This window comes from Ambystoma mexicanum, chromosome 1q (genome assembly GCF_040938575.1).
Source record: "Ambystoma mexicanum isolate Mex_15411 chromosome 1q, UKY_AmexF1_1, whole genome shotgun sequence".
NCBI classification, from domain to species: Eukaryota; Metazoa; Chordata; class Amphibia; order Caudata; family Ambystomatidae; genus Ambystoma; species Ambystoma mexicanum.
The window spans coordinates 489,712,456-490,000,813 of NC_090922.1; positions in this window are offsets into that span (position 1 = coordinate 489,712,456).

Below are 288,358 nucleotides of genomic sequence, written 5' to 3' on the forward strand. Positions count from 1 at the left end.
TCTTTCAGAGAATATATAGAAAAATCTGATGACAACAGATATCGATCTAGTTGAATTTACCAGTAATCATAAACTAGATGAAGGCAAAATATATTTGCGATCTGGACTAGTCGCCAATATATTATGGCAAGCAAAGCCACAATTATTCAACCTGGGATTTATATTAATGCAAACTAATACAACAATATCACAGACTGAGAAACCAGCAACAAGAATTTACAAACCGAATCAGATGAGAGAAATAGAACAATTTACAGATACATATTCCAACTGTGAAAGATCATAACAAGTGGTGATGAATGGAAAAATAAGTTTAGTCTCCTGGAACACAAGAGGCTATAAACATTTCATCAACTCATGGGAAACGGAACTTGGCGCCTATGATATTATTGCACTACAAGAAACTTGGTTAATGAAGGCACCAATATGGGACTCACATATTATTTCAATCATAACTGCAACAAAACAACTAGTGGGGCATCCAAAAGAGGGCCTCCTACTAGCGGTTAAGAAAGCAGCAGGGATGAAATGTAGTATGTATCCATCACCCTCATCTTGTTTACAAATAGCAAAGATAACCAGGGGTAATCTGGTGTTTGCAATTGTTAACATCTACTGGAGCAGGCAATCATTATTGCCAGAAATATTCTTTGAAAATGTACTTGCAGTATTAGATATGTTACTTCTTGATCCAGAAATTCATACCATAATCATGGGAGATCTAAATTTACATCTTCTCTCAAATGCCAGTTTAGAACTTTCATGTGAAGAGAGGCGCTGGTCTTCTATGATGAAAGAGAGGGATTTTAGAATGTTAAATGGCACTATAGAAAATGATGTACCAGCACAATATACCTGGAGCAGAGGATATCAAAAATCTATTTTGGACTACATGTATGTAAACGCCACTTTTCTAATGTATGTAACCTCGTTTGAAATTGTTCCATCAAAACAAAGCGACCACAACATTTTAATCATGTCTTGCGAAATACCAACAAGCTCTGTAAGCCTCCCGCAAACCGACCATTGCAAAGATTTAATAGTAAATAATGGAGGTAATCGACTTACCTGGAATCGATTTAAGCTAGACCAATATATGCTAAACATTGATGAGGTCCTCGGATCCCCTGTAGCGAATGGCACTGAATGTTATGTTCAGTTAATGCAGATATTCAAAGAATGCAAACTACAAGATCAAAGCACTAAGCTTGAGCATTGTCATCCATTTGACCCTATCCTAAAAAATAGGAAAGCATTGCTAAAAAAAGATCTGCGTATATTAGATTGGCAAAATAGCACAGATAAAGCAGACAAGAAAAAAGAATTAAAAAAGATATACAAAACCTGGTTGAAAAATCACAAATTTCTATGGAAACAACGTGAGAGCGAAATAATGCTCAAACAAATTGTGAGGAAATCTACCAGTGGTGTATGTGCTCTAATTAACAAGACTGCATCTAAAAATCAAAATGCAGTACAAATTAATGCAATTCCGAAAGAAGAATGGGAAAAATATTTTGGTGGACTATATATTTCCCCGTGGGGAAAAATAGAATGGCCCACCATTAACAAAAGCAAAAGCTGCTCATTCAACATTGAAGTCGAAGATATTAAATACTGCATCAGCAATTTAAGCCATTCGCGAGCAATGGGACCCGACTGCTTGCACAATGGTATGATGAAAAAACATCCCGATGAATGGGCAAGAATTCTGCATCGAATCTTCAAACATATCTTTGAAGTAGGTCGCATCCCCACTTCATGGAGGCAGTCTCTGATTGTCCCAATTTTTAAGAAGGGCAGCAGAGCTGATCCGAAGTCTTACAAACCAATTGCATTACTGGACTGTCCAGGAAAATTTTTTGCTGGACTAGTCCTTGATCAATTTAACATATGGCTTGATATAAGTAAGCTGCGAGATCCCTTTCAAACGGGGTTTATACCCGGGTTGGGAACAGGAGTCAATATTGTTACCATAAATAGCATATTATGTAAAATGAGACAACATAAACAACCATTATACACGGCATTTATAGATTTCAGAATGGCATTTGATGCCATCCCACGAGAACTTTTGTACAAAAAGCTCATGGACAGAGGCTGCCCATGGTTTATTCTAAAATGGCTAATAGAATTATATTCAAATACTTCCATACGTGTCAAATTATCTGCAGATGGCCTAATAACAGACCCAATCGAAACAGATAGTGGTTTGAAACAAGGCTGTTTATTGGCGTCAGCTATGTTTAATTTCTTTATTGCTGACGTCAATGAGTGCTTTTCCAAAGTCAAGGCAGACTCAATGAATATTGATGGGCTACATATAAAATACCTCCTCTACGCAGATGATATGGTATTATTTTCCAAAACTCCGAAAGGACTAAGAGCATTATTATCTGCATTGGACAATTTTACCCGAGATAACTTCATATCAATCAATGTAACAAAGACTAAGATTATTCAGTTTGGTAACATCAAACAGCGTAACATCAAACATAGATGGCCATTACAGAACGAATACCTAATATCTGAACCGACATACATATATTTAGGTACTTTAATATCGAACCAAACAAGTCGTGATGGATTAGACCAACACATCAAAAATAAATTATTAACAGCAACCTCTCAGGCTCGTATTATTGGAGCCAAATATTGTAAATTTTCAGTATGTCCCCTCCTGACCTATTATAAGCAAAAAGTAATACCAGTGATTACGTATGGCTCAGAAACTTTACCTGATAGATCATATGCATACTGGGCTAAATTAGAAGGAACATATTGGAAAAACATTCTCAAGCTTCCAAAATCAGAATCTGTTTGTCTCAGAAGACATGAACTTGGTCTAATATTGTTGCATGCCGTGCACGACTGGAAAATATGTTCCTTTTATAGGAAATGTATCTTACTAGATTCCAAAAATATTCTATTTCATGCTTTGGCAAAATATCTATTAAAGTCGACTGATGCATTTCCAGTACAATGGTGTAGAAAAGCAGAAAAAGCCATTATTAATGCAGATATTTCAATAAGAATGTTATTATAAAATCCAGACAAAGCAAAAGAGAGTATTTGGAAATATGACTGGATCCAAACCAGAGAAGCATGTTTTAAATACAAAAAATTTGCGACTAATCCGTTTATTATGAAAAGGCATGGCATAACAGAAACATATTTAACACTTTTTCCAAATTCATACCTTCGGAGCAGTTACCTATGATTTTGCCTAAATTTATGGCCTACAAGAGAACTAATGCACCAACGTAAACAAATTACAAATGAGGAATTAAAATGCCGATTTTGTGAACTGAAACCTGAAACAATGAAACACTTATGTGCTGAATGTACCAGTTTATGTCATCTAAGAATGATACATTTTAAACACTTGTATGAAGACTATAAAGATCTTGATGCAGAACATTTCTGGGAAATGATTTACCACACAACATTGCGTAAAGTGAGATATGCAATTCTTAACTTTTTATTCAGTCTGAAGCTAAAAAGCTAGAAGTATTGATTTTCTATTCTTTTAACAATGTTTATGCCTTGTTGACATAGTAATATTCTCACTATCAATTGCAGCATGAACACATTTGAACTTTGAAGTGTTCAATATGGATTATGATCTATGTATTTATGTGATAAATGTATATTTTGTATATTTTTTTTTATTATCTATTTTTGTATATATGTATCTATTGCTTTTTCTTTCTTAAATGTTGAAAAGTCAGGATTTATCTTGATTAAAACAACAATAAATAAAAATTAAAAAAAACTGAATAATGGAGTGATAGTGAGCCTGGCCACCATCTCATCTCTGGTGTCCTGTTCCTGGGCTAGTCTCCACCTCAACACGGCGGCTTGCACAGCAGGGCAAGTATAGTTCATGGATGTGTGGCTTCCCTGCCCAAAATGTCAAAATGTGTCCTGTAAGCTTCCCCAGATCTGCAACCCTAGATGGCAGCACCAGAGATATTGGGTCAGCAATCGGATCCTAGAGGCATGTTGTGTTGTGGGTTTCAGTCCCAGAGCTCGCATAGAGCTCTGGAACTGCATGGTTTAACTGTGAGCACTGGTTCCCCTGAGGAGATGGGTGCCCGCTGCACTCTGTGTGTGCTGCAATAAACTACATGCCTGATTTGCAGCTCAGTCTCGTCATTGCCAGCAGGATTCTCGCACTGGTGGCGAGTGGGAACTCCGTGCAGGTGGCGGAGCAGCAAATGCAGAGGCCCCCTCCATATCGCAGCACAGGGGCCAGTGCTCCTGGTGAGGCCTGCCATCTCGTTTGTGGCACTGCAGCCCCCCCCTGCAACCATCAAGCCTGCATCTCCCCGCCCCCCACCCGGTGAAGCAGATTTTCAGTGGCTTGGGAGGTCCCTCGATTCTGGGAGAGGTGCAGCACACTGACAGCTGACAAAGGTTCTGAGGAAAGGACCTCAGAACGTGCTGAATGAGCTCCATTTAGCTCCCTGGCAGGACAAGCTTTGCCCAAGCCAGCAGGGGGGTGATTTTCTAATTGTTTCTGCCCAACGTTGCCAATTGTGATCTTACTACCGTTGATGCCTGAAGGAGGAATAACAGTGAGTGCTCACCAATATCCATATTCATAGAACAGTACTTTCATTTGCCTTGACGCCTTTGCATTTGATTCCCCAAGGATGGATATGGCTGAAATCCCACCCTCACCCCATTCCTTGCTGAGCCCAGCAAACCACCTATCAGATGGGAGAGGTAGCGAAAGATGTTTGAAACAGATATGGTGGCCATGGGTGGTGACAAATCCTCACCAGCAAGGAAGCAAGCATTACTTCTCCATAACCTAAGTCCATAGGTTTGCAGTGTATTTGACGGGCTTCCTGAGCTGATGGGTGAAGGTGCAGGAGATCAGGAGGACTTTGCGATTGCGATCAGGTAGTTCCAGGAACATTTCGAACCAAAGAAAAATGTGACATTTGTGAGACACAAATTCTTTCAAAGGATTCAAGAGCTCATGGAGCCAGTGGAAGGGTATGTGACCATCTTGAGGACACTTAGCCACACTTGCACTGACAAACTCCTTGATTAGGGACCAGTTAGTGCAAGAAAATTTATTAGCGAAGGACTTAACGCTGGAGCAGGTGGCTGAGCTTACCAGGAGCATCAAACAAACTGCCCATTTTATGAAAAACATGAAGGTGGAGAAGTCCAGTTATGGAGTGTGCGCAATCACGCAGAAGAAGTCCAATTAAGTGGGAGGGACATCAAGTGCTTCAAGTGTGGAAGTATGAGACACTTGGCTTTGAGTCTTTTTTGTCTGGCCAGGAATGCAAATTGCATTAAGTGCAAAGGGCACTTCTACTGGATGTGCAAAGAAGGAGCAGTAAATTTGGTTGAACAATGGCCAACGCATCCTGAACAAGAAGTGGCACAAAGATCTCACGAGGCTTCAGCTGAAGGGAATGTGCGCCATGTTTTTGAAATCTCAGCCATCACTGGTGGAAAAGGAGGGCTGGTTGATGTTTTTTGTCATAAATGGAAAGGATCTCTCAATGAAGGTAGATAGTGCATCCCCATGGACCATCTGTTACAAAGTTGATGGTCGTGCAGAGTATGGGCTATCCCTCTGTCCCCAAATATCAAACTGACATCCACAGTAATACCTGTCAGAATGAATGTTAGGGCCAAAGATGGTAGTCCGTGGAGTCAGGACGCAGGAACAACCGGAAGAACCCCTGGAGAGCTGTAAGGGAAGGTATATGGTTATGTACTGTTACAGAATGCAGTATCTGAGTATAAACACCTGAACCACTGAAATACCTGAGAGTGTTGGAGCGTGGACCCAGGGAGGTTCTAAGGACAACAGGTCCGGGTGAAGCTTGATAAAGTCCTGGCAGGCAACCACCTAAGGCAGGACCGAGGTCCAAAACAAATAAGGGCTAGACACAAGGCAGTCCGTAGAGCAGCGTGGAGGTCGGCAACAGATGATCAAAGTTCCAAGGCAAGTAAGGGCAAGACACGAGGCAGTCCGTTATGGAAAAACAGTTCGGCAGCCAAATATATCCAAAGTTCCAAAGTTGACAGGGTTTAGACGAAGAATAATCCGTAGTACAAAAGCCGTGGTCCAAAGTGAAAAAAGTCCTGAACGAAGCGCGAGCAACACGTGATCCCAAAAGAACAGCTGTGAAGCAAGGCTGTCAGTAACTGGACTCCTTTTATCCGACGTAGGGAAACACGTGACAACGGTCACGTGACGCAAGTTACCAAAGCGTTGCAGTATTGCTAGGCAACTAGTCACGTGATCCGCGCTGTGTTGTGTCGGACAGTCCTCCGTGAACAGTGTGATTGTTTGTGATGAAGGAGCCTCCAATTAACTTGCCACAAACGTGAAGGGCGATAAACTCCAGTTTTGTCAAGCGTGCCATGTCGTGCCCTACAGTGTGGAACCTGTTGCGGCAGTAAGGTACCTCTGTTGGGATGTGTGGATTTGAGTGCTGCTTGAGAGGAGGACATAGAGGGGCGTGTCTTTTGTGCGGGGGGCGGTGTGACACCATCATCTCAAGGGAGACATTCATTGGGACTTTATCAGGGAAGGTCCAAGAGTTAGAGGAACACCACATCCAACCCTGCGAATACAGAGAAGTTGAGATTGAACTTATCAGCACATTTCTTTCATGCATTGGATATAAAGGTAGAGAGTGCACTGCAGGCATTTTCGCAGCAAGAAAGGGGGTCATCGTTAATGGGATGGAAGGAGCAAGCTAGCTTGGGGATTCGCATCCAAGACAACTCAAGTGACCTTGTAACTGTGGCAGAAATGGAAGACAAGTGGGCTCTGGAATTCCCAATGGAGTACACTGAGGATCTCGGAAGATTGAAGGATTTTGAATACTGTATCAAAGTAATGGTGAATGCAAGGCTAGTAGTACACAGGATGCGACCAGTACCTCACGACCTGAAGGATCATCTGCATAGTGTACTTGACTCGCTGCTACAGAAAGTAATAATCGAGAGGGTGAAGGGCATGGATTGGGTGTCCCTGTGGTGCTAGTTACAAAGAGTAATGGAAAATTTTGTTTGTGTATCGACTTGAGAGACCTAAACAGAAACATCTTGGTTGAGTGACACCCTTTGCCAATTAATTTGAATGTTTTGGCTGTTCTTGGAGAATCAAAAGTGTTTACAGTTATTGAGTTTTTGCCCGCTTACCATCAGGTGCTGCTGGCACAGGATTGTGAAGATGTAACATCACCACTGAGTGAACTATCAAATTCTGCAGGATGCCGTTCGGTTTGGCTTAGACTGTGGTTGTTTTCCAGCGCATCATGGAAAAGCTGTTGGGGGGTGTCAAGAATGTGGTTGTCTTTCAGGATGATGTCCCAATATATGCAGATTCTCTCAAGCAGCATGTCAGGGTGCTAAGACACATTTTGGGAAGGTTGAGTGAGGCCGGGTTGACTGTGCAATGCAGCAAGTGTAAGACTGGAGTGTGCAGTGTGGAGTATTTTGGCCATCAGATATCGACACAGGGTGTGCCTCCCAATCATAGCTCAGTGGAGGGAATCAGCAGTGCCTTAGAACCAAGGGAAAAGGATCATTTGAGATCATTTTTGTGGAATGGCGGAATTTTATCATGCATTTGTTAATAATTTCACTATTATTTCGCCGCTCCCTGAGATCGTTACTCAAAAAAGGTGTCAAGTTCAGGTGGTCAGGGGAGGGCAAGAATGCATTTGATGAAATTAAAAAAGGGAATGCCCCTTCTCCCTCTTTGGGGAAATTTGATGGTGGGACCAAGGCCTATCCTACGCTGATTGCCAGTTTGTTGGGATTGGGAGGGTCACTGATGCAGTGTGATAGTGGGGAGGAAGACATGTTGTGATGTTCATGTGTAAACCACTTAGGGGTGCTAAGGTGAAATACTCTGTCATAGAGGGAAGGGTTAGCTGTGTTTTTGGGCCAATCTCCATTCCAAATTTCTTTTGTTGGGTCAGTGTTTTATTGTGAGAAATAATCACAGACCCCTTGTTCCGATGTTAATGAGTGGTCGTTGGTTGAATGGGTCACCTAGGATCTCTAAATGGTTGTTAGGTTTACACCATTATGATTTCCAAGTTTGCTATGTTCCAGGGGTGAAGAATGTGATTGCTGATTGCTTATCTCGTGTCCCCGTGGGGGATACCCACAGTGAGGAAGAAAGTGTGTCTTCAGAGGAAATGGTTATGGCTAGTGTCGAGCAGGGTGCCCTGAGTGAGGGAGAGTGGGAACTCTTGGGTGCCAAGGATGAAGTACTTAGGATGGTGGCGGAATGGACTGTGGTAGGGTGGCCCAGTAGAAATGTTTTGGAAAGGAGATTTATGCCTTTCTTTGAATTAAAGGATGAGTTATCGTTGTTGGGGGGTAAACTTAGGAGCGTGATCACACTGATTCCCCTCAAAGGTATCAGAGGAAAGTTGGTGTTAATTGCTCATCAAGGGCAATTGGGTGCAAATGGCACCAAGAGATCGTTGCGACAAAGCTACTGGTGGCCAACGATCGATGGCTATGTTGAGAGGGAAGTCAGAAATTGTAGTGAATGTTTGACCAGTGACAAGAGCAAGGTGGTGCAGGAGACACTGCTTCTTCCCGTCCAAGTTCCTGATCAGACGTGGCAGAAAGTTGCCTTTGATATGATGGGGCCCATTCAGGTTCTAAGTCAGGGTTTTAAATTAATTTTTGTTATGGTTGATTACCATTCCAAATAGATAGAATGGAAGTCGGTGCGAGAAGCAACCGCTTTAAAGTTGGTCAGATTTTTGGAAGAGATACTTTTCCGGGAGGGCTTTCTCACCAAATTTCTCACTGATAATGGTGTTCACTTTTGCTCCGAGGTCATCAGAACGTTTTGGTTGCAGTATTCCACTGGGCATACATGCACCGCTCTGTATCACCACAGGGCCAATGGTCTAGTAGAGCGTGTTAACAGGTTCCTGAAGGGAGGCGTTCAGTTGTTAATTTGCTCAGGTTTGTGTTAAGGGAGATGGTGTGGAGTTACTGTACCACACCTCACTCAGTAATAAAACTATCTCTTTTTGTCTCCTTGCAGGGTCACCAACTTGGCACTAAGTTGGTTATAGGCTGGATGGGTCTGACATGCACCGTGACAGTGGACCGGAAAGAAGTGATGAGGGTTGTGTAGGAGGCACAGAGACATTATAAGAGGGTGTTGGATGAGAGTCATAATTTGAAGGACCATAAGTGGGTTACGAACACCAGATATGGCCTTAAGTGTATGGAAATCAAATATTCAGGTCCCTAAAGGCTGTGAGGGACACCGTAGTGGTCATGGACAGTGGAAAGGTGTGGTCGAAAGGAAGATTGTCTGTGTTCAGGGGTGAACCAGGAGTGTTAGGCAAGATTTGGTGCAGTACCCTTTGGGTGCACTACAACAACCTTGACCTCCTGGCAATAGGAACCCAACTTTTGGTATAAGTCTTTACTACACAGGTTGGTAATGTGGCTGAGCAGCCAGGCTTATCTCAAGAGGGGTCAATTTGAGCAGTAGGGGAGTTACACAGAGATTCACAGTGACAAAATCCAAATAAACACTTATACTCAAGATTTATTGATTAAACAATTATTAATGTATTTGACAGTCAGTTTGAAAAAGCCTTCTTCAGAAGGGGCAATATAATAGTAACACACACATACACTCCAAAATACACACTCTTAGTTTCTCTAAATCAGCAAGTACCCATTTATGATGGCACACAGACACTTCCAAAACCCTCAGGTGACTTAAATAGTCACTGTGGATATTAATATATCACTGGTGCATTTAGAGCAATACTGAGATCAGTGGTAAAGTAAAGAGGTTTCAGAATAAGACAAGAGATCACAAAAATATTGGGAAGCAGGTAAGTACTTTTGAACCCCCAATTCAAAGTAAGTTAACCCTTTTCTGGAGGAAAGATAAGGCACAAACAGAGGAGAGAAGGGTCATTCAGTGAGCCAGGCCAGCCAATGGCAATAGGGTAAAAGTCTAGGTGAGCTGAAGCACTTCTTACAGGTAGTTAAAAGTCTTGCACAATGTTTTAGAAGTCTTTGTTGAACAAGTAGAATTAATGTAGGGCCACAAGCTGGGAGGCTTCTGAGGGGTAGAAGATGCAAGCAACTCTACAGGAGCAACTAAATAAGTCTCAACTGAAAACAAGTAAGGATACACAACAAGAAGTAAATCTCCTTGGTTTACAGTACCATTGATTCGAAGAAATGGTTCTAGCTGGCTCCTGTTCCTGTGCAGCTCTGTAGATCCTGTTGTTCCTGGGCCTCAGTTGTGGGGACAAGAGGGGGGACGTCTGGGGACTCCAAAATACTGAAATGGGAAAGTCAGCAGCAGCAAAGGACCAACTTCAATTCATCAGCACTTTGCAGTTTCAGCTCCTCGCGGCTCAGCAAATAGCACCACCGAAGACTCTCAGATACCACACTAGACTTTCTGCACGTCTGGGGTCCAGCACTCTGTTGAGGTGGCTCAGGCTCAGTCAGTCCTGCTTTGAGGGAGTCCGTAGGTTCTTCGTGAGGCTCGGGTCCGAACTTAAAAGCAATGCACTCGATTTGGTGTTCCTCTCCCTGCCACTTCGGTTCCAGCAGCAGCAGCAGTGGAAGTACAACCAGCTTCTAGAGGATGTCCAAACGAGTTCACTTTGGAGTTGATTGGTCCCACCAACTTAAGGGGAGAAGTCGTCCTTGCAGGGCTTCTCTAGTCAAGGAGAATTCCGAGCTTCAGCACAGCAGCAGGACTTCACCGGGCAAACCAACGGTCCATGAGTTGGAGCAGGTGTCTCTTCTAAGTTCTTCTTCGGATTCCTTCATCCAGTGCCTCTGCCTTCCAAGCAAAAAAGCCTAGCATTTTATGCAGGTTCCTCCCATTCATTCCAGCCTAGCTGTCAATCACACAGCGGGGTGGCTGTCCTTGCCGGACAGCGAGCCGGCCAATCACCTGTGGGTGCATTCCTGTAACCAAAGGGATTAAGCACATTGAGTTTCGGGCACCTCCCTCACTTCCTGCCCCTGCCAGACAAGCTGGAACCAGAGGCAGGCTACACCGGTGAATCCCACCAAAGACAAAATGAACAAAGGGACCAAACCTGGTTTGACGCGCATACTAAATCTCAAGAAGGACCTTTCCAACAAGAAATTGTGAAAAAAGAAGACCGGGCCATTTTGACAAAATGCCTTAATGCAGCTGCGAATGCAGGCCGCGGTAACAACACACAATGGTAGTAAAAAGTAAACTGATGGTGGTAACAGTGCTGCTGAGAGTGAAACCACAGAGAGGGCCACTGAAAGGGTTGCTGGTCATGCTCAAGAGACCAGTGTTGGTCAATGGAGTGAGTGAGAGGGTGAGGCAGATGCCCACCAGGTTCAGAGAATTAGTGTGTGAGTAACCCGGCTTATTCTGTGTTAACAGGTATCACAATGTTTGGTTGCATTTGCCAATAATGTTATTCCCCATTTCCCATTGTAGGACAATCCGCTGTCTCCCCACTGCACCCTTTTCCACTGTGTTTCCCTCCTCCTACCTCTATCCTGCTCGCCCTTATTTGCGGTTCTCATAAGGGGGAAGATATGCTGTGTTGTGAGTTCCAGTTCCAGAGCTCGGAGAAAGCTCTAGAACTTCATGGTTTAAATGTGAGCGATGGGTCCCCTGATGAGGTGGGTGCCCCGCTACTCCTTGTGTTTGCTGCAAAAAACGATGTATCAGATTTGCGGCTAATTCTCGTCATTGCAAGCAGGATCCTCGCAAGGCACCAGGGGACAAGCACTGCATCCTTGTTGACCCCATACCCCACCCGGTGCCTCAGTACAACTGACTATGGCAGTGGAAGCGGGGGTAGGTGGGGCAGAGCCCCTACGACTGGGCAACACACATGGTAGCAAGACAGAGGGGACAGGAGATGTGTCAAGGTCTTTATATCAATTCCAAGACATTGACATATCTGAGCATTGATTTAAAGGGGGTATCATATATTAAAAATGTTTGCTATGCCTAGTATTCTTTTTGGAGCCTGTTTTCTTGCTTCCTGGAAAAAACGTCACTATTGTCACGCAGGAGCCACAATTGTAACACACTGCCCTCGTCTTTGTGCGACATGTACAAAGGGTGAAAGCGTTCCATGGCAAAGATAGTGCACGTCTTGTGTCAAGCAGCTGAAATGAAAACGAAATTACAAAATGTGCACTGTCCAGTTTTGGTCCTATCGCATCCATCTCTTCTATAGTTTTATCCTTAGAAAAATCACCAACCAGGAGCCACATCTTCCAATAGCAATACTAGTGCAGGTTAAGGTCATGCTATGAGACCAGACTAACGGGTACTTGCCAGCCTCACAAAGGTAAAATGGTGTATTTCTTGTTCTCCATTGGACACGCCCCTAATTCCTCATTGACAAACACCTGGCGTGTTATCAATGAATGAATCCGTAAAATGGACAAGAAAGCCCAGTGGCTTGTGTGGTATTTCATATTGCTGGCCTAATCCAAAGTGTCCTCACTTTGTGCAGAAAAAACTCAACTAGAACTCACGTCTTTTGAGGTCCCCCCATAAAATCCCAGTATAAAGTGCACTTTATTCTCAGTTTGAAAGGCTCTTGTCTCTGAAAAGCTCTGCCTCAGTTCAAAGCTTTTTGGAAATGACAGTACGCCGAGCTGGCTGCTGATTTGAATCTGCGACTATTTCTCTTGAAAATGAAGCTGCAATTAAATTGGAAACAGCTAAACCAGCTGTTGTGTAACTTCTCTAAATTAGCACATGGTTCAATCGTCACTTGGCTGAAAGTTTCGAGATTTCTTTCTCAAGACTACTAGGTGAGTCATCGTGAGTTTGGCGGTAAAGCAGGTTATCCAATTATAAATACGAATGTGATATTTATCATATACAGTATTACAATGGCAATATTTAAAAAGACCACATTTTAAAAAACAGCGTGTTATACTTTAAATATATTAATGCAATGGCAAGGACAACAGGACAGGTGTTGTTGTAACTCGTACTTTATTCCAACTAACGCCTCTTCCTCCCTGAGGCTTCTCCCTTTCCTCCTATTACAGTTCGGATCCCTTAACCCTTTGGGTTCCGTCCACTTTTTCCTCCCCCTCACATATCTCCTTATGTTTAGGTTACACCTCCTCGATGAGTCTGCCGGGACTGACTTTTGATAGTTAGCTTGGGTTGCCCCTCGGGGTCAGTCTCTTCTCTCCTTTCTGCTGGTGCTGAGACATCTCTCTGATTCTCTCCTCCTTCTTCCTCTAGCATTCTTGTTTCCTGTCCAGAATCTCCATCCAGAATGAAGTGCTTAAAGAAAGATGCACATCTAGTAACTGCCCTCTGGGCATTGGCGTCCGTCACCATGGTCTCTTTCACATCGGTCTCTCTGAGGGGTGGGTTGTCATATCTTGCATCCGTCTTCCTCTGTATCCGTTGCTTCACAAGGACCTCTTGTCTTTCCTTGAATTCCTTGACCCTTGCTTTCCGTGTTTGGTCAGTTCTTTCCTTGGTTTCCTCTTTTGCCTTTGCATCTCTGTCTCTCATCTCATCCTCTAGAAGATCTCATTCTTCAGGTTGTCTCTGGGATCCTTGGGTCTCTTGGGTAGGAATGTCTTGGCCTGGTACGCTCTCATTAGGTGTCCGGGTGGTACTCCTGTCACCAAATGTGGTGTGATCCTGCAGTGGCATAGTATGCAGCATAGGGTCTGCTGGGTTCGACATGCCCTCAATGGTTGCCTTCTGGATGGTCCTCTTTATCAATGTCATAAACCACTCTTCCATTCAGTTGGCTTTTGGCCATAACAGTGTTATCCTCTGGTGGGTGAATCCCATGTGTTTCGCGAACCTATAGAAGTCCTGGCAACTGAACGGCAGCCAATTGTACGTCTTGACTGTGACAGGAATACCCCACTCGCTGAACACTTTATCTATGACCCCGACAACGTTGGCGAACGATGTGGACAATGCGTGCTTGACGATGGAGAATTCAGAGTTCTCATCTACTATTACCAAGCGGTAGTCCCGACCCGAGTGGTCTATAGAAATCCATTGTAACTCCTTGACACACTATCTCGGGGATAAACATTGGTTTCATGGGAAGTGGCGGGTCACTTCTCGTTGCACACTAACATGGTAGGGAAGTTCTAATTACATTCTCCACCATTGAGTCCATGAGTGGGAACCATGCTGACTGTCAGAGTAATTTTTATTTGTATCTACTCCCCGATGTCCTTTGTGTGCCAACTTCACCAACACCCTCTGGATGATGGGATGACAATGCAGCAACCTCTCAACAGTATCCCCTGTTCTGACAGGGCCAGTTCCGTGCTGATCTCCTGCCTGTTTACTCCTTCTTGATGATATGACAGTCTTTTGTAGTCTCTCCACTTATTGGAGGCAGTGAGTTCTTGGGCACATCTGGTGGATGGGTCGGCTTGTGTCGCTATGGCCTGGTCCTCGGTGGTGAGGGCGGGCAGTTGGGCCTGTTCCGTGACATAGCATAAGTATCCAGGTCACCTTTCCTTGGTGGCAGATCCTCTGTCGTTGGGTGGCTTGAAATCTAGTCAGCAGGGTTGCTGTCTCCCCCTGGTCTGTACGTGATGACATAATTCTATTCTTGGAGGCGGATGCCCCATCTTCTATTGTGGACGGCATCTTGGTTTTTGGATTGCCCAATAATGAAAGGAGGGCCTGGTGGTCTGTAACAAAGGTAAATCTCTTTCCGATCATAAAGTGGTGAAAGTATTCACAGGATGGCTTCAACCACCAGTTCCAGGTGCCATTGTAGATTGAATATGCCAAGTGCATTGCCCTTGTTAGTTCCAATTTGATGGTGTTAAACGCCTTCTGGCAGTCTCGTGACCATCGGAACGGTTCATCTTTCCTTATCAATCACCTCAGCCATTCAGTGGTGATGGTGTACCTCTGCAGGTATCAGGCAAAGTATCCGTCCATCCCCAGGAAGGATCAGACTTCCCTGACGTGGGTGGGTTTCTGTAGTTCATTGATGGTGCCCACCTTTTCTGGGTCTGGCTGAATCATTTTCCCCGAGAAAATGTGGCCGTAGAACTTCAATTTGTCCTTGCTAATATTGCATTTTTCATAGTTTAGGGTGAGCCCTGCATCTTTCAGGATGTTAAATACGTCTATGAGCACCTGGTTGTGTTCCTCCTCTGTGGTGCCGTACACTATGATGTCGCCGGAATATTTAAAAGCCAGCTTGACTGAGAGGAGCATGTGTCTGATTATCTCTGCAGGATAGGAGATTCCAAAGTTCAGCCGCTTGTCCCGAAAGAGACCTTTGTGGGTGGCAAACATAGTTATTGCTCTGTAGTCAGGATGGAGTTCCAGCCGATGGTATTGATTGAGGTCTAATTTGGAGAACTTCATTGCACTGCTCAAATTGAAAATCATGTCCTCTATCTTTGGACCTGGGTGCCTCTCTCTTCTTAATTGCAGTATTCACCACTCTAATGTCATCACAGAGCTGAAGACTGTTTCTATCTTTGGGCACCACTACTAGGGGTGAGATCCATGGTGTGGGCCCCGTTGGGTATTCAATAATGTCATTGTCCATAAGTTGCTGCAACTCTCATGACACAGCTTCCTGCAGGTGAAACCCTACTCTTCTTGGGTTTTGCAGAACAAGCTTAACTTGGTTGTTGATGTGCAGGCAGATCACTTTGTCTTTCAATTTTCCCAGGCCTTTGAAAAGTTCGGGAAATGCATCCCCGATCATCTCCTTGTTAACTTGCAACTCCTTCAAGTGGCATATGGATTTGTTGCCGTACTGATCCCCACTGCATACCACCATGTTGTTGTCCTGAAACTTAATGTATAGCAAGCTGAGTACTTTCGCTGTGCGGTAGCTAAGCAGGCATTTTCACCTGACTGGGCTCCTATGCACATGGATGATGGTGTTGATTGTCTTTCCCATAAACGAAAATGTCTTTCTGAATTGTCCCAAAGATGGCCACCCATTGTAAACTTCTTGCTTTCGATGGGTCAGGTCTTGAGAGTTCCCTGATATAAGAATTCTTGTTCCCCCATAATGGCCCCTGTGTTATGAGGCACCAGTACTTTGGGTGCTTTGCTGCTATTTTGTTCCCCATGTATGAGATTGACAAACTCGTTGGGGGATTCTGGGTCCTCTCTGTATAGAAATGTGTCCCAGTTTGTGTACGTGTCATCTGGGTAGCCGTAGTAGTCAGTATAGTTTTCTGACTGTGGTAGCTGGTCTTTGGTAGGTGTGTCCCATAGTCCATGCCTTGTTCCATTGCCCTCACCATTCCCCTTGGCTTTTGTGGATAGAATTGCGGTTGTCTCCACTGTGTGGTTGGGGAGGATTCATCTGTATGGTTGTTTCCAGTTGCTTGGTACCGTTTGAGGCTGACGGTTTAGCGTGAACGGTTTCCCCTCACAGCAGACAGCTCGGAAGTGGCCTTCTCTGCCACACCTGGAGCATTGTTGGCTCATTGCTGGGCATGGGCCCGGAAAAGGAAAAATATGTCCGCATTGGCAGCATAGTCTCTGTGGGTGTGGCCCTAGTCTCATCTGCCGGTATCCTTCTCTTTGTGGTCCTCTCGGTGGGTTTTAGTGGTCAGGTGGACCCCTTCCTGTGTCTCGGACACTGGTGAGGGCTGCTACTGCGTCATCTCTCCCCGTTTTCTTTTTTGGCGTCTCTACATCTCTATGGCGGATGCTTGGATCTCCACCCTCTCATGTACACTTGCCATCTCAATCACTTTGTCAATGTTCTGGGCTTTTTCAGGAGCTGTTTACAGAGCACAGACGACATGCTCCATTCAATAACACAGAGCCCGATCGCTTCATCATCTGAAAAAGCAGAGAATTGGCAGTTACCTAACGTTTGGCAGAGACGTGTGATGAACTCCTCCACCGTCTCATGGGATGCCTGTTGGAATTGATTGAACACGTACCGTTCATAGTCCCTGTTTGGCTGTATTGCTACTTTCTTATCCAGGGCTGCCACAAGGGTGTCATATGTGTTCCTTTCTTCCACTGGGATGATCTTGATGACGCTGTTGACCTCCATCCCCACCAGATTTGTGAAGATGTCCTTGAGCACCGGCGACTTTTCCTCTCCTGCCGCCTTAATAAACCCAACAAATTCCTCGACCCACACACTCTATCTGGGTCCTATGTCTGATTGCGGTTGGAGGCTGAACGCACCAGGCTTCCTTAGAAATGCACTGCTGCTGGTGGTCTGTTGTACTGCACCCTGTTCTCCTGCTGGGTCCACCATGATGATCGGTATTCTGGTCTCCTGACTTCAATGGGCCTTGTGGTGGGTGCTGCTCACCCGGTGGGAGCGTTAACTGTTAGCCCCTATTATGCTGCTTGTTGTTGATGAAAGATCTCTCGTAGTGGTGCTAAGCCTCTTGATGTGGTTGGTCTGGCTTGCGGGGCCGTGCCCTTTTTCTCGTGCTGGTGTTTTCACTGGCTGCTGTCAATCATAGACCTTTCAAGGACGGGCGAGGAGCCCAGAAGGATGCATAGATGTCAGCGGGTGGATCTATTCACTGCTCATGGAAGGACGGCTGCTCTGCATGCCTGCTTGGATAACAAGCTTTTATCCTCATGGCCAGTTGTTATACTTTAAATATATTAATACAATGGCAAGGATGACCGGACACATCTTGTTGTAACTCGTACTTTAGTCTAACTACCGCCTCTTCATCCCTGAGTCTCCTCCCTTTCCTCCTGTTATAGTTCTGCTCCTTTAACCCTTTGGGTTCTGTCAATTTTTTCCTTGCAACACAGCGTGCAGTAAATATTGCATAATTATGATTTGGAATTCTGGCTCAGAATAGCAGTAAAAACGTCTTCCTGTTTGTAATAAAAACATCCTGAGCGACAGCTAAAAGCAGCCAGTGCGCGTGAGGCATCGCCTAGTGAGCAGGAGCTACCTCTATGGGGAAGGAGGGGCTAGTATATTGTGTGCCACAAATCTAACATCCACATGACATGCACACTATAATCTTTTGTCCATCATGTATTGCAAGACCCATGGCTCTATAAAGGTCTTCTAGATGTGTCCAAATGCCCCTTTGACAAAACCCACACGGCCAGGGAGGATAGCTCATGGACAACGCGTTTTTCTTGGAAACAAGACAACACAGAGAAACACAGGTGGGAAACCAGGTCCCGGGCACACATTTTGTAGATTTCCAGTATGTGGAACCTGCGTCATGGAAGAGGAGAACAGGAGGAGAAGGCTAGCCACTGCCAAAGGCGCCGGCCATCATCATGTTTGCTCAGCATTCAACAAGCACTCACTCCCTACAGCAATGTTCTTCAAACTGTGTGATGAACCACCCCTGGAGCAGTAGATGAAGAACACAGCGGGTGCTAAACATTTCTCTGCTTTGGGCCTAAAAATCAGGAAGTGGGTGTGGTCACAGCCCACAGTTTTACAGCCCACAGGGAAATCACTGGACAGCATAAAGCAAACGTATATCATTTACAACGGCAGACAGAGGGAAGGGAGGACAGAAATGGAACACAGAGGTAGAGGGTGAGAGGGGGGAATGTGAGAGGAAAGGAAAGAAGATGGGATAGTGTGAGTATGCAAACATTGGACAGAAAAGAGAGAAGAAAGCAGTCCAGACAAGTAGCATCAGAGACAGTGAGCGGGTAAGGGAGACAGTAAGAGGGTAAGGGATGAAAGACAGTCGCTGGGAAGGGAGAAGAGAAAGGAAGAAGGCAGCATGTTAGAGCAACACACAAAGGGAAGTATTGAAAATTAATGAAGGAAAGAGATAGGTTAAATGAGAGACACCAGGAGAAAATGAGGATGACAGAAAGCTTTGTAGAGTGAGATGCAGAGGATTTTGAAGGGTATTTGGAGGTGAGAGGCGAAAGTCCCATGATTAGAGAATTAACAGGTGGCAGTGAACCATAGTAAAGGCGGCTATGTGTAAGAGACCCATCAGGAAGGGGTATGCAGGTAGAGGTGAGTGATACTAGAGAATGTGAGGGAAAGGAGATCCATCAGGAGTGGAGTAATAATTAATTTATAGCGTGCTTAATACCAACTAGTGGTTTCTAAGCATGGGATCCAGATTCGAACCTGTGTTGCTCCACATTGTCTTGCTTCCAGGACAAGCATGTTGCCCCAGAGCTATCCTTCCTCCCCATGCAGGTGGAAGTGATTGATGATTGCGGGGTGAGTGATGATCGAGGGGCCTAGGGGTCAAAAGCCCAGAAGACGATGGGATGCAGGTTGCAGTGATGGCTCACCTCTTTCATCGTGTCCCCCTCTGCTCTCATGCACTGCCATCTTAAGCCATGGCCCTTCACCACCCACCAACGTAGCCCTATCTGGTGCAGGGGCCCTCAAGTCAAGGCCACACTTTCACCACGCCCTCATGTAGCAAAACAGGGATACACTACTGCCCCCACCACCCACACATATAGCCAAACAGGGACAGGGACCTCCCCCATGCATTGTCCCAGTCTACACCATATGCCAATAGAGTCAGACCAGGGCAGGGGGAACCCAAAGCAGGACCCTGTCCCCACTTCCCATGCTTAGACCCAATCTGGACCACGAAGCCCCTCCCTCATTTGCAGACTCCCAGTCCACACTGTTGATATATCAACAAGATGGTATGAAGCATCCGAAGTAGGCTCTGTCCTCCATGGCTACTACATGGGCTTTAAATTCTACGCATGCCAGTAAACCATGCATTGCAATTGGTGCCTGTGGTACACTGGTTCAATATGTTTAAGGGAGGCTTGCACTCCTGTTGTCCATGGTGTGAATGTATTTGGGTGCATGCGTGTGGGTGTGGGGGGAGGATGCTTCCACTGTGTGAGTGAAACTTGCATTGCTGCTACACATGATGCACCCTGTCTATATGTCCTAGGAAAGTTTGGGCTGCTCAGTCCTGCTGCTCAACACAGGCTTTGCGCATGAGAGAAGGTTGCACTGTTATCCCTTATGCTGTACCTGTTTTCTGTGCATGAAATAAGCTTCCACTTTGGCTGTCTGTGCTCTTCCTGTTTTATGTGGAGCGGTGCTGCCTGTGGTGGACTGAACATCACTTTTTCCTTTATGTGAGAATGGAGGAGTTAATTGCACTGTTGTTGCCTGTGCTCCACTAAACATCAATATGTTGATAGTGTCCATGCTTAAAACCTGTTTGCAAGCTCAATCTAGATAGACCCCAGGGGTCTTAGGATCATTTGCATGAAGGCCACTTCTCTACAGGCTGGACAGGCACACCATTGCTTCCACTTTCCAGCTCAGCGAGGATGAGAATAAGACTAGTATTTACGTATGTACTGCCATAACTCTCTCTCCGAGGTTGTTCCTATACTCCATTTTCATGGAAGAGACACCTTCCAGCACATGGTGGGAATGTTTCATATCATCTTCCAGTCCACCTTCTCAGTTGTTCTGAGCCAAATGTTGGATGGCTTCTTGTGCCATGCTCATGGGCACATCTAACCCACCAATCAACTAGGTCAAATTCAAACCTGTCAAAACCATTGATATTATAGGGCAGCAATAGTTAAGGTGAGTCAGACTCCCATTGGAACCCCTCAAAATTCTATCTTTAATAACTTTTTATTTGAGTTATGGAGTTGGCTGAAATGTTCGAAAGTAATTACAAACCCGCGGGGCTCCCTTGACTGCAACGTTTTGTAAAGATTGAATAATAAATAAAAAAGTTAATAAGCGCCCAAAATATTTTTTTCTCCAAAAGTGCAGCCTACTTCCCATTCATTTTCCGATAGACAAACAAGGACAATTTTTGGCAAAGCGCACAGCCCAAACTGCTAGACAGATTTGGACCAGGTCTGAAATGAAGTGGGAACAAAGCATTGACTCGCAATCCATGCATGGTTTGGGGTTATTCCGTGCAGTAGTTATTTAAATATTTGATGTTTTTTAAAGAAATAAAACGACTGCCATCCTGTTTTTCTCTCGATGCAAGAGATATTCGCAGTTATAGCTGGGGATATGAGTAAATTAAACGCATGAAAAAAATATGCAGGTCAAAAAACATGCAAATGCCATCAGGTTAGAGGTGGGGGGTGGCTAGAGGGCACTAAGTGAAATTTTGGAGTTGGAGGGGGTCCAGGGACTGTGTTTGTAACACAAAGCTTTCTGTAGCCTCGGCTATTGCCTCGAATAGCTGACATAACAAAGCAAACTGCGTCACAGAAACAGCATGTGTTGTGGGGGGAAAGGGAGAGGGCAGGAGAAGTGAGGAGGCCATCTGGGGAGTGGGGGGAGCTGGCACAGATGAGGGGGCACTTGGTGAGGGCCTGGGGGGGGGCAGCAAAGCATATTTATTTCAGCTAGTTTGCCAATATTCGTGGCTAAATCCAAGACTATGAAGTACTATGGGTACCGAGGTTAAGAGTAGTTTCATCCCTGCAGCTATATATTTTAGGGTGTCAGTGTTTTATTTCTTTTCAAAATGTAATTTTATAGGTATAGTGACATTGCGGGTGAAAAATGGTCAGTGACATGCTAGGTATTTGGGAGTCTTATCTATTTTGGCTGTGTGTTTTCAGACTTTCGGACATGTGAGAGTGTGGAGAAAAACAGAAGAAAATAGTTCAAAAAAATGAATGCAAAAAGCAGCCACCCTATTCTAGTTTTAGATGCCCCATAAACTGTATTTTAGTCTGTGTATTGTCACTCATGCTACTACATCTTGTGCCTAATAAATGTTTCCGTACCTACTTTACTGTCATGTATTATTCTCTGCTTTCTTTATCTTCAGCTACCTTACATAACTACATGAGCAGTGTTTTACTCTACTGATCTTTTAAGTTCTATTGTATTATAAAACCTGAAGTGAGCCTCCGCCCCTTTAAATAAGAATTTGTAACCGCAGAAGTTTGTTAAAATTGACTTCTGTGAAGGATAATCAGTTTTCAAAATGCTGCAATCTATGGATAGTCAAACAAGTACAGGACATATTGGTCCTTTTAACCTTTGAAATAGTTTTGAATTCCAGGAATTTACCATTAATATGAGGCAATCTGCAAACTTAGAGTATGCAGAAATGCTTAATGAGATTTGTATAGGTGTTCTTGAGGAGAATGTGAAAGCAGTCTCAAAGGGAAGACTGATTTCTAACATGTTTCATGCAGATTGCAGTCTGATGTCATATTGACTTTTAAGGAAGGAAACATTTCTTGTGTTGCTTTGATGCACACACTTGCAGAGTGTAACAAGTTGAACTCTACAATGCTGCTGTCAGAGAAGCAAGATATTGTTGATATAAAATTGTGTGATGTTTTAGATGGTAATGTCATGCCATTAGAGTTTGATAAGAGAGCAAACGCTTGATTAGGTCAACTAGAGAATTCAATTTCTAAAACATCAAGTTTAAAAGCAGTTTTAAAACTGTGCATTAATGCACGAGTAATGTTAAAGAGTAACATGAATGCAGGCAGGGCTGGTCTTTGTATCAGGCCGTGCAGGCGGCTGCCTGATGTGCCAGCGTGTCTAGGGGGCGGCGCCACGGCCCAGCAGTCCGTACTCCAGGACCCCTCCGAATCATGATGATGCTGCTCCATCATTTAGGGGCCAATTCATGGAATACATGTGCACCGAAAATCGTGGCGCAAGCTGGCGCAAGCGTGAAAAAACAAGCGCACGTGTGCGATTAATGGAAGGGCCTGCGCGTGTTTTCCTTGGGATGTGTGCCAAATCCATGCGTGGTGCACACGGGCGCACACGACAATGCAACATCCAGAACGCCATGTGTGACGCATACAGCGAAAGCGCACAACGTTAGTGCACACACCAAAAAGGGGGCAGGACACGGGGCGGAACACACGGAATGGGGAACAATACGTGAAATTAAGGGCATAACTGGGGATGTATTGCTGGGAAGTACACGGAACGCCCACACGCACGCGAACTACAGGTATTCATGGAATCGAATAGGGAAAACCCGTGCACGGCCAAAGACACGCACAGGCCTTAACACGTCCGCCAAACAAAGGCAGGCGGTAGCGTCCCTGCGCTTTACAAAGGGTGCACAAACAACAAACACGTATATACAGCTACTATGAATGTCCCATTCTGTGGCCCCTTAGGAGAAATGACGTGTCACGCAACGCTCAGGCATCCCAAAAAAAGCAAGAAAAAGAGATAAGCGACCACTGTAGCCCACATGCGTGTAAAAAAAACACATGCAGTATGCTGTGGCAGCCAGGAACACAAAAATACGTACGTGATCAACACGCAGGCTAGTATGCCCGGAGAAAAAAAGGGGTACGCGACTAACACGAACACCCACATTATGAAAAATAGCGTGTGCGACTCACCGTCTGCCTTGCGTGTAGAAGAAGAACACATAACCAACACCCACACCAAAAGAAGAAGTACGCACTATAGCCGCTGTGAAGTAATCGCGTGTGAACCCCAACGCCTGGAAAACACACGCACCGCTTACCACGAAAAGCACGTACAGAGCGATGGAAACCCACGTAGGACCTTCAACCCGTGCCAGCGAAACGCCCACACGCATGTTACATCACCTACGCATTTACACGCCAAGGGGCTTTCCTCGGAATTCACGCAAACGTGCTGTTTTTCATGTGCCAAATCACTCCGTAGCAAGCTGGCCACGCAACAACACACGGAAGACCTCCTGCCCAGAAAGCCAAATTACTGCCCCCCAAAGCCCCGAGCAGCATCCCACGAGCCATCTGCTTCTGCCTGCCTGCCTGCTGACACCATGCCCTGCCATTTGGTGCCTGCACATCTGCCATCTGCAGGGGTCCAGTTGCTGTGACCACCCCTGCTGGAACAGAAGACTCCCGACTGGTGTTCCATCACTCCACAGCCCTGCCCCAGGACCCAGTTGCCCACCCACACCTGCCTCGGGGGTTGCCATGTCCGACACAACACCTTTCAGCACCAGTGGCAACTCCCCAGCAGAGAGGCAGAGGGCTACCAGCTTCAGTGAAAAGGAAGTTGGTATCCTGGTGGAGCAAGTTCTGGGGCATTATGATGCCCTCTTCACACCATCGCCCGCTGACACGGAAGGACGGAAGAGGATCTGGAAGGACATAGTGGGTGCCATCAATGTGGAGGGGGTGGCACCCCGCGACATGAAACACGTCCAGAAGCGCTGGGAGGACTACAAGTCCAGGACCCTCAAGAAGGCCCGGTGCCTCTTGGAGGCAGCGGATGCAGTGGGGCACCGGGCCCCACTTACCACCCAGCAGATGAGGGTCCTGGAGCGCATTTGCCCAGTGCTTCACCACCAGATCCTCAGGATGCAGGCCCATCTGGAGTTGAGTGGTAAGTGGCCATGCATTCACGTTTAAAACAGTGCATTTTGCAGTGTGCTGGTAGTTAGCTACTTGGCTGCATGTGTGACAATGGTCATGTATGGATGTGTGTGTGCAGGGACATGATGGTGCTGCATGTGAGTCCAGTCAGGCGTGACCCACATGGATGGTGTATGTGTTACAATGCATCATGCGGAGCAGCATATGGAATGCACACATGTATGCATGCCTGTGTCTGTACTTTGACATGTTTGGGGTGTGAGAGATGTGTGCTGCTGTCATGGACATGCATGATGTACATGTCTGTTTGTCTGAGTAGTATGTGTGCCATGGATGCATGACACATGTCCGTGACGATGTGTTGATTCACTGATACAGCCTACTCATCCTTGTACCCACTGTGTCTGTGGGCATACAGGGCCAGATGCATGACCCTCCGGTGATGTGTGTACATGTGATCAGCATGTCCCATGATGCATGTGAGTTTCAGCCCACCATTGGATGTGTCTACGGTGCGGTGGACATGGATGCAAATGTTTGTTGCATGTGCCATGCCGGTTCCTGCATGTGTGTTGCCTGCACTGACCCATGTGTTGTTGGGAGACATGATGGAAGTGACGTTTGACAGTGCCACTCATGTGCTGTTGCTTTCTGTATAGGGGACTATTGTACAGTACCCTGAGGCTTGTGTTCAATGTCTCCCTTTACAGAGCGGCGAGCAAGGCTCAGTCACCCTCCCAGGAAATTCCATCATCCGGGAACGAGGGAACTGGTACCGCGTCTGCCACTACGGCTGCAGTGGAAGGGGCGGATGAGCCCCCACAGGGACTTCCAATGGCAGAAGACGGTGCGGAGTCATCGATGTTGGTGGTGTCTATAGAGGAGGAGGAGGCCGCTACAGAGCCGCACATGGGGCCTGGTGTGGGTGGTACAAGTGGTGCAAGTGGTGCAGTCCAGAGGCAGGGGCAGGAGGCAGCACAGGTCACCGCGGAGGTGCCTGTGCATGTCTCTGTCCCTGACACTGTGACTGCATCACCATGCAACAGCAGGGATGCCCCGTCCAAGGCCCGTCTGCAGGTAGGGGGGAGATACATGTCATCTGGCACTCCTCTACCTGTGGACGAGGGGACCCGTGACCGGATGGAATGCATCCTGATTGGTGTTGCGTTACCCACATGTGACATTCATGATGACGTGCATGCTTCCTGGGGGACCACGCACGTCATCATGAAGAGCTGTGTGCCAACGTGGCCCAGTTGGGAGGGTCCATGGTCGGGGGTTTCCTCCATGTGTCGGCCAGTCTTGTGGCCCTCTCCTCCTCTGTGCACACTATACACCAGTCGTTCTCCGTGCCGTCTTCCGTCCCAGATGCCACCAGGGCCCCCTGTGGATCTGCCCAACCAACGCAGCCAGCCAGGTGGAGATCCCATCCCTGCCGCAGTCGGGAGTCGGAGGTCCAGCAGGGGTGGCCACCCCACCAACTGGACCCCAGCGGATGGAGGATGTACCGGCATCATTGGGCAGGGCACGTGCACAACGGTGCCGGGGGATTTCATCAGCCTGAATGCCGTCATGGTGGCAGAGGCAGTTGCGTGGGAGGCAGCAGCAGGCTCAGCGTGGGAGGCATCATGGCTCGGGGCCATCAACACCCTGGGGGCAGGCATCAGCCGAGGGGCAGGAGGACCCCGGACTGGGAGTGTCTTCCATGTGGCAGCGGTTGGGCCAGCAAATAGATGCATAGAGGCATCGGGCAGAGAGGGCACGGCTCAGGATGGTCAGGGCAGAGAACTCCATGCACCGGGCTTTGAGGCGGGCGGAGGTCCTCGAGGAAACTCGCAGGGAGTTGAAGGATTCCATTTCTGCATCCCCGCGAAACCTCAAGTCCAGGGAACAGGCCTGCCTCCGGAACATCGACATGGAGTTCAATGATGCCCTGGGCCGGAACATCAAACAGTGAGCCATGCGACTAGCCCGCCGCCTTTGTAAATAGTTATGTAGTTGTAGATTTCCTTTATTTATTGTTTCCTTTGGGGCACTTGGACTATGCCCCGCCTTTTTGTAAATAGTTATTTATTAGGTAGGTTTTTTCTTAGGTTTCCTTTGGATTGTTGGGCACATGAACCCTTGATTTTTACATTGTATATAGTTATGGACTTGATTTTACATATTTTTTTTTACCATGGATGAATGGTTTTGTTTTTATTTTGACTTTGGATTTGGTGTTATGGACGGACACTTTGGAGGCATTTTTCTTTGCATTTTATTAATTTCACCATTAATAATTTTTCCTTCATTTTGGACATCCTTTTATTTATCATTTTATTCTTTTGTAATTTTGTTTCATTCATTAATTTTTGTATATAATACATTTTTATGTTTTACTTCATTTGTGTGGTCTTCTTTCATTGGTTTTGTGCATGTCACAATGTGGGTTTTCTCAGTCATGTGTCGCCATTGTGTGGGTCTGACGGACTTGTGCTCATGTGCATACTGGTTATTTGGGATCTATCATGACATGGGGATTTCAATTTGGAGTGGATGGAATGCTTGGTTGGGTGTTTGGACTGGGGCGGCGTGGGGTGGGATTTGGGTGGCCATAAGGGCCATGGATCTGGATTGTGATGATGTGTTGGGTGGGGGACATAAGTCGGGGCCTGCTGGGGTTGGGGTGGGGACATGAGTCGGGGCCTGCTGGCAGGTGCCCGTCACTGGGGGTGAGGTCGGGAAATGAGTCAGGGCCTGCTGGCAGGTGCCGTCACTAGAGGTGGGGTGGGGACATAAATCGGGGCCTGCTGGCAGGTGCCCGTGACTGGCGGTGGGGTGGGGACATGAGTCGGGGCCTGCTGGCAGGTGCCTGTCACTGGGGGTGTCTTCAAGAACTCACAGACACCATGCTGTCTTGCTGTCTTGCATACATTATCCACTCAAGACAAAAAAACATTATTGATGGTGCCTCTGTGTATTACACTTGTTAGATTTTTTGTATTTGCTAAACTCTTGTTATAACTATGTTTGTCACCCTCTCTTTTCCAATGCATTTCCAAAACAAGATGAATGTATTTTGATCAAAGATGTATATTATGAAATAGCATCATTTCTTGAAAAAATTTGTACACATAAAATATGTTGTGCACCTACTAGCACTAGCAAAATAATAAAAAATGCTTTGATGCAATCTCCAAGGGCTTTTTTTGCTCATCTTTTTAGAACACCTATGACAGTCAGCTAAGTAACAAAGCCACTGCCATACTCAGCATGCGAATGAATTTAGCCTTTACCAAAACATATAGGTAAAGGGTCCCTAAGGAAGTGGCAGGACGCCTTCCCACTTGTTTCAAATGTCACTGGGGGTGGGGACATGAGTCGGGGACTGCTGACAGGTGCCCGTCACTGGGGGTGGGGTGGGGACATGAGTCGGGGCTCCAAAGTGCATGGTGCCATTTGGCCTGCCTGTGGGTCATGTTCAGGGATGATGGGCTGCCTGCGGGGCATGGGGAGGGTGGATGGGCTGCCTGCGGGGCATGGGGAGGGTGGATGGGCTCGAGGAGGGTGGATGGGCTGCCTGCGGGGCATGGGGAGGGTGGATGGGCTGCCTGCGGGGTATGTGGAGGGGGGAGGGGCACACCCGGGAGGGCCGACATTGTAAAATCGCATGTAAAACTCCCCATGCACCCCTAGGAATACATGTACTCCGCTCGCACCAGCGAAATCACGTTAAAACTCCCCATGCACCCCTAGGAAAACACGTACCCCGCTCGCGCCTGGCCAATCGCGTGTAAAACTCCCTGCGCACCACTAGAAATACACGTACCCCGCTCGCGCCAGCGAAATCGCATGTAAAACTCCCCGTGAACCCCTCGGAATACACGTAACCTGCTCGCGCCAGGCCAATCGTGTGTAAAAATCCCTGCAGATCCCTAGAAATACACGTACCCCGCTCGCGCCAGGCCAATTGCATGTAAAACTCGCCGCGCACCGCTAAGAATACACGTACCCCGCTGGCGCCAGCAAAATCGCATGTAAAACTCCCCACGCACTTTTTGGAATACACTTACCCCGCTCGCGCCAGGCGAATCGCGTGTAAAACTCCCCACGCACCCCTCGGAATACACGTACCCCACTTGCGCCAGGCCAATTGCATGCAAAACTCCCCGTAGACACCTAGGAATAAACGTACCCCGCTCACGCCAGGCCAATCGCATGTAAAACTCCCTGCGCACCCCTGGGAATACACGTACAACGCTCGCGCCAGTGAAATCGCATGTAAAACTCCCTGCGCACCCCTCGGAATACACGTACCCCGCTCGCACCAGGTAAATCGCGTGTAAAACTCCCTGTGCGCCCCTAGGAATAAACGTATCCCGCTCGCGCCAGGCCAATCGCGTGTAAAACTCCCCATGCACTCCTAGGAATACACATACCCCGTTTTTGCCAGGCATATCGCGTGTGGAATGGCACGCGCACCCCCAGAATACACGCAGGCAGCCCTTTCACCCTACCAAAGCCCCGCTGGCAGCCCAGCCACCATGGCCATACCCCGCAGTCAGCCCAATCACCATGACCATGCCCCGCAGGCAGCCCACACCACAGGAGGGACTTTATCCACGCATTTTACCTGACGCGAGTGGGGTACGTGTATTCCGGGGGTGCGCGTGGAGTTTTACACGCAATTTTGCTGGCACGAGCGGGGTACGTGTATTCCGGGGGTGAGCGTGGAGTTTTACATGCAATTTCGCTGGCGCGAGTGCGGTACGTGTATTCCGGGGGTGCGCGTGGAGTTTTACACACGATTTCGCTGGCGCGAGCAGGGTACATGTATTCCGGGGGTGCGCGGGGAGTTTTACACACAATTTCGCTGGTGCGAGCGGGGTACGTGTATTCCGGGGGTGCGCAGGGAGTTTTACGTGTGATTTCACTGGCGCGAGCAGGGTATGTGTATTCCGGGGGTGCTCGGGGAGTTTTACATGTGATTTCGTTTGTGCGAGTGGGGTACATGTATTCCGGGGGTGCACTGGGAGGTTTACACGCGTTTTCGTGGTTGGGGGGCTGTATGCTGGCCAACTTGCCTTTGCGCCATGTACTGGATTTGTGCAATGTTTTTGGCGCACGGGGCGGGGTTGGGGGCGTAACTCGCTGCGCCACTCTGCACCACTGCTGCTTATGGATGTATTAATCCACGAATATGCTGTGCGCCAAAATGGGTTTTGGAGCACGCGGCTGGTGCAGACTGCCGCACGCGCACTCTGTGCGCCAGCCGCGTTACGCCACTTGTGCGCCGAATTCTATGAATTACCTCCTGAATCTCAAAATAAAGTTGGTTAGCTGTGAGTAGTGTGTTGTACATTATCATTCATTTCTCTGCGCCTCAGAATCAGACTCTGGGCTGTTAGCAACGACAGTCTGCATGGATGCTCCTGCTGCTGTTCAGCAAAGCCAGGCATCATTGATTTCATGATGCTAGCAGCATCAAAGAGCAACATTTGTTGCTTTCACTTCCCGACCCAGGGCAGCCAGGTCTGACCGCACATGCCTCCCTCAATGAATGCGCTGCTGTGACAGGGGGGTGATGGATGATAGTGGGCTGGCAGTGTGTTCAGTTGGTGAACACAGTGTTTAATTGCCCATCGTTGCCGAATTCCAGCCGCCCAGGCATAGAAAGTCCAGAAGACAGGCTGAAGCCCAGCGCAGAACTGGTCCAGAAGTCACCTATGTGCCTGCAAAGAAGATTGACATAATGCAGCTTTAACCGTTCTATTGGTAAGTACGATTCTCCACCTGACACGTGTCGAATTCCCACATAGACCCCTCAACATTTGTGTATGTGGTGGGAGCTCAGGAGTCGGTAAGGCACATATGGACATCTTTCCTTCCAAACTTATCTGATGTGGAACCCCCTTGCTGTGAGTGTGACGTTAAACCACATGCCTGTAGCTCTAGCTATGCTTAATACGACATTCTCCATGTGAAAAGTGGAACTTTTTTGCGGATTCTTTTTTCTCTTGCATTGCCCTAGAAATGCCTGCCCTTTGCTACCTTATAAAAGTTCTCAATGGCAGCATGAGCGGCCTCCTTGCCACTACGGTTCATTGGAAACTTGCATTTTCTAATGGCTCTGCAGGGTAATTTTGTTGGTTCCACGACCTCCGACAGAAACAAACTTAATACTGCTCCTTTGAAGTCGCTAGTAGCAGCTTACTTGCTGTTTGTCTTCCTTTTGAAACGTTTCTCATGAAGTGTATACTAGAACATTTTTATCCAGGTGTCTTTCTTTAAATGTCAAAGCTCTTTGATATCTTTGGGTTGAAATACTATGCTCTATGCACATTTTAACTTAAAAGCATGAATCAAACGACCATGCTGAAGCATTACAAAAGGCCATTTTATCATTGATTTAGGCAACTTGTTTTGTTTCCTTCAGTTATTTGCAAAACTGATCCACAAAAATGATTATCCTTGGAAGATAGCACACTGTTAAGCTCATGCTGCATACATCTGTGTGCAACTTGTAGGTTCAGGATTTCAATCCTGGCAAAGCAGCTTTCATCCTTCTGAGGTTAACACAATGAGCAGGACCGTTTTCGGGCAACACAGACCCCATCAGAGGGCTAACAGATGTTTAAAACGAAAGCAGCAGCATAGGGGAAAGAAAATGGCACCAGATGTGAGGCACGCAACATTGCAAAGCAAGGGACTTGGGCTAAGGGGGCACAGGCAGCCAGCAGGTGAAGGGCTGCTAGTGTGAGGTCATCACCCAAAGCTTCATAATTAAGAGGTCAATACATTGAGTACTAGCAAAATGCATAATATCACTTGTTATTCCACGGCTTGGTAGGCAGGAATCTGGCATAAAGCGTTATACATAAAAGGGATATTGATTTCATCATAATTAATCACACAAGAGAAAATGGCCTTTTGGGTATATATATTCTCTCTAACACATCCTTCTTGCAATATATTCATTTATCTATTTTCATTCTGGGGTGTTAAATGTGCGCTTTGCAGCACTTGCATTACAAGCTGTGTTCTCTATTCCCATGGGATATACAGAAGGGTTATCACCTTACTGCCTTCTAACACTGGTTCCTCCATCTCAGTCATTTACTGCAAAGAAGGGTATAGAGCTTTTCAGTGGGCATTTCATGTTTAAGCTACCTGGCGGCTGGGCGTCTCATGATAATCGCAGCTATTGACCTTATATTTGTCGCCATTGTAATGTATGCATAATGCACCCCATTTGTAACATACAATTTGTTGTCATTTTTTGGGGGGCGCCAACAATGCTTTCCGCCTAGGTTGCAATCTGGTGTAAGACCGGCCCTGAGTAGGAATTGGTCTAGTCAATGGAGTGATGGGAAGAGTGATTGCATTTCACACTTTTTCTTACAGTACAAATAATATTGAACATATTGGCTGGGTATCCATGCTGATATAAAGAACTTTCTTCAGACATAGTAGACATGCCAGAAAACCCGCTCTCATATTGCCTTAACTGCCCCTCCAAACCCCTTGTTGATAATAGACGTCCCTTTCTCCTGAATTGGGATGGATTGTAGTTGTAATTGTAATTGGTTATTTATAACACACTTAATACCCAGAGGTTTCTAAGCGCATGCCTGGGAATCAAACCTGTGTTGCTCAGCGTCCAAGATGAGCGTGTTGCCTCTGAGGTAATACATTTGTTCTAGTAATCGTTGATTATGCTACCAGGTACCCAGAGGCTTTCCCCCATGTGGAACAGCACAACCCAGCAAATTGCATAACACCTATTAGCATTCTTTTTTAGGGTTGGTTTTCCCAAGGAAATTCTAACAGATCAGGGATCCAACTTTATGAGCAAACTTATTAATGAAGTCAAGGAATTACTACACATTACAACCTTAAGAACCTCACTGCACCACCCAAAACAGACGGATTGGTAGAGAGATTTAAAAAGAGCCTTAAAATGATTGCGAACATTAGTAGATGAGGGTGGGAAGGACTCAGATCCCATGATCTCATGGGCCCTATTTGCAATAAGAAAGACCCGTCTGGCATCTACTGGATTCTCTCATTTTGGACTACTTTATAGTAGCAAACCAAGAGATGTCCTAACCATGCTCCATGAGGCCTGGGAAGAGAGAGAAGAGGCATCTATTCCCCTCTCACAAACAGCTATCCGATTACGAGAGCACATGAAACACGTCCGGAGTCTAGTCCATACCCATAAGGAGAAAGCTCAAGCCCAACAAAAGTCCACCTATGACAAGAAGGTGAATTTAAGACATTTTTCAGTAGGACAGAAGGTATTAGTCCTCTTAACTACCTCTGAAACTAAACTTGCCTCAAAGTGGCCTTGGCCATATGAGGTGCTAGAGCAAACAGGAACCTGCACCTATGAAATAGCCCAACCAGACAGAATGTAAAAGACTCACCTTTACCACATAAATCTCCTAAAGGAATGGAAAGAAAATCCTTCCGCTACCTCCTCTTTGATATTGTCTTGTTTGGCAATGGAGGAAATAGATAACTCTAAACTTATTCCCCAAGAACTTTCTAAACAAAAACAAGCCCATTTGAAGAACCTTATTACGGCATTCCCCGATGTATTCTGCGATAAACCAGGGGGAGTACATGGTACTTATTATTATATCAGAACTCACAAGGGAAAAGTGGTCCATTTGAAACCATATAGACTCCCAGACGCACGAAAACAAATAGTGGTTGAGGAAGTGAAGGAAATGCTAAAGGCAAATATCATTGAGCCCTCTTCAAGTCCTTGGTCCTCCCCTATTGTGTTGGTAACTAAAATCCTATGCCACGCATCAATGAGTTAATAGATACACTTGGAAATGCCACATTCCTATCAACCCTAGATTTAACCAAGGGGTATTGGCAGGTCCTAGTATACGGACCTGATAAGTAAAACACAGGTTTCTCAATACCCCTGGGATTATTCCAGTTCAAAGTCCTCCCTTTCGGTGTGCATCGGGCCTCATCAATGTTCCAACAACTTATGGACAGGATATTACAGCCCTACTCCGATTTCCGTGGGGCCTATATTGATGACATAGTCATTTATAGTAGAACTTGGGAAGACCATCTTTTTCATCTTTCTACTATTATGAGGACCATCAGAGGGCCATTTTAACTGCTAATCAATCCATATGCAATCTGACTCAATGGGGTGTGAAATACCTAGGCTTCTTTGTAGGGAATGGTAGTGTCCAGCCCCAACAAGAAAAAGTGAAAGCCGTCCTAGATGCCCCCACACCAAAGATCGAGAGAGATCACAGGGCATTCTTAGGTCTGATTGGTTATTACCATAGGTTTAGCCCAAATTTCTCAGACAGAACGGCCAGGTTAACAGACAAACTAAAGATTACTGAACCTCAGACGATTCATTGGAATGAGAAGGAAATTGCATGTTACAACAACCTAAAACAACCTTTGTGTCAGAAGCCAATCCTAAAGGTAGCAGATTTTTCAAAAGAATTTGTATTACATACAGATGCCTCTCTTACAGGGTTAGAGCAGTTCTTTCACAGATATACTATAGATTAGAACATCCCATCCTCTTCACCAGTCGTAAAATCTTCCCACATGAGAAGAATTACTCTGTGTTAGAATTAGATGCCCTTGCCATCAAATGGACAATCATCCATCTAAGGTATTATCTTTTAGGGAGAAAGTACACACTTTCACCGACCACCTTTAATATGGGTAAGTCAAAGGAAGGACTGTAACCCTTGAGTCATGCAATGGTTATCAAACCTGCAACCCTACTGTTTCACCGTAGAACGCTAAAAGGGTAAAGAACAGGGGAACATTGATGATTTCCTTTCCCGTTCCCCAGTGAAACAGATACGGCTACATCGCATAGGGGAAGGGTATGTCAGAAGCCAGAGGGTATCTCACCGGCTAGTTGTTCTGCACATTCTTTGATAATGGGAGCTGGGCGGATGTTATCTTTTCAACTTGAGGGATTAAGACCTTTGATTAGGGCAATGATGTCGGATTCAGAGACAGGAGGAAAGCTGAAGGACGGGACGTGGCTTTCTGCAGGGGTTGCGAAGGATGGTATTGCAGGGTTTGGTGTTGGTTGAAGCTAGTTTAGTGTTGATTTTGCCTTGTAGTTGGGTGACTTTGCAACAAGGGTGTCTTGTATATTACTGCACCAAAGATCGTCTTTCAGGATAGTGGAAGGAGCGGCAGTAGGAGTTTCAAGTTCCCTGAGGATGGTGGAGAGCTCGCCAGAGCTGTACTTGCAGGCAGCGATTCGGTTGTTATAGTTGGCTGCCTTGGCAGTGTGGATGGTGTGTTTATATTCCTTGGAAATCGTGGTGAAGACAGGTTGGTTGGCTACGGTTGGGGTGTTGGTCCAGGTAGTTTCAGCAGCGCGTTTAGACAATGGTGGGCCTTAGTTCTGGGGTGAACCAAGATTAATGGGAGTGGCTTTTTTGTGTTTGCAAGGTTTCAGCTGGGCTAGGGTGTCGACAGCATTGGTGAGTGAGGAGTTGTAAAGGTCGATAAGAGTTTTGGCATGAGGCAGCAGGAGCAGTGGGGGCAGGATGATGGCATTGAGCATAGGCAGGAGACGTTCACTGGTGATGTTGCGAATACAGTGTGCTAAGGAGGATGGGAGAGGAGTGTGGGTAACAACAAGTTTGCTGGGGGCAGGATGGCAAAGTTGATGCCGTGATGGTCAGTCCATGGGCATGGGGAGTTCGAGAGGATAGAGATGTTGCAATTGTGGTCCAGTGGCTAGTCTATGGTTCTGAGAAACCAGAAGGTGTCTCACCCACTAGTCCCCGCAGATCTCTCTCTCAGGTGGCTAGGACACGGTCATCGCCTTTGTATCCAGACCCTGGGGGTGGGCCTGTGCAGGAGGATCACCTGGGTGAGGGGTCTTCGGTGAGTGGGGGTGAGAAAGCCGATGATGAGACGCAGTAGTCCCTCCATTTTTGGTTCATCTACCCCACCCAATTTCTAAGTTTTTTCCAATGTCCCAACTACCGCCTTTTAACACAAACACTGGAAGAGGGTGACTAAGAGTAACCAGACTAACTCTCTCACATCATAATGGACATGTGCAGTTAATCGGGTCAGGCAAAGTCAGGCACTTTACCCAAAGTGCATAAACCTGATACCAATTAGCTTTGCTCACACAAATAAAAAGCAACACCTAAAGACAAAATCTGAGCAAAGTGGAACACGAGAACAAGCAGAACTTCTTGGACAAAGACACACATACTGGAGCAGAGCAACAGACCATGGAATGAGAGTAGAGGCCGAAAACCCCAAGGCTTCCCTATTAGAGATCGTTACCTCCGACAGGCCATTAAAGATGTGGGGAGAAGGCCAGATCCCACAAGTGAAGATTGAATTGTGTTTCAGGAATGCCAGCGACCCTCCCGGGTGAACGGCAGAGTTGGGGAGGCGAGGTCAGGCCTATGGTACTAACCTTCACTCGAAAATCAGAAAGTGCCAAACAAGAGAGAAGCACACACAGACGGCGAGTTGGCAAGTGACCTGAAAGACCGGTGTCTGTTAAAGTGAATGAAGTAGCAACATCATATCGCAAATGAAGGCTGCACACGTGTGGGTGAAACACGAAGAAAGGCAGACCTGTGAATGGACTTTAAAGTGAAATACAGCTGCAATATAAGTAATACTAAGTCCCGGAATGGTCCGTTGAAAGGAAGTAGCCCATTCAAAAGTCTCTGTGAAGGGTGCATTGTTTCAAACTAAAGGGCGAACAAACAGCAACAGTGAAAGTAAATAGTGAACTTTGAATTGAAGTGGTCCTACAGTGGTCTATAAAGAAAGCCATGCACATCCGAAAGACTTCGACATCTGAAAGTGGTCCAAGCCTGATTGAGGGAGACCCAATATATATTTAGCTTGGGGAAGCAAGCCCATTTGTAACTTTGTGTGAACTGTATCGTGAGAGGTCTGAGCCTGGCAGAGGGGCACCTGCGAGAACTGTGTGGTGAAAGGTCTGAGCCAGGCATAGGGGGACCTTTGTGAACGTTTTGGTTGAAACAATATTTTGAAAGTCAGAGAAAGGAACTTTAAACCTAGAAGGCAAGGCTGGCTGTGATCCTGTGAACTGTGCACTGTGATGAAAGCTGAGCCAGAGTGTGTCATCCTGCCTACAAGGATCGCCTTACCTTGTGAGGCCTAACATGGGGAGGAGAGCTAGTTCAGTCACATTATCATTTGAACACTGACTTTTCCTTTTGCATACATTTTCTGCTGTTTACACCTTTTATACAAGAGATAGGGCAGGCATTAGGTTTTTGGTAGTATAGGCCATTTTGATTTTACAGACTCCACGGGAACTGTTTTGTTTATCATTTGATGGTTGAGACTACTTTCATATTAGTTATAGGGCAAAATATGAGTTTCTCCAACCCCAACATTATCATGGTTCCCACACCAAATCAGATACTATCTCTGACAAAAATGGTGACACCATCCGATTATTGGCATTTATAGAAAGGTAAATATACTCAATATCCCCAGAATGAAGGGATCTCAAAGGGGGAATTTGGGTGAACAACTCAAACATACATGATCTGTTCAACCTCTTAGGACCATGTCTTTGCTTATTGACTGCCCATCCAATGATCCTATCAGACATATGTGCCAACTGTTCCAACCCCAATGACAAATTCCCTATAGCAACACACCTTAATCATTGTCCAGATGTTGGCAGGAAGGTTTCAGGTCCTTTCTTAGTACCCTTTGTGAAATACATTTCTGTCGTCTCCACATTCATTCCTACACCTTTAGCCACCCTTGGTTGAAGTGATTCAGCAGGATTAGGCATGACTGTTAGACCCCAATTGAGGGGTAGCCTCCACCTGCAGTGTAGCCATGAGGCGTTTGTTGCTTTTGGAGCTATTTGTACTAATAGTCCAAAACAAAGTTATTTCAGATGGAGTACCATTTCCTAAGGCTTCAATTTGGTCGGAAGCCAGACTCGCTACCACTCTCCCAGTATATGCACCCCCAGATCCCGATTGAATATCACCATCTGAAGACACGTGATAAGTGGTAACATTACCCAATACCTGATGCTGCACCATGGGATGATTAGTCTGATTAACCATAATTGTGGTAGTTTTCACTTTTTTTCTTTTTGCGCCCTATAGGTTGTTTCATTGTAATCCCCAACTGGGAATCCCCAGAGTCAACTAGAGGCATAGACACACATAGCTTGTTCATTCAAATCAATGATGGAATCAGTCGAGGACAAATGGTCCACATGTTTCTTAGAGGCGTTAGGAGATCTATGTTTGCATGCCTGCTGGTTTTTAGTTTTTTTCCCCTTGTTGGTGTTCTTTCTCCTTTTCTTGTTAGCATAATTAGGGGCATGTGGTGGTAAGTATACTTCTGCAGTGACTTGAACAGAGCTCCCTGCATCTATATCATCATTCCCCACTTCTACAGCATCAAACATGATCTTCCCCTGGGTAATAGAATGCCCCAATGTCTTAATACACTCAACCAGGGGTGATAGAGAATCCAAACCTTCAATAGAGTCAGGTTCCTCAAACATACCAACACCCTGTGTAACATCCATTGTCATAGTACTTTTGCTTATAGATCTATTAGTAGCCACTCTCATTGCTAGATATGTAAGGGTATTAGGATCTATACCACCAGGCTCTCTTGCAGATAACCCCTTCAAATAGCCATAGACAAAAAACAATTTATCGTTTAGCACCGATAGTGTTGCAGTTTTCGACCTCACAGCACTTGATACCAGCTCCTGCTGGTCATAAAGTGCTGCAATTTCTTTGTTCAAGTTTGGTGAAAAATTCCCCCGAAAATCTCCCCCAAGTGATTTCGTCCTTCTGCTTGGAGACCTCACCAGGGGGAGGTATGGTCCAGAAGTCCCCCACTGGGAATAATGGTATCTCTGGATGCTGAGCCTCCCTGATATCAGACAGACCCTCTACTGGCCATTTGGGAGTCTGTGATGCCATATTTATGCCCACAGACTGTGTTAAGATGACACAGGCTTTGGTGCCTTCTCCAAGTGGTACAGGCACTAGATCATGCCACATAGATCTCTGACACCCAGGGCCTGTCAGCACACTCAATTTATCTAGCTGGTACACCTCATTAACCCCGGAAAGCCCTGGGTCCCCCGTCTGCAGGGCACTCATGGGCACCTGGCCTGCTCCACACCAAATCCCCCCGGCCTCCCACTCCCCTACAGTTAATCAAGGAAGGTAGAGTAACATTATCACAACCGGATATCAGTTGCAGATCAGTGATTTCTCTTAGTTTAGTCCGACTCTCAGTCATCAGATTCAGAAAAGAGTTGTCTTGAAGATTACTCCTTGCAACTTACTTGACCCGCAGATATACCACATTGATAGATCCACCATTAGTAAAGGCTGGATCCTTAAACCTAAACAGATGGGGTTGTCTTGTTCCAAATACAAAGATATCATCCGATGAGTGCCATCGCCACCCCAAAGGGGCAGACTGTGGACCTCTAAATGTATCCACCTGTTCATTGGGCATACAAGCAGGAAGAACAGCATGGAAACAGACCTGCTTATACAAGGGGGAGGGATTAGTGCTGGCTAGCATGGCTCTCAAGGTTTCAGGAGCAATATTAACTTGGCCAGAGATGTTCGAATTACACAAATCATTAGATAGACCGACTGCCGTTGTCGATAACATATCTAGCTCGTGTCTGTTACAAGATCCCACTTCCAGCACGGCCACTTGTTCCAACCCATATGATGCCTCATTCACTAGTTCAATCCCCCCATCGAGGTGGCCAGAGGGTTCAGCCGATTGTTCGACATTGGTCTAGGGGTCTGTTCCAGGACGGGCAGCGATGCAGGAGCCGAATGCAACACAAGCCCTGACCTCAGAGTATGTTGAGCCATGCAACAAATCCATATATTGTAGGAAATGGACAGAAAAGACTCCTCTATATATACGCCACCAGAAAAAAGTCAAAGCGTTCACCCAGAGAAGTCTGTTCTTCAGATGAAAATATCAATATGCACAAATGGCTCAACCACAGATATGACAAGCCACGCAGAGGAAAACTGATTCAAAGGCCAATTGTGCAGTCATCAGTTCCCAAGAGGACCAGAACGTCAATACTGAATTCTGGCAGTACAAATACAAGCAGCTGACTCAAAGGCAAAAGCCCACAGTTATCAGCTCTCATGTGTCATGCATAGCATTTAGAGAAAGACACGTAAATCAACTATCCAGTTCAGGTGGCAAGCCTCTCATAACTTACCTGGTGGCACGTAGTGGCAGTGTTTGTCCTAAGCACTGGTTCCAACACCTTGGGCCTCATTACGGCCATGGCGCTCCCGTAATGAAGGGTGCCGGTACGGGACCGGCACCGTTCATTACAGGATGCCTGATTATGAGGTCCCCTAGCGGGACCCGCAACAGACGTCTGGTAAAACCAAATGTCCTTTCCGGGTCCCGCGAGGGGACCAAGGAGCTAATAACGGGCCCGTTTTTAACTGGCCCGTTATTAGCTCCCGCCCCATTCCCATTGAGCCCTATGGGGGCTCAAATGGGAATGGAGATGGGTTTTCCAATGAGGACTTACTGGGTCCTTCATGGTTGGAATAGCCCTGTAAGTCCTCATTGGAGGAACCCGGCACTGGAACCTGGTATGGAGGCAGCCAGGCCCTTATTAAGGGAATGGCTGCCTTCATACTCGTAATGAGGCCCCTTGTCTCCTCCATGTTCCCCTGATTCTCAGGATTCTGTTGAAGAAGAATCAATGGGTGCCGTAGCCAGGAGCTAGGGACCAATTTGAAGGACAACAGGTGCTGTGGCCCGAGGTCTGCGCAGTCTGCATAGACTGCCTCTCACAAGTCACTCCGCACCACAGTAAGAATGGGGATTATATGCACCTCAACTCAGGTCCCTGAAAACCGTTGACAGTCTTGGAGCTCTGATCAGGACTTCTCACAGACTGCCACTTGCACGCCACTCCGCCGCCGGTCTGCAGTAAGAATGGGGATGCACCTCCCCTCGGGTCCAGGAAAATAGTAGACATACTTGAAGCTCTGATCAGGACTTCCCACCAGGGCCATCTTAAATATTTTGGGGGCCCGGGGCATGGACATCTTTGGGGCCCCCCCTCCATCAAGCCAAATATAAGGTATCCAGAATATCTAGTCATGCCCCGGTCATCGCGATAACAACACATAGCTTGGCATGTTACCTCGCAGCTATTAAAATAGCCAACGGTATTCCCTTTCAGTCCCCTTACTCTCTTCATTCTTGCTGTAATAAGAATGATAAAGAAGTAGCATTTCAAGGCCAACAATAGCAGTCAACAACAAGGCTACATGTATTCTAGCTTAGGTACAGCACACAGATCATATGTAAAAGGCACACATAATCCAGAATAGACAGACTCAGATTAGCTCCCTCACAGAATGCAAAAATGCTCAAGCATGGATACAGAAGACCAATTAGAAGCAAAGAGAAAGATACACCTACCATAGAATAGATAGTGGATGAAGATTAGAAGTCTGATGTGCGCTGATGTGTGCTTAACAAATGCGAATAAATAAATAAATAAATATGAGGAAGATACATGCATCCAGACAGATTGAGATTAGAAGAGGGACATGGTTTTCAAGAAGGGTTGCCATTACAGAGCAAAGAAACAACTGGCTGTGGTGTGCAATATATCAATGCTCACTATTAGTATAGCGGAAGCAACACTGTAGCCAGTTAAACCATGTGTGAAGCTGTTGTGATGCTCATACCATGAGAACAAAATCACTCAGAAGGGTGACAATTATGAATGGTTTAGGGACTGACAATTGTGACGTATTAGGCAGTGCAAGATTAAATGAGATGCCCAGGATTACACGGTGGTTAAAAGGTGAAGCTGGGATCTGCTCCCATTCTGCAATTTCTACACTTTACCACTTGCTTTTCTAGTACGTACCATGAACTAAATTAATCCCATTTTAGAGATCTGACTTAGAAAGCACACCAACCACATAACCTAAGATGACAATTTTAAAAGCAACATGTTATAGAAGCTCATTATGCAAAATGGGAATGATTCTAGCTTTAATGTCCGGCTCATCAAGTGAAGTACATAGGTGGCAACATACTATTTGTTGTGATCCTAAAATATTACATCTGGGCTTCTTTTTTGTATTTTAATGCTTTAAATTGGCCCAACCACAGGCTTGTGAAATTGTTATTTATAAACATACACAAAAAACTTTCGGTTGTACAAAAAAGCAAACTGGTTTTTTTTGTGCCAAATGAGCAGACCTTAAAATATGCTTGCCAGAGGCTCGCAATATCTAATCCGCTCTCTTCTGTCTAGGACCTTTTCCGCTGAAAGGACCTACATAAAAAGTAAGATCAGGTAATGAATGGGCTAAACAATACCCACACTATGTGAAAAGGAAACCTTTTCAAGGAAGACAGTATAGTAATGTCAGTGAAATAAGTTCAGGATCACTGTATCATTTGCCGGGGAAGCCAGGATAGAAGCATGAACGCTTTGTTTCCACAGTCTTTAATTTGCATACCTAATCACTTCTCTGACTAACACTTTATTGGGCCTCATTCCAAGTGTGCCGGTCTGGTAACAACGGGGCCGATAGGCTTACCGGCAACGGTGTTACTGGACCGGCACACTACGAGTCTGCGGGCGGATGCTGTCCCGCCTGCCACGGTTAGATCTGGCGGGTGGAACGGCACCCACCCGCAGACTTTCATGGAAGAATCAGCACTGTTGCACACTCAAATGGGAATGGGAATTTACATTCTCTGGCGCCTGACTTCACGGACCGCCTGGGCTGTAATGCCCGGTGTTTCAGTGAAGTCAGGCCCCAGAAAAGTTTGCAAGTCCAGCGGCAACCTGACGGTTTTACTGGCATGGTTGCTGCCAGACTTGTAATGAGGCCCATAGTCTTTATTTGAGGAACCTGCCTAGGTTTCACAAGCCTCCATCTGCAGAAATCAATTTCTAGACCTTCACCATACTGATGCTATATTCGTTTATTTTTTTATAGCAACCACAGTTACAGGTACACTGCTGAAAATAGCACCTGTTGCACTACAAAACAAAGTACACATACCTGCAGATTTATCAACTTCAAACATAGAAAAGGCTGAGTTGGCCTTTCTGGAACTCAGTATTATAATCTTGCATATTAACACAAATCTCTGCAATTAGTGCTCAGCACACTGTGCTATCTTCTAAACTGACGCAGCACTCACATTTATCAGTATGCATTTCAACTTTGGCTATTGCACGTGATCAATATTATTCCCATAGAAAGGTGAGATTGCTACAGGAGTTGTAGTGAACACACAAACTATGTGTGGGACAGTGAACACAGAAAGCATTACAGGATGATTTGATCAGAGCAGAAAGTATTTGTTGCAACAGACCGGCAATAGGTTCAGAGCCTCAACAACACGCCATAAAATATCTTGATGTGTGCTATTTAAGTTTTGTAAACAGTGGTCACTAATATCTTTAGATTAGACACCCTTGTGGGGGCCCCCATCAAGGCTGGGGCCCGGGGCAAGTGCCCCTTTTGCCCTCCCATAAAGACGTCACTGCTTCCCACAGACTGCCACTCGCATGCCACTCTGTGCCGCTCCACGGTAAGAATGGGGATTAAATGCACCTCCGCTCAGGTCCAGGAAAATAGCAGACAGACCTGCAGCTCTCAACAGGAGTTCCCAAAGACTGCCTCTGACACGCAACTCCATTTTTGTTATTTAAGCTTGTTACATTTTTTTTTAAACATTGTTTTTATATCAAGTGGCAGAGTCCTATTTGTGTTGTGTATTTTTTCAGTTTTTATTTTTCCTCCAAGGTCGTGCATTTCAATATGACTACGACTAGCAGTGATTATGAGGTGGTGTGGGTGGCTTCAGTTTTACTGCTGCGAAGAAGCAATGTGCACAAAAAAAACTTAGCTGAAAGTTGCCAATATTTCTATGTAAAGGACCAACACAGCAGAAAGGAATCAAGGAGGTCATGTGTAATTTCTGTGGTAAGGTTTTGCAGAGTGGACCTTCACACAAGGCATCGCAAAGCTTGGGGAAATCCACATTAATTCAACATCTTGTCCGTGTTCATTTGGATTAAGTGGATGAATCCCATAGGAAGGCTCATGTGAAACATAAGGTCAAAGCACATGGAGCAAGATCAGCACAGTAGTATTTGTCATCTAAGCCACATACTTCCAATTCGATTACCAAATATTTTCCACCAAGTAACACTCAACCTCAGTCCATCCTGCCTGCACCCAATCTTTTTAATGTTATTGTCATGTGTAAAACTTGTTACAGTACGATCAAGGTGGCAACCTAGATGCTTTGGGCAAAGCTCTTTTGGGACATACGGCCAATTGCCAACGCTAGGTATATTTTTAAGTGTCCATTTCTTTACCCGATTCTTAAGGGTCAACAGAAATAATTTACTAAATACAAAATGCGGAAATAGAAAATGTTCTTTTTTTAAACTTTTGTTATATTTATGAATCCTAGTGTTTCTCCCTTCTCATTTCCTACCTCTTTTTTCCTTAGCCCCCAAAACGGTCCTTTTCAGGGCCAACTTTTCAGTTATTAAAATAGACAATAAAAAAAATACTGTAAATATGGATCAAAGACCTTTAATTGATCCTTTCAATACAGAGTGTGTAAAAAAATATACATATCGATATGTATTTAATAATATCTGCCGTTATCCAATGGGACTCCCCCAGTTGTTGCTGCATTTAGCCGTACATGTATTTTGACCGCTGTGGCTAAAAAAACTATTAAAAAAAAGAACATATCTACATATAAATATATACATATGGGCAGTAGTCTTATAAAGTTTTCTTTTAAGATATATTGATGTAGTCTTTGTACACGGGTACTGTAACACTTTCCTAACTTTCAATTTATCAACAGTACATATACATGTAAATACTTTAAAAAGTTAAGTGCATATGCAAACAAAGTTTTTTAACAATAGGTTTATTTGCGGGGAATGTGGTTGGACAATTTCTTTTTATTTTACTTTTTACGCATTATATATTGTTTTCATTAGCCCAATTATCTGTATCATTAATTTCAATTATGTATGGAATAACAAAACCTTTGAAACCCAGCAATATGTCGCAAATATTCCCTGATAAACAAAATCCCAATACAAAACAAGTGCGTGTGGTCTTTTGGGTAAGCGTCTGCACTGGGAACATGCCAACCTGAATAAACTCGTGATAGCCAAATACTTGAGCAAGCTTGCCAACCTCAAAAAAGGTTACGCTCTTCACCCACATGTGTCCTTTACTTGTGCCCTGAAAAGCAGCCCCAATTAGGGGAGAATAACTGCACCAGTGTACAGGATTGCAAACTCTCTAACACACTTTGTGGTCAAATACTCATGACTTACTTGCCCCCTCATCTTGTTCCCCACCCAACCCCCCATGTCTGGCTTTCAACAATACTCTGCTTTATAAAGATAACTTGAAAATTACACATACCATAGCGTCACTTAAATATATACTTTTGTGTACAACTATTTTAGGCAACAAGAGTAAAATTATGGCATTATTTCCCCCATCTTGACGAGGAGACCACAAATACCAGAATACAATTTGGCGAAAGGCAACAAGATGGTCTCTGAGTGCACATCTTTCACGGACTGACAGTAGCATGGTTTAAAAAATAATAATGTGGATGCTGTGAGTTTATATTGTCATTGTCAGTAAAAACAAAAAACTAGCCTAATCATGTCAGTAAACATTAACAAGTGGCCCAGATATGTGATGTCATCAATGTCATTTGTGATGTCACCTTCCACATCCTGGGTGTTAGTCTTAGCAGTGCACGGTGGTGGCGCGAGTTATGGTTGCTTAGCTTACCAAAACTGGAGAATTTCAGGGGGCGGGGGGTTGGTTTTACTTGTAACCATAACGTCCCTTTAACAAAGTTTTGTCATTGAATTTTGCAGGTTTTTATTAGTGCAACTTAACCATAACATCCCTTTATCAACGTTTTTTCAGTGAATTTCACAGGTTCTTATTAGTGCAACTTAGCCATAACGTCTGTTTAACAAAGTTTTTCCCCTGAATTTCATGTTTTTTTTTCACCAGCACATGCTAATTTCTACAACTTACTAATATTATACTTACCCCAATATAGCAACATCTCAGCAAACTAGGCGCAGAACGCTGTTTTGCTAAGTGGACTTCACCTGTTACCATTGGTGTCCTTTGATGGAGCAGGGATTGATTTGGAAAGCCTGGGAAATTTCCCTTTTAAGATGTTTCTTTGTTATTAACATGTCTGGAGGCCTCTCTGGCTTAGATTTGTCTGTGGGTCCTTAACACAGAAGCTTAAATTGTAAGATTGGTTCTTGAGGCATGCAATCAGTTCCATATCTGATATCACAGCCCATCTTACTCTTTGGGTATTCTCTTTTTAAAATGGAGATTGAGCTCCTACGAATGTTCCTGCTTCTGTTCTTGGCAGTGCAGAGAGGTCCTATGTAAATTGAGGTGGTAGGAGGAGAATGTTGGAAAGCACCCAGAAGACATTATGGTTATCTGTGTGTCGACTGTGTACTAGTCTCTCTGACCTTCCAAATGAAAGAGGAGCAGAATACAAAGAAACATTGAGAAAGGATCCAGAAAAGGAGAGGGAGAGTGGGGTGGGGGTGTTGAGAGATAGCACGAGATAGAAGAGGGACCCAAAGCTCGGAGGTGGGCGAAGAGTTAAAGGAAGTATATTCATGCTATTTAGTAATTATTATGAGTCTTCCGAAAGAGAGGGATTGAGTTGAAAGGGGAAGTGAGAGTGAGAGGCTGGAAAAGATAGGAGCACGTGGTGAAACGAGAAAGAGAGGGCGTGCTCACCCATAGCGGATTGCCAAGAGTATTATACACATTCATTCACTTGCTTTCAGGTATCTCTCTTTTCCCCATGCCTTTTTGACCTCATCTTCGCTTCCTCCATTCTCCACCATGTCATCACCAGCATGCCCCTTCTTTCACTCACCCTCACCACATCACCTGCCCCTTCTTCCCCCATGCCTCTCTGTCACCAACCTATCCCTTCTCCATCCCCAATGTCTCCAGAATCAAAACTGCTTTTCTCGTTATCAGCCCCCTCCTCATTACCACCCTCACAAGCCACTTGCTCCCCATGCTCCTTCTTCCAATGTAATCTGCCCCTTCCCTCTGAGGTCCTCTGCACTCTGCCCCCTTCTCTACCATGGCCACTAGCCCCTGCCCCTTCTCATCCATGTCAGCTGCTCCTCTTTTTTGTGTCTTCTGCCCCTAGTGTCACAGTCTCACTCACCTCCCATATCTTTAGCCCCTTATGTCCATGTTATTCTGCCCCTACTCTCCCATATCATTCATGTGCCACTGCTCACCATGTCATCTGCCCCTAGCGTCTGCCCCTGTCACACCTACGTCTTCTTTATGTTACCCTATCACCTGTCCTTCGCTCTACGAGTTACAGACACCCCCACCCATGCCACCATTCCCTTCTACACCTGCCACATCACCTTTCTCCCCAATGTCATAGCCTCACCCCACCCATGTCACCATTCCATTTTGCCCCAGCCACTTCTACCACAATGTCATAGCCTCTCTCCCACCTTCTCCACACTGTCCCCAACCTCGTCTTCCCCTGCCCTCTCTCCCCGTGTCACCAGCCCCTTCTTCCCCTGTGTGACCGAACCTGTCTCTTCTCCACCCCCTCCCCTGTTCACCTGTGCACACTGGGCCACTTGATGCTGAGACAATATACAAACTCCTCAACTACGCTGTTTACCGATCACCTTCTGCATTACATTTAAGGTGGCGTGCATTACCAGAAAGGCTTTTTGAAATAGTGCCCACACTTACCGCTTGAATCAGCTCACAACATATGTTGCAGAAAGGCTCCTGCGGTAACAAGGGTCCAACAACCTGCTGGTGAATACATATAATCTTACGAAATTTGGGAAAAGGAAATGTGCAGTTTTCAGTGGCTGTTTGCTCCCACTGTGTGACATTTTGTGTTGTTACCGGGAAAACAATAAGCAGGCCTGGAATGACCTGGCCGATGTGACGTCCCAGTGGTGTTAGTGCACATGCGCGGGCCTCGTTACGGCCCCGCGCATGCGTGGTTGAATAAAGTGCGCCCGTGCGGCAGTTCCCGCCGGGACGCGGAGCAAGCAGCATCGCGTCCCGCGTCTTCTTGTGTGGTTCTTGTGTCTGCGTGTGTGAGGGCCCCGCGGCCATATACAACATCTGGCGACGAGGCGGGATCGGCGCCACAGCGCTCGCCCCACGAACGGGAGCGTGTGACACACGCCTCCGGCAGGACGAAAACATTTGTTTGTTTCAAGGCAGTAGCGGCCTGCACAGGTGCTCGTGCGCTGCCACGAAAAAGAAAGATCAATTTTTGGAACTTTTGTTGTTCCCAGCAACCTGGGGACAACCTGAAAAAAAAAAAAGAAGAACCGGACACGCGGCCAGTGACGGGACATAGCGGTACAGTGCGTCAACCAGGTTAGCGGCCTCTATTACACCGAGAGGTGCCTGTGCGACCTGTGAAAATGTCAAGCAGTGAGGGTGAAGCTGAAGCGGCGACAAGAGTGGTGAGGACACAACGGGGTTCGCTGCTGCCCATGCAAGAGTTCGACATGTCGGGCCCCCCGTCCAAGTTGGGTTCCAGGTGGCTATTATGGGTCAAGAAGTTGGAAATGTACTTTACTGCGACGGGGACGTCGAATGACGACGCAAAAAGGGCGACCCTTCTGTACTCAGCTGGCCTGGACGTTATGCGGATCTATGAATCATTTGCCCTACCGGTGGTCACGTATGACACAGTCAAGACCGCGCTGGAGAACCACTTCATCCCACAATCAAACGTCGACTACGAAAGATTCCTCTTCTGCAGGGAAAGGCAGAGGGAGGAAGAATCTCTCGATCAGTTCTGTGCCAGACTGAGAGTGATTGCCAGCACGTGCCGCTGGGACAACGACGAGCTGATGATAAGAAACCAGGTGCTCCAGGGCTGCAGTTCGGGCAAATTGCGACGTCAAGTGCTGAGGGAGCCAGGATGGTCACTACAACAGATACTTGACAGTGGGAGGACGTACGAGCTAGCAGAGTCCAGAGGTGCGAGCATGGATGCAGCGGTCAGGCCAAATGTGAGGGAGGAGGCCTTTGCCGTATCCAAGAGAACAAAGCAGAAAGAAAAGTGGGCCTCGAAGGCATCGGAGGACAGGCATCCATCCGTGCCTGGGACGAATTGTCCAGACTGTGGATATGAGACACCTCACGTGGAGGAGTGCCCCGCCAAGATGAGGTCGTGCGGGCGATGCAATGGTCTGGGGCACTATGCTCGAATGTGCCGCGCACCGGCCCCTGTCCCCACGCAGAGAGGCCCCGCAAGAGCGAGAGGCGGCGGATTCAGAAGGCAGCGCAACATTGCTGCCCTCGAACAGGAGATACGGAAACTGCAGCTCGCGGAGGATGAGGAAGAAGAGGACGGGGACGAGGAAGAAGTTTTCTTCATCTCTAACATTGCCTCGGGGAACGAACGGAGGAGGCAGCCCAGGTGCGTGGTGGATATAGTGGGTGTGCCGACCCAGATACTGATAGATACAGGCGCTTCGGTGTGTGTGCTGGCTGAGGAAGACTATCGGAAACTTCCGGGCCCACCGCCACTGGACATGTCCACGGCAAAGATATTTACATTTGGAGGGGACACCCCGCTACCGCTCAAGGGTGTGTTCGTGTCACCGGTGTCAAAAGGAGGCAGGAACATCAAGGCCAAAATTTTTGTTACGGATGTGAGCCCCCACTCACTTCTCAGCTGCGCGGCGTCGGAAGCCCTTAGCCTGGTTCATTTTGCATATGGGGTATACCAGATTGACATTGAAACACTGCTGGAAAGGTTCTCGAGCATCTTCGAAGGCATTGGGAAACTCAAAGCACCCCCAGTGCGCCTCCACATCGACGAGTCGATCAGACCGACAGCCCTCAAGCACCGCAGGATCCCGTTTCACCTGCGGGAGAAAGTGGAGGAGGAGCTCCGATCACTAGTGGAGATGGACATCATTGAGAGAGTGGAGGGGCCAACGCCCTGGGTGTCCCCGATAGTGGTGGCCCCCAAGCCAAAGCAACCAGGGGCCGTGCGAATTTGCGTGGACATGCGCCTCCCAAATGCCGCTATTAAGAGGGAGAGGCACCTTACACCCACTCTGGATGACATCATCGGAGAGCTTCAGGGGGCGAAAGTGTTCTCGAAGTTAGACCTACGAGCGGGCTACCACCAGCTCGAACTACACCCGGACTCTAGGTTCATAACTACGTTCACAACGCATGACGGCCTCTTCCAGTTCAAACGTTTGAGTTTCGGCATCTCATCAGCCGCCGAAGTTTTCCAGAACACCATTAGAGGAGCGTTGGCTGGTCTCAAAGGGGTGCTGAACATGAGCGACGACATTTTAGTCTTCGCGGACTCGGAACGGGAACACATGAAGAGGTTGGAGGACACGCTCCGGAGGTTGAAGAACTTGGGGCTCACCCTCCATCGGCAAAAATGTGAGTTCTTCAAAGATCGCATTGGGTTTTTCGGGTTTATATTCCACGCAGCTGGTGTGTCGCCCGACCCAGCCAAAGTGAAGGACATCAAGGAAGCCCCTGCCCCCCAGTCACCTACGGAAGTGAGGAGTTTCCTGGGGATGGTGACTTATTGCGGGCGCTTCATCAAGGGGCTGGCGTCGCTGGCGGAGCCACTCAGGGTGCTGACAAGGAACGACGCTGAGTGGAAATGGGGGGCCAACGAGCAGGAGGCGTTCCAGACTCTAAAGAACGCTCTGTCGGATGGAGACACCATGGCCTATTTCAACCCCAAAGTAGAGTCCGAGGTGGTGGTTGACGCTAGTCCGGTGGGAGTGGGGGCGGTGCTAATGCAACCTGACGCACGTGGAGACATGCGCCCCATCGCGTATGCGAGTAAGGCCTTCTCGGACACGGAAACGAGATATTCACAGATTGAACGGGAGGCGCTAGCCATCCTGTGGGGCTGTCGCCATTTCCGTTTGTACATACTGGGCAAACCCGTAGTGGTGGTGACGGACCACAAGCCACTCCTGCCCATTCTGGCAGGGGGAGCCTCCAAACCTCCCCCCAGGATCGAGAGGTGGATGCTGGCCCTAATGGAGTACGGGGTAAAACTCGTATACCGACCAGGCACAAACAACCCGGCCGACTACCTGTCGCGCCATCCCAACAAGGAGAGCGCTGTCACCGACATCGGTGCGAATGAGTGCCAAGGGCTGCTGTGTCAGGTGGTGGAAGGGTCCCTTCCGATGGCAATATCGAGGCTAGAGATGGCAACGGAATGTTCCAAGGACGAAGTATTCACCATTGTCAAGAATGCCGTGAGAAGCGGCGAGTGGAGGGAAGTGCTGCAGGACAACTCCCGCCGGCGGGCGGAGGCGCAGAGTGATCTTCAAGCGCTCTGGAGGGTCAGGGATGAGCTCTCAGTCGCGGACGATGGACTCATTCTTAGAGGGCGGCAAATTGTAATCCCGCGAGCACTGCGGTCAAGGATCCTCGAACTTGCCCACATTGGACATCAGGGGGTTGTCAGAATGAAGGCTCGGCTGAGAAACAAAGTCTGGTTCCCGGACCTAGAGGGGCGAGTGGAGAGTTTCGTAAGGGGGTGCATCGCATGTCAAGCGGCGGCCCCGGGGGACAGAGCTCCGCCGATAAGGTCGATGGAACGCAGTTGCCGTCCGTGGGAAACAGTCCATGTGGATTTTGGCTCGACCGGTCGGGGGATGTACTTTCTGGTGGCGGTGGACCAATGGTCCAGATATCCCGAGGTGGAGGTGGTACACTCGACGGCGACAGAGTTTACAATGAAGGCACTGGACAAAATGTTTGCCACCCATGGGTTCCCAGACCTCCTGTGCTCGGACAATGGACCACCCTTCACTGGCAGCCAATTCGCGACCTACCTCCGTGAAAAGGGGATCAGGCATCGCAGGGTCTCCCCGCTCTGGCCGCGGGCCAACGGGGAGGCCGAAAGAATGATGAGGACTCTCAACAAGGTCCTGAGGATCTCCGCCTATGGCGGTGAAGACCTGGAGAGGAAGCTCGTGGAATTTCTCAGGGAGTACCGCACAACGCCCCACCAGTCCACGAGAGTGGCCCCAGCCGAGGCACTATTTGGGCGATGCCCAAGGGGAATGTTGCCGGAGGAGGATGGCCGACTGCCCGGAGTGATAGACGATGACGATGTCTGGGACGTACGGGCCAGGCGCAATGAGAAAGAGAATGAAAGGAGGGGGCTGCAGGAAAAGGAGGTGCGAGTAGGAGACGCAGTATTGGTCCGGAACAGGCACCCCGAGGGGAAGTTGTCCTTGCCCTTCGAGCCGCGCCCGTGGAGGGTAACACACGTCAAAGGCACCATGGTGACAGCAGCCTGCGACCGAGGGACAGTCACGCGCAACCGGTCGTTCTTCAAACGCATTGAAAGACCGGCAGAGAATGTACCAGCAGAGGAAGGCGCAGGGCAAGCTGGTCCGCCAGAAGATCTGGAGAGTGGGCAGGCGGGCCCGACAGGCGGTCCGAAGAGGGGGAACGGTGAGGAAACATCGAGGCGGGAACATGACGATTCTCCTCCGCCCCCCGCCTCACCAAGGTACCCCACCCGCCGTGAGAGGCGACTGCCCGGGCACCTCAAGGACTATGTCCTGGACCCACGTGACTGGACTGAATGAGGCAAGGTGAGACTCAGACGGTCATGTGGCCGCCCGGAATACCTGGCGTGCAAGGTGATATGAGTTTGAACTGTTTACGTTGTTTTGGTTGAAGTTAAAAAGGGATGTGACGTCCCAGTGGTGTTAGTGCGCATGCGCGGGCCTCGTTACTGCCCCGCGCATGCGTGGTTGAATAAAGTGCGCCCGTGCGGCAGTTCCCGCCGGGACGCGGAGCAAGCAGCATCACGTCCCGCGTCTTCTTGTGTGGTTCTTGTGTCTGCGTGTGTGAGGGCCCCGCGGCCATATACAACAGCCGATAGACTTTTGTTCGTCATCTGCAACCTGGGCCTCTTTTGCACGCATTGGTAGAATTTAGTTGAGTTCTCTGAGTTTTTGTTTTATTTTTAAATAACTTCTTTGTTTGGGGTGAGCTGCCTGCTTCAGAGTGTCAGCAAAGCCGTTGCCTGGTAACTATCCGGCAGCCTCAGTGAAGCACCCACAAATCGTATCCCTTTTGCGGGGGCCCTCAACGCTCATGCATTGGTACCAAGGCTCCAGGTCCCAGTTCAGCAGGACCGAGGGGAGCGGGATGCAAGGATCTAAGGAGTAAGGAGCATGATCAGGCGAACGTAATTCCTTCAAAAATATTTCAAACATTAAGACACCTTCTGTTATGAAATCAAGTAACGGCTCAAATTCAACAAGTTTCATTAACTATGTCTCAACCCACATCTGCTTGTGTTAATATCCCATGGTCCCCTGGGGACACTCCCATTTATTTCAAACATCTGCATACAGCCTTTTCGCTTTTTATTTGCGCAAAGGCTCTTCCAACACCAGACAGTGGAAGAATACTGTGGCTGTGCGGATATGAACCTTCAAAAAGGTGCAGCCGAAGATTGCTAATTCGACAATTCCAGCTGTACAAGAAAAAAGATACACACCCGGCATCTGGGAGCAAATGCTGACAGCCAGCAATAAAGAGAGAGATGAAATGCATTAGCAGATAGTGCTCTCGAACTAAAAATAGTGTCAGCCTGAGAGAACAGCCACAAATAGCCTTTGTGCGCTGTGTGAACGAGCTACTTGCCAACTTCTCCCACCACGAGCTGCACCCAGATTCCAGGAACTCCTTCAATAACATGCATGTCCTCATTCGACCCTGCATGCCCCGTTGTTAACTCTTGCTGATCATATTTCCTTTCATGGTGTCTTGCCATGAGTCACTTTGCCGAGACTGCAGATTGATGTACCAGTCCACTCATTGCTCATGCCACCACCCTCTGTCTCTTTTGGGCTAAGGTTCGATGCATGCATAGCTGTGTTTTGGAGAGTGCATCATACCTCTCAGCTCACCCTCATTTGGAGGGTGTCTACGGCCTTGGACATATTTTCACCCTGCCAATACACCACTGTCTTCCATAGGCTTAAATGGCGTTCCCACCCAGTAAAGCTTTAGCAACATTCAAAATTCCATTAAGTCCCATTAACTTCAATGGGGTCACCCTCCAAATACCAGCTACGCACATCTGATTTCAACCACCTTGGAGAGCCAACAAGTTGAAAAGCATGCCACATCATGTTGAACATTAAGTTACTGTGGCAAAATGCAGGCAATCATTATGTCAAAGTGATGTATACTGGGTGCAGCTTCATAAAAGTGATATACAGTGGCAATGCTGACACATATTATGGACACAGCACCATGAAAGTGATTTTCAGTGTCAATGCACGCATACATTGTGGACAGAGGTGTTAGGCGAGTTTTCCTAAAGTCCACTTGAGGTAAGACTTCATAAAACTATCCCAATGGTATACAGGTCCCCAACTCTTATTATCAGTCTGTACTACTCATGGAACCTTAGTAGAGTGGGAGAGCAGTCAGGCTTATCATAAGAGGAATGTGTGAGCTGTAGGTAAGTACACTGAACCCAGTTAGTACAGTAATCCAAAGAAACACATAAATAAACGTATATTAAAATATATTTTTATTATATTTACACAAAGAAGCTCTTTAAATACTCAGTACATTTTACCAACACACATAGGATTACATATAAATACTTTTCAAAGGCCACTGCTTAGTTTGTTTGGTGGATTTTCCAATTAGGACAGCCAGCCCCCGAGTGGGCATTGGTTCCATTCCGGCATTCAGGCAGACAAAGGGCATGGGAGTGAAAAACCCTCCCCCACTTCCTGCCTGCCCAGACACAGTGGAGCCTTGCCGGGGACACCCAAGGGTTCCTGCCACAGGCAAAACACACACACAGCCCTCCCACTCCCAGAATGGTAGAAGAAAGGCTAACAAAGAACAACCATGCTAGAAATGGCGAAAAAAGAAGCCCACTTGTTAGAACATAGGTGACACCTTGTGCACAACCCTGACTGTGAATACAGTCTGCAGTGAAACATAACACAACAGTTGGTAGAATACGTCCACTGCCACCAGCCATAACTAGAAGGTTGTCTATGTGACTAAAAAGTCACACTAGCAAAGAAAAGGGGGATACTAGTTATCCCCTTACCACTCCACAAAAGGTGGTGTGTGTCAATCTCACATAGTACAAGGTTTTATGAGGGATGCAAAGTATCCCTGTATCCCAAAGAACTGTAGTTACCTGAGGATAAAGAAAGAATCACAAATGAGAACCCAAAGGGTTCCCAGCAACACTGCCCATGAAGAGCTGTAAACTGCAAAAGTAAAACACAGATGCCTTTGAAGAGATATGGAGGAAAGCAGACCCCATAGTAAAGGTAAAACACAGAGAACATAGTTCCAAAATCTCAGAGCAAATAAGAATGAATGAGTGGAACACGACTCCACTCATTCAGAATAGAAAGAAAAAGGTCATTAAGTCTAGCAAAAAGTGCTGGGGGTCTCACTAAGAGAGGGGATGGAGCATAAACATGATACATCTTGTCATGTACCGGCGTGTAAGCAGTGTCAAGAAACGGATGCATAGCCCTTTAAGAACACTACAACCAGGGGCTTGGAAGTTGGCATGGCAACGCTGGCGTCCTCTCAGCGTTTCCCACGGTCGACGCTGGAAGCCGCGGAACGCTGTCATGTGACCTCACCTTTATATTCTCCGCCTACGCTCCAGATCGGTGCTTCTGATTGCGAATTGGTGGCGCCTCGTATCTTGTACCTTGTATCCAGTTTTCCTTATCATCCCGGTTCTGTCCCTTTCCCTTCCCCTTCCCTCCAGCATTTCTGATTACCTCGTTGCCTCGACCCGGACCGTTTACCTGGCTTTGGATTTTGGACTGCCTTGTTCTTGTTTGCTGCCCGCATCATTCTTTGACCTCGGACCGCTCACGGATTTCCTAGCCTTCGCCCATTTGTTTTGGTTGCTCTTCGGTTGTCTTCTGGATCATCAATCATCTGGACTGCATCTGGGTATTTTGAGGAACTTTGGAACTTTTCTTGAACTTTGGATTGTTGACCTTGGAACTCTTGAACTTTTGGATTGTCGAACTTGGAACTTGAACTTCCAACCTTGGGTTTCCTTGTGACGCACACTATATAGTGTGTGTAGGCGTCCTCGTGCCGGCGGGATAGGTGGTTGAGCTTTGCTGGTATTCTGCATTGTGGACTTCGGAGTTCTTCTCTTCCTGGTTCCATCTGGTTCTCCCCGGAGTAACGGTAAGCCTAGGGGTTGTTATCAGAATTGGGATCAACGTATTGCATTCTTTCTGTTGTGTTCGGGTTTGGTCAGAAGGACGGTTGTTATATTATCTGTATTGTGTTAACTCCTCACTTACAGATCCAACGCCTGTCCTCGGCTACTCGTACCACCTTGACTTCTGCATTACAACTTTTGCGTCATCTACATTACAACTCCTGCGTCCTCTGGGTCTCATCAGGTATCCGTTCTTTCCTCTGATTGATCGCTCTGGCTGTCCATTCCTGGGGCCAGAGGGTTCCATCGGGTGGAAGAACTCTTCGGCTACACGACGTGGGCAACTGGATTCTGACATAATCAGAAGCCTTTCAATATGGATACCAATGAGACGCTGTCCACTATTTTACAATTGGTGGCCGATTTGCGTAATGATATGACTGCGGCTCATTCAGCCACGCAGCGACGCATTGATGAGTTGCAAGCAGGGTTCCAACCCCTTGGGGCAGCTGCCCCACCTTTGGCTAGTGTCTCTGGGGCAGGTGCTGGTCCATCCCAACAGGGTGCTGGACCAGTTTATATGACTGCCCAGTTCCCTTTGGCTCCACCGGAACGCTTCAGTGGAGACCCCAAGACCTTTAGGACCTTTTTGAACCAATGTAGACTACACTTTCTGTGTCGTCCTGCCTCTTTTCCAGATTCCACTACTAAGGCGGCGTTTCTGTTATCTCATTTAGGGGGTACCGCGGCTGCCTGGGCTAATCCGTTGTTGGAAGAGGGCAGTCATCTTCTTTACAATTGTGACGCCCTAATGGAGGCTATGAGTCGTGTGTTTGACACACGTTATGCCACACAAGCTACGGATTTAGAACTGCTTGGTCTCCAACAAGGCAGTACACCTCTCCTGTCCTATCTAGCCAAGTTCAATCAGCTGGTGGCGGAAACAAATTGGCCCGAAGAGAAGAAGGCCTCTCTCTTCTATAACGGGCTATCCGACTCCCTAAAAGACACACTGGCTACCGTTCCGGTGATACCTACTGCTTTTTCGGAACTACTGGATTTGGTTCTCCAGATCGATTCCCGACAAGCAGCACGGAGGGGTGAAAAGAGAACGGTTCCTCCTGTTGCTATCTCCGTTCCTTTACCTGCCACTGGATCCACGGAACCCATGCAGATTGGGGCACTTAGAACTCCTCTCTCGGCTGAAGTAAGGGAACACCGGAGAAAGAATGGATTATGTTTCTATTGCGGAGGTTCAGACCACTTGCTCCGAGAATGTACCAAAAAACCCGCTAAGAAACAGGGAAACGCCAAAACCCGGTGACTGAAGGGGTCCAGATGCCGGGTGTTTCTTCGATAGACCCTACAGTATACAGTCCTTATTGTCTATCTGTTTCCCTGTCGTCTCCCGGTTCTGAGAAATGGGCCGTGATGATGGTCCTGGACTCAGGTGCCACAGGGAATTACGTGGATGCCACTTATGCTCAGGAGTTGGGTCTGCCAGTTATGCACAAATCATGTCCTGAAGTGGTAAATTCGGTAGATGGCTCTTCCTTGGTCTCTGGGTTAGTGACGAAGCGGACTATTGACCTCACCATGATCACTGACTGCGGTCATCAAGAGAGCATCTACTTTGATCTCATTGCGGCACCACAGTTTAAATTCATTCTTGGCTTACCTTGGTTAAGGTTACATAATCCCTCTGTGGATTGGCATTCTGGGGAGGTATGTTTTCCGTCGGATTACTGTGAAAGGAGATGCCTCACTATCAGTTCGGAGATCACCAATCCAAGTCATGCTCTCGCTGAAACTACCCGTATTGTGGGGGCAGTACTTAACACTGTCCTTCCTATGGTGTACAGGAAATATCAGGACGTATTTGACGCACGTGGGGCAGAGATACTTCCACCCCACAGGCCCTATGACTGCCCTATCGAGCTGATTCCTGGAGCTAAGATTCCGTCGGGGCGCATATATTCCCTGACCTCTAAAGAGAACGTGATTCTGAAGGAATATATTGACAAATCCTTGAGTACTGGCTTTATTCGTCCTTCCCGCTCACCTGCTGCCTCACCCATGTTCTTTGTCCCTAAGAAGGAGGGGGACCTGCGTCCTTGTATCGATTACCGTGCTTTAAATGCCGTCACGATCAGAAATCAGTATCCGATTCCTTTGATTTCAGTCTTATTGGACCAATTGGGTGCAGCTAAGGTGTTCACTAAATTGGATTTGAGGGGAGCCTACAATCTCGTCCGGATTCGCGAAGGCGACGAGTGGAAGACGGCTTTCAAAACCAAATATGGCCTCTTCGAATACTGCGTTATGCCCTTTGGCCTATGTAACGCTCCTGCGACCTTCCAATACTTCATCAACGACGTATTTCATGACATGCTAGACCAGTACGTAGTCGTTTACTTAGATGACATCTTGGTCTACTCTCCTTCGGTGGACACTCACGTCATCCATGTCTCCAACGTTTTGCAGCGTCTAAGAGAGTACCACTTGTATGCTAAGTTGGACAAGTGCAGGTTTCATGAAACCGAGGTAGAGTTCCTAGGCTATGATATCACTAGCCGGGGAGTGCAAATGAGCCAGTCTAAGATCACCGCGATATTGGAGTGGCCTCGTCCTGATACCTTGAAGGCTCTGCAATCCTTCCTAGGTTTCGCAAATTTCTATCGGCGGTTTATCCAAGACTTTTCAGCCATTGCCTCTCCACTTACTAAACTTACCAGCACTAAAAGTTTGTTTGAATGGAACGAGGAAGCTCAACAGGCTTTTGAGGCCTTAAAATCTGCTTTTACCACGGCTCCCGTCCTTCAACATCCGGATCCCTCTTTGCCTTTCATTGTAGAAGCAGATGCTTCAGATGTAGCACTGGGAGCTATCCTGTCCCAACTTTGCCCCGAGTCCGCTGGTTTACATCCTGTTGCGTATCACTCCAGAAAACTCACCTCTTACGAGAGAAATTATACGATCACAGAACGGGAATTGTTGGCTGTAAGAGACGCCTTTATGGTATGGAGACATCATCTTTTGGGGTCTTCCGAACCAGTTCAAGTATTTACTGATCATCGGAATCTCTTGGCACTGCGAACAGTGAAGTGTACCACGGCATGTCATGCCAGGTGGCATGAATTTTTCGCCATGTTCAACTTCACCATTACCTATCGCCCTGGTTCTCTGAATTCGAAGGCTGATGCTCTTTCCCGCATCCATGGAGTCCCTGAACCATCCGAGCTTAAAGGAGCTCTTCTATTACCCAATCAAGTGGTGTGTGGGTGTACCTTGCGCCCCTCTCTGAAAACAAGGATACTAGAATGGGTGAGAACTACGCCCTCCGAGATTTCTAGCCTGGGGTTGGAGGTCATCAATTCATTGCCTTATAAGAAGGGTAAAATATATGTGCCTGACTCTGACACAAGACACACCGCCATACAATGGTGTCACGATTCAGCGGTAGCGGCACATCCAGGTACTGGGAAAACTATTGACCTTTTGAGAAGGTGGTGCTGGTGGCCCTCCATGTCACACGATGTTCGGGAATACATCGTTTCTTGTGCCGTTTGTGCACAGTGCAAACATCAACCGGGCAAACCGGTGGGCCTGCTTCAACCCATGCCTATTCCAGACAAGCCTTGGTTTATGGTCTCTATGGATTTCGTAGTAGAGCTTCCGGTAGTCGACGGCTACGACACTATATGGGTGGTAGTGGACTATTTCACTAAATCAGCCTTGTTTGTACCCTGCCAGGGGATTCCTTCTGCTCTGGTTTTGGCGGAACTGTTCTTGAAGAACGTCTACCGAAGATTCGGTCTGCCTTCCATTCTTGTTACTGACCGGGGACCACAGTTCACTTCTCGTTTTTGGAGAGCCGTGACTTCAACGTTGGCTATAGACGGCAGGTACTCTAGTGCATACCATCCACAAACCGATGGGCAAACAGAGAGGCTTAACGCCACCATGGAACAGTATCTACGATGTCTTACCCAACAACGCCAAGATACGTGGGTTTCTGTTCTACCTCTGGCCGAGTTCGCCTACAATAACTCTATGCATACGGCGACAGGTGTATCTCCGTTCTTTGCACTATATGGCCAGCACCCCCGTTCTTTGCCCAGTATTGCTGATTGGCCATTACAAAATCCGGCTGCCTCTGGTTGTCTTAGGAACCTATCAGATACCCACGCTATAGTTAAGAGTCAACTATTACAGGCCCAGTCACGTACTAAGTCATCGGCAGATGCACATCGCTCACCGGCTCCTAACTACCGACCGGGGATGAAGGTTTGGCTGTCCACAAAAAACCTACGCCTGCCTGGTCGAAGATCCCTGTTGCCTCGGTTCGTGGGTCCCTACAGCATTCTGCAGGTTATTAACCCTGCGGCCCTCCGATTGGCTCTTCCTGCTAAATGGAAGGTACACCCGGTATTCCATGTTTCTCTAGTGAAACCATGCCACCCATCTACCAGACTTCCTGCTCATCCACCTCCGATTAGGGTGCATGGTTTTGATGAATATGAGGTGGGTGCGATCTTGGATACCAAAGTCCGAAGGGGCAGACGTCTCTATCTGGTCGATTGGAAGGGCTATGGTCCCGAAGACCGTACGTGGGAACCTGTGGGAAACATCCATGCTCCGGCCCTTTTGTCTCGTTTCTGGTCTGCTCGGGGGGTGACACCCCCTTTGCGGGAGGAAACTGTCATGTACCGGCGTGTAAGCAGTGTCAAGAAACGGATGCATAGCCCTTTAAGAACACTACAACCAGGGGCTTGGAAGTTGGCATGGCAACGCTGGCGTCCTCTCAGCGTTTCCCACGGTCGACGCTGGAAGCCGCGGAACGCTGTCATGTGACCTCACCTTTATATTCTCCGCCTACGCTCCAGATCGGTGCTTCTGATTGCGAATTGGTGGCGCCTCGTATCTTGTACCTTGTATCCAGTTTTCCTTATCATCCCGGTTCTGTCCCTTTCCCTTCCCCTTCCCTCCAGCATTTCTGATTACCTCGTTGCCTCGACCCGGACCGTTTACCTGGCTTTGGATTTTGGACTGCCTTGTTCTTGTTTGCTGCCCGCATCATTCTTCGACCTCGGACCGCTCACGGATTTCCTAGCCTTCGCCCATTTGTTTTGGTTGCTCTTCGGTTGTCTTCTGGATCATCAATCATCTGGACTGCATCTGGGTATTTTGAGGAACTTTGGAACTTTTCTTGAACTTTGGATTGTTGACCTTGGAACTCTTGAACTTTTGGATTGTCGAACTTGGAACTTGAACTTCCAACCTGGGGTTTCCTTGTGACGCACACTATATAGTGTGTGTAGGCGTCCTCGTGCCGGCGGGATAGGTGGTTGAGCTTTGCTGGTATTCTGCATTGTGGACTTCGGAGTTCTTCTCTTCCTGGTTCCATCTGGTTCTCCCCGGAGTAACGGTAAGCCTAGGGGTTGTTATCAGAATTGGGATCAACGTATTGCATTCTTTCTGTTGTGTTCGGGTTTGGTCAGAAGGACGGTTGTTATATTATCTGTATTGTGTTAACTCCTCACTTACAGATCCAACGCCTGTCCTCGGCTACTCGTACCACCTTGACTTCTGCATTACAACTTTTGCGTCATCTACATTACAACTCCTGCGTCCTCTGGGTCTCATCAGGTATCCGTTCTTTCCTCTGATTGATCGCTCTGGCTGTCCATTCCTGGGGCCAGAGGGTTCCATCGGGTGGAAGAACTCTTCGGCTACACGACGTGGGCAACTGGATTCTGACACATCTCCCTAACAAGGGGCATCCGAAAAGGCTGTGCAATGCTCCTGTGTACTGTTTTACGACCTGGCATCTGCTTAGTTTGTTTCATGTGTGACTTTAGAGACCCAATTGATCCCATGTTTTTCAAACATTGTTCCTTAATATGTACCACTGAAATTATTCAACAGCCACATCAAACTTTCATCTTTTAGAATGCCAGTGCCTCTACAGGAAAAACCCTCATTGCTGACAAAAAGAAGTTCTCCATCTCTAGATTGCACCCATGCAGCACTTTTAAGCATTAGTCTAGCCTCTGGCTGCCCAAGACACAACCAGTCAAAGAAGCTGAGAGGCAGGGCAGGGTCCTGCAAGAGATGCCATTCACCAATGCTGGCCATATCCAAGAGCACAAATCCTGGATTGCAGAGGACAAGGGTTAAGAATAGAGTGGTAATTCAAGGACATGGGGAGGTGGTGTGTGCATTTATGTTTCTTCTCTGAATGCATTTCTGTGTAAACAATGAGCTGAGAAGATATGGGGTCAAGTATATGATGTGCAGACTGGCCTCAAATCCCAGCTTCACCTCCTGTCTAAATTGTGTGACCATGGGAAAAGGATTGGACCTCACTGAATTGTATATTTCAAAATTGGCTAACTAGGTTTGAGCTCTATGTTGTGGGTGGTAGGTTACCAGGTATGGAAATATGTGCTTTAATGTGCACCCTTTTGAGCCTTTATATTCATGGGTTGTTGGGGGCATGGGTGTGGGTTAGGCTACTTTGCTCTTCACATTTGGTGCAATATGGTGGCCACTTAATGGTTTCTGGGCCACATTTAAGTTCCCAATCTATGTGATCGATATCCATCTGTGAGGCTGTGAATTTTTATTGTTGAATAACATGATGCAGGTAATCCTGAAAGTGAGGCACACCAAACACACCCTCCTTTCATTAAAAAAAAACCCATACCAAAAGCGTAGTGCATTTATGTGTTTATAAGTGTACACTAAAAACAGCACGTTTATTTCATGTTCTTGTCAGTTGCAGACTACATGACTCAAATCATTGGGTAACTATGATAACGTGTTTTAATATCACTCATTGAATCAAAAGTGTTCTAAGATTGCTTCACATGAGGTAAGCATGGTATGGGTTGGGATTGCCACGTGGCGTAAATTAATGATGTCATCTAATCCAGTTAGTTTTAAAATTTGAATTGGTTTCTATTTCACCATTACATTTGGTTTGCGAGTTGTAATGTATTAATTAATACGCGGGCGGTATCAGGTAATAAAATCGCAGCAAAAATGTTGCGGTAAAAAAATTCACTGCAAAAATGCCATGGTTTGACCCGGTAAAGGTGTACCCCATTATACCATTTAAGGGGAGCGTGTTGCAAGGGTGTTCCCGCTCCCCTTAAATGGTTAATGGATCTGGGGGTTGCGGGGGTGTCCCTCACATCCTTTACATGATTGTGGGGGAAAAACCACATCATTTTTGCCACATCATTTTTGATTTTAAGACTTGGAACCACGTGGGCATGCTTCTAAATACCCAGTGTGTGATAATACCTTTTCAAGCATGTGTGTTGTAATTGACTTGGTAGCCTAGGGTAATATTGTGTTAATTTAAATTTATCATGAGTTTGTTACATGAAAAACCTACTGTTTGTTCTCTCCTTTTTTGGTTCCCACTCGCCCCCCTTTATGCCCTCCTCTGTTCTGCTGGTGAAACAGTGTTTTTACCATTTGTTGTGCATGCGGGTTTGTACTTTTTTACCGAATCTAATGGTTCACATGAACCATTAGATCTAAAAATGCTACCACCAAAGATTCGAACACCAAAAGTTTGATCCTTTGGTGGTAGCATTGTAAAAAAAAGAAATGGGGGCTGTGGGGGTGTCCTTTATAGTATAGTGAGCGTGGGTTGCGGGTGGAACCCCTGCAGCCTTCTGTAAAAAACAAAAGAAAAGAAAAGGACCCTGCGGCACCGGTTCCCGATCACGGAAGTGAAAGGGAACTGGCGCCGCAGGGACCCAGCGTGAAGAAGAAGGTAACTGGGGTTTGTTTATGTTGGGGGTGTGGGTGGGGGTGTGTTGGGGGTGTGGGTGGGGGTGTGTTGAGGGTGTGGGTGGGGAGTGTGTCATGGGCGTATTATCTGTGTGTTGGTATGTACGTGTGTTCGCATGAGAAAGGTGCAAACTTTTGGTAGTTCGCACCTTTCTCATGCAAACTTTCCGGCCGTGGCAAAATCAGCCGCGGTCGGATCACATAGATCCGTGAATGCACTTTATGCAACTTTATTTTCAACTGTGCATTGGATTATTTACAGCCTTGAAAAAGACCTGAGAGGGTTGAAACACGTGTTGGCTGTCCTTTTGAATTATAAGCATATTTTGAAATTCATAAACAATTATTCACACTAAATTGTTTCTTGTGCTTTAATAATTTCCACACAGATTATTGACCCTCACACTTTATATGATAATTTGTTGTGCTATATTCTCTTTGGTGGTTCAGGGTAGGTTTCAACCATTTTCCTACCCTCTAGCAGTTGGGTCTTCCAATTAAACATATATGGTCAGGCGCATTGAGAGAGTTGTCGTTCCTTGCCCAGTTTTCGTTTTACTCTGATTTGCATATGGGCCTTCCCCTTTTTGTGATGCCATGGTAGTTGAAGAACAATCGTGTGGAGGGATGCGCAGATTGATGCCCGAGGTAAGAATTATTCTAAAACTTCCAGTCATCACCTCTTGTGTTTTGCTATGTTGACTGTTATGAGCACACAATTATTAAAGCAACACCAATTTGATATCATACAGGTTTCAGCTCTATTAGCCCAGATCAACTATGTAAGGGCATTGTTTATGCATGTCAGCATGGTTGTCGTCACTCCAGCAAGTGAGACTATCGGCAGGATGCTGGCTGTCTTTGATTCCCCAGGTGGAAAGCTAACACCTCCCTAAGGCAGAGGAGTTCTCACCAGGAGATATCCTAGGAATGCTGTTTCAAAGGGGCACTCACATAACAAATGCCAGCCCCACACCAGGATGCAGTACTCGAAAGTTCCTTTGAAGTCGGCAGGCTTGGAAAGGGGCTGGAGTTGGAGTAGCCAGAGAGAGAACATTGACTTTAGAGGGGGTCAACCATCATGGTTTTCTGTTGGGGTTCTTCACCTTCCGGAACCCTCATTTCCTGTCGGACATGGCACTCTGGGAATGATACAAGCAGGCAAGGGTCACTTGTTACAGCAACAGGTATAGGATCCCATTCAGTGGCGTTGTTTTTGTCCGATTCCCAGTGGACCATCAAGGAGAAGGATACACATACTGACCTCTGTTAGGAGAGCAGTCTATTCCAAAGTCCTCTACCATAGAGGTCAAGACAGAAGGCATCCAAGGAACAGAAGAGCTCTTTCCCCTAAACATCCCCAGGGAACAGTGGGGGTGGCTGCTTTTGGACCAATAAGGCACAGTGAGAAGACCCTGTCTCCCTGGTGCAATGCAATTTGGTAGCTTCTCTAGTCGATGTTTGATAAAAGTATATATATGTGTACAGAATCTTGATTTGACATTCTTTTATTAAGGATATGTTGCTGTTTGGACTGCTGGTGTTATCACTTCACACCCCTGCAGATAGTATAGCCTGCCCTCAACCCACATTAGTACAAAAGGTCAAGGAGTTATACATCCCAGTCTGTGTCTGTTTTACCTTTATGATTTGGATCACTGCTGGTTTAGTAATAGTGTGGGGCTGCTTAGGTGGTTTAGCTACTACTCATCCCTGTACACCTGCAGAGCAGTAGTCATTTTGTCACACTGTTGTGCAGATGTGGGATTTGAGACCTCCTCTGCCTACAACATAGCATTCCAAAATAGAAAAGTGTGCAGTTAACGCTAGTAACACTAATAGGCCTTTTTTGATGGCTGCAATGGGCTCTGTGCAAGGCTTGAAAACCAATGCCCTATGTGAGCTATTTAAAGAAAGAGGACTCACCTGTAGCACTAAGCTTAGCAAGTCCAAATTGCTTAAGAGCCTCCAAGCTTTTGAGGAAGCTATGGAAATGGCAGAGGCTTGGGAGGCTAGTAGTGATCTACAGCCCCAGCACAGGTACACAATCTACTGGAGGACATGGAGACGAAGGGGCAGTGATAGTGATAGCTGCTCTCGCCATTCTTCCTAGAGGGTGGGTAGTGTAGTCTCTAAGAAATTCTGGGTCCCATTTAGGACCGTGTTTCAGTTAGGTTCCAGGCCTCTGCCCAGCCACTGGGGATGGTCTAGCTGTTATTACACTTGTTCTAGAGTAGAGAAGGCTAGCAGACCAACACAACATGGATTTAGCAGCTCTAGAAGAACAGAAACAGAAAGATAAAGTGATGCTGGAGCTGTGCAGGGTAGAGCTTAAGGACAAAAAGGAAACCTGCAGACAATCTTCTAGCGGTGAGGGGAGCGTTTACAGTGAACCACCCTAGGAAAGCCTAGGTACCACATTTCTAAAGACCTACATAAGCTGTATGAGTTGCAGAAGGACATCTTTCACTGGTTTGAGGTACCTGAACTCGCTTTTCACCTCACAGAGGTGGAAGAGGAATTGCAGGGAGCTGCCTACCAACCGCTGACACTAATGTCATTATTTAGTTGGCTCCTTAGGAGAGGCCAATTATGCTAAACTGGCAGCTTCCATTTTCAGAAGGTTCTGCAAAATCCCAGAACAATACCTTAGGAGTTTTAGAAAAATCAGCAAGAAGGGGATGCAAACATTTGGGGAATTTGCATATCTGGTCCTGAAGTATCTGAATGACTTGGTCAGCGGTAAAAAAGTTGACACTTTTGAGGGAATGTCAGTTTGATTGTGTGCAAGCATTTCCTTAACAATTGTCAAGCAGAGACTTACATGAGCATCTAGTGGACAAGACCATAACAGACCCTGTGCCCTTGCAGGGTCTGCCGATAGGTATGCAAGTACTCGAGTCCAAAAGTAGGCTCATGTGAGCACACCCAAAGCAGAAGCGCAGGCATCTGATAAAAGTAAGCACAAGGAGGGTATGGCCAGAACACATAAAACAAGAGTGAGGGTACCTCTTGCACTGGGGCACCCACACCCTCAATCCCCAAAGTTGGTTTTCTGTATGGGGATATGAGGCATAGGAGGTGAGATCCAACTTGTAAGGGTTAGCCCAAACTGGCCATTGAGACTGCTGGTCTCGTGGCTTTAATCAGTGTCGGCATCCTAGCAGATGAAGTCCCACTAGGACAGCAAGTGGTGAAATGTACCCTAACTGATCTTAGTGGGAACACTACCGAGATGCTAGAGGGGCACTACAGTTCCTGCCAAAACTCAGATCAATTTGCATTACGTCTTAATAAATGAGGAAAAGTGTCCCGCTTTCTATGACACAGCTACTAGTCTAAACACTGTCAAACAACAATGACATTGCTACCCCAGATCCACGTGGCCTGGTGTCAGCAACTTTCACCGCCACACGTGGCTTGGACTTCGTGACACGGAAGTCAGCCTGTGAGTCATCCTGTGCCTGTTCGCTGACCAATCCGGCCGGGCTAGCAGGGCCTGAGCTGGGATGGTGTCAGCTGCATCTCCCTGACCCACTGGGGGGGCATAGGTGTCCCTGAATGGTCCTGGACACTCTGCCATCTTGGGCCACACTGCCTACGTTGCCCACCACTGCCACCTTGGCCACCCTGGCCACCCTGCTCATTCTGGCCACATCCCCTACCGCGGACACCTCTTGAAGGTCGGCCACCTTTGCCTCCCTTACAACTTGGTCACCTCCCAACCATGGCACTGATGTATTTGTGCGAATGAGAGGTGCAGAAAACAATTGCTCTGGAAATTGGGGGGATGGGGGCAGGGTACTAGATAGAATAGGTACCCCTGTGCTCCTGCAAGACTGTCTGCGACCCCTGGGGAAAAATGACGGGTCACGCAATGCTCAGGCACCCCAAAAACAAACAAAGTGCACGCGACCCTTCGGTAGCCCACGTGCATGGAATGAAGGACTTACAGTACGCTGTGGCACCCAGAAACACAAAAAATGCGCACGCATGGTACACACTGGCTACAATTACCTCTGAATGGGTACGCAACACACAGGGGCAACCACAGTGGAAAAATACATGCGCGTCTCACCGTCTGCCTGGAAAATGAATGGAAAAAGCATGAGCGTGTGCACGTTGGCAACGCCCCCGCCAAAAGAAGAAATGAGCTCTGCCGCAGTAAACAAGGAGTACGCAATTCAACCATTGTGAAGTAATCACGTGTCAACCCACAAGAAGTACAAGAATCACACACTCGCTCTCCACAAAAAGCATGTACAAGAAAATGGCATCTTACGCAGACCTTTAACCCCTGTGCATAGTAACGCCTATGCGTGCCACGTCACTTACGCACTTACGCGCTAAGGGCCTTTCCTCGATTTTCACGCAAACATGCGGATTTTCACGTGCGGATTCACTCTGCATCAAGCTGGCCATGCGACAACGCATGGAAGACCACGCTCCTGCCCAGAAGGCCATTCTCCTGCCCTCCATAGCCTCGAGCAGCCTCCCACAAGCCTTATACTGCTGCCTGCCTGCCTGCTGCCCACGTGCCCTGCTATTTGGTGCCTGCACATCAGCCATCTGCAGGGGTCCAGTTTATGTGACCACCCCTGCTGGAACAGAAGACTCCCGACTGCATTTCCATCTCTCCACAGCCAAGCCCCAGGACCCAGTTGCCCACCCACACTTGCCTTGGGGGTTGCCATGTCGGGGCAAACGCCATCTGAGACCACTGGCAACACCCAGCCAGAGAGGCAGAGGGCTGTCAGCTTCTAAGCTTCTAAGCCACAGAAGTTGGCATCCTGGTGGAGCAAGTCCTGGGCATTATGATGCCCTCTTCAGACGATCGTGCACCGACAAGGATAGACAGAAGAGGACCTGGTCGGGCATCGTGGTTGCCATCAACCCTGAGGGGGTAGCAACCCGTGACTTGAAACACATCCATAAGCGCTGGGAGAACTTCAGGTTCAGAACCCTCATGAAGGCCCGGCGCCTCTTGTGTGCAGCGGATGCTGGGGGGTGCCAGGTCCAACTTACCATCTACCAGATGAGGGTCCTGGCATGCATCAACGCAGTGCTTCACCACCAGGTCCTAGAAAGGCAGACTCGCCTGGAGTTGAGGGGTGAGTGTCTGGCCTATCCCATTTCTCACAGTGCATGTTGAGTGTAGCAGGAGTGTGCAGCTTGGACATCTGTCTGACATGGCCCATGTATGGATGTCTGTGTGCAGGGACAGGCCTGTGCTGGATGTGTGACAAGTCATGTGTGGTGCACATCAGTGGTGTATGTATTCTGATGCATGATGCATAACTGCATATGTTGATGCACGCATGTTTGGATGTCTGGGTGTGTACTATGCCATGTTTGTTGTGTGACACATGGATGCTGGTCCCACCTTCATGTACATGCACGGTGTACATGTGCGTGTGTCTGTTTGGCATGTGTGTGACAGTGGGACGCCATGGATGCATGTGTCCCGGACATCTGGGTACCTGATTGGCAGATGTGACATAGTTGCCGATGATTGGACTGTGACAGGTGGTGGAGATGTACAGATGCATGTATGTCTGGTGGCGTGTGCGCATGTGTTCGGCATACCCCATGTTGCTTGTGACGTCCTGCCAACCATTGGATGTTCATGCAGTTACGTGTGTATGGATGCTGATGCCTGCTGCACGATTCCTGTTAATTTGTGCATGTGTGTGTGTTCAAATGACATGAGTGTTGGGGAGTGTGATGTCATCTGTGATGTCTGACACTCATGTGCAACTGTCATGTGTGTATCAGACCATTGTACAGTGCCCTGATGCCTGTGTTCTATCTCTGCCTGTCTGCAGCGTCAACTGATGAAGAGGGCGGAGACGGTGCTGTGGAGCACAGCGGCAGGAATGCCACCGCCAGCTGGAGACGCAAGGCCCAGCTCCCCTCCCAGGTAATCATATCTTCTGGGAGTGAGGAGTCTGGTGCCGCGTCCATGGCTGCAGCTGCTGGGGGAAGGTCCAAAAGGCGGAGGTTGGAGGTGGACTCCTCGGCAGCAGAAGGGGCAGCTGAGCCCCCACAGGGGCCTATGGAGGAAGACGGCACAGAGTCATCCAGGTTGGTGGGGGGTTTGGTTGAGGAGGAGGCTGTGACAGCCCCATGCAAAGGGCCTGGAAGGGGGGATTCCACTGGTGCAGTCCAGGGGTACAGACAGGAGGCAGCACAGGCTGCCGCAGAGGTGTCTGTGTGTAATCCTGTCCCCGATCCTGTGACTGCATCATCCGGCACCAGCAGGGATGCCTTCGTTCAGATCCATTTTCAGGGGATGTGCGAACAACTGGCCTTCCTCTCCCTGCTGACGTGGCAATCCGTGACCGCGTTGAGCCTGTCGTAGCTAGGTTGGTGTTGCGAGCACGTGGTATTCGGGATGACGTGCAGGGTTCTCGTCAGGACAATGCAGGTCATTTCGAATACCTGTTTGGGCGCGTCAACCTACTAGGACTGGTCATCGGCACAGGGTTCCTCCATGTGCTGGAGGCTCTTGCGACCCCCTCCTCAACTGAACCCCAAATGCGCCAGTCATCCTCTGTGCCGTCTTCCCGCCCAAATATCACCTGTGCCCCCTGTGAAGCTGCCCCTGAGCCAGCAGCCAGGCTGGTAGAGAACACACCCGTGCCACAGTCGGGTGTCGGAGGTCCAGCAGGGGTGGCCACCCCACCAACTGGACCCCAGCAAATGGAGGACGTGCAGGCATCAACAAGTAGGGCACATGCACAACGGTGCCGGGGGATTCCATCAGCCTGGATGCCGTTGTGGTGCCAGAGGCAGTTGCATTGGAGGCAGCAGCAGGCTCAGTGTGGGAGCCATCATGGCTCGGGGCCATCAACATCCCGGGGGCAGGCATCGGCGGAGGGGCAGGAGGACCCAGGACTCAGAGTGTCTTCCGTGTAGCAGCGGTTGGGCCAGCAGATAGATGCAGAGCGAGAGCGGTGGTGGGTGGAGAGGGCACGGCTCAGGATGCTCATGGCAGAGAACTCCATGCACCGGGCTTTGTGGCAGGCTGAGAGCCTTGTGGCAATTTGCAGGGACTTGGAGGAGTCCATGGCAACAGGAGTCCTCGAGGCCAGGGAACAGGCCCGCCTCTGGGACATCGACGTGGAGTTCGATGATGCCCTGGCCCGGAACATCAAGAAGTGAGCCGTCGGACTAGCCCGCCGCCTTTGTACATAGTTATTTAGGCATAGGTTTCCTTTCTTTTTATTTATGATTTAGAGTCCACAGACTTTGCTCCTCCTTTTTGTATATAGTTCTGTTTTTGGATTTTAGATAAGATTCCTTTATTTTTGGGATCACTGACCCTTGTGACTTATTTTGTGAATAGTTCCGGACATGTACATACTTTCTTTTTATTTCTATCCCATGGAGTAATGGTGTTTTATGGTTTTCAATTTTGGATTTATTTTAATGGACTTTGGCGATGGACGACTTTACAGTTTTCATTTCTTGGATTTTTCTTTTTCCTTGGATTCTCTTTTCTTTTTGGTATTACTTTCATAATTTGTTTTTTTACATGTGTGGTTTTAATTTTGTCATTTTGTTATCTTTTTAATACATTTCACGAATCTTCAGGTGGGTTGGGGGACATGAGTCAGGGCCTGCTGGCAGGTGCACGTCACTGGTGGGGGGGACATGAGTCGGGGCCTGCTGGCAGGTGCCCTTGGGGGGACATGAGTTGCCATGTGGGCTGCCTGCGGGCATGGTCAGGGATGCAGGGTGGTCTCCTGTGGTGAGGGCTGCCTGCGGATCATGGGCAGGGGTGATGGGCTGGCTGCGGGGCATGGTGAGGGGTGCACGGTGGTCTCCTGTGGTGAGGGCTGCCTGCGGGTCATGGACACAGGTAATGGGCTGACTGCGGGGCATGGTCAGGTGTGTAGGGGGGCCCTGTGGTGTGGGCTGCCTGTGGGTCATGCCCAGGGTTGTACGGTGGTCCCCTGTGGTGTGGGCTGTCTGCGGGACATGGTAGGGGTGTAGGGTGGTCCCCTGTGGTGAGGGCTGCCTGCGGGTCATGGACAGGGGTGATGGTCTGGCTGCGGGGCATGGTCAGGGGTTTAGTGGGGGGCCCTGTGGTGTGGGCTGCCTTTGGAGCATGGTCAGGGGCGCAGGGTGGTCTCCTGTGGTGAGGGCTGCCTGCGGGTCATGGACAGGGGTGATGGGCTGGCTGTGGGGCATTGTCAGGGGCATAGGGGGGCCCCTGTGGTGTGGGCTGCCTGCGGGGCATGGGGAGGGCACACCCAGGTGGGCCCACACTGCCAAATTGCGTGTAATTCGCACTGACGTACACCGGAATACATGTCCCCCGTTCGCGCCAGTGAAATAGCGTGTATATTTCTCTCGCATACCCCGGATTACACGTAGCCCGCTCCTGCCAGCAAAATTACGTGAAAAGCTCACTTGCGTACCCCGGAATACATGTATCCTGCTTGCGCCAGCAAAATCGCGTGGATAGGTCACTCGCGTACCCCGGAATACACGAACCCTGCTCCTGCCAGCGAAATAGCGTGAAAAGCTCACTTGCGTACCCCGTAATACATGTACCCCGGGTTTGCCTGCGAAATCACATGGACAGCTCACTCGAGTACCCGGAATAGACGTTCCCTGCTCCCACCAGCGAAATCGCATGAAAAGCTCACTCACATACCTCAGAATACACGTACCCCGCTCGTGCCAGCAAAATCGCATGTAAAGCGCACTCACGCACCCCGGAATACATGTACCCCGCTCACGCAAACGAAATCGCATGGACAGCTCACTCGCGTACCCCCTGATCCACGCACCAGTGTGGTGAGGAGCCACATGCACCCCCTGCAGGCAGCCCACACCACAGCAGCCCCCCTACACTGCTGACCATGCCCGCAGGCAGCCCATGCACCCTGACCGTGCCCTGCAGGTAGCCCACACCACAGGCCCCCCCTAGACCCCTGACCATGCCACACAGGCAGCCCATCCACCCTGACCTTGCCCCGAAGGCAGCCCACACCACAGGGGACCACCCTACACCCCTGGGCAGGCCCCGCAGTAGATGGCCCCAGTGCATGGTTCCTTACCCCAGGTGGCCTTGGGCAGACCCCCACTTTCCTTTCTTACCTCAAGCCAGGGCACCTCTCATTCTACTTACCCACATTTCCGTAACCTACAACCCACACCCAACCATCTGCATGTACATTACTACCGTTACTAAAATAATTAAATACATACCTCACAGCCCACTTCAACCACTATGAATGTAAGCCTACACATAAACAATTGTTTACATATATATTTTATATTTAAATACATCACCAATATTAAACATGTATTTACATTGGTGCTTTGGGTGTGACTGCTACATTTAGCCACACCATTAAAGTACCTCTCTGGTGTTGTGTCAGGTGAAGTGGGTGGTGTCTGCCCCAGGCTGGTAAATGGGGTTTCTTTGCCACATGCAATATTCCTTTGCTGGTGGTTCCTTGTCCACTACATATGGCACCACTAACACACTGCACATGCACATTGCCTCGGCTTCTGTCCCATGTCATGGCGTCCCATTCACCATGTGGAGCTAAAATATTCTCCGTGGTGGCCCCATCTACCATAGGGGACACCAACGTCACCACCATGCACAGCAGAGCATTCTTTCTTCTTCGTGGCGGCCGCATGCCATGGGGGGATGCTGCATTCACAGCAGAGCTCTGTGGCACATTATTTCTTCTGTTGGCATCCCCATTACTATGGGGACTCTGCCATCACTGCCATCCTCTGGCATACATTTGCTTTGCCAGGCCCACCTCCTTTTTTCTCTGTGCCACCAAGGTGCAAGGGGGCACTCATCAAAGCTCTGGCTGCTGTGGTTGAGCTCCACTCTTCACCCGGACCATGAGGAGGCAGCGGCCCAGGAATTTTCTTCATGGCCCCAACCAACGGGGCCTGGCAGAATTTGACACTCAGCCACTTCGATTCTCGGGCTGTTATGGAAGCTGCAGGCTAGGCAGGCTTATATTCTGGGCCTTCGCTGTCTGTCCGTGGGGTAGGCTGACAGGGGGCATGGCTGCTTCACCTGGTCTGTGCCACCTCACACATGCATCTTGGGCTATGAGGACCAGCTCTCCTCTTCAGTCTGCCTCACACACGAGGTCTGGGTTCTTGACAATTAAGCCCACCCGGTGTGGCCCGTGGGCATTCCGACAGCTTCCCCGGCTGCATTCCGCATATGCAGCTCGACCGATAAGGAATCCTTAGCCTCGGGGGACTGTTTGAGGCCAAGGCCCACCCAGGGAGCTGACGTTCATTGCCTTCTCCATCATGTTTCTCCTACCATGTTCTTAAAGGTTCAGGTTAACATTCTCTCCCCTGCCCAAACCACCGCTGGACAGGGGAGGGTTTGACCATATTATTTTCACATTCCATTCAGTCCAATGGTGGGCTGGATGGTATAGTCTAGAGCAAGTTAGTCCACAGATATACGCTTGAACAACTTTATTTCCTCCCAGGGACTAACATACAGGCCACACACGCTCGGCCCAAATTGGGCCAGGGACAACAAGCATCAGCAGCCATCATGGAATAAGCATTTGTTTAGGCAAGAACAAATACTTGCGTTAGCAATCATGCTTCCCCACAATAAGGCTACAAAGGGTCCATGGTTAGAAGCAAAGGTCATAATCAGTCTAAGACAGTTATCAAACAGTTGAAATCATGTCTTTATTTCTGGATCAATAACTTCAAATAGTGAATTTACAATTGTGTCATAATGAGGAACTCTATTGCACAGAACAAATAACAAATAATGTAAGATACGTGTGTTAAAGAGGGTTGTTAGAATTTTGACAGTATCCCATTGGTAATTCCAGTGATATTGCAGCAAACTAACCTACTGTTTCTGCCGCCTGATATCCCGTTGCCACCGGGATATTACAGGCAGCAGAAAGGGTGGTAAATCCACATGCTATGGTGTCCCATAGGACTCCATGGAGCGGACTGGAGGTATTACCGGCACCTGTAATGCCTGTGCCGGTAGTACTGCATTATTTTGCTGGTGGGAGCCTGATTTACCTCCAGCTCTTGGCTGAAGGTAAATCAATGACCCCCACCTGCAAACTTGTGGTTGGGCGGTGTGGTGAATGTGCCGGTAATAGGTTTACTAGCACTTTTACTGGTATTTTTACCGCTTTCACCAAACCTAAAATTACCCCCAAAGTCTTGAATGTTGTGAAGTGCCAGAGTTGAGATCCAAAAATGTGCCTATTGCTATTGCATGGCAAGTGGTTGCGTAAAACCAATAATTCATGCTGATGATGCTACACCAGTGCTTTAAGTTGGCCAGGGCCAGCCGGGGCCGTGCCACGCAGTCTCCAAAAAGTGGGGCTGAGCCGGGGCCCTGCCAAGGGCCCCCGGTCCCACCACAACATTATCCCACTTCAGCCACGACAGGAGATGGGCCCACCATTAAGTCATGCCAGCTGACAGAAGTACCAGCCAGCCACAGCATCACTGTAGCTGGCTAGACCTTCTGTCAGTCATTATAACTTCCTCTGGTGACCCCTCGCATGAGGGGTCACCAAAGGAAGTTACTGTCCCTTTGTTTCCCCAGTTCGCTGAGGCATCTTTAACCCTCAGTGAACCTGGGGATTCCTTGACATATTTCAAGGTTTATAAAAGATGGCTTGAAAAGTACACAATTCAACCCATCTTTTATAAAGCTTTGCCCACGGACAAAGACACCTCGGGCTTTGTCCATCCAGAAAGCTTTATAAAAGATGGGTTGAATTGTGTACTTTTCAAGCCATTTTTTATAAACATAGAAATGTTTTAGAAAGATTGCTTGAAAAGTACGCATTCAGGAAGGTATCCACACAAATATATATAAATATTTGTGTGCATACCTTACTATGGTGTGACAAGTCTGCCACAGAAATAAGCTCTGTCAATACCAGGCAAAACAGCTATGTGAAGGGATGACAGCAGAAGGCAATTATGTTTACTTGATTGACTAGGTAATCTGCCAATGGAAAACAGAGAAACATCTGCAGGGACCTTTTCTCTAACAAGTGGCTTCTTTTCTGTTGTTGCTAGGAGACACAGGCACCTGAATCGGAAAATGCCCGTTACGAGTGGGCAAATTGATTGTCAAATGATAAGAAGACTGTTATATGTGTTATGTGTTGTGCCGTTGCGCTGAGGAGTTGATATACCTTTCTGAGAGTTCCTGAAAAGGACAGGTCCGACTGTCCTGGTGCCGGAGGAACGTTTCTGTAAGACGTAGCTTCAAATAGCCGTGTCTTCACCGAGGGGCGTGTTACACCGCGATAGAGCTGAGAGGAGGGGCCGCACCTGGGAGACAGCTGAGAGTCGGCTGAGCCTCCGTAAGCCTATAGGAGGTTCACAAGTTGAAATAGGGGACGATCATGCGACGGTTCCGGCAATAGAAGGCAGGTCGTCCCGATAGAAGGCCAATTGCAGCGTTGTTGCCGCTCATAGGCCACGCCCACAGGAAACGAAAAGAAGGCAATAAGGTATGAACGTTTTCTCTCAGCTTCAAAGACTGCATAATTTATACAAAGCGACAGAAGTATTCCGCACGGCGGACCGAAGAGCCGCGGTTATATTACAAGTTGAAATAGAGGATAGCACAAGTTTAAAGTATAAGAGACTGCCTAAACTACATGTTGAAATTCGTATGAAAACGTTCGCATTCAATGTTACATACAAGTTAAGACTAAACAGTTAAAATGGATAATAAAGTGGTAAAGGCCACAGCAATGACAATGGTGTGAGACTGCATGAGAGTTAATACAAACATTAACAATAGTCAAGAGTGAAAGAAAGTTTGAAGAGGGAGATTGAACAAGTGAAGAGGTTACCATAAAGAAAGAAAAGAAAAGCAAGATACTAGAGACTTACCAACATACTTACCTTCATCAAGAGGGTTGCTCTACTACAGAGGCTGACGCAGACCCTGCAACCTGTATCTTTTTCATTTGTGTGATCCTAAAAAAAAATAAGAAAAAACAAAAGGAACATTAGTTGACATAAAAGTTAATAAAGTTATACTGTTAAGAATTACTACAGTTTCAGTCTGTTACTCTTATCCCCATCTTAAGACTGGTGACATTTGGTTTGTGTACTGTTCAAGCCATCTTGAAGTACATGAGCCATAGTAAGCAGGCAAACAAATATATAAATGTAAGTATTTATATATTTATGTGCGTACCTTACTATGGTTTGTGCACTTTTCAAGCCATCTTTTCTAAACATAGAAATGTGTTACATATTTCTATGTTTAGAAAAGATGGCCTGCGTAATAAACTAACCATAGTAAGGTATGCACATAAATATATAACATTTACATATATTTGTGTGCATACCTTACGGTCTGCATACTTTTTAGGCCACGCCCATCCCACAGGCCACACCCCCAAATGAGGGCTCCCCTTGATTTCCTACCCACTTAAAGCCGTGGCTATACCCATAAATGTTATGGATTCCATGAATTGCAGATTCCAATCAAGGGAAAGCCTAGAACTAAGCCTAGGCAAACTTGTTCTAAACCACCAACTTCTACCAATAAGGAGTGGGGGCAGAGTGCACGAACTGAGTTCAGATGATTTAGGCCTTTCAAGTCATATAAGGAGCGTGTGCAGTTAGAGTGTGTGATCAATCTTGTTACCCTTGCTGTCGGAGGTAGGTGGTTGCTGATGGATTTGCTAGTGTTTAAATATATGCAAGGTCTTTTATTTTTAGTTACATTGTGATACTTGAGGGAGAGGTCAAATTAGGATAGTTTGCTTATTTTCTGAATGAACATCCTGAGACATACAGACACACGGACACACACATTTTGTCAATGACTATTAGGGATGGGAAAATCCCAGAGTTGATTGAAGGCAGGAGATTACATTCAGTGGGTGCCACTAAACAATATTTGTCTATGCCATATAACAACCACAGGGTAATAGGTTTAAACACCAACAATACAGCATCAGGGAAAAATTAAAAAAAGCCCAACTTTCTTTAGAACCAAAGACGTACCAACTATCTACATGTTATCACTCAAAGTAAACCCCAAAAAGACTAATTTATGTGCAATGCTTAAGAAGATGCACATTAGTGGAATGTGTTCTTTAAACCCAAAATATTCAACATTTATTATATGTCAACAACTGAAGCATCTCTCTAATCAGAGTAAGCCAGAGACAACGTTTAAATGGGATATCCATGTGGCCATGTATTATAAGAAATAAAATACCCCCATCGTAGGTAAAAAGGATAGTGCCGAGTTTTTTGGTGTTACAAATAAACTCTGTCTTCAGCCCATTTGCACTATTTGGTCATACAGTGCATGTGTCACTTACACTATGTTTGTAACATGAGTGTGACGTCCCAGTTTGGTTTATGCGCATGCGCGGGCCTCGTTGTGGCCCCGCGCATGTGTAGTTTAATAAAGTGCGCCCGTGCGGCAGTTCCCGCCGGGACGCGGAGCAAGCAGCATCGCGTCCCGAGTGTTCTTGTGTACGTGTCGGTGTGTCTGCCTGCGTGGGCCCAGGGGGACCAGATGTAACAATGAGGGAGCTGGATTCATAATCCCACACAAACACTTACGCATCATGAAAATAAACAATAATTACCTTATATTGAAACACCTGGCAAATACAACAATATACTCCAATGGTTAAAGGACATCACCCAAACATTAATTAAAATTGATGACACATAATTTACATCTCCCATCGAAACACATGCAGTTCTGTATCTGAATCCAGCCCCAACTTGACTCCTTACATTGACGTCTCAAAAGTAAAATTTGGTTTCCACTTGCCATGGGTTTGGGGATATGATCATTACCTGTACACTTAATGGTACTCAATCATTAGTTTTTACTGAATATTGATCTGCCGATCTGCCATTAGATACCTATTGTTTGCTTGCACGATTGCCATGATATATTCAAATACCGTCCTCTTGCATTTAGGAACTGTGCCTACATACATTTTATAGGATGGTAGACATCTGTGGGTTGAAGGATACTGACCCTGTGCTGTAGTGTTTTGGTATCTTGGTTGTACTGTTGTTGGTATTTGCTTGGAGCAAGAACTCTTGTGTGAATTACAGTGCTCAGCTAACTACATGCACGTTATGACTCAGAGAAGAATCTCCACTCGAGGCAAGGACACCAGCATCTATAGGAGTGAATGGTACACATTGTCTTTTCCGCTCATCCTCAGTACCCTTGCTCCCTTCCGTTTTTGTGGCCTCCTTTCCCGCTTATCTGCTACCCTTGCTTAAGCTTGCCTCTTGCACTGCACTACTCCACTCATACCTATGGATGCTGGAGCCTTATTACTGTGATGTTGACATCAATTAAACGTTGTGGGTCAGTGGTGAACTAAAATCCAAAATTAATAATGTACAAAAAAGTGTCACTCTTTGAGTCGTGCAATAGATAATGCAAAATACTTGTTGGCAGCATGACATTGATGCAAAAAACATGTCCTGCAAAAGCATTAATGTGTGGATTTTTTTCTTTCTAACATAGGTCTGCCATTTTTTCAGTAGGCGTTGAGACTTGTGGTAGGTCAGAAAAAGGAAACAGAAAAACTTGTGGCATTTTAACAAGTAGATTTATTTAAATAACGAAGAAAAACATGTTTCTGTCCCTAGTAGTATGTGTTTGAGCTATCTAACACAAACCTAACTAGGGTGTCGTCAGTGAGATTGCCCAAAGTAATAGTCTATCCTCTGTCCCAAACTGCCCTGTTCTGTCCCTACCACCATGGAACAAAGGCTCAAAGGAAAGAGGAGTCCAGGAGAATGACTACCTTCTCCTGGACAGGCTTCTATAACCTCAACCAGTCTCTCTTGGTATGGCTTCTGGCGATATTCTGAATAAGTTCCTTTAGTTCTTCAAAGGGGCTCTTGTCCCTCTGGGGTTTTCCTTTTCTACTGTTGGTACAGTTTGTTGTTTCGTTGACCAGAGAATCTGGGCTTTTTTTCTTTCTTCCAAGTCTACCAATGTCTCTATGTTTTTTCCCAACTTCTGGTATGCTGGGTCCGCTCCTGGCCTGTTCATTTGGTTTCACAAATAGTCATTCTGGTATACAGGGACAATTGTGAGGGTTTGGCTGGTAATCTTCATTAGCTTTCCAGTATTTATTTATACTGGGACGAGTATGATTGGTCCCTTGATACTCTACATTAGCTTTCCAAAATTAAATTTTACTGGGAGGAGTATGATTAGTCCCTTGGTCGTCTTCATTAGCTATCCATATTTCATTTACACTGGGACGGGTATGATGGGTCCCTTGGTACTCTTAATTAGCTTTCAAATAATTGTGTCTCTGACCATAGTCTTCGGCTCTTCATCCACGCATGGCGCATGGATAGATTTGGCCTGAATAGCTGGCTGAGGGGGTACCGCTCTGTGTTTGTCGATCATTGGTGCATTTGGAATTCGTCTGAAATAGAATGGGTGGTTGCAGTATTTTCTGGCCTTTCATCTTGTCATGAACTTGGTGGGAGGGATGTGGCGGCAAGATCCAGACTCCCTCTTCAGTCCTTCCTCTGGTCGACCTGTTGACCACATCCTTATGACAATCCTTTCACTCTTGGTTGCCATATCTTGGTTATTCCTCCAAGGTGTCCATAGTAATGTGTATGATCATCGAAAGACCAGTTCATATAACAGCACTCTCCTTCGGGGTTGCACCAAACCCATTTCCCTTCATAATACTTTGCATCTAATGGATTGTCCAACTTCATTGCTCCAAGCGTAAACAATTTGCATGTCGATGTTCTCGCTCTTTGTTTCTCCCTTTCTGGCACAATCTCATCCCTTGCTCCTCCTATGATGACTTCCCGATGGCTTCCTCCGCCGTCTTCTTGCACTTTGTGAGGCAGATTTTTACCCCGCACATTGACACTGCTGCCAGTACTAGTGCTCCCATTATCACCTTTGGTCCGTCTGACAGCCATGATGGCATCCATAACCATATGTATGCAATCCAGCTTTGGTCCTTTCTGGTTCCCTTTGCTTCTTCTTCCATTGTGACAAGCATCTTCGACAGTTGAAATACTGCATCTGACAGTGTACCGTTGTCTTCGTCATTGGCAGGTATGAACATGCAACATTAACTCCCAATTTTTGCGCAAACTCCTCCTTCATCACTGTGAGCAGATCCAGAACGTATCTATGCTGGAGTGCCACCAACCTTATTGCTCGGAGCACTTCTTTTATAGCGTTGAGCACATTCACTGTGGAGTAGATGGTCACCATCAACTCCCAATGGGTCATTTGAAGCCATTACGCATTAGTGTACGTCTATACGGATGGTATTAATGAGGTGAAAAACATCTGTGTCCTGCTGAATAGTCTGTGTTCTGCTCGCACTTCATCTAATGCTGTTTCTGATGCTTCTGAGAAGTAATTTTCACCTCTTTAATCTGCTCAATTCAGCTGGCTTCTCTTTCTTGTCTGTTTGTTCCTCTTTCAGTGACCTCTTCTTCCTCTTTTCGGGGAACTAATCAAGCTTTACATCCTTCTGTGGCACAACCAACGAAGACATGTTGATGTGTACCCGCAAGCAATGGAGGCACTCATGTCATAGGGGATTAATGAGCAGACATAACAGCTCTCCCAGGTGGTTTCCTTACCTACTTTGGTCATGTGTTTGTACCACATGCTATTAGACACTCGAGAAGTGTTGGTGAGATGCATGTCTACCCCTTTCATGGCTGTGTCAACACCGTGCTTACCTATCCTTACCATCTCTGCAGTGCTCTCCTGTGCGCATGATATGATCATTCCGCCTGCTTGGGTTGGGGGAATGTTAGTTGAGGATATAGCAGTAGCACTTACAACAAAGGAGATCCTCCAAAATATAAACACAACAAAACTGCTAGGAATAATCATGAACAACAAGATGGCAATGTTCTTTAGTATTTCGCTCATTGTTTACCTGTGAGATGCATGTTGCCTGCCTGAAATGCATGAAGAAATGCGCTATTGTTATAGTATTGCAAGTAACTCTTAAGTCCTGCGGACCAAATAATCAACATAGCAAATGCAAACACTTCTTCCAGCGCTTTTCTTACGGATGGATCTCTCAGTGTGGCGAGGATAGGGGAATTGCCATAAACAAGCTGTGGATATGTTTGGGCTAAATACTCTTAAAAGATTAGAATATCCTGGGGAATCGGGCTTGGAATATACTGGGTCTACTTACAGTGTGGGCAACTTGGTTTGAGAAGGTATCTGGGTGGTGGGCTGCAGGCAACATGAACAATCATCAAAAATGACATTGGCTTACTCGTTGAAAGTGTGTAGAGAATAAAACAACAAACAGACAGTGTTTCATCACTCTAAGCCGATCAGAAGTCTGGTCCCTAACTCTGCTGCCCGTGTACAAGTAAGTATTGGGTGTCCTCCACTCTGTTGTGTAAGTTAAAAGTTCGCTTGTAGCTCTTCAAGCTGCTGAACGTTGGCCCTGTCAATCACGTTGTCAGGTGAGGATGCTGCTTTGTATGGCTTGATGTTAGAGAGGTGGCTCCGGCCCTTCTTCCACTCGAGCTTGACAGCATGGTCTGCCACCTTTTCTACAATGTGAGGTCCTGTGAACCATGGCGCATTTCAGCACCTCACAAAGTTCCTTAATAGTACAATATCTCCTACATGCACTTGGTTTTTAAGTCCAGAGTCCTGTGGTGCGTTGTTGAAGTTGCTCTCTCCGCTGGCTTCTGGGCCCCCCGGTATCGCTGTATCTGGCGAGAGATAAAAGAGGCACTAGCAATCTAGGAAGTAATATATTCATGCCTTTCTTATCTTAACACATCTTCACTATTTTCACAGTCTTTCACTGCTCTTGTGGCAGGAGCCAGTTGGAGAGGCATGCGCCGTCCTGTCACTACCTCATGGAGCATTCAATGATGGTCGGACACAGTGCAGCTAATTTTTCTTTGTGCTTTGCTGTGTTTTTGCTATGGCCTCCTTCAGGAGACTGTTCAGGCGTTCACACATTCCATTTGCTTGCGGGTGGAATGCACAGGGGAACTTGTGTTGGATGCCCAAAAATGTGGTTATGTGTTGGAACATTTCATTGGCGAAGTGAGGGCCATTGTCAGACCGCAGGACCTCACACATGCCCCATCTAGGGAACACTTCCCTGATCAGGAACTTTGCCGCTCTATGGGCATCAGCATGTGAACAGGGACCAGCCTCTAGCCACCTGGAGAATGGGCACACAACCACTATCATGTAGCGGTACACTTGGATCCTGTCAACGTAGTCGACATGTAAACACTGGAATGGACCTACTGGTTGAGGTATGGCTCCTCTCACAACTCTCAAGGTATGCCCTGCTTATACATAAAACAATTTCAGACACGTGCTCCACCGTATTAGGAAAGAACCATGTTTCTCCAATGCAAGCAGGAATAACCACTTTCCCTGTTTGTGTTGGATAGTGAAATTGTGCTAGTGCAGTGCTCAGTAACGCTAATGGCATGACCACTTTCCCTGTGTTATTCTGCTGCCATAGAGCATCTGTTGGAGACATTGTGCATGCTCTTTTTCTCCCCACCTCCTTCTCTACGCTGGGTGCAGCTCCCTGCAGTTCCATAATCTGTGCTTTTGGCAATACATTGTACCCTCTTTTTCAATACCATGTTCCTGGTGCATTCCCGAGTATTGGATGCTCTCTCCATTTCTAGTAGGTCCCCAAAATATGCTGCACATTTTGCTACACAGTCTGCTGCTTTGTTCCCCCTTGAAATAGGATCTTCCCCTCTAGTGTGTGCTTGTCACTTCACTATGGCTATCCGTGCTGGATAATCAATTACTTGAATCGGTTTGCCCAACAAAAATTCATGCTGCACTAGAAACCCATCTACCCTTCTGAATCCTCTCCTGACCCATCGTGCCAGCCCTGAGTGTACTGTTGATGTCACGTAAGCGGAGTCGGAATATACTGTCACTTCCTTGTCTGTGCTGTGTTCCAATGCTAATATTAGGGCCACTAGTTCTGCTGCTTGTGCTGAATAATGTGACTGTAATCGTGCACTTGCTACTACCTCACTTGTTCCATCATCTTTCAATCTCGCTACTGCAGTTCCTGTATGCCTGACCCCATCTGTCTGGTCAACAGTTGAAGACCCGTCAATGTACAACACATCTCCCCCATCAAGTGCATCCTCATCTATCTTGCGGGTGTCACTGAACTGTATGTTTTCTGCACAGTTGTATACATAGTCACCCTCTTGTAGGACATCTGCTAGAAAAGTTGCGGGGTTGACAAGTCTGCACCTCACTATTTTCAGTGAAGCATTTGATAGTATCACTTTGTAGCCTGATGCTCTTTGTGTAGTCAAGGTGCTCTTTTGCTTCTGCAGCATCGCAAAAAGGGCGTTCTCCATCTAAAGAGTGTTAGTGCACCCCATGGTGATTGCTGCTGACTTCTCTACTGCAAATGTGGCCGCTGCCAAAGCTTGTTCACACTGATAACGTCCTCTCATTACTGGGTCTAGGTTCCCACTGCACTAGGCAATTGGCGTGTGTCCAATACTTGTCTTTTTTGTCAGTACTGCTTTCATCACTACACCGTCAGTGTGTCAGAACAGGAAAAATTCCTTTTTGTAGTCTGGGATCCCTAGCACGGGTGCTTTTCATATTTCCTCTTTTAGCATGTCAGTTGCATCAGTCATTTTTGTAGTCTATGTCAGTGTTTTGTTTCCTTTCTGCGCTTCCTTGAGGGTGCCCAACAGAGATCTTGTGTATGTACTGTAGTCAAAGGGCCATGCTCTGCAGTAGTTGCACAGCCCTAAGAACTGTTGCATTTCTGTCACTGTCATCGACTTGGCTGCCTTGCCTATTGTCTCTGTCCTTTCTGGGGTGATCTGTCAGCCATTTTGGGATATTATCTGTCCAATGTATAGCACCTCCTTCTGACAGTACTTTATCTTGACCTTGCCCACCATGCATCCCTTGTCAGCTAAAACTATCAACATGTGCATTGAGTCCTGTCTACACTGATCTGCTGTCTTGCTGCAGATCAGAATGTCATCCACGTACTGTAACACTGTGCTGTCCATCAGTATATTACATAAGTTCATATGTATCACTCTGTTAAAGATAGATGGTGACTCACAGTACCCTTGAGGAAGTCTTGTATGTTTCCACTTCTAGCTTCTATACATAACGGAAGCCAATTCTTGTGAGTCAGGGTGTAGTGGTACTGAGAAGAATTCATTCTTCAAGTCAATGACAGTGAAGCAGACAGCTTTGCTGGAATGCTGCACAAAAATGTTGCTGGATCTGCTTCTACAATGTGGTTAAGAGGCCTTAAATCCTGTATGAAACGCCACAACCCCCCCTTCGCCATTCTTCCTGGGTACACTGCTGTGTTACATGGGGACTCTGATGGTACCAGAAGGCCTCTCTCTATTAGTGCTGTGATTGTCTCATATATGCCTTCATCTGCCTCTTTGGTGAGTGGGCACTGTTTCACTCTTGGTACAATTGCTCCTGATTTCAGCTTTATCTTCATTCCCCTATGCTCTTTATGTGCCCCACATCATAAGGACTTGTCGTCCATAAGGTGCTGGGTATCTTGGCCAGATCCTCCTCACAGAATGGGGTGGTGCTTCAGTGCCATTGCCATCTTCTGTGGTATCTCACTGTAGTGTATCCTTAACCAATAAGTCGCACTCATCTCGAACATCATCTCTATTTCTAGTCTCTCTTCTTTGAATAGCTCTTCGTCTGTCACTGTGGTCAACTTGCACCCTTCTGCCACTGAGATCACTGCTCTCCATGCTCGTCCTTTGTCATCCATCCCATGTACCGCTATCCAGTCCTCTCTCACATCCACTGCCTCTTTTTTATATGGGTAATATAGTTCCTTCGTCCTCATCCAATGGTAACTCAGGCCTGAATATGTATTCGTTTGGAACCCGCCATATTTTCCCTGCAATGCCTCGGAGCCATGCAATGGCAATGTCAGTATCCATACTGGAACATTTTCACGTCCACTGATACCCTCCTCTATACCTTTGGTCCACAATAAGCTTGAACAATCTGCCTTACATTGAGCATGTGTATTCCTGTTGTGGAGCACACTATTCCCTTGTCTGTGAATGAAATAGTCATGTTAAGTCTGCTCATAATTTCTTGTCCCAGTATGTTTACAGGTGTTTGTCGAGAGTAAAGTAAAGGCAGAGATAGATCGTGTTCTCCTATAGAAAGTGAGATATTGTCTGTGAAAGGAACCACTTTCTGAGCCCCAGAGAATCCTTGAGTGTTCATGGCATCGCCTGAAAATGTAAATGCTCCTTTCCTAATGCAGGACCTAGTCGCCCCTGTGTCAACAAGAAAGGAAACAGTTTTGTCACCTATCACTACCCTATGCGAGGTTCCTCCGTAGGGATGGGTATGATTGACAGGATGGGACACAGCTCATCTGTAGGCTGTCCTATTGAGGGTATGAGAACATCCCATTTCCTGTAAAGGGGTTCTTCCCCACCATGGTAACTCCCCCCAGTTGTCTAACAGGGACCTTTGCCATGTAGTCCTCGTGTGCTGCTGTGTCAATGCGCTGTATCTGTGACAATTGCTGTCTGTTCCCGCGAGCCTGTGGTACTTGTAAATATTGTGGTACTGGTGCTTGCATCTGTGGTATCTGCGTTTGCATCTGTGATGCTTGTGCTTGTGGCATCTGTTGGTGTGTGCCCTGCATTTGTCATTGCTGCTGTTGGTCAGATGTATAGTAGTCGTCCTGATCCCCTTGATATGGCTGCTGGCCCTGTGCTCCCGTCTCTGTTGCATCCCCCTGCTCCAACACACTCTCGAAATGTGCCCTAATTGCCCATACGTCCAATACTGTGGTGGCTCCCTCCCTTACCCTTGAAACCCCCTGAAAAACCCCCTGGGCCCTGCTGCACCTGCTGTCCATATCCCCGAAACCCTCCTGGAAAGCCCACTTGGCTATGATGCATCTGTGGCCGAACCCACACCCTCTCGGTTGGCCCCCTCTCCTTCGGAACCCTTGTTGTGTGTAGCCCCACCCCAAGAACCCTCCCCCTGTGGGCAGTGCGAAGTGTTGTGGTTGTTGCTGCTGCGGCTGTTGTGCCTGCGGGGTGGGGCTGGTTAGTACCGCCTCCTCCATCGGATACGTCAATAGTTTTCTCTGTACTAGTTTCGCTTCATCTATCTTCCTGTCCTCTGCCTTTTTCTTGAGTTTCTCCTGCTATACCATACAATGGTGAACTATTGTGACCTGTATTTTTGGCCATCTCTTTGATACCATTCCCACCAACTTCCTTAAGTGTTTCTGGATGTGCTCTGGTAGCCCCTGCACTAATATGTGATAGAATATTGCTCCTGTTTTGTCCCACAGTTCTCGAGTTTCAAGGAGCCAAACCTCATGAATCTCCTGAATATACCGTAAGGAGTCTTCATCTTCCCTCATTTTCCAGGACATAGGTGCCCCAATGTACGAGGTGTCTGGGTATTGTGTTCTTAATGCTTGCCATATGTCAGCTCTGCAGTTTGCAAATGGCGAACCATTGTGCGCCGTGCTCTATGTCATCACTCCAGGGAACCCCGCCCTCTTCCATACATCATCAGCTGCGTCCCCGAGGATCGCCACTAGTAGTTCCTTTACGTCTCCCACTGCTAACCTGTTTCCCGCAGTCATTCTTTCCATTTCTTAAATCCATTTCCCAGCTCCTGCACTCAACGATGGCAGCCTATACTTTACTTTCTCCTTATCTGCATGTTTCCATGATATATACTGAGGTTGTACTCTTCTCCTCTCCAATAAGGGCATCTGGGTGAACCCCTCCTCCTCGTGCATGCTTATAGACAGTCTGACTTGTCTCGTTTTCAATGCCTGAGCATACATCTATTGGTTCTAATATGGGTACCCAGATACTGGCCTCATATCTCCTCGTTAATATTCACCTTGAGCAGGCTAGGGCTGTTTCCCCCGTCCTTCATCCTGGGAGGTCTCTACATCTATCGACATATGTAGTGGAATCATGTAGTTGTGCAAGTCATTCGCCTGCTGTGACTGCTCATGCTCATCTGACCTGCCCCTCCTTCTCTTCTCCCTCTATGTGCGTTTTGTGTTCCCATGTCACCTGCTTGTCTGACACTGTCCCTGTTTCCTGGGATCAATACTGCTCCCCCCTCTCATCCCCGCTGTTCCTATCTTCATTGTTGGACCCTGAGCCAATATTACTGCAAAATCATCTGCAAAACTCAGCCTCCTATATGTCAAGTCCGTATTAGGTTTCATGCTGATGTCAATATCCCTCAAGTCACATCTGCTTCTTTCCCCCTGGCCCTGGGCCTGTTCTATCTCCTACCATCGTGCTTCTATCCCATGAGCTTGTGCTATCTGGTTCGGCTGGCCTGTCCTCTCTTCCTTGTCCTTTGCGTCTTTACAGTCCTTATTGCTCGCTCGTCCTCCTTCCCGTGCGCTAGTTCTCTTGCTAGTCTGTCCAGCTGTAACTTCCTCTATTCCCTCTCAATCAACTTACATTTTTCCCTTACCACTACTTCCCTTCGCCTCTCAATCTCTTCCACTTCTCTTGTCCTTCTGTCCCGCTGCTCCTGTTCTGCTCTTTTCCTCTCCTTGTTGTCCTTTTTGATCCTCTCTTCTCTTTCCCTATCTATCGGCTCCTTTTCCTCCTCCTTCTTCCGTTCCCTATCCTCCCTCTCCAACTTCTCTTCTCGTCTCCTCTCCCTGTTCTCTCTTTCCAACTTCTCTTCCCATTCCTTCTCCGTCCTATCTACCTCATCCATTTTCTCTGCCCAATCTGATGCTTTGCTGCTTCCCTTCAGACCTTCTATTGCCTTAGCCACCCCTTCTGCCTCCCCGTTCGTTATCCCTTCTAGCTTCAGAAGTATCTGTCCTCCTATCTATTCCTTTGTGGCTATGCTCCCGAGCCCCTCCTTCGTGCCCTTTTGTGCCTCGCCGCTTGCCTCTCGTTCACTACTCGGCTGCCCTGCGCCTCTCGGCCCCTCTTCCTTTGAATATGGTGGTGGCTTATATGTCGGATTTGAATACCCCTCTGCAACTCTCAATTCTCATAAAGCTCTTCTCTCTTGAAATGGGCATCCCTTGCTCATCATCTGTGTCATCTGATGCTACACTCGAAGGGACATGGTGGAGGAGCGGAGGGGTGAGCCCCTGGCTCCTTCCCCTCCTGCTGGCTCAGCATCCACTGACGCTTCTCTGCGTCCACCTCGTCCTCCTGGAACATGTGCCACAATTTCGAATATGGCCTTGCATTTTGTTAACTTATCCCTATTATAGGCACCCTGTATGTGTGTCAGTAGTGATTGCTGCACGTCTTGGGAGAAACATCTGCAAGATGGCCATTGTTTCATTAACTTCCTCTCTGTGCCTTTGGACTATTCTATGGTATATTTACAAATATTTTCTCGATAGGGTGGGAGTGTCTTACACATGGGCTGAAGGGGCGTGTCACCTCGCACTTCCCCTGATACATTTTTTCCGCCTTTACCTGAGCTCAAGTCGAGGGTTTTGACAATCTGCTGTTTTGGGAGGAAGGTACAGTGTGATAACAATACTTTTCAGGTTACTACAACTTATCAGGCGTGCTCTGTGCACTGCCCTTTCACAACCTCGCTGTCACTGCTTCTTCAGGCACGCCCACAAACTTTCGCATGCGCCTTCCGCACACCATCACTGGTTCACCTCGTCTGCCAATCCCAAGTTTCCAATACTAGCTCCTCACCGTCTCATGCTTTCTGTTTCTAACATGCAAATCTATGGGTGACGTCACCAATCTACTAACCAAGATAGTGCTGAAAAATCAAATATTGTGCGTACACTGTTATAGCCTGTTACTCCCAAACCACACAAAAATCACACAGATGTCTTCCCGCCTCCAGGAACAGTTTACCAATATTCTCTTGTGATCGAACTGTACCCGCTGCGTCGCCTAGCGTGCAAACCATCTCCCTCGAGGAGGCTTACCCAGTCGACTCACCTTCCACAATCTAGGCCAGCTCCCTTGCTAACCCTTACGGGGATACTGTCATCTATGACCCGAGCTAAAATGCCCAACCCACAGGAAAACCAATATTTAAATATCTTCTCTCATCCGTGTCCTTGAGTCAATAGTCTAGGTTATTCATCAGAACCGTTTACCTCTACAACCGAATGTCCCTAAAGATGGGAAACTGACATCTACCTCTGCTCCTGTCCCTGCTAACTTCGACAATGCTAGAAAATACTCTGACAATACTTGATGATACTAAACAATACTCCACAATAGTCAATGCCCTCCCTCAAACCTACAGTTGCCATTTGACTGGGTCAATACTTACACTCCGTGGTCTGCTGGCGCGGCTCGGATGCTGTGTCCCCTAGGTGCTCACTTCCCTGTCCTGGTCTGCCTGGGCACCTCGCTGACTTCAGGCAAAATGATTCCCAACTGGCTCCTGATGGCCTTTACACAGTGTACGCTTACCGTCTTCTCGAAATATGCAAGGGTCCGGTAGCCTCTCAGATTCTGCAGCAGGATAGACAACCTTGTGCATAGGCTGACACAACCAACCATCAACTCTGTTACCAACTTGTTAGGGAGGGTCTCCCAGGAATGTTAGAATGATGCTGGGGGTCCGCCGACTCAGAGGGCCTAACTCCCTGCCCAGAATAAACAGAGGACCCAGTAAAACGGCAAGTTCAAGCTGTAGTTTATTACAGCCAAAACCAACAGGGATCGATACAAGAACTCAGAAAGATTCCAACATGTCACACAGTAAATGGCACACAGCGCACTTTTGTTCAAGAAACACATCACTACTCCGTCATTACTTAGGCCGTCTTCCAAAAACCTAGCGCAGTGTGGGATTCGTGGTCAGAAGCATGATAACCTATATGGGCACATATACATGTTATTCTACTGGCTCTTGCATGCCAGGTGGCTGACCTGCCCCTTTCCCAATTTACTAATACATTGTTGAAAAGTAGTGGACTTACCATTGGTTCTTATCCATTGATACCCACCCCTAGAGTGCTAAACTGTGATTGGCTAGAACTGATGTCCCCAAGCCTGGGACCTGAAGCGGTTCTCAGCTCACTGTGCACCTTTTCAAGGTGATGTGAACGATTATGTGTCTGTGCGTGTATCCCCCGGGAAGTGGGCAAAATCTGTGCGTGGCGCACATGGGCGCACACGTCATTGCAGAATCCAGAACGCTGCGCGTGAGGCGCACAGCGAAAGCACACAACGTTATCGCACACACCTAAAAGGGGCGGAACATGAGGCGTAACGCGCAGAATGGGGAACGCGTGTAAATAAGGGCGTAACTGGGGATGTACTGTTGGGAAGTAAACGGAACGCCCATACGCACGCGAACCACACGTATTCATGGAATCAAATAGCGGAAACCGGCTCACGGCCAAAGACATGCACAGGCCTAAACACGTCCACCACACGAAGGCAGGCGGTAGCGTCCCTGCGCATTACAAAAGTGTGCGCAAACAAAAAACATGTGTATACAGCTATGATGAATGTCCCATTCTGTGGCCCTCTAGGAGATATGACATGTCACGCAACGCACAGGCATACCAGAAAAGCAAGGAAAATAGATAAGCGACCCCTGTTGCCCACGTGCGTGTAAAAAAAACACACGCAGTACGCTGTGGCAGCCAGGAGCCCAAAAAATACGTATGCGATCAACACGCAGGCTAGAATGCCTGTAAAAAAGCGGGTACGCAACAAATATGGACACCCGCAGTGGGAAAAATAGCATGTGTAACTCACCATGTGCCTTGTGTGTAGAAGAATAACGCGTAGCCAACACCCACCCACTGTGAAGTAATCGCGTGTGAATCCCAACGCCTGGAAAACACACGCACCGCTTCCCACGAAAAGCACGTACATAGCGTTGGAAACCCACGTGGGACCATCAACCCGTGCCAGGGGAACGCCCACGCGTGCCACGTCACAGACGCGCTTATGCGCTAAGGGCCTTTCCTTGAATTACACACTGACGTGCAGTTTTTTCATGTGCCAAATCACTCCGTATCAAGCTGGCCACGCAACAACACACGGAAGACCACGCTCCTGCCCAGAAGGCCATTTTCCTGCCCCCCAGAGCCCTGAGCCCGCTCCCATCTGCTGCTGCCTGGCTGCCTGCTGGCCACATGCCCTGCTGTTTGGTACCTGCACGTCAGTTGCTGTGACCACCCCTGCTGGAACAGAAGACTCCCGACTGAAGTTCCATCGCTCCACAGCCTAGCACCAGGACCCAGTTGCCCACCCACACCTGCCTCGGGGGTTGCCATGTCGGGGAAAACACCATTGGAGACCACTGGCAACCCCCAGCCAGACAGGCAGAGGGCTACCAGTTTCAGTATGGCAGAAGTTGGTATCCTGGTGGAGCAAGTCCTGGTGAATTATGATGCCCTCCTTGGAAGTTCAGGCGCCGACAATGAAGGACGGAAGAGGATATGGAAGGACATTGTAGCTGCCATCAACGTGGAGGGGGTGGCAGCTCACGACATGCAACATGTTTGGAAGCGCTGGGAGGACTTCAGGTCCAGGACCCTCAGCAAGGCCCGGTGCCTCTTTAAGGCAAAGCATGCAGAGGGGGTGCCGGGTCCCGCCTTACCAACATCCAGATGAGGGTCCTGCAACGCATACACCCAGCGCTCCACCACCAGGTCCTTCAGAGGCAGACCCGTCCGGGGTCGAGCGGTAAGTGTCCATGCGTACTGATTGGACGCAGTGCATGTTGAGGTGTGGCAGGAGTGTACAGGTTGGACATATGTCTTGAAAGGCCCATGTATGGATGTGTATGTACAGGGACATGAGCCTGCCGCATGTGAGTCCAGTCATGTGTGAGGCACATCAATGGTGTATGTGTTCAAATGCATGACAGCCAAATGCCTGTGTAGGTGCACACATGTATACATTTCTGTGTATGTACTGTGGCATGGTTGTGGTGTGACACATGGATGCTGGTTCCACCTTCATGTATGTGCACAATGTACATGTGCGTGTTTGTGTGTATTTGACATGTGTGCCACTGTGATACACCATGGATGTATGTGACACCCACATTTAGGAGGCTGATTGGCAGATGTGGCATGGATGCCGATGATTTCACTGCGACAGGTGGTGGAGATGTACAGATGTATGACTGGTGGCGTGTGTGCATGTGTTTGGCACTCCCCGTGTTGCATGTGATGTCAGGCTAATCTTCGGATGCTCATGCTGTTGTATGTGTATGGATGGTGCTGCCTGCTGCAATATTCCTGTTAATTTGCGCATGTGTGTGGGTTCAAATGTTATGTGTATTGGAGAGTGTAATGCCATGTGTGAAGTTTGACACTGCCACTCATGTGCAACTGTCATGTGTGTATCAGACCATTGTACAGTGCCCTGATGCCTGTGTACTGTCTCTCCCTGTCTGCAGCGTCAACTGATGAAGAGGGCAGAGACGGTGCTGTGGAGCACAGCGGCAGGGATCCCACCGCCAGCCGGAGACGCAAGGTCCAGCTCCCCTCCCATGTTGTCATCTCATCGGGGAGTGAGGAGTCTGGTGCCGTGGCCGCAGCTGCCGAGGGTAAGTCCAAGAGGCGGAGGTCAGAGGTGGACTTCTCGGCAGCAGAAGGGGCAGCTGAGACCCACAGGGCCCTATGGAGGAAGATGGCATGGAGTCATCCAGGTTGTTGGGGGGTTTGGTTGAGGAGGAGGCCGTGGAAGGCCCACGCAAGGGGATTCCAGTAGTGCTAGTGGTGCAGTCCAGGGACAGGAGGCAGCACAGTCGGCCGCAGAGGTGCCTGTGTGTATTCCTGTCCCCGATCCTGTGACTGCATCATCCCGCACCAGCAGGGATGCCTTCGTCCAGACCCGTTTTCAGGAAGGGGATGCGCGAACAACAACTGGCCTTCCTCTCCCTGCGGACGTGGCAATCCGGGACTGTGTTGAGCCTGTCCTGGCGTTGCGTCAATGTGGCATTCAGGAAGACGTGCAGGGTTCCCGTGTGGACAATGCAAGTTTTTTCGGATGCCTCGTTGACCACGTCGACCTACTAGAACGGGTCACCAGTTCTGGGTTCCTCTGTGTACTGGACCTTCTACCAACCCCCTCCTCAACTGAACCCCCTATGTGCCAGTCTTCCTCCGTGCCATCTTCCTGGCTATGTATCACCTGGCCACCCTGTGGAGCTGCCCCTGATCCAGCGGCCAGGCTGGTGGAGGACAGGCAAGAGGCCCGCCTCCAGGACATTGAAGAGGAGTTTGATGATGCCCTGGCCCCGGACATCAACAAGTGAGCCGTTGGACTTGCCCGCCGCCTTTGTAAATAGTTCTGTAGGTGTAAGTTTCCTTTCTATTTTTTTCCCTTTGGGGCGCATGGACTATGCCCTACCTTTTTGTATATAGTTATTTATTAGGTAGGCTTTTTGGTAGGTTTCATTTGGATTGTTGGGCTCATGGACCCTGGATTTTTACATTTGTATGTAGTTCTAGACTGGATTTGACTTCATTGATTTTTTTTTCCATGGAGCAATGGTTTTCTTATTTTTTAAACTTTCATTTGGATTTAATTGGAATCAGCATTCACTTTTTTTCATTCATTTTGGACATCCAGGCTTTTTTTTATTATTTATTTTCTTGTATGATTTTCTTTCATTCCTTCAATTTTGTATATAATAAATTTTTAATTCATACTTCATTTGTGTGGTATTCTCTCATTGGTTTCGTGCATGTCACGATGTGGGTTTTCTCATTCACGTGCCCCCATTGTGTGTGTCTGACGGACATGTATTGATGTGCATACTTGTCATTTGAGATCTATCATGAGATGGGGATTTCAATATACAGAGGGTGGAATGCTTGGTTGGGTGTTTGGACTGGGGTGGCGTGGGGTGGGAATTGGGTGGCCATAAGGGCCATGAGTGTGGATCGTCATGACGTGTTGGGTGGGGGGACATGAGTCGGGGCCTGCTGGCAGGTGCCCGTCAATGGTGGGTGGGGTGGGGGACATGAGTCTGGGCCTGCTGGCCGGTGCCCGTCAATGGTGGGTGGGTGGTTAGGGTGGGGGACATGAGTCGGGGCCTGCTAGCAGGTGCCCGTCAATGGTGGGTGGGAGACATGAGTCTGGGCTCACAAGTGCGCTCACGAGTGCATGGTGCCATGTGGGATGCCTGCAGGGCATGGTGAAGGTTGTAGGGCAGTCCCCTGTGGTGTGGGCTGCCTGCAGGGCATGGGAAGGGAGGAAACCGCACACCCGGGAGGGCCCACGATGCCAAATCGCGTTTGTAACTTCCCACGCACCCCCGAAATCCACGTTCCCCGCTCGCCCAAGGCCTGTCGCGTGTGAAACTTCCTGCCCACCCCCGAAATACACAAAGGCACCCCAACCAACCTGGGCATGCCCCACAGGCAGCCCACTCACCCACCCCATGCCCCACAGGCAGGCCATCCACCCTGGGCATGCCCCACAGGCAGCCCACGACACAAGGGGGTGCTTTTTCTACGCAATTTACCTTGCGCGTGCGGGGTACGTGTATTCGGAGGGTTTTGCAGGGAATTTTACACGTGATAGGCCTGGCGCGAGCGGGGTACGTGTATTCCAGGGAGTGTGCAGGGAGTTTTACACGCATTTTCGCTGGTGCAAGCAGGGTACGTGTATTCCAGGGAGTGCACAGGGAGTTTTACACGCATTTTCGCTGGCGCGAGCGGGGTACGTGTATTTTGGGGCGTGCGCTGGGAGTTTTACATGCATATTCGCTGGCGCGAGCGGGGTACGTGTATTCCGAGGGGTGCGCGGGGAGTTTTACACACGATGGGCCTGGCGCGAGCGGGGTACGTGTATCTTGGGGCATGCGTGGGGAGTTTTACACACATTTTCACTGGCGCGTGTGGAGTACGTGTATTCCGATGGATGCGCGGGGAGTTTTACACGCGATGGGCCTGAGGCGAGCGGGGTACGTGTATTTTGGGGCGTGCGCTGGGAGTTTTACACGCGTTTTCGTGGTTGAGGGGCTATATGCTGGTCCACTGGCCTTTGGGTTTGGGGCCGTAACTGGCACTGCTGCAGGGTCGCTGCGCCACTCTGTGCCACGGCTGCTTATGGATGTTAAAATCCATGAATACGCTGTACCCCTAAATGGGTTTTGGCGCACGCGGCTGGCGCAGACTGCCGCACGCACACTCTGTGCGACAGCCGCGTGCGCCACTTGTGCGCCGAATTCTATGACTTACCCCCTAAATAAGGCTGGGGCGAGGCTACGCCCCTGCTTTAATCCCCTAAATGCTGGAATTCGTCACGATAAATTCCCACGCTGATTTAGCCGCATTTGCTGAGAGGTACAACTATACAGTTCAATGAGAATTTCTAACAAGTAAGCAGGACAATTCCAAGTCCGAAGCTTTTCCCACAGCAACGCTGTCAAAGCGAGAGCAACATCTATAACAGCCTCCTGGATAGCCGATCCCTCAATCTGGGTTAGAGATTTAAAATAAAACCATTCAGTAAAGTACCTTGGCCGTTAACAAACCCTGACTGATGAATATCAAATTTCAAGCTTTGCTTTACCAGTCACTCAATTTAGCTCAAATGAAAGATGCAAATTTTTTTCCAAAAACCATGTCGGAGGAATGTCTATGCTTGTAATAAGGTCTTTTGCAGGCCTTTTAGTCAAAAATAAACTTAGAACCGTTACATAGTTACAAACCTTTTCCGCCACACTGGCTCTGTCGTACACTGCGGCTAAACAAACATGTAGTTTCTGCACGTTCTCTTGTCTCGATGTCAGGTGATTTCTCCCTGCTTTTACCTCCACTTTGTAAGTATATGTGGCCTCCGTAGACTTTGACACCGCAAACAACCAGCTTAATTGAAAGATGCAATGATCACTTTGAGTGGAGTCTAAGACCTTCAACTCAGTAACGTATGTAAAAATATTACCCGCCACCAAAACCTAATCCCAAATAGCTTGTTGAACATTTCTACCCCATGTAGCCGTAGTGGGAATATCCCCAATCACACAACCATTCAGCATGTACAGATCTCGCGGCTCCATTAAAGAAAGTCACGCCTTTCCCTGATTCCTTGCGCAACCGGACCCTGGGTCTGGGGAATCGGGTGCAAATCTAAACTTGCACATGCTATGTTAGTATCCCTGCGTAGTATGATTGCGCACACCACACGGTCAATGAAACATTCATCCAATAGGTCAGCGATTCTATTTAGGAAGGCATTGCTGACAGGATTGCAACACACATTGATCAAAGTAAAAACACCCCACCTTGGAGAGTGAATCAGATCCCAAAAGAGTTTAGAGGCATCAAAAAACGGATTGGGCCGCCATGGGTGTTGCTAGGTCTGAAAAATAACAGGGGCTAAGCTAATGTCGGGACTGGCGGGATTCCCGGCTAGTGATAGCCTTTTGGTTGTAGTCCCTGAGATTTTATCTGGGGCTACAACCAAAAGACTCGGGGCTATAAGCCCCTCAGCCCCCTCCTTTCCAAGCAAGCACCCATGCCGTTATTAATAATAACAATAAACATTTCAAGAAAGCACATTGCCGCACTAATTGGCAGTTTTTTTGTGAGTCATGGGTCTTTCACTGAAAAGTCAAACACATGATTGGCTTCAACATTTGGTGGGCGGGCACATTCCCTTGTGTCTGCACCACTGAATTACACGTTCAATCCCGTCCAAAGATCAAATAAAGAAAGTCATATCAATAGTTTCTAGTCAATGCCCAGTTTGGTTAAGAGGGTTTTATTCTGTTCGTTCTTTTGCTTTGGCAATTTCATTTTGTGTCAAAGTGTTGTACTCTTATCTGGAACGAGGAGAGATGCGTGTGAATCCACACTACACTGCATCACTAACAACTTTGTATTCCAGGGAAACTTGTCTTATGTGCCTCAACCCACTTTTGGGTGAAAATGGGGAGTATACAGTAAAACCGGAAGTAAAGATCACACCATATGAAGTGATATGTAACCCCCAGCCCCCAAAAAGGAATTCTGGCCAATTCTGTTGTGCCTGAATGTTTTTAGGGTCAGTTTAGCATACAGTGTTGAGCCAAGCTCAAGTCTCCTCATTAACCTTTAAGATTTAAAATCAATGTGAACACCAAATGTGCATGGACCAGAGTTCCACATTCTAAACAGGCTGAAGGTGGAGACACTGATATCATGAAGCCTGACACAATATGGACTAATTATATTTAGGCCATGTCCCCTCACTTAATGGGTCAGACCCTACATGGCGATCCAGCAAAATCCTTGATTTTTCATTCCGCTTGCCGAAACTGAAATTGTAAAAAAGGACAGCTCATACCGTGCCCTGACTGGTGGTTGGTTCCCAGAGAAATGCATTTTCAATGTTCAGTACTTAAGCAATAAGCCCTGCTTCAGGTAATGCCCTGGGCCCATAGTTGCATGCGTTGCACCTGAAGCGGTAATTCCCCACCCAGGGAGCGGCTTATTGCTATTAGTACCCTGGCACACTAGACTGTGGTAGCAATAGTTATCAGTTGCGCATTTCGCAATTGAAAAAAAAGGAAAAAAAAGATGGCCGCCATTGATTGGGTTAGAAGGGACTATGTAGTCCCTTCTCCCTTTCCATGGCGATGTGTCACGGTCGGAATCGAGACGCGCCAGGAACATTAATGTTCCCAGTGCAGGATGCGAAACAAGCAGTTAAGTGGAGCAGGAGGGAGAGAAATCTGTGGGAAAGAAGGGTGGTAGAGGTACGGGAAGACTTACCTGGGGTACTCAGTGGGGAAATGGCAGCCTCCGGCCCTGAGCAGCAGGATTACCATATAATAATGCCACCGGTCTGAGCCTCCACATTGGCTGGGAGGACAAAGCCATGCCCCTGTTGGTGACTAAAAGTTAACATTAGACAAGGGCAATACAGAGTAGTCTGAACTGACTGAAGTTCATGACTACAGTTCATGACTACGTTGCTGGTGCTTCAACCACATGTGTATGATGTTTTTAACTATTTCTTGCAGTAATCAATTGGTAGGTATATGCCAATGGCCAAACTGAAAGTTGCATATAAGATTTTCAAATGAATGATCATAACCTCTGGCATTGCTCTGGGCATCCACTCAGGCCATTTTGTTGCAGTCTGCCATGCCTCTGGGTCATCTTCAACTCCACACTCTCCTTTTCTCCTCACATCTCTAACGTCTCTAAGAAGTCAAACTGCCAGCTGCACCTCCTCAGAGGTATTCTTCCTTTTCTCACTTTCCTCCAGAAGCTCACTGTGTCCAGAGCTCTGGTCCTCTCTAGGCTGAACTACTGCAACAGCCTATTTCTAAATCTATCAGCTTATTTATTTATTTATTTTTATTGTTTTTGCATTTTTATATTAAAAGTAAAGATTTTAGCAAAATCAAAACAATCTTACATCATTCTTCAGTCTTTATTCAAGTCCACGTCCCTCGTTTTTCCTTTATCCGGCAGTTCAATAAATCGGATAGCCCTGAATTAACTAAGGGTCTATAATTACGCTATTAGAGTTTCTCCATGCTTGGCTCAAGCACCTTACAATACTATTGAACTGTAGCAATCAGCAGAGGAGTTTGTGTTCTGCCAATTATCGGTTGCCACCAGTCGTCTATCGATAGCGTCCTAAGTTTCTCAGCAAACCGTCCAAAATGTTCTGTTTGTTTCGTAGTGAAATACGGGCAGACCAAAAATAGTTGGTAAAGATTTTCTTTTTTTTTTTTTTTTTTACACAATCTACAGTCTGACGTTCCTCTGTTGAGTTTAGATCGAGCCGTAATGATTTCATTGGTTGGACACAGGTTGAGTCACAGCCTCATAAAGGCTGACCTCATTTTTGTATTTGGGCATTTCCGCAAGTGTGGCTGCTTCAGACCTTGTTTCCTTACTTCCTTTGCCAGCTGTGTATGTAATTTTAGCTTTCAACATCATCCAAGGTTTGGATCCAATCTGCTTCAAATAATATTGTTTTCACCCTACATGGGTTCCTTATCAGGTCATCGGTCAAACAGGTTATCTCTTCAAGACGTTTTGAGCTGTGGTTTCCGCAGGTGGTCAGATATTTAATGGAATTAAACTCAATGGCCTTACTAATCCCATCAATCATGTAAAAGGGATTTGGACATCTGCATTTATGAAACAGACTCAGCAGCTTCCAGTCATCTGCTGATTTAAGTGAACACAAACCCAGTACTTTCCTCACCACCTGGCTAGGGATCAATCCCACAGCACTTTCTTCCAGAAGGTACCCTCCATATGGATGCAAAGTATGGGGGGTAGCTCGGCAAAACACTCAGCACCATATGTTAGAACTGGGACAACCTTCGCAGTGTAGAAGTCAATAAGGGGTTTCAAGGAGAATGTACAGTATTTTCTCTTCAGTATTGTTGCCTGTGAGGCCAGGATATTAGCCTTTTTAAGATGTTGCACAAATCGATTCTGAGTCTTTTGGATGGGTAGTCATCCAATTGTTAGCCTGTTCAATTTCTATGTTGTTTAAGAACCAGGGGTTTATTTTTTTAGATCTTAATAACTGTTCTTTTCCTAATACCATAATCTTTGTTTTGTTACTGTTTATCTCCAAGTCATTTGCCGTTGCATATTCATGAAGTTGATTTAATTGCCTTTGGAGCCCCACTGGCATATGATCCATCAGGAGCAAATCGTCTGCTTATAAAAGATGACTTATTCTCATGGGCTACCTGCTTCTACTCTCCATCCTCTACAACTCTCCCAGAACAGGACTGCAAGACTAGTCCTTGGCCTCAAGCCCAGGGATCGTATCTCTCCAGCACTGAAAACTCTTCATTGGCTCCCTGTGGCGGCAAATATCAAGTTCAAGACCCTCTGCATCATCCACAAACCTTTCTGGAGCCGGGGACTGCAATACCTCCAATTCTCTCTACCCAAATATCTTCCTGCTTGGGCCCTCCGCTCCACCTCCAACTACCTGATGGTCAGACGCTTCTCCAAGCAGTGAGTTGGGGGCAGATCTTTTTCTTCGGCTGGTGCCTCCCTCTGGAACAGCCTCCTTGCTTTTCTGAAACTTGAGCAGAACCATCTCCGGTTACGGAAACACCTCAAGACCTTCCACTTTGCTTCTGCCTTCTCTCTTCCTCTCCCCTGCTGATCTCCTGTCTGAACAACGCACTGGGCACCTGGCCACCCTGTGTATTTGGGCCCAGGTCCCTGCCTGTCCTGTTGCAAACCTGCACTGCCTCTTGGCACCCCCTGCACTTGTGGCCTGTATCTGTAACCCTACAGTCCTCTCTCCTGCACTTATTAGACACTCATTGTCTGCACTTCTGAGCACCCACACTTGCCACCCTCCCCACTCCCTTGCACTTGCGTGATCTGAATGTCACTAGGCCTTGCCTAGGTTGTTTTTTGTCCTCCCTCTTTTTCCCCTGCCTTGCCTTGAACACTTGTGTATAGGCACATTATAAATACCATATCATATCATATCACAACAAAAGAGAAACTATCATAAGCAAATCAGGCTTGGACCACTCCATAGCGGCAGTCCAGTCGAACCGGTCAAGTGAAATCCCTTCTGCAGGAGGCCACATGCAGCCGGAGACATGTTTCAAAATCATTGGTCATTGTCTGTGAGGTGTAGCTTGTTCTGTATTCACAGCAGGCTCGAGATCTACATCTGGGCATCCTAGTCCCAGTCAGGCTGACTAACAGAGCCGAAGTTTCAAAGCTGGAAATGTTTTTAAAGACAATGCCAATCAAATGTGCTACCTCTTGGATTATTTTTAACAAAGTCATATATTTCATCAAAAATCTCTGCAATCCGAACCATATCTGACTAGCGTCTCAGTGCAATGTGTGACATTTTAAAAACACTCTAATTTTCTTGTAATCTGGGATTTAGTCGTATGGGCATATAAATACCAGCATGCACGGTACAGAGCTGGTCAAAATCTGTTGGGAAAATCTGTGGGAAAATTTAAGGATTATGCTAGCCTTATTTTTGTGAGTAATACACAGGTAGTACATTCCTGGATTACATATGGTTGTGATCATCATCCTGTGCCTGAAAACTAGGGATTAGAACCTGCCTGCTTTATTTCTCCTGCATTGCCTCCCTGTCAAAGCACGCATTATAAGCCCTCTGCATTGTCCACAAAGCCTTTGGGAACAATGGACTCCTTATTCTCTTGGAGAAGGCGAAGGAATAACCCCCTCATCTTCCAAAGCTTTGGTTGTTGTGGTCTTTAGGAAAAAATATAGTAGGCAGAGTGCTGGGGCAGTGGGATCTTCCATCTGGAATTATCTGTCAGCCACCATAATGTCTGTGGAGAATTAGCTTCACTGCCTCAAAAGACTGAACAAGCTGCTCATCCGGAAATCCTTTGATGTAGAATCAGTTTTTGTTTTGTCTGTATACTTCAGAAGCCCTCAAACCTTCTGACTAAAACTGGTGACATCACGCTTCACTTCAGGAAATCCATTTGGTCTTTAAGCCTGAGCTGCAGTGTCCCAATGGGTCCCAACTGTATGTGTCTGTTCTCAATGCATTAAGCACCTTTTCATGTACTCCCTTTCATCTTCTCCCTTGCCCCCATGCACTTAATATATCTGAATATGTTCAAGCCTGTGAAAGAACAGATTTTCCCTTTTCCTTCCTGTTGTTCATGGTTGGTGCCTTATAAAAGCCCCATAAATGCATGCAATACAAATCATTACTTCAATTCCCCTCTCTTATGCACTTGCTCACATTGTGCGGTATCTCTTACCTAGAAATAGGACATAGATACATAACAAATGCTCTCCCTATACTGCTTTGCACTAGGGCCTCCCTATGTCCACCTCCTTTTCCTGGACCCAGGCCAAAGGCTATCGTCCTGAACATAATCAGATCCATTCATCACTCATGACCCAGAGTGCTGGACGGACACGATAGGGAGAAGAGGTGAACTAAGGGTGGCTACTGTACATAATCTAGGCAATGCCCTAAAATCCCCTCCCTGTTCCCTGTTCTCACCAATTGAAGCTATACCAGAGAACAGTTGTGTGACAGGTTAACATACATTACTGTTCTGGAAACTGCCACTGTGTTTTCTTGTGCGTATAAAATGATCAAATCCCAGGCTATATTTATGTAGCCTAATGCTGTGGCACATAGACAGGTTTCCTCTAGGATGTGCTCCTGTAATCTACAGTCTGTTCCTAAAGAAATATGAAGAAGCTGTGCTCCTCAAATGTCCACCGAATGCACCGCCAATTCCTCTGGCCAAGACGCTGCTGCTGCCCTTGTGGACCACCCTTGAATCAATAGGGGTAAAGACATTTTGACTTTATCATAGACAGTCGTGATCACCACCCTAATTGACCTACTGAGTATAGACAATGCAGGCTTTCAACAAACAAAGGGGTTGCCACAATTTTGAAATGCATCTACTACACAGATATGCCAGAACAACTCACCATCAAAAAACCTAGCACAGACTCAACATCTGACTTCTGATCTCATAAGAGAGCTGGAAAAATAATGCCCTGACGTAGGTGCAATGTGAAACAACTCTTAGTTATGAATCCTAGACCTGGACAAATCAGTGCCTTTGTGAACTCCCGCTCCTGTCAGAGTACAACGACACAAAGTCCCTAGGTCTCCAAGTCACCTAATAAATACAATTGTGACCCGAAATAGGGATTGGTTAGATAACTACCTCCTCCAGTGGCTCAAATATAGGACATTCTAGAACTTTCAACACAAGTGTCAAATTCTCTGTAAACTCCTTCCTGTGCCTAGGTGTATTAGGCAAAATGATGCATTCAAATAATCTGGGAACAAGGTAATTCAAAATCTCCACATGGAAGCCTAATTGCCTGAATGGCTACCCACTGGATCTTCACAACTAAAAATAAAACATTGTATTGTATAGTATTGTATTAGAACTTGATAAAGCGCGAACAAGACCAGAAAGGCATCAAGGTGCTGAGCAACCGAGAGACAGGGCACTTTAAAGAGAACTAAAATAGAAATGTTTTCAGCCATTTGCGAAAAGAAAGAAAATGGGGAATGTTGTGAATTTCAGCTGGGAGAGCGTTTCATAGGGTAGGAACAAGCACAGAGAAAGAACGGCCACCAGCTTGAGGGCGAGGGACTCAGGAGATACGCAGCAAAAACAAATTGTACGAACAGAGCGTTCTACTGGGTTTGTATGTTGTCAGTTTAGATTGTAAGAACTCTTCCCCACCATTGCAAATAGCTTGATGCACAAGACAGAGAGCCTTAAACTGGATACAACTTTTCACAGGGAGCCGATGAAGTTGATGGAGAAGCTCCCGAGAATGTTCAAGTCTGGGGGCATTCAGAGCAAGGCGGGCAGCTGAATTCTGAAGAATCTGCAAACGTTGTAGAAGGACTTTAGGCTGACCGAGATCGATTCAATTACGGTAATCGATGGAACCCATGATAGAGGCCGTAACAATGTTTGATCTGGAGTGAGCCAGAAGAAAGGCAAGAACTTTTTTTAGAAGTTTAAGCTTAGCAAAATATGCTTGACAGGTTGCCGATACTAGGGCTGACCTGGATCCAGAGGACATGATTTTAATGCCCAAGCTCTTGACCACAGAGGCAGGTTCAGGGCAAGGACCAAGGCAAGGAGGCCATAAATGAGAGGTCCAAGGAGAATTAGAGCAAGTGGAGCCAACCAGCAATGTCTCAGTTTTATTGCCATTGAGCTTAAGCCAGTTAGTGGACACCCACTCAGCGACTGCAGAGAGGCAGTTCTTTAGTTTGTAAGGAGGGTCAGTCAGAGGGGCATTGAGACGGAAGAGAATTTGAGTGTCATCGGCATAAGAAAAGAAATGAATACTGTGACTAGAAATAAGTTTTGCAAGGGCCAGCATGTATAAATTAAAAAGAAGAGGGGAAAGAGCTGATACCTGCGGGACACCACAGTCAAGAGTGATATGGGAAGACTTAAATGGAGGAAGAGAAACCATCTGAACCCGGTCAGAAAGAAAGGACAACAGCCATTTCAGCGGGGTGCCAGAAATGCCGACTTCATGCAGACACTGCAAAAGCCTATGATGATCAACTGTGTCAAAGGCCGCAGAGAGGTCAAGAAGGATGAGCTCTAGTTGTGAGTGCAAGAGCTACTAATAGAAATTATTTTCAGACTCAATACTGCGTCTGCAGCTTTTAAGGAATATCTAGGTTCTGAAGCTTTTTCCTCTCAACCTCCATCCTGACAGACTTCGCTGGAATAACATCACCCATGTCTAATGCTAGTGGGATAACCTTGGTCAAAGACATTTTTACAAAGGACAGGAACCACCTGGTTCAATGGATCAATACAGGACCACCTAAATGACTACTGCTTCCTCCATAAACATTCATCAGGATCTTGCCAATCAAGGAAAAGCAATGTAAGGAATAGAGAAGCATTTTGGAACACTTGATGGACAGTGTATCCATCACCAAACCTGGAGATTTAGGCGCCTTATACAGCACAGAGGAACAAATGTATGGGTTCCAGGTAGCAAACAGGTCCACCTGTGGTTCTCCAAATCTTCTGATGGAAAAAGATCTGTGATATGCATAGTTAAAGAGATGCTATGAAGACTGTTCTGAATCTTTCGATCGCTTCTAACAATGCTCCTTGAATATGCACAGCCATATGACATAACACATGCTGCTACGACCAAACATAACATCTTCTACACAAGTAATGTTAGTAGGTTTGCTCTCTTGTGCAGTTCACATGAACTTTCATTATCATGGTGTTCATGTGGCTCATCATAGATACCCCTGATAAAGGGAGATAACCCCCTAAGAGCATGTAAGACTGCTGCCAGTTCTCTACAACTCAATGGAGGTCATTACGAGTTTGGAGGTAGCCAAGGCGCTATTAGCGGCATGGCTGCCGCCAAACCCGGGTCCGGGTCCGGGTAGGCGGAATGGGGACTTACCGGGACATTCCGATCTATGCAGACCCGGTAAGTCCCCATGCCAAATGCCATTCCCCATTCCCATTCAAGCCCCCATAGGGCTCAATGGGAATGGGGAAGGCACTAATAACGAGCCCGCAAATTGCAGGCCCGTTATTAGCTCCAAGGTCCCTTAACGGGTCCCGCTAAGAACGGCTGGTCAGACCAGCCGTTCCTGCTGGGACCCGCTAAGGGACCATGGAATAGGGCAGTAAGGGTTTACCGGCACTGGTATCCTTACCGGTGCCGGTAAACCCTTACCTCCCAACTCGTAATGACCCCCAATGACTTTGAATCCTCCAAAATGCTTGATTTCTCCCTCAGGATAGAACCCCAGCCACAGTGACTGGCCTCAGTGGTTAACATCTTGGTGGATACTCAATAAACCTTTCATTAGATTCTCTGGAACAAGCCCTCACTATGGTCTCTGGATTCTTTGCTTGTATAGGAATCAAAGAATAATACAGCATTTCTTCCAGTCCAATGACACAGGACATGATTGACCGTATATTTCAAGTGAAAGCTGGTCGAGGGTATCAAAAATCATTGTTGCCGACCTATCCCCAATGGTTTCTGAACCATTTTCTCGTTAGAGCTAGCTGACATGAAATACATTGTTGCAATCTATTCCTTAACATCTCTGCCCTAACCAACTGCCTGCTGAACAGCGAGTTCGACCACTACCCCCTGATGAGCAGCGTCACAGAGGACAAACTATCTGAGCACTGACTGTGCCCCTCTGGTGAGATTCACCTATTGCGCCTTGCCAGAGAACCAGCCTGCTTCGTTTGTATGTTGTAATTAGAACGCACCACTTGCCTTCCAGCCTGCAACCGCACGCGCCGACTTTGCCTGGAATCAAAATGTCAGGCGCGCTGCGGCATGGAAGCAAGGCTTCCCCCTGGTTGCTAGGCAATGAGCTCCTATTTGAATAGGGACATCCACCAGCAGGCGGAAGAGGCAGCCATCCCCAAGGCCATCATAAGGCCCTGTTAGCCACTGTTCGCCGTTGGATGGCGCACAGCGAGTAATCCACCCCTCTCCAACAGAGGCCTTGAAACTAAGATAACCCCTGCCTAATTGCCTTTAAAATTCGGTCCAGCCCACGAACCAGCGGTAAGACTATGGGACTCATTACAAATCGCCCGGTATGGAAACAACGGTGGCGGTAAACCCGCCGCCACCGTTGTTTCCATGCCGGGCGATCACAACTTTCTGACCTGGCGGGTTTACCGCCGCCCGCCTGCAGGCGGACGAGGAAACACCGGCAGCATTACGAGATGCTGCCAGTGTTTCCATGAGTCCTATAGGACTCAATGGGAATGGGGATTAACACCATTCCGCCTCCGTGATTCCTGGAAAACCGGGGTTGTAATGCCCCGGTAATTCCGGGAATCACGGAGGCGGAATGGTAATACGAGTCCGGCGGTAACCAGGCGGTTTTACCACCTTGGTTACCGCCGGACTCATAATGAGGCCCTATGTCTCGCACTATTCTGTAACTGCCTCCTATCCACGTAACTCACGCTGCAACACCCCGCCCAGCGACCACTCAATGGACCCATGCATAGCCCAAGCTACGCCGACTGTACTAGCTTCACCAAGGTCGAGTATTTGTCTACCTCGGCTCAAATTTCTAGTACTTTTCGCTAGTACTTTTCGCTATACCCCCTTATGGCTACATTGTAAAACCGGGTGGGGTACGCCTACCTTTCAGTGAGCGGCCGAAATCGTGTGCATCATTCTGTGCCCCCCTCACTATTGCATTATGTTCTGCAATCGGCCCTTTCTTTACCAGGTGACCCAACTTGTGTGCTCCGCACTGTGCCTCCATACTACTGCTATATTGTGAATTGCCATAGACCCACTATCTAGCCAATGACCTAATTTGTGTGCTCTGCACTGTGCCTCCATTCTGCTGCTATATTGTGAATTGCCATAGGCCCACTCTCTCTAACCAATGACCTAATTTGTGTGACCCGCACTGTGCCTCCATACTGCTGCTATATTGTGAATTGCCATAGACCCACTCTCTAACCAATTACCTAATTTGGGTGCTCCGCACTGTGCCTCCATACTGCTGCTATATTGTGAATTGCCATAGACCCACTCTCTAGCCAATGACCTAATGTGCATGCTCCGCAATGCGCCCCCATACTGTTGCTGCATTGCAAATTGCCACAGGCCCACTCATTAACTGGTGACCCAACTGTGTGCCCCACACTGTGCCTAAATATTGCCGCCTTGTGAATTCCCTGCCAATTAATGTTACACATACCAGCATTCACATCGCACCCACATCTCCATCCACTCCCCTGAGCTGTGACCCTACTTAAATACTATGCACACCATAAAAAGTCCACTAATCCATACTCTCCATATTATACTCTGGGCTCTCATAATCATGATGTGTATAAATACCAAACCTTGCCTGCTGCAGGAGAGAAACACCCCCTCCGAGCGAGACTGCCTAGGATCTATGAGCCTAAGATCACAAGAAACAGACCCCAAAATACCGAGCATAACCTCCATGACACTGACCTTAACCTGCCTGCTCCAGCCCATGAAGCAATGCAAGAAACTCAGACCCACCACACTACCTATATCAGTCATAATCCTAAGCGGACCAAATATCGCAAAACAAGACCTTTACTAGAGCGGAATAAAAAAATCACCATCTCAGGAGCCCTCATCAACGCAAGATCTCACATTGCGCATCCCACCGAAATCTCAGACATACTCACCTCTGACGACCTAGATCTTATGGCTTTCACTGAGTCTTGGCTTCATGACGCAGCAGGTCCTGCACTCATGATCACCATACCAGACAACTACCACATACTTAGAGTTGACAGACCTAACACCAGAGGAGGCGGCCTTGCTATCATAGCCAAAACTTAAATGGTTCTAAGGTTTACGACCCCCGTGAAATTAAATCCTGTGAGTTACTGGTAGCTAAATTACCAATCTCCAATAATAGCACACTAACTATTCTCCTAGTATATCGACCACCTGGACCATTAGGTATCTTCGAGGAAGACCTCTCCAGCCTCCTAACCAGTAATATAAAGGAATCCACACAGCTTTTACTACTGGGGGATATCAATCTTGGTTTTAATCATGCAGAGGACAAACAAGCCCGATCGATTGAAATGATCTTAGTTGAACATGGCCTGACCCAACAAGTCCAAGAGTCCACACACATTAAAGGACGTACACTAGACTGGATAGCTAACTTAAACTGCTCTATCAATATTTCCAAAATAATATCACAAGACTGGACTGAAAACCATCTTATTGGCTTCTCCTCCACCATTGAGCCACCAAAATTGACGAACCCTGAAACTGTACCGCCCCTCTCAACTAGATGTAAAAAAGAAATAACGGCTGATAAACTATTGCCTCTCCTCCTACCAGCCCTCTCAGCCAATACTAAAAACTCTTACCCCATCGCGCTAGTTGAGACCTTCAACAATACCATGTCCACGCCCTTGGACATCATAGCCCCAGTCAAACTGCGCAAGAGTAAACAAAAGTCCCATCTTAATACGTGGTTTACACCACACCTTAAAGAACTTCGCCTTCAAAAAAGGAAACTCCAAGCCATCTGGAGACACTCACCCACGGATGACAACAAAACGGCTCTATCCAACTTCACCAATAAATACAAGAAAGAAATAATCTAAACCAAAAAGAGCACAATTAATGACAGAATCACCAAGGCCAATTCTAACTCTAAGGAGCCCTTCACCATCCTCTGTGAAATGGAAAACCCTAATACACCAGTAGACAACGTCCCAAAAGATAAACAATGGTGTACAAGTATCCAAAGTGCCCTAGCTAATAAAATAGCAACTCTGCAGACTAAAATAGCCAACAAATAATCATCGCTGTGCCCCACAGATACGCCCACTACCCCACAGGTCGACATACCTTGCATCGACAAACCTTTCAACTTCACCAATATTTCCATACTGGAAACAGAAAAGGTTATCCTTTATCTGACACCTTCCAATTGCCAGGGTGACACACAAATTATCAAGGACGCCGCCAGAGATTTAGCACCTTTTATCTCGAGGCTGATTAATGCCTCCTTTAATACGAGCACTGTCCCCATGAACCTCAAAGAATCCTGGGTGTTACCACTCCTTAAAAAACAAACCCTAGATCCGTCCATACCTACCAATTATAGACCTATTACCACTGTCCCCTTTCTCCTCAAAATCATTGACAGAGTATCCGACCTCCAAATCCAAAAGTATTTGGAGGCGAACCAACTTCTAGGATCTCGCCAATCTGGTTTCAGACCACAACACGGCACTGAAACAGCCATAATCGACCTCAAAGCACAAATCGGCGAGCTGAAGGATAAATGGAAAACAGCTTTGTTACTCCTCCTTGACCTATCTGCAGCCTTTGATCTGGTGGACCATGCAGTATTATGCAAACACCTAGCATCAGCTGCCCATTTCTCGAGTGAAGCGATAGCCTGGATTCAATCCTTCCTAGAAAACCGTGCTATGAAAGTGTTCTCCCCATCAGCCTCAGCAGACCCAATCCATATTACCTGTGGTGTTCCACAAGGTTCCTGTGTTTCTCCAACAATGTATGACATATTTACTAAGCCTCTTTTGACAAACTTGATAGGCTAGGTGTCACATATACGAACTACGCTGATGACACCCAGATCCTTATACCCCTTTCGGGCAACTTTGACGAAGACTCAGCCCTAGTAAACAGGATATACTCCCTCATTCAGGCATGGATGGCCTCACATTCCTCTGCCTAAATGACGACAAAACGGAGATCCTGATCATGGGTACTGACTCCAAACTCAAAAAACGTAGCCCTAGCTACGCTGCCTTTAATATTGACGGTAATGTTATCAAAGTAGTCACTGAGGTAAAAACACTGGGTTTCTACCTTGACTCAACATTATCTCTCAAAAAGCAAGTCAGCTCCATGGCCTCTTCCACAGCTTATACTTGTAAATTGATTTGGGCCTGCAGACCCTATCTCTCCAAAACTAATTGCATCACGCTCGCCAATGCACTCATAATGTCCAAGCTTGATTACTGCAATGCCCTCTATGCGGGTGCGAACAAAAACACTGTAAATAAAATGCAAATACTGCAAAATAATGCCTTAAGAGCAGTTCTCAATATACCTCGTAGAGAGCATATCTCCAACATCAGGAAAGATAACCACTGGCAAAAAATCAGCGACAGGATATTTCCTAAAACAGTATCCCTTACATTCAAAGGCCTTAATAATGCTGCGCCCCCTTATATCTCCACTAGATTCTCTAAAAGAATCTCCACCTATCACACGAGAGCACCCAATGATCTTTGCCTAGAAGTACCCAGGTTCAAACTGTCCAAAGCTGGAGGTGCCAGCTTCCCAGTCAAAGCTGCCATTGCCTGGAATACACTACCTACTGCCTTTAGAGAGGACCAGCCCTATTCTAGATTCAGACGTAACATTCAGAACTGGCTCTGCATGAAGGACAATTCACAAACCTAGACCTCTCACTGAATGACACCCGTCTCTGACATCTTGCTCCATGATTCTGTTTATACTGGTACCCTGTATTTTGCCTTCTTTGCTTCTGTGTATTTATATCTTGTTAATATATGTATTGTAATAACCATCTGTTGTAATTAAGCTCTACATATTCTTGTAACTGTTGCGCCCTGATACCTGAGGGTTGGTGCGCATTATCAAATAGATAAACAAACATAAACAAACAATATTGGATGCCCTTAACTACTTCTTTACTCCTCCAGCTTTGAGCCAAACAACATTTTCAAGAATGGAAAGTAAAGGGGAACAATTATTGGGCGTAAGCTACTTATTGGTAATGAATATTCCCTCTTGCTGCCATGGTTGCACATCCTGTTAATGATGCTGCATTAGGTTGCATGTATTATTATCACTGATTTCCTCATGCAGAATGTTTCATTTTTGAGTTTTCACCCGTTTCAAATTTAGTGCAGCGACAAAGGCCAATTGGAACCTCCCACAGTCTCCATTAACTCCCACACTCGCACCCCCTCAAAAAAGATTATCTCCTTTCCTCAAACGTACAATCTGTACCTTTTTTCAGCTATATGTTGGAGATCAATTTCTTCGTGATGGAGTCTGCACTGAAAAAAGTGTGCACTGAATATTCTGCAATGAAATAACTGGGTACCCAGAATTGAAATCCTCCATAGGTGTATTTAACAATGATGCAGTCTGTTGCTTTATGAACAATAGATTGCTGCAATGCTCTTCTTTTTTAATCTGCTTTTAAATATTCTGGAAATCCTTTAAAAGGGATAGAGCAGTATACTCCTGGTACAGATACTCCTGTGCGAAGGAACAGATTTGAACCGATCTTCGATTTTTTTAAGTGCAGCATCCACCTTGCGGTCTATGTCCATGGGTGCCATATCCTCCTTAGTGATCAAAAAGGTTTTCCTGCGAGATTGAGAAACTGTGGAATCCACCTTGATTTCCTTGATCCTGTGCATCATTGCCTTACACAGGATCTCTTTAAAAGAAGTATGTTGGCAGTATGATTATCGCAGGATCTTGCCATTCTTTTATTAGTGTTTTGTGGATTGAGTTCAGTATGGGCATCTGGGCTTCTCCGAGCATATGCTACCCCCTGAGGCAATCCACCTCTTCTCCTTGTGGTACCTGCTTAGTCAGAAGTTCCAGATTAAGCAGATATGTGCTAGTGCATAATATTATATCTTTAGAGACACCCATTTTTTTCGGCATCAGGTAATAATGTCCCCATACATAATGTCACCGGGAAAAGCCATTGGCGAAATTATATACAGTGACATTATGTATGGGGACGGGTTGCAGGGATGTCCCCTGCTCCCATTTTAAAAAAAAAAAACAGGGGTTCCAGGGGTGTCCCCCACATGTTCAATGTCCCCCACATGTTCAATGTAATAATGTCTCCGCAAAAAATGGCGACTTTTTTGACAGGGGACGTTTTTGCAGGGACATTATTACATGGAACCGTTTTTTCACCTGGATCTACATCTATGTCCACAATTTTCTGGCTTGTTGTGCATTTCTTTAGCTAGTGCATCCACAATGGCCACGTCCATTATTTCCATCAGTCTGGCCTCTAAAGTGTGGCAGATTGAGCGAGGGAGACTTGACCTTTTTTCTCCTTCTCTTGTCGACCATGGAAAGATCCCTATCTTGTATCCCTGGACTAAGATATGCCATGCCTTCTGTGACTCTTTATATCAACAGCGACAGCGCACCAAGGGGATAATGATTTTTAGGAGGGCCTACATACCCTTCGTGTGCATTCTATGGAGGATTTCCAAGTGCGTGAACCCGTGCGATTTGCTGCTGACTACCAACCTGAGGTCACAGTGATTAAGTTTCTGCGATTAGAGTGTATTGTTGCATAGAAGATTTCCCCCAGCAGCGTCCTTCTTCAATAACTGGGGGTAATCTATTGCAATAATTTCACAATACTGGGTTTATTGCCTCTTGTGACAGCCTTCTGCAAGGGTGTACAATCCTAAGCTTTTAAATATTTTCATGCTACGTGCGGGTGGCTTCTCTGCAGAAAGGTGGTGCTGGAAAGTGGTGCTGCTAAACAGACACACTTTCCACATACACGCTATTGCTAAACAAGGAATATCAGTGATTTCATGTGGGCTGGTTAAAGCCTTTTGGGTGTGTAACATACACTGACATTCATGTAGTGGACACATTAAAACCTTTGCTGTGTACAGTCTCCGGACATCGCTGCAGCTGAAACATAAGTTGGTTATCTTTCAGATAAATGTGTCATGTACTTCTATTGTGCACATGCTCGAGCTGAGCAGCAGGCCCTCATACGGATTTCATTAAAAAGCTATATTTGTGCTAAGGAAACACTCTTCTATCATACAGACGTCTTTTTACACAGTTCACCTTGTTAATCAAGTGGTACAAGGTGTTGGACAGTATGGTGTGAAATTACCAATAGACTGTTAAAACTAAATTCACTTTAGCAGCAATCGGCTACAATTTTACAAAATTGACCCAGCCAATTGCTAGATTACAAAATGGAAACCTGTTTTTGGTTTGCAAACCTCCTTCTAAAAGGCCCAAAATGTACGAATTGGAAGGTACATTACTGACCACATCAGGAAGGTGACTTTGAAAGGATATGTTACTAGCATGTCTCCAAAGGAAGCTATTCCAAAAGGCTGTGCCAGTCTTTTCAGGAATAAAAACAGAATCCATTTGATGTTAAACAAACAAGGCCTCAATTAATTGTTAACCTCATTCATCTGATGAGAGGGCTACTGTGCCTTTTAACATAGGGATAGTGCTAAAGTAAAGATACAACTATATTATAGGTTGGCGTTCGCCGCTGTATAGTTAAGGTGAGTCAGACTTACATAGGATACCCAAAAAAATGTATTGCTAATAACGCTTGACTTGACTCAACTACGGTGAATTTGGTTTCAATTTTGCAGACATTTTGCACGCGTGGGCCCCCCAGACTGCAAACTCTGGGAACGATTTTTTAAAAAATGTAAAAGTTACTAAGAAGGAAATAAAAACACAGTTTCAGCCTCCTCCCCATTCATTTTTTTCATAGACAAAAAAAAGGGCAGTTTATGCTGGCACACCCAGCCAAACCGGTGAACGGATTTGGACCAAACAACTTGGGCGCAAAGCTTTTGTGGTTTGTGGTTATTCCGTCCTGTAGTTTTTTAAATATTTGATGGCGAAGCTGCTGCCCCCTTCTCCAAAATAGATGGGTATATCGCAGGTAAATTAAGAATCCGGGGGTTTATAAATGAAACAGCTGCCATCTTTTCTTTTTCCGATGAGGGAGATAGCTACGGTTATACTCCAGGTTATATCCGAGGGTAACGGAAAATAAAACGCAGAAAAAGGGCATTTGGAGGTACACAAGCATCCACATTTTATCAGGATAGAGGTGCATGGTAGGCAAGAGGACACCAAGGGAAATCTGGGAGTTGGAGGGGGACCTAGGGATGTAGTTTGCAACACGAGGCTCAAACATTTGTCATATACACTCGGCTATAACCTGGGGTATAAAGTGCATCACAGAAAAGACTAGTGCTGTGTGGGTAATTCGAGAGGGCAGGGCATGTGAGGCTGCCATCAGGGGATTGGGGGAGCTGTAACAGATGTGGGAGGCACTTGGTGAGGGCCTCGGGGGCAGGGAAGCATTTTCTTTCCCACTGATTTCCCGATAGCCGCGGGTATAACAAAACAACAATACCCGCAGGTATATGTAGTCCAATATCCTCAGGTATAACCCGGGGGTTAAAAATGGGGGTTAAAAATCACTGGCCATGGCGCAATAGTGTTTTAAAGTAAAGTGGGCACGGACAAGTGGCCGTGATATACAGTCGGCACAGCCAAAGGCTGTGGCCACTGACCATCACTGAAGGTCATGGCCAGTGTGCTGCAAGTGTTTTAAAATATGCAGTGTGCACAGTCAAAGGCTGTGCAAACTAGCCAGGGCCGCAGGCCTTTGCTAGTGGTCTGATCGTGTTCTAAAATATACACTCGCCATGGCCGAAAGTCATGGCCAGAGGCGCAGAAAAACAATGGTATAGCAAAAAGGTCTGGTAATGATCTAAAATATACCGTGACCAGAGATGAAGGACATGTCCACTGGCCATGGCCAAAGTTCATGGCTAGTTGCCTGTTAGTGTTGTAAAATATACAGTGGACATGGGTGAAGGCCTGTTAGTGTTTTAAAAAATACAAAGGCCATAGCTAGTGGTCTGGTATTGTTCTAAAAAGTACAACGGCCAATGCTGAAGGGCATGGCCACTGTAGCTGGTGGTGATATGATATGATAAGATATGGCATTTATAACGCGCCTATACACAAGTGTTTCGAGGCGCGATGAGGCAACGTGTAACAGTGTTTCAAAAAAGACAGTCGGCACGGCCGAAGGCCATAGATAGTTTGTCTGGTAATGTTCTAAAATATAGAGGGCTACCGCCGATTGGCCATGGCAAAGGGGCAAAGGGTGTGCTAGAGGCGTAATAGTGTTTTAAAAAATACAGTGGACCGAAGACCATGGCCAATGTCTACTATTGTTGTAAAATATACAGCGGCCACTGTCGAAGGCTGTTGCGAGTGGCATCATAGTGTTTTAAAAACAACAGTGGGCACCCATCGAAGGCCATGGCCAACGGTCTGGTAGTGTTCTAAAATATACAGTGGCCACAGATGAAGGCTATGCCCACTAGGCCATGGCCAGGGTCTGGTATTGTTGTAAAATATAGAGTAGCCTTGGACAAAGGCCTGCTAGTGTTTTAAAAACTACAAAGGCTATGGCTAGTGGTCTGGTAGTGTTCTAAATTTACAGCCTTGGTCAGTGTTGCAGAATAGAACCATGGTATAACAAAATATTTGAAATTCAGGGAAAACACTTTAGTTGTAGGGACGTTAAGGTGAGATCTTGACGCAACAAACCCCCTAAAATTCAGCTTAAGCCACTTTAACTTTATGTCCCCTTTTGCACAGCCTATGACAATGATATCACAGATGGCATCCCTGATGTAATCACTGAGGACATCCCTGATGACATTACTGATGGAATCACTGAGGACAGCACTGGTGACTTCATTCATTACTTCATATTTGACACCACTGATTACATCTGGGATGGCATCAGGCGTAATGTCATTTATGACTTAGCTAATAAAAGCTTTGATTAACTAAATAACAATTAAGGCCTATGGTTGGTGGCTGGTTAGTGTTGTACAATATACAGTGGGCACAGCCTGGCCATGGTTGAAGGCCATAGAGAGTGGCCCATTAATGTGTTAAAATATCCAGTGGGGAGGCCACCAGGGGGCGCAGGCAAGATGGCCGCCTGAGCCGACAACTCCGCACCCAGCCCCGGGAATTTTGCGGAGTTTAGCAGGAAGAAGGTGCCCATCTCTCGCAAGCATCTCAAGAAAGGCCGTGTGAACTCCTGCCCACCCAGGGGGTCCAAAGCAGGAGTTTCTACGACACCCACGGACTGAGTTCGACCATCCGAGGTCTCTGCGGACCCTCCCCCCGCGGTCCTGAACAACACGCAGGCGGTGTGCGCCAAGGCTCGACGAGGCCACAGCAGAGCACAGGAGCGGGGAAGCCTGCGGAGGAAGTGCCCACTTGGAGCAAGGAGAAGCCGGTGGTGGGGGACCTCGGAGGTTCCACTGCACCCGGGGGCCCCTGGTGCCCCGTCCCCGGAAGGGCCGAGGTGGCGCGGAGCCGAGCTCAACATTGAACAGAGACATTGGAGGCGCTGTACGCGCACTGAATTACCCCGACACTCCACCCACCCACTGGGTTGAATGGGCCCACCTAACCGAGTGCCAGAACTCCCCAGCCTGGACCGTCGCGGGAGCGCGCCCACACTAAATCCGGCTGGACGCTGGAGAGGGCACTGGAGAAGGCACACGCCAGGTGAGAGGCCCTCGGGCCAGGACTTCATGAATAGACCGCTTTCCCACCGGCGTTGAACCCCTTGAGTTATTCAGCTGGCACAACCATAGACAGTCACTCCGAGGGCGCCCCCCCAACCCGGCGTGTCCCTCCCCACACACTCAGCCGCAGCCAACACCCCATGAGTTGGAAGGAGGCCCTCTCCAAGTATCAGTTTGTGGCCGGAGGGGACAAAATGGCCGCGGGTCCCCATCGGTGCCGCCTCCCGACCTGGGGGCCATCCAAAATAACATCCAGATGATTTTGGAGGAGCTAGGTGGGATTCGAACCGACATGGGTGCTAAGATGGCCGACCTTACCACTAAGGTCACCACCCTGGAGGATCACGTGGAGGGAGTCGAGAACAACCAGCTCTCCACGGCGATCTTGGAGACGCAAATGGAGGCCAGATTCCAGGAGGTACATCGAAGGGAGGAGGAACTACGGTTCAAGGTGGACGACATGGAGAACAGGGAAAGGAGGAACAACTGGCGCATTTTTGGCCTTGTGGAGTTCGAAGGGGAGAGCCCGCAGGCACTGGAAGGGAAGGTCCATGACATCATAAGAATTGTCATGGGGGAAGAGGCCGACATCGAGATCAAATTTGACAGGGTGCATCGAGCCGGCGGAGGTGGCAGAGGCCCGAGGTCGGTGTTGACTCGACTGCACTACTATAGGGACAAAGCCAGGATCCTGGAGAAGGCGAGTAACTTCGGTGATATCCAATACGGAGACTCTAAGGTGGCAATCTACCAGGATCTCTCAGCCCTCACCCTCACAGTGAGAAAGAAATGCGGGGCCCTTACCAGATGGTTACAGGGTAAGGGGGTCAGATATCGCTGGGGCCACCTCTTCTTCCTGGCATTCGAATGGTCGGGGGAAAGACACCACCTGGTGACGGAGGAAGACATTGTGCGTACCACTGGCGACCTGGTGGGAGATCGTGCTGGTCCGTCCAGCGGAGCGGGGGGTGAGGCCAGGAACCCACCACAGGGCCCCGACAGACTGGGACAACCCAGTGGCAAGACCAAGGTCAAGGGGGCATGCAAGTTTTTTGGTTCGATGGACCTCCGCGTCAGGCTTGTGCCTGGGGACACGGGGGACCACGGGAGCAGGGTTACATCTCACAAGTTTTGTTTAAAGGTTCACACGCGTTCATTCTGATTTAAAAGAGAATGGGTTATCTACATGTTTACACTACCCGGGGCAGGAGTAGAGTCCTTGGTGGTTCGTTGACCGTCCCCGAAGATCGGGTGACATGGACGAACGCCTCAAGACGGGGGGAGGAGGGAGAACGACCACCATCAAGGCCAAAATGGGAACGTTTAGAGGGGTCCACGGAGGTGGTGGGGGGACTACCCAGCCTAAACAGGAATCCTCCATTTTTCAACATGCCATACGCAAGCATCACACTACGTTGAAGTTAGAGATGGACTACCTAGACGATAATGGTTGAAGGCAAGATAGGCACACTCAATGTCAAGGGCCTCAATTCACAAAACAAGAGGTCCCTGACCAGTAACATGTTCCGCAAACGGCATCTAATGGTGCTGTTCCTCCAAGAAATCCATTACAGACAGGGGAAGGAATCACCCATCAGGGGGAAGGACATCGGCGCTAATTTCTGGGCCTCCCACAGAAGCTCAAAGAAGGAAGGCGTGGGGATTCTCCTGAGAAAGACACTCCACCTTACTAACACAGAAACCAAGAGATGCTTTGGGGGCAGGTTCCTGGGGATCAAGGGTACTTACGAAGGGGAATGCATAACCCTAGCCACCCTCTATGCTCCCAACTCAGGCCAGATAGGTTTCCTAACCCAGATTCTGGGGGTAATGGATGAATGGGCTGAAGGGGCCATGATACTGGGGGGGGACTTCAATCTCATATTGGACCCCGGGCTGGACTGGTGGACGGCACCGGTGACTGAACCGAAAGGGATGACCAAGGACAACCTAACGCTCCAGACCCTGCTGAGGGAACACTACTGGGAGGACGTTAGGTGAACGACACACCCGGAGCCCGGGGGATACACATTATTTCCCCCCCCACACCACACCTACACCAGAATCGATTTCCTTTTGACTTCTAAAGAGGTGAGTGGGGTGGCTACAGCTCCGAGAGTCGAGGCAATAACATGGTCCGACCACGAGCTTCTTATGGCGGACTGGTCGCTCCCCCTATCCCCAAGGTCGGCCCGGTGGAGGTGTAATGATACGCTCCTGGGGGACCCGGTCTTCAGGGAATTCCTGAGAGGCAAAATGGAGGCGTATTTTGAGATAAACGACGATGGGGAGATGGATATGGCGACAGTGTGGGAGGCGGCGAAGGCCACCTTCCGTGGTCTCCTTATAGCCAAGGGTTCTAGGCGCAAGCGGGAGAGAGGGTTCATTGAGGCCAAGATACGGGCTGAACTCAAGAGCCTGCGGGGTAGGCTTACCCAAGAGGGGGTTGACAAGGAGTCCCTCCTATCGGAAATGCGCGAGAAACGCCAGACTCTGCACACGGTCCTCATCGGGGAGGTGGCCAAGAAATTGAGATATACGCGACAAAGGTACTACGAAAAGGGGGATAGGGTGGGGACCCTATTGGCACATAGAGCTAGGGGTTGTAGATTGGAGAGGAGGGTTGGACCTATTAATGATGGGGAGGGCAGGGTTCTCAACAAAAAGGGAGAGATAGTGGGCTCCGTTGCAACCTTTTATATGAACCTGTACACAAAACAGGAGGGCGAATTGCTGGAGGAGATCAGGGCTTATCTGGAAGAACACTGGCTACTCCACTTAACGGAGGCCGAGCTGCAGGGCTTGGAGGGGGACATAACGGTGGAGGAGGTGGAGGCAGCTATCAAGAGACTTAAAGCAGGGAAGGCCCCGGGGTGTGATGGATATACGGCTGATTTCTATAAACGATTCCAGCCCATCCTGACGGAACCCTTAGCCAAATTGTTCAACCACATCCGCAACAAAGAGACGATCCCCCCCACATTCCTACAGGCCCTCATCTCGGTAATCCCCAAGCCAGGAAAAGACCCCACAGAGCGCGACTCCTACAGACCCATCTCCCTGTTAAACCTGGATGCTAAAATATTTGCCAGGATCCTGACCACTCGCCTAGAGAAATGCCTGCCGCGCCTGGTTCATCCAGACCAGTCGGGCTTCATATTAAAAAGAGAAGCCTCAGACAACATGCGCAAAACCCTCCATGTACTGCACTCAAGGGAAACCCGGAACGAGGGGGTCCTCCTGCTGTCCCTAGACACAGAAAAGGCCTTCGACCGGGTGAGTTGGACCTTCATGGGGGAGGTCCTCTCAGCATTAGGGATGGGCCAGAGATGGTTGGGATGGATGGCTGCACTATATTCAACCCCCACGGCCAGGGTGGCCGCCAACGGGATGGAATTAGAAGCCTTTCCCCTAGAGCGTGGAAGTAGACAGGGCTGTCCACTATCCCCCCTGATATACGCCCTTGTCATGGAACCCTGGGCGATCTCGGTGCGTAACAATGCGTAAAGGCTATCACTGGAATACAGATGGGCGGCTCCCACTGTAAGATCAGCCTGTTCGCCGATGACGCTCTCCTCTATGTTACTAAACCGACACTGACGGTTCCTCATGTGTTGCGGGCACTGGAGCGTTATGGGAGCCTCTCGGGGTACAAGGTCAACCTGGGCAAATCTGTGGCTTTTATGGGAGGTCGACTACCGGACACCTAGAGAGAGTATGTGGAGGGCCTTCCCTTCCAATTGCAGAGAGAGGGGTTCTGGCACTTGGGAATCCAAATAACACCTGACCCAAAGGACCTCTTCCCGAGCAATTTCACCCCTTTGTGGACTGAGGTCAAAAGAGATGTAGAGAGGTGGGCGGTCTCGGGGTTCTCGTGGATGGCACGACTCAACCTGATCGAAATGGTGGTACTTCCTGAATTCTTATTCCTCTTCCAGATGCTCCCCACTCAGGTCCCAGCCGCGTTCCTACAGTCCATGAAATGCACCCTACTCAGGTTCCTCTGGGGGGTGGGGACATAGGATCTCCTACGACGTCCTAACGAGACCCAAGGAAGACGGTGGGGTGGGATTCCCGGACTTCGATACATATTATAGGGCCTCCCAGCTGAGGATTTTGGTCGACCCTTTCAACCCTGGGTCAGAAAAGCAGTGGGTAGCACTGGACAATAGGTTACTTCCCCCGGTTACGCTCGATGAGTGGTTGTGGGTTCCCAGAGCGCACATCCCCACGCGTGTTCTGGACCACCCGGTACTGGGTGTCCTGTGGTCTGTCTGGAAGGAGGGGGGTTACTATAGATGGCTCACAACCTGGTCTTCCCCACTGAGTTGCATCTGGGCACCACCATTCATAGCTAAGGTTGCGGAGCCGGCCGCGTATCAGAGGTGGCATGAGGCGGGCCTTGTTAGGGCTAGCCACTTGTGGGTGGGTGGCTCCTTCATGCCCCTTCTGGACCTGGAGGAGGCCCTGGGGCTGGGCAAGCTTTCACCTTTTTGCTACCTCCAACTGAAGGGAGTCCTCTCCGAACCCTCATGGGGGGACACACTCAGGAGGGAACTCACAGACTTCGAGAAAACGATCATCTCCACACAGGGTTCCAGAGCGGTCATATCTCGTTTGTACAAACTTCTCTTTCTTTCGATACCCAGGGATCCACCGCCATCACGGATACAATGGGAAAAAGATTTGGGCACGGCAATAGATGATAAAAGGTGGACCAAGGTGTTCATCCGGGCTCATCGCTCAATGACCTCCCCCCAGTACAGACACCAAGCCCTCAAGGTTTTACACAGATGGCACTACCCCCCACAGTTGATTGCCAGAATGAGTCCGGGCTACGACCCACACTGCTGGAAATGCAAAAAGAAAAAAGGGGACTACATGCACATGTGGTGGTCTTGCCCGAGGGTGCAGTCATATTGGGGAGAGGTCCTATCCTGGGTTAAGGGGGTGGATGGTGTCTCTAGGCCCCTCTGTCCCTGGTTGCTTCTATTCGGTATTGAGGTGGGTGATGACCTGTCATGATCCCTGCTTCCAAGGGGTCAGGACTTGCCTCACATCCTTGGAAGCAGGCCCATAACCTTGATCCTGGGTACCAGCCAGTCCCTATCGGGACCTTTTGGCCCTTGTCCTGGCGCAGTGGCACCAGGCTCATAAAGATGACCGGTCCCGGCGCTGGAAGCGCCGGGCTCATAATGCTTAAGAGTGCTTGGGTGGACCTACCTACAGCAGACCATGCTGCTTACTTACCAGCTCGATGGTCTTCTGATCCTTCTCTGCCTGGAACTACTTTTCCTGTCTGGGTGGGGCAGGAGCCACTTCCTGGAATCAGAACACAGGAACTCTTTTCTTACCTAGGCGAGGCTGTGGAAGAAGACGCCTAAGCACTACAGAAGGCTATTTAAACCACACCCGATTGATGAAACGTGCTTCGCTTTATTCTGCATCTGCAGCAGGACGCTCACCGTGTCAGCTCCAGTCTTCCTGAGATTCTTCAGCTCCAGTTCCTGTGAAAACGAACTCCTTACCTGCTAGAGATCCGATCCTCAGCTGCACCTGCCAAGACAAAACAACAGGTTAGCAGAATTCAATTCGAGAGCAGCGCTCTTACTTACCAAATACGGCGGCATCTTCCAAAGCCTTCCGCCGCTTTCTTTGGCTCCCCATCGACATCTGCAAAGAAAAGGACTTGATTAAGCATTGCATTCTTGAATTGCTTACCTGCGCTCCGCACGTTCTGAACTTCAAGAAGCGCTGCATGCCGGCATCTGCAAAACAAAGGGAGACATTTTAAGGCGCATTCTAAACCAACCATAAACTTTCTACTTACGCGCTCGCACGTTCGCCGGCATCCATCTAGCAACGCTCTCTGCATCCACGATCTGCAAGGACAAAAGAGACATTAAGGCGTGCTTTTGAAACAAACAGCAGTCATTTTACTTACGTGCACCGCGCTTCATCTTCTTCGTACATACGCGCTTGCACGATCCTGGGCACTTATTCATCAGCACCTAAACCTGCAGGACAAAGAGAGACATTAGAAAGGGTGACAGCATCCAGTCATCTTTCCTACTCACCTGCTCGCCGTATCATTCCTCTACAATTTCAATCTTGACACCCTGAGACTGAGCAAGGGACTAAATTAAGGGTGCTCCAATAACTATCAAGAAACCGCTCGTGCGGTAAACGGCGGTATCTTCCAACATCAACCTCTGCAATCAAGAGGATTGTCAGTGAACCAGTGAAGTAACTGGTACTTGCGCCCCTGCAAAGACGCAGGATGGAGAGCCCGGCCTTAATATATCTAAGGTGAGCAAGCCACGCCCTTGGTTCGAATAAGAGGACTGAGGAAGGAGAAGTTCAGTCAATCCAATTCCTAAATCCTTGTTCTTCCGTCTGCAGACACCTCACTCTACACGTCCGGTACATCGTGAGAAGGGGACCAGCCCTAGGAGAAGGCCGAGATCTACGAGTCACACTAGAAGACACGGCGACAGCTCAGTCCAGCCCAGCGCCTCCATGGAAATCAGGTGAGCGTTACAGAACGCGAAGACACCACAAATCCTCCACCCAGGCGCAATGGAAACCTCAGATACTGACCAACTAGCCCAATTCCTAGGGGAATTAAGAGCAGAAGTACTAGCAGCGCGCCAGGAAACGAACGCCCTAAGGAGGGAGCTAATTGTGTCCAAAGAGCGCACAGATGATCTTGCTAGACAGTTGTTACAAACGCAGGCGGGGCAAACACACCGCTGCCGACCCCAGGGGGGGTAATATCCCAGCGACCTCCACTAATCCTGTACAAATTAATCTACCTGGAAATGTGCCTTTGGCTCCACCCGAACGCTTCTCAGGCGATCCCAAAAGGTTTGCAGTGTTCATCAATCAATGTCGTCTGCACTTCCTGTGTAGGCCAGCTGCATTTCCCACTGATCAGGCCAAAGTGGCCTTTGTACTTTCATATCTAAGTGGCAGTGCTGCAGACTGGTCAATTCCCCTGGTAACCCAGGATGACCCGATTCTTCGTAATTTTCAGGCCTTCCAGTCCAGTATGGAAAGACTATTTGCCAGACACTCTCAGGGACAGGCCTTAGATAACGAACTCCTCTCTTTACGACAAGGTAATCAGGATCTTCTGGCATATATTGCATCATTTAACAGACTGGTAGTTGAAGCCAGATGGCCCGAGGATAAAAGGATTACGCTGTTTTATAGGGGGTTGCGTGGAGAACTCAAAGATGTCCTGGCCCAAGTAGTAAATCCTCCGCAAGATTGTTCTGAATATATTGACCTGGTGGTTCAACTGGATCACAGGTTACAGAATAGGAAGGCTGATCGCTCCAGATTCGAAGCTCGGGTTTTTTCAAGACCACAGAGTTCCGCCAAAGGAGTCGATACCGTAGAACCCATGCAAATAGGAGTCGTGAAAGGGCATTAACACAAAAGGAACGAGAAAGAAGAAGACGGCTGCAATTGTGCCTCTATTGTGGGAATTCAGGACATTTTCTTCGTGAATGCCCGGTGAAACCTGCTAAGAAGACCGTGGGAGCTTCCGACAAAAGCATCGAAAAGCCAGAATCGGGAAACAACCTCGCCCGACAAGTGTAGAGGTCTGCTTGCCGAGCATCAAAACCAGTTCTTTGACCTCGCATTTCATCGTGCCCATGGTCCTAATAAGCCCCGAGAAGCCAGATCGTTTGCATGCCATCAAGGCATACATTGACAGTGGAGCAATCGGCAATTATGTGGATCGCGAGATGGCATCCAAGATGAATCTACCTCTCTGTCCTAAAATGGTTAAAGATGTTATTACCACAGTGGATGGTACGGAAATAGCTTCCGGACCAGTTACCCATACCACCGAGGGAGTGACGTTAGTAAGCCAAAATGGACATCGTGAGGAGATCGTGTTTGATGTGATGAAGGCCCCTCAGTTTCAAATTATCCTGGGGATCCCTTGGTTAGAAAAACACAATCCTCAAATTGATTGGCGAGCAAAGACGATTCAGTTTCCGGAATGTGCCTCCACTTGTTATCTGAAGTCCGACATTAAGCTGGCAGCAATTACATCCGAGGGTCCCCAACTGCCTCCTGAATATCTAGAGTTCCAAGATGTCTTCCAGAAAGAACATGCCAACTCCCTACCCCCGCACAGGTCATACGACTGTCAGATAGACCTGGTACCTGGGTCCACTCCTCCATGTAGTAGGATCTATGCTCTCACTGAACCAGAAAATTTCCACCTTAGGCAGTATTTGGACCAATACCTGGCCAATGGATTTATTCGTCCTTCTAAGTCTCCAGCCTCTTCAGCTCTGTTCTTCGTTCCGAAAAAGGAAGGGGATCTCAGAACATGTATCGATTATCGCGCCCTGAATCAGATTACAGTCAAGAACAGATATCCTTTGCCATTGATCCCTGAACTTCTAGACCAAGTCAAGAATGCTCGCATTTATACGAAGTTGGATCTCAGAGGAGCTTACCACTTGGTCCGAATAAAAGAGGGCGGCGAATGGAAGACGGCCTTCCGCACCAAGTATGGATTATTTGAGTATCAAGTAATGCCCTTTGGACTATGTAACGCCCCGGCCGCCTTCCAGTACTTCATGAATGACGTCCTCAGAGAACTAATTGACGTGTGTACAGTTGTCTACATCGACGATATCCTTATATATTCGTCCTCTGAGGCCGATCACCGGAAACACGTCAGGGCAGTTCTTGAGAGGCTTCGCCAACATAAACTCTTTGCCAAGCTTGAGAAGTGCGTTTTCCATGTCACCGAGGTCGAATTTCTGGGATTCATTCTGTCACCAAATGGAGTCCACATGGATTCAAGAAAGGTAGACGCTATCATTAAGTGGCCATCACCAACGTCGGTGAAAGGAGTCCAAAGCATGTTGGGTTTCGCCAATTTCTACCGTAGATTCATTCCAGAATTCTCCCGAATAGTCCAGCCCATTACTGCCCTTATAAGGAAAAACAAACGCTTTGTGTGGTCTACCGAGGTGGAGCAAGCCTTCCAAGAGTTAAAAGCCAAGTTTATCTCCGCTCCTGTTTTGAGACATCCCCACCCAGAGCTTCCTTACATCGTAGAAACCGACGCCTCCAGTCTTGCGATGGGTGCAGTCCTATCGCAAAGAGATCCATAAACAAACCAGTTACACCCGTGGCATTTTGGTCCCGCAAATTCTCGGCTCCTGAAATCAACTACACCATTACCGATAAGGAACTTCTGGCTATTAAGTCCGCCTTCTAGGCCTGGCGACACTATCTTCTGGGTGCCAGACACATAGTCACAGTTATTACAGACCACCGCAACTTACAATACCTAAAGACAGCTAAAGCTCAATCCTCCAGACAACTCCTCTGGGCACTATTTTTTGCCGAGTTTGACTTCGTCATTACCTACCGACCAGGCAACAAGAACGGTAAAGCTGATGCCCTTTCCCGGATGGGAGTGGAAGAGCACATGGTCAATCCTGAACCCGTACCTATCATTCCCGAACAAAGAATCTTAGGTCTAATCGGCACACAATCCATCGAAGAAGTTGAAGCCAAAGTTAAACAACTTATAACTCCAGCAGACATACAGAATTGGCATCTTCAGGGAAAAGACTTCATGGTGAAGAACGACCTATTGTACTTCCAAGAACGGTTATATCTACCCTGTGCTAGTTTACAGAATCAAGTCATCTCTTGTTATCACGACTCCCTAATGGAGGGACACCCCGGTATGGCCAAGACCTCGGAAAAGATCAAGCGTCACTTCTGGTGGCCGTCTTGGAGAAAGGATATCAGAGACTTTGTAATGTCCTGTGGAGTGTGCGCTCAAAATAAAAGTCAAAAGGAGAAACCAGCAGGCCTCTTACGCCCACTTGACATCCCACCTCGTCCTTGGCATACTCTCTCCATGGATTTCATCACCGACTTACCTTCATGTTCCGGATATAATACAATCTTAGTAATCGTGGACCTATTCTCCAAGATGGCGCACTTCATCCCACTGAAAGGTCTACCGTCAGCAGCAATCCTGGCCCGGGAGTTTCTCGAAAACATCGTTCGGTTGCACGGCTTTCCTTCAGTTTTAATCTCGGATAGAGGAAGTCAATTTGTCTCCCACTTTTGGCAGAGTTGCTGTCGGTTGGCTCAAATTGATGTAAGGCTTTCAACCAGTCACCACCCCCAAACCGACGGACAGACCGAGAGGACCAAACAAACTTTGGAACAGTACTTAAGCTGCATGCTGCAACAAACAGAAAGAACTTGGAAGGACATCCTTTGGATAGCCGAGTACGCTTACAATAATTCAGTCCACTCTGGAACCGGAAAAACCCTGTTTTTTCTTTTATATGGTAGCCATCCTCGAACCTCTAATCTGGATCCACCTCAGGATCTAGGGACACCAGCAGTAGACCACCTGCATTCTGCAATCACCCAAGCCACTTCTCATCTGCAAAGGGCTAAGGAACAATACAAGAAAGGAGCAGACCAACATCGGAAGGAGGCCACTCAATATCAAGTAGGAGATCAAGTCTGGTTATCCACCAAACATTTACCCCTAAAAGGACCGCGCACGTTCAACCCAAGATACCTGGGACCCTACTCAATCACTACCATAATAAACCCAGTGGCAGTCAAGTTGGACTTGCCCCCTCATATGAAAATGCACCCAGTCTTCCATGTCTCGCTACTAAAACCTGTGCAGCCAGAGACCCGATTGACTAAATCTCCAGAACCTATCCTAGTTGATGGAGAACTCGAGTTTGAAATCAAAAACATCTTAGATTCCAAAATCTCCAAATCAAGGCTATACTACCTGATTGATTGGAAAGGTTATGGCCCCCAGGAAAGGTCTTGGGAACCTGCAGAACATGTCCACGCACCTCGTTTAGTCAAGAAATTTCATCAAACATTTCCTAACAAACCAAGACCCCCGGAGAAGTCAACCATGGGAGGGGCCTTGAGGGGGGGTGCTGTCATGATCCCTGCTTCCAAGGGGTCAGGACTTGCCTCACATCCTTGGAAGCAGGCCCATAACCTTGATCCTGGGTACCAGCCAGTCCCTATCGGGACCTTTTGGACCTTGTCCTGGCGCCAGTGGCACCAGGCTCATAAAGATGACCGGTCCCGGCGCTGGAAGCGCCGGGCTCATAATGCTTAAGAGTGCTTGGGTGGACCTACCTGCAGCAGACCATGCTGCTTACTTACCAGCTCGATGGTCTTCTGATCCTTCTCTGCCTAGAACTACTTTTCCTGTCTGGGTGGGGCAGGAGCCACTCCCTGGAATCAGAACACAGGAACTCTTTTCTTACCTAGGCGAGGCTGTGGAAGAAGACGCCTAAGCACTACAGAAGGCTATTTAAACCACACCCGATTGATGAAACGTGCTTCGCGTTATTCTGCATCTGCAGCAGGACGCTCACCGTGTCAGCTCCAGTCTTCCTGAGATTCTTCAGCTCCAGTTCCTGTGAAAACGAATTCCTTACCTGCTAGAGATCCGATCCTCAGCTGCACCTGCCAAGACAAAACAACAGGTTAGCAGAATTCAATTCGAGAGCAGCGCTCTTACTTACCAAATACGGCGGCATCTTCCAAAGCCTTCCGCCGCTTTCTTCGGCTCCCCATCAACATCTGCAAAGAAAAGGACTTGATTAAGCATTGCATTCTTGAATTGCTTACCTGCGCTCCGCACGTTCTGAACTTCAAGAAGCGCTGCATGCCGGCATCTGCAAAACAAAGGGAGACATTTTAAGGCGCATTCTAAACCAACCATAAACTTTCTACTTACGCGCTCGCACGTTCGCCGGCATCCATCTAGCAACGCTCTATGCATCCACGATCTGCAAGGACAAAAGAGACATTAAGGCGTGCTTTTGAAACAAACAGCAGTCATTTTACTTACGTGCACCGCGCTTCATCTTCTTCGTACATACGCGCTTGCACGATCCTGGGCACTTATTCATCAGCGTCCATTGCACCTAAACCTGCAGGACAAAGAGAGACATTAGAAAGGGTGACAGCAACCGGTCATCTTTCCTACTCACCTGCTCGCCGCATCATTCCTCTACAATTTCAATCTTGACACCCTGAGACTGAGCAAGGGACTAAATTAAGGGTGCTCCAATAACTATCAAGAAACCGCTCGTGCGGTAAACGGCGGTATCTTCCAACATCAACCTCTGCAATCAAGAGGATTGTCAGTGAACCAGTGAAGTAACTGGTACTTGCGACCCTGCAAAGACGCAGGATGGAGAGCCCGGCCTTAATATATCTAAGGTGAGCAAGCCACGCCCTTGGTTCGAATAAGAGGACTGAGGAAGGAGAAGTTCAGTCAATCCAGTTCCTAAATCCTTGTTCTTCCGTCTGCAGACACCTCACTCTACACGTCCGGTACATCGTGAGAAGGGGACCAGCCTTAGGAGAAGGCTGAGATCTACGAGTCACACTAGAAGACACAGCGACAGCTCAGTCCAGCCCAGCGCCTCCGTGGAAATCAGGTGAGCGTTACAGACCAGGAGGACACCCAGGGCCACATGTTGCAGGTCATGCTCGTAGCGGCCAGGTGCTGCTTGGCCCAGTAGTGGAGGAATCCGCACATGCCTGATGAGAGGGAATGGGTAGCGAAGGTGCGGACAATATATGACCTAGAATTTTTAACCCATGTCCTGGATGAATCCAGATCCAACATTGAGGAACTCTGGCTTCCCTTCTTTGAAAAGTATGAGCGATCGACCTGAGGGGTGAGCCCATGAACTGTTGGCCTGTTTGGGTTTGGAGTCCTGAGGAGATGGAGGACCTACTAAGTATCAGTTGTACAAGGCATGCGCCCTCCCCCCCCGTGGGGTGCTGCTAGGTTGAGCCCCAGACTATGTGTGCACTAATCTATTCGACAGTCCGAACTCGAAAAATGCATAACGCGTCCCTGCAAGATAAGCTTGAAATCGGCACCTGTTCACTGGCTAGGGGAGGGTGGGGGAGAGGGGGGAAGGGTTATTGTTTGAACGTTTTTTCTGGGAATGGCATCGGATTGAAATGACATGTTTGTTGTAATAACCTTAAAGAAATGCTAATAAAAACAATATTTAAAAAAAATATTTATATATACAGTGGGCATGACCGGAGGCTGTGACCACTGGCTATGGCTGAAGGCCATGGCTAGTGGCCGGTTAGTGTTGTAAAATATGAAGGGGGCACGTCCGCAGGCCATGGCTAGTGTCTGGTAGTGTTCTAAAATATACAGTGGCCATGGACGAAGGCTTGTTAGTGTTTTTATAAAAATACAACGTCTATGGCTAGTATTCTGCTAGTGTTCTAAATCTATAGTGGCCCCAGGCAATAGGCCATGTCTAGTGGCCTAGTTGTGTTCTAAAATAAACATTGGGCACAGCCAAAGGCCGTGGCCAGTGACCAGTGTTGCAGAATAGAACTATGGTATAAGAAAATCTTTGAAAGTCAGGGAAAATGTTTAGTTGCAGGGCCGTTAAGGCAAGAACTTGACACTACAAAACCCCTGAAATTCAGTTTATGCCACCATAACTTCACTCTCCCAGTTGCGCTGCCTATGACCACAATGATGAGATCACAGATGGCATCCCTGATGACATCACTGATGGATTACATTTGGGATGGCATCAGACATAATATCATTTATGACTTAGCTAATAAAAGCTTTCATTAATCAAATACCAATTTAGGCTGTGGCCTTGGCTGTGGCCTTTGCCGTGGTTAATGGCCTTTGACTGTGCCCACTGTATATTTTAACACATTAATGGGCCACTAGCCATGGCATTCAGCCATGCCCACTGTATATTTTCAAAACACTAATGGCCAGTGGCTACGGCCTGCGGCTGTTCCCACTGTTTATTTTACAACATTAGCCTACAACCATGCTCACTATATATTTTAACACATTAAGGGGCCGATAGCTATGGCCTTCATCCATGGCCAGTGGCCACGGCTTTTTGGCAGTGTCCCCTGTATATTTCACAACACTAACCAGCCACTAGCCACGTGTGGCATTTGGGTTTTTGTTTAGGCATGGGATAGGCAGTTGCCAGACACAGCTGTAGTGGTATTAACTGGCGATTGATGGTAGCAGGTGCAAAATGGTGCGCATACCAGGGCCTTTACTGTTAACCTTAAATGTCTCTATTGCAATGTTGTGTAAGTGTGCATGTATTTATCTGTGCATGTATGTTTGTATAGTCATGCATGTGTCTGTGTGTATTGATATGAAGCAGACATAGCTAGGGAGTAGCGATATGGTGCACAAAGGTAAATATGAGGTTTACAAGAGCAAGCAGCGCATTGAAGCAGTCTCCTTGGAGGTTTGGAAGGCATGCGCAGGTGCAAGTACTTTAAGGGCTCTTGCCAACCAGAGAGGCCTATTTCAGGGTCTTCTCTTTCTGGCATGTGTTGCCTCCCATGTTATGGCGCTGGAATTGTGCTAAGCCCTGGACATGTTTTCTTCTATGGGCTTGAGCACATTTCGGAGGTCTAAAAGCGTTCTGACCTGACAGAGTGACCTTGCAGTGTGTGTTTATAGATATATATTAATGGCCGCGCTATCCCTACAAACCACTACACTACCCCATGGGCTTTAAAAAAGCTCTGCCTGCATTAAACATGTCCTCCTGTCCATCGGGCATTGTTCAGTAAACATAGGTGCTCGTCCCAGCAGAAGACTACTTCCCCCAAGAGCAAAAGCACAACTCTGTAGATAATCTGCCCCGCATTCCATAGCAAAGTAGCACTCTGCACCTAATGTGTGCTTTATTCAGCAGCACCCTACTACGGAATTGGCCAGAGTTCAAGAGCACCCTGTTACGAAAGCTCCGGTACTGGCACTGAACCCTCCGCTCAGACGACCTTTCATCTAGCTGTCTTTAAAAAATGTCTACATTTCAAGGAATGAGTTGTTCAAACAAATCTAAACTAGGGCCTATGCGCGAAGTCCGGGAACAAAAGATTGACCTTGCAGATTCTAGGATGAAATGGCTGCACCGGCAGGGTCGGAGTTTTGTTCCCTGTCCTCCCCGGACCCTCCCTACGCTGCGTGGCCCCTCTGACTCCCTCCTCCACCCCCTATCCCGAGGTATCTGCTGCGGACTGCGCCTTCTTCCGTTCGCAGTCTGTAGTCCTTTAACCCAGAAACCTGACCCACAGCACCCCATGCTTCTGTGTGCTCGCTTTTGTGCCTCCGGCTTCCTGGTTCACAGACCTTATGCTAGCTTTGTGTTATTCAGACTGCAATCGCTCTTGCAATATTATCATTGAACCTTTAATATGACCGCACATAGGATAACATATTATAGCAATGGCATAATAAAGGGCAAGGCACCAGGCAGTCTTTGACATGGAGCTGACGTGGGAAAGCAAACCTTATCAGTTTTGGAAGAGTGCCAACTCCTGTGGTCGTCGGAGGGGACAGGCACAACAAGCATTGGCAATGCCAACATATTGGGGGTTTGTGAAGGCATGGGAAAGGCACTTGCCAGGCACTGCCCGAGTAATATTAACTGGCCATTGATGGTGGCAGATGCAAACTGGTGAATATACCTGGGCATCTAATAGCGGTGCCTGGCAAATGCCTAACACGTATAAACAAGCTAAACTGTTGGCTATGCCAATGCTTGCTTTTAACAGGACTTCAGTTAAGGACACGCATAGTGCTTATAAATCGAGTGGCTTAAGGCAGACCTGTATAAGACATTTTTATTACACCAGTAGCGCATCTACTGCTCCGATTAAGAGGGTAATTCATAGAATTCAGCGCACAAGTGGCGCACGCGGCTGGCGCACAGTGTGCGCGTGTGAATCCCCGCGCCAGCCGCGTGCGCTAAAATCCATTTCCGCGCACAGCGTATTCATGGATTCCAGCCACCAAAACCAGCCGTGGCGCACAGTGGCGCAGCGACCCTGCAGCAGCGCCAGTTACGCCCCCAAGAACGCCTCTCGCGCAGGGAAAAGCCATCAATATACCCAATCCAGCGCAAAGGGCTGCGCTAACCCTGTACCAGCACAGCAAGCGGGCTACGTGTATCACTGGGGTGCGCGGGAAGTACCTCACGCGATTGGCCCCGTGCGAGCAGGGTACGCGTATTTCAGGGGTGCACGGGAAGTTCCACACGTGATTTCATCATGGTACGTGTATTTCAGGGGTGCGCGGGAATTACCACACGCGAATGGGCCCGTGCGAGCAGGGTACGCGTATCTCAGGGGTGCGCGGGCAGTTCCACACGTGATTCCATCAGGGTACGTGTATGTCGGGGTGCACGTGAAGTTCCACACGCGATATCAGCAGGGCACGTGTATTTCAGGGTTCAGGGGAAGTTACACACGCGATTTCTGCAGGGTACGTGTATTTCAGGGGTGCGCAGGAATTTCCACACGCGATTGGGCCCGTGCGAGGAGGGTACGCGTATCTCAGGGGTGCGTGGGAAGTTCCACACGTGATTCCATCAGGGTACGTGTATTTCAGGGTGCGGGGGAAGTTCCACACGCGAAATCAGCAGGGTAGGTGTATTCCAGGGGTGCGCGGGAAGTCCCACACGCGATTCCATCAGGGTATGTGTATTACAGGGGTGCGCGGGAATTTCCACACGCGACTGGGCCCGTGCGAGCAGGGTACGCGTATCTCAGGGGTGCGCGGGAAGTTCCACACGCGATTCCATCAGGGTACGTGTATTTCGGGGTGCGCGTGAAGTTCCACACGCGATATCAGCAGGGTACGTGTATTTCAGGGTGCAGGGGAAGTTACACACGCGATTTCCGCAGGGTACGTGTATTTCAGGGGTGCGCGTGAAGTTCCACACGCAATATCAGCAGGGTACGTGTATTTCAGGGTGCATGGGAAGTTACACACGCGATTACAGCAGGGTACGTGTATTTCAGGGGTGCGCGTGAAGTTCCACACGCGATTCCATCAGGGCACGTGTATGTCGGGGTGCGCGTGAAGTTCCACACGCGATATCAGCAGGGTACGTGTATATCAGGGTGCAGGGGAAGTTACACACGCGATTTCCGCAGGGTACATGTATATCAGGGGTGCGCGGGAAGTTCCACACGCGACTGGGCCCGTGCGAGCAGGGTACGTGTATCTCGGGGGTGCGCGGGAAGTTCCACACGTGATATCAGCAGGGTACGTGTATTTTAAGGTGCAGGGGAAGTTCCACACGCGATTCCATCAGGGTACGTGTATTTCGGGGTGCGCGTGAAGTTCCACACGCGATATCAGCAGGGTACGTGTATTTCATGGTGCAGGGGAAGTTACACACGCGATTTCCGCAGGGTACGTGTATTTCAGGGGTGCGCGTGAAGTTCCACACGCGATATCAGCAGGGTACGTGTATTTCAGGGTGCAGGGGAAGTTACACACGCGATTACAGCAGGGTACGTGTATTTCAGGGGTGCGCGGGAATTTCCACACGCGATTGGGCCCGTGCGAGCAGGGTACGCGTATCACAGGGGTGCGAAGGAAGTCCCACACGCGATTCCATCAGGGTACGTGTATTCCAGGGGTGCGCGGGAAGTTCCACACGCGATTCCATCAGGGTACGTGTATTACAGGGGTGCGCGGGGAGCACCACACGTGAATTGCACGTGTGGGTCCTCCCAGGTGTTCCCTCTACACCCTCCACGGCCCCTGCAGGTGGCTCACACCACAGGGGCCTACCCTGCACATGTCCTGCAGGCACACCATCCACCATGGCCATGACCCCCAGCCAACCCACATGTCAACTTGCACTACTGCCCACCAACGCATGTCCCCCTGCACCCCGAGTCACCAGGGGCCTCCTCCACCAGGCCCCACCCATGTCTCCCACCACCCCCACCCCCCAGCAGTGCAGGGGCACCCACCACCAGGCTCCCACCACCCCCACCCCCCGGCCACCAGGGGCAGCCTCCACCAGGCCCCCACCCATGTCTCCCAGCACCCCCACTCCCCAGCACTGTGGGGCACCTGCCAGCAGGCCCCCACCCATGTCCAACTCATGTTCCCCACCACCCCCACCCCCCAGCACCGTGGGGCACCTGCCAGCAGGCCCCCACCCATGTCCAACTCATGTTCCCCACCACCCCACCCCCCAGCACCGTGGGGCACCTGCCAGCAGGCCCCCACCCATGTCCAACTCATGTTCCCCACCACCCCCACCCCCCAGCACTGTGGGGCACCTGCCAGCAGGCCCCCACCCATGTCCAACTCATGTTCCCCACCACCCCCACCCCCCAGCCACCAGGGGCAGCCTCCACCAGGCCCCCACCCATGTCTCCCACCACCCCCACCCCCCCAGTCACCAGGGGCAGCCTCCACCAGGCCCCCTCCCATGTCACCCACCACCCCCAACCCCCTGCAGTGCAGGGGCAGCCTCCACCAGGCCCCCACCCATGTCTCCCACCATCCCCACCCCCCAGCAGTGCAGGGGCAGCCTCCACCAGGCCCCCACCCATGTCTCCCACCACCCCCACACCCCCAGTCACCAGGGGCAGCCTCCACCAGGCCCCCACCCATGTCTCCCACCACCCCCACCCCCCCAGTCACCAGGGGCAGCCTCCACCAGGCCCCCACCCATGTCTCCCACCACCCCCACCCCCCAGCAGTGCAGGGGCACCCACCACCAGGCCCCCACCCATGTCTCCCACCACCCCCACCCCCCAGCAGTGCAGGGGCAGCCTCCACCAGGCCCCCACCCATGTCTCCCACCACCCCCACCCGCCAGCCACCAGGGGCAGCCTCCACCAGGCCCCCACCCATGTCTCCCACCACCCCCACCCCCCAGCAGTGCACGGGCAGCCTCCACCAGGCCCCCACCCATGTCTACCACCACCCCCATCCCCCAGCCACCAGGGGCAGCCTCCACCAGGCCCCCACTCATGTCTCCCACCACCCCCACCCCCTAGTCACCAGGTGCACCTGCCAGCAGGCCCCCACCCATGTCCAACTCATGTTCCCCACCACCCCCACCCCCCAGCACTGTGGGGCACCTGCCAGCAGGCCCCCACCCATGTCCAACTCATGTTCCCCACCACCCCCACCCCCCAGCCACCAGGGGCAGCCTCCACCAGGCCCCCACCCATGTCTCCCACCATCCCCACACCCCCAGCAGTGCAGGGGCAGCCACCACCAGGCCCCCACCCATGTCTCCCACCACCCCCACCCCCCAGCAGTGCAGGGGCAGCCTCCACCAGGCCCCCACCCATGTCTCACACCACCCCCACCCCCCAGCACTGCAGGGGCAGCCTCCACCAGGCCCCCACCCATGTCTCACACCACCCCCACCCCCAGCCACCAGGGGCAGCCTCCACCAGGCCCCCACCCATGTCTCCCACCACCCCCACCCCCCAGCACTGTGGGTCACCTGCCAGCAGGCCTCCACCCATGTCCAACCATGTTCCCCACCACCCCCACCCCCCAGCAGTGCAGGGGCAGCCTCCACCAGGCCCCCACCCATGTCTCACACCACCCCCACCCCCCAGCAGTGCAGGGGCAGCCTCCACCAGGCCCCCACCCATGTCTCACCCCACCCCCACCCCCCAGTAGTGCAGGGGCAGCCTCCACCAGGCCCCCACCCATGTCTCCCACCACACCCACCCCCCAGCAGTGCAGGGGCAGCCTCCACTAGGCCCCCACCCATATCTCCCACCACCCCCACCCCCCCAGTCACCAGGGGCAGCCTCCACCAGGCCCCCACCCATGTCTCCCAGCACCCCCACCCCCCAGCACTGTGGGGCACCTGCCAGCAGGCCCCCACCCATGTCCAACTCATGTTCCCCACCACCCCCACCCCCCAGCACCGTGGGGCACCTGCCAGCAGGCCCCCACCCATGTCCAACTCATGTTCCCCACCACCCCCACCCCCCAGCACCGTGGGGCACCTGCCAGCAGGCCCCCACCCATGTCCAACTCATGTTCCCCACCACCCCCACCCCCCAGCCACCAGGGTAGCCTCCACCATGCCCCCACCCATGTCTCCCACCACCCCCACCCCCCAGCAGTGCAGGGGCAGCCTCCACCAGGCCCCCACCCATGTCTCCCACCACCCCCATGCCCCCAGTCACCAAGGGCAGCCTCCACCAGGCCCCCACCCATGTCTCCCACCACCCCCACCCCCCCCAGTCACCAGGGGCAGCCTCCACCAGGCCCCCACCCATGTCTCCCACCACCCCCACCCCCCAGCAGTGCAGGGGCACCCACCACCAGACCCCCACCCATGTCTCCCACCACCCCCACCCCCCAGCAGTGCAGGGGCAGCCTCCACCAGGCCCCCACCCATGTCTCCCACCACCCCCACCCCCCAGCAGTGCACGGGCAGCCTCTACCAGGCCCCCACCCATGTCTACCACCACCCCCATCCCCCAGCCACCAGGGGCAGCCTCCACCAGGCCCCCACTCATGTCTCCCACCACCCCCACCCCCTAGTCACCAGGGGCACCTGCCAGCAGGCCCCCACCCATGTCCAACTCATGTTCCCCACCACCCCCACCCCCCAGCACTGTGGGGCAGCTGCCAGCAGGCCCCCACCCATGTCCAACTCATGTTCCCCACCACCCCCACCCCCCAGCCACCAGGGACAGCCTCCACCAGGCCCCCACCCATGTCTCCCACCATCCCCACCCCCCCAGCAGTGCAGGGGCAGCCACCACCAGGCCCCCACCCATGTCTCCCACCACCCCCACCCCCCAGCAGTGCAGGGGCAGCCTCCACCAGGCCCCCACCCATGTCTCACACCACCCCCACCCCCCAGCAGTGCATGGGCAGCCTCCACCAGGCCCCCACCCATGTCTCACACCACCCCCACCAGGCCCCACCCATGTCTCCCACCACCCCCACCCCCCAGCACTGTGGGTCACCTGCCAGCAGGCCCCCACCCATGTCCAACCATGTTCCCCACCACCCCCACCCCCCAGCAGTGCAGGGGCAGCCTCCACCAGGCCCCCACCCATGTCTCACACCACCCCCACCCCCCAGCAGTGCAGGGGCAGCCTCCACCAGGCCCCCACCCATGTCTCACACCACCCCCACCCCCCAGCAGTGCAGGGGCAGCCTCCACCAGGCCCCCACCCATGTCTACCACCACACCCACCCCCCAGCAGTGCAGGGGCAGCCTCCACTAGGCCCCCACCCATATCTCCCACCACCCCCACCCCCCAGTCACCAGGGGCAGCCTCCACCAGGCCCCCACCCATGTCTCCCACCACCCCAACCCCCAGTCACCAGGGGCACCTGCCAGCAGGCCCACACCCATGTCCAACTCATGTTCCCCACCACCCCCACCCCCCAGCAGTGCAGGGGCAGCCTCCACCAGGCCCCCACCCATGTCTCCCACCACCCCCACCCCCCAGCACTGTGGGGCACCTGCCAGCAGGCCCCCACCCATGTGCAACTCATGTTCCCCAGCCAACATGTCATCACAATCTAGATCCCTGGTCCCCATGGTCAGGCTCCAAATGCAAAACACCCACCCGAGTATTGCATCCACCCACTCATAATTTGCAATCACATCACAGAACACCAATTGCAAGTTCCGAAACAAACACATTTCCTTCACATACACCCAATGGGTGTCAGTGAATCTCAAAACACATATCATGAAATGCATGAAACCAATGAGATACCACACATTGAAGTTCAAACCTCAATAGAATAGAAAATGAAGAAACAGAAACGTGAATGTACAAAAATGAAAAGAAGCATGTCCGTCAAAAAAGCAAAACCAAAAATAAAAATCCAAAGTCAATGTCCACAAAACAAAATCCAATGGGAAATAAAAAAGAAAGCCATTGCTCCATGGTTAAAAATAGAAAAAAAAATACAATCCAACTGTCAACTATGTACATGGGAACAATCCAGGGTCCATTATCCCAACAAAATAAAGGAAACCTATCTAACTACACTAACTAATAAAATGAACTATATACAAAAATGTGGCCAATGTCCGAAAGGTCCAAATAAAATAAAAACAAAAATGAAACCTAACACTACCTAGAAACTATGTACAAGGGCAGCGGGCTAGTTTCACGGCTCACTTGTGGATGTTCCGGGCCAGGGCATCATCGAACTCCTCCTCAATGTCCCGGAGGCGGTCCTCCTCCATGGCCCCGAGGGTCCGCAGGGCCGTCGACGTCTCCACCTCCAAACCCCTGCGAATTGCCTCGAGGCACTCGGCCCGCCTCAGGGCCCTCCGCATGGAGTTCTCCGCCCTGACCATTGTGAGCCGTGCCTCTTCCGCCCGCTGCTGCTCCGCATCTATGGCGTGGCCCAACCGCTGCCACACGGAAGACACTCTCTGTCCTGGCTCCTCCTGCCCTCCGGCCGAAGCCTGCCCCTCCGATGTCAAAGGCCCCAAGCCTTCATGGCCCCCACCACGTTTCTGCTGCTGCTGTGCCTCTGCCCGTGCACTGCCTCCTGCTGCCTGCACATCCTCCGCCGGCTGGGGTGCAGTCGTAGATGTGGCCACCCCTGCTGGATGTCCGACTCCCGACTGTGGCAGGGATGCCTCCTCCACCAGCCTGGCCGCACCATCAGAGGCAGCTCCACAGGGCACCCAGGTGACTGATGGGTGGGAAGATGGCACAGAGGACAACTGGCGCGTAGGGGGTCCAGTTGAGGAGGGGGTCGGAGCAAGCCCCATCAGACGGAGAAATCCGGCCTGGGTGACCTGTCCCAGCAGGCTGACGTGGTCAACAAGCCATTCGAGATGACGTGCAGTCTCTCCATGAAAAGACTGCAGGTCACCTCGCATGGCCCGTTGACGCAACGCCACACCAGCCAGGACAGGCTCAACCCGGACCTGGATAGCCACGTCCGCAGGCAGAGGAAGGCCAGTTGACGTGAGCTCATCCCCTGCCTGAAAACGGGTCTGGACATAGGCATCCCTGCTGGTGCAAGATGATGCAGCGACAGGATCGGGGACAGGATTGCACACAGGCACCTCTGCGGCGGCCTGTGCTGCCTCCTGTCCCTGGTCCTGCACTGCACCACTAGCACCAGTGGGATCCCCACCTCCAGACCCTGTCTCTGGTGCTTGCACGGCCTCCTCCTCCACCAAACCCCCCACCAACCTGGTTGACTCCGTGCCATCTTCCCCTGTTGGGCCCTGTGGGGTCCCAGCTGCCCCTTCTGCTGCCGAGGAGTCCAACTCCAACCTCCGCCTCTTGGACCTCCCCCGGCAGCTGCGGCCTGGGACGCGGCACCGGACCCCTCACTCCCCGACGAGATGACAACCTGGGAGGGGAGCCGGGCCTTGCGTCTCCGGCTGGCGGTCGGATCCCCGCCGCTGTGCTCCACAGCACCTTCTCCGCCCTCTTCATCAGTTGACGCTGCAGACAGGGAGAAACAAAACACAGGCATCAGGGCACTGTACAATGGACACATACACACATGACAGTTGTACATGAGTGGGATTGGCAAACCTCAGACATGTCATCACAATCCCCTACACACATGTCATTACAACTCGCACACATGAGCCATACCACAGCCATATCGCAACTGCCACCACCATCCATACACATACAACAGCATGAGCAGCCAAAGGTGAGCCAGACATCACATGCAACACAGGAAGTGCACCACACATGTACACACACCACCACACTTGCATGCATGTGTACACCTCTGCCAAGTGTCGCACTGTTCAGACGGGCATCCATGTCACATCTGCCAATCAGGCTTCCACATACCACTGTCGCATGCATCCATGTTGCATCACTGTTGCACCCTTGTCAAATACACACACATGCACATGTACACAGTGCTGATACATGCAGCCAAAAACAACATACATGTGTGACATCACGGACATGTCTACTTACATACACATTCATCCAAACATGTGTGCCCACACAACTGCATTTGGCATGCAAGCCTACACACACAAGCACCATCCATGTCTCGCACATTACAGCCCTCGCATGTGTCAGCCCCACGGCCCTGTACACCCCCACCCATACTCGACCCCATACAAACAGATGTGCAACCTGCACACTACTGAATAATCACCACACGCACTGCTCACAATCAGGATGCATGTACACTCACCGCTCGACTCCATACGGGTCTGCTTCTCAAGGACCTGGACGTGGAGCGCTGGGGATATGCGTTCCAGGACCCTCACCTGTTCTTCCGACAAGTGGCCCCGGCGCCCCTTGGCATCCGCTGCCTTCAAGAGGCGCCGGGCCTTGTTCAGGGTCCTGGACCTGAAGTCCTCCCAGCGCTTCCTGACATGTTGTAAGTCGCGGACTGCCACCCCCTCCGCGTTGATGGCAGTCACGATGTCAGTCCAGATCCGAGTCCGTCCTTCCTTGTCGGCGCGGGAACTTCCGAAGAGGGCATCATACTGCCCCAGGACTTGCTCCACCAGGACACCAACTTCGGTGGCACTGAAGCTGGTGCCCCTCTGCCTCTCTGGCCGGGGGTTGTCAGTGGTGACAGATGGTGTTTGCCCCGACATGACAACCCCAGAGGCAGGAGTGGGTGGGCAACTGGGTCCTGGGCCTGGGCTGTGGAGCGATGGAATCCCAGTCGGGAGTCTTCGGTTCCAGCAGGGGTGGTCACAGCAACAGCACCCCTGGCTGATGTGCAAGCAGCAAATGGCAGGGCACGTGGGCAGCAGGCAGACAGGCAGCAGCAGATGGCAGGTGGGCGCGTGCTCGGGGCTCTGGGGGGCAGTAGTTCGGCCTTCTGGGCAGGAGCGTGGTCTTCCGTGTGCTTACGCGTGACCAGCTTGATACGGAGTGATTTGGCACGTGAAAAATCTGCACGTCAGCGTGTAATTCGAGGAAAGGCTCTTAGCGCGTAAGCGCGTCTACACGCATACGCATTTTCATTGGACAGAAGGCCCCTCAAGCACAAGCGCCCCTGTGACATGACGCGTACAGACGTGCATGGGCATTTCAGCGCGCGTGAAAAACTGCATGTCCGCGTGTAATACGAGGAAAGGGCCATGCGCGTAAGCACGCGTGGAAACTGCACGTCTGCGTGTAATACGAGGAAAGGGCCCATGCGCGTAAGCGCGCGTGAAAAACTGCACGTCCGCATGTAATACGAGGAAAGGGCCCATGTGCGTAAGTGACGTGACGCGCGCATGCGTTTCCCTCAGCACAGGTTAAAGGTGAGCGGGCCCAGCAGTTCGCTGTACGTGCCTTTCGTGGAGACCGACGTGTGTTGCTGCTTCCTGTTGTTTCGCGCGCCCTCACAACTTCACAGCTATCAAGGACGTATCTCTTCTTTTGGCGGGGATATTGGCTACGCGTGTTTTTCTGCATCGCGCTAGTCAGACGGTGAGTCACACACGCTCTTTTTCCCACTGCGGGTGCCCCTGTGTATCGCACCCATTTTCGATGTCATAGTAGCCTGCGTGTCCCACGCATACGCGTTATTCGTGTTACTGGGTGCCACCGCGTACTGCGGGAGGTTGAATCCACGCACGTAGGCTGCAGGGTTGCGTGCACGGTTTTACTGCAGTTTTGGGGTGCCAGAGCATTGCGTGACCGGTCACCACATCACCGGGGTCACATACAGCCTTGCAGGTGCAGGGGGGCTGTTAACATCTTGCTTCCCACCCCCTTCACCCCAATTGCCCAGGTCAATTGTGGTGTACACCTCCCATTGGCACCACTCCATCTGTGCCAGCACTACTACATCTGTGCCATGGTTGGGAGGCCACCAAAGGTGAGGGGCGCCTCAGCTGGGCGTACTTCTCGTGGCGGGCGTGGTCGGGGACGTGGCCGTGGTGACCAGGGAGTAGGGGGACTCCAGGGTGTCCAGGGCAGCCACAGAGGGGGAAGAGGCAGGGGTGCGCCACTTGAGCACAATGTTGTGCCATGTGTCGGTGCAGCCATGCCACCACCCCCTGTGGTTCCGGGGGATGCAGCTCCTGCATCTGGCACTGGCACCCATATGACCCGGCAGTCCGTTCCATCGACTGCCACTGGCCCAAGGGTAGTGGTAGATGCAGGTGCAGCTGTGGACACCGCCACCCAGGCTCAGGGTCTGCCAGCGCAGGCTGCGTTGGCACTTGAAGAGCCCTTGGTAGATCTCCAACAGGCCAGGGGGGAACCATAGGGGCAGGCCGGGCTGCTCAGGCCAAGACACGTGTCTCTGGGGCAGTCATGTCATCTGCTGCCCCGAAAAGCCGGGTGTTGGCAAGTGCAGGGGCAGATGCACCCAACAGCACCCCGGTTGTGAGTCTGCCAACCAGGACCGTTGCGGCCAACGACCCTGCCACAGCTGATGTTGCTGCACAGGGTCCATTAGTGGGCACCCAGCTGCCTCTGACACAAGTCAGGCCTTTGGTCATCCCTCCACCTGCCACTCCCTTGGCTCAATCCACCGAACCCACTGGCCATACTGGTCAGGGCGGCATTAGCCAGCCAGGGTCTGCGCCACAGTCCAAGAGGAGGAAGGTTGCACCTGCAGCACAGGCTGGGACCCCACACACAGCCACGACCTCCTGCACGTCGAGGAAGAAGCCTTTCTGTAAGCAGGAACTGGACTTCCTCGTGGACTACGTGCGGGGCCACAGCCATGACATGCTAGTGGGTGCCAATAGTCAGACCACGGCTGCCCAACGTGACACCCACTGGAAGCATGTTGCGGAACATGTCAGTTCATTCGGCCATGAGGTGCGCACGGCGCAGGAGTGCAAAAAGCGTTGGAATGACATCAAGCGCAGCACTAAGGCCAAGCGTGCCTCAAATTACAACTTGACTCTGGTGACTGGCGGTGGGCCTGCACCAGAGGAGGAAGAACTCACTCCGCATGAGGCTCTCGTTGCGGAGTTCATACCACCTGAATTGATCGAAGGAGTGGGAGAGAAGCTGGACTTTGATGCCCAGTCCAGTGAGTGTTGATGCGTGTTTGTTGAGGACGTGTGTGTTTCACTTGTGGGATGTGTTGTGCATGATTGCTGCTCCATGTGACATGTACATGGTTCTGATGTGTAAGTAATGCAATGCTACCATCATGCATGTCTCCTCTGTCTGCATGCGGGACTCCATGTAGGCATGCTCCCTTGCCCCTCCTCCGCCACTCTGCACCCCAGTTCCACCTTTGCTCTGGTCTGCTTCAATCTTGCCAATGTGTACTTTTTTGTTCATGTGTCCTGTGTAGATGCTAACTTCCAGCCTAGAATCTGCCAGACATATGCCGTGTGGTACAGCCTTAGTACTCGATGCATGGTATCTCACTTGTACTGTGCATGGGTCAGATGTCCCGCAGGGACATGAGTGCCCATTCATGCTCCATGTGCATTGCACGCATGCCCCTATGTGTCCTTGACTGGATGATCACTGTAATATAAGTCCTTGGTTACATACATTGCCTGCCATCTCATCAGCCTTCCCATGTCAACTGTGGCTCAGTCCTGCGTTGCACACATGTTTAGGCTCTGAAAATCTGTGTGGCTCACAGGCCTCAGCCTGTTCAATGGCCAATGACTCTGTCCAACTCTTGTTGTGTCTTCTTCACACGTGGGCGGCCTCCGGAGTTTCCATCATGTGTCCTGCCCACTGTCCCAGCATCATTTGCAGTGTTGTTATTTGAATCACATTAAGCTGTTAATGCCAGTCAACACTGCCTGTCAATACACAGGTGTATGGTCAGCCTTTTGATACCATGCTAGGCATCCCTGCTTTGGTACTGGGGCGGAGGGGTGCTTGGCTTCTAGACATGGTACACATTGAATGCACAATGCATGTGATGTCTGAATTTGACATTGCACTGCCTTCACATTTCCTGGCACACACCATGTAGTGCTTGTACATGTAGGTAGTGAGTGGCGTACACATTTTCTGCACTGCATAGACCCACTTCCATGGAAACTGCCACCTTTCAACAGGTCTGATCACAGAAGCTATTCAAAGTATACCCAGCATGCATGCCAGGTCATATGTTGTGTGTCACATGTCTGCCGGATGCCTTTGCTGTCGGTGTGTGTGTGTGTGTGTCGTGTGCTTCTGACATGTGTATTGACCTTTTTCTCTCTATTTTTCAGGTGATGACGCAATGGAGGCAGAGGATGGTGTTGTCATGCCAGACACAGGGTTGGTAACGCCACATCAACCCGGCACTAGTGGGGGTCGTGGGGTGGTAGGCCACGAAAACCCCCAAGTGCTGCAGTCCATCTTGTCTCTGGCTGCCTATGAGTCCAGCCTTGATGACGACTCTGACGCACCATGTTGAGTTGGATGAGCATCAAGTCCATGTCTCAGGGGTGAGTGATTCTGATGTGGACACTCCTCTGTCTGCGACACCTGCACTGAGGGATCAGACAGTCTTGGTTCCTCCGCCCGTGGTGGATCGGGACGCAGGGTCACCCTCCACACCAGTCACTGATGTGCCTGGGACATCACGTCGACGGGGGCATGTAGTCGTGCAGCCGCAGGCGGTGCCAACACAGCGAGGACCCCCGGTCCTTGGGTCCCGCAGGGGACAAGCCCGGCAACGCGGTCGCCACGCGCAACCGCTGTATACTGAGTGGGAGCAAGACATGACTGCCAATTCCGAACGGCAGGGGGCAGCAATGGAGAACATCGCTGAGAGCATGGAGCGTGTGGCCCAATCTGTGCTCCCCACTGCTAGGCATGTGCCTCTCCAGCAGCAGGCGGCACGGTCCACGGCCCGCTCGCTCAGGCTGGGCATGGCGGCCTCAGACAGGGCACGCCAGGCTGAAATGTCGTCTCTGCGTCAAGCAATTGCTGCTCACGCAGAGGCGCACATGAATGCCCTGAGGGAGGAGTATGCTTCCCTAAGATCCACTCTGGGTGTCCTTATGATGTCCCAGAGGCAGCAGGCAGAGGAGAGGTTTGCACAGCTTGAGCGTACCATCTCGGCTGAGCTACAGGCTTGCCGGGAGGTGCAGCGGTTGTCCAGCCAGGCCTTGCAGGAGGAACTCTGTGTTACACGTGCTACCTTGCAAGAGGAAGCACGTGTATCACGGGAGGTTCTGCATGCAGACCTACGTCACATCGCCACACAGAACCAGGCTCACCCGTCCGGCAGACTTGCTGCCGACGAGGGGCAAGCTGCGGCTAGGCGTGGCCAGGCTACTGTGCCACGTCCTCCTTTCCAGGATGAGCCAGACTCGGACGACCATCTATCTCCCACATAGGTCGTGCTGTGCAGGCGTTGAGCCCATGGAGGATTTATTTTTGGCTCAGCATCATCACCTCCCCCCTCCTGGGTGCCTCCCCTCCCCCCTGGGTCGTATGTGGCCATTTTTGATTTTTCTTTTAGTTTAGTTAGTTAAGTTTCTGTTTGATAGTTAGTTTAATTAGGTAATGTAGGTTTTCCATAGTTAGTGTAATTAGTTAATATAGTTTAAAATTGCTTGTCTTTTGTGCTTTCATGTGACGGTGCGGTGCTTTGTGGCTTTTGAAGGCATCCACTGTCTGTTCCAGCTGGGCCCTTCAGGCTTGTCTTGTGTATGTGTTTGCTGCTTGGGTTCCTTGACTCACATATGCCACTCCTGCCTCCCTTATCCATGGGCTCGCAAGGATGGTTCGGTGTTACAGCATTTTACACAAGGGCTTTGGACTGTCATATCTGTGGCATGTCTGGTGCTGTGTGACTTGTGTTGACACCCCTAGTGGGGATGATTTAGGTGTCATTGTCCACTGTTCAGCTTTTGCTAGATGGGGTGTGTCACGATTAATGTGGACATTGATTGCTATGCATTGTGTAGTATGTTTCATATCTTTCCTGTACATGTGCTTGTTGCAATTCATGCTGTCGATAGTGTTCCACACTTTGGAGGTGAAAGACGGACTGATGGTGTGATTTGTGATGTGACTCTCTGACATGGTCAAGTAATGAGATGCCTGATGAGACACACACAGATGACTTTGAAGCATTAATCATGTGTTTCATGCCCTTTCTGCAGGGGGATGAGCCTCCAGAGCACCTTTGCCAGCAGACATGGCCCATTGGACGACGGAATTCTGGACCCGTTTGTTGGTGCCCACATGCACATGTGTGCAGAAGCAGAGGCACAGTGATTGCAGACCCACATCCTAGAACTGCTGACATGTTCCAAGGAACTCCAGGCAAGGTGAGCATCACAGGGGGGCCACGACACAGCAAAGCTTGCACCAGGCGAGTTGCACATGCAGGCTTAGTCACAGCACTGAGGGTGAGCTTAGACGAATATTGGTGTTGAAGCACACAATGCAGCTCAGATGTGTTTGTGGACTGATGGCTGCTGATAGTAGGGTTGTCTGGGACACATGCAGGGGCAGTGGCACATACCCTCCGGTACACCAAGGTCCATTGAGCCACTTGTATCAACCATGTAGCCTTCCGACACAGGGACATACAGCAAGGGACATACTCGGGTGCAGTGCATGTCTTTTCCACGTACTTAATGATAAATACACTGCCAACTTTGTTTCGGTCATGGTGGTACGCAACTTGCTCTGTAGTCATGGCTTGCTATATGGGTCTGTCTGCTTACCCAGGGAACATTGCATGTTGTGTGAATTGTGACACATTGGTGTTCCATTTGCCACGCACCCAGCAGCGGCTGCCTTACTGCATTGGGCCTCATTCCGAGGCTGGAGCTATCCATGGAGTAAAGAGCACCATGGTAAGCAACCATGGAGCTATTTACTCCATGGATATCCGGCATGGTGAATGGAGTAATTACCGGTCCATTCCAAGGTTGGAGGGACCGGTAAGTCCCCATTCACCATACCGGTTCCCCATCCCCATTCCTGCCCCCATAGGGCTCAATGGGAATGGGGAAGGAGTAAATTACGGCACTGTAAATTACGGTGCCGTAATTTACTCCAAGGTCCCTTTGCGGGTTGGATTTTTAACGCCTGCTAAAAGCAGGCGTTAAATGCCAACCCGCAAAAGGGAACTCGGAATATGGTGGTAAGTGTTAACGGTCACCGTTGCCATTAACGGTGACCGTTAACCCTTACCTCCAGCCTCAGAATGAGGCCCATTGACTGTGTATGACCCGTCACAGGGGTGATGTTATATATGGCTACGAAGCATCAACCACAGATTGTCTGTTTGTAGAGTAGTCTGTTGCTATGGGGCATGTTTGGTGTTGTGTTTTTGTGCAATTGGCACGTACAGGTTGTTGACTGTGTCTCTCTTTGCAGCATTGCACTGCTCCTGTAACCGGACCTGAGAGTGCGCAGGCAGGAGGCCAGCACTCAAAACCAGAGCTAAGTGTCTTGTTGTTTTTCTTATGAACTGCTCTGCATAGGCTTGCTGGGGAGTGTACTGATGCATGGATGTATGTGTGGTTCAATTTGGTATGTTTTTTTCTCCCTAATCACCCGTGACCCTATGCAATTTTGAAACCTGTACCCTCTACCCGGTGTTCCTGCTTCCCGTGCCTATCCAAGCAACGTTCCCTGACCCTCTTTCCCCACTGGGGTTGCGGATGCCTGTGTAAGCCCCGAACTTGCAGGCGCCAAAACCCTAGAGGGGGTGGTTGGTTCGTACCACTCCTGAGCCTGGACTACAGAAGGCCATGACAATGATGTCCAAGTTTGTTTGGATTGTGTATGTGTTCATGCAGGTTGTACATTTTCGTACATTCCCTAGTTTCATGTGTCATTCCTCCTCCCCTCTCCTGCCGCTCATTCCAGTCATCCAGTGTGTCAACACCTGTCCCGACTGCATATCCCTGATCCTCATTCCCCACCAGGGTCTCAGGGGCCTGTGTGAGTTTGACCTTGCAGGCACCCGGGACATGGTGGGGGTGGTTGTTTCGTGACACTCCTGCGCCTGTACAGGGGACCTGTGACAGTACACATCCATTCATGGTGCATCATCCTATGTCATGTACCACACATGTCTCACATCCTGTCGTGACATTGTTTTGCTGTGCTACCTTGGTTGTTGCATCATTGTGGTAGTACTTGGCCTTTGTAAGGTACTGCTACGTCAAGTCATCTACTGGAGGGTGTTCGGGTTCGTTTTTATGCCTTCGATTTTGTGATTTTGGAAATGAGTGTGGATTCTGAGGGTTCAGGCATCTTTTTACACACAAGGTGGGAGATGGTGACGAAGGAAAAAGGTGATCCTGTGGCCAGGTGGAATTGAGGTTTGGAGGCTCCATGAACCAGATGCAGTTGTTCAGTGGGTCATGGTCATTTGTGAGGGAGGGGGGGGTTGTTGTTGATAGTTGCCTTGCCCTGCAGTGTGATGGGAACTCTGACATAGGAATGGTGGTATCCTATGTACATGTTGTGTTCTGCTGATCAATGCCTGTTCATGTGTTGTGTTTTCCTTTCAGGTGCGAGGGGATAGTTGTGGTTTGACATGCTGGGGTGTACACATGGTGGATGTTCACATGTGATGTGTAGGGAACACTGATGGTCACTTGAGTGCACATGCATATGTGGAGTGCATGTCCTTGCAGAACCACACACTTGCACTCTGATGCACTACATGTACTCCCACCCTTGCATATCCACGTGTACACTGTTTGCCTTCTGGTGCCCACTGTGTCCCGGCAGCACATGTTCTGTGACCGATCATGGATCCAGTACATGCCTAATTTGATGTTTGACGTGGTCTGTCACTTAGATGTGATGCTCAGGGTGTGCATCACACACAATGGCTGTTCACTGTGCTGTGCGCTGAGCAGTGTGATGCAGGAGTAGGACACTGCACACATGAGCTGCAGTGTTGATTTTGCAATGCATAATGTGCATGTAGACAGGCATTCATTGTGATGTTACGTCTACGCCTGTTGTAATGCATTTGGAAATGACTTATTTTGGGTGGGAGGTTGTTGGTCTGTCATTTCATCTGATTCCGGGTCAGGCAGCAGTGTCCGATGCCACTGTGCATTTAGGACATGGCAATGTGTACCTTATCGTTACTGCATTGGTGTATGGGTATTGCGTGCCATGTCATGTTGATGTTTGGGAGGGTTTGAGTGACATGACAGTGATGGCCATGGCCTGGTTTGCAGGTGTGTGTGATGCACACCTTGCATGTCCGTGTCATCCACTTCTCAGAGCAACTAGCTGGGGGTAGATTTCTCTCCGCAGCAGGGCCCTCCCCCTGGAACAGACTTCCGGCCTGACTTGAACTTGAGGGGAATCATCTCCAGTTCTGGAAGCACCTCAAGACCTTCCTCTTTGCTTCTGCTTACTGTCTGCCTCTCCCTTGCAAAATTCTCCACTGGAACTGCACAGGAGCTGCAACTGGGCCACTCTCACCGACCTCGGTCCCTGGCCCAGCCACTCTCCACTTGCACTGCCTCCCTGGCAACCCCTGCACTGCAGTACTGTCTCTCTATCCCTACAGCCCTCCCTTCCCAGCACTTGTCTGCACTTACCTTTGTAGTTGCCACCAGGCGACCTATGTATTATTTTTTTGGGCTACTTCCCCTGTACTGGACTCCCCCCCCACCCTTCCCCTTGCACTTTTCCCATTCCCCCTACCCCTGCACTTGCACGATCCCAATGACACCTGGCCTAGTAGTACCGTTCTCTGTGTTCCCTTGTTCCTCCCCCCTGCCTCATTGCGCATTGGAATACTTGTGTATGGCCCATATCATGTCATATGTCATATGTGTGCCTTTTGGTCACACAGGATAGTTTGTGTTTAAGTAGCTAGGGATGCAGACGATGTGGCACTTCCATGGCAACTTTCTCAGGGTGGTAGGGTTGTGACAGTTAACTGTCTCTTTGTCATCATCGATTGTCACCTGGTATGTGCAAGGCCTGTGTGCACTCCGCAGGGGTGGGAGTTTAGGTGAAAAATGTGGCCACAAGCTGGGTCCGGGCTTCCTCGCCACGTGCCCTGTCCCCTCCCATGGGCAGCGCCTGTGCCTGTGGTTGGGGATGTGGGGGCACCACCATGTCCACCGGGACGCCCTGCCGTGTTGCAACATTGTGCAGGACACATGCTGCCACAATGATCCTGCACACTACTGGTGGTGCATAGAGTAGTTGCCCACCAGAGCGGTCAAGGGGGCGGAAACGTGACTTGAGCACTCCGAATGTGCGCTCCACTATGCCCCTGGTTGCAATATGGGCGGCGTTGTATCTTACCTGGGGTGGTGTGGTGGGGTTCCGGATTGGCGTCATCATGTGGTTGCTCAGAGGGTAGGCACTGTCCCCTGGGGAGGTGATAATAGTTGAGATTATTAGGGTTTGGATATTTGTCTGTGTGTGACTTGCATGCATGTGCAAGGGCATTTGTACTGACCTAGGAGCCATGTGTCGCCATGCTGCCCAGCTTCCAGGGCCCGGCTCAGGGCGGACATTCTGTATATGAAACTGTCATGGGTGGAGTCAGGGTAGTTTGCATAGACAGAGGTGATGATTCCCTTTGCATCACATACCACCTGTACATTGATGGAATGCCAGTGCTTGCGGTTTCGGTAGATGTGCTCAATGGCCCTAGGTGGACGTAGGGCCACATGGGTGCAATCTATGGCACCAAGCACTTTGGGGAAGTGTGCCACCCTGAAAAAATCCAGGACAACGGCCTGCCTTTCTGCGGGTGTTCTGGGCATGTATATGTGCCTGCGGACTGAGGGGCGCGCTGTCATGATTGCCAGTACCTGGTGTAGGCAGCGTGAATGCGTGGCCTGTGAAACCCCCCCCACTATGGCAGTGGTCCGCTGAAATGACCCAGTGGCCAAAAAATGCAGGACATTGAGCAGCTTCTCCAAGGGGCTCAATGCTTGGGAGCAAAGGGTGGGGGATGTGATGTCATCTTCTCACTCCCTGACCAGGTCTAGGATGATATGGGGTGGAAACCTATACCTGCCATAGACCTGGTCGTCAGGCATCCCAAAAAGGCTTGTCCGCGGTGCGAAAATGCGTGCCCTGGCTATTCTCCTCCTCCTGCGGTGTCCCACGATCAGTGCAGCGACAAATGGGGCATTCATCGTAGCTGTATATACGCGTTTGTTGTTTTGCGCGCACTTTTATGCTGTGCGCGGGGACGCTTCCGCCTGCCTTCGTGTGGCAGACGCGTTGACGCCTGTGCACATCTTTTGCCGTGTGCGGGTTTCCCGTATTCGGATACGGTCCGAGTGTCATCGTGTGTGATCGGAGGGGAGTGAGCGTACACGAAACTGGCCTGGGTACGTGTGTTTCGGGGTGCGCGGGAAGTTCCACACGCGATTAGCCTGGGTACGTGTGTTCCGGGGTGCTGGGAACTTTCACACGCGATTGGTGGAAATCCATGTGTGTTCTGTCATCACGTGCAATGAGGGAAACACCTGCGCGCGTCACGTCACAGACGCGCTCACGCGCTAAGGGCCTTTGGTCCAATGAAATCGCATATGCGTGCTGCCGTGCATACGCGGTAAGGGCCTTTCCTCGTATTACACGCGGACGTGCAGTTTTTCACGCGCGCTGAAATGCCCATGCACGTCTGTACGCGTCACGTCACAGGGGCGCTTGCGCTTGAGGGGCCTTCTGTCCAATGAAAACGCGTATGCGTGCAGACGCGCTTACGCGCTAAGGGCCTTTCCTCGAATTACACGCTGACGTGCAGATTTTTCACGTGCCAAATCACTCCGTATCAAGCTGGCCGCGCGTAAGCACATGGAAGACCACGCTCCTGCCCAGAAGGCCGAACTACTGCCCCCAAGAGCCCCGAGCACGCTCCCATCTGCTGCTGCCTGACTGCCTGCTGCCCACGTGCTCTGCCATTTGCTGCCTGCACATCAGCCAGGGGTGCTGTTGCTGTGACCACCCCTGCTGGAACCGAAGACTCCCGACTGGGATTCCATCGCTCCACAGCCCAGCCCCAGGACCCAGTTGCCCACCCACTCCTGCCTCTGGGGTTGTCATGTCGGGGCAAACACCATCTGTGACCACTGACAACCCCCGGCCAGAGAGGCAGAGGGGCACCAGCTTCAGTGCCACTGAAGTTGGTGTCCTGGTGGAGCAAGTCCTGGGGCAGTATAATGCCCTCTTCGGAAGTTCCCGCGCCGACAAGGAAGGACGGACTCAGATCTGGACTGACATCGTGACTGCCATCAACGCGGAGGGGGTGGCAGTCCGCGATTTACAACATGTCAGGAAGCGCTGGGAGGACTTCAGGTCCAGGACCCTGAACAAGGCCCGGCGCCTCTTGAAGGCAGCGGATGCCAAGGGGCGCCGGGGCCACTTGTCGGAAGAACAGATGAGGGTCCTGGAACGCATATCCCCAGCGCTCCACGTCCAGGTCCTTGAGAAGCAGACCCGTCTGGAGTCGAGCGGTGAGTGTACATGCATCCTGTTTGTGAGCAGTGCGTGTGGTGATTATTCAGTAGTGTGCAGGTTGCACATCTGTTTGTATGGGGTCGAGTATGGGTGGGGGTGTACAGGGCCGTGGGGCTGACACATGCGAGGGCTGTAATGTGTGAGACATGGATGGTGCTTGTGTGTGTAGGCTTGCATGCCAAATGCAGTTGTGTGGGCACACATGTTTGGATGAATGTGTATGTAAGTAGACATGTCTGTGATGTCATGCATGTATGTTGTTTTTGGCTGCATGTATCAGCACTGTGTACATGTGCATGTGTGTGTATTTGACAAGGGTGCAACAGTGATGCAACATGGATGCATGTGACAGCGGTATGTGGAAGCCTGATTGGCAGATGTGACATGGATGCCCGTCTGAACAGTGCGACACTTGGCAGAGGTGTACACATGCATGCAAGTGTGGTGGTGTGTGTACATGTGTGGTGCACTTCCTGTGTTGCATGTGATGTCTGGCTCACCTTTGGCTGCTCATGCTGTTGTATGTGTATGGATGGTGGTGGCAGTTGCGATATGGCTGTGGTATGGCTCATGTGTGCGAGTTGTAATGACATGTGTGTTGGGGATTGTGGTGACATGTCTGAGGTTTGCCAATGCCACTCATGTACAACTGTCATGTGTGTATGTGTCCATTGTACAGTGCCCTGATGCCTGTGTTTTGTTTCTCCCTGTCTGCAGCATCAACTGATGAAGAGGGCGGAGAAGGTGCTGTGGAGCACAGCGCCGGGGATCCGACCGCCAGCCGGAGACGCAAGGCCCGGCTCCCCTCCCAGGTTGTCATCTCGTCGGGGAGTGAGGAGTCAAGTGCCGCGTCCCAGGCCGCAGCTGCCGGGGGGAGGTCCAAGAGGCAGAGGTTGGAGTTGGACTCCTCGGCAGCAGAAGGGGCAGCTGGGACCCCACAGGGCCCAACAGGGGAAGATGGCACGGAGTCATCCAGGTTGGTGGGGGGTTTGGTGGAGGAGGAGGCCGTGCAAGCACCAGAGACGGGGTCTGGAGGTGGGGATCCCACTGTTGCTAGTGGTGCAGTGCAGGACCAGGGACAGGAGGCAGCACAGGCCGCCGCGGAGGTGCCTGTGTGCAATCCTGTCCCCGATCCTGTCCCTGCATCATCTTGCACCAGCAGGGATGCCTTCGTCCAGACCCGTTTTCAGGCAGGGGATGAGCTCACGTCAACTGGCCTTCCTCTGCCTGCGGACGTGGCTATCCAGGTCCGGGTTGAGCCTGTCCTGGCTGGTGTGGCGTTGCGTCAACGGGCCATGCGAGGTGACCTGCAGTCTTTTCATGGAGAGACTGCACGTCATCTCGAATGGCTCGTTGACCACGTCAGCCTGCTGGGACAGGTCACCCAGGCCGGATTCCTCCGTCTGATGGGGCTTGCTCCGACCCCCTCCTCAACTGGACCCCCTACGCGCCAGTCGTCCTCTGTGCCATCTTCCCACCCATCAGTCACCTGGGTGCCCTGTGGAGCTGCCTCTGACGGTGCGGCCAGGCTGGTGGAGGAGGCATCCCTGCCACAGTCGGGAGTCGGAGGTCCAGCAGGGGTGGCCACATCTACGACTGCACCCCAGCCGGCGTAGGATGTGCAGGCAGCAGGAGGCAGTGCACGGGCAGAGGCACAGCAGCAACGTGGTGGGAGCCATGAAGGCTCGGGGCCTTCGACATCGGAGGGGCAGGCATCGGCCGGAGGGCAGGAGGACCCAGGACAGAGAGTGTCTTCCGTGTGGCAGCGGTTGGGCCACGCCATAGATGCGGAGCGGCAGCGGGCGGAAGAGGCACGGCTCACAATGGTCAGGGCGGAGAACTCCATGCGGAGGGCCCTGAGGCGGGCCGAGTGCCTCGAGGCAATCCGCAGGGGTTTGGAGGTGGAGACGTCGACGGCCCTGCGGACCCTCGGGCCATGGAGGAGGACCGCCTCCGGGACATTGAGGAGGAGTTCCATGATGCCCTGGCCCGGAACATCCACAAGTGAGCCGTGAAACTAGCCCGCTGCCCTTGTACATAGTTTCTAGGTAGTGTTAGGTTTCATTTTTGTTTTTATTTTATTTGGACCTTTCGGACATTGGCCACATTTTTGTATATAGTTTATTTTATTAGTTAGTGTAGTTAGATAGGTTTCCTTTATTTTGTTGGGATAATGGACCCTGGATTGTTCCCATGTACATAGTTGACAGTTGGATTGTATTTTTTTTTCTATTTTTAACCATGGAGCAATGGCTTTCTTTTTTATTTCCCATTGGATTTTGTTTTGTGGACATTGACTTTGGACATTACTTTGGATTTTTATTTTTGGTTTTGCTTTTTTTGACGGACATGCTTCTTTTCATTTTTGTACATTCACGTTTCTGTTTCTTCATTTTTTATTCTATTGATGTTTCCTTTAATACATATTATTTTTGGTGAACTTCAATGTGTGGTATCTCATTGGTTTCATGCATTTCATGATATTTGTTTTGAGATTCACTGACACCCATTGGGTGTATGTGAGGGAAATGTGTTTGTTTCGGAACTTGCAATTGGTGTTCTGTGATGTAATTGCAAATTATGAGTGGGTGGATGCAATACTCGGGTGGGTGTTTTGCATTTGGAGGCTGGCCATAGGGACCAGGGATCTAGATTGTGATGACATGTTGGCTGGGGAACATGAGTTGCACATGGGTGGGGGCCTGCTGGCAGGTGCCCCACAGTGCTGGGGGGTGGGGGTGGTGGGAGACATGGGTGGGGGCCTGGTGGAGGCTGCCCCTGCACTGCTGGGGGGTGGGGGTGGTGGGGAACATGAGTTGGACATGGGTGGGGGCCTGCTGGCAGGTGCCCCACAGTGCTGGGGGGTGGGGGTGGTGTGAGACATGGGTGGGGGCCTGGTGGAGGCTGCCCCGGCACTGCTGGGGGGTGGGGGTGGTGGGAGACATGGGTGGGGGCCTGGTGGAGGCTGCCCCTGGTGACTGGGGGGGTGGGGGTGGTGGGAGACATGGGTGGGGGCCTGGTGGAGGTTGCCCCTGGTGGCTGGGGGGTGGGGGTGGTGGGGAACATGAGTTGGACATGGGTGGGGGCCTGCTGGCAGGTGCCCCACAGTGCTGAGGGGTGGGGGTGGTGGGGAACATGAGTTGGACATGGGTGGGGGCCTGCTGGCAGGTGCCCCTGGTGACTGGGGGGTGGGGGTGGTGGGAGACATGGGTGGGTGCCTGGTGGAGGCTGCCCCTGCACTGCTGGGGGGTGAGGGTGGTGGGAGACATGGGTGGGGGCCTGGTGGTGGGTGCCCCTGCACTGCTGGGGGGTGGGGGTGCTGGGAGACATGGGTGGGGGCCTGGTGGAGGCTGCCCCTGCACTGCTGGTGGGTGGGGGTGGTGGGAGACATGGATGGGGGCCTGGTGGAGGCTGCCCCTGGTGGCTGGGGGGTGGGGGTGGTGGGAGACATGGGTGGGGGCCTGGTGGAGGCTGCCCCTGCACTGCTGGGGGGTGGGGGTGCTGGGAGACATGGGTGGGGGCCTGGTGGTGGGTGCCCCTGCACTGCTGGGGGGTGGGGGTGGTGGGAGACATGGGTGGGGGCCTGGTGGAGGCTGCCCCTGGTGACTGGGGGTGGGGGTGGTGGGAGACATTGGTGGGGGCCTGCTGGAGGCTGTCCCTGGTGACTGGGGGGGTGGGGGTGGTGGCAGACACGGGTGGGGGCCTGGTGGAGGCTGCCCCTGGTGACTGGGGGGTGGGGGTGGTGGGAGACATGGGTGGGGGCCTGGTGGAGGCTGCCCCTGGTGACTGGGGGGGTGGGGGTGGTGGGAGACATGGGTGGGGGCCTGGTGGAGGCTGCCCCTGCACTGCTGGGGGGTGGGGGTGGTGGGGGCCTGGTGGAGGCTGCCCCTGCACTGCTGGGGGGTGGGGGTGGTGTGAGATATGGGTGGGGGCCTGGTGGAGGCTGCCCCTGCACTGCTGGGGGGTGGGGGGGGTGGGAGACATGGGTGGGGGCCTGGTGGTGGGTGCCCCTGCACTGCTGGGGGTGGGGGTGGTGGGAGACATGGGTGGGGGCCTGGTGGAGGCTGCCCCTGGTGACTGGGGTGTTGGGGTGGTGGGAGACATGGGTGGGGGCCTGGTGGAGGCTGCCCCTGGTGACTGGGGGGTGGGGGTGGTGGGAGACATGGGTGGGGGCCTGGTGGAGGCTGCCCCTGCACTGCTGGGGGGTGGGGGTGGTGGGAGACATGGGTGGGGGCCTGGTGGAGGCTGCCCCTGCACTGCTGGGGGGTGGGGGTGGTGTGAGACATGGGTGGGGGCCTGGTGGAGGCTGCCCCTGCACTGCTGGGGGGTGGAGGTGGTGGGAGACATGGGCGGGGGCCTGGTGGAGGCTGCCCCTGGTGACTGGGGGGGTGGTGGTGGTGGGAGACATGGGTGGGGGCCTGGTGGAGGGTGCCCCTGGTGGCTGGGGGTGCAGGGGGACATGCGTTGGTGGGCAGTAGTGCAAGTTGACATGTGGGTTGGCTGGTGGGCATGGCCATGGTGGATGGGGTGCCTGCATGACATGTGCTGGGTAGGCCCCTGTGGTGTGAGCCACCTGCAGGGGCCATGGAGGGTGTAGAGGGAACACCTGGGAGGACCCACACGTGCAATTCACGTGTGCTGCTCCCCGCGCACCCCTGTAATACACGTACCCTGATGATATAGTGTGTGGAACTTCCCGCGCACCCCTGTAATACACGTACCCTGATGGAATTGCGTGTGGAACTTCCCGCGCACCCCTGGAATACACGTACCCTGCTGATGTTGCGTGGGATACTTCCCCCGCACCCTGAAATACACGTACCCTGATGAGATCGCGTGTGTGACTTCCCGCGCACCCCAGAAATACACGTACCCCGCTCAATCGCGTGTGTAACTTCCTGCGCACCCCCGAAATACACGTACCCCGCTCAATCGCGTGTGTAACTTCCCGCGCACCCCCGAAATACACGTACCCCGCTCAATCGCGTGTGTCACTTCCCGCGGCGTGCCCCCGAAATACACGTACCCCGCTCGATCGCGTGTGTTGCTTCCGCGCACCCCCCAAATACACGTACCCCGCTCAATCACGTGTGTAACTTCCCGCTCACCCCCGAAATACACGTACCCCGCTCAATCGCGTGTGTAACTACCCGCGCTCCCCCGATATACACGTACCCCGCTCAATCGCGTGTGTAACTTCCCGCGCACCCCCGAAATACACGTACCCCGCTCAATCGCGTGTGTCACTTCCCGCGCGCCCCCGAAATACACATACCCCGCTCGATCGCGTGTGTTGCTTCCCGCGCACCCCCGCAATACACGTGCCCCGCTCGCACAGGCCCAATTGCTGTATGTTACCACTTTAATGATGCGCTGGGACTCTGCCGCCTGCCTTCGTGTGGCGGACGTGTTTCAGCTTGTGCGTGTCTTTGGCTGTGCGTGGCTTTGCCCTATTCGATTCCATGAATACGTGTGGTTCGAGTGCGTGTGGGCGTTCCGTCTGCTTCCCTGCAGTACATCCCCAGTTACGCCCTTATTTTCGCGCGTTGTTCCCCATTCCGCGCGTTACGCCCCGTGTCCCGCCCACTTTCTGGTGTATGCGCCGAGGTTGTGCGCGTCGCGCACGCCTTTCGGGATGTTGCAGTGACTTGTGCGCCTTGCACGGGTTTGGCGCACATCCCGAGGTGAACACGCGCAGGGACTTCCATGAATCGCACGCGTGTGCGTGCGCCTGTTTCTTTGCGCTTGCGCCTGCTTGCGCCTCCTTGCGCCTGCTTGCGCAATGATTTTCGGCGCACGTTTGTTCCATTAATCGGCCCCTAAGTCATTAACTCTCAGAAGTCTGCTTTGGAAAAACACCACCAGCCACTTTGAGGGCAAATGTTGATGGTAAAACTTGATTAAAGCAAGCTCAAAGAGTTCCCATGAGGGTTGTTTTTGGTCAGGCAGGGGCAGGAACTGGGTGTGAAGGGCCATAGGGATTAGAATGGTCATGGGCAGTCAATGGGTGGGCATATAACCAAACAACACCTACAAGCTTTGTGCTCCACCGCATTTGCCATGTGTCCCTATCTTCACTCTAGTGCAATCGTTTTGGCTTATAGGTGACACTAAATCGCTACCTAATAGCCCAAACCAAAGAGTGAGTGCAACACATGGGGCACATTCTACACTTTTCAATTCTGGGCAAATGTTTTCTTGAGGAATTTATTTACTCTGATGCCAAGAACCGACTGACTGGATATTTCCAACCTGTGAGTTTAGGAATCTGAGCATCATATGATGACAGTCATGCAATTGATGAGCCGGAAAGCTGTTTTTAAAGGTGAACATATTTTGGTACTTTTTAATCTAGGTGTATACATACGAGCTCTATGTCACTTTGCATTAGATTCGTCTACATATGCAGCTAGAAACTCCATCCAACTATTGATTTCATTTGTGATGTTTGTTGTGGGCGATGGGCAGAAGAGAAGCATCTGGACACAATACTTCCAAAGGATACTGGGGAGTCAATCAATGGTAATTTACCTGATGTTTGTTTTTGAAGAAAAGATGACACCTCCCTCACACGGTGTCGCTTGCATTTTCAGGTCAAGTGGGGGTGGCTGTTTGACCTGATGCCTCAGTGGACCTAGTGGCATCTGTACATTTTTTCTGGCCTACCACAAATCAATCTTTATTTTTCAGGTGGGGGCAGGCATTTGCATATATAAAAAGGTGCATCATAGTGAATGATGCTTTTCCTGGCTATAAACACCACATATACAGTAGGGAGATAAAAAAAAGACTTCTCGGAGTCAATAGGAACTGGATACTGCCTAATTCATATATTTATCAGTGATCACCCCAATCACTCCCCAGTGATTCATGTTCGTAGGGGAGCTGGTAAACTCAAGCACAATAGTCATGTCCTGTGGCAAATTCAAACTTTGAAATGTCTATCCGTGCTAGACGACCAGTGCTGTTTTCCTTTGATTCTGTTGCAACTCTGCCTGCCTCACTGCCCATCCTTAATAATGTTGTGTATGGAGAAAAAAATCTGCCACCCGTTGTCTTTATCCCTTTGTTAAGATGTGAAATTATATTTTGTGCATCTGAACATTTATTATTATTTTGTTTTAAGAGAAGACAATATGTTGGCCTGTTCACATATTTTTTTTTTAGGAGATGTTAGAACCCAAGTCACAGGGCTGCTGCTTTTTTCAGAGTCAAGTGCTCGATCTTCTACGTGACCAATTCTTATGTTATGACACCCATGCATGCATATAAAAGCTTAAGCGTAACACCCAAGGCCACTTTGGCAGCTCCACCAAACTATTGACTGCACCCTTAATGCACGATTTGGGAGGAGGTCAAACAGGTTCCATTGTATTTCAGGTGAGGATTGGGCAAGCAACCCCCCAAAAAACACAGAAGCATACCAAAATGAACGTGTCTTGTTCTGTAATGAGTTACAAATAACTGCTCCATTATAGTGGATCAGAGTACAACACTGTGACTACCTTGGGATCAACCTATGCTTCAGATACAAAGTAAAGTTCTCTACTCATGTTATTTTGATCATAGAAAGGATTAGGGTTGACTAATGCACCAGTGGTGGAAATAGAAACAGTTAAACAATTTGGTGGTTAACAAGGATCTTAACTTTCTTTACAATCATAGTCTTCAAACCATTCTTCTCTCCCTTAGATTCCGTTTTCCTCGGCTACCATGCTCCAACCCCTGCACTTTTAGGTCAGCGAACGGGGTCAGGCGTCTGCATAAACAGGGTGCTCATCCTTCCCCTCCTGTTTGTTTTCAAGCATTTTCTCAATTTAGAGTTTTTTTTTTAAAAATTGTTTTTATTGGTTTTTACAACAAACAAATCATAACTTTCACTCCCCACATTTTCAGTTACAGGTATCATAGCATACAATACATGTTTCTCCTTTATGTCTTCCCCCCTCCCTTCCCCTAAAACTTGAGCTCTCTTGGGGCATTTTTGTGCTTCTGCGTTTCCAGATTTTGCAATCATTTGGGGGGTCATGTATGCCCTGTGGGTAACGTATAGTTGGATCTGTTGCAGCCTCGCATTTCTAGGCACCTTCTTGTGGTATCTTTGGGCTCTCTCCCATTGCCCATCCTGCATAGTCTCTCCCACTTCCTCCTCCCAGTCCTGCCTCAGTTTGAGCAGCTCTTTTCCCACTCTTGACATTGTTAGTTCGTATATCCGGGATATTTCATTCCCCTCCCTCCGACATGTCATACATCATTTCAATGGCTGTATCCAGTTGTTCTGCTAGCGCTATTTCCGGCCACGTTTCTTTCACTATTCAACTATATGTAATATGCTGTCTCGCGTGTACCCCGGTTCCGTCCATTATCGTTTGAAAATCCAGGGCCTTCCCCTCTTACCAGATATCCCCCAGTGTAGCCAGGCTCACTGGCTCCCAATATTTCGGGATTCCTTTCCTTAGTTGATCATCTGCACCGCATAGCGCCACGAGTGGCGCCTGCGGGGAGCATGGGGCTGGGCCTCCCATGGCCCGGCACGCTTAATGCCAAATTTCCCAGCCCAGTGTTAGCAATCTCGGCCTCTTCTGCATCTCTGACTTGGGTAGCCATATTAGTTCTCGTAGGAAGTATGGGGCGCTCTCATCCCTCAACAGCGTGGATTCTGCTGTCTCGTCTTCCGCCAACCACCTGGCTACATATTGTAATTACGCTGCCAGGTGGTATATCTCAAAGTTCGGTAGATTTAATCCCCCCTCTGTCGTACGCATTCTGTAGTTTCCACAGGGCCACTCTGTTTCTAGTATTGTACCATAGGAAACCTCTGCACAGGCTGTGTAGTTTGGTGAAGAAGAGCCTGGGCACCATTTTCAGCAAGGCCGCCCTCCCCACCATGGCCAGGGGGAGCTTTGCCCAGAACTCCATGCTATTCTTGATGCCCTCCACTGCTTGCTCTGTGTTATACTTATGCTCATCTGCTACAGTATGGTAACTATTGATCCCCAGGTATCTGAACGTTCTGGTCTGCCAAGCTATCTGCAGGGTGAGTAGGTTTTTCTGTGGTATGCCTTTGTATCTACCCAACGGGAACATGCTCGATTTTTTGGGGTTGACCGCTATCCCGGAGAGAGCCGCATAGCGCTCCATCACTTCTAGGATGTATTGCAGATTCTCCTTCAGTTATCGCAGGTACAGGAGCATATCGTCTGCATACAGTGATATCAAGTGTGGTCCCCCTTTGGTGCGCACTCCTATCTCACTGTATTGCTGTCTCAGATAAATTGCCAGCAGCTCCAAGGCAAGGATGTACAGCATCGGAGACCATGGGCAGCCCTGTCTCGTGCCTCTGCTTAGTTGCCATTTATCTGAGATTATCGCTCCGGTTTTTACCCTGGCTGTGGGGGAGCTATACAACATTTTCACCCACCGCAAGTACCCAGGTCCCATCCCGTATTCTTTTAAAGCCGCCGTCAACGATGTTCACCTGACTGAGCCAAAGGCTTTGACTGTATCTATCAAGACTACTGCTATTTCGTTTGGGGCGCCCTCCGTCTGCTCTATAATGTGGTGGAGCCTCCTGTGATTATCGGATATGCTTCTGCCTGGCACATACCCAGTTTGTTCCGGGTGTATTAGTTTATTTATCACCAGCTTAAGTCTATTTGCTAGTACTGACGTGAGGATTTTGCTGTCTTGGTTTAACATAGATAGTGGTCTATACGACTCGCAGTCAACGCTAGGCTTGTCTGGTTTAAGGAGCAGGATGATTACCACCTCTCTCAGAGATTCCGGCAGTCTCCCTTTCTCGTATGCCTCATTCAGCATTGCCAGTAGCGGGGGAAGAATCTCTTGCCTGTATGCTTTATAAAACTCGCTGGGGAGCCCATCCGTGCCTGGGGCTTTGCACGTGGGTAGATGCATCACCACTGCTTCTAGTTCCTCCAGTGTGACTGGGGCTTCTAAGTTCTCTCCATCTTCTACACTTAATTTGGGCAATCCTATGTCCTCTAGGATCTCCTGAGTCTCTCTGTGTGTTCTCCCCCATATCTGCATAGAGGTGTTTATAAAATCTGATGAATCGCTCGTTCACCATCTCCTGGGTGTTCCAGACTTGTCCCGCCTCTCCCGCTATCTCTCTAATTGTGGGTCTTGGTGCCTCATTTTCACGCGAGCAGCCTCCCTGGCTTGTCCCCTCCAGCATGTTGTCTTTCGATATATTTCTTTTAATTCAGGTTGCTTAGCCTCTCCCAAAACTCCCCGCCAGCCAGTTGTAACTGGCTCACACGTTCTGACTCCTCCTGTGAGGTGCCTTCTTTATTCATTATTGTTTCCAGTCTTTTATCTGTCTCCTGCAACTCTCGCTCTATACCCCCCTGGAGCCCTTTAGATTTGGATATGGCCGCCTGTTATGCTCACCTGGTATCCACGGGGACACCACCCAGCCCTGGTTGGATGATTTGCACTCTCAAACCCTCTCCCGGTCCCTTGGTAAGGCCTCTGGTTAAAGATGGGTCTGCAATATAGGAGAGCTGGATTCAATACCAGATTGTCTTTATGTTTTCCCACCTCCCTTGGCCTCAACTCCTTCCTTCCCCTTGGGCCCTCTCCTCACCTTAATATTGTAAAAGGTGGATTCTCCGTCCTGCTCCTCGTGGCAGGGACGCGTAGATGTGGGGGGCGAGCAGCGACCAAGTTACTTCACTGGTGCAAGCCCCCCTGTGGGAATCCAGGCCTGCTGCGACTCCGTAGGTTTGCTGCTTTACAGTCTTTATATGCAGTTCTTATGTTCCTCTTAGTTCGAATAATGTCTTGCTTCTTTCCTTTTAGGTGTTGTCATGCAGTTTTAAGATGAGCATGGGCCAGTAGGCGAAAGCGTAGTGTGCGCAATGCTGTCCGGTGAGTAATGCGTGATGCGCGGCACTGTTTCGCCTTTTATATTGCTATCCTGTGTCTTTTCTCTCCTTGCAGGTTGCGATGTTCCTCGCCGGGCGCCGTAATGTTCCAGCAATGATACTGACCAGGAGATGACTACCCAGGTAAGAATTGTGTGGCTTTCTTCATTCAGGAGTAAACGTGAGTAAACGCTTACTAATGCTGTCTTTCTTTCTCCTCTTTCCAGGTTATGGTATTCCAGGATGCATGCGGTGCCGGATGATGGAGTTTGTACCTTCAGGTGAGTGGAAATGAAGTCGGTGATGGATTGAAGACAGGATACTGTTCCAGGTAAGTTTCGTAGTGTTCTTTCTCTCTCTGCAGGTCCTTGGTTTCAGGTAAGCTGGCATCAAAGAACTGGATACGGTGAGCTTTACACTGCCCACAGCAGAATAACGCAAACCATATTCTGCTGTTTGGGTGCGGTTTAAATAGCCTCAGGTAAAGTAGTCCAGGTAAAATAGTCCCAGGCCTGCCACACCCAAAGTAGTCCAGGTAAAGTAGTCCCAGGCCTGCCACACCCAAAGGATTAGACAGCATAGCTCAGTTCCTTGTAACTGAGCTATGTGTGTGCCTCCATGGCTGAACCCCGCCCCCCCAAGTTAAATAGTCCCAGGTAAATAGTCCCATTCTAATGGTGGTCTTCATGATGGTTATGAGCCTGGCGCTAAAGAGAGTCTTGGATGAGGTTTTAAGGCCTTTGACCTGGCCCTAACTGGAAGGCTGACTTGCCAGTGAGGGCAAGGTACAAGGGTCATGACACCGCCCCACTTATTACCACCTTAAAGGCCTCCCACAGAGTTCCCTCTGATTTGACGCGTCCAGTATTATTCTCGAAATAGCTAATTATCTCTTCCCGTAGGTCCTCTCGGAATGTAGTATCCCTCAGTGCCTCAGCCCTAAGCCTCCATGTTGGGATTCTGGCTCTAGGGGGCTGGTGACGCCACTCCAGGACCAAAGAGGAGTGGTCTGATAGTATTCTCGGTTTGTATTCTGAACCCACCACTTCCCCTGCTATTTCGGGGGTGGCGAACACGTAATCCAGCCTTGTGTACATATTATGTGGGGCCGCAAAGTGTGAGTAGTGTCTTTCTGTTGGATGTTGCCGCCTCCAAATGTCCTCTACCCCAAAGTCTCTTAATAGGGCTCGTAGCGCTCTTGCTGCAGGGGTGGGTTTATCTAGTTTCGTATCAGATCTATCCAGTTTAGGGTCTAGCGTACAGTTGAAGTCCCCTCCTCATATGATCGCCCCTCCTGTGAGAGGGCTGATATTCCTATATACCGTTTTATAGTAGGTCACTGTGTCCTGCTTGGGGCATATGTGTTTATGATGCTTAGTTCCCTGTTCTCTAAAATCCCCCGGAGCGCTACCATCTTCCCATCCGGTTCCACCTTGGTCTGTAGTATCTGGAAAGGCACCTGTGGTGCCACCCAGATGATCACCCTCCTAGCGTATGAATAAGTTGCTCCTATAATAGTCCCTCTCCACTTTTTCTTAATTACCTCCTGTTTCTCCTTAGTGAGGTGAGTTTCCTGTAACAGAGCTATGTCTACTTTTTGCCTTCTCAAGTAGATCATCACCTTATTTCTCTTCAGGTAGGTGTTAAGTTCCCTGACATTCCAGGTTATTATTCTGAGTTCACCCATTATCCTTTAGATCCCCTTCCCTGTCCCTCCCTCCATATCCTTCAACCCGAGAATACTTAGCGTGGATCATGCGCAGAGGTGCGCGGGTGCATGCTCATTCCCTAAAAACTATCACTGCAAACTCCCCAACCCCTCCCCTACCCCTCCCATTCCAGCCCCAAATGTTGCACAGCTCCATCCCTGGATCTCAGGCGATCCCGCATTTGGTCCCGTCCAGCTAGGCTGGTATCAGGAACCCAGCAGGAGGTTACCGCTCTACTGGTAACTCAACTAACCTATCTAAGAGGGTGTGATATCGGGTGCCCTGTATCTCCCTGTTGTGTGCCACATTTTGCTTGCCTTCCCATTAAGTGACACGGCTATAGTCAAGTCCCATTTTCACATCTTATACAGCAACTCGCTCTCCGAAGTCTCTGCATCATTTTTCCATGCCGCTTTCCTTCTGGCCATCCTTCCCTTCCAGGCAATTTTGTGCATCCAGACAATCCGATGCCTCCTCTGGGGTGTCAAAAAATAGTGTCCTCTTCTTGTGGAACACCTTCAGCCTTGCTGGATACATCAGCATGTATCTATGGTCCGCCTCCCATAGCCTCCTCTTTACTGTTCCGAAGTTGAGTCGCCGCCGTTGCACCTGGAGTGTATAGTCAGGGTATGCTGTAATAGAGGCGGATGACCTTCGGATCATGCCTCCCTTGCAAAAGTATTCAAGGATCCTTTATCTGTTGCAGTAATTTAGTATTTTGGCTATGATGGGTCTCAGGGGGTTCCCGGGGGGGGGGGCCTCCTTGCCAAGGCTCTATGCGCTCTTTCCACTGAAAATCCATGGCTGAGTGTTCCCCCTTCTATTTCTTGCAGCAACATGGATTCAATGTACTCAGTAGGGTTAGATCCGTCTTCTCCCTCCGGGAGCCCCACAATACGTATATTGTTTCTGCGTGCCCGTCCTTCGGCCTCTTCGGCCCTGCTCTCCAGGTTGCCCAACTGCTGGTGTAGCGTGTGGATCTCTGAAGCGTGCGAGGTGCATGCTGCTGTGTTGGCCTCCACTTCTTTTTCTAGTTCTCCTGTGTGGTCCGCTATTGCCCTTACATCTTGTCTCAGGAGGTTTAGATCTATTTGTACTGCGTCAATTTTAGATTCCAGCGCCACTTTCAGTGTGGTCATAGAAGCTTCCAGTTTCGTTTCCCACGCCACTTTCAGGTCTGCAATGGCTTCCAGGATTTGCCAGTCTCCTTGTGCTGGGGATACGTCCAGCTGGGCGCTTCTATCCTTGCTTCCAGCACCTTCCATTGATTGTGAGGTTTTTGTGAAGTCCTCTATCGTAGATTGCTTCCCTTTTGTTTTATTCAGCTTAGTTGCCATGTCTTTCGCAGTTCCAAGTGAGCGGGCCCCCAGCTCTGGATGATGTGGCCTTTTGCTGCTATCAGGCACTCAGCCTTACGTGTGTTGGTTTATTGCTGTTTCCTTCAGGTGTTCCAGCACCTTTATCTATATCCCAGGCTGCAGTCTCCTTTGGGCTAGTTCGCTGTGGTGCTGCCAGGGTTAGTTTGTCCTGTTTCTACTCCTCACCTGGGGTGTCCTCAGCTTGCATTGCACTTTCCTGCGCCACTCCTTATGCTTGGCTAAAGTCTTGTGCAGCAAGGCTCCAGTGGGAATGTCTCGGGGCAGTGCTGCGGGTGCCGTGGTGTATCTCGACGAGGTTCTCTCCCTGACTGCCCCCGGAAGTGGGGTGGTGCCTCACTGCCTCCCTGGACTGTCTGTGATTGTGGTGCAGCTTCAGGTGCCTCGGCTGGGCTTATCACTGTGCCTTATAATGGCTTCCTTTATGGTCCTTTGCAGCACGTTTGCGCCCTCGTTTCCTTGACCCAGTGGGTTGCAGTGAGGCCTGGCTACCACTTGCCCACAGCCAATGTCCATTCAAAGATGTGCCCTGTGGGTGTTCTGTATCATGTGCAGGCTTGTTACCCACTGTGCTGTCCTCCCCTGGGGTCGAGAGCCCTATTTTTGCAGCTCTGTGGTGGGGCTCTCCTTTTATTTCCTTTTTTTAAAAAGAAATGTCTTTCCCCCCTCCTTTTCCCCCTTTTTTTATGTTCCTGCTGGGGCTGCAGTAGCGTAGTGCTGCGAGGGACAGGCTCTCACGCCTTTTGCCTCTTTGCTCCCCCGGATTGCTGCAGTGTGGCGATTATCCGTGGGTCACCCAGAAAGCCAGGCGCTGCGCCATGGCTATGGGTACTATGTTGTGTGCGCTCCGTTTCGCGTGCTCCTCACCAAGTGTGTGATACGGGCGGGGCCCTCTAAGGCTGTTCTCTGGTGCTTCAGATGGCATGTGGAACCGCTTGGTGTGCGCGGCTCTCACACGCTGGCGGTACGTGATCGCACCCCATGGGCCGCAGCTGCTTAGGGCGCCTTCGGTGTTCAGCCCGAGCGCGGCTCTGATGCGCATCTCGGTGTCCACGGGCTCCGCTTCATTCCGAATTGTCCCTCGGCGTGTCTTACCTACCGCCTCTGCACAGCGGTTTGTTTGCATTTGCAGGCTGCCCCTCGCTCATCGATCCACCAGGCTTACACAATGCTCCGGTTCGCTAGTGTCCACATAGCGCGTCTCGGGTGCTATGCCTGTGGTGTTCCTCTGCAAGGCTGATGCCAGCAGCGTCTTTGTGTCCGGCCACCGCTCCTTTGTCGCACGGCACGGTGGCCATTTTAAACGAAGCCCATCTGGTCAGCGGTCTATTTTGATTTCGATGCTGCTGCTATGGCCGGGGTCGGATTCCAATGTCTTTGTGCAGATTGAACTCTCCTTGTATTCCCACACCTGTACCTATTATTGCAATGGGTATGCTGCATTTGGGTGGCAGGTATTCTTAGGATCTTCGTCGGATCACTGGGAGCTCCGGAGCTTCCGTCCCTCTACATGGCCGGTAGCCAGGCCCCCACTTCGCAATTTAGAGTTATCTCACGTGTCACTACCCGTAGGCCTTTGTCTCTGGCCTGTCTATGGCTCTCAATCCAGCTCCTCTCCACTAGCTCAGGAGCCCTGGTTTTTACTCATCCCTCTTGCCAAGGTATTTTCCCTTCCCACCCTCTGTCTCTCCCTTTCCTCTCTTTTTCCTTGCCATTGCTTCTCTTTCCTCTCTACCGGTCATTCTCATTCTCCTTCCTTTATTTCTCCTTTGTTGTTCCTCCTTCTCTCCTTTCTCTTGCCACCTCTCTTTCTATCTGGTCCTTCTCCTCCTCTCTCTCTCTCTCTACACACTCCTCTGCTCTCTCTTTGTTTGCTCTGACCTCTCCCTTCCCTGTCCTACTTCTTCTACTGCTCTTCTCACTTTTCTCTGTATACACAAACTGTCTCCTAACTCCTTCATCCCCTCTCTGGCTAACTCTCCTTTCATATTCTAGTGGTGATAGTAATTGGCCCTGAGTGTGCGGTGCATGGCAGCTAAGAACGGGTCAGTAGTGGGGCCTGTATTTGGTCAGAGACTGTGTGAGCTACAATATCCCCAGGTGAGTTGAATGATCTGGACCATCCTGCGGTGCCGTGCACTGAATTTGTATAATCGCTAACCACCATTTCGAAGTCAGGCGTCTCTTCCCTCTCCTACTCCTGACTACATACACATCCTGTTATGTTCTGTGGTCTCCTAACTCCTAATGCTGTGTGATTCTTTGCCCTCATTTTACAACAGCAATCGCCCATATTTTGGGTTAGGCTGGGCTTGTAAATTCTACTCAAATACTCGTTCTTTGCTGTCCACTCACACCGGCTAACACTCACTTTGCTGAGTCCTGCAAACCGGGCCCACAAACAGGAACCTCTGAATGCCCTGAACACAATGAATATGTCTAAGTCCACAATGGGATCCCTGGATTGGTCTGGCAAATGTGGTTAGGGGTCGGATGGGGACCTTGAGGATCACCAGCATACCACCTCCTGATCTAACATTGGCAGCCCCTGTCCACTATTATTCCCCAAATGGCCCCTATCTCTGACTATCCCTCTACCAGGCATGCTCAGGGAAATCTCATGGCATCTGTAAGGATGAAGGGTATTAAAAACTCCTACTAAGCCTACGTAGCAAAGAGCCCCGGCATACAGTCAGTGCACAAGACAAGCACAAGCGATGAAAGGACCCTGAGACCATATAGGTCAAAAGCAACACACATATAAGCACCGGAACACAACATATCAGCCGGCACCAGAACACAAAAGATCAGCATCAGAGCACATAGAAGAGGCTCTCAATAAGCCCTCCGAAGTTGGAACTAAATTTGGAGCCTTAACAGAAATTTCAGACAAGCATACTTCGAAGTTCACAGAAATGGCAGCGCCTATAAAATAGACCCTTAAAAATGGCGCTGAAGAGATTGCTGCTGTAAAGCACAGACGGGGGCCAAAAAACACGTTGTCAAACTGTAATGCTTATCGTGTCTCTGCAGGAGCTTAAGGTGCCTGAATACTCTATGGGCTGCAAATGCTGGATAAAAGGGGCCTCCCCCTGTGTCAACGAGAGAAAAAAGGAACAAGGAATAATTCTAATGTGAGCTCACAATTCTAAGGCTCTACCCCACCCTGCTGTGCGCTCTTACAATGGTCTGTGTGCCCACTTTCCTTCTGACCTGTGATTTTGGGTTAGGGAGCTCTCCATCCTGCTATCGTGCAGGGGTGCATTGGTAGTGAGAATTCTCCAGAATGAAGAGTGCAGAAGAGCCTCTAAGGTGGTAAGTATCCTGAAGTTCAGAGTTTTGCTGTAAATCAGATTTTGTGTTGTAGTCTCGGGGAACAATAGTGCCTGAGGAGATGGATTCTCTTGGTAATGTCTAAATCCCTCTCTCTCTCTTGCAATTTTGATGAGGAAAAAAGTCACATGTGAGGATTCACGTGCGACTTTAACGAACACCACGAAGTCTTGTTCCTGAGGTAAAACTCAGTAAAATTCTTAGGAGTATGCGGTAGGTAAGCGTGTTTTTTTGTATTTTGCACGGTCTGTGATTAAATGTCTCTTTTAACTAAATACCTTGTCTTGCAGGTTGACAGCGTGTCGGAGGTCAAAGAAGAACGCAGTGGTCTGTGACGCGGAACCCAGAGAAGAGCTCCACTTACTTGAAAACCGCTGCTGTGAGAATTCTTATCGGGTACGTAGAATCTTTAGTCTATTGAAACTTTCAGGTAACTCGATAAGTTCAAAACATGACTTTTCCCTTGCTTTTTAGAGGTCTGTGAACAGAGCTCCGGAAAGTGTTACACCACTGTCAGTGGAACCAACGTGAAGCATATGCAAAGGCACGGCCTGGGCTTATATAGTCCTCCAATCCCAACTACTGGTTCCTTCAAACCCACCTCACCCTCCCTACCCCACAGGCAAAGCCACCCTCATCACTGCCACCTTCCTTCTCGGTCATCCGACCCATGAAGCGTGTGTCAGTTGAGGCTTTCACTGCCACCTTCTCGCCCCCTCTTCTCCCCTCGGCTGACTCCCATCCTGACACAGCCCTCTCCTCTCTCCACTCTGCTATATCTGATACTCTTGATATCCTTGCCCCTGTCATGAGAATCCGCCTGAAGCCCAAAGCCAAATGCAACTCCTGGTATGACTCGGATCTCGTCACCCTTAAACGCAAGTGCAGGGTGGCAGAGAGGAAATGGCGTACTTCATATTCATCCTCTGACAAACTGGCCTGTCGCCTGCTCCAAAGGCAATACCGGCTCTCCGTTCTCACCAAGAAGAGAGCCCTTATCCAAGCCCACATCACTGTGGCATCTAACAATTCGGCCGAACTCTTTAAAATCTGCAAGGAGCTGGCCAACCCTGCTGCAGTATCTACCTCTCCCCTCCCAGGCCCTCTGTACGGCACTGGCCTCCCACTTCATTTAAAAAACTCAGGACATCCTGTCCTCACTCTCCTCCTATCACCTCCCCCCTCTATTCCCTGCCCGTCCTCTGGCCCTTCTGCAGCCACCCCTCCTCTACCCTTCTCTGCCTTTCCCCTTTTTCCTGCTGACAAGTTTTCGAGACAAGTCTGATCTATGAAAGTCTCGTCAAAACAGGTCCACCCCTGTTCCTCCAAAACTATCAAGGACCACATCGACTCCTTGGCTCCTGCCCTTGCTGACTTCTGCAACCACTCCTTCACCTCTGGAGTCTTCCCATCCCCTCTCAAGCACTCCCTTGTGCACCCCCTTCTTAAGAAACCCTCTTCCGACCCTTCCTGCCCAGCTAACTATCGCCCAATCTCTATCACTCCCTTCCTGGGCAAGCTCCTGGAGAAACTGGCCATCTCCCAGCTTAATCTCCATGCTGAATCTGTTGGTAGCCTTCATGACCATCAGTCTGGCTTCAGAGCCGCCAGAAGCACGGAAACCGCTCTCCTGAACATCCGTGGGGATCTACTCTCGAACCTTGACTCTAACATCCCATGTGTTCTCATTTTGCTTGATCTCTCTTCTGCCTTTAATACTGTCAAAAATACCATCCTGCTCAACCGTCTCCGTGATAACCTGGGTATCACTGGTCAGGCTCTGGCTTGGCTGACCTCTTTCCTCTCAAATCGACCCTCCCAGGCACAACTGGGGTCTTTCCTCTCTGACATCTTTTTCTCTACCTGTGGTGCCCCCCAGGGTTCCAACCTCTCTCCCTGGCTGTTCAACCAGTATCTGGCACTTCTTGCAATCCACATCTCTGCTCTCTGCCCCAACTTTCAGTGCTATGCGGATGATACCCAGCTCATTTTCAGGCTAACCTCTGCCTCCTCTTCTCCTTCCCTCATCTCTGACTGTCTTTCCGCTATCCAGGAATGGTGTGCCGCCAACAACATCTGCCTTAATGCCAGTAAGACTGAGATTCTACTCATCGGCACACCCACTCCCTCCTTTCCTGCAGCGCTCTGGCCGGCCTCTCTTGGCCCTCTTCCTGTTCCTACCTGCAAGGCAAAAAACCTCGGGGTCATCTTCGACTCCACACTCTCCTTCTCTCCTCACATTTCTGACGTTTCTAAGAAGTCACACTACCAGCTGCACCTCCTCAGAGGTATCCTTCCTTTCCTCTCCTTCCCCCAGAAGCTCACTGTCTCCAGAGCCCTGGTTCTCTTGAAGCTGGACTACTGTAACAGCCTCTATCTAAATCTGCCTGCCTCTACTCTCCGCCTGCTGCAACTCATCCAGAACAGAACTGCGAGACTTGTCCTTGGCCTCAAGCCCAGGGACCGTATCTCTCCAGGACTGAAATCGCTACACTGGCTCCCTGTGGCTGCGAGGATTAAGTTCAAAACCCTCTGCATTGTCCACAAGGCCTTCTGGGGCCTTGGGCCATAATACCTCCAACTCTCTCTTCCTAAATATCTTCCTTCTCGAGTTCTTCACTCATCTGCCTCCAACTCCCTCAGGGTCAGCCGCTTCTCCAAGCAACGAGTTGTGGGGAGATCTCTCTCCGCAGCAGGGGCCTCCCTCTGGAACAGCCTTCCTGCCTCCCTGAAACTTGAGTTGGGGGGAGATCTCTCTCCGCAGCAGGGGCCTCCCTCTGGAACAGCCTTCCTGCCTCCCTGAAACTTGAGGAGAACCACCTCCGGTTCCGGAAGCACCTCAAAACCTTCCTCTTTGCTTCTGCTTTCTCTCCCCCTCTCCCTTGCTAAATCACTGAAACTGTACTGAATCAGCAACTGGGCCACTCACCAATCTCGGTCCTTGGCCCAGCCACTCTCCCCTGCACTGCCTCCCTGGCAACCCCTGCACTGCGGGACTATCTCTGTATCCCTACAGCCCCCCTTCCCAGCACTTGTCTGCACTTATACTGCACTTGCCACCAGCTGGCCCTTATTATTTATCTTGTATTTTACTAATCACTTTGTACTGCACTTTCCCCTCTCCCTTTCCCCCTTGCACTTTTCCCGTCCCCTCTACCCATGCACTTGCGCGAACTGAATGACACCTGGCCTAGTAGGATTGTTTGTCTGTCTCCCCTTGTTCCCCCCTCCCTGCCTCGTCACGCCTTGAAACACTTGTGTATAGGCGCCTTACAAATGCCATATCATATCATATCATTCGTGCTATTCTGTCCGTGACCAACCAGGCGGCCATCTCAGGGGGAACCTTCTACCATTGACGCTCTATGGGGGCCCACTGCGGATTCTGACACTGATAAATGGGAGGAATGTCTGGCCCACCATGCTACTAACCATCTAGTCCCCGCATGTCTGTACAATGAACCCTTGCTAGCGTGCATAAATGGTTCCAAGCCCTTGACCCTCGAGGTGATCATGACATAATCAATGCTCTGAAAGAACAAAAGAAAACCCAAACAACCAGGATAGCAACTGATAGAGAGGAGGTAGATCCAGAAAAATGCCCTTCCTCTCAAAGCTGAGGAAAACATCCTCTTTAAAACACCTTGCAAAGAAAGGGTTACTCTAATAAGCCACACCCAGAGCCTAGCTCAATGCAAGGACACAGGACCCCAAGGGGAGATCACATTCAAACATTATTTCTCTATTCCATAAAAACTTCACTTTTATGTACACACTGGAGTGAAAATACCCCAGCAAAGGAGACACTGTTAGGTACAGTCCAACCTGGAGGAGATGCACAACAGGAAGAGAGCGAGGAGGAAGAAGCCTACAGTGAGAGAGACATAGAAGAGGTTTGTAAAGATCATGACAATGCTGAGAAAGTGGGAAGTACGGCAGGATATAACCTGTGCATAGCATTTTCTACAGCCCTCGCATGCAGGTATGACCAAGCACAGTGGAGTGGTATGCAGGAACTGGTAAAGTAAATGCTAGAAGGTAGCAGAAAAAAAACACAAAGGATGGTCAAACGGCTGTCATGTGGCTGAAAGTACTGTCAGTCATCCCACTGTTACAGAGCTACTCCTGGCTTAAGGTCACAGGGTTTAAACCGGAGACAAAGGCAGTTTGAATCAACCAACCTCCGTACGGCTAACACGTTTGGCAAGGCGGAGTATGAAACCCTTGAAAAGGCGAAGATGTAGATATCCTCAAAGCACAGGAACAGTTGCCAGGTTTTGGCACTTCATAGATGCATAGCACCATAGAGGATACATTTAAGTCACAATTGCAACTAACTATTTAAATAGGTGGACTTGCCATACACATACCTTGGACTTAAACACAAAGTTCTTATCAAACTGTCTACCAGGGACAAAAAAGACAATATTGAAGAGAATTGTACTTTTCATTGTAGAGGTACTGCCCCACATTGTGAAGGATCACTACCAAACAGTGATTACCAGTGTTCCCTCCCCTCCCATGCGACTCGAATAGGAGGCCACATACTCAATCTCACCCCTTGTAAGGGAGGACATTGCATCAGACAGATGGATGATAGATACAGTTAGACTGGGAGAATGCATGGAGGTTCAGGAAAAGCCTTACAGTATACTACCAAAAAAACTGCTGTATCTGCAACGTCTCACAGGGGAGGTTCTGCCACTTCTGGAGAAAGGGCCATAGTGGAGGTAACACTTTCAGAATGGAATTCGAGAATATGCTCAAATTACTTTCTCGTCCCCTCAAAGAAAAGGATGGATGCGAGCAACCCTGCCTCTAGCAAAGAAGTTCACCAGATAACAATGCTTTAAAAAATGACGACTTTCCTAGAGGCCATACTTCTACTAAAGAAGGACAAGTACATGGCAATTCTCTAAATTAAAGATACATACTTTTATATTTCCATGTCCCAGAGTAACTGCAAGTAACATCGATTCAAGGTAGGGCAAAAAACTGTAGCGGTTTAACTTTCTTGCTCTTGGCATAACATCCACTCTGTGTGTATCTACAATACAATACAATACACTATAATACAAGAACGCTTTTTTCGGATATTTGCAAGCTTATCCATAAAATCCAGATCATCTACATATAAAAAATGTCAATATAAAAATATCCACACAAATTCTGGTAAAACATCAGAAAAAAACAATCAATATCCACACAACAGCGACGCAAAATTTAGTCAATAAATAGCATAGCATTATAGAACTATAATTAATAAATGAGCATCTTATTAGTTATAAATGGGATCTAAAAACAGTTAAATACAAAAGCAGAGTGCCCAAGTATCTAGCCAATCGTTTTTTTTTGTAATTCACTTTCTCTTAGGTTTAAAGCTTTCATGAGAAAAGTAGGTGCTCGAGATCTTGATCTAAGGCCCCAGAAACGGAGGGTGGCAAAAGAATGCAGGGTGGCATAAGGATGCAGGGTGGCATAAGGATGCAGGGTGGCATTGTCTTAGATTTTTTTTTCGCAACAGTGAACATCACATTTCTTTTCACAAGTGTTTGTGCGTTTGACAAAAAAGTAAAACAAAGAAAGGGGCTTTCTGGAATGCCTAGACAAAAAGGACACAACCTCTACTAGGGCCATGTCCAATCCTGTCACTTAGGATAGCAAGCATTTAAGGGCAGACAGTTGAAGCAAAGCCACTCATGATAAAAACATTTTTTTTTTATTCTTTGTGTCAAATACTCTTGGGGCCCTTTCACAAGCCAAACAAATAATATAGCAAAAGTGATTGGTTTGATCAACTCAATAGTCTCCCTCTCCATATCAAGCACACTCGCAAGTTTCGTCTGGGATTACTTTGATCAATGTCGAATCGAAGTGGATGTTGCATACTGACGCGCTGTAAGCTTGTGATTTGGCTAGCTTAAGAGACAAATCTCAAACATGGTATGTTCTGCCCTTTTCCATGTTGAGTATATTTGTTACGAGTAGTTTAGACAGCATAGTTTCGGTGTTAAACGTTATGCTTAAAAATATGGTGACCGGTGTGAGGTTATTCTGGTCTTCCACATAACCAGTGGACCCATATGCCTTCAGGAAGGTAAGATGTCCTGGGTGACATTGAGCCCGGTCCCCATGCTTATTCGCTGCCCCCCAGGTTGTACGCAAGACATTGGGTAGGTGTTGGCAATAAAAGGCCGTGGGATTTTATTGCACAGTTATGGTCATTACAAAACATAATCATAATTACAGTAACCATAACATGTAGTACTTTTGGGCATCGGGTCCCGAGGTTACCCCCTCTGGTCCGTGCTGTCATTCTTGTCCCACGACAGTGTGGTCACCGTACAGTGACCTGTCTTCTTTCTCCTTCTTCTCATCCTTTTTCTTAGGGTGGGAGGGTTCTGGGAAAAAGAAGAAGAGACTGAGTGAACAGAGTACTCTTTGGTTCGGGTCCCCGTGCAGGGTCCACAAATTGATTTGTCTTTGGCTGCAGTAGCCATTATATAGGACCCAAGGGTTGTCCCTTGGGTCATTCTGTGTGGTGGGGGCTGTGGTGCCAGCCCCCGGCCAGCATCTGCTGACAGCTAATTGCACCTTTTGGTGCCTGAGCCTAGCTCTGCCGCCCACTTCCTGCCTTTGGTGGGCCCTGTTGTTTCGTCTCCCTGTGTGGGTGGGGCAGGGTGTTGATTAACACCCTGCCCCTCCCCCTGTGTTTCCTGGTCCGGCGACTGTGCTCACCTTTGTAGTATTATGGAGGAGAGGGGGAAGTGCTTGCCCATTTGTTGGGCTGCTGCACCCCCTTACCCCTGCCTAGCCAGCCATGGGGCACTGGTTACCCTGCCCGCTTTGAGAGACCCTGAGCATTGCCCATAACCAGTGGACCCATATGCCTTCAGGAAGGTAACATGTCCTGGGTGACACTGAGCCTGGTCCCCATGCTTATTTGCTGCCCCCCAGGTAGTAGGCAAGACATTGGGTAGGTGTTGGCAATAAAAGGCCGTGGGATTTTATTGCACAGTTATGGTCATAACAAAACATAATCATAATTACAGTAACCATAATATGTAGTAATTGTGGGCATCGGGTCCCGAGGTTACCCCCTCTGGTCCGTGCCGCCACAACCTGGATGGGTTACCGGCTGTCCAGGTTTCCCCCAAAAGTTGTTGGTTGTTTTTTCCCTGGCTGCATATTCTGTTCCCATTTAAATTAGGCTATTTCTTTTGACGTGCCTGGTGCTGACCCCTGTAGGAGTTTTTAGCTTGTGTGGGCCGGCATCGCATATTGGCCTCTGGTTTCCCTTTGTAAGGCTGCTCTAAGTTTGTTTCTCTTTTTGGTGGAACAATCAAAGCTAGCCCTGTTGTCTAATGTTTGTTCATAGAATCTAACAGTTTAAATTAAACTGTAGTTTGGCTGCCTTGTGGCGTTGGCCTGTTTGTCTATTTTAACAAACTTTGTAATTTGGGGCTTCTAGAAGCGTGGCCCCGGCCCTTTGTTGCATTGGTCTGATTGTTGATCTTATAACATTATTAAGTTATTTATACATTATAGAAAGCGCAGGCCCTGGCCCTTTGCGGGGTTGGCCTGCCCATCTGTGCTGTGTGATGTTTGTCCACCCAGGCACCTTTTCCCCCCATTGCTTATTAATTTTTGTTGAACCTGTTTTCCGGTTCTGTGCTACATTGTAGCATACAGGCCCCCGCCCCGGGCGTTTGGCCTGTTGTGCTGTGCGGTGTTTATTCCGCACTGCTTGTTAATTATGTTGAACCTGTTAGCGGGTTCGGTGATGTTTGTAACACCCCTGGCCCCGGCCTTCTGAAGTTGGCCTGTTGTGCTGAGCGGTGATTATTCTGCACTGCTTATTAAATATGTTGAACCTGTTTCAGGTTCGGTGCTGTTTGTAGCACCCTGTCCCCGCCCTTCCGGCGTTGGCCTGTTGTGCTATGTGCTGTTTGTACCCCACTGCATCTTAATTTTGTTGAATCTGTTTTCGGTTCGGTGCTGTTTGTAGCACCCTGGCCCCGGCCTTCTGGCGTTGGTCTGTCGTGCTATGTGGTGTTTGTTCCCCATTGCATCTTAATTTTTTGTTGAACCTGGTTTCAGGTTTGATGCTGTTTGTAGCACCTTGGCCCCGGCCTTCTGGCGTTGGTCTGTTGTGCTATGCAGTGTTTTGTTCCCCACTGCATCTTAATTTTTTTTTGTACCTGTTTTCAGGTTCGGTGCTGTTTGTACCACCCTGGCCCCGGCCTTCTGCGTTGGCCGGTTGTGTTGTGCGGTGTTTAAACCTTATTGTTTATTATTTTTGTAGAGCCCGTTTTGGGTTCAGTGCTACTTGCAGCCCCCGGCTTCTGTTGTTGGTTTTTTGTCTTCTTCTGTTTCTTGCTTGTATTTTCCTCCGCTTGTTTGTGCTGCATGGTAGGCTGTGACCCAGTTCTCAAACATCTTGGTGTACTGCCGAACTGACCTGCCGTGTGGTAATGGCCTTTCTTTTACCAAATATACCATATTATTGTATGTCCCACTACCTCTCTTGATTTCCTTCTCTATTCTGTTCTGGACACATGTGCATCACATGTTTTGTTTTTGTTACTAATGCGGCCCTACCAGACCCTTCGGTATCTGAGAGATGCTACTTTCCCACAGTGTGTGGTATTCTTTTCTCGACCTGAGAAAAAGTTGAAAGGCTGAGTTCGGCCCTGCCGGGGTTTGCCCTGTTTCAGCAGGCCCAGCCCTGATGTCAGGGTGCACGCTCTACCTGTTGAGCTATCTGACTCGCTGACCGTGTTGGAGGGTGCGGTTATGTTTAGGGGATATCTCTTCTATCTGTTACTGAGGCTGCCCTTAGTGGCAAACCTGGGGTTTTTATTCTGGCCCCTAATTTGTGTTGGTCTGATCTGTCACCTGTGTTGATGCTGCTCTGTTCCAATCTCGGCCACCTCGAACCACTGGCGAAACTGGTTATCCGCTTGCGTACTACCTGCAGGTTGCGGAGGGTCTTGATGGTCTGGAACATTTCTCGCTTGTTGTTGCATTGGTTTCTGGGTTTTGGCATAATCGTTCTGCTCTCACTATGGCTCTGTGTATTTGTTATCGTCCCTGAGGTGTGCCGGTGGTTGTGCTAATTGGGCCCGCTCTGCTTTTCTGTGCGGGTTTTCCATGTTAGACCGTACATCTTTTGATGTTTGGGGTCTGTTGGGCTGAGTTTGGTATGAACTGGACTGAACTCTGGGACCACCCTTTTTGCGAGTTGTGGCTGTCAGGCGCTCTGCTTGCTGTGGTACCTGATTGTTAGGTTGTCTGACCTGTCCTAGCTGTTTGTTACAGTTCTTTGAACTGTTTGTGGGGCTGGCTTGACTTTCGTCTGCCTGCATGTGTGTGACTTTCGGGGCCCTGGATGATTGTGCCATTGGAAGGTGTGTGGGATCTGTGTCATATGGTGCCCTGTGTGGGTGTTATCTTACTTACCTTGCCGTGTGGCTTTGGTGTCGTCGCCCCTTCTTCACCTGGCATCTCACCGCTGGCCCCCGATGTCCTGGATGCTTCAGTGTTCTTTTGTTGTATTGTCGTTGCCTCCTTCCGTGCCTGTTTTCTGGATCTGTTGCACTACTTCAGTAGTGTTGTTGCAACTGGGTCCCCTGAGTACAGGTTCTCCTTAGTTGTGTGTTGTTTTGGACCCCGTTTCAGGGTTCTGTGTTTATTCTGCGTATACAGAAATATGTGGCCAGCTCCATTTTTTGGATAACCGTATTTAGTTGGAGATCCCTTTCATCGGGTTCTCTTTCTTGTGGCCTTTGTTTCAGGCTGACCCTGTTTCAGGGTTCTGTGTTTGTTCCGCAAATACGGAACTATTTGGCCAGCTGCATCTTTGGATAGCTGTATTTAGCTGGCGATCCCATTCAACTGGTTCTCCTTCTTGTGGCCTTTGTTTCAAGCTGACCTTCTTTCAGGGTTCCATGTTTATTCTGCGTACACAGAAATACTTGGCTCGCTCCATTTTGGGTAGCTGTTTTTAGTTGGTGGAGAAACAGTTTTGTTTGTTGGGAATATGGTTTGTTGTGTGCTATCCTTGGCCTGCCCCTGTTGTTGGGTGGCATGCTTCACGCCTGTTGTGCCCCGTATCAGGGTACTGCACTGGAGCTTTAACTTGACTGGTAATTTAGCTTGTTGCTTGTTGGTCGTGGCCTGCCCCTGTTGTTGGGTGGCATGTTCACGCCTTGTTGTACCCCGTATCCGTTTACTGCGTTCTTGTTACCCTTTGTCTCATGACTGGTTACCTGATATTTTTATAGCGCTACGAACCTTTTGATATCCGAGCGCTGCTCATTATTACCCACGGTGTGTGGGTAGAATTGTTATATTGTTGACCGTTTTGGGCAACTGGTTGATTTTGTGTCTGGAGAGCTTCAGGGTCTCTGTTCTTTGTGCAGAGTGTTAAAATTGTCTTTACATGGGCTTCATCTTTGTTACCCCGTAGCCTGGCAAGGTATGACTACTTTGTCAATTTTGTTTGCCCCTTGTTTCGCTCTGCCTAACGGGAAAAGAAAATGACCATTCAGTTAGGGCACCTTGGCTGTCCCGCATAACCCGGCATTTATATTTTTAATGCTTGCACTGTGTGGTTGTGGTATTTGGAAGCTATTGTTCCTGCGTTTGTCTTATTCCCAGTGGGGAGGCGGGGGGGCTGGGTTTGGCCCTACCGGGGTTCGCCCCTCCTTCGGCAGGCCCAGCTCCGGTGCCCCTGCCGGCGCTCTACTCACTGTGCTGTCAGCCCGGCTGGTGAGCCATCTGCACGGTTCTTTGTCGTCTCTAGCTTTTGACACTAAATTGTTGGTGCCTGGGCTCATGATACATGGCCTTGTGAAAATATGCTGCCCTCTGTTATTTGCTGATTAGTTCTATACGGACGCTATTTAAATAAACACCAGTCATGTCCGTAAAGTATGCTATCTGATGTAATTGTCGTTCCATTTTGTGACGGCAGCTTCCAAAATAGACAATGCACCGTTTAGCTCCATTCAATAATAATTTGGCATTTATATAGCGCTACGAAACCTCAGGTATCTGAGCGCTGCTTATTATTACCCACAGTGTGTGCTCACTTATTGACCTAGGAAGGATGAACTGCTGAGTTTGGCCATGACGGGATCCGAGACTGCGTTAGCAAGTACTGTACGGATGTTAAGGTGAGCACTCTACTCGCTGTGCCACTTGGCCGGCTGCATTGACCTTAAATAAACAAGTGCTACTTTCGCTCCTTGTAGCTGGAAAAGCCGGAGCGGGTTCGGCGGCTACATCTTATTGCTTTTGTGAGGCAGCCTTCGGGATGTTTAAGAAACCTTTCATTTACCTCGCGCGTGCGATGTATTTTGTTGATGCTTCATGTATAGCTTGCCTCTATGTTCTTTGCGCAGATGCTTGTTTATATTGTTTTGACTGTGCTTTTGCATGCTCATTAAATTACAGCTCGGTAATTTTAAAAAATGACGACAAAGTCTAAAATGTTACTTTATTTCCTTAAAAATGTTCTCAGCCTCTGATTGCCTGCTTTGCACGTGCGCTGAGGTGTGCTTTTTATGTGGGAGAGTTTGCTTAAGGCACGCTAATATAATATAATTGCGCTTTAGAGCAGGACGAGGGAAACGCTTAAAAACAAACAGGTCATTTCCATGCATGCATTTTAACTTCGGCCGCCTTGCAAGAGGGCGCTCGACAATGCAGGTCATATCAATGTATGCATGTATTTTTTCAAAATTGGTTTCACACTGTATGTTAACATAATGCCGATGGATATTTAAAATTAGCTTTAAGGTGCCTTTTGCGAATCCTTAAATCCCCAAATATACATTTTACGAGTGCTGCAAACTGAAACGGGAGTTTGCTTTTCTGTCGCTCGCTCTTATGTCTTGGTCGGCTGCCAAAGTGATGTTTATTCAAAAACGCACTGGCCTGAAGCTTTTCTCTTTGCCTCGCAGCCCGACGAGGGAGCTCACTTACTTAATAAGGTGAAACAGAAAAACGCTGCCTGTGTCGGGGATGCTTTGAATTCTACTGCTCATAAGCCGTACCCACGGCTGCCCACTGGTGTGTCCTGAGTTCCTCTGGGACTCTCTTTGTTAGTCAATTTTGCCGTTTCCCGGGACAGCTTGATTTTCGAACAGTACAATGCTCAAGGAAAGGAAAGTTAGCAAAGGCTCTGCGGTTGCAGTGACTTTGTTTTCAGAGTAAAGCAGAAGAAAAGAGTGGAGGACGCTGAGTGAACAGTGAGCCTCCAAAAGAAGAAGAGACTCTGAGTGAACAGAGTACTCTTTGGTTCGGGTCCCCGTGCAAGGTCCACAAACTGATTTATCTTTGGCTGCAGTAGTCATTATATAGGACCCAAGGGCTGTCCCTTGGGTCATTCTGTGTGGTGGGGGCTGTGGTGCCAGCCCCCGTCCAGCATCTGCTGACAGCTAATTGCACCTTATGGTGCCTGAGCCTAGCTCCCCCGCCCACTTCCTGCCTTTGGTGGGCCCTGTTGTTTCGTCCCCCTGTGTGGGTGGGGCAGGGTGTTGATTAACACCCTGCCCCTCCCTCTGTGTTTCCTGGTGAGGTGACTGTGCTCGCCTTTGTAGTATTATGGCGGAGAGGGGGAAGTGCTGGCCCATTTGTTGGGCTGCTGCTCCCCCTCTCCCCTGCCTAGCCAGCCATGGGGCACTGGTTACCCTGCCCCGCTTTGTGAGACCCTGCGCATTGCCCATAACTGAGCCCTACCTTTCTGTGCAAGTGTGGGAGCAGATTTCAGTAAAGAAAGCAACCCATTATAAATAGAGTTCTCTGTTCACTGTGGTGGGTCGGCCCTTTGGTGTCCCCAAACTCCATGCCATATAATGCTACATCTCTAGCCTTGGCTTCATAAACTCGAATTGTTGCATATTGATATTTTCTTTCTCAACATGAGCAGAATTAGGCAGGTTTTCTGAGAAACATACCATGAGACAGTCATATGTTTTCACTATCTTCCTGTTTTAGCTAATCGTTTGCTTCCAAAGACTAGTATTGCTGATATTTCGGGATTACTGCCAGGCCCCTCTCCTTCATGTATGTCGCATATGTATTAGTCAATTTCTTGAGTGAGTTGGGGGTTAGCACAAGGACACTGTCATCTGCATACGATAATAATAGGATTTATGTGTCTCTAAGATGCAGGACTTCAGTATTTGTTATGTTATGTTATTGGACATTTGTATTGCGCCTTTCACCATTGGTATGATCTCAACGCCCTGTGGGGTAAATGCCCCCAGGATCGTAATCCAGGTCAGTGGAGAAAGTACAGTGGTAAGTAGTGCGTGTGTGCACTGAGTATGTGTACAGCTAGACACCATTTTTGTGATGGGTAGCTGCATTCTAATGCTAAGAGTAGTGTGAAGGTTGTGTGAGACTAGTAGTGTGTGTGAATCTAGGCCACATTTTCTTGTGGGTAGCTGCATTGTAGCAGAGGTGATGCTTGTATATGAGATTATGTGTGCAGCTAGGTCGATTTTATTGTGGGGTAGCTGCATTCTAAAGATCGTTGAGGTGTGCATGGTGGTGTATAATTATGTGTGCAGCTAGGCCATAATTAATCATGGGGGATACCCGCATTCTATTGTTTTATGATGCAGAGGAGAGAGTCAGCATATTGGTAGATATGTTCGAGTATCCGTGCAATTGGAAGAGGTCCCCTGTTCCTGATTACCTTCCTGTGCCTGCCGAATTAACTTTTGCTCCATATTATAGAGTTTTGGGGCTTTATTTCTCCAGGAACCTCTCGGTCTAGAGTGTACTCAATTCTGTTTTGCCAAACATGGCCGTATCTCTCTTTGGCTTAACAATATAATTAATGTTGAGTTTGGTTTTTCCCAAACCTGCTGTACCAGGCTATTAGCTTCCCTATGCTTTGGAGCGTTGATTGTTTCGGTCTAGCCATTGCAAGGGCTGCAGAGGGTAGTGGCCATTCTAGTGGTAACTGTCCTACTGCATTACTGGGCCAAGCTATTGCAGATCTACAGTCAACACATGGAAGACTACATGGCACTCCTAAGGTGGAAGTGGCAGGATTTGGATACATTGTTAATGTGGTGTGACGGAGGTAGGTCAGAGTCCATAGTGCAGTCAAGGGTTTGGACAGAGGTGAAGGTAGGAGCGGAGGAGGGTGTCCAGGGTGATGGGTTTGGGAATCGATCTGTTTTACCACCAGGATAATCCCTGTTTCCCCTGGGTTGAAAAGGAGCTGGTTACTCGCCATGCAGAGATCAATGTCTGTCAGGCATTCTGATAGTTCCGGGTGAGAGTCGGAGGTCGATTTGGGCATCCTCAGGATAATTTGTATGCCACTGGTGTAGTATAGCCAGTGAGGTTGGGAGAGCAGATGACCCCGGGCAGAAGGGACATGTAAAAGTTGAAGAGAAAGACTGAGAGCCGGGTGCCTTGGGGTACTCCAGTGCTCACTGGGCCTGCGGTGGAGAAGAAAGGGGGGGGATAGATGATTTGCTGTCTGTTAGTGAAGAACAAAGCTATCCAGTTGAGTGCTGTGTCTCTGGCAATGTAATCTGTCAAGGAGGATGGTGTGGTTAACAGTGACAAAGACTACTCAGAGGTCAAGAAGAACAAGTGTGGTGCATCCTTCTAAGTCTGCAGTGACTTTGAGGTCCACCCAGATAGAGATCAGTGTGCTTTCTGATCCGTGATGAGGACGGAAGCCTGATTGTGTGGGGTCAGTTGAGCAGGGAGTATGCAGTGCAGTCTATGAGCTTTGCCAAGAATTGGGTGTTGGAAATGGGCTTGTAGTTGATTGGTTGGAGAGGGTGGAGGGATGTTTTTTTAGAAGAGGTTTGACAATAGCAATTTTGAAGGGTTTTGGGAAGATGCTAGAGGTAAGGGAGTCAAGAAGGATGGACCTGGTTTCTTTGAGGAGTCAGGTGGGACAAGGGTCGAGAGGGGAGCCTGAAGGTCAGCTGTCATACAGCAAGTTTGATGAACTCCTGTCTCAATATGGTGCTGAACGAGCAGAATGGAAGGGTCTCTACAGGCATGTGGTTTGGTTCTTGAGGAGAGGATGTTGGATGGGTCGTGAGGTTGGAAAGTTTGTCATTGAGGGTGGCCGTCATGTCTAGGGCTGTTTTGTGAAAGTGTTCAGAGAGGGAGTTGCAGAGTGTTTGGGAGGTGGTCATCGGGACGACGGTGCAAGAAGGTTTCAGGAATTCAGTGATGATCCCATGGGGCTCTTTACAGGTGCTTCGGGAGGTCAGGATTCCGTTTTTCCGTTATTGTGATAGGCTTTGTTGGCCTTGCAGATCTGCAATTTATAGTTGCAGTGATGGAACGTCTAAGCTGATTTATAGGAATAGAGCAAACCTTGAGAAGCAGAGGAGCTCTGCAGAGAGAGAAAGGGATGTCTGAGTGGTCTGTCCAGATGAGAGGTCTGGGGGTGCTAGTGGTAATTAGGTCAGTTGAGCTGAAAATGACATCAAGGGTGTGGCCGGCAGTGTGGGGGGCCCTGCAATCTACTGGGTAAGGTTGAGTGCCTCCAGACTGTCGACCAGGGGTTGAGTGATGAGGTTGTTGGGGACGTCAAACCAGATGTTGAAGTCCCCTAGTAGGGTGAGGTCTGGGTGGGCAACTAATGTGACTACTAGAGAGTTGCATAGGGTGGTTGTGAAATGTCTGTTGTTTCTGGGGGCCCTGTAAATGAGTCAGGCCCATAAATGAACAGAGGGTGAGTAAGATTGTTGACCCATCACTGATCTGATAGAGGGCCTTTCAGTTGTAAATATGTCATGGGACGGATAGGGCCTATGCCCAAGGCGCCCTCTACTTCTGATTTATGTATGAATCGTCCATCTTTCCATATTTGACCCACTCTGGATAGTCCTGCCTCGTAATATACCTGGAATTGTGAGGGCTCTGCAATCTTAGCTCTAATGGGGGGGCCCACAGACAACTAAGGAGGAAGGGCCATGTTGTGATCCCCTGCATATCCAGAGCCTTCCTCCACAAGTGCCAGAGGACGGATAAAACGGATGCGTCAGAATGTGGCTGGTCATGGAGCCCCTTGGAGCCCACAGCCATTCACCCAGGCACACGGAGCAAATATATTATTTTTAAGGGCCACCCATTGCTTCTCTGTACTCTCCCTCAAATGGTCCACCTTAACCCGAAACTGGGCAGCTCTGTAATAAGCATAGAAATCAGAGAATTACGTCCCTCCTTTATGTTTAGGCTATATAAGAGTGGTATATGCTAATTGCAGCCTCTTACCTGCCCAGAGAAATGACAGCATTGATTTTTTGACTTCTTAGAAGGCGGGGGGTAGTACTATTGGCAGCGCCTGAAACAAAAACAGAATCCTCAGCTTCAATCTATTTGCTACAAGTCGTGCCACCCACGAAAGTATAAGCTTTCACCAGGAGTGATTATTCTTTAATCCAACCCCAAGCCGGCAGAAAGTTAGCTCCATATAGTTAATCTACTCTCTTAGTGAGGGTTATCCCGAGTTATTTTATTCTCTCTGGCCTTAATTGAATAATGTGCCCTTGCAGGGGTGAGATCTCCACTAGGGCAAATGCCACTGTTTTAAGGTCGATTTTGAAGCCTGAGAGTAATCCAGACGCTTTCACTGACGTAACAAGTGCCGGAATTGACCGAGTCGGGTTCGTAATATATACCAGAATGTCATCGACATTAAGCATTGCCAGTGGCAAGGGGTCCAGGGCTAATGCAAAAGATCACAGGGATAAAGGGCAACCCTGGTGGGTGCCACGGCTCAGACTGAAATCCTCAGACGCTATCCTATTAACCATTACCTTGGCTGTGGGATTCTGATAAAGTGCCTTAACCCCCACACACCATCTCACACCGAGGTCTGCCTTTTTCAGGAGTGCCTCCATGAATGCCCAATCAACCCGATCAAAGGCTTTTTCCACATCGACCAACAGCAGAAGGGGATCCCTAACCGTTCCATCCAGCTCTGCAATAAAATCAAGGGTCTTACGAATATTGTCGGCCCCTGATAAAACCCTCCTGATCGTTGTTCACTAGATTTGGTAGAACTGCATAAAGTCTAGATGCTAGCGTGCTGGAATAAACCTTGGCATCCACATCTATTAAGGATATGGGACGGTATGAGACACATTCCAGACCGTCTTTGCCTTCTTCTGGAAGGGTTATAATCCTGGCCTGTGAAAAAAGGTCTGGGTCTACCCCCCCAATCCAGCATACCATTAAACAGCTTTATCACAAAGGGGCTAATTAACTGCCCATATCTCTTATAAAATGATGGGGTAAACCCATCTTGCCCCAGAGCCGATGCCCAGTTTTAGTTTCGAGATGGTCAGGAGAGTTTCCTCCCCCTGAATTTGAGCATTTGTAGCTGCTTTCTCTTCCCTTTTTAACCCTGGGAAGGATAGGGCCTTCAGGTATTCATGTATCGCACCTTCCTGTTTATCGTGTTAAGAGGTATATAGTCAGGAATAGTATTGAGAGAACCTAGTAGCAATATCAATAGGCTGATTCAGGACACTGCCCCTGTCATCCTGTATTTTATAAACCATTCTCTCGGCCCTTTGCTTTCTGAGGCATGCAGCCAAAAGGGTATGAGCCTTGTCGCCCTTCTTGTAATATCTTTGTTATAAGAAGCGGAGCTGAATTAATGCCTTTCCTTTTCACAGGTCACCAAGCTCCTGTCCTAAATTCCTGACCTCTTTAACCTGTGCATCTGCCTGTTCTGAAGAGTCACGCTATAATTTTTCCTTATCTCTTATTAGTAACTTTAGCTGAGCTCTCCGTAGAGTGCTCTACCTTTTTTTGGACGCCCCTTCCGCTAACAACAGGTCGCATATTGTGGCCTTAAATATCTCCCATACGACGTGTAGAGGGGGCCCTCTATATCCTTGGCAATAAAAAAATCCCTGATCTCTTTATTAAGGAATTCTCTGTACACCTGATCTCTGAAAAGCATGTCATTACAGATCCACCTCTGTCCCTTTGTGTCCGGGGCCCTAAGTAAACTGTTGCAGTGCACATATCATGGTCTGACCAACCTACCACAATGATATGTGCATCTGTGATGTTATGTTCTTGCGCTGCCCCCAGGAGTATAAAATCAATCCTAGAAAATGTGTTGTGGGGCGGGGGGGATAAAAGGTGAACGCCTGCACCTGTGGATGCACCGGCCTCCATGAGTCAATGAGAAAGTTGTCATGTAAAACACACCCTAAATTATTGACCTTTTGCATTGCTGGTGGCTTTGCTCCCACCATCAGGGATGACCAGTCCAAACTAGAGTCTACGATGGAATTAAGGTTGCACCCACAAATCAAAATACCTGTTTTCCAGATATTTAGAGTAGCCAAGACTTTCTCATAAAACTGGAATTGATGTTGGTTAGGGGTATATAATGAGCACAGTGTCACAGCTAGATCATCAATCCTCCCATTAAGAGCCAACAGCCAGCCCTCCATCCCTCTCTTAACCTGTTGGACTTCCAGCCCTAGTGATTTCCGAATCCACATTCTTACCCCTGCCTTTTTCACCAAACTGGAAGACCAATAAGTGCAGCCCAACTCCCTATACCTGAGTGTATTTTCTTTGCCCCTCTGAAATTTAGTTTCATGTAAAAATAAGACCTCAACCTCTGATTGTCGAAATTCTCGAATGAACATGGACCGCTTCAGCAAAAAATTCAGGCCTTTCATGTTCAGGGATCCCAGTCGAAACCTGCTACTGTTCAGCATCATAGAAGAATTTGGTGCCACTCTCTATTCTCAGACACCTTCATGTTCCCTTTCCGGTTTCCTGCTATAATCAGTCTTTCTGTGATCCCTTTCACTGTTCTACCCTATTTCGCTCTCCCCAAAGTAAACAAAAACAACCCGTTTGCCCATCGTTCGCTTCCCCCCTGTAACCGCTGATCCCCATCCCACTCCATTTGGGTAAGGGATAGCCACCCTTCAAGACCAAAAACGCCTCATCGAAAAAGAAGGGCCATTCAGTGGGGACTCCTTGTCTGCAACCATTGTTAACTGTAAAAATGGCAAAGAACAACAGCCTGCCAATGTCCGGATAGTGAACTCCCACTTATGTGAGGGGGAAAAGGATACTGCGGATCGGTGTATATCAGCTTGAGATATTTGCCTGCCTATGCCGCGAGTGACGTCCTAAAGGGCATCACATTTTCTGAAGAGAATTACAGGGGATCCCATCTGTTCTCAAGGTGTGTTAAATCTGCTGAATTGTTTTGAATTAGCAGAGCGCCCCCTCTGTGGACGTGAAGTTTGTGGGCCCTCAGCTGAGTCTGCAGCCAGGTCAATGCCCCTGATCTCAGAGCTGCGGTCAGCATCTGATAGTTGTTTCAGAACACTGTTGACTTCATCTTTGGAAACAATTCTGTAGTCCTCTCCTCTGTGTGTGAATGAGAGGGGGAAGGGAAATCCATATTGGCAGCGAATATCCCTCACTTGGAGCCATAGTGTCAAGGGGCAGCATTCCTTTTGTTTTTGAAGCGTCAACGCCGACAAATCTTGGCAGATGCGGATGCGAGACCCCTCAAACAGTATCCCTGGCTTTTTGGACTACATCCATTTTCTGCTTGAAGTAGTGGCACTTACCGAGTACCGATCTCGGGCCATTGGGGGGGGCCACCCCCATGATGGATCCAGTCGAATGAGATCTCTGGCTCCGGGGAGTCCGTAAAAAGGCACCCAATGAGGGCCTTTAACCGTTGTTCAAGGGTCTGTTCTGATTCCCCTTCTGCTTCTTTCATGCCCATTATACGAATGTTGGCCAAATCAAGCTTTCTCTGTTCCTAGTCCGAAAAGAGTGCATTGACTCTCATCTCCATCAAGTTAGTGGACAGCTGGTTGTTTATAGCGACTCTATCTTATCTTCGATCTTGTCCATTTTTCCTTTAAGTTCCGAGATCGCCACTGCTAGGCCACTCTTAACTGACTTGATTTCTTCCAGGAACATGCAAATGTCTGCCTTGGTAGATACCTCATGGTCCACCTGTGTGGGAGTTGGGAGTTTCTTCCGATGGCTTAGTGGCTACCATGGTTGGTGTTCACTGGAAGTAATGCAGCTTTGTCGCTGTGTGGGGCTGAAGCATCTGTGATAGAAGTGTTCTGCCCTAAGAGGTCATTAGATGCACCACCCGTTTGGCTATGAGTTGAGGCCCACTCGCGAGGTGCGCTTCCAGCCTGGACTGTAATTGTTTCAGATATTTAAAATGGGGGTGGGCTGTTATCCCTAGGTTTGTATCATCAAATTCCGAAGGGCATTAACTTTGGTGGAGGTAGCACTTGCAGAGGATTGTGTCTCTCCACTCTTTGTAAGGCTCAAATATGTATCCGATGTTTGATTTTGCCTCAAACTCTTCACATTGACAGACTTTGTGGCATTAACAATGGATTTCTTGCTTGTACCAGTGAACCGAGTTCTGCAGCGAAGCAAAATATAATACGATGTACGCACTTCGGTTTTGTTATATATTGCAGGGTGGGTGTAGGCTCCTGATAGCTAAAATCTTCCCCCTTTAAGATATGGTCATATGCAGTATGTCGGGAAGCGCCAGGGAGATATAATCCTACCTGGAGCGGGTCCACCGAGTGCTGCTGACTCTGACGCCAAGGGACCCATAATACGGAGCCTATTCATGTGTAGACTTTCTCCGACATTCCATTGGGGTTGCAGGGTGCCTTTGTCGGATTATGATGCCCACAACAGAAGTCCTTCCCTTCTGTTCAATACAAATGTTCCCTGCCGTTCATGATGTTAGTTACCAGGCTTTTGAAAGTTCTGCTGCTCCATCCTTCCAGCTTATTTGGGAAAAGAGCCTCTAAGAAGCCTGTGGTGCCATTTTAAGTGATCCTGTAGTATCAAGCCTCGGATGTTCCCAAGCCTGTAATGCTGTGTGTGAGCCCCGGTTCGTATTTGAAATTCGCCCTCAACCACCCTCACAGCTTTGGCTTCTCACCCCATTTCTATTAAATAATTCAGCAGGTTATCGCCCCCCCTGCACGCCATTATTTGTTACCGGGCAAAGGAGGCGACAGATCAAGCTGCCATATCGCCTGCTCCAGCTGGTGGTCTCCAGGTTCTCCCTTTTAATGAATATTGAGTTAGCTGCCAATAAATATAAATTGAGGCTCTGAAAGCCAGTGACCATTTCAGCCCTGAATCCTAGCTGAGCCATGGCCAGGATGCCATTTGTGTCAGCTCAATTTTTTTATCTTTAAAGAATTACTTTACCAAAGATTGTAAACATATTATCTAGTAAAGATAAAGGCCTATAATTGTGCGGGTGGACTTTGTCCCCCTTTTTAAAGAGAGGGCAAATAATAGCCTTCCTCCAGATTTTCCTTTGCCATTAAATTGAAAACCCTCGTAAATGTAGGAGCCCAAATGTAGTTATAAGTAACAATGGTTACAATCAACGGGGCACTGGACAAATCTAGTGGTCATAACATAACAAGTCCTAATGGTTCTTGCAATGGTGAAAAGCACAGAACATGTTAACAGATTAAGCGATTACAAGTCCCCCTGTGCAGGTGGACATTACCACAGCTGCCTCCTTCCCAGGGTGCAGGGTACACCTACACTACATATGAACTCAAGGAACCTGCACAGCCAACAAAACACAACTGCACATGCGTTTCTTGGAACGAAAAGTGGTGCAAAAAGCTTGACCATAGATGGGCAACAACACAGCAATGTTTTACACAACTTACTTTGCATATATGTACTGGGGCTTCTTAATTGAATCTGCACTGACATGCAAGCAGCTGAATTGAATTTATTTGCCACAATTTTGGGAGAACCGAAAAAATGTGGGGGTGCTGTAAATATTTTTGGAGATGGTGGTTACTGGCAGTGGGCATTCGTGGCAGGTTGATTGGCTGTGTAATGCAACACACCACTTGCTTGTGCACACTGTGCAGTAGGCCAGTGGAGGAATTTGTGCTGGGCCAACTTGTTGAACGGGCACACTCACCTACAAAACAAAGAGTTGAATTGTTTTAGGGGAACAAAAAAGAATGTGGAGGTGCCAGGCAAATTTGCTGGAGATGGCGCTGATGATCACAGGCGTTGGGCATAGAGCACTACCTCTTTTAAGAAAGGCGGCTACCAGTGTCTGTAGTGTTTGGGTTAAAGAGCACCATCAATTAAATTGTCCCCAGAGCTAAAGGCCAAATGTGGGAGTGGGAGATGAAGGTGCTGAGGAAATGCTGCACTGTCCACCATAGAAATAGTAGCTGCTTCAATTGCTTGGGATGCACAAATCTTGGGTAGTTGAAAAGTATGTTAGTCAATAATAACATGTGTTCATCCACCACTGATACAAGTCAGTACATTCAAACTCTGGATATGGGGGTTGCTATTAATCTTACCAATCTCACCTGTGGCACAGCTGTTTCAGCCACTTCCGTGTAGCCAGCCCAAACCCCAACATCCTTAAAATCAGAGTCTGGCTCACAGAGGGGTGTATCCCATGTCCCATGTCACAATAGTTCAGCATACACACCCAGGTTCTACAGGTGCCTATTTCGGTGCAAGCTGGAGAGACTGCCACTGAATCTGTGGCAGAACGAGCAGATGTTCATGAGGGTGGGGGAGGTGCTTGATTTAGCGCTGAGCAGCAGGTCAAAGCCTGCAGAGTCACATTCAAATGCCAATGTTACAGGAACATGATTTATTCCAGCCTAGCACATCCACTGGATTTCCCACCCCTTCCATTCCTTTGGATTTTGATAATGTCAATGGCAGTAGTGAAGGGGATGGTGATGACGATGACATTGCCTATGCCCCGTTTTCTCGTAAAATGACATTGGAAGATGCGTCTATTTATTTATTTAATATGATCAAAATCTGATCTTTCAAATACATCACAAGAAAAGCATAGAAATATTAAATACACAACAGTAAAACTTCAATCCTTAAAACAAATAAAGCTCAATTCATAATAGTGCAGAGCATCACACATTGAACAAAGGTATCAAGATCATTCATTTATTCACTGGCCCGTGATCATGAAGAATGTAATAACATTAAAAGAAAGATACATCTAATTAAAATGTCACATATAAAGCACATCATCTACACTATTTAAAAGAATATTACAAACCCAACTTTTCCAACACTCTTAACATTTCTGTGGTTAAAAATACTTGCATCTCAGCATTTATTCTGCTCCAAATTTCATTGGGAGAGGCAACAATATTATTACTAAAAAGCGACCCAGGTATCTTGTTCTAATATCAATTAGGTCAGGGGATTCCACTAAGACATGTCTTAAAGTTTGGAATGTATCCACTTCACTACAGAAAACACAGGCACCTATGCTCAGGTCCCGGGTGTCAGAGTGCAGCATTAGGGGGGCTTCCCCAGTTGGTAATAAGTTCAAAACTAAATCTAAGGAATTGGCTACGATAATATGAATTGGGATATAATGCAAGATATTTCGGAAGTAGGCCTAATGGTTTATCCACCAATGAGAATGTAAAATGAAGGTGGTAGCTTCATGTTCTATCAATAGATTTGATCCAGTCCATTTCCTTAGTACATTTTTTTCACCCCTACAGGATTTGTGTTATATTCGTAAATTGTCCTATCACTTTTTTGTAAAATTACTACGGTAGTTTCTTTCACCCATTTTAGCAAACATTTTGATTCCCAATTTAAATCCCTTTGTAGGTCTTCACATAGAGTGCCTTGGGGGAATAATTGTGTAGGGAGGAATATTTAACACGCGCTTCCAGATACTCCAATTGTCAAACAAAGAATGCCATTTACATTATCATATGTCCCTGTAATTTGTTATATGTTGGGAAGACTATCCACCACATAAAATAACGTAGATCCAAACACAGATCATGCATTAGAAATAAGGTATGTGACAAGCCCCTACTGGAACACTACACCAAGATGGGCCACACTGATGAAGATCTTTGTTGGTTCATCTTACAAATGTTGAAACCCCACCCACGGGGTGGTAACATGTCAGCTCAGTTGCACAAAATAGAACATAAATGGATTTATCACTTGAACATGGTCAACCAAGGACTCATCATTTCAGTGGAATGGAATAACCTGATTTTGACATAATGCACCATTGAACGACAGTGAGACAAACATTCGCAGCAAGAGTGATACAAAAGGAGCTTACCAGCTGCCCACTTGTATCTATCCTCTAGTCCATGAAGGCAGAGGTAGAATTCTTCTTAATCAAAAGTGTCTTCCAGTAGGCACCTCTATGCAGTTCTGTAGATGGGTGTAGAGTAGCGAGCCAGCCCTCAATGGCATACCTCCGAATTTATACCAGCACAACAGGTACAGTACTTGTTTAAAGTTTAGGATCAGGGGTACACTGTTCTGAATCAGCCAGGACTTTGCTGATCAAGTACCCAAGAGATCAGTTAGGTACTGCACAACAGTCCACCCAACCCCTCCACAGGATCTATAAATGCATAAGGGACATGACAAGTATTTACTGTAATCAATCGCACTTTCGTGCACATAAGTCAGATTGACAGCACAAAGTTCCACACAGTCCCTCATATGATATATTAGATCTTAGCCTCAACAGTGAAATAGTCCTGTTCCTATGTTCATAACGTAGTGGCTCTGAGTCCTTTGTTGAGCTTTGGTATATATTATACCAAACAACAGGCATTCGGATTAGGCGCCCGGGGAGAGTGCAGCATATCATCAAGTTGGCAGATCACAGACTAAGGTAAGCGTTTCCCGTTGCGCTGTGCATTTATGTGCCAGACGCAGCGCACACTCAGCTGGCATTGGGCCATCACTTACGTGGGAGTGTTTCCCATAGGGAGAAGGAGAGAGCAGGGAGAGAAAAAACACTAATGTGTCATCCCGTTTTCAATTGATAATGGGGCCAAGAGGGTTGAGACAATGATTCATTTACGGCTCATGATAGTGAAGTGCAATGCAGACCGACAATCGGTATCAGTCGCCGGGCTGGGAAGCCTATCGCTTGAACAGTAATAATGTGCTTGTCATTTTTAGATACAGAGGAGGAAAAAAGCCATCATCTATGCAAGCCCGGTGAGAGACCACACAGAAGAGGGAGATTCAGCATTCCCAACATAGAGAGAGAGTGAGAAAGCCACCACCAGTGGTAACTAATAAGATATTAATAAATGAACAGCATGGTAACAATGGGTGTCCCTCGTTTGGGCCTTCTGTGTTCTTCTCGTAGATCTCCGGAGTTATATCAGTTCATCAACAGTCAGACTAAAGCTGACACCGATGACTGAGATAAACCAATCGCATGCAAATAAGTTCGGTGAGGTTAGAGCTAGTCAGTTGAGGCACTTTCTTTCCTGCGTATACACGCTTGCAGATGATTGATAGAACACTGATTGTTGCTTGTTCTACATCTTGATACCAACAGATGGGTTCTATTTCAAGTGATAAAGTTGCCTGAACATGAGAAAGTATTTTTGTGAATCCCGGGCCTACAGCTTAACTTTTGAGGAAGGTCTAGGTTCTCTATACATACATGTGATATAAGTACGATGACATTTATTCAAGTGGAGAATTTGACAAGTGGGGACAGAGTTTGTATGGTAAAAATAGCATCTTTGATTTTTCTTATAGAGAGCCACAAATACAGACGGTTGTAAAAAGTGGGGCAAAGTGAGGCACCCACCATTGTCCTGAAAAAGGCTGCAGCCATTAGGGCGGCACAGTTAAAAGGCTTGCATTGTCTGGCTGAAACATGTGTCGATGACTATTGGGATTTTTAGCAAGAGACACACTATTAGAGAAACGGTGTGTCTAGTAATATGCTAATGGTTTTGTTATTTTGAAGCGAGAATTGAATCAAAGGGCTTGTATAGAGTGTTGGAATTGATCTTTAGTATGAATATGGTTACGAATGGGTACGTCTTATCAAATTGGTATCTATGTAGTCATGGAAACAAACTGAAAAATATGCATTGAAATGAAGATTTTTTAAAAAAGTTTAGATATTGCCAAACGTCATCAATGAATTTTGTATACAAATAAGCATCAATTAATTTTGTACAACACATGGATATAATTCAATATAATCAGTTCTGTCGATTACTTAAGGTCTTGATCTATTTTGTGTTTAATATATCGATTACCTGGGTGATCAGGACTGTAGCAGGTACCCTTAGAGAGTGTATACTCCATCTTGTGCTGACATGTTTTGTAAACATCGGTCCCCTTTCTGTAATATAGTTGCTGGGGCACAAAATATCTGCTCTCACTACGGTCTGTCATTCAGCACCAGAAATGCATTGAGTGTGCCTCAGGTGCAACACAAACTCCTACACCACAAAGCAAAAATGTCTATGCCAACCCGCTGGAATTCAGAAGTGCATATGCTTGAACAGCTGTGTGAGCAAAACAATTCTGTGAGTGACTACAGCTATAGTCACACACGAGCATTGGATGGGACTCCCTCACCCCGACTCAGTGGCAGCTCATCTCTGTTTGCTATGGCCCCTTGAGGAAGCAACACAGAGTGTGAGGCAAATTTCTGTGCTACTTAGTGAGAAACTTTTATTAATCTACTTGCTTGAAAGGAACTTGCCCAGAAGAGCAATGGAATATGATGACATGGGTGAGTCAGACATTGCACAGCAGGTGAGAGAACCGCTGCCAATCTTGCAGAATGACCCACTAATAAAATGTATAAGAGAAAACTGCATTTCAAATTCTGGGCAGTATGATGACACATAAAGAAGACGTAGCTGGAATATGCAAGACAGCACTGCAGAGCTGTTTGCAAGATCAGTTACATACAGAGCAAAATCGTGAAGGACAGGCAACAACAACAAAACAACCGTGCTTCCCCAACTGCCAGTGAGTGGTCTGCCTTCATCTGGTATTGCCATCTCCACTGTAACTGTGTCTGGTGCAGTGGCACCCCCGGTAGAGTGTTCAACTCTCTGAGAAACACCCCAGTGGTAATCACTTCCATTGTCTGCATTCTTTAATGTGTCTGGACACCTGGGAGAGCAATATTTAGTGGTATTAGGCCTATAGCTACACAGATAGTGGACTTGTATTTGAATTACAGATGTCAGCTTGGTAAAATGATGAACAACTGCAGGATTGAGTCTCCACGCAGTCTTGTGTGGCCAGCAGCCCCTGTTTGTGTAGCCATTTCCATCCTAAGCTGTCCCACAGCTAGTGGACAATCAGACCACATTTTTAGTGCTACTGGGGCTATTGTCTATGACTAGATGAGAATGCTCTCTGTAGCTCATGAATAAATGACATTCTTTAAAATTAATGAGACCATATCCCAGTTGACTTTTGCAAGATACAATTCCTTTCATAAACAAAACCACGGGATCCACACAGTCAGAAACTGATCATAGTTGTGTCAGATGATGACCTGCTTTGTTCCTGCGGGCGAGGCAGCCTGGAAAGTGGAGGGTGGAGGATGGTTGGTGGCCACTGTGGCTACCACTGATACTAATAGCTCAGGCTCCGGAGATGAAATTGTATTGTGGTGGTCCAATTACACTCCTATCCATGGTATGAAGTAGCAGGTGTGCTCTATTTTGTGTGTATATTACCAGAGAATAGCATTGGTTTTCATGATCAGTTTATCATAGATTTTTCAATAATTGAACAGTCCGTAGCATAGTGATTTTTTTACATATTTCCTTCCTCATTGGGTGGGGCACAGTCTGAATTTTAACATCTCTCCTGTCTCACAGGGGTGCGGGCAAAGCCTACATTTGAGAGCATGTACTACATTTTTACATCTCTCATGTTGTGAGGAATTCAACCATCTGCACGGTGGGTGTGCCTGGGCTTTTTTGAAATTTTAAATGAAATTGAATGATGGTAGATCAACCTTCGGAAAATGTGTGGGGCTAATCTGCACACACTTTCCTATGCTCACTGCACAACATACGTTTATGTTTATGTTTTCGAACTTGTATAGTGCACCCGGTACCCAAAGGCTTGAGGGCGCTTATCGAACTGAACATGACAGACAGCAAATGAGGACCTAATGGCAGATCATAATGGAGTCTCCAAGGAAAGCATAACATTTATTGTGGCACAAGAAGGAATTAAGAAAAGAGAGCCGTTTTCAACTTTTTCTGAAAACCTCAGTGGATGCAATAACTCTCAAAGAAGGCATTAAAGTGTTCCATGCCTGGGGGGCGCCGCTGATGCAAAAGCAGTATCCCTGGACTTCTTGGTCTTACAGCAGGGGATGGTAAGAAGATTAGACTCATCTGATCTGAGAGTTCTTGTACTATGCTTTAGGATGATGACTTCTTTCAAATAGACAGGCATCTGTCCCTGCACACATTTATGGGTGATGAGAAGCAACCTAAATGAGACCCTGGCCTGAATGGGGAGACAGTGGACACTTCTTCTTTTTTTCCGACACATGATCTTTTTTCGTAAGACATTTAACAACTCTTACGGCTCCATTTTGAATAACCTGGAGATGGTGAAAGTCTGATAGAGTCAGGCCCACCAAAAGGCTGCAACAATAATCTATTTTAGAGTCTATGATTGCCCTTGCCAGTGTCTCTGAGTTTTTTTCAGATATGAACGGTCTGAGACAGCAGAAGAATTTAATAAAATATGAGGCAGAGGAGATCAAGCTATTGACCTGTGCTTTCATATTCATATTTCTATCTAAATAGATGCCCAAGGTCTTCACTTTACTCATCGATACTACAATTGTCTATATTAAAATTCATGTATCTGGGATCCAGTTTCTCAAGTTTAGTCTCTGGCCCAACTAGTAGGAGCTCAGTTTTGGAGCTGTTAGTGGCTAAACCATTAGCCAACATCCAATGCTGAATCTTTTGATAGATTTTATTCATACGTTTTTATCCTCCATGTATGATCCTGAAATGGGTATAACACACTGAGTGTCATCCGGGGAATTCACAAATATGATCCCTTCATTTTCCAACATCTGAAATAATGGGATCATAAAGATATTGTAGAAGCAGGTCGACACACAGGCTCCCTGTGGGACGCCATACATAAGGGTGATGGGTTCCGCTTCTGCCCTATCACTGGCTACCCTAACTTGCTCCAAGTAGGAAGTAGTCCAATTGATGGCTGCCTGGGAGAACTTGCCATTGTTCTTTAACCTGGTGGAGAAGATGGAAGGGTCCACCAGGTCAAAAGCTGCTGAAAGGTCAAGAATAATAAGAAGAGAGATATGACCCCATCCATCCTCTGAAGTAGGTGGGACCTAAGAGCCAGCAAAGCAGTATCGGTTCCATGATTCATTCTAAAACCAGAATGATAATCGTGAGAAATGTGATTCTGCTCCAGAAAGACTGAGATTTGATTGTATGCTACTCTGTCCAAGATTTTTAACAAGAAAGTGGTGTTTGTGATAGGTCTATAATTCGATGCACTCTGGGGACAAAGATTGGGCTTCTTAAGAAATTGAATAATCCATGCATTTTTAATATAATCTGGAACCCTATTAAGGGCAAAGGAGGAGTTGACCAATTTATTCAGTGTGGGAATAAGAATAGGAGAGCATTCCTTTATAATATTGAATGAACAGGGCTCGCCTTTGCAGCTTGTACTTTTGAGCTGAGTAATAACTGTAGCCAGTTCTTGTTCCGAAATTGGTTGAAAACTAAAAGTAGGTTGATCCTAAAAGGAATGGTTTGGTCAAAAAATGTTATTGCCCCTACAGGTCGGCCATGTGTTTTTAAGCCTAAGTCGCTCGATTTTAGAAAAATTTCCTATGGACCTTACCCGAGTTTTCGTCCATTAAACGCACGCGAAAACAGGCATCAGAGAGCTGCCATTTTGTGATAATCCTATCACTTGCCGCATCGCCCTGGCTGACCTGCTTTTGCGGCACTAAATCATATCCCTCGCGCCTGAGCCTGACATTATCAAAACATTCATATTCCCCGCCTCTCTCCGTGACATTTCTGTGCTGCGTGGGCAAACGCGCCCAGTCGTCTTCTACGCGACTTCACACAGAACCCGGAAACCAACACAGATCAGCTCACAACAAAGCGCGCCACAATTCGGAATATGAAACAATAGAACCTTATACTGCCAGTGCGAGTTGTGGGCCTCTTCTGGGCGCGAGCTGAAAATCAAAGCCGCTGACCTTCACTAGAAATTAGCATACATTCTTTATTTGCAACATCCCGTAGTAAAGCCATCTGTGAGAACTTGAAGTTTCGAATCCATCTCGAGTGCGCCTCAATGTGCAAATGCGAACTGGCTTCTCTCCCATCTGCAACGGCTCGCTTGGCGCGTTCTAAGGCCCCCATTTTGTCCTCGTTGTCTGCGAGCTTTGAAGCCCCAAAGAACCATAACTATTGAGACTTTTAATTTTTTGGGGAAGGTCAGGTGAAAGTATAAAGTACCCGAGCAGTTGATTTGAAAATATATACATACACAAATAGACAAGGTCAGCAATATGAGGTGAATAGAGAGAGAATTCAAAGATGACACCCAGGTAGTTCGGCACCCAGGATGGTGAAGGTAGGGGTTAGGGTTAGCGTACTTTGTATGCACACTGTACAATACAATTTATTTACAAAAAGACAATCGTATTACAATTATTTAAACCGGGATTTGTACTTCACAACCAGCTCTCCTTTGGGTGGACATGGCACAGTGGCAATGGATCAGTGCTCTGCACAGAAACGTTCAAAATTCCGTATCTGTGCTTCTCTAATACAGCAACAATAAGGCTTTTGACAAAGTCGAACTCCATTTCCTCATAGACTGGTTTGATCACCCATTGCTTACTTCTTTTTGAAAAGGCCTTAGTGTAGCGAGGCATCCTTACATTACCCTTAGTCCTAGATTGTTCACGGCCGAGATTCTCGTTATGGGCCAAGACGGCAAGTAGAGTCTTATGTCTCATGCCCTGTATGCTGAAATGCAAGCGCTTTGGCCTGTACTTTAGGCACATATTGTGGAACACCTCCAAACCTCCTGTGTGACAGAATTCTGTCAGTCCCCTCAAATCTCTTGATAGAGTTTTATTGAAAACAATCTTCTCAATGGCTTTGTGTGTCAGTGAAGATGGATTCAACCACTTCTTCTTCCGTGCCTCCACTGGGGACAAAGGGCCATATTCACATTGGTGGAAATGTAGGTTTTCTGACCAGCAGTGCATGTTGGTACAGTGGTGCATCAGTGACCGCCATTTTTCAAGTAGTATTTCCACTGACCCTTCACAAGTTTTGGAGCTCCACCAAAGATGGTTGCTGATAGACTGGGACCACTCTGAAATACTTTCCAAACCTTTTTTTTTCCCTGCAGCCGAGATTTTCTTATTGATGGATTTAGCAAGATGCCATACGTCAAATTGATGTTTAATATGTGGGAACTGCTCTCTCATTGTCTTTGCAATTGAAACATGTCTGTCCGTGGCTATGAGGTCGATGTGCATTCCCCTCGATTGTAGATATTCCACTGATTTTATAAATCCTAGTTTCTCCATGGCCACTGAGGATGTACATTGTGTTACCTGCACGACCACCGAACTCACAATTTTCTTACTATCCATGTCCTGAAAGTGGTAGGTGCAGTACTTGGCAGAAAAACCAGGGCTGTCGCACTGTCCATCGCCGGCTAGCCTGAATCGTTTGCCTTCGAATGTACTTGATAGAGACAATTGTTCAATTTTCCAAGCATCACTAATGGCCGGAAACAGATAACCATGTTGGTATTTGTAGTACTGCATTTTTTAAATGAAACGGAGTCCCACAAACTGAAAGAAAGACTCTAACTTTCTAAAACTGGAGCCACTAAAAAGTGATGCAGCTGCACACAGCAGATTGCCTGCTGGCAGTTTCCCCAGCATCGGTTGTGCAGACCATGAGAACGTATGATGTAATCTACAGGCGGCATGTATTGTGACGTTACTGCCTTGTTTTTGACGAGTCACATGAATCAATGGCTTCCCACATACTTTCCCTCTGACGGAATGCCCACATTTCAGCATACTTATAATATCCGTCAAACAACTGTCGAATACTATGTATTTGCCATCTTTCATTAGACTGTCATCCTGCGTCAAAGTTGATTCGGCCTGTGACGTTGAGGACATATCACCACATTTGAAAGAAATATTGCTGCTATCAAGTTCTGATGCGTCGGTGAATGCTGCTGCTGGTTCATTCTCTGTCATTTCAACATCTGCTACCTCAACATTGATAGGAGAACACAACAATGTCGACAGCTTTTTTGGTGGCAATTTTTTGGAGGGTGTAGATTGTGTGAATTGATCTGCGACTACTTCAGAGCTATCTTCAATACTTCCAGTATCATGTTGTTGCGGCGGTGCGGTCGTACTGTAGCAATGGTCCAATAAAACTTTGCTGGATTCTCCAGACACATTCATTTCATGTTCTGGCCATTGGACATAAGCATCCCGAGTCTCAACATGCCGCGTTTGAATTAATAGTTCCTCCATAGTGTAAATGGTCTGGCAAGCAATATCTCTCATTGGCTTCACTGTCTGTGTATGTATAGTTCGTAGACCCAAGGGTAACTAGAGGACAGATTGGAAAAGGGATGTTCAGTTTAAACACAAGATAAAGTATAGTACAATTGACTGGAAAAAAACATAAAATAGTCCAAAGCACAAAAACATTTCTAAAGTTATGAACTGTTTGTAACTAACCTTATTTTGGTTTCTTTTCTTTACAACTTTTTTGACTTGACCTTCAACATCTGCACGCTGTTGCTCTGATACGTATCCGCATGTCTCCCCTTCCTCTTGCGCTGCAACGACTATATTTTCTGTATCCGCATAGAGAGCACGGAATGAGGCTCCATCGACTCCCTGAAACATAGTATTTTCATTACTGTGTATCAAAATATTGTTAGCGTAAAACACACGTGAGGACGAACACACATGTACATCTCAATAGCCAAACACGGTTTAAACATTGTGTGGAACAATCAAACGACAGGTATTCGAGCTCTGATGACCTAGTTCGATGGAGATGTCAGTATCCATACCTCTGGCTCTAAATGGACTGCCACAAATGATTGTATTGAAGAGGAGGCATCAGCAACTCCCTGAAACACAGTACTTGCGTTAGTATGGTTTTCAATATTGTAAACATAACACACACTTGAGGTCGACGGCACAGGTACATATAAAGAGATAACCACAAATGTTGCATTGTCTAAAAGAATCAACGAATATTTAAAAATGATCAGATTTAATCGACTTATTTCTCCGATTTCTTTACATCTGCATCATCTAAATGGGATCTTGTGATTGTAGTGGAAGCTCCATCATCTCCCTGAAACACAGTACTTGCGTGAATAGGGAAGAAAGTATAGCAAATGGAATCACGTTATATGATCACGCTAGATGGAGCTGTCAGTATTCATACCTCATGCTGCTGAAGAATATCTAGGGCTGTTGTCAATGTGGTGCACACTTCCGAAAGCTGTTGCGCCGATTCGTATCCGCATGGTCCCGCTTCCACCGGAATTACTTGAATGTCATGCTCCGCATCAAGTGCATGGGTTGACGATTCAATAACAGCCTGAAACATAGTATTTGCATTAGTAAGGATTACAATATTGAAAACACAACACATGCTTGGGGTCGACCGCACAGATACTTATCAACGGCTAACCACAAATGAAACATGGTGTAGAACAATCAAACGACAAGTGTTCCAGTCCTGATGATCACGGTCAGTTGAGCTGTCAGTATCCATACCTCGGGCTGCTGAAGAACATCTAGGGCTGTTGTCAATGTGGTGGACGCTTCAGCATCTCCCGGAAAGACAGTGCTTGCATTAGTATGGATAACACTAATTATAACTGAAAACAAACACCAGGGGATGACAACTAAGGTGTATATCAATTGGAAAGCACTAACCAAACAATTGGTAAAATAATCACACGATACATACAAACTATTACTTGACATGCATAAAACAAGTCTGTAGCGGAATAGCCAAGTATGATTACCTGATACGTGCTAGAAGTGGTTGATAACTGCGAGCACGTGACGGAAGTAGAATGTTCTTGCTTCAGATTCAAGGGATAGTCAAGAAGTTGTAAAGGTAAATTATTGTTTGATAATGAAATGACAATATTTAAAATTGCCATGTAAGGAGACAGAATACTTGAATAATGCGCAATATAGCACAGTTCCCTGTGCCCATATATAGATTTCGTTTGTGGGTTATGAAATCTAAAAATAATATATTGATGAATGTCATTATTCAAAAAGCTATACACTCAAATCAATGTCGAAAGTATTACAAATTGGAAACAACACCTAAAATATCAATGAATCCATTCGGCTACCTACACACTACTGCAAGGCCTAAAGCTAAAAACGGACACTTAACTCACCAGTGGCGGATTGTGGATGAATAGAGTGGGAATAGCGTTTGCGAGCAATTTTCGTGTCGATCGCCGTTCGCTCTTCTTTGTTACCCAAGATGTGGTGTACATATTCGAGGGAAAGTGCCGGCTGCAGATGTTGTATCGATCACCCCTCTTGTCCTCAAAGACTTGTTGGACTCTACTTTCCAGCTCATCCAGTGGATATCCGCAATGTATGACCCATTCTCTTATTCGATCAACAGTTTTCGGGAATACATGCATTGTAGTGCCTTCAGATTTAGCATGGGTCTTCGAAGGGCAACCGCTAATCGAACAGGCAGGCATTGTTGAAAATTCTGAAAAGTAAATATCAAGATTATTATAAAACCTTGATGAATACAAATGTCATAAAAAAGTAAATAAACCATACCATGCTCAATGCAAGGTTTGTTTCGGTCGCCGGAACTATACCATTTCATCATGTGCGGCTTAGTATTTGCATAAATTACAGAAATTTCTGTTTTGTCTTGCACGAAAAGGAACCATGCTTACATTATAGACTGGACCCCCGATGGATGCAATTCGATGACAATTGACACAGATGAAAATAAATAGATCTATTGATAGCATAACAATTGAAACTCAAGTCAATAGCAATGAGACCAATGACCATAGCTCTATTGGGTACTGTAATAGCAAATAGATTGAAATGTAAAAATGACCGAAATATGACTAGGATACATGGCCTTACCTTGACCAACAAACAGTTGGATTCAGCAGGCCGAGCGGTATGTTGCAGGAGAACAGGTAGATGGCCACAGGTAGCACACTGACGAGTTTGCTCGAAGCGGTCACAGATAGCACGGTGACAAGCAAATTAGCATAGATCTCAGTGCTTCTCAGGTATAAGGTTCGGAGTTGACTTGCAAAGCACAAAGATGTTCTCATGAGACATATCAAGTGGTTTATAAAGTATTAGAAACAGGGGTGTGTTTGTGAATGAATGACATGTGTATGTCGTGGTATCATGTTTATTGCAGGGGGGCGGCCTGCCTCAGGGGAGGACTGCCTGGAGACACGGGGTCTGAGGAGGCCATGTAAGCGATGGCCCCTGGGCGTGGGATACCTCTTGAAGTGTACATGCTGTTCGGCACCTTGGCCGTTTGCGCCCGTCACAGCCCCCCATGCCAGCGCTCATCCCCGGGTGCGAACCGCCTTTGATAGAGGGGGTGGGATGGGTGGGCCTGGGGCATGCAGATAAGGCACAGGAAGACTGCTGAATGGAGACACACTTATGTGGATTGCAGGGGGGCGGCCTGCCTAGGTGAGGCCTGCCTGGAGACACGGGGTCTAAGGAGACCATGTGAGCGATGGCCCCTGGGCGTGGGATACCTTTTGAAGTGTACATGCTGTTCGGCACCTTGGCCGTTTGCGCCCGTCACAGCCCCCCATGCCAGCGCTCATCCCCGGGTGCGAACCGCCTTTGATAGAGGGGGTGGGATGGATGGGCCTGGGGCGTGCAGATAAGGCACAGGAAGACTGCTGAATGGAGACACACCTATGTGGATTGCAGGGGGGCGGCCTGCCTCAGGGGAGGCCTGCCTGGAGACACTGGGTCTGAGGAGGCCATGTGAGCGATGGCCCCTGGGCGTGGGATACCTTTTGAAGTGTACATGCTGTTCGGCACCTTGGCCGTTTGCGCCCGTCACAGCCCCCCATGCCAGCGCTCATCCCCGGGTGCGAACCGCCTTTGATAGAGGGGGTGGGATGGATGGGCCTGGGCGTGCAGATAAGGCACAGGAAGACTGCTGAATGGAGACACACTTATGTGGATTGCAGTGGGGCGGCCTGCCTCAGGGGAGGCCTGCCTGGAGACACGGGTCTGAGGAGGCCATGTGAGCGATGGCCCCTGGGCGTGGGATACCTTTTGAAGTGTACATGCTGTTCGGCACCTTGGCTGTTTGTGCCCGTCCCTTGCCCTTATGTGATGTTAAAGGACACGGGGCATCCATTTTTGTACCCCCTTTCCACTCCATTTTGGTGACCAGGCCTCACTGCGATAGTACAGCGCGCAGAGCACATGGCCCACAGCCTCGTTCCCACTCTGACTGGAAAACTCCAGAGGTATTTGCAACAGCTAATAAATGTCACACATCACTCTCTGAGATCACCGTCCTGCATGTGAACCGGCTTGAACCATGCACATGGCTCGTTCATCTCCACAAACATGTCCTTGCCCACGCACCCTCGCCAGTGGAAAGTAACTGCCATTCTGACCCTGTGTCCCTGCAAGGTATTCTCTTCATGTGCCAGACCACTGACCACGCCATGATGGCCACCTAGCAGATCCCCAACTAACATTAGACCCCTACTGCAGTATATCCTTGCCTATCAATAACAAATGCCACATATCAGAGATTCTTGTGAGCACAGACCCACACTTCAAACACTGTATTATAGTGGTCAAGACTCTTGACCTAAGGCCTGTATAATTAAATGTTCATTGATAGTATTGATATATGTGTGACTTTTATAGAGACATAACGACTGAAAGACTTTGAACAAGTGTTATTTTGTGCATGCATTATTGATAATATATTTGGCTAGCTTAGATAGTGACCACCCCGCTTCACAGCGACTTCACCCATTCCGAGCACAGGTGTCTGACGTCCATCCTTGAATGGAGACACACTTGATGGATTTAAAAAATCGAAACAACCGTTGTTAACATATATGTGGTGTTTTATTTTGTAGCTTATTTTGATGACACAAAAATACAAAAGTTTACACATTGTATAGTTCAGGTTGCAGCACAGCAAGAGAAAATCCCCTGTACTGACCGCTGTCACTCGGGAATGGCACGAACGGCACAGGCGGGTATCACTCTTCGAACGCGGTGTCCAAGCCTCCCGTGAAGCCACCATGTAAAGGAACGATAGGCCACCAGCCTGTACCACCTGTGAAAAGGAATGAAACAAACTGTTTTTAAATGACCAAGATAATTTTAATAAATGTTTGTTGTCAATGACAATTCTTGTAACTAATGGCATTCTGCTCGGACAAATGCTATCTAGACACTGCACACTATTGAACGACTTTCATGCGTTACAATGATATGTATATGTAATTTCGGATATAGTAGAAGACCATGAAATAGTAGTGGCATCACAAGCAGAGTATACTTACTCGTTACTCGGATTACGAGGACGAACAGTTGCACGAAGTTCGTGCATAAGCACCATCATTATCCTCAACACGGACCGTGTGAGGCAGGCTGCCCTGAAGTCTGGCAGCTCGGTGATGCATTGCGGTCGTGGCTCGCCTTCCGAAATGTAGGCCACGCATCCCGAGTTTTCACAGCAGCAGCAGTTCTCCTCCTCGGTCGGCATTAGCTCGCACCGATTGCATGTGCACCAGGTGGAAACACCGTCCATGCGACTAGGTCCAGTGTCTTCATCCGTTGATTCGTCCTGCCAACTGCTGTCCGAAGCCCCATCGTATTCGCGTGTTTCCCTTTCCAGTAGTTCCTCCTCGGTATACTCGGGCTCGTACATGTAGGGCATTATTGTATCCATTGTGTGTTGCACAAACTAAAATAATTGATAGCGGTGGTACTGGTATCTGTCCACACGGGCTACAAGCAACGAAGGTAGCTGACCAGAGCACAGAAACGAGTCACAGAATACTCAAAGTAACATAGAGAGAGGAATGGAATCGAAAATCTGCTGCTGTGTGTTGTGAAACTGTCTGTTTATACTTATTGAGGAAAGAGGCGTCCTGCCATTTCCATGGCGACACGTCATTAGCTGAAGCGCAGCGAATGTTGACACGAGACGTGCTTTGGCGTTGTGAAATGGGCGGTACGCGTCTGCTGATGACAGGCTCAGGGGCGGGGGATATGATTTAGTGCCGCAAAAGCAGGTCAGCCAGGGCAATGGGGGAAATGATAGGATTATCACAAAATGGCAGCTCCCTGGTGCCTGTTTTCGCGTGCGTTTAATGGACGAAAACTCGGGTAAGGTCCATAGGAAATTTTTCTAAAATCGAGCGACTTAGGCTTAAAAACACATGGCCGACCCATAGGGGCAATAACATTTTTTGACCGAACCATTCCTTTAACATTATTTACAGAAGCATGTAGATTGACCTCCAGGACTTGTTTTGACATGACAAGTTTTTTTTCCTCAATCACCTCTCTGATTTTTTCCAGTTTATTAGACAGGGCCTGCTGAATTTCCATACACCACGACTCATTTTTAAGAATAACATCTTCAATAGGGGCAGGTGTATGAGATTGCTCCTTTAAGATTTTAAAAAGTTCTCTGCTATCAGATTTGGCGTTCATTGTTCTTATGTTAAAAGACTCTATTTTGGCAGTATATATAGCCAATGTATACTCTGCTGATGCCTTTTTGTAGGCTGCAAGACTCAGAGGTTCTCTAAGTTGGCGCCAGGCATAAAAGAGTTTGATTTTTTGGGATTTAAGTTACTTAAGGTCCTCGTTGAACCGAGGATTGCGCACCACAGATGGTTGTGTTTTACTTTTAGCTGGCGCAAACTTCTCTGTAGCTGCGCCTAATTAATGCATAAATGTGGTAGAAATTTCTTTGAGATTATCTGTGGTCCAAACTTTGCTATTGAGGGCAGAAGCCCAATTGGTAAGGTTCTTAAGATTCAACTTTTTGTGGTTTCTCACCTTTAATGAGAGCTTGGGCAAGGTAGCCTTTTTAAGAAATAATCAATCAGCATTTGAAAGCATATACAAGAATGATCAGACCATGGACATGCTTTGACCTCTATATTAGTAAGGTTGAAGTTAATGGAGGACACCCTATCAAATGTATGTCCCTTTGTATGGGTCGGAACTCTAATATGATGAGAGAAGCCCAAGGAGTTCAGGGTATTCTCCACAACTTTTGCTGTAGCATCAGTGGCCCAAGCCAGCCAAAGATTGAAATCTCCCAGTAAAATAAATGTTGTATAAGGCTTCAAAACGGATAGTAAAAGTCAATTCAAAATGGCTGGAAAAGTTGACTTCAGATGTGGGGGCTCTATATAATAGGAGAATATTCAATGTAATTTCAGCGCTGATCGCTAGATTGACTAAGAGAAGTTTGGTGCCGGGTATGCTATTGATCTTGCTATCCCATGATTTAAGCTCGGACCTGATAATGAGGGCTACGCCCCCCCCTCTACTCAGTATTCTGTCCTGCCTAATAATATAATAACCTTCTGGGATAGCTAACTCCAGTACAGGTTCGTCTGCCACGTGGCCCCATGTCTCCGTAAGGGCAAAAATATCGAGGTCAATTTCTTAATAATGGCTGCTACTTCCGTAGCATGTTATGGTAAGGATCTTGTGTTTAGCAACATACATTTTAAAGTGCAGTGTGGTTGAATAATCTTCACAGATTTATGGTTGACATTATGAGCGGGTGCTGGTAAAATAGTGATTGAGGAAGGTATGAAATCCGTTGTTGTAGAGATCTGGTTGTGATTGGGTAGGACTTCTGATACCGGCTTTTTCCTCTGGGTTTTGGGCATATCAACATACAAGGGCATAACAGAGGCAATGAGCCTGATATAAGTTATGTCTGCTTGAGGGTTGTGGGATATATTGACCCACTCAAAAGCATTGCCTCACATCACTAATCTGCATTTGCGCAAGAAACAGCAAGCTGGCTGTGCTGGCTCCTGTGCGCACCAGGATCTCAAAACTGCATTTTGGGCAGGAACAAAAGATGGCTGCACCATCCTGCCTGGTATACTTCAGGCTAGATGGAACAAGGGGACACACTGAAACAGTATGCCAGTGTGTTCTGAGACATATATAGGGAATCAAGTGAACTGGCAGCACTGAATTGCTGCAAAAGCCAAATATTCCCCTTCAAAATGAAAACCTTTTTCACCCTTTCAAAATGCTGTGTTGTACTCTTTATATCTGTGCATTCTGAAACCACTGTGATGGAAACGGCCCTGCCAGGCCCAGGATAAGTCATTGTGCCTCAGAAAAACCGGGCATAATTCCTGAATGACAGGTCCTGTCAAAGTAGATTTGAAAGAAATCAACAAGCAAGTTTCTCTTCACTCGCATGGAACACGTGTTTATTTCTTGCCAAAATGTATCCAGGTGCAGCAGTTCATAGAGACTTTTTACTCTCTGAGCCAGGTCAAGGATAAATGTATCTATACTTTAGATAAGAGTCCTGCTGCAAGGAAAGTGACTACAGCTGCAAAGACAGTGGCAATCTGAGGAGCTGCAAACCAAATTAAAGAAAGAAATGCTAGCAGTTTTTAACACATGGGGAAGAATGGGCTGTGCTGACTGAAGAGAAAAAAAAATGGCCTGTTTAAAACTAAATTGTCAATGAAAACCTGTTTACTTAGCAATGTAAAGGAATTATGTTAGTGGTGATAATACTCATATAGGATATCTTCTTTCATAGGTTTTTTAATTCAAGACCCAAAGTAAGAAATTAAACAGTTTAAAACACATAGGCTGGATTTGCAAGTTCTCAGAAAAACCTGTTATTCCAGTTGCCAGCCATGAAAATTCTCCAAATAAGGAGGAAACCCGATAAATCCATGACATGTAGGTGCGAAGTGCCAACTTTGAAAACTTTGTATGGGACAGGACAATGAAAGTAGTGAACAGAGAGTGTGTCAGTGGAAACAAAATTCAAGTTAAAGTGGTGACCGGCAATGGGTTGGGGAGAGAGGGGGCCCCCGAAATTCGGAATCACAGATCAGACCATATAGACCAAACAATAATTGAAAAACATGAATATTTTATTTAAATTCCATTTGTTAAAACATACATATTAAATTTTAAATTTTGTTACGAGCTCATCTCTAAATAGCAGCAGATTGTTGTAGAATAAAGTGCATAGTGAAACAAAGTGCCAATATAAAACCAGACTGAAAATTCAGTCAGTATTAACTTCATGTTGCCAAGCTGTCTGAACCTCAAGTCGGCTGAAGGGGGTCACCCGGCTGGTGGTCAGAGGCTATGGCCGCATTTAACAATATAGAGAAAACCCCAAAAATATGTGGACAAGGCAATGGTAGTTCCTAATTAGAAAAAGGGGTGCCATACGTCGACTACTGTACTGTCATGACCTACTATATACACTAGCTCTGACATATACACAGGAAGTAGTTTCGATGGTGCGGAGCATCTAGGCTGTTTCACGCAGGACAATGAAAGTTCACATGGTCATCAGACATTCATCTGTGCTCCAGGCTGGGACAATATCAGTCCTGGGACACTCACCTGTCAAGTGTGAAGGGGCAATAAAACCTTCAATCAAGACTGGAAACTCCCTTGCCGGGAAGGCAATGACAGCTAGTTGCAGTTGGATGAAGACAAAAAAACAGGATCAAGTAACAAAGGGACTGCCTTTTGGTGCCAAAGATTATGTTATAAAGACACTTTAAAGACTTTTATTTCTGTAGCAAGAATTAGCAACAATTTTAAAACTTGCATTGTTCAATCTAATTTATCTAGAGACAAAAATTGCGGGAAATGGAGATGGGCAAAATTGTAGCAGGACTCCAACATCTACGTCAGAAATACTATGAAAAAGGGGACAAGGCTGATGCCATGCTGGCAGCAAAACTCTGAGGCCAAAGGGCAGATAGATGGGTGGCAAGATTAATGAGTGGGGAAGAGGGGGAAAGATCTGACCCGGAAGGGATCGCAGAGAAATTTGTGTAATTTTACGAGACCCTGTACGGGAGAGAGGGGGAGACAGAGAAGGAAGCATGTGAGGCATATCTCAATGGGGTCACCCTCCTGGTCCTTGGATCGCTAGAAGCATCAGCCCTAGATGCCCCAATAAAAGAGGAGGAGGTGCTTAGAGCCCTAGACGGCCTGAAGCTGGCCAGGGCCCCAGGGGAGGACGGGTTCACGGCAGGCTTCTATAAGGCCTTCTCGGGCCAACTGGTGGGGTTCCTAGCGGGTCTGTTCTCAAATATAATGAGGACAGGGAAGGCACTCCCATCCTTTGGCAAAGCACTAATCACGGTGATCCCGAAAGAGGGGAAAGATCCGGCGGACTGTCACTCCTATAGACCAATCTCACTCCTGAACGTGGATGCAAAGCTATTCACCAGGATCATTGCTACGAGGCTGGCCAGCCATATGCCGAGGCTAATTCACCCCGACCATGTGGGTTTTATACAGGGAAGACAGGGGGCGGACACACTGCGTAAGACTCTGCATCTGATGAGGGAGGCAGCACCGAAGTGTGAGAACCCTGTCCTGGTGTCCATCGACGCCGAAAAGGCATTTGACCGAGTCGACTGGGGGTTCCTGCAGGGGGTACTCGAGAAGCTGGGGCTCGGAACTGGGATCAAACAAGCCATCAAGGCCCTATATGTGTCACCAACTGCTAGAGTCACAGTCAATGGGCGTCTGTCACACGTTTTTCGCCTCCAAAGTGGGACGAGGCAGAGCTGCCCCCTTTCCCTGCTCCTCTTCGCCATGACAATAGAGATACTTGTATAATACCTCAGAGGCTCCCCAAGGGTACGGGGAATTGGTGTGGGCGAACGTACCTTCAAATTAGGCCTTTATGCAGATGATATCTTGCTTCACCTGCGGGAGCCCACAAGGTCAGTTCCAGCCGCTTTGCAGGAGATTGAACCGTTTGGTCACTTCTCAGGAGTTAAGGTAAACATATGCAAGTCAATGATCTTTCCCTTCGCACCCGATGCAGACAGAAATGTGGCCGAACTTATCCCACTGGGCTTCCATATTTGTACAGAGGGGATAAAATACCTGGGGATCAATATAGTTCATCCCGATGAGGATTTGAGCCAGGCAAACTACCCCCTGCTGTTTGATAACTTATTCAGGGATATGGAGGGCTGGGGGAAGGGGCAAATCTCCTGGATGGGAAGAATAAATGCCATAAAAATGAATCTGCTCCCCAGAGTGCTGTATGTCTTCCAGATGCTCCCCTTGGAGGCGCCACAAACATACCTCAGAGGAGACAAGAGACGCATAATGAAGTTCATATGGCAGGGCCAGAGACACAGAATAGGATACGAGACCCTCACCCTCCCCAAGGACAGGGGGGGGTCGCTCTGCCGGATCTGAATGCCTACCATAGAGCAGCCCAAGTTAGGGCATTGGCCCCTCATTTTAGAGAGGACCCCAATATACAATGGGTATAAATTGAAAACTTTTAGCTTCGCCAAGTCACCGTAGGCGAATGGCTATGGGTGCCATTGAAAAAGCTCCCCAAAAGAATTGGGGACCACCCAATACTGGGTACAATGTGGAAAGAATTGGCTGGGAAGGGAAATAGAGAGAATGTCACTACATGGCCCTTGCCTCTGAGCCACATCTGTTCCACACCAGTGCTAGAGGAAATCCCAGGCCACGAACATTACCAGCCATGGTTCGACGTGGGCCTTTGTAGGGTCGGCCAATTGGTGAGAGAGGACACCTTCATAAGTATCCAGGAGTCTGAGGAGGCACTGGGAATTGGCAAGCTCTCCCCACTCCTATACCTTCGCCTCAAGGGAATCCTAATGAAGCAGAAACTAAAGCCTTGCATACAAAGAAAGCTCACCCCTGTTGAGAAAATCCTAGACTCTCACATGGAAATGAAAGGTCTCATCTCCCTGTTGTACGGAGCACTCTTAACTCCCCGTGTGGGAACGACCAAAAGCCTCAAAGGGAAATGGGAAAGGGACCTGGGCTGTGCCATTGGGGATGGGCTCTGGGGGAAACTATGTAGTAGGGCATTTAAGACATGTATCTCGTGCCAGTACAAGACTCACTCCATCAAACTTCTGCATCGGTGGCAGTATGACCTGATCACCCTCTCTAGGATGTTCCCAGACGTCGTCCCGTTATGTTGGCACGGATGCAGGGAAAGAGCCAACTATTGGCACATGTTGTGGTCTTGCAAGAAAGTTCAAGCTTACTGGTTGGAAGTGCTCAGTTGGCTCAAGGAGGCGGGAGAGAGGGTCTACCCGTTATAGCCACTTCCACTAATATTTGGGCTTCAGCAAAGGGACGAGCACTGGGAGAAACTCCCGGATCTGACACACTCCCCACTGTTGGCAGCCAGAGCTGCACGGGCGAGGACTTGGAAGAGAGCAGCTCTTCCCATGAGGAGAGAATGGGTGACAGTGGCCAAGGACATTTATTTTATGGATAGACTAACAGCAGCGATACAAGGCTCCAGTGCGCAGATAGAGGCCGACTGGTTACAATTCATGGAGGTGTTCGTTAACACAGAGGGCAAGGCAGGAGTGTAACATGGGCTCTCCACCAGGCCCAAAACAAGTTTTTGTATAGAACTCATTGTACTTTTCTAAGGAAAGTTTACTAATTTTTGTTGTTTATATGCCCGGTTGGCGCTGCCCAAAGAGGATAACCATTGAAAAGCGGATCTTGTTCCCCAAGAAAAGTGGCCTGGGGGGGAGGGAGGGTGAATACAGCAGAGAGTTACGGCTCTTTAACTGAAGTTGGCACGGGCATGTGTCCCAATGTTATTCTTTGTATGAGCTCGTTGTTGCCTTGAAAAACCAATAAAAATTGAACTTAAAAAAAAAATACACAAATAACGTAATATAAACAATGGCTAAAAATATTCTTAAAATTACAAATTCAAAGCAAAAAAGGCCTCAAGACTAATTTCAATTCTAGACAACTGGCTAGCTGCTAATAATGGCAAAAGTAAGGTCTGCTACGCACTAATCTAAACAAATCAATGAAGTGCCGAGAACGCGTAGGATTTGAATACCGGAAGAAACCGGCTCCTACGCACTGGGGCTTGCGCGCCTGACATGAGAAGTACTGCCGGGAACTACAGTCTCACTGGGGACTGTAGTTTTGGAGTTTCTCTGCCTTAATGGACTGATAAGGCAGGTGTTTTCAGCCAAATGACACGTGAAAGCTGAATATTTGTACTTCAAGTTATTTAAAATACACAAATCACGTAATCCACAATGGCTAAAAATAATCTTAAAATTCCAAATTCAAAGCTAAAAAAAACCTAAAGACTGATTTCAGTTCTAGACAACTGGCTAGCTGCTAATAATGGCACTAGTAAGTTCTGGTACGCACTATTCTAAACAAATAAATGAAGTGCTGAGAACGCGTAGGATTTAAATACTGGAAAAAACTGGCTCCTACGTGCCAGCGCTTACATGTCTGACGTGAGAAGAGGTACTGTCAGGAACTACAGTCTCGCTGGGGACTGTAGTTCTGGAGTGTCTCTGCCTTAATGGACTGATAAGGCAGGTGTTTCCAGCCAAATTACACAAGAAAGCAGAGAGAAGACCTGCTCTCAAACCTCGATTGTATCATCCCCTATGTCCTCATCTTGCTTGATCTCTCTTATGCCTTTGACATGGTCAAACATGCCATCCTGTTTAAATGTCTCAGTGATAACCGAGGTATCACAGGTCAGGCTCTGGCGTTGCTGACTTCTTTCCTCTCTGACCGACCCTCTCAGGTCCAACTTGGGTCCTTCCTCTCTGCTCTCTTTTTCTCTACATGTTGTGTCCTTCATGGGCCTAATCTCTCTCCCTGGCTGTTCAACAAATACCTGGCACTTCTTTCCCACCGCATTGCTGCCCTCTGCCCCAACTTTCAGTGCTATGCGGATGACACTCAGCTCATTTTCAGGCTACCTTCGGCCACCTCTTATCTGTCTCTCATCACTGACTGTCTGTCTGCTCTCCAGGAGTGGTGTGCATCCAATGACCTATGCCTTAATGCCAGTAAGACTGAGACTCTTCTCATCGGTACCCCCACTCCCTCCTTTCCTGTCACTCTCTGGCCGGCCTCTCTTGGCCCTCTTCCTGCTCCCACCTGCAAGGCTAAAAACCTCGGGGTCATCTTCAACTCCACACTCTTCTTCTTTCCACACATCTCTGACGTCTCTAAGAAGTCATACTACCAGCTGCACCGCCTCCAGGGTACTCTTCCGTTTCTCTCCTTCCCTCAGAAGCTCAATGTCTCCAGAGCTCTGGTTCCCTCTAGGCTGGACTATTGCAACAGCCTCTTTCTAAATCTGCCTGCCTCTACTCTCCGTCCCCTGCAACTCATCCAGAACATGACTGCGAGACTTGTCCTTGGCCTCAAGCCCAGGTATCGTATCGCTCCAGGACTGAAATCTCTGCACTGGCTCCCAGTAGCTGCGAGGATTAAGTTCAAAACCCTCTGCATTGTCCACAAAGCCTTCTGGGGACTGGCACCTCAATACCTTCAACTATCTCTTCCTAAATATCTTCCTTCTCGAGCTCTTCGCTCATCCGCCTCCAGCACCCTTAGGGTCAGTTGCTTCTCCAAGCAACGAGTTGGTGGTAGATCTCTTTCTTCAGCTGGTGCCTCCCTCTGGAACAGCCTCCCTGCCTCCCTGAAACTTGAAGAGAACCATCTCCAGTTCCGGAAGCACCTCAAAACCCTTCTCTTTGCTTCTGCTTTTTCTCCTCCTCTCCCCTGCTGACCTCCTGGCTAAACCGAAACTGCACCGGTTACCTGGTCACCCTCTTATCTCGGGCCCTGGTCCCTCTCCCGCCAGTCTCACACACCTGCACTGCCTGCCTGGCAACCCCTGCACTTGGGAACTGTTCTGTTTCCCAACAGTCCCACTACCAGCACTTGACACCTGATTTCTGCACATACCTTTGCACTTGCCACTTGCTGGCCGTTACTTTACTTATTGTTATTATTCTATTGCCATGTACTGCACTCTCCCTTCTCCCTCCCACTGCACTTTCCCCTTCCCATGCACTTGTGCAATCTGATTGACACTTGGCCTAGTAGGATCGTTGTCTGTCCTCCCTTCGTTCCCCCTCCCTTGCCTCGTCGCGCCTTGAAACACTTGTGTATAGGCACATTACAAATGCCATATCATATTATATCATATATCACAGCATACTTCAATTTATTTAAAATACACAAATCACGTAATATAAACAATGTCTAAAATTATTCTTAGAATTACAAATTCAAAGCTAAAAAGGACTAAAGACTGATTTCAATTCTAGACAACTGGCTGGCTGCTAATAATGGCACAATTAAGGTCTGGTAAGCACTAATCTAAACAAATCAATGAACTGCTGAGAAAGCGTAGTATTTAAATACCGGAACAAACCGGATCCTACGCGCCAGCGCTTACGTGCCTGACGTGAGAAGAAGTACTGCCGGGAACTACTGTCTCGCTAGGGACTGTAGTTCTGGAGTATCTATGCCTTAATGGACTGATAAGGCAGGCGTTTGCAGCCAAATGACACGTGAAAGCAGAGTATATACTTCAAGTTATTTAAAATACACAAATCACGTAATATAAACCATGGCTAAAAATATTCTTCAAATTACAAATTCAAAGCTAAAAAGGCTTAAAGACTGATTTCCATTCTAGACAACTATCTAGCTGCTAATAATGGCACAATTGAGGTCTGGTACGCACTAATCCAAACAAATCAATGAAGTGCTGGGAACGCGTAGGATTTAAATACCAGAACATACCGGCTCCTACGTGTCGGCGCTTACGTGCCTGACGTGAGAAGTAGTACTGCCGAGAACTACAGTCTCACTGGGGACTGTAGTTCTGCAGTGTCTCTGCCTTAATGGAGTGATAAAACAGGCGTTTGCAGCCAAATGACATGTGAAAGCAGAGTATATACTTCAAATTATTTAAAATACACAAATCACGTAATATAAACAATGGCTAAAAATATTCTTAAAATTCCAAATTCAAAGCTAAAAAGGCCTAAAGACTGATTTCAATTGTAGACAACTGGCTAGCTGCTAATAATGGCACATGTAAGGTCTGGTACGCACTAATATAAACAAATGCATTGATCTGTGAACTCTGGGTGGACACAGCCTACAGGCACAGTCCCTGCTGTCATATTTAGTTTGGATCTGACAGGTGAGTACACGATTCATCTCCAGAGGGAGGTGGGGCAAAACCTCCCCCCAGCCTTGGCCAGCCTAACTAACTAACAAAGCCTTCATGGATCTGTCATTTCCTTTTGTTGATCCTTGCAGCTGGTGGCAGCATTTGCATACTCATCAGGATTTAATTCAAACAGGCCCACATGGGGCCTGGCTGCAGAGGCTATAGGAGACAGGAAACCCCAACACCCTTTCATGTGCACTGTGTCAACCTGATGCCAGCTCCCGCCCTCAGTATCGATTGACAGTGAAATGTAATTTCTAGGACTGTGTGTTTACAATAGTCATCCCCACAGGGGGATCCCATTCAGAAGGTACAAGTATGTTTTTTGATGGAGCCAGAATGTCTGGTCTTGCCGAAGCTTCAAGGGAGACCTGTCGCTTTAATCAGGAACCACAGAGAGCTCCATTAACCAGAGAGTCCCTTTGATCCACAACAGACATTAAGATGGGTGGGACTTAGTATTACATGTTTTTAACCCTTTACCTTTTCTGTTGCAAAGAACTCTGGTCATGACCTCACACATACAGGAGATTGCTGGTGAGGACTCAGGATTGGTTCATTAAGGTAGGCTTAGCCTACGCCAATCCCGGCGGTCCATTTGGCTTTAATACAGGGCCGAGCCCCTCTTTTGGCAGATCATCTGAAGGCTTCACCAGAAGCAGTAGGAAGAACTCCTCATTGGACCTTGTTTGAGGGTACAGTTTGCCTTACATCTTCCGCTATTGAAGGAAGGCCAGGACCTCCAGGAGGGAAGCAAGTTCCCTCTCCTAAGCATCTCCTAGGCAACAGAGGGAGATACCGAATCAAGAGAACCCTCCAACAGCTCCAGAACCAGTATCCAGCCAGCACATAGTGTGCCCTGCTAGGCCCTGCAACAAGCTTCTTCCGTGGGAAGTGCCAGAGTCTCTGAACCAAACCAAGGAAAAGGCAGCTGCCTGCAACACTCTCCTTGGCTTTGGGCCATCCATCTTAAAGGATGACACAAGCCCAGTGAAGACGCTAGGAGGAGTGCATCGACAAGCATCCACCCCTATCCACCTTAAAGGACATTTTTTGAGCCAGTCGAGCATTTTGAGCTGCAACTGACTGCACTGCTGACTGTGGTTACACCACAGTCGCTAAATCCTTCTGAGACGCCTTCACCAGAGCTTCAGAACCACCAACCAGCACTGAGACAACGATTCCTGACCTGGAGATTCCATGTAGGCCAGTCTGCAGCCATCCATCCAGCTTCGCTTACTGAACCGCCTGCTGCCGGATACCCACAGCTGTTTCCCATCTTGAATCTCTTGCAGAAGCTGCAAAGTGCCCTGAAACCGACTGGACACTATTGAGCACCAAGAACTCCTACAGCACAAGGTACATTGTGGTTCTGTCCCCCTGGTCCTTCTCCGAAGGCCCATAGTGACATCTTACGACCCATTCCTCCCTTTGTGTTGAAACCAAGTATCCTTGAACTATTGCGTTAATTACTATACCGACTACCCTCCTGTCAGTATCCAGAGTGCATCCCTTTTCCTTCTTTGAAACTGCCTGTCCTCTGCATTTATTTAAAGGGTGGGTTGTATTTTGTAGTGTGCTAGAACTGTCGGTTGTGATGATAATAAAGTAGATACAGTCCCTTTTATCATTGGCTAATAATTTTATTTGTGCTGTGTTACAACTAACCAATGATCAACAACCTTTCGGAGATAAGACTGCTGTTCCGTCCATGTTACCAAAATTGGACAAGGAGGTTTATAATTTGCTTGTGTTTCCAATCTGTTCGGATCCCTTCTGGTGTACTAGAGATGTGGGGGTGATGGATGGTTTAGAAACCAATATTCATCCTGCGACCCCTGGTGCCCTGGAAGTTGATTCGTCACACAAGTCTTGCTTTGGGTTGAGGCTCAGTCTGAATTTTTACATCTATCCTACTTCGGAGGGGTGATGGCACGCACTCAAATTGTATATTTCCTGTCTCATATGGGTGAGGGCAGAGCCTCCATTTTTACTACTCTCCTGTCATGCAAGGGTGAGGGCACATGCTCAATTTGTATATCTCTGTGTAGCAGTGGTGTTGGCAACGCTGGAATTTGTATATCTTTCCTGTCTCGCAGGGTTGGGGTGCAAAGCCTGCATTTTTACATCTATGCTGTCTTGCAGAGGTGAGGGCACATGCTCAATTTTTACTTCTCGATCAGTATACTTGAGCTTGACCAGAGAGGAGTTGCTCCATGAGCCACTCTCAAGTCTGAGCTTTTCACGTTAATGTGGTGGGACACATTGCAAAAAATAATTACTATATCACAGCAAGGTATGCTACACTATTGCTATGGTACAGGCTCTCAAGCGTCCTTATTTATTAGTGTTTGTTGGTTTAGGGAAGATAACTGTCCCTATTCACAGGTTCACGTCCGAGACAAGTGAATGGTACACCGCCTACAGAAAAGAGAATAGAGAGACTAAAGTCTAAGTCAAATGATTCCACTCATATCCAAATAAATTCCATCTCGAATCCTGACATAGGATACCTGCAAATCAAACGTGTATTCTCAATTGAATGTTTCTTCCTCAACACCCAACACATTACACCAAACTAAATTTAACAAAGTAATGTGTTCGGTATTTATGTTTAGATTCTTAGAAACGTTGTTCAAATTTTAATCTTTTGTACTTTTTTTAAGGGAAGGAGGAAGAACGCGAAAAAATGAATATATTATCCTACCAGAAACAAAACAATAATTGTATACAAAGTTCCCCTGTGCAACAGCAACACTGCTGAACTCTCAAATGTACTCAGGGTTGTGCTTCTGAAAAACATGATGTGCACTGGCCATTACTGCCTCATGCACCAAATCTCCCCAGCAGAAGATATACGTGCATGCACGCTAGGCAGAATGTACTGATCGGCCAGGTAATGTTGTACATGGCACTGACCTCTGGCCATTGCCCCTGTCTCCCACCTTCCCTGGAATGGCATTGTGATTGCCCCAGCCCTTTTGTGGGTTGATACCAACCATCACTATGTTAGCAGGACTTGCTCATTGCATGGACAATCCTGCAATTCCGATGAAGGTGTCAGCTCTCACATTTGCCTCCCTGGGAGTTCCCTGCTAAATTCTCACCACCATTGCTTGTATGGGCTTTGGGGTTCTACGTTATTTTGCTGCGGGATTTTTCGTCGCGGGACTTTTCATCGCCGTTTTTTTATCGAAAAAAACTCATATTTTTTTTATTTTTTTGGGGGTTACTCCCCCAATCCCCCCTTTTTTTAATTATTCCCTTTCACCCACAAATATTTATAACATTTTTAAACCCCCCCCCCCAAAAAAAAAGATTTTTTTTCGATAAAAAAACGGCGATGAAAAGTCCAGCGACGAAAAATCCCGCGGCAAAAGAACGGTATACTGGGCTTTGGTGGGTGGAACTTGTCATACACATCTGTGTGCTAGTACCACATGTGCTTTAGGATGCCTGTGGTACCCACTGAATGGATAGCCAAAATCTTCCCCCTTCTAATGGTCTTTGACCCCAGGAAAAAGATGCACTCCACAGATTTTGCCGCTGCAGCTGAAATCCCATCAGGCATATTAAAGTAATCCCAGGCCGAAGAGGATGGTGGCAACGAGGAAATGTCTTCCTGCCTCCCTGTACTTTCGGAGGAACTCCTGGGCCTTCTTTATCTCTCATTGGTCTTCATACCTCCTCCTGACCCCTGCACTGTTGACTGTGTCACCACAGTTACCTCCATCGGTATACCATCATTTCATTGACGGGCTTTTCATCGCAAGGTTTTTTTCCCGCGATTCTTTTTTTTTCGCAAAAAAAAATTGATTTTTTTGGGGGGTTAAAAATGTAATAAATTTGGTGTGTGTCTAGGGGAATATTAAAATAATTAAACGGATGGGGGGTTTCGTTGATTAAATCACATAGAACCCCTCCATCACCCTCAGTAGCATCCTCATAATTTCCACCAATAGCCCCAACAACTTCTGCAGCCACACCATCTGCTGGAGGATGCAGATTGTGTGGGGGCCTCATCCAGAGAATGCTGATCAACTGTGTCTCCCCATCATCGGATTCCAAGAAGGAGGATAAGAGTTCAACTTCCGCTGAATCCAAATCGCTACACTCCTCCTGTACAGGCAAGTGCCATCAAATTCCCCCTTCATATCTGCCATTTTTCCCCACAAAAAAGTGTTTTTTCTAAACAAAATAAAAATACTCTATAAAAAAGAAAAAATGTAAGACTTCTCAGCTAAAATATGAAAGGTTTTCCTAACAAAAAACTGCCTTCCCAAATAAACTGGCTTCAAAAGTCAGAACAATAATTAAAGAATTACACAACTTGAGTAGCAAAGTTTTCAAATTCAAATCACAGAACAAACAAAAAGGATTCCATAATAAACAAATTGTGGCTTTCCAAATAAATTGCCTATGTGCATGGATCACAAAGTAGGAAAACCAAAAAAAGGTTTCCCTGCTAAATTCAAAATGTTTTTTAATCACAAATAAACAAAGAAATGCTGCTTCCCCCTCAGAAAATGGGTTCTATGTACTTTCATTGTCAGGCTTTCTAACACCTGCCTTTTAAATGCAAGCTTTTTTGGGGGGAGGGGGTTCCACCCCCAAGCCCCACCTCCTACAGCTATTATTCCCGACCCCCCGACCCCTTACCTGCCCCCCCAACCCCCTAAAAAATCTGATGATCTTTTTTGTTATTGTTTCCATGTTTAAAGGGCCGGTGTTAGAAAGCCTGGCGATGAAAGGACAGTACTATAAAATGGATCTCTTTCTCAAACTCGTGTTCTGGTCTGCCTTGCCTTCCTGCAGCCTAACTGAATCCCTGAAGGAAACGGGAAGTTGCTGGTTCTGTATATAGGCTCCCAAACGTGTTTTCACCTGGAGAACTTTCCAAAATCAATGCAAGAACAGCATAATTTATTCACAATGACGCACTTAGCTAAATCTGCATGCAAGGCTCTAATCTTCCTAAGGGCTGACTGATCTCATCCGAACTTGTGAGAACAATTTAAACTTCACAATTCTTCAGTGGGGGGTCTCACAGATCAACAAAAAGTCCGGCAATTAAACCCACGGGAAGGGCCATCTTAATCACTTTTGGGGCCCTGGGCACAGTTATCTTTGGGGTCCCCGTCCGCCAATTCAAAGGATTTAAGGGATCAAGAATACTGGTCACGCCCTCTGCTCCCCACTCGTCGCACTCACAACTTATAGGTTGATATGCTGTCTCACAGAATGCCAAGCAGATTTACTCCCTTTAAGTCGCATTACCCTCTTCATTCTTGCTCTAATCAGATTGATAAACAAGTAGCATTTGAAGAACAACACATTACCAAACATGACCATTTTTAAACAAAATATTATAGAAGGGTGTTATGCAAAATGGGAATTATTCTAGCTTCATGCTCTCCATCATCAAGGGAAGTACCAGCATACCAATCAATGTGATTTTATACATTTAATCTGGGTTTGTCTTTTGTATTTTAAAGCTTTAAATACTTCCAAAGCAATGGCTTGTGATATTTTCATTTATAAACGTGCATAATAACCTTTGACTTTTGCCAAAAAGCAAACCGTTTCTTATGTCAAACAAGCAGACCGACTTTGCAATATGCTTGCCTGAGGTGTGAAACATCTGCTCCGCTCTCTTCTGTCTACCAGCCCTTTCACACAATGGCCTACATAAGAAGATCAAGTAATGGGCTAAGCGATACCAGCAGCATGCAAGAAGGCAAACCTCAAAGAAGACAGCAAAGTAATGTAAGATATATTAGATGATTTGACCAGGATCACTGTATCGTCTGCTGGCAAATCCAGGATACAAGCATGAACGCTTTGGTTCCATAGTCTTGAATCTGGATAACAGTGTATGCCATAGTTGGAGGCGATTGCCTAGGTTTTACAACACCCCATCTGAACAAACCAATTTCTAGACCTTCACCATACGGATGATATGTTATTTTTTATAGCAACCCCTATCTGGTGCAGGCACATTGCTGATAAAAGCAGATGTTGTTCTGCAAACCAAGTACATATGCAGGCAGGTTTATAAACTTCAGACATAGGAAAGGCTCAGCCAGTTTTGCTGGAATGTGATATTCTAATTTTGCATATGAACACATATCTCTGCAATGGGTGCTTCACACACTGAGCTAACTTCTGAACCATTTTGGCACTCAATGTATCAATATGCATTTCACCGTTGCCTGTTGCACATGATCAACATAATTCCCACAGAAATTAAAGAATGCTACAGATTTGTGCCATAAAGAACACACAAAGTTACATTTCTGCTGATTTCATGCAGTGGCATTGCAGTGGCTCCATATGTTCTGCCCATAACAACAAATGACCACTTCTTCCTTCTTCCTCGTCACAGTTCTTATCTGAGTGTGCCACCCAATAAATCAAGTACTGTGACGAGGAAGAGTAGGATTCAGTGTAGTGAAGATTACTGGCAAGTAATAACAATATTAACCAGATCAAAGATACAAACACAACAACAATATATTACGTCTGAGCTGGATGTAGGCACATTAATTAAAGAATGTACATGGTGTCGGAGTCGGCAGAATGAAAATGGGACTTAACAAGTGTAGTCAATATTGCAGTAAAAAAAAAGTTATGAAAATCTCCTATAGTAAGTATATGTCCCCTGTTAGTCTACAGAATATGTGAAATTGTCCTTTCTGGTTTCACATATACACACCCTTAGTTTCTGCTCATGTCTTGGTTTCTGTGCAAATTTCCTCAATAAAGGATCACGGGAGAAGAATCTTTTCTAATCCAAATGGAAGGAGTGTTACTAGAATGGACTGACTTGCCCAATAGGGTGAGTCCTTTTTACCATGATTTCCGTTGACAAATGGAGAAGTTTGTTGTGTCCTGTCTCGGCAGAGGGGTCGGCGGGAGACGGGGATCAAGGGCCCGCGCGGGCAGGAATCGCTTACACAGCTCCGGCAGGAGCAAACAATACACGGACACGCTTGGCTGGTGGCAATGCCCCGGAACTGCCTCCGCGGAGCGGGCTTTTATTGGACGCCTTGCGTCACCGCGTAGCGGGACGCAAGGCAGACATAACATTACTCCTTTATTTTAACTGAAACAAATACACAAACCATACATTTCTCAACCAGCGGGCTGCCCCCTTTTTCTCGAGTCACTAATGGGGATTGTCTACCACTCATAGTCTCTGAGCCTAGCTGGAGGCCTGGTGGCGGCTCTGAGCCCATACCTTCCACCCCTGGAACTGGACCCCAGTGATCCCTCAGCGGCTCACCTTCAGTGTCTGGCTCGCCCGGTTCTGGTTCGCTTAGTAGTTCCTCAGCTCCTCCATCCATGCTTTCTCCGTCATGTGGGTTCTCAGGTTCCTCGTCCCTCGGCGGATCCTCTGCTTCTTCTGGGGGACACTCGCCATCTGTCCACAATTTCCTTGGCACTGTCTTAAACCATGACGCATTTCTCGTCACATGCCTCTGTCCTCTTTTTACATCATTTTTATCATCGTGCCTTGCCGTTTACTGATTGTCCACGGGGCTGCATCATAGCGGGTGTCCAGTTTGGATTTGGAAGGATTCCTGATCATGACCACTTGATCACCCACTCGGTGATCGCACTGCTTGGCACGCCTCTTGGCGCTCATGTGTGCGTTGGCTTCTGTCCGTCTTGCCTCGGTTCGCTCCTTGTCGAGCGTGTCCGGGCTCCAGCTCGGGTGATGTGGTATGGAGGAATTTATGATGGTGCCGAACATCAGGTCTGCCGGCGTTATGCCTGTCGTGCTGTGCGGTGTGACCCTGTAGTTCCGCAGGAATCGGTATAGGTCGAACTGCCATGGGCTGGCTTTGACGCGTGACAGGCGCAGTACCTTATTGATTGTCCTCATGAAACGCTCCACGTCGCCGTTTGCCTGCGGCCATCTCGGCATGAACATCCGCTACCACCAAGATGGTGGTAGCGTATGTTGAGCTCTTTGAGATATTGTTTGAACTCTTCCCCTTGGAACGGTGGGCCATTGTCGCTCCTGACTCTGGTTGGCAGTCCACGCGTCGCAAACATTTTTTGAATCGCGCAAATGACCGTCTCCGCTGCCGTGGAGTTAACAATCTCGACCTCTGGGTATTGAGAGTGGTCGTCAATGGCCAGCAGTAGGTGTATGCCTTCCTGTAGTTTGCAAAAGTCTATGCTTATCGCATCCCACCTGCCGGACCCTCGCACTGCAGATTGGATGGGTTCCGGGTCGGGCGGAGGCCCTGTTATCTGGCATGGTAGACCGGTGCTGATCAGCCGCTCGACTTTGTCGTCTATCTGGGGAAACCGTACGTGGTGTCTGATCCGGGCTTTTGTTCGTACTATTCCTTGGTGGCCCTCGTGTGCAAATGTCACGATCTTGTCTTGGAGACTCAGGGGGACGACGATCCGGGTCCCCCGGAGTATCAGTCCTTCCTCCGTGATGGAGAGGTCCTGCCGGATAGTGAAGACCCCCGCCAGGAAGTTCTTCGCTGCTGTTGTCTTGTTGTGGATGTTCCGCAGGAACAACCTTCATTCCCCTGAGATAATCGTGTCCTTTATCAGGTTGCAGCAGGGGGTCTCTTTGTGTGGCCTCCACAATGTCGTCCAGACTGATGGCTTGAGGCATCATGTTGTGTATCACCTGGCAGATATGCTCTTCCGTCTCCTCTGCCACATCGATTTCCTTGGGTGCCTTGACAGGAAGTCTGCCGGATTCCACTGCCAGGCTGGTATGCCAATTCAAAATTGTATTGTTGGAGGTGCAACAGCCATTTGGCGATCCGGGCCGAAGGGTGAGATGACGTGCCCATGAATATGGGGAGCAGTGGTTTGTGGTCTGTGTAAATTGTACATTTTCAGACGTACAGTTATAGGTGGAAGTGTCGGCACCCCCATAGCACAGCTATCGCCTCCTTTTCGATGTGGGAGTATCTTTGCTCCGTCAGTGCCCTGGATGCATAGGCAATCGGCCTTTGTTCGCCCGTTTTTGTCACTTGTGTGAGGATGGCCCCTAGGCCCATGGGGCTTGCGTCCACATACAGTTCAGTTGAAGTGCTGTGTCGTAATATGCCATTGTGGTGTCGGCTGACAAGGATGCTTTTATGTGCTCGAACACCTCTTGGCAGACAGGACCCCACTCCCACTTTGTACTGGCTTTGGTGAGTTCTCGAAGGGGCTCCGAGAGTGTGGCCAGATTTGGGATGAATCTCCCGCAGTAGGTAGCGATTCCTAAGAAACTGCGCACCTCAGTTGCCGTGGTGGGGGGGTGGCAGCTTGGATGTCCGCCACTTTCTGTGGGTCCACTGAGATGCCTGTGCAGTTAAATGTGTAACCAAAAAAAGATATCTTGTTCTTTAGGATTTCACATTTTTCTTTATCAATCGTCAGTCCTGCACTTTCTAACCTGCCAAGGAGCATATGTAGTCTTTTCATGTGTTCCTCTCTGTTGCTGGCATGAATCAGGATATCGCCGCTGACATTCAGGACCCCTGGTATGTCGCGGATCACCTCCTGTATTGTTTGCTGGAAAACCTCGGCGGCCGAGGATATTCCAAAACTCAGGCGCTTGTACCTGCGTAGGCCGATGTGCGTTGAGAACGTTGTTATGTACCAGGAGTTCCGGTGTAGCTTCAACTGGTGATAGCCAGCGTTCAGGTCTACCTTGGAGAATATCCTGGACCCTGTGAGATCAGCCACTATTTCGTCCAATGTCGGGGTGATGTGGCGCTCCCGCTTGATTGCTGCGTTTGGTATGCGCATGTCTATACATGTTCTGACCTTGCCAGGTTGTTTCGGCTTTTTCGTGACCACCATAGGGGAGACCCAAGGTGTGGGCCCGTCACTTCTTTGATTATGCCAGCTTTCTCCAGTGCCCTTAGTTCCTTCTCTACTAGGTCGCGCATGTGGAACGGCGTCCTTCTGTGTCGTACTGCTCTTGGTTGGACTGATTCGTCAATGTTTAACTTGATCGATTTTCCCTTCAAGCATCCTACCCCTTTTAGTAGGTTGGGGTATTTTTCCAGGACATTCTCGACCTCTCGTGAGTCCGTCACTTCACAGATGAAGCTCACCAGCCCCAGGTCCTCTGCTGTGTCTCCACTCAGGAGGCATTCGATCCTCACATCCACCACGTAGATTTTTGATTATAGCGCCTTCTCACCGTGGTTGATGGTGGTACGGAACCTGCCTACTGTGGGTAGCGGGGTCCTGCACCAGTACTCAAATAGTAGCGTGTCCGTCGCCTTCAGGTCAGGCTGGGGCTGGAGTGTCCTGAACGTGGTCAGTGGCATCACGTTCACGGAGGCCCCGGTGTCTATAGTAATCAGTACCTGCTGGTTCTGGATCACCACTTGGCATCTTCGTCTTCTGAGCTTCTTTCTTGGCGTGGCGTTTCCATGATTGAGGGCTAATACCAGGTAGACTTTCCCCCCTTTCTGCCACCGGTCGTTCCCGGAGTCTTGTTGGGCACGTGCTGCGTCATCACCTTCTTCCTCCGTGGAGGAGTTTGTGGTCTTGATTCGCCGGGCACTGGCCTGCTTCTTTTTCTTTCCCCCACTTCTTTCTTGGGGTGCTTGCAGTGTCTGTTGTTGTGCGCCTGACAACCTGCATACCTTGGCATAATGATCTTTCCTGCCACATGCGCCGCATGTGGTCCCTTGGACTGGGCAGTTGTGCCTTCCATGGCGAGGCCCTCCACACCACCCACATTCGGTGGGACACGGGGATCTAGGCTACCACCTGGAGTCCGTGTAGCTTCCACCGGTCTCGTTCCTTTGTGGGTTGGTGATTTGTGATCTGGGCCACAGTGGCCTTTGTGAGGGCTGGCTGCAGTTTCTGAAGGGTTGTGCCCATGTGTGCTGCTCTGGCGTGGGCTAGTTCCCTCTGGCAGCTCAGCTCAAGGATACGGGTCAGCGAGATGCCCTTTTCACTCAGTACCATCCTTCTCAGTTTTTCCGATTGGATGCTGTTGATAAGCTGTCTTCGAATTTCCCTCTCAATGTCTGTGAATTCACACGATATTGTCAGCTTCCGGAGTCTGGTGTGGTATGCGTCTAATGTCTCCTCTTCCAGCTGAATTGTTATACAGAATATGAATGTCTCGTAATCTGGATTGAGCTGTTGGAGAAAATGGGCCGTTAAGGCATCCTTCACTTGCTGGTAGACATCCAGGCCGTCGTCAATGGTCAGAGAGTTAAAGATGCGTAACACTTTATCCCCCACGTTCAACAATAAGTGCGATCTCATTTTTCTCACAGTGGTAATGTCCTTACACTCCATTGCCATCTCAAACTTCTGTATCCACAGCTGCCATCTTGAGCCAACCGATGATGGGTCAGTGTATGGGTCGAAAGAATGGATCATCCCTGAAGAGCCACCTTGTGGGCGTGCTTGCGGCGAAGACTCCGACAGGTTTGCGGCCAGTCTGCATGGCGTGCTGGGCCTGGGGGTGGATGTGCCATTCGCAATGATTGGGCCTCGCTTTGCCACGTGCGGGAGTCGATGCCTAACCTTTGCGTGCCCTTGTAGGGGTCTTCGGCCTTCCTTGTGTGTGTTCACGTGTGGGGTGTGGATGGAGTACCTTCTCCCTTGCCAGGGCCCTGCTGCCTAGCGTAGTTGGCTCCCGGCGTTGTGTGGCTGCGTGTTGGGGCTGATCCAGCGTCGTGCTGCGTGTCAGGGCTGATCCAATGTTGACAGAGGATCAGGAGAGGTTTATGAGGCCTGGCATTGGAGAACATTTTTTTTTTTTTAAATGTTGTTTTTTTTGGGTGGTTGGGGGTTTGTGTGTTAACACCCCCCCCACCCCACCGTGTTTCCAAAAATGTCGCTGTGCTTGATGTGGCGATCAGCTGTTGTGCCTCGGCACGCGTGCCGTTGGGATCACGTCTCTCGTCGCCAGTGTTGTGTCCTGTCTCAGTCGAGGCGTCGGCGGGAGACAGGGATCAAGGGCCCGCGCGGGCAGGCCTCGCTTGCGCAGCTCCGGCAGGAGCAAACAATACGCGGACACGCTTGGCTGGTGGCAATGCCCCGGAACTGCCTCTGCGGAGCGGGGGCGGGGCCTTTATTGGACGCCTTGCATCACCGCGTAGCGGGACGCAAGGCGGACATAACAAAGTTTGGCCTCATGCTTTATGTCAGTTTTTAAAGCTGACCCTACGAGTTTCATTTGACATGTAAACAGAGGAAAAGTAAATTGCAAACACGGTTTTATTTTCAAAAGAGGATCTACTTTTTCTCTTATGTAGAATAGGCTGCATAAAGGCACCTCTTCTTAGCTTGAATGGCAATGAGATTTTAGCAGTGAAGGGAGTGAGGATTGCCTTTTAATAAAAATGTCTCACGCAGCCATGAATAGGGCATAGGGGCACTTGAGATAAAAATGCATTTTTAGGAGTGCGTCCAGAGGCATCAGGGCCCATGTTACAGAAACTTTGCAATGGGGGATTTGAATTGTGCATGCTATTTGTGCCAGGGCAAAAGAAATCCATTGATTGTCCGTTCTTTTTTGCCCCAGGATGATGTTTGCCTCTGTGCAAATGTCATGAAAATCACACTGTCACTGGTGCAATGTTCCTGTAATATGGCCCCGTGGGTATTTGTTTCCTAGGACATGCTGTATGTGTAAGGTCAGTGCAATAATGTGTGCCATCCCGGCCAAAGTGCCACTTTGGTCTCTGCTCCCTTACAATGGAGCCAGATTTTAAGTTTTGGGATCAATATGGTTCGTGACAGTGATGCTCCTAAATGACTAGCCCACACAGTCGCTGAGCTCACGTACATCTGGGCATGTTTGTGGCCCACTACTTCACCCTTCACCCTATTTCCCCTCCACCATGAGCATTTCAGCAGTGGCTGCCTTCTGACTGAGCAGTATGATGTGAATACTTTTAGATAACTAGAACAAAACTGAAAGGTGCCAAGAAACCCAATAATGTAGGTCAGCTGGTCGAGGAACCATTTATGAGAATTGTTCCACTGCAGGGTTTCAAGTAGCAATCCATAACACAGTAAACACGATGCGTCGGCAGGCAGCAGGATACATTGGGCCCTGGGCACCCGGGCCTCTCTGCGCACCTCCGGCGGGAGCTATGAGAGACACTGACACACTCGTACTGCAGTGCGCCCGGAACTTCCCATGCGTAGCGGGGGCGGGGCTTTTATTCACTTTGCCGTACGTCATCGCGTAGCGGGACGTAAGGCACACATAACATTCCTCCTTTTTTCCCAACAAACATTAGCAAACATGGTATGTTCCAAACATTATTCAAACTCTAAGTTCTAATGCCTCACGGGCCGGGCTTTCACCACTCATAATCTTTTAGTCTTTCAAGGGGTTTATGTGCAGTTCTTAGAGCATAGCGTCCACCCCTGGGGACTACCCCCTGACTCCCACTGGGTTGCTCACCTTCATTGTTCAGGTCTGCCTCCTCTGGTTCGCTCGGCAGCACTTCCGTTCTGCCGCCCATGGTTGCTTCCCCCTCCTGATGGTGGTGATCCTCCTCAATTGGCGGGTCTTCCTCTTCCACTGGTCGTGGCTCTCCATCCGTCCACAGGTTTCTCGGTACCGTCTTGAACCATGATGCGTTTCTTGTGATCTGCCTTTGTCCCATTGTGGCTGTTATCATGGTGTAGAGTCATATTGGGTATCCAGTTTTGACTTTGATGGGTTTCTTATCATTATCACCTGATCACGGACTCAGTGCTGGGACCTCTTGGCGTGTCTCTTGATGCTCATGCGTTCGTTCGCCGCAGTCCTTCCTTGGTGAGTTTGCGCCCTGTCATACGTGTCTGTGCCCCTGCTCGGGTGGTGTGGAATTGATGAGTTGATTATTGTCCCATACATGACGTCCGCAGGTGGTATCCCCGTGGTGCTGTGGGGAGTTACTCTGTAGTTTCTTAGAAACCTGTACAGGTCCACTCTCCAGGGGCTTGCGTTGGTACATGATAGGCACAGCACTTTATTGAGGGTTTGCATGAATCTCTCCATGTCTCCGTTGGCCTGTGGCCATCTCCGCATTATGTGGTGGTAGTGAATGTTGAGGTTGGCTAGGTATTTGCTGAATTCTTCGCCTTGGAACAGTGGTCCATTGTCGCTCCTGATTCGTCTAGGGAGGCCGTGACTGGCGAACATCTTTTCCATGGCCGGTATGACTGTCTCTGTTGCTGTGGATGACACGATTTCAACCTCTGGGTATCTAGAGTGGTCATCGATGGCCACTAGCAGGTACGTGCCTTCCTGTATTTTGCAGAAGTCAACGCTGATGGCATCCCATCTGGAGGACCCTCGCTCTGCTGATAGTATTGGCTCAGGATTCGGTGGGGCGCCTGTGATTTGACATGGGAGGCATGTGGTCCACTTTTTCATCGATATGTGGGAATCATACGCAGTGTCTTATCCGTGCCTTGGTCCTTACTATTCCCTGGTGACCTTTGTGCGCTAATGCTACAATTCTGTCTTGCAGGCCTGCAGGGATAACTATTCGGGTCCCTCTTAGTTTGAGTCCTTCCTCTGTGATTGACAGGTCTTACCTTACTGCGAACATGCCGGCGAGGAACTATTTGGCTTCGGCGGTGCGATTGTGTGCGCTTCAAAGGAAAGTTTTTCATTCACCAGAGATGACAGTGTCTTTTACCAGATCACAGCAAGGGTCAGCTTGCGTAGCTGACACGATGTCTTCGATGCCAATGGCTCTTGGTTTCATCGTATGAATGACTTGGCAGATGTGTTCCTCAGTCTCTTCAGTCACGTGTACCTCTCCTGGAGTGGCCGCTCTTGGGTGCCTGGACAGGAAGTCTGCTGGGTTGCCACTGCCGGGCTGGTATGCCAATTCGAATTCATATTGTTGTAGGTGTAGCAGCCACTTCCCTATTCTGGCTGGAGGGTGTGACGACGAGCCTGTCAATATGGGGAGATGTGGTTTGTGGTCCGTGTATGCCTTGAATTTGCGGCCGTATAGGTATAGATGAAAATGGCGACAGCCCCACAGTACTGCGATTGCTTCCTTTTCAATTTGAGAGTTTCGTTGCTCTGTTGGTGTCAAAGTACGGGAGGCGTATGCAATCGCCATTGACTCTCCAGTGTGAGCTACTTGGATTAGGATCGCCCCTAGGCACACTAGGCTGGCGTTGACATATAGTTCGGTTGACATTGAGGGATCGTAGTAAGCCATGGTGGTGTCGGCCGAGAGCGATGCCTTGATCTGTTCAAATGTTTCCTGGCAGGTGGGGCTCCAGACCCATTTTGTGCTGGCCTTGGTAAGCTCCTGCAGTGGTTCAGACATTGTCGCCAGGATGGGGATGAATCCTCAGCAGTATGTTGCGAACCCCAGAAAACTGCGTACCTCTGTGGGGGTGGTCGGGGGAGAGGCAGCACTAATGTCTGCTACTTTTTGAGGGTCAGCTGAGATGCCTTCTCTGTTGAATATGTGTCCGAAGAAGGAGATCTCCTCCTTTAAGAATTCACACTTGTCCTTGTGGATTGTTAGGCCGGCACTCTCCAGCCTGTTGAGTAGCATGTTGAGTCGGCGTAAGTGCTCTTCCTTGTCACTGGCGTGGATGAGAATGTCATCACTGACATTGAGTACCCCCGGGACGCCTCGTATCACCTCCTGGATAGCCTGCTGAAATACTTATGCCGAAAAGAAAATTCCGAAACTGAGTCGTTTGTATCTGCGTAAGCCTACGTGAGTGGAAAATGTGGTGATGTACCTGGAGTCCCGGTGGAGTTTCAGTTGGTGGTATCCAGCGTTGAGGTCGACTTTGGAGAATATTTTCGACCCTGTGAGGTCTGCTATAATTTCATAAAGTGTGGGGGTGATGTGACGCTCCCACTTGATTGCTGCATTGGGAGGCGCATGTCTATGCAGATTCTCACTTTGCCAGGTTGTTTGGGTTTCTGGGTTACGACCATGGGTGACACCCACAGTGTTGGTCCAGTCACTTCTTCAATGATGCCTGCTTTCTCGAGTGCCCGTACTTCTTTCTCCACCTGGTTTCTTATGTGGAACGGTGTCCTTCGATGGCGTACTGCTCGCGGTTGAACAGATTCATCAAAGTGAAGTTTGATGGTTTTTCCTTTGAGGCATCCGATGCCCTTGAGGAGGTTTGGGTATTTGTCGAGGATGCTGTTATGTCCGATGTGTCTGTCACAGATGAAGCTTATGAGTCCCAAATCTTCTGCCGCATCTCCACTCAGTAAGCACTCAATTCCTGCGTTTATGACATATATTTTGGACTGCAGTGTCTTGTCGCCTCTGATTAGTGTTGTCCGAAATCGTCCTGCTATGGGTAGTGGAGTGTTGCACCCGTAGGTGAACAACAACGTGTCAGTCGTTTTCAGGACTGGTGGGGGTCATAGTTTTCTGAATACGTTCATTGGCATGACGTTAGCAGACGCCCCAGTGTCTATGGTCATCTGCGTCTCTTGGCCTTGAATGGCCACTTGGCATTTCCGTCTTCTCAGTCTTTTTGTGGGCGTTGTGCCTCTGTAGTCCAGTGCTGGGATTAGGTATACCTTTTTTCCTTTCTTCCATTGCTCGTTTGCTGCATCCTTTAGCGATCATCCCTCGTTGTCACCTTCCTCATCGGTCGACGAGTTGGTAGTTTCCACTCGGCGGGCGCTGGCTTGTTTTTTCTTTTTCACAGTGCTATTCTCTTGAGAAGTTTCGGGGTGCTGGGTTGGCCGAGCCAACCTGCAAACTCTTGCATAGTGATATTTTCGGCCACATGCTCCGCACGTAGTGCCTTGAGCTGGGCAGTTTCATCATCCATGATGAGATCCTCCACACCACCTGCATTCAGTGGGTCCCGGGGTTCTTGGTTGCCACCGAGGATGGGTGTTACTGCCGCTGGCCTTGTCCCCCGTGTGTTGGAGGTTTGTGACCTGGGCTACAGTCTCCATCATTAGTACTGGCTGGAGTTTTTGCAGGGTCGTGCCCATGTGCGCTGCTCTGGCATGTGACAACTCCCTTTGGCGTCCAAGTTCTAAGATCCTGGTCAGGGAGATGCCTTTTTCACTTAATACCATTCTCCGTAGTTTTTCCGAGTGTATCCCATTGAAGATCTGCCGTCGGATTTCTTTTTCAAGGTCACCAAATTCGCATGATATCGCAAGTTTCCTGAGCCTGGTGTGATAGGCGTCAAGTGTCTTGTCTTCAAGCTGGATAGTGGTACAGAAAATGAAGGTTTCATAGTCCGGATTTCACTGGGGCATAAAATGGGCTGTGAGAGCGTCTTTGGTTTGTTGGTAGACGTCGGAGCCATCTGCTATTGCCAGCGAGTTGAATATGCGTAGAACTTCATCCCCGACGTTTAGTAGGAGGTGCGACCTCATTTTGCGTGATGTTGTGATGTCTTTGCAATCCATGGCCATCTCAACATTTTTTTAGATCCACAGCTGCCACCGAGGACCGACTGAGGAGGGGTCGCTGTATTGGTCGAATGGGCTGAGCGCCAATGACATCCCTCCTTGTGAATGCGTGTGTGGTGTGGATGGTTAAAGGTTGGCTGCCCTTCTTGAGGGAGTGCTGGGCCTGAGGGTGGAGAGGCCTGTTGCCATTTTCACGTGGACCTGGTGGCTGTTGGTGTACACGTGCCTTGAAACCCCCTCTCACCTTAGTAAGGTGTGGATGTCCAAGCTTTGTTCCCCCGTCTTGTGTCAAGACTCCTGTGTGTCCTCCTGCCGCAAAACTGGTGGTCTAAACAGATGTCAGCCAGATCGTGGTGGGCCCTCTGGTGTCGTGCTGTCAATGGATGCAGGGTAAAGAAACGTTTCTCCTTCGTGCTGTCACTGGATGCAGAGGAAAAAGAAAAGGTTTCTCCTCTTTTTATTTTTGGGTGGGGGATGGGCCCCCCCCCCCCACCGTGATTCCAAAAATTGTGCCCGTGCTGAGGGGCTTAATTTACTGGGCATCACGTGCAATGTTGCATCCTGTTTCCTTGTCGCCAGTGTTGGATCCTACTCCCCGGCCGATGCGTCGGCGGGCAGCAGGATACATTGGGCCCTGGGCACCCGGGCCTCGCTGCGCAGCTCCGGCGGGAGCCATGGGAGACGCTGACACACGCGTACTGCAGTGCGCCCGGAACTGCCCACGCATAGCAGGGGCGGGGCTTTTCTTCACCGCGCCTTACGTCACCGCATAGCGGGACGTAAGGCGAACAAAACAGCCCACACAGTCGCTGAGCTCACGTGCATCTGGGCATGTTTGTGGCCCCCTACTTCACCCTATTTCCCCTTCCACCATGAGCATTTCAGCAGTGGCTGCCTTCTGACTGAGCAGTATGATGTGAACACTTTTAGATAACTAGAACAAAACTGAAAGGTGCCAAGAAACCCAATAATGTAGGTCAGCTGGTCGAGGCACCTTTTGTGAGAATTGTTCCACTGCAGCGTTTCAAGTAGCAATCCATAACACAGTAAACAGGTATGGTCCGTTTCGTGTTAAAAAGTTGTTATGTTCAGAGCCCAGGCGAGGGGATCCAGTGTCCGTGTCCATGTGTGTACAGGTGCATGCCTGGAATGGGAAATCTGATTGAAAGTCGAAGAGCATGATGGAGCTCGAACACATGTTCATTCAGCGAATCTTCCTTAGTCTTGATGATCAAGGTTGGAACTTCTAAATAATTACAAGTTCAATTATAGTGTACCCCTCTTTTAAGTTGACAAATATCCACAGCGCTGTCAACAGGTATTGATATTAGCCCACTCTATTCTCATGTTATTAATGTAGTAAGCACGAAAGGCTGAGGTGGCATGGGTATGTATCTATGACCGGAAGGCTGCATGATGTTCTCTGTGGTGGCACCTTATCCAGCTCGGCTACCACACCCATTTAATTGGCATACCCAACATGTGGGGCTGCACGTCTGTGTAGCCCCCACATTGCAAATAATGACTATGTGCAGGTGCCCTTATCACAGTTTTTTTTGTTGTTGTCTGTAAAGATTGAAATGACTGAGTTGCAAAACCCAGATTTTTTTAAAGCTAGAATTACTTTGCACTCTGTTGTAGTCTTACATCTAGGATGTGGAAAATAAAAGTGGACTCTCAATTTATTCCTGAGGACTGCGTTTCTTAGAATTTGCAATATGTTTGCCAGGTTCACTTGTTAACTGAATTGTTTACTTTTGAAGTCAGATACTGTGATCCCCAGAAGAACTTTCCTACTTTGCGGCTGACAAAATAAATGTTATGTGACTGGGTTTTATACTGAGCTCCAATAACGTTTGCACGCTTTTCTTGGCAGTTCGGCAGTTCACAATGAGTGGTGGGGTGAATGCAAGATACTTTTATTTTTGTGTTGATGTTTGCAGTACAAAAGCACCCTTATACTGTTCGTGCTCCTGTTTCTTGATGGTTTGTGTTGAGGGCACATGCGGCATCTGTGTCCAGAGGAGAGCCTTGTGTGCTTGTAATTTGTATGGCAAGAATGCACTGATAGGGCCGTCATATACATGTTTTGTAAAGTTGCCGTGTTCTGATGTTTGATGTCTGTTGGGCAGGGTGCTTTTGTCATGCGTGGATAGCTTAGCTGGTATGCGTCTTGTGTGTCTGAAATGTAAAATTTTGAGTTACTGCACAAAAACCCAGACTCGTTTAGAGTGGAAAAGGTCGCTTTAATGTGACAGGTCAAAGCTTACAAATAACCGCTTACCTGGCTCCCTGGCCTTACAAACTAACAAACTATTTTAAACAAACCAATTAATAATTAACACTTTAATTTCTTCAACAACTGAAGAATTAAATAAATAAATAAATCCAGTTCCCCCCTAACCATCCCTTGGTCCCTACCTTCTCCTTAACACTTCTCAAAGCATCCCGTTTTCTCCCCAGCGCCAGGCCCCTTTAGGTTCAATACCTGTTTCCCCGGGGTAGCCCATTTGTGTAAACGGCACCACCCCCATCCTTTCCCGCACCATTCCCCCATTGTGCTTCCCTCCCCCCACAGCAAAAGGGGCCATGCCCCCGGCAACCAAGCATCTTCCCAGACCCATAAAAACTCCCCTCTACACCAATCTCCTCTTTCCTATGTCCTGCAGCCAGTCTGAGCTGCCACATCAGCAACATATATTATACATCATAACTTCCAACTAGTGCCCCAACCTGTCACACAAAACTACCTAAACAATAAAAACCTTGAACGGATACTCAAAAACCCCAGGAATATTTAAAAGAAACAATTACCCAGCAGAAGCCAAATCAAAAGAGGCCAACTCCCCCCCCCCCCATAAAATTGAAACCAGGTACCTGGAACAACCCAAAAAAGGGGGTGGGCGGGCGGGTCAATCTCAAGTCCCCAACCGTCGCCTGCTTCCTGAACCTTCCCTGACCCTTAAATACCACACGGAGAGGCGCTCTACATGCAGGCCACCTCGCTGGCCTGTGCAGTCTCAAAATAAATCCAGTTCCTCCCTAACAATCCCTTGGACCCTACCTTCTCCTTACCATTTCTTAAGGCGTCCCGTTTTCTCCCCGGGGCCATGCCCCTTCAGGTTCAATACCTGTTCCCCAGGGGTAGCCCGTTTGTGCAAACAGCACCACCCCAATCCTTTCCCGCGCCATTCCCCCATTGTGCTTCCCCCCCACATCAAAAGGGGCCATGCCCCTGGAAACAGAAAAACCCTCCCCTGAGGTGTTCGTTCTGCCCCCCCATTCCTTCCTACTCCCAACTCTTTAACATACCTCTCACCAACCAGATCAATTCCGACAGATAATAAGTATTTCCAATCGCTGACAAATGGACACCATCCTTGTGGAATCAGAAAAAATACAATATTACGGCTGTTACACCGAGCAAAGGAAAATACACTGACACGGGCTTAGAAAGATTCCCAGAATCTTTATTACAAAACTGAACAGTATTCAACAAAGTACACAAATAGCTATTTGGCCGTCAATACATCACAGAGGCCACCAGCAGGGTTCAATATGAGCAGTGAGGGAATTTCCTAGCTGGACATCGACGCATTTATACAATTTGTAAAATGATGTCCAGCCCCCTTACAGGTTAATCATGCACTGGGCTAGGGTTGCGCCAGGTTCACTTTCCTAATTTACATATCTCATGCATGCGGTTTACTTTTCAATACATTTACTAACACACTCCATTATTCTTCAATTTAACGTTTACACTCTTTATATATTGCTTTAATACAGACCAAACAATGTTTCGCATATTATATTCGGATAGCATTACTGTTCTTGTATACTTGTAGTTTAACTTTGCTAATTCAAGTAATCCCCTGCTCCCGAGGTCAACAAAGGACAAGGTCTACATGACCCTAACATGTAGCCTGAGGGCAGGTTGGACATTAACTCCCCTACAGAGGTTGGAGAGGTTAAGGCAAGAACAAGGACACACGAGACGGCCATTTTTAGATTACAGGGTGACTTTGTATAAAACCCCAAAATGGCGGTTTCTAACCTAAAATGGAGGCTTGATTCAAGATGGCGGCTTACATCAATTTCTAAGGTCAAGACCTTGCCGCAGAGAGTTATTCGCGTACAACTTTTAAGCAACTTGGCGTAGGCCAATATACATACAAATCTTTTGTAATAAGAGGCATAATTTAATATCCAGTTTGACAAACCCTCCTTTTAGCCTATGCCAAGTGCTAATTCCATTTCTGATTTGATTACAAGTGACTCCATGCGTCATTGTCCAGACACCCCGAATCATTGTCGGACATATCTATTGCCATTAGGTCTGATACCAGTGTTTCCTTCAACACATACTCTTTGGAGAGCTCCTTTGGGGCGTATATTTTATTCCCTAATACACTTGTTGCTTGCGCGCAACATCCCCCTTATACTGAGCATATACAGGGAGACACTGTATACAACAACAAAGAAACAGAAAACTTCCCAAGATAATCAGTAGGGCCGAGAACAACTTCCATCCCCATGACCGTAGGAGGTCCCAAAACCATGTACCAAGTTCCCAATTTCCCTCAGGAACATGTACTTCTGAACTAAGAACATGTAGATTTTTGATCGCCCTAAAGATCGTTGGAGAGGAGTCTGGAACGTAAACGAAGCAAGCAGACCCCACTAATTTACATACTCCTCCTAACTCTGCCAGGATGACATCTAATGCCATCCGGTTCTGAAGAGCCACTAATCTTATCGCTCTCAGCTCTAACGTCATATTATAGAGTATGTCAGTGGTCCGATTGATGGTTCTCTCCAATACTCTCGCTAGTCCCCTAATATCTTCTGAATTCGTAATTTGCCCAAAAAATGGCACAAAAGATTTCATAATATCTCCTAAAGTTTGCGCCGGAGTATCCCCTTTTACACCTCATCGTGGACGGGTCTTTGAAATTTGTGTAGTACTGGCAATAAATACCCCAGGTAACAGAATCCCTAAATAACAGGTTCCTTGCCAATCCCTGGGCAACCACGGAAATGCCACATTACCGCAAACAAAATAGACAGGTTCGCCTACGTACAGAGGTCTGTTTTCACTAGTCAAATTCGCAACGTTGGCGCACTTTCTAAAATTACCCAGTGACCGTGTTCCATTCCTCTGTATGCAGAAGGATACTGAATCGGGGCTGTGATTAACAGAATAAGATGGAGGCGTGGCATCCTTATTGCCTATAGGAGCCATTTTGAAAGAGATTAAAGACTGCAAAGGACGAGACAATCTATCAGAGGACCTAACAGAAGCAACGTTTGGCTTGCTTCTATTTGCAAAAAGCGAGCATCCCAGGGGCATCAAAACATTCTTTTAAAAACTATTTAAATTTGTACCATCAAAGTTCCCTGAGATGCTGTCATTCCATCGACCAAAAAATAGTGCTCTAAGAGAAGCGTAACAGGCAGTTGTCAGAGGCAAAGGGTAAATATACCAGCCTAGCCCATTATCCCCATGTTGCGGTAAATGTGTACAGATCCAGCAATTAGTCTTATTAAAAATTGCATGAGTGGCATTCATTATTAATAAAAGGGTATTATTCTGATAATTCCGTCTATGCAAAGAATCTCTAGGCGACAAAGTATGCAATCGCACAGAAGGAGTGGGAATCACAGATACATTTTCAATAGGTAAAAAGTCCTCTAACGGATATGCTTCTTCCAGATACCATAACCCAAACTCAAAAGTCATTACAAATCCAGTAATTAGTACGAGAAGGCAACAATACACTTTGGGGGTCCCCTTACATACTTGATCATTGTCTCTGCTAGTCACATTTTTATCTAAAAGTTCAGTACGAGCGGTAGCGGGTGCAGGCATCATAGTCTTCAACCGAAAAACACCAATTGTTCGTTTGCTGGTGACTCCAGTCGCGCGTCTTTCCCACAACCCTTAGCCAACAGAATCTTTCCGTACAATCGGGCCAAAAAGACAAGCCCTCAAATGATTTTTTTTCAGTCGCACAGTCAGACCATGCTGTACATTTATTTCCTTGGGCACAAATTATATTTTGCAGTTTCTGGTGAGAACAAAGTGTCGTCACTTCCTCCTGGAAGTGGTGAACGGACGGAAATGGGATCAAGAAAGGATTGATCCGGAAGTTCCACTGTTGGGGAGTGCGGAGACAAGATGGCCGTTTTGTCCGGCCCTGAGGATTCTGAAGCAGTCTCCGATTCTCCCTCGTTGGTTGTTGCTGTTTCAGGCACGCGAGTTACAGCAGTGGGAAGAGATTCTGTGTCTTCTGCATCGTATGGCACGGGCTGTGGGATCAGTTTGGTGTGCGTCGCATGGATCTAGTGTTTACGACCCGCTACCCGCACGGCAGTCTGGGTGACTAGCAGGACTTGCTAGGGACCCCTAAACCGAGGTGCAACGCAAGATGACCTCTCATAAACCTTTGTGAGGATCCAGTCCCCCGGTCGTAGACTGTGACCGGGGCCCTCGTAGTGTACAGGTAATGCCTCTCGCACCTGGTGATAAATTGAAAACAGATTTTTAGTCAACTGGTTACAGTAGTCTGAAAGAAGCACATTTTCTATATCCCGTAATGAGCGACTTTTTGGCATACCCCAAATATTAGCAGGTCTCCCCATTACCACCTCAAAGGGAGAGAGCCGAGTCTTAGTTTGAGGGGTCGTTCTCATCGATAATAACACGATCGGTAAGGAGTCCGGCCATTTTAGCTTGGTGCCAGCACACGTCTTAGCGAGTTTGTTCTTTATAATGCCATTGTGCCTTTCCACTAATCCGGCACTCTGGGCATGTCTAGCTGAATGGAACCGCTTTTCAATCTGTAGTCCTTTGCAAATTTGCAGGATTACAGTGGCAATAAAGTGTGGCCCATTATCAGACTAGATGACTCTCGGCAGACCGAACCTAGGAAAAAACTCTTTCAACAGAGTTTTTGCCGTGGTTATGGCCGTTGCATCTTTAACTGGGAAGGCCTCAACCCACTTACTAAAGGCGCAAATAACAACCAATACATATTTAAGATTGTTACACCGTTCCATTTCAATAAAATCAAAGTTAATAACCTCAAACGGGACAACAGGTGGAGCGAAACTTCCTCTAGGAGTCGAGGTACCTTTCCCTACATTGTGCTGCAAGCAAACCATGCAGTTCTGGACAAAACGCTCCGCAATTTTGAAAATCTTATCATTGGCCCATACACTGTGTAGCATTTTTGTTAGTTTCCGCGCACACACATGTGTCGGACCATGAGCCATAATAACCATTATTGTAATGTAGGCGTCCGGGAGTAACCATTTCCCTTCAACATTGTCTACCCAACACCCATCATCATCCAATCTTCCTGCACCCTCCACCCATCTCTTAGTTTCCTCTATGGTAGCATCTGCTTGAATATCTTTTACAACATCGATACGTTCTCCCAAAGTGCAAGCATTTACAACTTCTTTTACAGTGTACATTTCTGAACTAAAATCAGTGGCAGTCTGTTTAGTTATCTGATCGGCGAAGGCATTCCCTTTTCCTACATCATATGTAACTTTTTGATGTGCTAAACATTTTATGATAGCTAACTGAACAGGGAGTGCAAGTACTGAAAGCAATCGCACTATTAAAGTGCTGTGCTGGATTTTCGTTCCGTGCGAGGTCAAGAAACCTTGTTCTTTCCAAAGTCTACCGAAATTGTGGGCCACCCCAAAGGCATACTGACTGTCAGTATATATATTCACTGTACGCCCTTCAGAAAGCTCACAAGCTCGAGTTAACGCTATAATTTCTGCGGCCTGCGCAGAGTTATGCATAATTCTTTTAGTTTCCACAACCGTGCTTAAAGTAGTGACAGCATAAGCAGCCGTGGATGTACCGTTTGGAAGTTTAAAACAAGAGCCATCACAAAATAGCTCTCCTTGAGGGCCATTCAAAGGCTTGTCTTTCAAATCGATTCTGCCTTTAGTCTCTTGTTCTGTCATATAAAGGCAATCGTGTGACGTATCGTCATCATCAACAATATTTTGTGAGACAGGTAAAAGTTGAGCCGGATTTAATATGCAACACCTCTGAATTTGAATGTGGGGAGCAAACAAGATCAGTTCATATCTTGTCAATCTTGCAGAAGTGAGGTGTTGTGTTTGAGTTCTATTCAATAGAATATATACAGAGTGAGGTACCATTAGGGTTAACGCATGACCCAGGACCATTCCCTCACTCTGTTTTACAGACGCAGCAGCAGCAGCAACAGCGCGCAAACATCTTGGCAAAGCGCATGCTACAGGATCAAGGGCGGAGGAATAGTAGCCGCACGGCCTATTCTTCCCTCCATGTTCCTGCGTTGACACAGCCAAAGCACATCTATCACGTTCATTCACAAACAATACAAAGGCCTTATCATAATTCGGAGCCATACCTATCAAGGCTCTAACTTCCTTTTGAGTATTTGGGACAGGCATACCAGAAATGGTCTTTATTCGTTCAGGTGTCAACCGTCTTCCCTCCTTTGACAGGAGATAGCCTAAGTAGGCGACCTCCTGGCAACAATATTGGAATTTCTTAAGTGAAGCTTTGTGGCCATGTTTTGCTAGATGACAAAGCAACAACACGGTGCCTTCTTTTACAGGCACTCTCAGAATCACCGGCCAAGAGGATGTCCTCTATGTACTGTAATAACGTGCAAGTAGTAGGCAACTCGAGGGTATCAAGCTGCTCTTTCAATGCCCTGCTATAAATACTTGGACTCTCAGTGTACCCTTGTGGTGCACGTGTGAATGTAAACGAGCGTCCACCTAGGGTAAACGCAAACAAATACCCACTATCCTTGTGTATAGGAATACTGAAAAACACATTTTTAAGATCAACAACGCTAAAGTGAGTGGCAGAAGCCGGAATCATGTTTAATATCGTTGTAACATCAGGTACAATAGGAAATTGAGGAGCCACAATTTTGTTAATAGCTCGTAAATCAATTATAAAAGGAAAGGGAATCGCATTATCACCTTTTTTATATACTGGCAAAATGGGGCTGTTACATATGCTACCCGTAATCTCCTCAATTACTCCACGATGTACAAAATCAGAAACTATACATTTCAAAGCCTGTTCGCCTTCAACTGAGATCTTATATTGTGGGATGCGAGGCAATTTTACTCCATGTTTCAAAATAATTTTAACAGGTTCAATTTGGAGAATGCCCACATCATTATCATCAATTGCCCATAAACATTCTGGAACATTACTAAATTCTGGCGGTAAAGGTCGAGTCAAAACCTGAGAGGCGAGTGATTGCTGGGGTGAAATTGTTAGCCGAATTCCATCTGGAGAACAATGAATTACTGCGTGTAATGCCTTCAACAAATTTAGCCCCAGCAAGTTCTCCCCACAGTTTGTGGTAAGTAAAAATGGACACTGTTCCGTGAAGGGACCCAGTGTTATCGGTACCGGCAAAGAGACCGGACAAACTACAGGTGTGCCTGAAAACCCTACGGAAACTTTGGATTGCCCTGACAGGGGAATATTTGGAACCCGTGAATGGTCAATGGAACATTTCTGTGCTCCTGTATCTACTAAAAATAGATGCTTCCTATTTCCCACCGCCATCTAGGGGCCTTTCTGATGAACGGGAATAGGCGTAGGTTCCATATCCTGCTTCGGGCAATCCTAGCGGAACAAAATATTATCAAAAGTTCTTCGGAGAGGTACGCGGCAGAAGGGTGATCAAAAATGTTTCTATTATCCACATTCGAAACTTGCTTATCTTGTGAAGGAGGTTGCTGTGATTCTGGTGCAAACTGACCTCTGCAAGGGCCCCCTGCACCTGGGCGACCTCTGGATCATGTACCCATGTTCCCAAATGACCTTTGCTGTAAGGTCGGACATTGTGCGTGCCAGTGGCCTTCCTGCCGGCAATAGGCACACTGGTTAATGGTTACCGGAGCCAAGGGCGCACTTCCCTGTGGAATGTACTGACCCCTAAATTGATTACCCCCTCTAGGGTTTCTAACAATCTGCTGCAATAAAACTTTAGTTTTCAAGTCACCCTTTTTTTTCTCAAGTTTCTCTTTTTCAGTGTTTACACGATTTTCATAATACTGAGCCATATGCAATACTTCTGATTGGGACTTCGCCTGCCAAGCGCTTTCAGAGGACATCATCTGTAACTGGCTGTCAGGCAGCAATCCACGTACAAATTTGTTAACAAACAACCTTTTCCCTGACTCTGTGCCCAAGTCTTGTCCACTGAAATCCGAGAATACCTGCTCGACCCGATTGAAAAAATCGGTAGCACCCTCAGACTTTCCTTGGACACAGGCCGTAAGCTTGTCCCATATGATTCTTTTTTCTGGAACCATAGTTTTCAATTTTACAATAATTCTATCAGGCAAGGTTAATATCACTTGAGGTGGTCGTTCGCCAGCTGGTCTTTCTCTGTCCAACCTAGTCATGTTATCCCATGTATCTCCCAACCCAGTATGTCATCTATAGTCCTAATCTGCTTCCAAAAATCAACTGGCAGGAGTACGGGAAATAATAGGTCAATATCACTTAGAGTGAATACCGACGACTGTAAGACCTACTCTATTTCTTTATAGAATCCGGTCGGATTTCTTCGTATATCAGGAATAAATTGCTTTATGGTGTTCACTTCCTGTCTTGAAAACGGGACGTGAACAAACTGTGAAACGTAATGGAAGTAATTTCTCCGGATACTATACCTCGTGCAGCATCAGCCGCAATCTCAACTTTTGGGACAAATGTTTGAGGGACCTCTCTCATAGGCAACTGAGAAGTAGGCAGCTCCGAACGCTTACTAAGCAAAAGAGCCAAATCAAGCGCTAATGCAGTCGAAGAAGTATCAATCAAAAAAGCTCTCTTATAAACACTCAACAATTCTGTGGGACAACAAATCCTTCTTCTTACACACTCATTCTGCTCTACCATCACCTGTATCACTTTCTTTTGCATTTCTAACGTATATTGACTGTATGTGTCATATACTTCATCTGGAGTTATCGACATATCCGAAATCCATCTTATCGCGTCCTTTATACAAATTCGTGCTTCCTCACCTTTTAATTCTCGACGAGGAGAAAACCGTTTCTGTAAATACATAATACCTAAACTATCACCATCTACTTCCTCGTTCTGTAACTCTTCCAACTCCTTCCTATACTCAAAAATCCTCTCAACATGCTCACATACCTTCTCCGCAGTATCTCTGGACAACGCTAAGGCGTTCAAATCCCGTAACCCTTGTGGGAAATCTACATCATTTAGTCTATTCCACATTATACTTAAATGAGTCCCTATTCCTTCGATAAAAACATTTTCTCAGGAATATCTTTTAAATTTTCGAGTGTGGAAAAAACATCAGCTTGTTCACCCTTCTTCATACAATGTTCAGCCCAAGCAGTCAATTCACTCCTTTTGTCTGGCGACACAGTATTACGAGTCACAACCCTTGGTCTTGCTCCCTGGTCTACTACAAGCGATGCAGGATCACTTCGAAGAGGAAGAGTAGGCACATTCTGAATAACAACAGGTGAAGGCAAGGGGGCAGGCAAAGGGGCGACGGCTGGAAGAACAACAGGGAGAACAACAGGGAGGACTGGAGGAACTATGGGAGGGGGAACTACAACAGGAAGGGGCAAAGCGCCAGGAGGAGGGACATATGGAGGTGGCGCAGAGGCATCAGGCCTTCGTTCATGCAAAAGTTTATTAATCAATTCGTCTGACGTATGAAAATCTTTTGAAGGGTAGATTTTCTGAATGCCTAATTGAAATGCCCTGTCCGTGTTCCTAAATGACTCCAATTGCTTATTTTGATCATATAACCGTGCCTTTTCGACAGTCGTCATGTGTCGACGCATATGTTTCTCTCTACTCTTTTGTTGCTGCAAAGCTTCTATTTTCCAACTGTGCAACGCGTCAAATGCTGCGGGCCTAGCCTTCTTCTTTACTAATACAGACTCTAAATATTCTATACGAGGGATTTCAAAACTACCATTGGTTGGCCACCGAAGATTAGAATTATGTCTGGTTTGTCTGTGCAGGCAGACAATTTCCCAGGCATATCAAAGTTCTGGTATTACCTGGTTAAATAATTGTGGTCGCGAGTACAATGCTCCAAATTTAAATTTGTCAGGATTAAATTAAGAATCGGGACACGATTCACCTGACCAAAGGACTGGGAGGCCCGATCGGGTTACTAAGGACAATGCAAAGGACCCACGTGTCTGGTGATTTTTGGCAAATTTACCCACCTGAAATATATGGACCCTCGTCAAGGTGTCATCTCGAGCTACAGCTCACCGTCCAGGGATCGGATCGTGCAGTTTCGTCGAGGAATTCACTTCTCGTCTTAGAGTGGCCGGTTCTGTTGACACCGTCCGATCGCCGAGCCAACCTTCAACGAGACGAAGTCAATCTTGAGGGTCCCTATTCTTGCGCCATCTGTGGAATCAGAAAAAATACAATATTACGGCTGTTACACCGAGCAAAGGAAAATACACCGACACAGGCTTATAAAGATTCCCAGAATCTATATTACAAAACTGAACAGTATTCAACAAAGTACACAAATAGCTATTTGGCCGTCAATACATCACAGAGACCACCAGCAGGGTTCAATATGAGCATTGAGGGAATTTCCTAGCTGGACATCGACGCATTTATACAATTTGTAAAATGATGTCCAGCCCCCTTACAGGTTAATCATGCACTGGGCTAGGGTCACGCCAGGTTCACTTTCCTAATTTACATATCTTGTGCATGCGGTTTACTTTTCAATACATTTACTAACACACTCCATTATTCTTCAATTTAACGTGTACACTCTTTATATATTGCTTTAATACAGACCAAACAATGTTTCACATATTATATTCGGATAGCATTACTGTTCTTGTATACTTGTAGTTTAACTTTGCTAATTCAAGTAATCCCCTGCTCCCGAGGTCAACAAAGGACAAGGTCTACATGACCCTGACATGTAGCCTGAGGGCAGGTTGGACATTAACTCCCCTACAGAGGTTGGAGAGGTTAAGGCAAGAACAAGGACACACGAGACAGCCATTTTTAGATTACAGGGTGACTTTGTATAACCAAAATGGCGGTTTCTAACCTAAAATGGAGGCTTGATTCAAGATGGTGGCTTACATCAATTTCTAAGGTCAAGACCTTGCCGCAGAGAGTTATTCGCGTACAACTTTTAAGCAACTTGGCGTAGGCCAATATACATACAAATCGTTTGTAATAAGAGGCATAATTTAATATCCAGTTTGACATCCTCTCTAAATATCATGAATCCTTCATAAACTATGGGCCTCATTACACGGTAGGCGGTGAGCCATGGCGCTATTAGCGCCATGGCTCATGCCGGTAAAATACCGGCACCGCCTTGGCGGAAAGGGGATTTACCGCCCCATTTCAAGGTTGGAGGGGCGGTAAATTCCCCTTCTGCCATTGCCCTTACCCATTCCCATTTCTGCCCCATAGGGCTCTATGGGAATGGGGAAGGCGCTAATTACGGCACCGCAATTTTGCGGTGCCGTAATTAGCTCCGAGGTCCCTTAGCGGGTTGGTTTTTAACGCCTGCAAAAAGCAGGCGTTAAAGCACCAACCCGCTAAGGGACCTCGTAGTAAGGCGGTAGGGATTTACCGGTACCGGTATTTTACCGGTACCGGTAAATCCCTACCGCCATCCGTGTAATGAGGCCCTATGTCTTTGTGGTCCAAAAACTCTACCGCCGCCGAGACACAAAATTTTACCATCTCTCTGTTTATTCCCTTCCTTGCCCGCTCTACCGCTCCCTTGAGGCCACATTTCTCGGACCCATGACAAATCCCTTTTCATTGTTCTAAGAAGAACCACACCAGTATCTCTTACCAGGTCATTTTCCCCAGCATGAATAATCACCCCATCTGGAGATCCATAGCGTTCCCTCAACCCAGCCAACATAGGGAGTAACTGATCCCAGCGAAGCCCCCCTAAACCTGACCATGTTAACAAAACATCTTTATAGCTGCAACCCAATTGCCTGCCAAAAACCCTTTTCTCTGTTTTTTTCCCCACCCACTTAACAATAGAATGTCACACAATCCAGATTTGTGACATCTGCCCGGGCCTCCGAGCAGCATCTGAAAAAGAAATTACAAAATCACTTACAAATCAACAACATCCTACTAAATGCAACACTCCTGCTGACTTCTGAAAGGTTCTTTCAAACATCCCGTTTGCCCAAGCCCTGACATACCCTTTGTATCTTCCTGACTTCCAGCGCCCCAAACCTTTCACCTTCTCCTCTGAATAGCCCAGCCTGCTACCTTCAGATGATGCACCCATCCTAAATGAATGAGTTCCAAACTCCTCTGCCTTTTCCCCTACTGCTACCAAAACCTTTCGAAGTACCCCCCACACCTGTGGCTCTGATACTGGCTCCCCATTCTCATGGTGAAAACCCAAACCTGTCCTCCCCCCACAATGCTCCTTCCACAACAAACCTGTCTGAACCGGGCACAAATCCTTACTCCCACGACCCAGAAAAACCCAAGAGCCCATTCCTTTTTGATCCGTTTTAGACCTCCTGATCTTGATGTCCAAACCTAACTCGGTAAACTGGACATCCTCCCATTGCAGCTCACCTACCCCACTTTTTCCCCCACCAGCTCAGAAACCCTAAAGGCCCCAAAGAATAGCCAAGTAAAACAGGTTGCGATTAATTCTGCTTCCAAGCTGACCAACAAATCCCCCCCCCACCGCCTGACACAACCTAGTTACCAATTCCGCCGATACCGGTCTCCTCTTATCTTTTTCCCTCTTACTTTCCCTTTCCCATCCTTCCAACATCCTGTTTGCCATCTCTCCACCGCTCGGCTGTAAACCCCAAAACCACTTCCAATAGAAAGCAATCCCTGCCAGTTTCCCCGTTATAGTTGCCCTAGACCAGCCCCTATCCATGCACCTCAAGAGGAAATTAGTGACATCGTCCCTTCTCTGTTTTTCTGCGTTCCCCCAGCCTTTCCAACTACTAGCTCCCCTCCTATAAAATCCTCCCAAGCTCTACTATAGGCCTTTCTAGATGCCGGAGCAAGAGAACCCTCCACCAATGCAAGCGCTCTCAGCTTCCTATTTTCCACAGCTCCTCCGGAATCCGCTCCCCCTCCTGATCCACATCTGGAGCCAATCCACAGAATCTCTGCCATTGAAAACAAGATAATGCATCAGCGATGCCATTATCCTTCCCTGGCACATGTGTTGCTTTGAACACCACATTCCATTCCATGCAACGCAGAACAAACTCTCATCAGCCTCGCCACCCTCTGATCCTTCGCTGACTGCTGATTCACTACATGAACCACACATTCATTGTCAATGTTGAAATTCACTTTCTTTCTCCTTCCGCCCCGCTAATAAACAGAAAATCATCTAGGTAATACAGCACACTTTGACAACCGGAACTGTATGAAAAAACCCACTGTAAGAAGGAACTGAAATGCTCAAACAAGGCGCAGGAAATTGCACACCACAATGGCAAAGCTTTGTCGATGTATATCCTGTCCTCAAATTGCAAACCCGACAGCCGAATATCCTCCGGTTGCACCGGCAACAACTTGAAAGCCGCCTTAATGTCAAACTTGGCCATGAAGGCCCCACACCCGGCTTTCCTCATGAAGGCCATACACCCTGCTTTCCTCACCAAATCCACTGCCTGGTCTACACTTGCATATACAACCCTGCATTTCTCAGGGACAATGAAATCATTAACAGACATACCTTCGGGCCATGACAAATGGTGTATCAATCTGAATTCCCCCGGGGCTTTCTTAGGCACAACACCCAGCGAAGATACAACTAAGTCTCCCGGCAGATCATCAAATGGCCCTATTATCCTCCCTGCCACTATTTCCTTGCTCAATATTTGTTTTACCACCTCCACATTTTCTTTGGCTGACTTCAAATTTTCCGCCCACCGGCGCACCCTTGGTCCCTGACAACCCAGCCTGAAACCATGACAAAAACCCTCACTCAAAATCTTAGCCCCTTCCCTGTCCGGATAAAACTCCAACCACTTCTCCAGCACATCCAACTTAACTGGCATAAAAGCCTTTCCCCACAACCCCTCTGCCAGCTCCTATCCCCCTCCCCCTGTCTCCTTGTTGAAAACACTGAGTTATGTTATGTTATGTTATTTTGCACTTATATAGCACCTTATATACCATTTGTATGGTCTGAAGGCGCTGGTAGGTTGAACGCCCTTGGAACCGAAGTTCAGATCAGTAGAGAGAGTAGAGAGAGTCAAAAGGTGCGTGTGAGCACCTGATATGTGTGGAGCTCGTGCGGTATTTGTGTGATAGCTGCTTCTTAGCGATAGGTGTGGTGGTTGAGAGATCAGGAGAATGTGTTCGTTCTGGCAGGATTTATCCAGAACGGATGTGGCTGCGTTAGGCCTGAGGAGAACACCTGGCTGGGGGGTGTGAAACCAGCAGTGTTTACTTAGAGTGATGTGGAGTAAGCGGCGGATGTTGGTATGAGAACAGTTATACCGAATGGTGTCATTGTATCTCTGCGTTCTAGTTGAGTGGTGATTTAAAGGAGAGAGTAAGCGTGGTGGTGTTATATGCTCTTTCAAATGTTCTCTGCATTCCAGACTGTACTATATACGTCATGCAGTTCTATGCGCTCCAGTCCATTCCGTGTGCTCCTATCCGCTCCATGCACCCCCGTCTGGTCTATACACTCTGGTCTGCTCCACGCACTCATGCATTCCGAACTGCCCCGCGCACTCTAGTCTGCCCTGCGCATTCTGGTTAGCTCCGCGTGTTCCAGTCTGCCCCACAGATTCACTCTTGTCCGCCCCGCGCATGCACACTTGTCCGCTTCACGCATGCACTCTTGTCTGCCCCGCGCATGCAGTCTTGTCTGTCCTATGCAAGCGCTTTCATCTGGCCCATGCTATACGCATTCAGCATCTCTTCGTACTCATCGTTTCTACGCACTCATCAGTACTGGATGCAATCTGCGCTCGTTCATTCTACGTACACGTCCACTCTACGCAACACGTCCGTTCACTCTGGGCACTCGTTCGCTCCAGGCACTCGTTCACTCCAGGTACTCATCTGCTTTATGCCCACACACGTACTATGCATTCACCTGATTTACCCACTCGCCTCCTCTATGCACTCACCCCCCTCTATGCACTCGTCCCCCTCTACGGACTCATTCGCTCCATACACTCATCCGCTCAGTACATTCATCCGCTCCGTACACTCTTCCGCTCCGTACACTCTTCCGCTCCGTACACTCATCCGCTCCATAACCTCATCTGCTCCATACCCTCATCCGCTCCATACCCTCATCCGCTCCATACCCTCATCCGCTCCATACACTCATCCGTTCCATACACTCATCTCTATACACTCTTCCGCTCCATACACTCTTCCGCTCCATACACTCTTCCGCTCCATACACTCTTCCGCTCCATACACTCTTCCGCTCCATACACTCGTTCGCTCCATACACTCATCCGTTCCATACATACATCCGTTCCATACATTCATCATCTTTATACACTCATCCGCTCTATACACTCGTCCGCTCCATACACTCGTCCGCTCCATACACTCGTCCGCTCCATACACTCGTCTGCTCCATACACTCTTCCGCTCCATATACTCTTCCGCTCCATACATTCTTCCGCTCCATACACTCTTCCGTCAAGGTCAGGATGCCAGGTCAGGTCGGGAGTTGGGTTTTGAGTTCAGGAGTTTTAGAATTAGTTGAGTGTTGTCAGCGTAGTTGTAGCACAGGATGTTGTGTGAACAAATTATTGGTGGGAGGGTGATCAAGTAGAGATTAAATAGGAGGGCAGATAGGCATGCTCCTTGTGGGACTCCCGTGTCGACTGGTCGGGCTTGGGAGGAATAGGTGGAGAGTGTCGTTATTTGGTACCTATCTTTGAGGAATGAGGTTATCCTTTTAAGAGCGGTTCCACGGATTCCTAGGGAGTGGAGGCTGTCTAGGAGGATTGAGTGATTGATTGTGTCAAAGGAGGCAGATAGGTCAAGAAGGATTAGAGCGGCGCATCCCGCAGAGTCTGCCATCATTTTAAGGTCATCCCAGATTGAGGTTAGGGTGGTTTCAGTTCCGTGACAAGCTCTGAAACCTGATTGTGCGGGGTCTAGGAGGATGTTGGCTTCAACAAGGGCATTTAGTTGGGAGTAGGCGGTTCGGTCAATGAGTTTTGCAAAGAATCTGGTGTTTGAGATGGGGTGGTAGTTCTTGGGCTTGAGAGGGTCGTGCAGAGGTTTTTTAATTAGAGGTTTGACATGAACCGTTTTGAATGCATCAGGAAAATACCAGAGGATAGGGAGGCGTTTATGATGGATCTTGCGTGTTCTCCTGCGCAGGTGGAGGCAAAGATTTCTTTGAGGGTTGTGGCTGGGCAAGGGTCCAGCGGAGAGCCAAATGGTTTGCGGGCAGATAGAAGTTTGATGAATTACTCTGGAGATATTGGACTAAAGGATTCGAACGTTGGTTGTGTAGTGGTTACAGCCGATGGACTGGCCGGTAATGGGGGAGTATTGTCTGGTGGATGTAAGAGAGCTAGTTTGGTGGCTAGAGTATTTGTTCTTTCGAGAGTCGTGGTGTAAAAGTGGAGGGAGAGAGAGTCGCACAGTGATTGTGAGGGGGTCGGGATGGTCGTGGTGGAAGCCGGTTTGGTGAATTCAGAAATGATTTTGTGGAGTTCTTTGCTTTGATTTTTGCAGTTTAGGATTCGGGCGTTGTAGTGGGCTTTTTTTGCTTTCTGGATTTCGGCCTTGTACTGATAGAGGTGTCGGGCTAAGGTGGCCCTGCTCTCCTGGGTTTTTGTCTTTCTGCCATTTGCGTTCTAGGTATTTATATAGTTTTTTAGTGGTTTTCACCTCAGGAGTGAACCATCTGGGGAAGGGGCCACGGCAGGTTGATGGTTTGCAAGGGGGGGTGAGCCGCATCAAAGATGCGTTGAGCCACGTGTTAAAGGCGTCAGGGGTTAGTTGTTTATTGCGTTGGCAGGTAGGTGGTGGAGACTGGAGGAGTGCGTCGGCTAGGTCCGGGACGATTATTAGATTTCTCCAGCATTTGCGTACATTCGGAGGTTCAGATTCGAGTACGGGAAGGGGGTCGGGAGAGCGAATGGTGAAAGAGAGAATGAAGTGATCGGACCAGATGATAGGGGTGGGTGGGTTGAAATGAATCCGGGTGTTGGAGATAAAGACATCATCAAGAGTGTGTCCTTTATAGTGAGTCGGGCCATTTATGTGGGGTTGGAGGTTAATCGCGTCTAAACCGTCAACCAGAGAGTGTGTCATAAGGTTGGTGGGGATGTCGAGCCATATGTTGAAGTCTCCAAGAAGGGTGAGATTGGGATGGTTTAGTTGAAGGGTGGCAATGGAGTTGCAGAGGTTGTTTGCGAATTGTCTATCGTAGCCAGGGGGTCTGTAGATTGTTAGGAAGCTGTGTGAGAGCGACGGGGAGAGGGATAGTTTAACGAGGAGAGATTCGCAGGAAGGAATGGAAGGTTGGTTGTCGACGATTGAGGCGCGGAAGAGAGACTTGAAGACGAATGCTACTCCCCCTCCTCTAGAGGGACGGTTCCATGGGATGAGGGAGTATTCAGGGGGGAAGGCTTCATTGGCGATTGGGGCGAAGTCGTCAGAGAACCAAGTTTCGGTGATGAAAACCAGATCTGGTTTGTCAGAGGCGCGGAGGTCAAAGATGCAGTGTCTGTTTTTTGCTACGGATCGGGCATTAAATAGGATGCAGTTCACATCAGCAGACGTGGTTGGTCCCGGGGCTGGAGCAGAAGGGGGTGGACGTGGAGGCGGAGAGAGTGGAAGCTGGAGAGGGAGCATGGTAGTGTGGGTGATGATTGTTGGGAATAGTGGGCGCGCAGAAAAATTGGTGCGCTTCGGGCACGGTTGGGTGGTTGGGAGTGTTAGGATGATCGGGTTTGGCTCGGGGGATTTGAGGTTGGGTTGTGGGCGGTTAGGAGTTTCAGTTGCAGTTGATGAGAAGTTGAGGGAGAGGGGTTTCAGGAAGGGTGAAGCCATTGGAGAAGGAGGTGATTGGGGGAAGCGTAGGTGGGTCGAGACAGGGGAGGCGAAGAGTGTTGAGAGATTGTGGGGGACCAGGTACGCTTCCTCTTTAGTTTCTTTATTGCGATTGGAGTGTGAGAGAGGGTAGGGGGATCAGAGGGGGATCGGAGGGGGAGAGGGATGCGGCTTCGGTTCTTGCTAGGGCTAGGCGTGCAGTTTTTAGGGAGGGGAATGGGTGCGGTCGATGGTGGGAGGAGGTGGGGGGTGGAGAGTCAATTGGACACACTTCTCTAATCAACTTTCGCAGAGGATGTTGGGCACAGTTCTAAATGCAACTCTTCAGTGAGGCTATTGGGCACACTTCTAAATTCACTTTTCCAGAGACATTATTGGGCACACTTCTAAATTCACTTTTCCAGAGAGGCCTTTTGGCACACTTCTAAATGCAACTTTCCACAGTGAGGCTATTGGACACACTTCTAAATTCACTTTTCCAGAGTGGCTATTGGGCACACTTCTAAATTCACTTTTCCAGAGGTGCTATTGGGCTCACTTCTTAAATGCAGCTTTCACAGGGGCTATTGGGTACACTTATAAATGCGATTTTCACAAAGCGTCTATTGGGCACACTTCTAAATTCACTTTCCAGAGAGGCTATTGGGCACACTTTTAAATACGACTTTCACAGAGGCTATAGGACACACTTCTATAATCCACTTTCACAGAGGATATTGGCACACTTCTAAATGTAACTTTCACAGAGCGTCTATTGGGCACACTTCTAAATTCGCTTTTCGGAGAGGCTATTGGGCACACTGCTAAATTCACTTTTCCAGAGACATTATTGGGCACCCTTCTAAATTCACTTTTCCAGAGAGGCTATTGGCACACTTCTAAATGTAGCTTTCACAGAGGCTATTGGGTACACTTATAAATGCAATTTTCACAGAGCGTCTATTGGGCACACTTCTAATTCAACTTTCCAGAGAGTCAATTGGACACACTTCTCTAATCAACTTTCGCAGAGGCTATTGGGTACACTTATAAATGCAATTTTCACAGAGCTTCTATTGGGCACACTTCTAATTCAACTTTCCAGAGAGTCAATTGGACACACTTCTCTAATCAACTTTCACAGAGGATATTGGGTACCCTTCTAATTGCAACTCTCCAGTGAGGCTATTGGGCACACTTCTAAATTCACTTTTCCAGCGAGGCTATTGGCACACTTCTAAATGCAACTTTCCACAGTGAGGCTATTGGACACACTTCTAAATGCAACTTTCCACAGTGAGGCTATTGGACACACTTCTAAATGCAACTTTCCACAGTGAGGCTATTGGACACACGTCTAAAATCAATTTTCCAGGGAGGCTATTGGATACTTCTAAATGCAGCTTTCACAGAGGCTATTGGGTACACTTCTAATTCAACTTTCCAGAGAGTCAATTGGACACACTTCTCTAATCAACTTTCGCAGAGGATATTGGGCACACTTCTAAATGCAACTCTTCAGTGAGGCTATTGGGCACACTTCTAAATTCACTTTTCCAGAGACATTATTGGGCACACTTCTAAATTTACTTTTCCAGAGAGGCTATTGCCACATTTCTAAATGCAACTTTCCGCAGTGAGGCTATTGGACACACTTCAAATTCACTTTTCCAGAGTGGCTATTGGGCACACTTCTAAATTCACTTTTCCAGAGGGGCTATTGGGCACACTTCTTAAATGCAGCTTTCACAGGGGCTATTGGGTACACTTATAAATGCGATTTTCACAAAGCGTCTATTGGGCACACTTCTAAATTCACTTTCCAGAGAGGCTATTGGGCACACTTTTAAATACGACTTTCACAGAGGCTATAGGACACATTTCTATAATCAACTTTCACAGAGGATATTGGCACACTTCTAAATGTAACTTTCACAGAGCGTCTATTGGTCACACTTCTAAATTCACTTTTCGGAGAGGCTATTGGGCACACTGCTAAATTCACTTTTCCAGAGACATTATTGGGCACCCTTCTAAATTCACTTTTCCAGAGAGGCTATTGGCACACTTCTAAGTGTAGCTTTCACAGAGGCTATTGGTTACACTTATAAATGCAATTTTCACAGAGCGTCTATTGGGCACACTTCTAATTCAACTTTCCAGAGAGTCAATTGGACACACTTCTCTAATCAACTTTCGCAGAGGCTATTGGGTACACTTATAAATGCAATTTTCACAGAGCGTCTATTGGGCACACTTCTAATTCAACTTTCCAGAGAGTCAATTGGACACACTTCTCTAATCAACTTTCGCAGAGGATATTGGGTACCCTTCTAATTGCAACTCTCCAGTGAGGCTATTGGGCACACTTCTAAATTCACTTTTCCAGCGAGGCTATTGGCACACTTCTAAATGCAACTTTCCACAGTGAGGCTATTGGACACACTTCTAAATGCAACTTTCCACAGTGAGTCTATTGGGCACACTTCTAAATGCAACTTTCCACAGTGAGGCTATTGGACACACTTCTAAATGCAACTTTCCACAGTGAGGCTATTGGACACACTTCTAAATGCAACTTTCCACAGTGAGGCTATTGGACACACGTCTAAAATCAATTTTCCAGGGAGGCTATTGGATACTTCTAAATGCAGCTTTCACAGAGGCTATTGGGTACACTTCTAATTCAACTTTCCAGAGAGTCAATTGGACACACTTCTCTAATCAACTTTCGCAGAGGATATTGGGCACACTTCTAAATACAACTCTTCAGTGAGGCTATTGGGCACACTTCTAAATTCACTTTTCCAGAGACATTATTGGGCACACTTCTAAATTTACTTTTCCAGAGAGGCTATTGCCACATTTCTAAATGCAACTTTCCGCAGTGAGGCTATTGGACACACTTCAAATTCACTTTTCCAGAGTGGCTATTGGGCACACTTCCAAATGCAGCTTTGACAGAGGCTTTTGGGTATACTTATAAATTTGATTTTACCAGAGTGTCTATTGGGACACTTCTAAATTCACTTTTCCAGAGAGGCTATTGGGCACATTTCTAATTTCACTTTTCAAGAGAGGCTATTGGGCACACTTCAAAATGCAACTTTCACAGAGGCTATAGGACACACTTCTATAATCTGCTTTCACAGAGGATATTGGCACACTTCTAAATGCAACTTTCACAGAGCGTCTATTGTGCACACTTCCAGATTCACTTTTCCAGAGAGGTTATTGGGCACACCTCTAAATGCAACCCTCACAGAGGCTATAGGACACACTTCTATAATCTACTTTCACAGAGGATATTGGCACACTTCTAAATGCGACTTTCACAGAGCATCTATTGGGCACACGTCTAAAATCAATTTTCCAGAGAGGCCATTGGGCACACTTCCAAATGCAGCCTTCACAGTGAGGCTATTGGGCACACTTCAAAATGCAACTTTCACAGAGGCTATAGGACACACTTCTATAATCTGCTTTCACAGAGGATATTGGCACACTTCTAAATGCAACTTTCACAGAGCGTCTATTGTGCACACTTCCAGATTCACTTTTCCAGAGAGGTTATTGGGCACACCTCTAAATGCAACCCTCACAGAGGCTATAGGACACACTTCTATAATCTACTTTCACAGAGGATATTGGCACACTTCTAAATGCGACTTTCACAGAGCATCTATTGGGCACACGTCTAAAATCAATTTTCCAGAGAGGCCATTGGGCACACTTCCAAATGCAGCCTTCACAGTGAGGCTATTGGGCACACTTCTAAATGTAACTTTCATAATGAGGCTATTGGGCACACTTCTAAATGTAACTTTCACAGCGAGGCTATTGGGCACACTTCTAAATGCAACTTTCCACAGTGAGGCTATTTGGCACACTTCCAAATTCACTTTTCCAGAGAGGCTATTGGCACACTTCTAAATGCAACTTTCATAGAGAGATCATTGGGCACATTTCCAAATTCACCTTTCCAGAGAGGCTACTGGCACACTTCTAAATGCAGCCTTCACAGAGGCTATTTGGTACACTTATAAATGCAATTTCATAGAGCGTCTATTGGGCACTTCCAATTCATTCTTTCCAGAGAGTCAATTGGACACACTTCTCTAATCAACTTTCCACAGTGAGTCTATTGGGCACACTTCTAAATGCAACTTTCCACAGTGAGGCTATTGGACACACTTCTTAATGCAACTTTCCACAGTGAGGCTATTGGACACACTTCTTAATGCAACTTTCCACAGTGAGGCTATTGGACACACTTCTAAATGCAACTTTCCACAGTGAGGCTATTGGACACACTTCTAAATGTAACTTTCACAGCGAGGCTATTGGACACACTTCTAAATGTAACTTTCAAAGCGAGGCTGTTGGGCACACTTCTAAATGCAACTTTCCGCAGTGAGGTTATGGGGCACACTTCTAAATGCGATTTTCCACAGTGATGCTATTGGACACACTTCTAAATGCAACTTTCCACAGTGAGGCTATTGGACACACTTCTAAATGCAACTTTCCACAGTGCGGCTATTGGACACACTTCTAAATGTAACTTTTACAGTGAGGCTATTGGGCACATTTCTAATTGCAACTTTCCACAGTGAGGCTATTGGACACACTTCTAAATGTAATTCTCACCGCGAGGCTATTGGGCACACTTCTAAATGCAACTTTCCATAGTGAGGCTATAGGACACACTTCTAAATGTAACTTTCACAGCGAGGCTATTGGGTTCACTTCTAAATGCACCTTTCCACAGTGAGGCTATTGGACATACTTCTAAATGTAACTTTCACAGCGAGGCTATTGGGCACACTTCTAAATGTACCTTTCCACAGTGAGGCTATTGGACACACTTCTAAATGCAACTTTCCACAGTGAGGCTATTGGGCACACTTCTAAATGCAACTTTCCACAGTGAGGCTATTGGGCACACTTCTAAATGCAACTTTCGACAGTGAGGCTATTGGACATACTTCTAAATGTAACTTTCACAGTGAGGCTATTGGGCACGCTTCTAAATGCAACTTTCCACAGTGAGGCTACTGGGCACACTTCTAAAAGCAACTTTCGACAGTGAGGCTATTGGACACACTTCTAAATGCACCTTTCCACCGTGAGGCTATTGGGCACACTTCTAAAAGCAACTTTCGACAGTGAGGCTATTGGACATACTTCTAAAAGCAACTTTCGAGAGTGAGGCTATTGGACACACTTCTAAATTTAACTTTCCACAGTGAGGCTAGTGGGCACTCTTCTAAATGCAACTTTCCACAGTGAGGCTATTGGACACACTTCTAAATGTAACTTTCACTGCGAGGTTATTGGGCACACTTCTAAATGCAACTTTCCATAGTGAGGCACACTTCTAAATGCAACAGTGAGGCTATTGGACACACTTCTAAATGCAACTTTCCATAGTGAGGCTATTGGGCACACTTCTAAATGTAACTTTCACAGCGAGGCTATTGGGCACACTTCTAAATGCACCTTTCCACAGTGAGGCTATTGGGCACACTTCTAAAAGCAACTTTCGACAGTGAGGCTATTGGACATACTTCTAAATGTAACTTTCACAGTGAGGCTGTTGGGCACACTTCTAAATGCAACTTTCCACAGTGAGGCTATTGGGCACACTTCTAAAAGCAACTTTCGAAAAGTGAGGCTATTGGACACACTTCTAAATGCAACTTTCCACAGTGAGGCTATTGGGCACACTTCTAAATGCAACTTTCTACAGTGAGGCTATTGGGCACACTTCTAAAAGCAACTTTCCACAATGAGGCTATTGGGCACACTTCTAAATGCAACTCTTCAGTGAGGCTTTTGGACACACGTCTAAAATCAATTTTCCAGAAAGGCTATTGGACACACTTTTCTAATCAACTTGTAATGCAATTCAAAATTCAACTTTGGACACTCCTACAGTTGGGACATTTCTAGATTCAACTTTCTATAGGGAGGCTATTGGGCACACATCTGAAATGGTGAGGGTTGAGTGGTAGGGTAGGAAGAGGGAGCGGGGAGGGAAGGGGAGAGAAGCAGGGGGCTCCAGGGGCTTTGGCAACGCCAGTCGCTAGATTGCAAAGCTGGATTTGGGCAGCCAATCAGGGCGGTGGGAGGGCTCGGGAGGCGGGAGCTTGGTGATCCAGGAAGGGGAACGGCGGATGGAGGCACACAGGGGCATAGGGGCTCACAGACGAAATGCTATTACAATTTGGGCAAAACAAGGTCACTGGAGCTCGATCCACTCACCTGCTGAATTGGGGCACTAGATTGCAACGCTGGATTTGGGCAGCCAATCAGGGCGGTGGGAGGGCTCGGGAGGCGGGAGCTTGGTGATCCAGGAAGGGGAACAGTGGATGGAGGCACACAGGGGCCTAGGTGCTCACAGACGAAATGCTATTACAATTTGGGCAAAACGAGGTCACTGGAGCTCGATCCACTCACCTGAGAGTGTTTCCCTGCACATTTGCTACATTCATGTCTGAACCTACAGAAATTCCTTGTGCAGCCATCCTTGTTAAAAGCCCACCACGATGCTGAGGACTGCCCTCTGCCTCCTCTCCCCTCCCCCTCCTGGGCGGGACGACCAAGAAAAGGCCGGAAAGGCACAGGCAGCCCACTTGCTGTGTGCAACGTCGGGGCAGGCCTCGTTGGTGCCATCCATTGCAGCCATAAATCCATATCTATCTCCCCCCAAACCGCCTGACTGTCATCAGCCATTCTTGCACTGAATTCCTCATCATAATGTACCCACACAAAGCCCCCAAAACTTGTAAAGGCCTTCCTGATCACATCCATATATTGTAGCAGAGCCACACACCACTCCGGAAATTTCTCACAATATAATGGCATAAATAATAAACGCTGACGTCCAGTTTTCAATTGTCACGGGTACTCTTGGGCGTGAGGCCAACTCTCTCTCCTCTTCTTTAGAAACCTCCTTTGCTCTCACTTCCCTATGAAGCAGTTTAAACACGTCCACAAATTCCCCTGCCTGAATCTTATCCTTAGTCACTGCCATCAAGTGTTCCCCCAAAGGTTTTGTGATGCCCATGTAAGGTAGATTTTTCTCCTTTCCCCTCACTTCATCTTCTTTCTCTTTTGAAACCTGTACCTCGAGAGCCAATGGCTCAACCACTTTGTCCGTTTGTACCTCCACCGAGCAATGTCCCTTGTCACTCACCATGGCTCCACTAGCCTGTACACCAATCTCTCTCCTTGCCCCTTGCAGACCAGATCCTTCATTTCCTGCCCCCGTTCTCATATCCTCCCTCTGCCATGCAGTTGACCAGTCCCTTTCCCGCTCACCTCTTTCCGGCCTTTGATCGCCTGTCTGCGGTCTGACCTCCACTCCAATGCTCCTCATCTCTTTTCTTACTGGGCTACTACTGCGGGGACAAAACATGTCAGCAGTCTCACCCAGCCAATTGTTCCCCCGACCTCTTGCCCCCCAACCCTCTTGCTCCCGTCTTTCCCAATCCAACCTAAACCCCCCCTCTCATTCCCCCTCCTCCTTAATGACCTAGAACCTTCATCCTCCCACTGCCCTACATATTCCTCAATCCCAACTTCATCATCCCTGAAATACCGTTGCTGATGCGAGCTCATGCTCGGGTTGAGAAGCTCCTCCTCTAGAGAGCCCGGGCGTCCGCCCCGCCACTCCTTTGTCGTCTTCTCGGCGGGACCGCACAAACCCCTTCCTGGTCCTCTTCTCTCGGGCGAGGTGTGCTCTCCTCCACCCTGTGGTCCTCATCGCTAGGGGCCGTGCTGTGCCCTCTAGACTGTCCTCGCGGCGACCGATGAGGGTCTTTCCTAAACCCTCTCCATCCTCATCCTCAATAAAAGGCCTGACCTCCTTTTTGCCGGGGAGGCCGTTCCGCGCCCCTCCCTAACCTCACTAATTGATGGGGGCCTCTCTCTCCTTCTCCGACCTGCACTCTTATGCAGGTATTTCCCCCCTTTCCCCTCTGTCCTGTCCTCTCACTCTGGCCCCATCAGCCCCACCATCGTGGCCCCCTAGCCCTACCCCTGTTTGGACACTCCTAACATCCCCAACCTCCCCCAGGTCATTATGCATCATAACCCTATCTACTTCCCCCAAATGCACTTCTCCCCTAGTGTCATGATGCCTACCCCCAGAGCACCAGGACAGGCCCAGCACCCTCGGGAGCAGGCATCATGCCCTCGGGTAAAAGCCCAGCGGCCCCTAATAGGGGCTCTTTGGACTTTGTCCTGGCGCCTTTGGCGCCAGGCTCATGTTGGACATCAGTCCTGGCGCCATAGGCGCCAGGCTCATAAAAGCGGGTGTTTGGTGCACTTACCTTACGCAGACCATGCTGCATGAAGCCTCAAGCCAAATGAGGCTTAGGAGGGACTATTTTATCAAAGGAACTATTTTACTTGGGTGGGGACCGTGGAAGAATACTTACCTGGAACTTCTTCCAAGGCTATTTAAACCACGCCCGGACTGCCACACGTGCTTCGCGTTGCTCTGCATCTAGCTGCTGAACACTCACCGTGCCTGCTCCTGCATCTTGCCTCCAGCCACGCCCGCCTCGAACTTGGGATACCTGAAAGGAAAGAAAGGGAAGAGAAAAGGTGAAAACCAATAACTTAATCTAATTTCTTACCTGTGTCCGGAACCATCACGCCAACGATCCTGAAGATAGACATTCTTTAAAAGCATCGCGCTACTTGTTGCAGCGCCGCGCATCACTCACCTGCCTCGTGGGCTCTTCACTATCCACCGCGACCTTCTGGGCATTCCGCCACATCTCTGCACCTGCAGGGGAGAAGAAGAGACAAAAGGTGAGCAGGAGGAACAAATGAGGAAAGCCTGATTTTCCGTCACAAGTCTTACCTGGCCATATTTGACGGAACCACTCCTCATTTCGGGTCGGCGCCACTTCTTGGCCTGGTACCGCACCCCGGCCCCGAAGGGGAAAAAAGAAAGACATTACTAGAGGGATTCAAAGACATTTAAAGGGATTATTTTATCACAAACTCACCTGAGTTTATCTCCGGCAATATCCCTCGAAGCATCACTTCCACTCTGCACCTGAAAATAAGGACAGATCGCAGGTTAAGAAAAGCAAACAAAGAGAAGACTCTACTCTGGAACTTTTTAAACTGCATACTTACGGCATTTCGCCTTCCGAAACCAGTGAAGTAACTGGTCAAATATGCGCCCCTGCACCAGAAGCAGGATGGAGAGCTCATCCATTCAAACATTAAGGTGAGCCTTGATTGGGGATTTCGGAGGTGGTCAGAGAAGAGCAAAGGGGAGGTGGGAAGCAATCACAATACTCAGCAGTCAGTTAATCCCCTTTCTCCACCTACAGAAAGATTTTTCTATGGGCCAGACAAGCCAGATTTGGGGGTCCAGTTCAGTCGGTGTTTCGAATCCTGCACATCACGCTTGAAGAGGTCACAGCAATCCAGACCAGGTCAGCGCCTCCGTGGGAGCCAGGTGAGCGTTACAGAACGCAAAGCCTTCCTACAAATTCCCACCCAGGCGCTATGGAAACTTCTGAGACTGATATGTTGGCCCAATTACTGGGCGAATTACGGGCCGAAGTACATGCCGCTCGTCAAGAGACTAATGCCCTCAGGAGGGAAATAATCGTATCTAAGGAGCGAACTGATGACCTGGCTAGGCAGGTATTGCAAGGTCAAGCTGGGCAAACCCCTCTACCTGGTTCCGGGGGGAATTCTGTTCCTGTGGCTTCAAGTAACCCTGTGCAAATCAATCTACCTGGAAATATGCCGCTGGCCCCACCTGAACGCTTTGCTCTGGACCCCAAACGGTTCGCCGTATTCATGAATCAATGTCGTTTGCACTTCCTATGCAGACCTGGGGCCTTCCCTAATGACCAGACCAAGGTAGCTTTTGTGTTGTCATACCTTAGCGGCTGTGCTGCCGATTGGTCAGTACCACTGGTTACTCAAGATGACCCAATCCTCCGGGATTTCCAAGGATTTCAAGCAAGCATGGAGAGATTATTTGCTCGACATTCTCAGGGACAAGCTCTGGATGATGAACTTCTATCCCTGCGACAGGGCAACCAAGACCTCCTCTCCTACATAGCAACCTTTAACAGACTAATCGTGGAAACTGGGTGGCCAGAGGATAAAAGAATCACATTATTCTATCAGGGTCTACGCGGAGAACTTAAAGATGTCTTGGCCCAAGTTGTAAATCCGCCCCAAGAATGCACAGAATATATAGACTTAGTGGTCCAATTGGATCACAGGCTCCAAAACCGAAAAGCGGATCGGTCCAAGTTTGAACCCCGGGTGTTGGTCAAGACCCACGTCACTCCCAAGGGTGCCGATGTCTCCGAGCCTATGCAAATTGGAGGGGTTAGAGGACCTTTAACCCAAAAGGAACGTGAAAGGAGGCGGCAGTTGAAATTATGTCTTTATTGTGGGAACTCTGGACACTTTCTACGAGATTGCCCGGCAAAACCGCCCAAGAAGGTGGTAGGAGCCACTGATAAAAACCATGAAGACTCTGTTTCGGGAAACGACTCCGCCCGACAAGCGTAGGGGTCCGCTTGCCGAGCTTGAAAACTAACTCTCAGACCTCGCATTTCATTGTGCCAATGGTTCTCGTAGATCCGGAACAGCCTAAGCGGTTGCATGCAATAAAGGCATACATCGATAGTGGGGCTATAGGAAACTATGTGGATCGTGAATTGGTCTCTAGGATTAACCTCCCTCTGCGTCCAAAAACCAGCAAAGATGTCATCACCACAGTCGATGGAACTGAAATTGCCTCAGGACCGGTAACACATTCCACTACTGAGGTGACTCTTATTGGTCCGGACGGCCATCGGGAGGCAGTTGTGTTTGACGTAATCAAGGCCCCACAGTTTCAGGTTATTCTTGGAATTCCTTGGTTAGAGACACATAATCCTCAAATTGATTGGCGAGCAAAGAGAATAACCTTCCCGGATTGTGCACAAACCTGCTACCCAGAAAATCTGAAGATTAGTCTAGCATCTGTAACCTCTGTCTCCATGCAACTACCTCCGGAATACCAAGACTTTCAGGACGTCTTCCAAAAGGAACAGGCCAACACGTTACCCCCCCACAGATCGTACGATTGTCAAATCGATCTGGTGCCCGGTGCACAACCCCCTTGTAGCAGGATTTATGCCCTTACTGAACCTGAGAACCGGCATTTGAGACAATATTTAGATCAATACCTAGCCAATGGTTTCATTCGCCCGTCAAAGTCCCCGGCATCCTCGGCTTTGTTCTTCGTGCCCAAAAAAGAAGGCGACCTTAGAACTTGTATCGACTATCGCGCATTGAACCAGATAACGGTTAAAAACCGTTACCCTCTGCCTTTGATCCCTGAACTCCTTGACCAGGTGAAGGACGCTTGCGTATACACCAAGTTAGATCTCCGGGGGGCTTATCATCTGGTGCGAGTAAAAGAAGGCGATGAATGGAAAACGGCCTTCCGTACAAAATATGGTTTATTCGAATACCAGGTGATGCCTTTTGGGTTGTGCAACGCGCCTGCTGCCTTCCAATTCTTCATGAACGATGTCCTTCGGGAACTTATCGATGTTTGTGTTGTCGCATATATCGATGACATTCTTGTGTACTCCTCTTCGGAATCTGATCACAGAAAGCATGTCCGGGCCGTCCTTGAGAAATTGCGCCAGCACAAACTGTTTGCTAAGCTGGAAAAATGTGTTTTCCATACCACCGAGGTGGAGTTTCTTGGATTCATCCTGACATCTAATGGGGTCTGAATGGACTCACGGAAAGTGGAGGCCATCCTCAAATGGCCATCTCCTAGATCGGTAAAAGGGGTCCAAAGCATGCTTGGTTTTGCCAATTTTTATCGCAGATTTATTCCGGAATTTTCACGTGTAGTACAACCCATCACTGCACTTTTGCGGAAAAATAAACGTTTCGAATGGACCAAGGAAGCCGATCAGGCCTTTCAGGAATTGAAAGCTAAATTCATGTCTGCACCTATTTTGAAGCACCCGCGTCCCGATCTCCCATACATAGTCGAAACTGGCGCGTCCAGTTTAGCCATGGGAGCTGTCCTGTCTCAGAGAGACCCTGAAACCAACCAACTGCATCCTGTAGCATTTTGGTCCAGAAAGTTCTCACCGCCTGAGGTAAATTATGCAATTACCGATAAGGAATTATTAGCCATTAAGTCCGCCTTTAAGGCTTGGCGGCATTATCTTCTTGGCGCCAGGCACACCATCACCGTGATCACTGATCACTGAAATTTACAATATTTAAAGACTGCTAAGGCTCAATCATCACGTCAGCTCCGATGGGCTTTGTTCTTTGCTGAGTTTGATTTCGTAATCACTTACCGTCCCGGCTGTAAGAATGGCAAAGCAGACGCACTATCTAGAATAGGAATGGGAGAAATAGACACTAATTCAGAACCTGTGCCGATCATTCCCGAACAAAGAATTTTGGGATTAACCTCCTTACAAACCTTTGAAGACATTCAAGCACGAGTTAAACAACTCCTGGACTCTACCGCCTTGCAGGATTGGATCCAAAGGGGGTCTTACTTTTCGGTCAACGATGGCCTTCCTTACTTCCAAGGACGCTTATTTCTGCCAGAAAAGGAATTACAAGAACTGGGTATTTCCCGTCATCATGATACCCTGATGGAAGGACATCCTGGCATTGCCAAAACTGAGGAAAAAATTAAACGACAATTCTGGTGGCCTTCCTGGTGAAAGGATATTAAATCTTTCGTGATGTCCTGTGGAGTTTGCGCCCAAAATAAAGGCCAAAAGACAAAACCCGCCGGTCTTCTTCAGCCTTTAGACATTCCACCAGCGCCTTGGCACACCTTGTCACTAGATTTTATCACGGACCTGCCCCCTTGTAATGGATACAATACTATTCTGGTTGTGGTGGATCTAATTTCTAAAATGGCTCATTTTATTCCGTTGAAAGGATTACCTTCAGCTTCTGTCCTTGCTAAGGAATTCCTCTAAAATATCATCCGCTTGCATGGATTCCCGTCCATATTAGTCTCCGACCGGGGAAGCCAGTTTATTTCACATTTTTGGAAAAGGTGTTGTCAACTGGCACAAATCGACGTAAGACTCTCAACCAGCCATCACCCACAGACCGATGGTCAGACGGAGAGAACGAACCAGACCCTTGAACAATACCTACGGTGTATGTTGCACCAATCGGAGGGTAATTGGAAGGATTTGTTATGGGTGGCCGAATATGCATACAATAACTCGGTGCACTCTGGAACTGGACAAAGCCCCTTTTACACCCTATATGGACATCACCCTCGTACTTCAGACCTGGAGTCTCCTCTGAACCTTGAAATGCCCGCAGTAGACCATTTGCATTCCACTATAACTCAAGCATTCAAGAATGCAACTGCCCATTTGCAACAAGCGAAAGAAAAATACAAGAAAAATGCAGATCTGCATCGGAAGGAGGCGCCTTCATACCAAATAGGAGACCAAGTATGGTTGGCTACCAAACATTTATTGCTCAAGGGACCTCGAACTTTTAATCCAAGGTATTTGGGCCCTTATTCGATCAAAGCTATCATTAATCCAGTGGCAGTCAAGCTCGATCTGCCAGCTAACATGCAGATTCATCCCGTTTTTCATGTGTCACTTTTGAAACCAGTGCAACCAGGAACCAGATTAATAAAGCCACCAGAACCAATTCAGATAGATGGGGAGCCTGAATTCGAGGTGAAGAACATTTTGGATTCTAAAATTTCAAAATCAAAACTTTTCTATCTAATTGATTGGAAAGGGTACGGGCCTCAGGAAAGGTCTTGGGAACCCAGCGACCACGTACATGCACCTCGGCTGGTAAAAAAGTTCCATCGGGATTTCCCAAACAAACCGAAACCTCCAGAAGGAACGACCTTGGGAGGGGCCTTGGGGGGAGTGCTGTCATGATGCCTACCCCCGGAGCACCAGGACAGGCCCAGCACCTCCGGGAGCAGGCATCATGCCCTCGGGTAAAAGCCCAGCGGCCCCTAATAGGGGCTCTTTGGACTTTGTCCTGGCGCCTTTGGCGCCAGGCTCATGTTGGACATCAGTCCTGGCGCCATAGGCGCCAGGCTCATAAAAGAGGGTGTTTGGTGCACTACCTGACGCAGACCATGCTGCATGAAGCCTCAAGCCAAATGAGTCTTAGGAGGGACTATTTTATCAAAGGAACTATTTTACTTGGGTGGGGACCGTGGAAGAATACTTACCTGGAACTTCTTCCAAGGCTATTTAAACCACGCCTGGACTGCCACACGTGCTTCGCGTTGCTCTGCATCTAGCAGCTGAACGCTCACCGTGCCTGCTCCTGCATCTTGCCTCCAGCCACGCCCGCCTCGATCTTGGGATACCTGAAAGGAAAGAAAGGGAAGAGAAAAGGTGAAAACCAAGAACTTAATCTAATTTCCTACCTGTGTCCGGAACCATCACGCCAGCGATCCTGAAGATAGACATTCTTTAAAAGCATCGCGCTACTTGTTGCAGCGCCGTGCATCACTCACCTGCCTCGTGGGCTCTTCACTATCCACCGCAACCTTCTGGGCATTCCGCCACATCTCTGCACCTGCAGGGGAGAAGAGACAAAAGGTGAGCAGGAGGAACAAATGAGGAAAGCCTGATTTTCCGTCACAAGACTTACCTGGCCATATTTGACGGAACCACTCCTCATTTCGGGTCGGCGCCACTTCTTGGCCTGGTACCGCACCCCGGCCCCTAAGGGGAAAAAAGAAAGACATTACTAGAGGGATTCAAAGACATTTAAAGGGATCATTTTATCACGAACTCACCTGAGTTTATCTCCGGCAATATCCCTCGAAGCATCACTTCCACTCTGCACCTGAAAATAAGGACAGATCGCAGGCTAAGAAAAGCAAACAAAGAGAAGACTCTACTCTGGAACTTTTTAAACTGCATACTTACGGCATTTCGCCTTCCGAAACCAGTGAAGTAACTCGCCCCTGCACCAGAAGCAGGATGGAGAGCTCATCCATTCAAACATTAAGGTGAGCCTTGATTGGGGATTTCGGAGGTGGTCAGAGAAGAGCAAAGGGGAGGTGGGAAGCAATCACAATACTCAGCAGTCAGTTAATCCCCTTTCTCCACCTACAGAAAGATTTTTCTACGGGCCAGACAAGCCAGATTTGGGGGTCCAGTTCAGTCGGTGTTTCGAATCCTGCGCATCACACTTGAAGAGGTCGCAGCAATCCAGACCAGGTGAGCGTTACACCTAGATGCTCTCCGGTCAATTTCCCTCCTCATCTTCCTGCCCCTGGATTCCCAAACCTCCGCCATACCAGTCGCAGGGGTGCAAGCTTCCACTGCCGTGAGAGCCCCGTCTGCCGCTGCACTCTGCTGCGGCCTGCCCCCACCTTCCTCCCCTTCTCCCGTAGCCTCCGCCACCGCCCCTTCCAACTGTGCCTTAGATGCCCTACTAATAATCTCTAGGGCCCCCCTAAGAGCCCTGGCATCCACCAAACCTTTTTTACTAGCCCCCATGCCTACCATCGTGCCACAAATAAACTGTCGGTGCACTAATATATTCCCCTATGCTGTTACACTACCTACACTAAACCCCCGAGCCATAACCTACCCAGGGATACTAGCCACGAACTTGGTGCCCAGAAACCGAGGGCTGAGCTTCAATTTAATCCCTAAATGATCTTATTAAATTCTTATAAATCCCACAATAAGAAGAAACTAAGAAATATTATTAATTATCCTACATATATTTAATTTATTTATTTGTTGATTTAGATTTTTTTTTAAATACCCCAAAATTGATACCCTTGCCTGGGAACCCCCCTCCCCCTGGCTCCTAAATTGCCCCAAAACACAACAAAAGAAGAAACCCCCAGCTCAATAAGGGATAAGAAAACGGCTGCAAACACTGCCTCCTGTAGACACGCGGGCCGCACCGCCCTAACAGGCCCAATAAAATGAAGCGGTCCTTTTGAGAAAATGCACTGCCCCCTCTGTCTAATGACAGCTAACGCGCACAATGCCGCGCAGCCAGTAAGCAAAACACGGGCTCTGACACAAATATATTATTCCCTACTTACAATGCCACAATGCGTACCCGTGACGGGGAGGCACCGGCCCTGGAAACGATATTAGAGCGAACCAATAACAAAAAGAAACACGCGAGGAAGCACCTTTTTCCCTTCCCACGCAGCAAACCTGATAACCCGTGAAGGAAAACCCAGCCCCTGACACAGACTAATTTACACCACCAGGCGACTAACGGTAAGAGGGGGTACCTCATATATGGTACCCCTGGCTATAATGAAAAGTACTTAAATATAAAAGTAGAAGCTAACTATGCCTAACCTCCCCCGTTACACAATATACCTCATCTACCTAAGTTACCCACCAGCACCAAGGGCCCAGCTACGCTTCCCGAACCTTCCATGACCCTTAAATACCCCAGGGAGAGGCGCTCTACGCGTAGGCCACTTCGCTGGCCTGTGCAGCATCAAAATCACCCCGGGGGGAAGCGCTTCGCGTTCCCCCCGGTTCCCCCTTTGGATGTGTTAGTATGCATGAAGTCAGTTATATAAAACCAAAATTCAAAAGCGGGTTCAGACACTATATTGTAATATCAATGCTTTAACAAACAAATTTGCCACTGAGAGTAAATGGCCACACTATATTCATAACAGAGAATCAAAGAGCTGTGAACAGTGTCAAGACAAAGTGAAAAAGTGTCATTCATTACAGACAGCAGGGACATTATCCCCTAATTATTCAGAATGAAAAATGGGTTAAACACTAGCAAGCCAAACAAAAGGAGTGGTGGCTGGAAAACTTAGAATATATCTTAACCTCTAGTGTTAACTGGGCAACCCTCCACACCATCGTTCTTCGGCTGCCAAGACCATATGCAAATCAGGCTTGATCCCACCCCAAAAGAGGCAGTCCAGCTCGGACTGCTTGGTCACACCCCTTCTGCAGGAGGAAACGAGCATCTCCAGACATGTTTTGACCTCGTTGGGCCTCATAAACACTGTCAAACACCATGCCTGCATGGAAACACGTGCCGTATAAAGAGTAAAGGGCGAACAATAACAAGGATTATTTTAATAAGCTGTGAATGACCTGTAGTTTCTGTGAAAGAGGCAAACCAGGGAAATGTGTTGTGTTTTGTATTTACAGTCTACACGTGTCTATGGGAAACGTACAGGGTTCTGGTAAAAACACATTTGTTCAGCGCTGAACCACAATCATTAGGGCCAGAAGGTAATTTAGAATCATAGCTGCATTCACATGTTGCCTTTGCAACAGTTAAGCTTTCAGCACAGCCATTGAAACACTGCAATTCTTTTTACCATGGGTGGCAATACATTTCTAAATGATCTGCACCCCAGGTACATTTCAAAAGCATTTAGCTCATAAAGTTTAATCGCCATATTCAAGTTGACAGATAAATGCCACAAGAGTCTTAAACTCAATATCGCCAATATATATATCAATAAGATAACACAAGAGGGAAACAACCATTAGTAATATGAAGACAAGGAAATATTTCGTACAAATTAAAGAACAATATAACAATAATTGAGATTTAATTAAAGGTTTCTGAACATGTTATAGGGCCTAGGGGAAACAGAGACAGAGTCAAGGGGAAAATGAAGGAATGCTTTAACCAAAATATATTGGCCATGATTTGCAATGCGTTTTTCAATGGGATTGCAACATTGTAAATCGCTTTTGTAAATTTGGCCCATTGTAGACACGTTTACAGCCATGGTGGCTTGTGGACATTCACGTTTTCGTCAAATTGATTAAGCACAAACAAGCAATTAGCATTATTGCGATAGCCCTCAAAGACTGACCGTTTACTACAAACCTCTTAAACTCATACGTAGATTTAGTGAACATTTTTCGTTCTAGAGCAAATATAATTATGCCACGTATTGCTTATTTTTTTCAGAACATTTCCAATTGGATTATATCATTTGTAAAGCTATATTAACCATCAGAATAAATAATTGTAAGGGGGGGGCGGAATAGCCTTGAAATCAGAATCCCCTGTGGGTCCAAATTAGAAAATGATAAAGGTGCAGTAAAATGAAAGATTGCTCTGTAGCTCATTTCAATAAGCATGGAAGTGTTTGCATTAAAAAATCATATGAACAACATTTGCATTGGGTGGTTGGCAAGGCCAACATAAGTCAGATACATTTTTTGCAAACCTTCAGGTTCTTTTGGGGTTAAGATATGCTTGATTCATAATAAAACATATAGTTTTTGTAAGATGAGTAGCAGTCGAGGAATTGACAGACTTTGACCAGATTTTCGCCCAGATTTTGAAAAGAATGCTGAGACTCCAATCATGTTCCCATTACATCTCAATCTTGGATTTTGAATCATGTTCCTTAGACGAGCAATTGATTACCACATACAAATGAGGAGTCTTAGTGGAGGGTTTAAATAGTAAAGACTGTAGAATTGTTTAGGGTTTCTTATGTGCGAGTGAGCATAAGGTCAGTAACACTGCTTGATTAATGTTAAGATAAAATTGATGCTGCTTAGAATTATCAAGCAAGAAAGAAGAAATTAATGATGGAAGGATAGAATCAAAACTTTGGTGAAGGTGTGACAGATACAGAAAATACATTTTCTGAACCTGATGTTATAAAACACAGATGCTTATTAATACAAATGTGCTTATTACGCCAAATAAAAATATCTTCTGGAGAGCAGAATTTATTAGTGTGATTTATAATGAAGTCTCATGTGATAAAAAAAAAGGAGAAGCAGATACAAGTTTTAATTTGGGGCCAGGAGGTGATTTAAAAAAAGTCAATAAATTGAAATGATGAAATAAGAGCACTTCTGATTTTGGACCAGTAGAGTACTGGTAGGTTTTACTTTTCACAGTGCAAACATTTAATAAATTGGCAAAGAGCAAAGGCTTTATGATAATTGTGAAAATTAGGGAACTTGATTACACCTTTTATTTGAGATGATTCTGAAAAGTTAATTATTCCACAAGAATTATGTTACGAAGTTATGTATTTTCCTAACCAGGGATATTGGGAATTAAAGTGTTAACACATGCATAATGGATGAAGTATGATAGGAACCAACATCATCTTGATGGAGTCGAGGCAACCACACCAGCATACAAATAAAGGTGTCCATTTATTAATAGATGAGGTAACTTTATTTAAAGAAGATTCTGAGGGGTCAGAAATGAAAGGTGGACACAAGGTTGTAATATTGTCTGAGTCAGACATTTTATTCACCACAAAATGGTCTGGGATAATGCCTCGGTAGCCTTATCAAAAAGAAAGAGGTTCCCTGCCTAGGAAACCAAAACTAAGAATCGGTCTGTGTCAAGCAGTTAGTAACTCAAACCCTGTCCTTGTGTTCAAAACCTTTTAAACTGACCCTCACGCTAGAAACAAACAGTTACCGGTGCAAGGACATATCTCTGACTTATATTCAGCGTAAAGTGTGCATAATCAAAACATAAGGATGAATCCAAAAAGTGTTTTCCAAGGAGAAACCCTTGGATCCAGAGGTTGATTACCTTCCCCTGGCTTGTTAGGTAGGATGGCAAAGTGTCTCTTTTAAACAATAAATCTTTGAGGCTTTTACTTTGATTCAGAAAGTTCTTGTTCAAATAATAAGTTCCAAAATTTCTTGTGACTTGGGAGGATTGTCTGGTATACTCCTTCACTAGAAATCTTCTTATGGGTATTTCAAGTCTCCTGGTATACTCTCCGCCAGGTATTTTTCCAAGACATTCAAAGTTCTTTTACAGATTCAAATACTTGGTATGTTTGACTGTCAGGACATCTTTGATGGACTTCTTAGATCCCCTGGTATACTCCCCTGCCAGGTATCTTGCCACAATGTTAAATTCTTTGCACAACTTTGGTGGATTGCCTGGTATACTTCTCTGCCAGGAATCCTGCCCTGGGGTTTAACAGATCACATGGTATACTTCTTTGCCAGATATCATTCCCCCTCGAATATCAACTGCCTGGTGTCTTCTTTTTACCATGACTTCTTTTTGGTTTCAATGTCCTTTTCAATATACTACAGTAACACAGGGTTTGTTCATGTTTCATGTATTTTCTTAAGGTAACACTTAAGTAAATATATTACTTAAGGTAACACTTGTTTGAGTTCTCCCCCACATTGACATTTTCGTTTTTGCACTTTCTCTTGTTGGTATTCAACTCTTTTTCCTTTAAAGCATCGATATAACATTAGGTCTTTTCTGTTTTTAAATTGCCTTTGACCATTGTCCGTAATATCAATTTCACATACTTTATTCACTTGTTTATGTGAGTGTCGGTATGCCCCAGGGGTCCCCAATGGCTCTAGGCAGACTCACCGATTGTTGGCGGTGTCTCCGACCTAGGGCGTGCTTGTGCAGTGGAGAATCTTCCTGGATTGGCTTCTGATGTGAAGCAGACATCTCCCTAGTGTTTCCTGTGACTCTGCATTCACTCGCCGGTTTCCCTCTGTGGGCTGGACCAGAGAATGCAGTTTCTCCACCAACACCGTATATCCAGGAGCTCTGCTGTCTCACTCAATGCTCCCACCGTCCTTCGCATAAGTCTGCTGCACTTCTCCCTCCTTCACGCCCTGCCGGTAAGTATGACCCGTGTTCACAAGCCACTGCACGGATGTGCCCATGTTCACTCTGCCAGCTTTCTCCTGCACGGTTCTCTCCTGTACTGCTATCTTGTTTGACATTGCAGATGTCATTTTAAAAGGTCCCGGGCAATTTGGTTCAACAGAACACTAGTCTACATGTTAGTCTTTGGACTTGGGTTGGTTTGCATCAACTCTTCTCTCCTCTTCTTCGTCTCAGTAATTGAGGCTTTATGGGAGTTGAAGTCCATGGGTGTAATGGGATTTCTAAACTGATGTTGTTCAAAACTTTCCCATAAAGAAATGTCAAAACCAAAGAATATTTTATGTGTTTTGTGAATGTTTGAGGTATGCATGGAATGTTGTCTACAATGACATAAAGGAACAGGTTTCTTATTTTCACAATGAGGAGGGTTTGTGTGGTGAATACAAGCCTTAAAGAGCTTGGGTAGCATAAGGTCTTTGTCAGAGAAAAGGGAGTAATACTGTATCTCATCCAATTGAATCATCCCTTCAATTCAGCAATTGTCCCCTCCCAAGTGATTCTCCATCATATAAGCACCCCCAGGGTCAGGATCAGGTAGCGGCTGCTGTCCCTAGGCCACATGGGAGGAGGTTATTGCAGGAGAATCCGTGATGAGTCCAAAGGATTCATTGCAAGATATCATGATAAGCTGACATTTTGTAACATAGTCTTTGTAAAACATGATAACTAAATACTTGATGGAATTAGGATGCTTATAATTCCATAAATATTCATCTTAGACTGAGAACACGCATTGGTAAAGGGGTGAATTTCTGATTTGCTAAGATATATTCTGAAACGTAGGTATAACTCATCAATACATTTGTAAACAGTTGTTATAGTAAGAACAGATTTAGAGAGATACAGTAAAATGTCATCAGCATTAAATTGATAATTTGGGTGAACATCCACAAATTTTAATACCAGTGATGTTTTGATTAATACAAATTGACTCTAAGAGAGATTAGAGAGTTAGAGCAAAAATGTAGAGGGTATAGGGAGCTTGCCTGGTGGGTCCCTCTAAAAACAGAAATGGATGGGGTCAAATTATTGAATTATTGAAATAAATACATGCAGATGGGGAAGGGTATAGAATATTGTTGAGGGATATAACATTAGATCCAATACCATGGCATTTAAGCACTCCAAACATACATTCCGAAGTGGCACGATAAAATGTTTTTCAGCATCTGTAACGAGAACTAAAGGATCAGATGAATTCTTGGCATGACTTAAGATGTTACAAAGAAGACATGTATTTGATTAAGCAAAGCTGTCTTTTATAAAGCCCATCTGATCCACACCAATTAGAAAAGGCATACATTTGTCTAAACAGTTTGCAAGGGTATTTGCAAAAATGTTGCATTCTGAATGAAATAAGAATATGGGTCGATAATTAAGCAATAATAACCTTGGTTGGCTGGTTCGGCCAGTAATGGTCCAGTGACCTAATTATAGGTCAGAGCGAAACAAGGCCCTTAAAGATGGGCCCCAGTGCCATTAAATGGCTGATGTAGCCCACCAGCATGGGTATTATTACTAATGGCACCCTACTTTACGAACCAGGGTGCTGCAAGCAATGTATATGGTTCAATGAACAGGTTGCATGCTCGCCACGACCTGTTAATTGAATGAAATGCTCACTCAAGATGGCCAGCATGGAAATGGAAGGTGGGTCTTCGTGTGGAGCACCTCATCAATTTCCATGGCAGACCAAGAGCGAAGGAGGAGCAGAACGGCGATCAGGCAAATGAAAATGTAAATGGGCGGACAGGCGGGAGGTGATGGTTGTGTTTCTGGACCGGGCCGGAGTGGAGCATGGGGCAAGACAGCAGGGCTCATGCTTGCAGCTTCCAGCTTTCTCGGAACAGAGGCTTGGATCATGGGATTCAGCTTGTGATCCAAGCAACGTAATTGGCTGCAGCGCCCAGCTCGGGTGCTAATGTTTAATATCTAAGGAATCTTTATCACAATTATGGGAAAAAACAAATGGAGGCAAATGAAAGGACGCTACCCTCTTTCCAAAGTGGATGAAGTGAGAATATAATTGGAACATGTATAAAGTTAATAGATCACAAAATGTACTACACATCTGTTTGTTTGTTTGTTTATTTGATATAGCGCGCAAAATCCAGAGGTAACAGGGCGCAACAGAGAACAGAAGAGTAAATATACATAAAGACTTGGTTACAGGGTAGGAAATAGTTGAATGGTGAGCAGAGCATTACATTGCTTACAGGGTCTGTTAAGTAGGTATATATACAAATATACATACAGTATTGTACATTTAGCAGGTCAGTTTATATACATATATACAGTGGGGTAGGCTAGGTGCAGGGGCATTGTTCAGTCATGGGGATCGTTGGAGCGTACCCAGGTGAGGGTGTTTCTCCTAAAACTGTAATAGGATTGGACAGTTCTGATGTTGAGAGGGAGGGCATTCCAGTGTTGGGCTGCTATGACAGGGAATCTGCTACCGCCCGTTTTTTTCTGTCTGAATTTGGGTACCTGTAGGCAATAAGCGCTGGTCATCCTCGTGGATCTGGTGGAGGTTCTTTTTACTATTCTGTTTGCCAGGTATGGAGGGGCAGCGTTGTTTAAGCATTTGAAGGTGAGTGATGCTGTTTTGAGTGAGATGCGGTCGCAGATATTGAGCCATTTTTGTTCTCTTCTTTTGTTGGATATGTGTTCCTTGTGTGGTAGTTTAAGGGCTGTCGTGAGTGCGTTATTTTGCAGAGTTTGAAGCTTGTCTGTTATGTATTTGTTGGCTCCTAGGTACATGGTATTGCAGTAGTCGAGTCTGGATAATATTAAGGCATTGGCGATGGTAATGCAGCTAGCTTGGGAGAGGAATGCTCTACTTGCCCTGATAAGCTTGCGCGTGTAAGCGGTGGAGGATGCTAAAGAGTTCACTTGTTTTTTTCGTGACATGGCTGAGTCAAGGTGAAAGCCTAGAGTTTTCACTGTTTTGGCGACTGTGATAGCGTTGTCGTCTATGTTGAAGGCCTTGTAGTCAGGACTGAGTTTTTTTAGGTTGATGTTGGATCCGAGGAGCAGTATTTCGGTTTTCTCATCATTCAGACATGGGCCGTGTGTGGCTATCCATGCCTGAATGATGAGGTATATTTTGTTTACCAAGTCCGTATCTGAGTCGAAGTTGCCCTAAAGGGGTATGAGAATCTGGGTGTCATCTGCATAGTTAGTGTATGAGACACCCAGTTTGTCCAACTTGTCAAATAAGGGCTTGGTAAAGATATTGTAGAGGGTGGGGGAGACTCAGGATCCTTGGGGGACACTGCAGGTTATTTTTATGGGGTCTGCTGAGGCTAGTGAGGAGAAGACATCTATGAGACATCCTACAGGACCAGGATCATAACCTAATTTGAGATATTCTTTAGCTTTCTATTGGTCTTTTGAGAGATTAATGATCAACCAAATGAGATTTGGGATTGAGGATTTTAGAAAGATAATTTATTTTAAAGGTTTAATTGGCAAAGACTCAAGCAGTGTGTGCTGCAATGCCACCACAGGGCTTCAACCATATTGCAGACAAAAGGTTGGTTATGTAAAAAAGGTAGCAGGCACCCCTCTCTAGAAAGAACATGGCATGATAACCTGTTCTGTGGTTTTTTTTCCAACTTTGAGTGGCTGCATCAATCGCTTTTTGGTCAATGTACTGTTCAAAAAGGAGGAATATCCATTTGCATCTCAGTCTTTGTCCCACCCAGAAGGGCAGTTCAGCCCTGAAATGCCAGGCAAACCTCCTTTGAACAAGAGTACCCACAGCAACCCTAGACACGTGTTTCCGCCTTGTTCACCTCATCAGTGAGGTGGAGCAGTGCCTCTCTGAACACAGTGAGCAAGGGGTCCACGTCTGGGTTCCCCCAGGTAACTTAGGGTGACCAAGAACTAGGGGTTAATTTTTGCCAAGGATGACCTAGGATTGTAACCTGTGCTGCATTGGTTAAGATTTTGGGGTAATCCACAAACAACTCTGACCCAATTCTTAATCAGTGCATTGTTAGAGAATAGATCTACACTGACCATACCAACGTCTTTTGATTATAAATGCACTACCACACTTTATGCACAGTAATCTTTTCACACCATCAATGGTTATCACCCTTAGAAAGCAACGCCAAGTTCATATGAAAGCTGCACGAGAAGCCCCAGAGTTGGCAAAACCTAGCAATCGAAGGCATGCAGTTATTTCATCAACCATTATCCAGCAGTATTTAACTTGGTCCAACCACATTTATGAAATGCCAATTATAACCCGAGCAAGATTCGATTGCTTACCTCGTAGTGCAGTTGTGTCCAGGTGGTTGTGTACAGCCACTAACAACTCATGTCCCTTATGTGGTGCAGCTAATAAAGATTTGCTTCATTATGATCTTTTTTGCCTGGCATACGCCCACATTAGAGCCACCACACGTATTCTCCTTCTTAAAAATATGGGCTTTACTCAATGTTGTATTGCTCTCTTCTCCCTGTTGATGATGGATACCCCAATGATAGGATGGACAATGCTAACCAGCTAAGAGCGTCCAATAAATACACACACTATCAGTATCTTATTAATAATTGATTTGCAGAATGTGCACACCATATAGTATTTGCGTCTTCTCTGTAAGATTTAAATCAGCACTTTTAATATGTAAACTTGTATGGCTAAGAAGCTTTTGAAACATAAATACAACGTTATTGTGTTGGAAAACGCTGCGGTTTTTCTTTCCAAGTTTCTCAGGCTCCTAATAAAAGAAATGTTTTTCTTGCAAACATTCTGCTCTGCCAGAAGACCCTGTGCACTATCTGAGGGTCCTGCATGCAAAACCAGGTTCCCTGGGCCTACAACACCCAGGACTCTACCTGTAAGTGTGGAAGCCAACTGAAGCACTGTGAATCTCTCCCTGAGCAACATGTGACACACTGCCTTCCTTGTTCGGAATCCACTAGGCATCCGACCTTGGCATCTGCAGCTAAGGGCCAAAATCAGCAAATTACATTTTTTGGGCCTGATCAGGCCAGAAAGTCCTAGGGCCAAAACCCCTCCTCAAGCCAAGACTTTGCTGAGCTAACTGTTTATCTGACTACTGCTCCATACATAGTAATTCTTCCACCCATTGACTATCGTTTCACTGCAGAGCTACAGTTACTTCATTGGACCAAGGGGCATTGCTATTTTGGACTTCTTAACTGTCTTTTGGTTACCTGTAGCGCATTTCAGCCCAACGCGAACGTATATCTGTTTCTTGTCAGCCACCTTGCTCGCTCTCTTGGACTGCTCCCTTTCTTCATTGTCTTCATTTGACTATTTCTCCTACCTTCTTCATGCATCTTGACATCTCACCCTTCATCCTTCTACTCACTCTTTCCTTCCCTTTTCATATAACCTTCAGCCCCAACTTGGTGTCACTATTGCAGCACTCCCTATCCACACCATATTGGTCCTTCACCACTGAACCTACACCCCTCAAGTAAAACACAGACATGCCGCCAGCATCTAGAACCTCATATATCCTTACTTATCGTACAGCGCCTACTCCTCTCCCCCAACCCCCATAACTCTTTTACTTGGCCTCTGGAGTGCACAATACCTCTGCCACAAGTCTCCCTACAGCACAGACCTTTTATCACCCCCATCTTTCACTTTTTGCTGTCGCAGAAACATGGGTCTCCCCTCTTAACCCAGCTACCTAGCAGCTCTCCACACTCACTCTGCTACCTTCTCCCATTCTCCCTGACCTTTTGGGAAGGGTGGTGGTGTGGGGTTCCTTATCAGTATGTCCTGCACTACCCCTCAATGCACCTCTGACATCAACTCTTCCACTTTTGAATATCCTATTAAACCCCTCCCTCCTACTCCTCTAACTGTTCTTATTTTCCGTCGACTGCCTGGTGATCTCAACTCCTTCTTCCCTGATCAGATCCTTCTTCTTGATTCATTTCTTAATGACATCTCCTTTGTCATTCTAGGGTACTTTAACTTTCCCAAGCTCTCTGCATCAACCTGCCTTGATCAGGTTCAAATTTCAATTAAATTCACCATATGGTACCATTGTAGTGAACAAGGGCACCAGGGGTTGCAGTGTTGTCACCGTCACCCTTGTTTGGTACAAGGGTAACGGGGGTTGCAGGAATGTCTCCTGCTGCATGTACATATGATATGATATGGCATTTATAACACGCCTATACACAAGTGTTTCAAGGCGCAACAAGGCAGGGGAGGGGGAACAAAGGGAGGACAGACAACAATCCTACTAGGTCATGTGTCATTCAGATTGCGCAAGTGCATAGGACGGGTATGGGGGTTACTGCAGGGGGAGGGGGAAGGGACAGTTCAGTACATGAGAATAGAATAAATAACAATAAGTAAAAGTAACGGCCAGCAGGTGGCAAGTGCAAAGGTAAGTGCTGGTAGTGGGACTGTAGGGATACAGAAAACCTCCCCAAGTGTGGGGGTTGCCAGGTAGGCAGTGCAGGTGTGTGTGACTGGTGGGGGAGGAACCTGGGTCCAAGATCAGAGGGTGGTCAGGTAACCAGTGCAGTTTCAGTTTCAGCCAGGAGGTCAGCAGGGGAGAGGAGCAGAAAAAGCAGAAGCAAAGAGAAAGGTTTTGAGGTGCTTCCGGAATTGGATATGGTTCTCTTTTAGTTTCAGGGAGGCAGGGAGGCTGTTCAGAGGGAGGCCCCAGCCGAAGAAAGAGATCTACCACCAACTCGTTGCTTGGAGAAGTGACTGACCCTGAGGGAGTTGGAAGCAGATGAGCGAAGAGCTTGAGAAGGAAGATATTTAGGAAGAGAGAGTTGGAGGTATTGAGGCCCCATTCCCCAGAAGGCCTTGTGGACAATGAAGAGGGTTTTAAACATAATCCTCGCATCCACTGGGAGCCAATGCAGAGATTTCAGTCCTGGAGAGATAGGATCCCTGGGCTTGAGGCCACGAATAAGTCTTGCAGTCCTGTTCTGGATGAGTTGCAGAGGGGGGAGAGTAGAGGCAGGCAGATTTAGAAAGAGGCTGTTACAATAGTCCAGCCTAGAGAGAACCAGAGCTCTGGAGACAGTGAGCTTCTGGGGGAAGGAGAGGAAAGGAAGAATACCTCTGAGGAGGTGCAGCTGGTAGTGTGACTTCTTAGAGACATCAGAGATGTGAGGAGAGAAGGAGAGTGTGGAGTCGAAGATGACCCCAAGGTTTTTAGCCTTGCAGGTGGGAGCAGGAAGAGGGCCAAGAGAGGGCGTACAGAGAGCGACAGGAAAGGAGGGATCGGGTGTTCCTATGAGGAGAATCTCAGTCTTACTGTCATTAAGGCAGAGATCACTCGCATAAAGTTGTACGGAAAAAAAGGAGGACCCTACAGTGCCGGTTCCCAAACACGTAAGGGAAGGGAACCGGTTTTGCAGGGAGATGAAGGAGTCTGTGGCACACAACGAGGTGCATACAATTCAGAAAATCAACTTGAAAGTGAAAAACACAGTGCAGCCAACTCACATGCATAGAAATTGCATTTGCTAATTTACACGTGTTTAAATGTCAAAAACGGATTTAAAAACGGGTGAAATAGACAAAATCTGAATGTAGTTTTTATGCTGAGTGACATATGCACATCACAGGGATAATATGAAATTGAAAAGGGAACTCTAGATGAATGACTGGATGAGATTGTTTACAGGAAAGGAAATTCGCTTTTAAAAGTAAAAGCGGTGGACAGGGAAAAATCGGTTTGGAAAGGAAAGGACAAGTTTCACTTAAACTCGATTTTAGTGGCTAGAAAAGAGAAATGCCACCCGTGAGTAAGAAGGTTAAGCTGCAGTTGTAACCCCTTCACGCTGTATGCCTCTTTTAGGGAGAATTAATTTATTTAATCAAAATAGTACTAAGGACTTCCACAAAGACAGAAATGAGTGGAAGAATGGCGCTAACACTTGGACAGCATGCACAAAGGATTCTGACAATTTTAAGGATTTCTGCAAAGGCAGTTAGGGGATTTCTATGGGATTGGACCTATACAATGTAAAAGAGCAAAGGATGCAGTTTGTGGTTGTTGGGGAAGGAAAATACTTACAACAAGCACTTGAATGGGGTATTTTGGACAGCGGACCGAGTTTCTGGACAACAAGGCAATATCTGGTCACTGGTCACAGCGTCATGCTCTCCTAGAAGAAAACAGCTCGGAAAAGGTCTGGTCACGGCACAGCAGCAACTCAGCCTGATAGAGCGGGTGGCAGGGCAAGCAGGTAGTAGTAGATAATCCCAATGAGTATTCAGCCATCTTTCCTCTTTCTCCCTGAGCTATTGGGATTTTTAGTGGAATTTTATGGATCAATGGTCCTTCCTGAATAGGGTCAGCTATGCTCTGCCCTGGCAATGGAATCTGGAATCTTGTAGAGTGAATATGGAATATCTAGATGCGCAGGAGCTGGAAAATTCAGAAGAGAGTGTCCTTTGTGTCTGTGAGTTTCAACCTTTTATAAGGCCGGTGACATCACAGGATTTACCATGGGGGCAGACCTTTGGCTTGACATGCCTCTAACAACTGGATTGGTCAGGCTTGGCAGTCAGCGACCTTCCTGTCAGCTGGTTGGACTTCAGGGACATGATTCTAGTTTTTATGGTGTGTGCTTACAACGTCCATGGCCCTCCCACAGTTATTTTAGCCAAAATCAGTTATGACATAAATTACACATTTTGCAGTTGTAGCACTTTGAAAATCATGTAAGCAGATTCCATATGTTGTACTGAACCTGTCATTACAATTCCCACATATTTACGATGTCGTTTAGTCGTTATAATAATCTTTCACAAGTTTAGGTGGGAAATATTTCACTTAAAATTCTACAATTGTATATATGTGTACCTATTATCACAGAGCATGTTTGCATTAAATTTCAATGTTATACCATGTACACTTTTCCCATGAGTTACATTTTTCTGCCGTTTCGTCCCCTACATACTAGGGAAAGCCACAATATCTTGTTTTTATGCCACAAAAATTACATTTAAACTGTTAAACTTTTGCATTTCTGCGTTTTCTGGTTGCAGAAATAAGAGTTTTAACGTTTATGATATAAGAACAGTCTTTTGCCCCAGATGGGCCAGCTTTGTCTTCCAAATAAGGGAATTTTGTTCAAACCCACAGCCAACTGTCAGGTACTACCCCTGTGTTGCCATGGATTTGTCTTTGAAGCTCTCCAGTTGGAGTGTAGGGGAGGTGCTACCAGAAAGTCACACCTATGTGTCCCAGAAATCCAGTGTCCAAGGATGGAGCACTGCCCCATAGTCTGATGAGGGTGCGAGATGCTTCAACCTTGCCTATTCATATGCCCCAGATGCTGGTACACTTGGGGGGAGGTAGATCCTGTAGTCAGTCCTTTGAAGCCAGGGCCTAAAAACCTGTCCTGCTGCTTTAACAGTAAATTTATTTATTTTGTCTTTCCTGAACCAGAAAGCAAAACTGTTGGAATTCAATATCCTACATATGTTTTAAAACAAACCCCCATCACATTTCTATGCAAAGACAGGGGGCCACATTAGGACCCTGGCGCTAAGTGTTTAACGGCGCTGTAAAAGGCTGTGGTGCTGTTAAACACTTAGCACCTTACTACGAGGTCCGTTTGCGGGACCCGACCTGAACGGCTGGTCTAGGGACCCGCAAAGGGACCTTGGTGCTAAGTACGGTACCGCAATTTGCGGTACCGTACTTAGCGCCTTCCCCATTCCCATAGAGCCCTATGGGGCGAAAATGGGAATGGGGAAGGGCCATGGTTCAATGGGGAATTACCGTCCCGCCAACTTTGGAATGGGGTGGTAATTCCCCATTGAACCATGGCGGACCCGTTACAACACTGGCACCAATCATGGTGCTAATAGCGCCATGGTTTAGCGCCGGTGTTGTAATGAGGGCCAGGTTCTTAATTCAACATTTTCACTTTCAAACCGACCGACATTGTCTTATTTGTTAAAAGCACAGTTTTACACTTGGTTAATTTTCCTTCAATGTCACTTTACAAAATGTGGTTTTCTCTCGCATCTGTGTTTTGCGCATTTCCATGGCCCTAGTCATTTCTACTAGACAGGAGTCTTTCCAAGGCAAGGGTCCAATGAAACTGACATGAGCTGGGAGACAGAGAGGGCTTTTTATAAAGAATTTAGCTGTGTTATTTTGTCACAAAGGTAAAGTGTTTTTGCGTACGGCTGAAGTAAAGTTCTTTGTTATTTCACAGCCTGTCATTCAATGTGAAATGCCCCCTTTTTGCTGGAGCACAACCTGAATATGGAGGGACCTAGCTGGGTCTCACTGGATCAGAACTGTGTACTGTTGAACAGATGAAAAAGAGCATCAGGGTGCAGTCATTTTAAAAGGCAGAATATTTTATTTTTCAGTGAAAGGTTTTGAGCTGGCAGCATAGCAGTGCTGCCTTTGAATCCTTTTATTTGGTGCAACTGAAGATAATACTGGCAGCAATTCTCGGGGTGTTCTGGGTTTCATCTTGCCCCATGTGTGGCTGGTAAAACAGCACAGTCATCATTTTGGTTACTGCAAAGCACAGTTTTAATGAAAGGCAATGGTGATCGACAGACCCAGCTCAGCCATTCTGCTGGGGACTGCTGAGATGCTGTTTAGTGATGTAGGGGAGTTCTGCTGGGCGGATAAATTTACTCCACAACCACTGTACAAAAACTATATCTCCACTTTTGTGTTCAACAATCATGACTATTGTTCAAGCCTACTCCTTAGCCTTCCTACCTACTCCTTCCTCCATCAAGTCCTTAACTTTGCTACCTGCACTCTATACAGCCTACCCAGATATCGCCCACCCCCAAACAACTTCTACCTACCAACAACATGCTGGTTGGCTCTCTATGCACACCCGCTCGCTCTTCAAATTCCATCTCCTAGTCTACAAAGCTCCTTTTGCTTCTGTGCTTTCTCCCTACTCGCCCCACTCCACTGGAACCCACGGCTGGGCCGTTACAATTAAAGCCAACCCACCTTTGGATTTCTTCAAAGCTCGGCTTGAACTTCACTTCCTTGCTGAAGAGGTAGCTCCCGCTGCACTCTCCCTCATCCCCCTTACCTGGCCCCACCTCTGTCTCCAGTGACACTTAATATTATAATTTTGTATATTTAAATATTACTCCTCTTTAGTTTGAAGCAGTTGTTCCCTTACCTTTGCAAGTCACCTGTTTTATATTTGTTCTGTTTTGATTTACCCCTGGCCTATGTCCCACTTTTTTACACCCTCATAAACTGGCCTATCACTTGTTCTTATCCTTGTGCTATTGTACAGGCACCCTTCAGGGGAATGTCTCTGTCATCTGTAAACATGCTATTGTAAGTAATTTCTGTTCGAAATTGACATCCCTGTTCTTCAAATAATTACAAATAAAATAAATACAAAGGCATGCTTATTGCTTATAAATCAAGTGACTGAAGGCAGACCTGGCTAAGGCACGTTTCTTGCATCAGTAACACATTTACAACTGCAGTTAAGCCATTAACTCTCAGAAGACTGCTTTGAAGTAATACTGGCAGACCAAAGTTAC